The sequence below is a fragment of the Oryctolagus cuniculus genome, chromosome 6, assembly GCF_051225735.1.
Source record: "Oryctolagus cuniculus isolate XC-2025 breed Fujian yellow rabbit chromosome 6, ASM5122573v1, whole genome shotgun sequence".
Lineage (NCBI taxonomy): Eukaryota > Metazoa > Chordata > Mammalia > Lagomorpha > Leporidae > Oryctolagus > Oryctolagus cuniculus.
The window spans coordinates 145,845,458-146,056,905 of NC_142872.1; the positions used below are offsets into that span (position 1 = coordinate 145,845,458).

Genomic DNA, 211,448 nt, shown 5'->3' on the forward strand with positions numbered 1-211,448 from the left:
GTTAGAAAAGGGGAGACCAAGTGATACTCACTCTTGGTTTTGAAGGATTTGGAGGACGCAGCGAGGATGAGGAGTTGGAGGACAGGGCTGCCCCAGACAACAGGATACAAGTTGTTGAGATCGATTTAGGGGACTGAAAATGGGAGAGGCAAGAGCAGAGGGTGTGGGTGGCTTTGTCCAGAGAGGAGGGTGTGGGCTCGGATTCTGACCACTCTCGTGTGTCAGTCTAGGGAATTTGGGCTTCATGCTGTAGTGCTGAATGGATAAATAGAACTTGCCCTGGGCTGTCCGCTCACAAGAAAAGGATGCCAGAATCATACATTGTTCCACAGGAAGAAAACAGCATAGGCTGCTTGGGCATTCGCTTCACCAGAGGCACTGTCTGCTGCTTCCTGCCTACAAAACTTTGAGCAATACACTTAACCTTGCTAAACCTCAGCCTCCTTGTCATTAAAATGGGGAGTGTGGTATATGTTATGACAACTAAATACAATTATGTAGGCAAAACCCTCAGCCTCTCATCAAGCATAGGATTGTACTCAGAAAAAGGTAGTCATTGCTGTATTTTAAAGTACTTTAATGTGGGCACTGCCTGCCACAGGACAACAAAGAGCTCCCTTTTCTTCCAGTTCTCTCATTCCCTTCTTCCTATCAGCTTCTGGCAGTGGACTCGTTAGGGGTCTATCCCTTGTTCTTTCCACTTCTTATCTTTCCCTCCCTTCTGGCCGTCCCTTCCATTCCAAGGTTAATGTCAATTTCTGTCTTTCACATCAGTTCCCTCTTTCTCTCCTTCTCTCTCCTTCAACCTCAATTTGTTCACTGTCTTGTCCTGCCAATACCACAGCCATCTGCAACAGCAGCACCAGGCTGTAGTTAACCCTAGAGCTAACCACCTGCCCCACAGCCAGGCCCACAGGCACCACCACTGTTGTGTGTTCTGCAGTTTGGGCTGAGGCCCAGCACCACCACAGCCCTTACAGGCATCCCTGGCCAGCCCTCTGCTCTTATGCAAAGCCATCTCCCCCCCTCGTCAGAACCCTGAGCCCACTCCCACATGGCTTTCCTTCCAAAAACAGCCTCCTGTTCCCCAACACAGAACACAGAAGCTCCCAAGAGGGAGCTCTCCTTCCTTTCCTTGCACCAGAAAAACACTTCTCTGTTCTCAACTCCTCCCCTTGCTCCTCACAGGCGTGACTCCTTTTGTGTGCTAGGAAGTCCCTCTCTCTTCGCTTCCTCTGGAATGCCCTTCATCAGCCATCCCCCTTCCTTTCCCTTCATTCTCTACTGGTTTCCTTAGTTCATTTACTCAGTAGACACTAATTAAACAACTATTACATCCCAATCAACAATCCTTGTACTTGGCATACAAGGATAAATAAAATATCATAGGACATAAACAAATCCAAAGTCCCTTCCTACATGAGTTCCATCTTTCCTACGAGGTCTAAATGTGTGTCTGCTCCTTATAGCAACAAACAACACACACACACACACACACACACAATTCACAAGGGATCACTGCTGGGAACTTTTTTCTCAGGGATCTACCAAAGCTGTTCCTACTCATCCTTTAGGTCCCAGTTTAAAGCCGCCTCCTCCAGATTTTCCCAGACTAGCCAATCTCTGGAGCCATCTTTCCCTCATTATCTGCTTCCTGTTACCCTTCTTGGCTTGCTTCGTCCCATTTATTCCATGTTGTAATGAAATTCTGCTGTCTGTATCCTTGCTTATTTTCTGTTGTGTCCAACTAATCTGAACCTTCCTGAGGGTTGGGATTCTTTTATTCAGTGCTATATCTCTAATGCCCAGGGCACACCTAGAAGACTCTCAGAAAGCACTCCTTGATTATTTGTTTCCAAGTGTCAAGACCATCTTTGCCTCCAGCTTTAAAATCACCTTTTCTTGGGAAGCGAGATACACAGCAGACTCATAGAATGGCAGATGTCCTAAACAGCACTCTGGCCTCAGAATCAGCCCTTAAGGCATGTGGATCCGGCTGAAAAGCCCATGAGAGTATTTTAGGCATGGAAACCCAAGACACTCTGGAAAAAAAAAAATGACCTAAATGAAAGATCTCTGTGAGTGAGATCCCAGTGGAAAGAATGGGTTATCAAAGAAGGAGGTACCTTTCTCTGAAGGGAGGAGAGAACTTCCACTTTGACTACGACCTTGTCTAAATATGATCAGAGTCAGTGAACTCAAAAGGCTTCCATAGCCTTGGCGACTCATGACAAGAGCCTAGGGTGATTACTGATGCCATAAACAAGAGTGTCAATTTGTTAAGTCAACAACAGGAGTCACTGTGCACTTACTTCTCATCTTCTCATGTGGGATCTGTCCTTAATGTGCTGTACATTGTGATTTAATGCTATAACTAGTACTGAAACAGTATTTTACACTTCGTGTTTCTATGTGGTGCAAACTGTTGAAATCTTTACTTAACATATGCTAAACTGATCTTCTGTATATAAAGAGAATTGAAAATGAATCTTGATGTGAATGGAAGGGGAGAGGGAGCAGGAAATGGGAGGGTTGCAGGTGGGAGGGAAGTTATGGGGAGGGGAGCCATTGTAATCCATAAGCTGTACTTTGGAAATTTATATTCATTAAATAAAAGTTAAAAAAAATCACCTTTTCTGCCTCTTGATCATCGAGCATACTGGTTTTCAATGCTAACTACAATTAAAATCTCCCAAAGAGCTTTGAAAAATCTTGATGCCCAAAGCACAATCTGATCAGTTATTGTCAACCAAGGAATGAATGGGTGAGTAAATTATTTAAGGAATGCAGTCATTTAACTCCTGTCTGTCTTTCAATCTTCTCCATGCTCCCTCCACACACATGATCTGTTATGTGTTAGGCATGCAAACCCCCCAACAAGCCATGTCCTCTCATCTCTCCAAGCTTTGCCATGCTGCTACCCAAACACCCAAACCCCATGGGCTGCCTAAGGAGTCTCCCTGCTGGACTCCCCAATAAAATCTGGGTTTGGGCTCCACAGGGCTTTCTCTGCCAGGCTCTGGGTCTGCTTGCACACTTCATGCTATTAGCGCAGTCAGAGCTGCTTCCTGCTCCATGCTTTATGATTGTTCTTGACCAAGAGCTCCTTTCTTCTCAGATCCCCATGTATGGCAGACTGCCTAGCCAAAGGTGGCATGCACATATATTACGGAATGAATTAATATGTTATTAGAGTCACACACTGAACGAACTTTTAAAGGGATGCTCCACTTTCACGCGGGGTTTTGTGTGTGTGTGTGTGTGTGTGTGTGTGTGTGTGTTTCTACAGCTATATTGAGACAAAGTCCCATTATGTACAGTTCAATGGTTTTTAGGGTATTCACAGAGGTATGCAAATAACCATCCTAACAATCAGTTGTAGAACATTTCATCACTCCAAAATGAAACCCCACAGCCCTTAACAGTTATTTCTCATGTCCCTCTAGTCTCTCAACCCTAGTTAACCACTTACCTACTTTCTACAGACTTGCCTGTTTTGGTCAGTTCACATAGTTGGAATCATGAAATACCAGGGATTTTGTGACTGGCTTCTAATTCTGATTGTGAAGACCCATGTGGCCATTGCAAGGTGTCCAGCGTGTAACAAATCTTCCCAGGCAGATGTATCAATTAATTCATAAGCTTTTATTGGGATTCCTCTCCGGGGCGAGGTTCCCCAGTCCCAACACAGCAACAGAGAGGGGGCCGGGGAAGTTGCGCGTCAGAGGTTGGGAGGGCTCCTTTTATAGATACAGGGCGTGGGGGTTAAAGGTCGAGGCAGGTTTGATCCTCATTGGTTGACCTTCAGGCACCTGTGGGGACCTTGACAAGGACTTTTCATCCCCGGAAGTGCGGATAGGGACTCTCCATTCCCGGAAGTGTAGGCCTTCTCACCTTTCGGATCCCAATGCTCCCTGCCGTAAGCGTCCCTTTCACGTTGTACACCTGGCACTACTGGCTGTTGTAGAGATCTGGCAGGACAAGCCAGGGCAGTCTTCTTTTTAGACCATATTGCATAGCATTCTGATCAGCTACCCAGATTTCTGAGCTGCAGTGTGAGAGAGGATAACAAAGAAGAGAGGGGCTGAGCTACACGTGTTCCAGCGAAACAGTGGGAAAGAGCGGATGGATGCCTGCATGGTTCAGCTCTGCCTCGCTAGCCCCTTCCCAGTTGGGCCACTTGGACACAACCTCCTGTGTCCTCAAGACCTACATTGAGGGCACACTTCTAGGGTCAGACTCTACCTTGTGTGCATTAGTGGGAACTCATAATATCTCATTTCCTCATTTCTAAAAAGGGGATAAGAATAAATCCTACCTTATAGATATAACATCAAAGAATTATTGTGGAGATTAAAAGAGGGGGTGCACATACAAGTGTAAGGTATAACACCTGGCACATTGTAAATGCCTAATACATGTTTATAGTTGTTGTTGGAACACAGCTGTTTATATATTTTTCTTCTAAGTAAACTGAAATGTGAGAAAGGAGTTATGATGCTTTAAAAATATATCAGAAGTGATCATTCTGGGAAAACGTCACATGACAAGCTGAAATCCATGAGAGCTAGGAAAGTGGCAAGATTTAACTGAAGCAAAGAAGTAATTTTTAATCAAAAGTGAGGGGGAGGTTGGGAGAGGCCTGTTTCTGGCCAAAAAAAAAAAAAAAAAAAAAAAAGTCAATGGAAATAGTATAGTTCTTCCCACCAAATGTTCTCCAGTGCCACTCTCAGGCAGGACATGTTGGCTGCATGGACCTTGGGTAGTGCCTGTTCACTGGCACTCAAAGTCTCCCACAGTTGCTTTATTTTCCTTCTACCATTCTTTCTGGGCCAGACTTGCCTGTGCCATCCTCTATTAAGACCTCCTGGAGTCTCTTAAATACGTTAGAAATGAGCACTTGACATGACTGACCCTCAGCAGACAGTCCACTGATCGGATATAACCATCTGTCTGCCTCAGACACTGTAGCACGTGGCCACAGGATATACTGATTTTGCCACCAACTGGTCAGACAATCATCCTGCAGGCTTCTGAGGGACTGCTATTGTGTGTACGCATCAAGCATCTGAGTCATGGAGGGTAATTAGTACACCTTCCTCTGGCTCCCACTGCACACCTGGCAAACCTCTGTTCAGAAGAAGCCCCACCATCTTTCTTGCTTTCCTCTCTTCTGTGATTCCCTAGCAGAGATAACATCAAGTACTGCCCCCAGTAATCAGCTGTGTGAATGATCATCTCTACTGCCACCCGATTAACAACTGAAGAATAAGGGCCTTTTTCATGATCTTTGTTTCTCCCACTCTACCCAAGGGTCTGGCCTAGAAATGCTAACTCCTTCATTGGACGGATATTTATGGAGAGCCTATGGCGTTCAAGGAAGGGTGCTCGAAACTTCCACTGAATTGGTGGCTGGGGATATTCACACAGACCCATCCAAACCCCCAGTGTGGCTAATTCCACTGTTGTCTGACTCTGCACTTCTCACACCCCTCCCCTGCTGGCTCACATCTCACCCACGCCTGGCCAACCAAGGCCTGTAAAAATTTAACTCAGTGCAATTGCACAACCTTGAAAGTTCAAATTGCTTTTTGGGGGAATGAATGAGATTCTTCAATAGCCTCATGAAAGTGTTTCCAGTGGGAGGAGACATGGAACAAGTTGTCACAGACACAGATGTTCTCAGTGGGCTCAGGTGAGGTTATTGTACAGCTTAAAGGAAGTAGGGGACCTTTGTTTGGGCCACTTTGGGGGACAGAATCTTGTTCTGTTTCTATTCCCCCTCCTTTGTGGTATTTCTGTGGTTAAGAATCAGTTTCACTTTAGGAGGTGATGGATATGTTCATACCCTTGATTGTTGTGATGGGTTCATGAGTGTATGTTTCCAAACACATTAAATAGTATTCATTAAATATGTGTAGCATTAGGTATGTCAATTACACCTCAATAAAACTGTTAAAGAAAAAAGAATGTTTCCTCATTGAATTAAAATTGTGATCTAGCAAATCCAGTGTTGTCTCTTACCAAGTCAGCCTTTTGGTGAGAAACAGCAAGACTGTTTCCTGCCTTTCTCCTTGCAGTCTGCTGATGAGTTTCCCTTAAGAAATCACTCTGGCACTAATGCCAATGAATGTCATTGTTTCTGGCCCCAACATCTCCCATCTGGACCTCTGAGCAGGTTTCCTAACCATTCTTACCACCAATTTGAAGTCTTCTTACAAACCTTCCATGCTGTAGCTACAGAGATCTTCCTAAAACTCTTAAGTGTCCACCTGATTCCTTTGTTTCATACCTTAAATCTTATTGTCCTGAAGACAAGGCATCGTCTCCTTCCAGTGAGAAGCACAACTCTAGTCAAGTGTGCGGCATCCAGACAAGAACCTCTATGAAAGTACTGAGCAAGGCTGGAACCAGCTGGTGTTCCACAAGCCATGCCATGAGCCTTGCATTGATCTGCTTTTGCTTAAGTTCCAGTGAGGGCCAGAGGTGCCCCTTTGAAGCGTCTATTACTTCCTGAAGGCTTTTCTGTAACCATCCCTACACCTGTTTCCATCCTAAGCTCAGCACGATAGTTCTGCATATTCCCATCTCAGAAGTCCTCTTTGTCTTCCTTCTGACCCTTTGCCTGTATTCTCTGCTTGAGCTTCTCCTCCTTCGTCTCTTTGCTTAGGTAAGTCACACTTTTTTCTGCCCTCTACTTAAACATCACGCTCCCTAACTCTTTTGGGCTGGGTTGGGTGCTCTCAATATGTATTCCAAAAGCACCATGTGCTTTTAATAACAGAGTTCTCATCCTAGAGTCTTATAATTGCCTTTTATCTGCCTCCCTTTGAGAGTAAGGACTGTACCAAGTTACGTTATAACCTCTTTGTCTAGATTTTCACTGGATACATATTGATCAAAGAAATGAATAAATGGATGGGTGAGGAAATATATTAAAAATGTTGAACTTATGTTTCATATTACCTACCATCTTGTATCTGTCTTAAGTGTTTTTTTTTTTTTTATCTGCCTTCATAGAATGTACTTGAATAGGTAGAGTTCTAAGAATTGGTCAATTATCTTAGCTCATCCAAAACCATAGCTCTCAAATTTTGCTGACTAGAAATGTCAAGTTTCTTTCCTTTTAGTCTTGATATCACTAATGAAAAGATGTTGATCTTTCTAAGGTGTCTTTGCTCACTGGTCTTCCCACTGTCCCCCAAAATGATACCTAAGGCAGCATAGTGGAAGGCTGTGCATGTTCTGCTAGGGAATCTAATGTTCATCCTGTGCGTAATAGGGAGTTCGTGGTGAGATTTGAGCAAGAGAGTGACATATTCATGTTTGTGTTCTGAATCATTGCCCTGGCAGAATAAGGAGTAAGAGAGCTTAGGGCCAGGGAAATCAGAGGGACTAGTCCATGCAAGAGATGGTGAAGTCAATTAAGGGAACAAGAGAATATGGAATCAAGAAATATTTCACAGATAAACATCTCTTGGGCTTGACTAAATATGGATGGAGGTTAATGGAGGGAAAATAATTGGGAAAAGATTCCAGAGTTTCTAATTTCTGCAGCTGGACTTCCAGTACTGCTATCATCTGAGCACAGGACTATGGAGAAAACAGTGAGTTCACTTTAAGATGTGCTCTATTGAACTGTGGACTTTGATAGGAAGTAAAGGTAGAACCCATACCTGCATATCAGCTCTGGCATGCCTTTTAATCAGATATAGTAGATGCTCAAAATGTTTCTGAAACTGAATAGAAGGTACAATACGACCTACTTATACAATTTTCAGTATCTCTAATTTCTACTAGTGGTGCTGTGGCTTTTGCAAAATTCCATGCAAAGACCCATCCAACCATACTGCTCTAATATCACATAATATAGTATTTATCCATATGACAAGCTACGAAATTTCAACCCCCTGGAAAGTATGACTAAGAAATTTTACTGCAATAATAATTTTCACTAAGTGGTTGAAGGAGTCAGGAAAAGGGATGGTTATTATAGCAACCACAAATTGGTCCAGAGCTACGTTTGGCTTCCAATTTCACTACAAATTTCAGAGAAGCCATAAAAAATTCAAGTGAAATCTGGTTGGTTGATTGGAAACATGTGAAGGAGCCACAAACAGGCACGTGTTTCACATTTCCTGTTCTGAAGTTTGCCAAGTATTAATCATCATCTGCCCTATGACATTCCAGAAAGCAGAATCACCCCAGCTGGCCCTTGGAAGGACAGGACCTATGTTGGGATAGCATCCAACAAATTCAGGACTTTCGTAGACAGAGAATTAACAAATAAACTCCACCTAGCATGGAGGTTGCCACTCGACTTTCTCCATCTTCTCGTACCTCACTATTAATGTTGCCCTCTTTACCTCTGCCATGAGCCCAGACCATACCCGATCCTGTATCAGAGGAGAGGAGGGAGCTTGGGGGACATAACCTCACTTGAGAGTGCTTTTGCCTCCTCCTGAACACCCCTCCTTCTCCAGAACACACATTCCAAAATGGAACAGGCACAGGCTGTGGAGCCAGAAAGTCCCAAATTTGAAACTCCACCATTTACTCTGAGTAATTCACTTAGCCTTTTTGATCCTCAGGTCTTTTCATTAACAAAACAAGGATAAGACCTACTTTGAAGGGGTGTTAGGAAGACCAAATGAGATCATTTATGTGAGACACAAACATTTTTCAGATGTTTGAACATTTTTTGCTCCCTTTCTTGTACAATGATGTTGTGAGCAAGCTGGAGTCCATACTGTCACTCAACATAGGACCCACTCATGAAGTCACAAGAAAGTGGCTCCGATTTCCACAGCAACTGGAGTCCTTTATCAGCATGCAGCTTCATTCAGTCCTCATTGGCTAAGAGTAGGTAAGATGAAAATAAATCAGGCCTCTCTCAGGTGAAAAGTGCCATGAGAACAGGAGGATGGAAGAGTCTGGGATAGTCAGACCATACAAACCAGGCATCACTGAACTGAGCCTTACTGGGTGAGCAATATTTTCTGTGAGAGAAGATGAGACATTTCACATATAAGGGGTTGATGAATAAAGACACTGAGGCCATGATAAGCCCAACACATAATAATTGGTTATGGATAGCTAGAAGAGAGGCAAATGAGAGAGATGCTGAGAGATGGGGCTCGCAAGGTTAACTGGACTAGCGTACCAAGAGCCTCTCATACTACAATAGAGCTTCTAGATTTACACCTATAAGTAATTTAAGGTTCCTTAAAGGGATTTGAAATTATTTCCTTTGCATTTCATTGTATTCATTTTTATCATTTTTCTACCTTAATTATGAAAATCATACACATAGTAAAAAAATTCAAGCAGTACAAGATTTTGAAACAGTACAAGTTAAAAAACTACAAGTTAAAAAATAGTTCAAGTTTTTAAAAAACTAGTCCCTCTCTTTATCCCAAACTACTGGATCTACTGCCCAGAAGTAGCCAGTGTCAAATCTTTATTTTTGTCCTTCCAGAAATTTTCCATGCATATTCTTGTAAGTCTTTCTGTGAATGAATATTTATACCCTGTACTGCACTTACTTCTTTCCTGATTTCCAATGTATAATTGAGCTCTTTCCATGTCAGCATACACAAGGGTCTTCAAAACACTTCATGGAAAACGCATACCATGCAAAAACTATGGATTTTAAAATCACCCTGTATCAAAATAAACATCTTTTAATTCCATTTTCCACAAAATTTTCAAGCATTTTTGTATAATTTCAGCTCATTATTTGAAATAGCTATAGGGTATTTCACACATTAGATTGATGCATCATATAGTTTTTTTTATCAAAGTGATAGATTTTTAGACTGTTTCTGATGGTTTATTATTATAAATAGGTCTTCAGTACATCTTTGTGCTTATGTCTTGCAAATATCTAAGAGTACTCCAGTGGATGAAAATCAAAACATGTAGAATTGCTGGACTGAAAAGCATGTGCTTTTAAAATCTGAGAGCTATTTTCAATTTGCCCATTTTTAAAAGTATCTATTTATATTGCACCTTTAAAGTATGATTGTAATCTGTCTCCACATACCATTTACATAATTCTGTTATCAGACTTTTAGATGTTGGGTAATCTGGTAAGTGTCCTTTTTTTTATTTTTTTTTCTTACATTTATTTAAATGAGTGAAGATGAGCAAATACGCATATTTTTATAAGCCATTTACACACTTTCACTGAGAACAGCTCTTTTATTTTCCTTGCCAATTTTTCTATTAGTTTGTGGTTTTTCATTTCTGATTTATAAGAGCTCTTTATATATTAAGAAAATAGGCAAATTGACCATCATTTATGGCTTCTGGGCTCTCTCCAATGCTTAGCAAGTTCTCTTCCACTCTAATATTTTAAAAAAATACGCTCATTTTCTCATCCTTTAACAACATCCTACATCATATTTATATTTTTGATAAATCAAAGGGTTGTTTTGCTATAGGCAATGCGACATAAATTTTACCTTTTCATTCATTCTTCACGTCTTTCCTGCAATAGATTTTACCCCATATATATAAATTTATTGATGTGATAGATATCTTTGCTGCTTTTTAAACTTTTTTATTTTTCCTTAGAAAACTTTTATTTAAGGAATACATATATTTAAGGAAAACATATATTTATAAGGAATACATACATTTCTTTTTTTTTTATTTTTTTTTATTTTTATTTATTTTTTTTTTTTGACAGGCAGAGTGGACAGTGAGAGAGAGAGACAGAGAGAAAGGTCTTCCTTTGCCGTTGGTTCACCCTCCAATGGCCGCCGCGGCCGGCGCACTGCGGCCGGCGCACCGCGCTGATCCGATGGCAGGAGCCAGGAGCCAGGTGCTTTTCCTGGTCTCCCATGGGGTGCAGGGCCCAAGCACCTGGGCCATCCTCCACTGCACTCCCGGGCCACAGCAGAGGGCTGGCCTGGAAGAGGGGCAACCGGGACAGAATCCGGCGCCCCAACCGGGACTAGAACCCGGTGTGCCGGCGCCGCAAGGCGGAGGATTAGCCTAGTGAGCCGCGGCGCCGGCCGGAATACATACATTTCATAATTACAATTTTAGGAATATGATGATTCTTCCCACCATGCTTGTCTTCCCACCCCCTCTCCCACCTCATTTCCTCCTCCCTCCATGATTCCCATTCTTATTTTTTACTAAAATCTATTTTCAATTAACTTTATACACATACGATTAACTCTATGTTAAATAAAGTATTCAACAAATAGTATGAAAAAAAGACTTTTCCCCAACAGTTGAGACAAGGGCTGTTCAAAGTCATTGCTTCTCAAAGTGTCAATTTCATTACTATAGATTATCTTTTAGGTGCACTTCACCCATTTTGTTGCAAATGACCAGATTTTTTTTTACTACTGTGTAATATTCCATGGTGTACATATCCCATAATTTCTTTACCCAGTCTTCAGTTGACAGGCATTTGGGTTGATTCCATATCTTAGCTATTGTGAATTGATCTGCAATAAACATAGGGGTACAGTTAACTCTTTCATATGCTGATTTCATTTCCCTTGGGAAATTCCCAGAGTGAGATGGCTGGGTCATATGGTAGCTCTGTATTCAGATTTCTGAGGTATTTCCATACTGTCTTCCATAGTGGCTGCACCAGTTTACATTCCACCAACAGTGGATTAGAGTACCTGTCCCCACTTCCTTGCCAGCATTTGTTGTTTGTTGATTTCTGTATGAAAGTTTTCTAGCTGAGGTGAGGTGAAACCTCATTATGGTTTTGATTTGCGTTTCCCTGACTATAGTGATCCTAAGCATTTTTTCATGTGTCTTTTGGCCATTTGGATTTCCTCTTTTGAGAAATGTCTGCTTAAGTCCTTTTCCCATTTCTTTTCATCTTTCTTTCTTTCTTTTTTTTTTTTTTTTTTTTTTTTTTTTTTTTTTTGAAAAGCATGGAGAGAGAAAGAGAGGCAGAAAGAGAGAAAGAGAGAGAGGTCTTCCATCTGCTGGTTCACTCCCCAGTTGGCTGCAATGGCTGGAGCTGTGCCAATCTGAAGCCAGGAGCCAGGATCCTCTCCAGGTCTTCCCACGAGGTTCAGGGACCCAAAGGCTTGGGTCATTTTCCACTGCTTTCCCAGGCCATAGCAGAGAGCTGTATCAGAAGTGGAGCAGCCGGGATTCGAACCAGCACCCACATGGTATACCAGCACTGCTGGTAGTGGCTTTACCCATTATGCCACAGTGCCAACCCCACCTTTTCCCATTTCTTAATTGAGTTGTTTGTTTTGTTGTTGAGTTTCTTGAAAACTTTATATATTCTGATAATTAATCCTTTTCAGTTGCATAGTTTGCAAATAATTTCTCCCATTGTGTCAGTTGCCTCTTCATTTTGCTGAGTGTTTCTTTTGCAGTACAGAAGCTTCTCAGTTTGTGAATTTTGGCTTTGATTGCCTGTGCCTCTGGGGTCTTTTTGAAGAAGTATTTGCCTTTGCCAATGTCTTGCAGAGTTTCCCCAATATTCTCTAATAATTTGATGGTGTTGGGTGGTAAATTTAGGTCTTTAAATCATTTTGAGTGGATTTTTGTGTAAAGTGTAAGGTAGGGGTTTACTTCATACTTCTGCATGTGGAGATACAGTTTTCACAACAACATTTGTTGAAGAGACTGTCCTTGCTCCAAGGATTGATTTTAGTTTCACTGTCAAAGATAATTTGGCTGTAGATGCATGGATTGATTTATGGCATTTCTATTCTGTTCAATCGGTCTATTCATCTGTTTTTGTACAACTACCAGGCTGTTTTGATGATAACTTCCCTGTATTATGTCTTAAAATCCTGTATTGTGATGCCTCCAGCTTTGTTTTTGTTGTATAAGATTGCTTTAGCTATTCGAGGTTCCTTGTGTTTCCATATGAACTTCAGCATCATTTTTTCTAGATCTGAGAAGAATATCCTTGTTTTTTTGATTGGTATCACATTGAATCTGTAAATTTTCAGTAGTATGGACATTTTGATGATATTGATTCTTCCAATCCATGAGCATGGAAGATTTTGCCATTTTTTTGTATCTTCTTCTATTTCATTCTTTAATGTTTTGTAATTCTCACCATAGATATCTTTGACATCCTTGATTAAATTTATTCCAAGGTATTTGATTTTTTTGTAGCTATTGTGAATGGGATTGATATTAGAATTTCTTTCTCAGCCATGGCATTGTCTTTGTATACAAAGGCTGTTGATTTTTATGTGTTGATTTTATATCCTGCTACTTCCGTGAGTTCCAATAGTCTCTTAGTGGAGTCTTTTGGCTCCCCTGTGTCTAGAATCATGTCATCTGCAAATAGGGATAGTTTGACTTCCTCATTCCAAATTTGTATCCCTTTGATTTCTTTTTCTTGCCAACTAGCTCTGGCTAGAACTTCTGGACTAAATTGAACAGCAATGGTAAGAATGGGCATCCTTGTCTAGTTCCAGATTTCAGTGGGAATGCTTCCAACAATTCCACAATCAATCGGACCCTGGCTATGGGTTGGTCATAAATTGCCTTGATTTTGTTGAGGAATGTTCCTTCTATACCCAATTGCTTAGAGTTTTTTTCATGAAAGGGTGTTGTATTTTATCAAATGCTTTCTCTGCATCTATGGAGATAAGTATATGGTTTTTTTTTCCTTCAATTTGTTAATGTGATGTATCACATTGATTTATTTGTAAATGCTGAACCATCCCTGCATACCTGGGATAAACCCTCTTCATCAAATGATCTTTATGATGTGTTGTTGGATTTTATTGGCTAGTATTTTGTTGAGGATTTTCACATCTATGTTCATCAAGAAAACTGGTCTGTAATTCTCTTTCTCTGTTGTATCTTTTTCAAGTTTAGGAATTAATGTGATGTTGCCTTCATAGAAAGAATTTGTGAGGCTTCCCTCCCTTTCAATTGTTTTGAATAGTTTGAGAAGAATTGGATTTAGTTCTTTTTTTAATGTCTGATAGAATTCAGCAGTGAAGCTATCCGGTCTTGGGCTTTTCTTTATTCAGAGAGTCTTTGCTACTGATTCAATTTCTTTCTTGGTTATTATTCTGTTTAGGTTTTCTGTGTCTTCATGGTTCCATTTAGGGAGGTTGTATGTGTCCAAGAATCTGTCCATTTCTTCTAGGTTTCTGGTTTGATGGCATACAGCTCTTTGTAGTAATTGATGGTGATTCTTTTTATTTCCATAGTGTCTGTTGTTAATTTCCTTATTAAACTCTATTTTTATTGATTTGGGTCTTCTCACTTCTTTTTTTTTTTGGCTAGTTGGGTCAGTGGTGTGTCAATTTTGTTTATTTTTTTTCAAAAAAAAAAACAGCTCTTCATTTTGCTGATCTTTAGGGTTTTTTTGGTTTCAATTTTGTTTATTTTCTCCAATTTAATTATTTATTTTCTCCTACTACTTTTGGGTTTGATTTGCTGTTGTTTTTCTACATCCATGAGATGCACTGATAGTTCATTTATTTGGTGCCTTTCCAGTTTCTTGATATAGGCACCAATTGCAATAAACTTTCTTCTTCTTCTTCTTCTTCTTTTTTTTTTTTTTTTTTTGACAGGCAGAGTGGACAGTGAGAGACAGAGACAGAGAGAAAGGTCTTCCTTTTCCATTGGTTCACCCCTCAATGGCCGCTGCAGCTGGCACACTGCGGCCGGCGCACTGCGCTAATCCGAAACCAGGAGCCAGGTCTTTCTCCTGGTCTCCCATGCGGGTACAGGGCCCAAGCACTTGGGCCATCCTCCACTGCACTCCCTGGCCACAGCAGAGAGCTGGACTGGAAGAGGAGCAACCGGGACAGAATCCAGTGCCCCGACCAGGACTAGAACCTGGGGTGCCAGCGCCACAGGCAGAGGATTAGCCTATTGAGCCACGGCGCCGGCCTAAACTTTCTTCTTAACAGTGCTTTTGCTGTATCACATAAGTTTTGATATGTTACATTGTTGTCTTCATTTGTTTCCAGAAGTTTTTGATCTTTTAAATGATCCACTATTCATTCAGGAGCATGTTGTTAAGTCTCGTTGTGTTTTCATATGTTCTAGAGATTCCTGCATTATTGATTTCCAACTTCATTCCATTGTGGTCAGAGAAGATGCATGGTATGATTTTGAATTTTTGGAATTTGCTCAGACTTGCTTTATGGCCTAGCATGTGATCAATTCTAGAGGAAATTCCATGCATTGGTGAGAAGAATGGAAGAATGTATATTCTGCGACTGTAAGATGGGAAGTTTTGTGGATATCCATTTGGTCAATAGTGTTGATGAAACTGTTGTTTCCTTGCTGGTTTTCTTTCTTGTTGATCTGTCTATTGCTGAAAGTAGGATATTGAAGTCCCCCATTATTATTGTATTAGAGTCTATGTTTCCCTTTAGATGTATTACCATTTCTTTTAAATATCCAGGTGCCCTGTAATTAGGTGCATTTACATTTATAATAGTAACATCTTCCTATTGAATTGATCCCTTAATCATTACATAGTGGCCTTCTTTGTCTCTTTTAATGTTTTTTGTATTAAAGCCTATTTTGTCTGATGTTAGGATGACTATTCCAGCTCTTTTATGGTTTCTGCTAGCATGGACTGTCTTTTTCCATCTTTTCACTTTCAGTCTGCTGGTATCTTTGTTGGTGACATGTGTTTCTCATAGGCAGAAAATAGATGGGTTTTGTTTTTTTAATCTATTCAGCCAGTCAGTGTCTTTTAACTGGAGAGCTGAAGCCATTTACATTCATAATGACAATGATAAGTAACAACTTTGCCCTGCCATTTTCCCATAAATGTTGCTATTGTTTACTTTGGATTTCATTTGTACTTTTACTGGGAGATTTTCTGCCTTCACCTTCTTTTGTAGTGGTGACTGTGTTTCTGTGTATAGCACATCCTTAAGCATCTTTTGTAAGGCTTGATGAGTGGTAACATATTCTTTCAATTTCTGTTTGTTGCAGAAGGGCTTTATTTCTCCTTCATTCATAAACGACAGCTTGCAGGGTACAATATTCTGGGTTGACAGTTTTTTTGTCTTAAGACTTGGAATATATCTCACTGTTCTCTCCTAGCCTGTAGGGTTTCTAATGCGAAGGCTGCTGTGAGTCTAATTGGAGATCTTCTGAAAGTAATCTGGCATTTCTCTCTTGCATATTTTAGAATCTTTCCTTTATTTTTTACTGTTGAGAGTTTGACTACAATGTGTCATAGTGAAGATGTTTTCTGGTCATGTCTATTAGGAGTTCTATGTGCTTCCTGGACTTGGATGTCCCTTTCTTTCTCCAAATTAGGGAAGTTTTCTGTGTTTATTTCGCTAAAGAGGGCTGCTAATTCATTCTCTCCCTGCCTTCAGGAACTTCCAAGACCCATATGTTTGGTCATTTGACAGTATCCTGTAGATCTTCAACAGTGTTTTTTAGTTTTCTAATTTCTTCTTGTTGTTTTTTGGTCTGACTGTAAAATTTCCAGAGATTTGTCTCCTAACTCAGATATTCTTTCTTCTGCTTCACCAATTCTGTTGTTAAGGCTTTCCAGCTCATTCTTTATTTGTTCTGTTGAATTCTTCATTTCCAGGATTTCATATTGATTTCTCTTTAAGAGAGAGTTTCTCATGTGTGGATTGCATTAGTTCATGGATTTGCCTCTGATCACTTCTAAGTAATCCTACAATCAATTTTTCGAATTCTATTTCTGGCATTTCTTCAAGCTCTTCATCTTTATATTCTAGTACTGAAGTGTTGTGTTCTTTTGGGGGTGTCATGTTGTCTTCCTTATTCTTATTTCTTGAATTGCTGTATTTATTATTTGGCATTTGTAGAGATATTTTTGGTTTCTTTTTTGCTTTGTTTTTTTCCCCTGTGATGGCTTTTATCTTTGGACTATGCATCTGTGGCTTAGTTCAGTCTTCACTTTTTCTTTTTTTTTTTTCTTTTTTTTTTTATAAAAAAGAATCATATTTATTTCAATATCGAGTTCATTTTTAAATTAGAGACAGTGGACCACTTTTTGTAACTTAAATTCACTATCAGAAGTACAGGAAACATTAATAAGCTACTACATACTGACAGTGAACAGAGTTACCAGACAAGACATTTATAAAAGCCATGTTTCACGGTAACGTCTTATATCCTACTGAACTGAAAGATCCTTTAGCTCTGTACTTCTAGTTATATATAGCACATTCTTATTTTGACAATTTATCCTCTCCACAGCAGTTACTATTGTACTCAACAAAATTTTTCCAAATTTCAAGCCTTTTTTGCCACTTATGAAGTATGACTTAACTGTTAACTCTTTAAGAGTTTTCCAAAAGAAATATGAAATTTTAATTTTCATCTCAAACCTGTTTGATCAAAAGGTACAGTTTATCACTGTTACTTGAGTTAAAGAATCGAATAAAAGTAGGATCTATACAATCAGCCAAATATCTGATAAGACATTTCAACCATTTCACAGCTCTAGTTAGCACAAGCATACAAGGCTACTTCAAAAAGTTCATGAAAAAATTGGAATTAAAAGATAAGTTTATTTTTGGTGCAAAAATATTTTTAAATCCATGCATAGATTTTTCATTTTTCTGTGAACTTTCAAAAGACCCCTCATAAATGGTTTCAAGGTGCTATGGCGATTGCATTTTACTTTAAGCTTTAAATCATAGCGTTACTCTTCTCAACAATTCATCTCTAAGAAAATGGCAGTGTTCATAAGTACAAAAACTGTTATATCTAGTGGGTGGTATTTTACAGTCAAGATACTGAGAATTCTTTATAAAATGCAGAATGTGTTAATTAACAGTTGTCTCAAAGGCTAAAATCAGAAAAATGCAGAAAATGAAATACTCTTTTGCTTTGAGAAAGCCAGAAATGACCCTACTCTAAGAAATAAGCAATAATGACAAAAGATATGATTAATTACTGTATCTTTTTTAAGCCAAAGCACATTTTTCAGCTCTGAAGACATTTTTTTCATTCTTAATAATGTTGGTCCAGAATAGGACCCCGTTACAAACTAGCACTTGAGGAGAGCTCGCAATTTAGTCATTTCTCTCCACAGGATGTTTTCATTTCGGTACCTAAGCCATAAAATGGCATAAGACTAGGTCAGTTACAAAAAAATTTGTGCTACAGGTTGAGTATCCCTTATTTGAAATGCTTGGGACCGTTAAGTGTTTAAGAATCTCCTGAATTTTGGAAATGTCTGCATATACGTAAGATATCTTGGATATAAGATCCAGGTCTAAACATGAAATTGATCATTACACACACACACTCTCTCCTCCTAGCCAGAAGGTCAATTTATACAGTATTTGTAGTGTGCCTGTGTTTTGGCTGTGACCCATCACAGAAGGTCAGGTGTGGAATTTTCCACTTGCGGCATCATATCTGTGCTCACAAAATTTCATATTTTAAAGTTTCAGATTTTTAGATCAGAGATACTCCATTTGTATACAGATGCCAAGTTAAAGTAACTGTCAGTAGATACCAACAAACTTCTACACCCAAGTCTTAAAAGTTAATACAGTATTGAGGTCAGACATTATTCTGTATGTTCAGATTTGATTTATTAAATACTGTCAGATCCAATGACACCTCGGTGGTCCCGCCGAAGCTGCTTCGTTTTCCAATGATTTCTCCTCTGGTTGCAGAACCTGTTGATACCTTCAGTCCTTTTTCAGCCGCTTAGCTTTTGCGATATTTTCTTGACGTTTTTGTTTCTTCTTTTGCTCCTTCTCCCTGGCTTCAATCATCTTGGCCAGCTTCCAGGAGAGGACCGCGCTTGCTAGGAACAGCGGGGTGAGGGCCAAGATAACTGTTGTAAGGAAGCCATACGGGTCCTTTGCAGCCCACTCTACAACATACTCAGCCCAGGCCTTTATGTCAAACATCTCGGCAGCAGTCTTAGGAAAACTTATGCTTGAATGGTGATCTCTTAACTTTGCCCAACGATCATCAGTGAGCCAGTTACAATTTCAGATGACCCTCGGTTTTTGGTTTTTGTCACCTCCTCTAGTTCTACTGTATGCTTGCTCCTGAGATGTGGGAAATCTATGCAGGTGATGAGCTTGCATCCAGACTTCCTACGCCCCACGGTCGAACCAGGCTCTTCTGGGATGGATCTTTCTCCAGGCCAACGAGTTAACTACTTCAAGTTTCAGAGATAAGCAAAAGAACTCCCATCGGGGCCCAGGGCGCTCGGGGCCACGTTCACCGCTGCCCCTGGGCCTGCAAAACGCAGGGTTCCTCGACCCGCCGCGGCCTGGGCGGGGCGCGCACAGCCCCGCAAGCCCGGGGGCCCGCGGTCGACCCCGCCGCACCTTGCGACGCCAGCGCCGCACCTTGCGACGCCAGCTCCGCTCCGCTCCGCACGGCAGCGGCCGCCACCAGGCTCCACTCCCGCGCGCCGGGCGCCCGGACTCCCGCTCCCCGCACGCCGCCCGGCCGGAAGCCCAGTCTTCACTTTTTCAATGAATACCAAGAGGTGTGTGGTGGGTGTGGCCTGGGAGCTCTGTTCAGTGCTCCAAGGTGAAGGGAGTGTCCAAGCTGACACCCAAGTTGGGCATAGTAAATGTTTTTTTTTAATCAGAGAGGAGGTTTGTTCAGCTTTGTTGGCATAGTCTCATGCTCACCTCCTCTCCTCAAAGGAGGCCAGTGTCTGGGCACTCACTGCAGTGAGTCCAATATTTATCCATGCTGCCCCAAGACCCACAACAAGGATCTATGTAGTCCTGGTGTGAGCACAGATCCCAGAGCAATGACTCTCACCAGGAAATCAGGGAGCCCCGAGCATGTGGAGCCACCCACAGTGACTGCCCAAAGCCCTGCACCCTCCCATGCAGCCAGTGTTTTCATAGTTCCAGCACATAAGCCTCCTACAGTCATGAGCACCCAGCCCCCTATCAATTCTCCCAGTCAGATTCAGGCATCTCCACTCGGCTTGTTGTTAGACATGTGGACAGAAGCCAGTGCAGCTGTTATATATGCCCAAAATGGTGCCTACCCTCTCTCAACTTGCATAGGTTGCCAGTGCAGGGTGGTCAGGGAGTGAGAAATGTGCCCCCTTTTTTTCTCCTCTAGTTTGGCAGGTGCACTGTCCCCTATAGGGATCCAAGCTGGGCCCATGCCAGGCTCTTTCTGCAGCTTTATTATCAGTGGCTTGGTCTGCAGCAGACCGGTCTCACCTTACTCTCTGAAGCTGGTGCTGAGACTCTCAGCTGCTCGGGTCCTGAGCTGTGTGCGTCCATATCCTCCATGTAGGTCCACACTGTCCCTCTAGTTTGTGTGGAGTTTCCTCTGCCATTTTCTCCCTAACTCTTCCCTTAAACTGCTCTCTTCACTTTTTTTAAACTACCTTCCCTTAGACTAGGGCAGTATGCTCCCTCCCTATTCCACTATCTTGGATCTCCAATATGTTTGCTTTTTTGTTTTTTAAAAAAAAATTTATTTGTTGATTTGAAAGGCAGAGTTATAGAGAGGCAGAGAGAGAGAGATAGAGAGAGAGAGAGAGAGAAACAGGACTTCCACCTGCAGGTTCACTCCCCAAATCGTTGCAACAGCTAGATCTGGGCCAGGAGTTTCTTCAAGGTCTCCCACATGGGTTCAGGGTCCCAAGGACTTGGCCCATCTTCTACTGTTTTCCCAGGCAATAGCAGAGAGCTGGATCAGAAGTGGAGCATCCAAGATTCAAAGCGGCACCCACATGCGATTCCAGTACTGCAGGTGGCGGCTTTACCCACTATGTCACAGCGCTGTGAGCTTTTAATTACGTTCTCTTACTTATATTTTCTTTTGTTTAATACTTCCTCTGTTTTCTAATTTTTTTAAAAAAGTTTTATTTATTTAGTCTTATTTATTTGCAAGGCAGGACGAGAGAGAGAGAGAGAGACCACTAGCTGGTTCACTTCCCAAATACCACTGTCCCAAACTAAAGCCAGGGGCATGAAACTCCATTCAGGTGTCCATGTGAGTGGCAGGGAGTCAAGTACTCCAGCCATCACCAGCTGTCTCTGATAGCGTGCATTTAGCAGGAATCGGATTTAGGAGCAGGGTGTGGACTCCAACCCAGGTACTCTAATGTGGAATGCAGGTATCCAGGAAGCATTTTTACCCCTGTACCAAAAACTGGCCCCTTTTTTCTAATTTTTGATACATGGCCAGGTTTTATCTTTATGTACCTGCATTTCTTTTTTGGAGAACACTTTGATGAATGAACAAGGCACTCTATCTGAGCCACAGTGACACTCAGAAGTTTCCAGTATTTTTGCGTGTGTGCTTGTGTCTATTTGTTGACTCTGATCTAATTGCAATCTATCAGCTCTGCTATACCTTCTCATCTTGAGAAAGACAACATGTTTGAGGGAGTCTTTTTGGTTCTACTTCCCATAACACTGCAGTATGTGGTAGGGATACAGATGCTGTCCTAGTTGACTGCTCTTTGGGGCAGAATTGGCTCTTCAGTGATACACTGCCTTCTTTTGGAAACCTCTATGAAAATATGGATTTACTACCAGTGTGTTCCCCCAAGGAAACACAGATTTTACTATGTTTAGCAATTATAGACATTGTCTTGGTTCTTTAGAAATAAAATTCTATTTTTATAGATTTATGTATTTGAAAGGTGAGTTTCAAAGGTGGGGGCAGAGTGAGAGAGAGAGAGAAGAGAGGCAGATATCTTCCATGCACTAGTTCACTCCCCAAATTGTTGCAATAGCTAGGGCTGGGCCAGGTCAAAATCAGGAGCTAGGAGATTCTTCGAGGTCTCCCATGTGGGTGCAGGGGCCCAGAGAATTAGGCCATTCTCTGCTGCTTTCCCCAGGTGCATTAGCAGGGAGCTGGATCAGAAGTGGAGCAGCCGGGAATCGAATCAGTGCCTATAGGGAATGGCAGCATTGCAGGTGTGGCTTACCCTACTACACCACAGCACCAGCTCCTAAAATTTTCTTTTTTCAGTTAATTTTGGAAGATAGGATTGGAATTGAAATGACAATAGCTTTACTCCTTTGTTTCTATTTAAGATAGAAACATTGTTTTCCATTTAAGATAGCAGGAGAGAAAATACTGATGTAAAATTGTGACTGTGACAGAAGGACTGGAAGGGGAAAGAGAATGGAGGCAGGTATACCAATTAACAGATGAATGCAGTCATCAAAAATAGGATGGAGGTGAAGTACACAGAGGAAGAAGAGTCTGCAGGCCAAACTGACAGGACTTTATACCTGATTAAAAGGGAAGATTAAAGTGAGTAGAAAAAAAGAGATGGCCACATACTAACAGAGACAAAAACGAAAACATTTCATTTCATAAAATACTGAAGTACCTGGGACATTCAGAGGAAAAGAACAAGCTGGTTTTTGGAAATATGGAACTGGGATTCAGAAAACAGGGCAGGAAGGATGGATTTAGAAATCCCCAGTAGACTAGTGTCAAGTAAGGGAGGTAAAGAAGGAACCCAGAGAGCATTGGTCTTTATGGAAGTTTGGTCGGGAAAGCTGAGCTCACAAAGGCTAGAATTGCATTTGTGGGAAGGAGACACAGAGACAGCTCGTTGTGAAAAACAACAGAAGGGGCAGTGACCAGAAAGAGCTTTTAATAGCAGGGTCCATTGTTAAAAAGGGCTCCAGAGCAAGCAGTAAGGCTGACCACTGAAGCTGGCTGTGGTGATAATAATTTTGGTAGAAAGGAAGGAGAATGGAAGAGGTAACAAACTAATATTAAGCCAGTATTTGATACTTTGCAGATACCCTAGTGTGTGCATGCTATTCCAGTTAATCTTTACAAAATCCCCCAGAAGAGGAAACAGGCTCACAGACTCTAAATGATCCTGAATCAATCACACAGAAGCTGAGGGAAGCGGCTAGAAACGCACACAAGCCTGCACTGTACTTAAAGTACTATCATTTCTATTTTTTAACTTCCCAGTGATATTATATTATATTACCAAATGCCTGTAGCCCTAAATATATAATATATTTTCAAATCATAGTTTCCTATGATTTCATAGTTGCTGAATTCCTTGTTCAAATTCTAGCTGTTATGCCAATAATCATGACACCTGAGATTCCTGGTGTAATGTTAGTTTATCAGCCTCCTTCCTGCAAGCCAGCCAGACTGCACTGATTTCCAACAATGCAATGGTACAAGCCCAGTACATGGCAACTAAACTGATAGAGCCCACAACATTTGTAGCAATAGAAGGTCAACAATGCGGCTCTTAACTTTCCCTGCACATCCTTTATTAAAAATTTCTCTGTGTAAGTTCTATTTATTCATATTTATATGCTGCAGGGAAATAAATATATAAAAATTTTTAACCCAAGAGATACTATAATTACTTTTTATGAGGATATCATCTATTGGATTATTTTTTCATGTCTCTGTCTCTCCCATGAGACATCAGTGCACTTCCATCATCGGTATAATGCCCATCTCAGAGCCAGTGTTGTGGTACAGCTAGTTAAGCTATACCTGAGGAGCTGGATCCCATATCGGCACTGGTTGAGCCCTGGTTGTACTACATCTTGATTCAGGTCCCCACTAATGTACATGGGAAAGCAGTGAAAGATGGCCCCAGTGCTTGGGCCCCTACCATCCAGGTGTCCCTTACCTGGATATAGTTCCAGGCTCCTGGCTTTATCCTGGCCCAGCCCTGGCCACAGCAGCCATTTGGGGAGTGAATCAGCAAATGGAAGATCTGTTGCTCTCTGTCTCTCCCTCTTTCTGTAACTATGCCTTTCAAATAAATGAATAAATATTGAAAAATTATAAAAAAAGAAAAAAGTACCCATCTCAAAGTGGGTGCTCAGTGACTATTTGAGAGTTGTTTTTCCTAGGTCAAGGTCACTATAGGTGGTTCTATAATCAATTTTCCTCTCTGGAAAAAAAGACTAAGTTGTGTTGGCTTTGACAGCAAGGAGAGAGAGAGAGAGAGAGAGAGAGAGACAGACAGACTAAAAATACACCAAGACTGGGGTACTTAATTATTACTCAACTTTATTACTCAACTGATTCCAAGCCAATCAACTGGTGATACTGGCTGAAGAGGGGTACCTGAAACTTCATAGTTTTCCTGAATTGGGGGAAAATATGTTTTCTATGGATCTACTTATAATGGAAAGATATTTATATATTCTCTAATATCTTTATGACATTTCTGTCCAAGGAAAATAGCCTCCTTACAGAGAGAATCCTAGAATTATCCATGTGGTCCCAGAACCAGGATTCATATATATACACACACACACACACACACACACACAATATTCACAGTAATTCACCCCTAATCCCATACTAATGAGAAGAAAAGAATAATTCCTTGCTTTGGCCCTTTAGTGACTGCTGTCTGTAAGGAATGCATCCTACAGCTAAGTGGGTGATTCATCTTTTACTAGATGTGTTCTTGGGAACACCCTAGAGATTCCTCCAATAATACTGTGTGTTGAATTCCTTAACCAAAGTCACACACACAAAGTGTATGTGCACAACCAGTAAACAATCAGGTTTGTTTATTATAAATTTTACAATCTTAATCCTAAAACTAGAGACCAGTGACTCTCCTTATAATTAAAAGCTATACTGAAATACCAACAGTGAAACATTTCTTTCAGGAGCTTGGAGCTGTGTCAGACCCTGCAAGGTTTCTCTCTGATTTTTTCCTCTTCAAAAATAATTGAACTCTTGATATTTAGATAGCATGGCCTCCTAGAAAAAAAAAAAGGCAAGACGCTCATCAGCCTCTCTTTCAGCTAGCTGTGGCCATGACAAAATTTTGACTAATGTGATGTAAACATAAGTAGTAAATGCAATTTCTGGGAAATGTTCTTAAAGAGAGGGGTATATTGTTCTTCTTCACATCCTCCATCCTGCTGGCTAGAATTCACACATAATTGCTCTACTTCCATTGGCCATTATGGAATGAAAGCTGTTTTAGTCCATTTTGTGTTGCTGTGATAGCATGTCTGTGAATGCGTATGCTTCCCCCAAACTCATGTTGAAATCCAATTCTCCATGATGAGGATATATGGCAATGGGACTATTGGGAGGTAACTAAGTCAAGAGAACAGAGCCCACATGTTGGTATGAGCACCCACAGAAGAAACATGAGAGAGCTTGCATCCTCTTTGTTCTTTGCCATGTAAGCAAAGACGAGAATGGCCATCTGCAAACTGGAAAGAAGGCCCTCACTGGAACTCAGTCACATGGGCACTCAGTCATGCCTCAGACTTCTTGCCCCTAGAAGTTTGAGAAATAAATTCCTATTCCTTAATCCACCTGATTCACAGTATTTTTGGCATAGCAATCCAAACAAAGGTTGTATCTGGTTCTTCCACTAATTCACAGATGACTTTAAGACAGATATGCAAATTTGCTAACCTGAGGTCTTTTACCTACAACACAAAGCAGTTGAACCAGATGCCTTACACGATGTCAGAGTTCAACTATTCTATGAATGCAAAATTATGCTTCCATGATTAAAAAAAAAATCAGGTCAACATTATTAGATTTAAAGTATGTGGGCTATACTGTTTAAAATATTCAAATCTAATGCTGTATGCACAAACCAATTTTTTTTTTAAAAAATTACCACCCTGTGTTAATACAAACTTGCCACAGAAGTGGAATTTTGTTTTATTTTTCATCATTTCACACACAAGCTCTTATAGGTCACAGCTGGGGTCACAAAAGCATGTAGGTTCCTGCTGATAAGCATTACTAACAATATAAATGGCATACCATTCCCCTTGATCCTAAATCACAGTGTTTCCTCTTATCCAAGTCCAAATAATTAATCTATGGCCACTGGAAGAAAACCATCCAGTATCATCCATATACTTTTTAAATATTCTTGAACTTGTTCTTTAAAGTAAATCTTAGCTGAAGGACAGCAAAGTGTTGTGTTTTTTCCTCTGTCACAGCTTGTACAATGTGTACACATCTCTAGTGCAAGACCTCCTATGTCAACCCCAAGCTGTAACTAAGGATTTACTAAACAAAACACTCAGGATTAGTTAACAAAGCTTAGTGCCAAGAAATAGAAAAATCACTATCTTTATCAGACAACAAAATCCTGAGTGAATGGAAAATGTTAATACATTGAGTTGATTTTCAATTTTTCAGAATGTCTATCTACACATGTTTACCTATTAAAACTGAAATAAAAAAAAACAACTTGAGTAAAATAAACACCCCAAGCTCTACTTTCAGAATGGAGGCTGGAAGTCTGAAGCTCTGTATTGTGAGCTGAATTTGACCCCTCAACATTCCTGTGTTGAAGTCCTAACTATCAGTGACTCAGAAAGTGACTGTATTTGGAGAGAGGGATATTAAAGAGGTAATTAAGGTAAAAAGAGACCAAATAGGTGGGTACTAATCCAATATGGCTGATGTTCTTCTAAGAGCTGATTAGGATGCAGGCACACAAGAGGAAATGTTTGTGAAGAGAATGGGATCATCCACAAGCCAAAGAGTGAGGCCACAGCAGAAACCAATCCTACTAACATCTTGATCTCAGTGTGGTGTTCACTAGAATACTTGGAAAATAAAGCACTTGTGTTTGTACCAACCAGCGTAAATCTTCCTGGTCTCCCAAATGGGTGCCAGGGGCCCAAGTACTTTGGTCATCTGTTGCTGCTTTCCCAGGCCATTGACATGGAGCTGCATTGGAAGCAGAGAGCCAGGACTCAAACCAGTGCCCATATGGGATTCCAGCATAGCAGGTGGTGGCTTAACCCCCTGTGCCACATTAGCCCCCTTAACTTATCATTTTGTGGAGCATTAAACCTTTAAGTATAATTCAAATTGAAAACCTGTTATCTCCAAAACTTAAAAACTTGAAAAAGAATGGATTAATTTTAAAAATTGAACCAAAACTCATCTAGATTTCCCATGCTTAATTCCCTCCCTACAAAGTAATATTTGGCAGTTAAAAGACCAACCTATTTTTCTTTCAACCTCTGCTATCTTTGTCTCTCATTCTCAAGCTAGTGTTTCCACTACTATTCTCGTCCAATTATGATGGAGACCAATGATGTTACTACACTTAGTACATGTTTTTCATTCTTCTAGAATTACATACACCTCTACACAAAAATCAAGAAGTGATTGTACTGACTGGTATACAACCTTACAAAGATGCTAGAATAGGGAGGAGATTTAAGAGACAACATTCAAGGCTTAAGGACAATGATCCACCTTGAGAAGTGAAGAACAGAAATGATACAACAAATTACTTAGTTATTTATCACCAAATTTGTCCAATTTGTCTTACCTTTAGACTTTAATGAGCCAAAAAGTCACTTGAACTCTTCCTTCTGGTACATTCAAATCAGCAGAGTCTCAATTATAAAATTTCTCTAGGCATTATTCCCTTCTTAGTTTGAATTTCAGATATTTATGAAGGGAACTATGGAACAAAATGAGGACTGGACCACTATCCCTTTAATCTTTGCATGTGGTTCTCAGCCCACAGAGTGCTCAGTAAAGTAGTTGTGTTGTTGTCAAATGAATGACCATCATCTCTAAATCACAAAAAATTCATCAACCAATTATTAAGTGCATCATCAGTGCAGGTACTCTGCCAAGTAGGGAGATACAGAAGAACTGACAAGGAGCTCCAGACCAAGTGAAAGGGCCATGAGTGAATGGTGACCATATAGTGTAATGTTAGACACAATGTGTGTGAAATATTAATGGAAACACAGCAAAGTGAAAATCCATCCCATATTAGTACTTCCCTGAAGACCTTTGCTCTCATCCTTTTCTCTACCTGTTCTAGTTATCTTTTAATTTCATGTGATCTTATAGTATTTGACTTATTATGAAGAACATACATCCATCTTGTCAATTTTTCCAAGTCCAGTTGAACTGAACTGCAATAATTGGGACTGAGTCAGGCCAAAGCCAGGAGCCAGTAACTTCCATGTGAGCAGCAGGGACCCAACTACTTGAGGTATCATCTGTTGCCTCCCAGGGTACTCATTAGCAGGAAGCTGGAATTGGAGCCAGGACTCGAACTCAGGCACTCTGAAATGGAATACAAGCATTCGAAGGGATTTCTTAACCACTATGCCAAACACCTGCCCCAGAGCTGAACTTTTTAAAAATTCCACTTTAATTTTTATCTCTTTGGGGAAATCTCTGTTAACAGCAGTGTTCTACCATCTCTGCCTTCCTTAGGACTTCTAATGTTCATTTTAAAATGACTACAGGACCATCTTAAGAGATACTTCATTCACTAAACATTCTGTTTGCATCATGCATTGCTAGCGCCTTTATATGCACTCAGAGACTGTAGATTTCTTGCAGGAAGCAACCACACATACTTATAGAATGCTGGAAATTGAAAGGATTTAATGGTGTTTTAAATAATTCATTTATTTATTTTGAAAGAGTTAAAGAGAGAGGGGGAGGAAGGGGGAGAGAGGGGAAGAAGAAGAGGAAGAGGAAGAAGAAGGAGGAGGAAGAGGAGGAAGAGGAAGAACAGGAGGAAGAAGAGGAAAAAAAGGAAGAAGAGGAAAGGGGGGGGGAGAAAGGAAATATTCCATCTGCTGGTTCACTTCCCAGATAGCCCCAATGGCCAGTGCTGGGCCAGGCTGAAACCAGGAGCCAGGAGCTTTATCTGGGTTTCCCAGGTAGATGGCAGGGGCTCAAACACTAGGGCCATATTCTGCTGCTTGTCCCAAGCTGTCAATAGGAGTTAGAACAGAAATGGAGTGTCTGGGACACAAACTGATGTCCAGTTGGGATGCCAGTGTTGCCACTGGTGGCTTTATTCGCTATGCCACAATGCTGGCCCCTAATGGTCATTCTTTTACAGGTGAGAAAATGCAGAGTCCAGGACATTGTTGCTTGTCCATAAGAACATACAATGCTAATGGAAGAATACAAGTAAAATGCAATGCTAAAATTTGAAAGCAGGCCTCTGAAGGCCAATAGTCATGACCCATTTTTTTCCAGGGCCAATATATTTTGGGCTTTTATTTCCTTCTAATCCCCCCCCCCCACCGTCTCTCTCTCTCAGTACATACACATGAAGTGATGATGTTTTATTCCTAAGGAAACCACAGCTAAGGTTGTGTTAGCTCCACAGACTTTGGAATCACATTGTCTAGGTTCGAATCACAAATCTTCCACTTACTTGTTTCTCTCTCTCTCTCTCTCTCTCTCTCTCCCTCCCTGTCTCTCTCTCTCTCTCTTTTAGCTTTAGGCATCTACAAACTTCAGTTTCCATATTTGTTAAAAGCAAGATTCCCCACGTCTTTGATCTCTTACAAGATCAGATTTATAAAGTATTAGTACAATGTCTGACAAAGTAAATACTCAAAACAACATACCCATTTACAACTGTTATGAAATTAAACACACAGCTTGTGGTGTGACCTTGATTAGACTAACATGAAATATAAAGGTAAACCTGTAAAGAAGGAAGTTGAAAGTGTATAAAAGCCATCACGTTAACTTTTCATATGCAGTCACACAATTCAAACCTCAGCATTCATATATTACACGTCCAAAAGAAACAATCTTTGCCTTCCAATAAAAAACGAAGACCACCACAAATGTCCCTACACTGAGTTATACTAATTCTCCCAGAAAACACTTCAAGGGCACTTATTTCTGTTTGCAAGTTTCAGGATACACATCAATATGAAACAGGTTATTTGTTATTGTTAATCCCCTTTCTGCTCAAAAACAAAAGCAGGAATCAATTAATTTCCTTCAGATACCTCTTGAGTCTGACTGGCGGTGCAAATGGTTTCTAAGGACTTTTGGCAATGATGTCATCAAGGGCCTTGTGAGTTTCCTTCCTCTCTGCATGTGTCTCTAAGAGAACATTCAATTTACTGCTCATTTGCTTTCCTGGTGGATAATTAAAAATTTATGGTAAAAGTATGGAAAATTGCCCCCATTGTAGTTTTCCTTTAGCTCTGCCAAAACAAAAGTTTGCCACAGAACTTACGGAACATGCAGACCATTCCTACAAAATTGGAAAGGGATTGGGTGACTTTTGAGTTACAGGAGATTGTGTCTAACGCTCTCACTAGAGGTCTTTTTGCCCTCTACTGATGGCCTTGCAGGAAGCTGCTAAATGCCTTTTCTCTCCTTGAATATCAAGATAATGATACAGATGTGTTCACATTGTGGTTCTACTGAACACAAAAGGGATCAAAGAATGGGTGTACTTCTATCTGGGAGTAATTAATGCCTTTGTTAGGGTGGAATAAGAAAGTGCATTCTTTCTTCTACTCTTGCCTCCACATCTCAGCCAGCTGGTACAAGCACTCCTGACATGGTAGAGACAAGTAGTAACAGGACACCTTGACAAAACTAGTGGTGGACAATAGATGGAATTTGTCTGCAGGAGTAACCTTATAAGTGAATGCATCCTATATTTGGCTGCTTAAAACTGCAGGCAGTTCACCCCAGGTTCCTTCCACTACAGAAGAGGCTCTCAAATATTGCTGTGGTCAGATCCCTTGAAGAGCTTGTTATACATGAAAGTTCCCAGATCTCCTGAGAGGCTGCTTAGGGAATGCAAAGGTGTTGACCAGAAATTTGGAATTTTAATAAGTGATTCACATGGAGTTTTGCTATGGTTTGGATGTGGTTTGTCTGCAAGGGTCTATGTATTGGGAGCTTTGTCCCCAGGGTGGTGGTAAAGGAAGGTAGTGTGGGATATGTAAGAGGTAGGGCCTAGTGGGATGTCTTTAGTCAATTGCGGATAGCCCCTAAAAGGAGTAAGGTATTTATCCTGAGAGCCTGAGTTCTTTTTTTTAATGTTTATTTATATCAATGAGAGAGGGAGAGAGGGAGAGAGAGAGAGAGAAAGGGAGGGAGAGAGAAATAGAGATTTCCCATTTTCTGGTTCACTCTCCAAATGCCCCCAACAGGCAGGGATCAGCCAGCCAAAAGGAGGCAGGCCAAAGCCAGGATACTCCATCCTAGTCTCTCAGAGTGGTGGCTGGGGCTCAAGCACTTGAGCCATCATCTGCTACCTCCCAGGATGAATTCATAGGAAGCTGAAACAGAAATGGAGTAGCTGGAACTCTATCTGGCCCTGTGACTTGGGATGCAGGCATCCCAAGTGATAGCCTAACCCATTGTGCCACAACGCCAGCCCCCATGTAGTTCTTGGAAGAAGAGCATTATAACAGCCTGAGGCTGCCCCCCACCCTCTCTTTTCATGCTTCCTGTTCAGTGAAATCATTGCTTGCTCCTTCACACACTTCCACCTGTGCTTTCCCTCACAATGTGATGCAGTTGCGAAAGCCCTCATCACAGCTAAGCCAATACTGCCACCATGCCCCTGAACTTCCCAAAGTGGAAGTCACATAACCCCCCTTTCTTCATCATAAGGCACTCTATTTTTGTGATGTAGGTACTCATACCATACTCACTGCCAGGCTTAGTAATGTGCCAGGTCCAAGGCACCTTCTCATTCAGAACTTGTCTTTGCCCTCACCTAACTGTCCCACCAGAAACCAGAAATCTGAGCCAAGAAAGGAGGTAACACCTGGGCAACTTTTCTTTTTTCTTTTCTTTTAAAAATGTACCCATTTCTTTGAAAGGCAGAGTCACAGAGAGGGAGAGACAGGGAGAGATCGTCCATCTGTTGGTTCACTTCCCAAATGACCACAAAGCCCAGGGTTGGGCCAGGTCAAATTTGGGAGCTAGGAGCTTCATCCGGGTCTCCAATGTGCATGCAGGGGCCCAAATACTTGGGCCATCCTCTGCTACTTTCCGAGGCACATTTGCAGGAAGCTGGAGAGAAAGTGGAGCAGGCCAAGACTCAAACCAGTAGCCCTATGGGATGCTGGCACTGTAGACGGTGGCTTAACCTGCTAAGGCACAGCACCAGCTCCTGCGCTTTTCTCAGAAATGTTTTATAAAGATGGAGAACAATGGGAGTAGCCAGTTTGGAATGGATACCTGAGGCAATTATTTATGTCAGTAGGCACACAGGGAGACAATTTGTGGCTGAGTTTGGTACTTAAGGAGACATCTGCCCCAGGACCCCAAGATAGCCACCATGCCTGGCCCTTTGGCATTTCAATTTATATATCCAGAAAACTGACTTCCCTACTTAATTCTCAATAAAAACACAAGAGACTGAGGCATACCCTGAATTTATTTCCCACTTGTCTTTCTACCTACTAGACTTGTTAATCAAGCCTCATTTATTTGGTTTCACCCAAATATTTATATCCTTGCAGGTGTGTGTGTGTGTGTTTGGTTCTTTGCATCTTTCCAGCACAGAGTATCACTGATCATTGGGAAGACTCACAAAGTTAACAAGATGATATCAGTTTCCTGTTTACTTGTTTCTTACCTCTTGAAATGTTACAGGAAAATTAATGAAGATTGCTCCTCCTGAACTGAAGGTATCTAACATGCACTGTTTATGCAGGTTGTACAAATATGATTGAGTAGAAGATGCTATTATGGTATCCAGAAGATCTACTAAGCCCTGGACATTTGAGCTAGTTAGGTGCTTAACACCCACTAGGCAGCTTAAAATTCCAAACAGCCATGCCCTGGGAGATATTATTATAACTATTTAACAGATTTTTTTTTTTAAAAAAAGAGAGATTTAAGTAACTTGATTTAGTCACATACCAGGAAAGCAAAGAGCTGCAATTTGTCTTTCAGATTTCAACATCCATACCTTTACCACATTGCCTTCTTCCATTAAGCAATTAAAGTTTATTTAAATATCAATGCCCAAACTGATTGAGTGGATGATCTATAAAAGCATGTCCATTTAGGTGCCAAAAGCACACACTGTACAAATATGTCAGGAGCAACATGTCCTTAGAACTGTGAATGTAAGTTAATCAAAACCATATTGTACCTAAGGAGCCAGCGGAGATTCATAAAATGCTTCACACCCTAGAGGAGGTCTGCCACAACATGAAACCTATCTGGCCAGCATGCTTTACACGACATTTGCAAACTACATGCTCCATTCACCCAGAGACAGGATGGCTTTTTATTTCCAGGGCACTAGTTCAAATCTGTTCTAGATTTGAAAGGATGGAAAATTGTTCCCTCCTGACAGACATGCAGCAGCTCATGCTTATTCTCAGTAAATTGGTCCTCCCAGGAGGCAGAGTTGCCTGTGTACAAGCTCTGAATGCCACTGGCCTCTGCCGTACCACATGGCTGAGTTGGGGGAAACCCAAGGAAAAGATCAACTTCCTTCAAAAACATTCCCTTAAAGGGACCCCACGCTTAAGACAAAACAGATGCTCCTGAGTAACACGCAGCTGAGGGAGCCTTGTGCCCCGCTACAAGCTGTCCCCAAAGTCAAATCATCCCCTTTTGATAATGTTTCCTTGCTTTCCAATCCTCTTCTTTTTCCTCTTAAAAGGAGTATCTGGTTGTGTGTATGTACACACAGCAACTGGGAGGCTGGTGCTAAACTTCCTCAGCACTTGAGTGTAAAATCTCAAGATGATGGGGACCTTCCAGGTTTGCAGCAAACTATTTGTGTGTGACAGTTTCCAATAGCGGCACAAACACCTACAATCTATAGAGCACTTAATGTGCCAGGCTCTAGGCCAAGTGCTTCCTGTAGCTGTGTAGATGAGGAAATATGACTTAACAGCCATCATTTTCTCTCTCTCTTTTTTTTAAGATTTATTTATTTATTTATTTGAAAGTCAGAGTTACTCAGAAAGAGAAGGAGAGGCAGAGAGAGAGAGAGAGGTCTTCCATCTGCTGGTTCACTCCCCAACTGGCCGCAACGGCCAGAGCTGCGCTGATTCGAAGCCAGGAGCCAGGAGCTTCTTCCAGGTCTCCCACACAGGTGCAGGGGCCCAAGTCCTTGGGCCATCTTCTATTGCTTTCCCAGGCCATAGCAGAGAGCTGTATCAGAAGTGGAGCAGCTGCGACTCAAAATGGTGCCCATATGGAATGCCAGCACTGCAGGTGGTGGCTTTACCTATTACGCCACAGCTCCGGCTCCATCATTCTTTTCAAGATATAAACTAGGTCAGTCTGACTCTAAAATCCAAGTTTCAACTCTCCAAATTGTACAACCTCCCAAGTCACAGCACCTGTTTGAGATTCATCTGTAAAATGGGTATGTTGGAGTCATTTGGGATTTTGGAACTCCATTGGTATTGTGGAATTTTTTTTGTTATTATAATTGTTTGCCAGAACTTTTTGTTTTTGTTTTTGTTTTTTTAACGTTTCAACTTGAATGATTCTAATCAGTATGCAGATTAATATTGTGATCCTCCTGATGTTCTCCAAAGGGTATGGATGTTTCTAAAAAGCGAAGTATGTTTCAGTATAAAGGAACCTTTCAGAACATCTCAGGAACCATAGGATCTCCATGAAGATACCAAGTCAGAAATTATAGAGGATTAAAAGAAAACTGTAGGTCAGTCTTCATCTCTGCTGCAACCTAGCAACTCCATTTGTTTTGTTAATTTTTAAAAAAAAATATTTATCTACTTATTTACTTGAAAGGCAGAGCAACTGTGAAGAAGGGAGAGAGAGAGAGAGAGAGATTTCTAGGAAAACAGCAAAAGTGGCCCAAGTGCTTGGGCCCCATACCTACATGGGAGACACAGATGAAGCTTCTGGCTTTGGCCTGGCTCAGCCCTGGCCATTGTGGACATTCGGGTTGTGAACTAGCAAGAGGAAGACCAAGGTTGAATTTTCCTCAGGTCCACAAACTGAAACAGGAAGGTACTGCCAGAAAGATCTGCCTTTGGGATTTATATGTAAACAATAGAGAGAAAATCTTGTGCTGGGGGTGATAGGCTGGAAATTAGTGAATCCAGGTCCACATTCATCTCACCTAAGCCACAGGAAATGTCTTTGCAATAGGAGAAAAGGATGTCAACCTGTGAAGACAAGAAAGTCCATGGCAGGGAAGTGACATCAGTTGATCCCTTCACTCCATCTGGCCCTGAAGCCCGATATCTCACTTTTGAGATCCAATAAATGCCATTTATTTATTTATTTATTTATTTATTATTTTTGCCTAGGGTGGTTTTTGTTGGACATTTGTGCCTTGAATTTGAAATTCCTGACTTACATGTACATCACTGGCCTGTTTTTTTTCTTTAAAAATTGCTTTCAAACATTATTATTTAATCAAGGTGGATTTCTGATGTGAAAAGGAAAGGATGCATGTATATTTCTCCCTCAAATGCAGTTTGGAGGTCTGAGTTACCACATGTGGGAAGAACCTATGGCCAACCTTTTCTCCATTCTTCCTGCCCAGCTTTGCCTGCTTCATGCCCTCCCATGTCAAGAGCACCTGGGCATCCTTCCAACACAAAGCCATAGAGTATGGACATGACCTGTGTCAAGTATGAATTATCCATTTATATGGCACTTCCTCTACCTTTACACCTTCACACCTCCAGTACTTACCTCACTGCTGTGTATATAATGACTATATTAAACTCAGAACTGCATATATGCACCCACAAGCTTTTTTTAAAAAAAAATTTATTTACTTACTTGAAGGCAGTTAGAGAGAGGCGGAGGCAGAGAGAGTCTTCCATCTGCTGCCTCATTCCCCAAATGGTCCCAAAAGCTGGATCTGGGCTGATCTGAAGCCAGGAACCTGTAGCTTCTTCTGGGTCTCCCATAGTATCCATAAGTTTTTTTTAAACTTTTATTTAATAAATATAAATTTTCAAAGTACAACTTTTGGATTATAGCAGCTTCTCCTCTCATAATCTCCCTCCCACCCACAACCATCCCATTTCCCACTCCCTCTCCCATCCCATTCTTCATTAAGATTTGTTTTCAATTATCTTTTTATATAGAAGATCAACTATACTAAGTAAAGATTTCATCAGATTGCACCCACACAGACACACAAAGTATAAGGTACTGTTTGAGTAGTAGTTTTACCGTTAATTCACATAGTACAACACATTAAGGACCGAGATCCTACATGGGGAGTAAGTGCACAGTGACTCCTGTTGTTGATTTAACAATTGACACTCTTATTTATGACGTCAGTGATCACCTGAGGCTCTTGTCATGAGCTGCCAAGGCTATGAAAGACTCTTGAGTTCACAAACTCCGACTTTATTTAGACAAGGCCATAATCAAAGTGGAAGTTCTCTCCTCCCTTCAGAGAAAGTTACCTCCTCCTACTTTGATGGCCCATTCTTTCTGATAGGATATCACTCACAGAGATCTTTAATTTAGGTCATTTTTTTTTTTGCCACAGTGTCTTGGCTTTCCACGCCTAAGAAACTTTCATGGGATTTTTAGCTGGATCCAAATGCCTTAAGGACTGATTCTGAGGCTAGAGTGCTGTTTAGGGCATCTGCCATTCTATGAGTCTGCTGAATATCCCGATTCCCATGTTGCATTGTTCACTCCTTTTCCTTTTTTTTTTTTTATTTGATAGATAGAGTTAGACAGTGAGAGATAGAGACAGAGAGACAGAGAGAAAGGTCTTCCTTCTGTAGGTTCACCCCCAAAATGGTGGCTATGGCCAGTGCTGTGCCAATCCAAAGCCAGGAGTCAGGTGCTTCTTCTTGGTCTCCCATGCAGGTTCAGGGCCCCAAGCAGTTGGGCCATCCTCCACTGCCCTCCTGGGCCACAGCAGAGAGCAGGACTGGAAGAGGAGCAACTGGGACTAGAACTCGGCGCCCATATGGGATACCGGTGCCACAGGTGGAGGATTAACCAAGTGAGCCAAGGCCCCGGCCCCGATTGTTCTTGTTCTCTCCTTTGAATTCTATCAGTTATTATTAGCAGACACTAGTGTTGTTTATGTGATCCTTTTGACACTTAGTCCTATCCTTATAATCAATTATGAACTGAAACTGATCTCCTTGACTAGTAAGATGGCATTGGTACATGCCACCTTGATGGGATTGATTTGGAATCCCCTGGCACGTTTCTAGTTCTACTATTAGGGGTAAGTCTGAGTGAGCATGTGCCAAACTGTACATCTCCTCACTCTCTTATTCCCACTCTTATATATTTATTTTTTTTGACAGGCAAAGTTAGAGAGAAAGAGACAGAGAGAAAGGTCTTCCTTCCATTGGTTCACCCCCCAAATGGCGTGCTGTGCTGATCCGAAGCCAGGAGCCAGGTGCTTCCTCCAGGTCTCCCATGTGGGTGCAGGACCCAAGCACTTGGGCCATCCTCCACTGCCTTCCCAGGCCACAGCAGAGAGCTGGACTGGAAGAGGAGCAACTGGGACAGAACTGGCACCCCAACCGGGACTAGAACCTGCAGTGCCGTTGCTGCAGGCGGAGGATTAGCCTAGTGAGCTACGGTGCTGGCCTCCCACTCTTATATTTAACAGGGATCACTTTTCAGTTAAATTTAAGCCCTAAGAAAAATTGTGTGTTAATTAAAGAGTTCAACCAATGGTATTAAGTAGAACAACAAAAAAAAAATACTAAAAGGAATAAAGCAGTAAGTTTTTCCTTGACAGTCAGGACAAGGGCTGATCAAGTTACTGTTTCTCATAGTGTCCATTTTACTTCTACAGGTTTCCTTTTAGGTGCTCAGTTAGTTGTCACAGATCAGGGAGAACATATGACATTTGTCCCTTTGGGACTGGCTTATTTCACTCAGCATAATGTTTTCCAGATTCCTCCATTTTGTTGAAAATGAACGCTTTTTTAGCACTGTACAGTATTCTATAGAGTACACACCCCATAAATCTTTATCCAGTCTACTGTTGACAGGCTTTTAGGTTGATTCCATGTCTTAGCTATTGTGAATTGAGCTGCAATAAACATTGAGGTGCAGACAGCTCTTTTATTTGTCAATTTAATTTCCTCTGAGTAAATTCCAAGGAATGGGATGGCTGGGTCATGTGGTAGGGCTATATTCAGGTTTCTGAGGAATCTCCAAACTGTCTTCCATAGTGGTTTTACCAGTTTGCATTCCACCAAGAGTGGGTTAGTATGCCTTTTCCCCCATGTCCTCCCCAGCATCTGTTGTTAGTTGACTTTTGTATGTAAGCCATTCTAACCGGGGTGAGGGGAAACCTCATTGTGGTTTTGATTTGCATTTCCCTGATGGCTGGTGATCCTGAACAGTTTTTCATGTGTCTGTTGGCCATTTGGATTTCCTCTTTTGAAAAATGTCTATTGAGGCCCTTGGCCCATCTCTTAAGTGGGTTGTTTGTTTTGTTGTTGTGGAGTTTCTTGATCTCATTGTAGATTCTGGTTATTAAACCTTTATCGGTTGCAGAGTTTGCAAATATTTTTTCCCATTATGTTGGTTGCCTCTTCACTTTCCTGATTGTTTCTTTTGCAGTACAGAAACTTCTCAGTTTGATGTAATCCCAATTGTTAATTCTGGCTTTGCCTGTTCCTCTGGGTCTTTTCCAAGAAATCTTTGCCTGTGACTATATCTTGCAAGGTTTCTCTGATGTTCTTCAATGATTTGATGGTGTCAGGTCACAGGCTTAGATCTTTAATCCATGTTGAGTGTAAGGTGTAAGTTAGGGGTCTTGCTTCATGCTTCTGCATGTGGAAGTCCAGTTTTCCCAGCACCATTTGTTGAAGAGACTGTCCTTGCTCCAGGAATTGATTTTAGATCCTTGATCAAATATAAGTTGGCTGTAGATGTTTGGGTTGATCTCTGGTGCTTCTATTCTGTTCCATTGGTCTATCCATCTGTTTCTGTACCAGTACCATGCTGTTTTGATAACAACTGCCCTGTAGTATGTCTTGAAATCTGGTATTGTGATGCTTCTGGCTCTGTTTTTGTTGTAGAGTATTGCTTTAGCTATTTGAGGTCTCCTGTGTCTCCATATGAATTCCAGCATCATTTTTTCCAGATCTGAGAAGAATGTCTTTGGTATTTTGATTGGTATCACATTGAATCTATAAATTGCTTTTGGGAGAATGGACATTTTGATGATGTTTATTTTTACAATCCATGAGCATGGAAGATTTTTCCATTTTTTGGTATCCTCTTCTATTTCTTTCTTTAAGATTTTGTAATTCTTGTAGAGATCTTTAACATCCTTGGTTAAGTTTATTCCAAGGTATTTGATTGTTTTTGTAGCTATTGTGAATGGGATTGATCTTAGAAGTTCTTTCTCAGCCATGGCATTATCTGTGTATACAAAGGCTGTTGACTTTTGTGCACTGATTTTATATCCTGCTACTTTGCCAAACTCTTCTTTGAGTTCCAATAGTCTCTTAGTAGAGTTCTTTGGATCCCCTAAATAAAGAATCATATCATCTGCAAAGAGGGATAGTTTGACTTCTTCCTTCCCAATTTGTATCCCTTTCTTTTTCTTGCCTAATGGCTCTGGCTAAAACTCCAGTACTGTATTGAATAGCAGTGGTGAGAATGGGCATCGCTGTCTGGTACCAGATCTCAGTGGAAATGCTTCCAACTTTTCCCCATTGAATAGGATGCTGGCCATGAGTTTTTCATAAATTGCCTTGATTGTGTTAAGGAATATTACTTCTATACCCAAGTTGCTTAGAATTTTGATCATGAAAGGGTGTTGTATTTTATCAAATGCTTTCTTTGAATCTATTGAGATAATCATATGGTTTTTCTTCTGCAGTCTGTTAATGTGGTGTATCACACTGATTGATTTGTGAACACTGAATCATCCCTGCATACCAGAATAAATCCCATTTGGTCTGGGTGGATGATCTTTCTGATGTGTTGTTGCATTCTATTGGCCAGAATTTTATTGAGGATTTCTGCATGTATGTTCATCAGGGAAACTGGTCTGTAATTCTCTTTCAATGGTGCATCTTTTTCAGGTTCAGGAATTAAGGTCATGCTGGCTTCATAGAAAGAATTTGGTAGTATTCCCTCTCTTTCAATTGTTTTTAATAGTTTGAGAAGAATTGTAGTTAGTTCTTCTTTAAATGTCTGGTAGAATTCAGCAGTTAATCTGTCTGGTCCTGGGCTTTTCTTTGTTGGCAGGGCCTTTATTACTGATTCATTTTCTGTCTCAGTTATGGATCTGTTTAGGTTTTCTATGTCTTTATGGTTCAATTTAAGTAGGTTGTATATGTTCAGGAATCTATCCATTTCTGATAGATTTCTCAGTTTCCTGGCATACAACTCTTTGTAGTAATTTCTGATGATTCTTTTTATCCTGTGGTGTCTGTTTTTACATTCCCTTTTTCATCTCTATTTTTGTTGATTTGGGTCATCTCTCTCCTTTTTATAGTTAATTGGGCCAATGGTGTGTCAATTTTATTTTTTCTTTTTTAAATTTTTTTCAAAAAACTAGCTCTTTGTTTTGCTGATCTTTTGTAATTTTTTTTAGGATTCAATCCTATTGATTTCTTCTCTAATTTTAATTATTTCTCTTCTCCTACTAGTTTGGGGTATGGTTTGCTGTATTTTTTCTAGACCCTTGAGATGCATTGATAGCTCATTTATTTGGTGCCTTTCCAATTTCTTGATGTAGGCACCTATTGCTATAATCTTTCCTCTTAACACTGCTTTTGCTGTATCCTATCAGTTTTGATATGTTGTGTTTTTATCCTCATTTGCTTCCAGGAAGTTTTTGATTTCTCTTTTGATTTCTTCTATGACCCACTGTTAATTCAGGAGCATGTTGTTCAGTTTCCATGTGTTTGCATATGCTCTAGCGATTCCTGAGTTGCTAATTTCCAGCTTCATTCCATTGTGATCTGAGAAGATGCATGGTACGATTTTGAATCTTTTGAATTTGCTGAGACTTGCTTTATGGCCTAGTATGTGGTCAATTCTAGAGTAAGTTCCATGTACTGCTGAGAAGAATGTAAATTCTTCAAGTGTAGGATGAAAATTTCTGTGGATATCTGTTAGATCCATTTGGGCTATAGTGTCAATTAAATCTGCTGTTTCCTTGTTGATCTTCTGTCTGGTTGATCTGTCCATTGATGAAAGTAGAGTATTGAAGTCCCCCAATACTATTGTACTGGAGTTAAGTCTCCCTTTAAGTTCCTTAACATATCTTTTAAATAACCCAGTGCCCTGTTATTAGGTGCATATACATTTATAATAGTTACTTTTCCTGTTGAATTGATCTCTTAATCATAATATAGTGCCCCTCTTTGTCTCTCTTACAGTTTTTGTGTTAAAGTTTATTTTGTCTCTTTTTTGGTTTCTGCTGGCATGGAATATCTTTTCCCAACATTACACATTCAGTCTGCATGCACCTTTGTTGGAAAGATATGTTTCTTGTAAGCAGCAAATAGATTGGTTTTGTTTTTTAATCCATTAAGCCAGTCTGTGTCTTTTAACTGGAGAGTTGAGGCCACTTACATTCAATGTGACTACTGATAGGTAGTGATTTTTCCCTGCCATTTTCCCAAAGATATCTCTAATATATACTTTGACCTTTCTGTGATCTTTTACTGAGAGATTTTCTTCCTTTACCTTCTTTGATATTGATGGCCATGTTTCTGTGTTTCTGTGTGTAACACATCCTTAAGCATCTTTTGCAGGGTTAGACAAGTGGTGACAAATTCAAATTCTGTTTACTATGAAAGGTCTTTATTTCACCTTCATTCAAAAGTGAGAGCTTTGCAGGATAGAATATTCTGGGATGGTAGTTTTTTTCTCTTAGTACTTGGGCTATATCTCACCATTCCCTTCTAGCCTGTAGGGTTTCTGATGAGAAGTCTGCTGTGAGTCTAATTGGAGATCCTCTGAGAGTAATCTGGCATTTCTCTCTTGCACATTTTAGAATCTTTTCTTTATGTTTCACTGTGGTGAGTTTGATTACAATGTGTCATGGTGAGGATCTCTTCTGGTCATGTTTAGTGGGAGTTCTGTGTGCTTCCTGTACTGGGATGTCTTTCTTTTTCCAAACCCGGGAAGTTTTCTGCTAGTATCTCACTAAAAAGGCCTTTTAATCTTTTCTCTCTATGCCTTCAGGAACTCCTTGAACCTGAATGTTGGATTTTTTAGTAGTATCTGTAGATTCCCAACAATATTTTTAGATTTCTAATTTCCTCTTCTTGTCTTTGGTTTGACTGTATACTTTCCTGTGCTCTGTCTTCTAAGTCCGATATTCTCTCTTCTGCCTCACTGATTCTGTTTTTAAGGCTCTCAAATGTGTTTTTTATTTGTTCTATATAATTCTTCATTTCATTTTGATTTTTATTCAATATCTCAATTTCATGTTCTATTAAATTCCTCATTTCATTTTGATTCCTCCTTAAGATTTCATTTTCATGAGAGAGATTTTCAGTAGTTCATCCATTTGTTTTTGGTTGCTTATAAATATTCTTATCATAAATTTTTTGAGTTCCATTTATTGCATTTCTTCTATCTCGTTGTCTTCATAATCTTGTATTGATGTGTCATGTTCTTTTGGGAGCGTCATGTTGCCTTCCTTGTTCTTGTTTCCTCGGTTGTTGTGTTTGTTGTTTGGCATTTGTAATTGGAACTGTCTGCTTTCAGTGACTTTCTAGAGGCTTCTGGTGGGTGTGGCCAGAGAGCGCTGTTCAGTTCTTCAGGGTTAAGGCTGTGCCTAAAGTGACACACCCAAGTTTGGCATGGTAAATCTTCTCTTTTTTTTTTTTTTTTTTTTTTTTTTATTTTATTTTTTTTTTTATTTTTTGATAGGCAGAGTGGACAGTGAGAGAGACAGGTCTTCCCTTGCCGTTGGTTCACCCTCCAATGGCCACCGCTGCAGCCGGCGCAGCGCGCTGATCCGATGGCAGGAGCCAGGATCCAGGTGCTTTTTCCTGGTCTCCCATGGGGTGCAGGGCCCGAGCACGTGGGCCATCCTCCACTGCACTCCCTGGCCATAGCAGAGAGCTGGCCTGGAAGAGGGGCAACCGGGACAGAATCCGGCGCCCCGACCGGGACTAGAACCCGGTGTGCCGGCGCCGCAAGGTGGAGGATTAGCCTATTGAGCCACGGCGCCAGCTTCTTTTCTCTTTTTTTTTAATCAGAAGGGAAGCAATTCCGCTCAGCTGAGTTCTTTTCCTTGATGGCAATCAATGCCTGAGCACTAGCCCCAGTGGGTATAATATTCATCTGCTCTGTCCCAAGCACCACACAAAGGATCTTTGCAGTCCTCAGTGTAAGCTCAGATTCCCCTGTTATATCTCTCACCAGGTAGCCAGGGCAGCCTGAGCTTGTGGCGTCTCCCACCAAGACTACTCAAGTCTCAGCCACACTGTGAGTTCTCCTACACACCCTCAGTTTTTTTTTTTTTTTTTTTCCACACAGTCCCAGTTCATAAGCTCCACACATTCACTAGGTCTTAGTCTCCTGTTATTATTCCCCACCAGAGTCAGGATTTTCTGTTTGGCTGATTGCTGGGCACGGCCCTGAGCTGGCACAACTGTTACCTATCTCCAAAATGGTGCCTGCTCTATCGGCTCATAGGCTTTTGTAAGGTGACTGGAGACAGAGAATCATGTCCGTACCATCCCTTTTATTTTTTCTCTCCTCTACTTAGGTGGTGCACTTTTCCCCATGGGGCTTCAAGCCTCATTCCCTCTATGCTCTTCTTGCTGCTTTTCCACCAGTGTCTCAGGCTACTGCAGTTTCATCTCACCTCTTTCCAGCACTGGTGTGGAGACTCTCAGCACCTGGGGTCCTGAGCCGTGGGCACCCGTGCCCTCCATGTAGATCCACCGTGTCTCTCTAATTACAGAAGACTTTCCTCTGCTGTTTTTTCCCTAATTCTTCCCTGAGACTACACTAGCTTCACTTTTATTAATATGTCTTATCCCGGACTATCAGTAAGCTCCCTCCCTCTTCCACCATCTTGGCTTTATCCATAAGTTTAAATGATCACCTCATCGTAGACAGTTTAACCTACTATTCCATTTCTTTTGGAATTTATCAATCAAATTAATTTCCCTTTCAGATGGTGACAACAAAACTAAAAGGTTGTTTATCTTCTCAAAAAACCAGCTTTCTGTTTTGTTGGTCTTTTGTATTTCAATTTAATTTATTTCTGACCTGATCCTTATTATTGCTTACCTCCTACTAATATTGGGTTTGGTTTGTTCTTGTTTTTCTAAGTCCACAAAATGTATCATTAGATAATTTATTTGAGATTTTTCTCTTTATTTTATTTTTATTTTTAATTTAGTAAATATAAATTTCCAAAGTACAGTTTATGGATTACAATGGCTCCCCCCTGATAACTTCCCTCCCACTCGCACCCCTCCCATCCCCCATTCCATTCACATCAAGATTCATTTTCAATTCTCTTTATATACAGAAGATTGATTTAGTATATATTAAGTAAAGATTTCATCAGTTTGCACCCACATAGAAACACAAAGCATAAAATACTGTTTCAGTACTAATTATAGCATTACTTCACATTGGACAACACATTAAGGACAGAGATCCTACATGAGGAGTAAGTACACAGTGACACCTGTTGTTGACTTAACAAATTGACACTCTTGTTTATGGCGTCAGTAATCTCCCTAGACTCTAGTCATGAGTTGCCAAGGCTATGGAAGCCTTTTGAGTTCGCTGACTTTGATTTTATTTTGACAGGGTCATAGTCAAAGTGGAAGTTCTCTCCTCCCTTCAGAGAAAGGTACCTCCTTCTTTGATGGCCCCTTTCTTTCCACCGGGATCTCACTCGCAGAAATCTTTCATTTAGGTCTTCTTCTTCTTCTTCTTTTTTTTTTTTCAGAGTTTCTTGGCTTTGCATGCCTAAAATATTCTCATGGGCTCTTCAGCCATATCCAAATGCCTAAAGGGCTGATTCTGAGGCCAGAGTGCTATTTGGATTTTTCTCTTTTTTAAATGTAAGCACTTAATGCTATAAACTTCCCTCTTAATAGTGGTTTTGCTGTATCCCACAGGTTTTGGTATGTTGTTTTCATTTCCATTTATTTTGAGAAAGTTTTTTTATTTCCTTTTTAATTTCTTCAATGATCCATTGTTTGTTCAGTAGCATGTTGTTTAATATCCATGTGTTTGCAAATGTTCTATTGTTCTTGTTTTATTGTCTTGATCTCTAGTTTTATTCCTTTGTGGTTTGAGAACATACATGATTTCAATCTTTTTAAATTTAATATATTGTCTATCCTAGAGAACCTTCCATGTGCTGATAAAAATATGTATTCTGCAGCTGATGGGTGACATGTTCTATAAAGGTCTGTTAAATTTATTTGTTCAAAAGTATGGTTCAACTCCTATGTATCTTTGTTGATTTTCTGTCTGATCTGTCCATTGATGACAGTGGGGTGTTGAAGTCCCCCACTATTACTGTATTGGAGTCTATATCTTATTTTACGTTCAATAATTTTTGCTGTAAATATCTGGGTAGTCTTGTATTGGGTGTGTATATATATATATACACACACATATATATTTATGATAGTTCTATCTCACTGAATTGATCCTTTTATCAATATGTAATGTTTATTGTCTCTTTTTATAGCTTTTGACCTAAACTCTGTTTTATCTGATATGAGTATAGAAAATCCTGCTCATTTTTGGTTTCCATTTGCTTCATGCATCTGTTTCCAGCTCTTGAATTTCAGCCTATGTGTATCTTTATTTGTGAAGTGAGTTTCTTGTAGCAGAAGAATCTTTTGGCTGGGGAATTTAATCCATTTACACTCAAGGTTAGTATCAATAGATAAGAACTCACAGTTGCAAAACAACTGTCATTTTGTGATTATACTTGTTCTCTTAGTGAGTTTTTGATAGTGTCATGTGTTTTCATGTTTACCTCTAATGTGAGACGCCTTTCAGAATTTCTTATAAGATTGGTCTGAGGGCGGTGAATCCTCTGTTTTCATTTATTTGGAAATACTTTATTTCTCCTTCACTTCTAAAGTATATCTTTGCTGGATATAATATTCTTGGTTGGAATTTTTTTTCTGTTAAAACCTTGAATATATCATTCTACTCTCTTCTGGCCTGTAGGGTTTCTGCTGAGAGGTTTGCTGTTAGTCTAACTGGTTTTCCTTTATATGTAACTTGACATTTTTCTCTTAATGTCTTCAGGATTCTCTTCTTGTCCTTAAGTTTTGACAATCTGACTACAACATAACCTGGGGAAGAGCTTTTTTGGTAGCATTTGCTTGAAATCCTCTGAGCTTCTTGTACCTGGATGTCCATGTCTCTTTCAAGACTTTGGAAATTTTCAGCCATTATTTCATTCAATAATGGTTCTCAATACTCTTTTTCTTCTTTTATCAAGGAATCCCTATAATATAAATGCCTGGTTGTTTAATGCTATTATGTATTTTTACACAGATTTTCTTCATTCTTTTGAAATCTTTTTCTCTTTATTTTTGTCTGATTGGATTATTTCTAAAGTCTTGTCTTCCAGATCAGAAATTCTTTCCTCTACTTGGTCTATTCTGCTGTTGAAACTCTCAATTTTATTTTTAATTTCACTGAAGATTTCATATCCAAAATTTGTTTGGCTCTTAATGATGTCTATATCCTTAGTGAACTTTTCATTCATTCATTTCACCTATTGACTTCCTCATTTGTTTATCTGTATACTCTTGTATCAAACTTCCCCTACATCATTATTTTGAATTCTATTTCTGGCATTTGATTTCCTTCAGATGATGATCTATGTATGAAGAACTATTGTTCTTTTGGAGGTGTCATGCTACCTTACTTCTTCATGTTTCCTGTGTCCCTACATCGACATTTCCCTATCTAATATAATAATCTCTTCCTCTTTGTGGAGTAGTTTTATTGGAAATGAGTTAATGACTTATGTGGATTACAGGGTATCACGTAGATTGTCATTTGGTCTTTGGTTCTAGAAGAGCCCAGAAGTGTAACCTCTGAGTGATTTCTTTTCATCAATGTCAGCTGTTTCTGTGACACCATAGTCTAGTCTATTGCAGTTTGTAGAGGTAATGTTTGACTTTGAGATGAATATGGGCTTTCTATGCTGTGTATCTTTAGTCTTCAGAGTTTGTTTTCAGTTACACTAGGGGTTGTGATAGTCAAAGCATGGTTTTAGCCTGAGTGATGTTGTGGCTTGTGGCACTAACAGCTGTGGCTCTAGGACTATGTGATGTGGATGGACCCTTCCCCAGTTTCTGCTGGGAGAGTGCAACTGGTTCTGGAACTTATCACACCAAAAGCCCTAGTACCTAAACTTGGGGATGTGAACTGAACCCTGCTCCAATCCCACAGGGTGACTACAAGGTAAACAGATTTTGTACTGACAGGTATGGGTCCAGAGAGGTGGAATGCATGCAGGTTCATCCCTAGGTAGCACCAGGTAGATTCCAGTAGGTTTGAGAAAATTAGTACTGATTGTTATAGTTTAAGTGAGAGTTCCCATCTCCTGGCTTACTCTCCAAATGCCTGCAGCAGCTGCAGATAGACCAGGCTGAAGCTAGGAACAGGAACTCAATCCAGGTCTCCCACATGGGTGGAAAGGATCCCAACTACTTGAGCCATCACCTGCTGCCTTCCAGAGTGTACACCAGCAGGAAGCTCACATAAGGAGTACACTTAAGACTCAAACCTAAAAACTGATATGGAAGTGGGGCATCCCAACTGGCATCTTAACAGGCAAATGCTCACCCTGAAAGGGGGTTATTTATACCTTGAGCTATTATTATTGAACTGTCCTTTTAATTCTGTCACTTTTTGCTTTGTATATTTGGGGTTTATTCTATTAAGTACATACATACTTATAATTATTGTTATCTTTCAAATACATTGAAAATGTTACTAGAGTTTAAAAAGTTTCCTATATACCTCTAGTATTTTTGTTTTAACGAAATCCAGTCATTTGCAACAAAATGGAGGAATCTGGAACACATCATGCTGAGTGAAGTAAGCCAGTCCCAAAGGGACAAATACCATATGTTCTCCCTGATCGGTGACAACTGACTGAACACCAAAAAGGAAACCTCCTGAAGTGAAATGGACACTATGAGAAACGGTGACTTGATCAGCATAGCCCTGACTGTTAATGGACAACTTAATACATTATCCCTCTTAGAATTTTTTTTTTGTCTGTTCTACTTAATATGACTGGTTTAATTCTGTAATTATCACACAGTTATTCTTAAGTGTTGAAAATTAACTGAAATGTGATCCCTGTTAAACATAAGAGTGGGAATAAGAGAGGGAAGAGATGTATAATTTGGGGCATGCTCGGGCTGACTTGCCCCAATTGGTAGAGTTGGAAACATACCAGGGGATTCCAGTTCAATCCCATCAAGGTGGCATGTGCCAATGCCATCTCACTAGTCCAAGTGATCAATTTCAGTTCACAATTGATCATAATGAAAGGACTAAGAGTCAAAGGGAGCACATAAACAAGTCTAGAACCTGCTAACACTAACCGATAGAATAAATAAAGGGGAGAGTGATCCAACATGGGAAGTGAGATACTCAGCAGACTCATAGAATGGTGGATGTCCTAAATAGCACTCTGGCCTCAGAATCAGCCCTAAAGGCACTCGGATCTGGCTGAAAAGCCCATGAGAGTATTTCAGGCATGGAAAGCCAAGACACTCTGGCAAAAAGATCTCTGTGAGTGAGATCCCAGTGGAAAGAACAGGTCTTCAAAGAGGGAGGTGCCTTTCTCTGAAGGGAGGAGAGAACCTCCACTTTGACTATGACCGTGTCTAAACAAGATAAGAGTCGGAGAACTCAAGGGGCTTCCATAGCCTTGGAAACTCATGACTGGTGCATAGGGAGATCACTGATGCCATAAACGGGAGTGTCAATTTGTAAAGTCAACAACAGGAGTCACTGTGCACTTACTCCTCATGTAGGATCTCTGTCCTTAATGTGCTGTACATTGAGGCTTAATGCTATAATGAGTACTCAAACAGTATATTTCACTTCGTGTTTCTATGGGGGTGCAAACGGTTGAAATCTTTACTTAATGCATACTAAACTGATCTTCTGTAAAAAAAAAAAAAAAAAAAGAAATTATCAATTCCCAACTTGACTCTCACTGGGATTAAACATGACAATAGGTCTGATCTGATTTCATCATCATTTAAAAAAATCATCTATTATTTTTCACTTTATGTTTCTGTGTGGGAGCAAACTGTTGAAATCCTTACTTAAGGTATACTAAGCTGATCTTCTGTATATTAAGATAATCGAAAATGAATCTTGATGTGAATAGAAGGGGAGAGGGAGTGGGAAAGGGGAGGGTTGTGGGTGGGAGGGACGGTATGGGGGGGGGAAGCCATTGTAACCCATGAGTCGTACTTTGGAAATTTATATTCATTAAATAAAAGATAAAAAAAAAAAACCTCTTTTACTCGTTTTTTTTTTTAATCATTGCTATTACACTATGTATCTTTTTCTACCATTTACCTTGAATCTATTTGTATTATTAAATCTAAATTGTGTCTTTTGTATACAGCATATAGCTGGGTATTATTTTCTGTATACAATCTTGTATCTGTACCTTTTGACAGGATTGTTTCATCTACTTAAATTTGTAACTGCTATAGTTGAATTTTTACCTGCCACTTCACTTTGTGCTTTCTATTTGTTTCATGTCATTTTTTTTTAAACTGGCACAATTTTGACACATTTATTTCACTTACATTTTTTTCTTTTTTTACCTTTAAGTATTTTATTTTTGGGGGTGAGGAGTGGGGAGAGCTAGCTTTCCCTTCCACTTGCTCATGCCCCAAATGCCTGCAACAGCTGGGGCTGGGCCAGAGCCAGGGCCAAAAGCAGGAGCTAGGAATTCAATCTAAGTCTCCCATGTGGGTGGCAAGAACTCACTTACTTTTTTTTTTTTTTTTACGGTTTATTTATTTGAGAGGTAGAGTTACAGACAGAGAGGGGGAAAGGCACAGAGAGAAAGGCCTTCCATCTGCTGTTCATCCCCCAAATGGTAGCAAGTCGGAGTTGAGCCAATCTGAAGCCAGGAGCCAGGAGATTCTTCTGGGTCTCCCATGCGGGTGCAGGAACACAAGGACTTGGGCTATCTTCTATTGCTTTTCCAGGCCATAGCAGAGAGCTGGATAAGAAGTGGAGCAGCTGGGACTTGAACTTGCACCCCTATGGGATGCTGGCACTGCAGGTGGCGGCTTTACCTGCTATGCCATAGTGCCAACCCCAGAGTTTGTTATTTTTAACATTCTTATTTACCATTTCTGGTTCTCTTCACTTGTTCCTGTTGATTCAAGCTACCATTTGATACATTTCCTTAATTCACTCAATATAGCTTTATTCCAATTCACTTACATTGTGCCATTATGTTAGATACATTATGTTTCCATGTTTTAGGCCTGACAGTACAACAATATACATATTATTTTACACAGTTATTTTAAATTGACAAGAGGAGACATGTACCTTTATATTGTCTTTAACAATCACATAATTATCTTTGCCAGTTTTCTCTCTTTTTTTGTGAGGCTTCACATTTGTATTAGCTTTTGTTACTTTAACTAAAATAGCTAAGAGGAGTAACTTAGGAGGGAAGAAGGTTTATTTCAGCTTACTGTTGGAGTTTTGCAGTCCAAGATCGGGTGGCCCCATAAGTGTGGCATCTGGTAGAACCTGGTAATGGTGAAGCTGGTGCAAAGGAACCATCACATGGTGAGCCAGGAAGCAGACAGACACAGGAAGCTCACTCTTCTCCCAACTCTGTAGTTTCTCCTTATAATGCCATCATGATTTGGTCACTGGGCACCACCCTAGGAATGTAATCCAATGCAATCACTTTCTAAACACCCTCCGTTCAGATGCCATAATTGGATCAAGCTTTCATCTGAATCCATCAATCAATAGCATTAATCCATTAATTGCTAACCTAAGACTTTGGTGTTCAAGCATCTGCATGAGTTTGGGGAGCCAAATCTGGTTCAATGCATATTACCATATGCATTCACTTGCCTTCAGCCTGAATAACTATCTTTCTTACTACTAGTAGGGGGCTGGGAGGTCTGAGAGAACAATTTCTCTCAGTTTTCATTTGACCGGAAATATCTCCTTACTTGTCTTTCATTTGTGAAAGGCAGCTTTGCTAGGCAGAGAATTTTTAGGTGACAGATTTTTTTCTTACAGTAATTTGAATATGTTATTCTATGGCAACAAGGCTTCTTGACTCTAATGTTTCTAAAAGAACTGAGATATTAGTTTTCTAGGGTTCCTTTATATGTGATGAGTCCTTTTTTTGCCTGTTGCTTTTTTTTTTCTTTGTATTTTAACATTTATACTGTGATGTGTCGTTTTGTGGATCTCTTTGCATGATTATCCTGCTTACAATTCTTTGAGCTTCTGGAGTGTATAGATTGATTTTCATCAAATTTGGGATGTTTCTAACCATTATTTTTTTCTGCTCCTTTTGCTTTCTTTTCTCTTCTGAAAATCCCACTATGTGTGTGTGCATGTGTGTGTGTGTGTATAAAATGGTGTCTACATTTATCTACAGGTCTGTTTATTTTTTCTTATTTTTTTTTTTTTTTTTGTTGTTCCTTGGGTTGCAAAGTCTCCATTAATCTAACTTCCAATGCATTGATTCTTTCCAATCCTTTAGGGGTTCCATCTAGTGAATTTTTCATTTCAGTTATACTTTTAAACTCCAGTTTCCATATGGTTATTTTTTTTTGTAATTGTTCTCTTTTTATTGATGGTCTGTGTTTGATGAGACATTTTCATCCTAGTTTGCTTTACTTACTTAGCATTGTTTTTTTAGTTTTTTGAACATATTCACAATGACTGCTTTGAAGTCTCTGCCTGTTAAATTTGACATCTAGACCCCCTCACAGGCAATTTAATTTGAGGCCTTCTTTTTTCCTATGTGTCACACCTTCTTGTTTCTTTGCATGTCTTTTTTTTTTTTTTTTTTTTTTTTAAGGACATTTTAAGTAATATGAAATAGCAAGTCTGGATACAGATTTCTCTCCACTCTGACATAATTTTTCTTGTTTATTGATTTAGTAACTCAGCTACACTATTTTAATAAAATCCAATTCCTCCTGTCACCCCCCCCCCCACCAAGACACAGTGTGAAGTGTCTGGCCTCTGCAGTCACCCTAGCATGACAGTGGCTTTAGCAGTCTCTCCTTGATCTGTTTAATCATCTCTGTTTATTATATCCCACCCAGCTAATAGGTTCTACTAACTGCCTGCTGATTGGTCCACTCTTTTCAACAATGCCCTGGGATGAGAACTGGTCCACAGTTTCATCTAACAAATTCAGGCAAGTTTTTTTGTGTATGTGATTTGCTTTGTTTTTGTTTGTTTGTTTTGAGGTCAGTCACCAAGGGTTTCTTTTTCTTGTTCTTTAGGAAGATTCTCAGTAGGCATTTTCCTGTTTCTCTCCAGTAAATTATCTGGCCTATAGTTTAGCATCTTGTTCTCATAGAACTACCAACCTCTTTTATTACCATCAAATCTCCAGTGTTTTAGAGAGCGGGCTTAGGGCTGAACTTCCCCTCACGCCACAGTTCCTTTGGGAAAGAATATGGAATCCTCTGGTCTTATCAGCTGTATCTTCTCCCTTGGGCAAAATCTCTGAGCCTTTCTGGTCTTGACAGAGACAGTGGCCTGCATCTCTTAGAGTGACAACTCTTCCTGACCCTAGGTTAAGGCAATATCCTCTCAGTGAATTGGGGTTGGGCCCCTAATATTTTGCTATATTCACCAGAAAATGATGATTTCTAAAAATTAAAGTTGGAGAGAAGTGTAAATGTTGTTTACTTGTCCCTGCTGGTGAGATACTGTATTCCTTAAGAGCTGAGATGAATGGAAGATCTTTTTGGCCACATATGCCTGGAGTGGAGCTTCCACTAAATTTGGCAGGGGTGTGTGGGGGGGTAGATGGAGGGAGGAGGAAGTCATGGTTCAAGTGCTACTAACTGCCATTATAGTTCTTCTATATTTAGTAGATTTTTTAAAGTAAATATTTGCAGTATGTTCTTAGGACAATTTCCAAAGATTTTAAACAGTTCTGTTTTTATAGTTCTCACCAATCACAGTTGTTTCTCTGGGGAATGAATCTACAGATCTCTTCACACCTTTCCATAAATTATAATCCTGTCTTAAAAGTTGAATTCCATAAGTTAACATAATTGCTAGTTTTCCTTGTCATTAATAGCTGCTTCATTTTTTAGCTGCCAGTAAGGTAGAGCTGACATTATCCATTCCTGATCAAGTTGGCTTGATTCCTCTCAAATAAACAAGTTTATGTGCAAATGTGAAAAGAGAAACTAAGAGAGGGGATTAGGTAGGAGAGAAATTTTATAATTTTCAAAGTAAGAGGACACTTTTTTTTTTATTTTTAGTTTTGAAAATTAACTGCTGAGACTCAGAGTGACAGTTTGAAATGGAAAACCATTTGCACAAGGGCACTCTCTACTAAGCTAGTACACCTAAGTTTTTGTGTGTGTGTGTGTGTGTGTGTTTTTTTTTTTTTTTTTTTTTTTTATCTTTCTATATTTGAACAGAGCTAAGTCACCATGGATTCACATTTCACTTACCGCATCTACCTGAATCTTGTTTTTTGACTTGGCATCATTCACTGGAATCATTTTGGTAGAGTACAAATAAATAAGTAAAGACTTGTAATAGTTATTGCTATAAAAGTTAACATTTATTTAGGGCTCCAGCAGTGCCTTTTAAAACCTTTAAGCATATAATTTTAATTAATTGTAACAATACTACTCTTGGCTAATTCAGATTATTATTATTTCCACTTTACAGATAAAGAAACTAGGTACTGAGAGAGTAAGTCATTTGTGCAACATCATATTGCCCATCAGTCAGGAATGGAGGCTGGATTTGAAGAGGCAGCCAAGTTTCTACTGAACCCTGTACTATGTTATTTATTTTATAAAATTTTAGCTCCCTATCCAAAATGCATACAGTGACCTTCTAAAAGTGATAGCTGGGAAATTTTAACAGAATTATTCAATCACTCAGTCAAAAAATTTGCTGAGTACCTTCCATAACCATTAAGTACAATTATTTAATTGAGCATGGAAACCAAATGACAACCTTTTATAATAAAAATTGGCTCTCCTCAGAATGGAAAATAACTGAATGAAAATCAAAACCTGAGGCCATTGGTAAGCACTAACCTGCAGCTGAGATTATGACAAAGCTCTTAATATTTTGATATATATTACCTACATGCCAGGTACCATGTTAATGCTAAAGTGCTTTTTATAAGTAATTTCATTTCATACCCTAAACATCATAAGGTAACTGGCTAAGAGCTCAAGTTCTAAATTCAGGCTTGTGGGATCTGAAACCCAATCCCATTGCTGACCAACTTTATAAAACAGACAAATTATTTAGCATCATTGGGCCAAAATTTCTTCATCTGGAGATTAAGGATAATAACAATACTTAATATAGCAGGTAAGAATGTGTTCAATTGCCAAGTAAGGGAATAGAAAGGCATAAGTAAGGGTTTATTTGTCCACAATTGAAAGCCTGAAAAATAGTGAATGTAGACGCTGGGTTGGCATTTTCACAAGGTCAGAGATGGCATCTGATCTTTTCAGCCTTTTCTTCAGGAGCACAGCGTGGCTGCTGCAGTCTGGATATCTGGATATCATATCAGTGTGCAGGGCAGCAAGAGAGAATTGGGTGCCAGCCATGGAGTCCTCTTTTGGTCAGTAAAGCAAAGACAGGACCTCAGCAGATTTCCTCTTTTGTCTCCACAATCGGAGCTACGTTAAATACAGCCACTCAAAGTGTATGTAGGAGAAACATTATCTCTCACACTAATTAGGATTCTATTAGCAAGGGAAGGAAGAATGAGATTGTTGGGTAAACATCTAAACAGTGTTTGCCATACAACATCATCAAATTAGGAGAATGGAGAGAATTCTGGCTAAGTTCTCAATAAGGTCCGGGTTCTCATCCAGTGCCATCAAATGTGAACTGTTCCCTTTTGCAAATAAAGAAGTTAAGCAACTTACTCCAAATCACACTGTTCCACACAAAAGAGATAAGATTCAAAGGCACTTCAAAGCCCAAGAACTAAAAACTCATAGAGTCATTAGGACATCTGGGTAGAAGCTTTTCAAAGATACCATTGCTTATGAATTGTTTTTCATAGTCTATTTAAGACTTACACATTTTTTTTTTCCTTCAGAGAAATGCTAAGGTATGCCTTAGTTGGAGTCCCTGTGGGAGTCAGTGGACTAAGAAGTGAAGAAATAATCAACTCTACTGCTGAGTCTTCTGGATCACCAGACAGCCACCTAGGATGCAGCAAAAAGATACCTGTATTACACAGAAAACTGCATGGAACAGCACATAGCCATGAAGCTCAAGTGTCTGATTAATCATGGAAACCAAATACTGACCTTTTAGGGTAATAGTTGGCTCTCTCAGAATGGAAAATAACTGCCTAAGAATCAAAACCTGATGTGTGAACTATCCCCTCAAAGCAAGATACTCAAGACGTTAGAAGCTTTCGCCAGGAAAATAGATGTCTCTATTTTTTGCTTTAGAAGCCTACCATTACTAATTAATACCACAACACTTAAAGAATAATGCCTCCCCACCACTGCATGAAAAGATTTAGCTCCATATTTGCAAGGTGTAAGGAACACATGAGATCTGATGACTTCATACAGAACAGCTCCATGCATATAATTACTGTGTACAGAGGTGTCTGGACAGCAGATTTTTCATCAATGCCAAGACAAGCCTGTACTACATTAATAGAAAATGCAGAACACATGGTTCCAAGTCTGCTTGCTCAATCATAAATTCAGAAGAGTATTACCAACTTGACTTCCTCCCAGAGGGTGAAAGAGCAGAAGATAAGCTCCATGAAGACACACACCATGTCTTACAAAGCCTGATAGCAGTGGTTGCAAAACTTGGGGAATTTAAGGATTATCAAATGTTACTTTGCCAAGTAAGAACATTAACATAACAATCACAACAACCAACCACCTACCACTATCATCATTTCATAAAAAGTTTTTAACATCAAACAAGTAGGACAGATATAATTATCCTTGAGATTAAAGGAAGTATTTACATGAGATGAATTTTTATCAGAATTCCAGTCCCTCACTTTTCTCATTTGAGATGGATAGATTAGTATTTGGGAATCACAGTCAGTCTTAACATTTTCTCTCAGTCCTCGATAAACATTCCAGGCACTGGATTTCAAGGACAAGAGGACTATAGGTAGGACCTAGAATTTTCAAGATCCATGCAATTAAACAATCTTTAATAGAAACTTTTAGAGTGCATTTGTAATTGGAGCAGAGAACTTGAGTAGGCTTCCCCTGCTTCCAGCATGGTCTGCCTTAAGCTATCTCGTTAGTTTCATATTGATTTTAAACTAAGTGTTCAAGTTCCTATTGACGCTATTCATATAGACATCGTATCTCTAGTGCTAGAACATATCCTCTTTGTAGACAAGGGCCTTACATTCTCCACAGATCTCCCTCCCTCTCAGCAGGCATCTACTGGCTTGGTGTGAGCTTTGATGACTGAGGAGTCTGTAAAAGTTCTAAAAGCAAATCATAACAGCTGATGAGCATCACTGTGAACTGGTCTTGAAGGGAAAAATAGATCTGTCCAAAGAGGTAACAAAAAAAAAATAGTTCACAGTCAAGTAAAAACGCTCACGCTCACACAATGTCTAACTACACAGTACCTTATACACACGCTCAGAGTATACACAGAGGGTCCGAGGCTGAAATCTGTCTTTTTAGAAAATTCAGATAAAATCAAGGCTGCATATGTTTAAAAACTAAAATGAAAATTTGTATAACCTAGATTCTCCTATACAACATGAAACATTCTCTATGTACTTACAACATAGTGGTAACAGAATAATCAAAGGTGTTTGGCAGCTGGCAAGAAACCCTGCAATAAGGTTTTCATTTTTCAAGGAAACTGGCCCCAGTGAGGTTAGGTGATTTATTCAGGTCAAAACACTAGGTACTCACAAAGTCAGGACAGACACAGCATGTTCCCTGCTTTCCAAACCCATAATCTCTCTAAAATATTATTTACTCTGTCTGATAAAATCACCTTCCTCCTTCATCTTCAATTCAATAAAAACAGAGTCCCCATTAAGCACAAAAAGTGTCTCGTAGTGGCACAGATGTCTAAGGGAGAACAAGTATCACAAACAGGACAACAACATGACCCCTGTGCTCAGTGACTCACAATCAAATGAGAAAGACTGTCACACCCATGTAACATGTTTTGAGATAAAAGTTTATCTTGACAAATAACAAAACTTGTTAACCTTTTGGGCTCATCTAATTTGCTGGGTCCTTTCTTCATTCTCTACTGTATTTACAATACCTAACAGATATGTATACAGAAGATCTGCTATAGGCAACCAGCTCTCCCAAATATTTTGGGGGAAAAAAGTCCGGTAGAGGCTATTTTTCCATGCTTGTAAGAAAATGAAATTTTATGCCACTCATCTTTGTACAAAAGTTGCACAATCTATACAGGGGCATGCAAACTTGTAATTACTGTACCAGTCTAGATAAAAATGTCACTTAAGTGAACACACATCAGTGTACATTTAACCAATGTTCCAAATATTCCAGCAGTAAATGTCAAACACAGTAATACCTCAGAACTATGGTGAGCCCATACAAGGGGCCTTCAAAATGTTCGCAGAACATTTTCCTGATGTTAATTACATTTTCCATTTATTTTTTCAAAGTCCCTTGTACAATGAAGAAGAATGAATTCTGGGTGGTGTGATCCTTGAGGACAGGAACTTACTAACCATTTTATTATAGTCCTAGGACACAGAACAATAGTAGGCATTCAGAGATATTGTGTGCACTAAGGGAAGGAGAAAAGGAAGGAGGGAGGGAAAAGGAAAACAAAGGGGGAGGGAGGGAGGGAGGTAAATGAGGAAGAACCCATGGTTTGGTGTTTGGAACCTGGAAAAACCCACGGCAGAGCAGGTCTTTGATGGGAGTCACCAGACGAGGCAGGACTCTGAGAAAGGGCAAGAGTCCCAGCTGAGATTGAGCTCCTGCTGCTTTCTGGTCACGCACGTTTGTGCACTGCACTGCTTTAGAGTGGGGCTGCACATGGATTCCAGCAACCCTGAGGAAGTCACTGCACAGTGGGAGACACCTTCTAAAGGTATTCAGAGTTCATCAATCATGATCAATTTAGCTTGCTAAGATTTTTCAAGAAGATAATTTAGCTGGAAGTGCCATTCCCGAGTGCCAGATCTAGGTTAAAATTCTGACCTTTCCACTTACTCAGCTGTGCAACTTCAAGTCCTCGTAGACAAAAACTCTGTCTACTTTGTTCATGATTTTATCTCAGTACTTAGTACATACAGTGTACTTAATAAATACTGGATGATAAAATTTAATCTCATTGGGGCCGGTGCTGTGGCGTAGTGGGTAAAGCCTCCGCCTGTGGCACCAGCATCTCATATGGACATTGGTCTGAGTCCTGGCTGCTCCACTTCCGAGTCAGCTCTCTGCTATGGCCTGGGAAAGCAGTAGAAGATGGCCCAAGTGCTTGGGCCCCTGCGCCCAAGTGGGAGAGCCAGAAAAAGCTCTTGGCTTCAGATCAGCCCAGCTCTGTCCATTGCGGCCACTTGGGGGGTGAACCAGTGGATGGAAGACTTCTCTCTCACCCTCACTCTCTGGAATATTGAAAACCAATAGCAATCACACAGGCATAACCAAGTAAGTGAAAAAGAGCTAAACTAATGCTCTTCTCATAGGCTGTTCCTTAGAGTACCCAGCACTAGTGGGCTACAGGATTTTATGATTATGCTGATGACTGGGCACGTTACTGGAATTCAGTGGGCAGCAACCAGAGATGTAAAATGTCCAATACAGTATGGGACAGTCCTATACAAAAAAACCAAAATGCCCAACAATTCTGTCACTGGAAAGTATGACATAGATGTAGAGGGAATGTTTACCAGCTTCTTGCCAACTTTTACTTTAAAATGAAAGGCTGTTTGGAAATATTTGCAAATGAAATTATACTTACCTCCATTTTGTTGTCTCATACACCTGGAAAAAAGAAAGAAATATCAGGCCCCATCACATACAAAAAGGCATAATTTTTATCAATGCACAGATGAAAATAATCCTAATAAATTAGTAAACCAAACAGAAAATGTGGCACTATAAGAATATATGCTTGCAAAAACCATGAATAGGAACTTTTAGCATCAAGACCTCAGCTGATGCCATCTGAGGTTTCCAAAGCCATATCACCTCACTGACAGGTCTGGTACTACAGAACAGACTGATGTTAACAGCGCTGTTATTATGTTAACCAATCAGGCTATATCCAATCTAGCAGTCTTCACAAGGGTCCAGAGACCCCATTTTCCCTCCTCTATAAAATCCTCTCATTACTTGCTTAATGCCACTCCTAGGACCATTGGCTGCTATTCTCACCCTGGCCTTTATACTACCTTGTCTGATTAAGTATTTACAGGTGATAATGGAATGAACCAAAGCCTACACCAACCAGGCAGTCAACCAAATGCTGCTACATGGATATACTCAGTTCCCCACCCAGGAGATTGCAGCTTGAGACATGGCCCCATGACAGTGGAGAGTAACTTGTTGCCCCATGTCAGCAGGAAGTACTCTAAAGACAGATCATTGTCCCTCCACCCCTTCTGGACTTTTGGGGCTGATGTAATGCCATACAATGCTTGCTTTATAAAATACAAAAGGGGGAATGTTAATAAAATGGTGCCATCTTATCTGTGGCATGATCTATGTCCTGAACACCATTTACACTCTGGCCCCACTGCCATTGCTGGAAGCCAGGTGACCAGATGGCCCAACCACAGGTGTCAGCTCCACCCCCACCCTAATGGGATTCATTGTTCCTACTTCCCTGCCCACGGCAAAGGTTTAACAGGACCTGCTTCCAGCACACATGCTCTCTCCATCTCTGCCCCTCTCTTAGACCAACCCCTCTTATTCTTACTCTCTTGACCTCTCCCCCCTGCCCACTGGGCTTCCCTCCCATCCAACAATAAACCTTTACTCTGAAAAAAGAAAAAAAAAAAAAAAAACTTCTAGCAACCAGGACATTTTTCTTAAGAAAACCAAAGCAAGCAATTTTGAAGAACTCTTATTTTCATCCTTTTGCTTATTGTCTCCTTCTGGCCCTGGATCTCACCCAAGGGACATCTGTGTCCCTTTAAGACTTCAGTTCCCCTGCTGAGCAACAGTCCTGCTGGCTTCTTATCCTCAAGTTTGCTCATTCTTTTGCAAAGATGAAGACAGAAGAATGATATAAAGTAGTAAGGCATTGGAAAAGAGGAAAATAAACAGGCCAAGAAAGCAAAGTCAAAGATCTAGGACAAGGATTTCCAAAGTAGGGAACTTGCATACTCCAAGCATGCAAAAGTTATGGGGAGACTATTCTAGAATCTTTGCATATATTAATTTATCTAAGTTGAGGCTGACATTCTCCCTTGAATCCTGTGTCAGCATGAAGGGGTTGGTAACAGTGTTGCCCCCATCCACTTGTGTATTTTGCAGTCTACATGTCTCCAATTAAATGTATTATAGGTTTTATTACCTGGGTTTAACTAAACACCACAAAGTAGACAACTGTCAGGGATTCCTACAAAGAAACACAGGATTGAAGGTAATACCAATCATGCAAGCATAAGCAAACAATTGAAAAAGAGCTGAACTAATGTTCTTCTCATGGCATGAGCTCTTGCAAAGCCACATTAAAAGATCAAAACACGACCAGCTGTCTGCATCCCACCGTCAATAGAATTTATGGTGATGATGGAAATGCTGTCCAGTGTGGTAACCCCTAGGCACTACTGAACACCTGAAATACGGCTAAATGCAACCAAAGAGCTAAGTTTTTTATTTTTAAAATGTAACTTAAGTAGCCACATGTGACTAGAAGCTATTATACTGGATAGTGAAAGTCTAACAGACTAATCCAAATACTATCATACGGAAGCTACATGATTATTAGCTTAATGCTCCTGTGGCTCAATTTCTTCAATGTAACAATAACGTCTATCTTGTATGGTTGCTGTTAAATACATGAAAAGAACTTAGAATATTGTACGGTACATGCAATGATTCTAAATTTCCTAATCAGATCTGTGAAAAAAAATTACTAAAACAATTTGAAATATAGATTGACAAACTTGTTACTAACTGAACTAAGTTTATGTGGGATCTTAATGTACTAAGTAGTTATTATGTAAACATAAGCTAGCTTGAAGACATTTAAACAATTTATTTCATCCTTATCCTATCTTTCAAAAATATTTTATAATGAATATATTGTTATACATAAATATATATGTATATTACATATGCAAACTCAACTTTAAAAAATTGGGGTGAACAATCCAAAATATTTAAAGATCATTGGAAAGTCTTTAAAATTTTTTCATTGGAAGAGAAGTAAGCTTGTTTTAGCAAGAACAAGCATTCAATTAGCACATATATGTCACATGGGTAATTACTAACCTACATAAAAATGCTTGGGGCTGGTGGTGTGGTGCAGCAGATTCCACTGCCACTTTCGACCCCAGCATTCCATATCAGAGTGGACTGAGTCATGGGTATTCTGCTTCCAGTCCAGCTTCCTCCATGTGCCTGGTAAGGCACGAGAAAATGGACCAAGTACTTGGGCCCCTACCACCCATGTGGTACATTAGGAATAAGTTCTGGCTCTCAACTTTGGCCCAGCTCAGCCCTGCTTGGTAGATTAATCTGCAGATGGAAATTCTCTGTCTCTCCCTCTCTCTGACATTGTGCCTTTCAAATAAATAAATCTTTAAAAGAATTAAAATGGGCAAGTAACCTGAATAGACATTTCTTGAAAGAAGACATACAAATGGCCAACAGACCTAAGAAAAGATGCTCAATATCATTAATCATTAGGGAATGCAGTTTCAAATTTCAAGAAAATACCATCTCATACCCCAAAGGACAAAAGATAATAATTGTAAGGATGTACAGAAAAGGGAACTCTTGTACACTACTGGTGGTAATGTAAGTAAGTACAGTCAGTATGAAAACTGTCTAGAGAATTCCTCAAAAAACTAAAGATAGAATTATCCTATGATCCATTAGTCTCACTTCTGATTATTTACCCTAAGTATTTGACATCAGTTTGCTGAAGAGATGCCTATATTTTTCTATGTTCCTTGCAGCACATTTAAAACAGCCAAGTTATAGAATCCACCTAAGAGCCCACCAAAGATGAATAGATAAAATGTGCTGGGGTTGGCGCTGTGGGGTAGCGGATAAAGCCACCGCCTGCGGTGCCAGCATCACGTATGGGAGCTGGTTTGAGTACCAGCTGCTCCACTTCCGATCTAGCTCTCTGCTAAGGCCTGGGAAAGCAGTAGAAGATGGCCCAAAAACTTGGACCCCTGCACCTACATGGGAGACCCAGAAGAAGCTCCTGGCTCCTAGCTTCAGATCAGCACAGCTATGGCAGTTGCAGCCAACTGGGGAGTGAACCAACAGATGGAATACTTCTCTCTCTCTCTGCCTCTGCTTTTCTCTCTGTGTAAATCTGACTTTCAAGTAAATAAATGAATCTTAAAAAAAAAAAAAAAAAAAAAAAGAGGCCGGCGCCGCGGCTCAATAGGCTAATCCTCCACCTAGCGGCGCCGGCACACCGGGTTCTAGTCCCGGTCGGGGTGCTGGATTCTTTCCCGGTTGCCCCTCTTCCAGGCCAGCTCTCTGCTGTGGCCTGGGAAGGCAGTGGAGGATGGCCCAAGTCCTTGGGCCCTGCATCCCATGGGAGACCAGAAGCACCTGGCTCCTGCTTTCGGATCAGCGCGGTGCGCTGGCCGCAGCGCGCCAGCCGTGGTGGCCATTGGAGGGTGAACCAACGGCAAAAGGAAGACCTTTCTCTCTGTCTCTCTCTCTCACTATCCACTCTGCCTGTCAAAAAAAAAAAAAAAAAAAAAAAAAAAAAAAAAAAGAAAACGTGCTATACATAGGGATACTTCAGAAAGTTGGTGGAAAATGAAATTAAAGGGTAATTTTTTGGTGCAAAACCTTTTTGAAATCCATGCACATGAAGAATCTTCAAAAAACAATATATGAATTTCAGAAACTTTCACACCAAATAAACTTTTAAAATTCCATCTTTCATCAATTTTTGAAGTACTTTCAGATACATAGTATGGAGCTTCTAAAAAGATGAAAATTCTGTCACCTATGACCGTAGATGGAACTGAAGAAATTACACTGGTGAAATAAGCCAGGCACTGGAAGACAAATACTGCATGTTCTCACCCACATGTGGAAACTGCATCAATTAAACTCATAGAACCAGAGTGTAACACAGTAGTTACAAGAAGCTGGAGGGTAGGAGGAATAGGATGATGGCCAAAAGGTACAAAAACTACACAAGAGGAGTTAGGGTTTTATTTTTTGGTTCTATTGCACAGGATGGTGAGTATAGTTAATTTTCATGGATTTCAATATTCTAACAACAAAAAATAAGTATTTGAGGTGATGGATATACTAATTACACATTACCTCCATAAATCTAAAATTACTTTGTATCCCATAAACAAGTAAAATTATAAATTATCAATTTACAACTTCTAAGTCTAGTTATTCCTTAGCTTTTCCAATTCTTCTTTAAAAGAAATCCTTTTATACCTCTCTCCTCGTAAATTTTAGTTTTCAAGCTTTGAGTCATTTTCATTGCTACTTTTGACCTCTCTCTAAATGTTCCATTAACTGCCCAAACTTTTTCTAAAGTCATGAGATGAGGAAAATGAACTTTGATCTCTTTCAGATGTAAATAATTTGTTATAGAAATGCTAAAAAGTCATATTAGAAAAATTATAATTTTTGTTTTCCAAAGATATATTCTCATATAAAATTTTTTGAGACAATGAGCAAGAGAGAATACATGGTTTTGGGTAGCATTATGGAAGGAAAAAAAGTAAGATCCTACCTTTTATCAAAATAAATTTCACATGGATTATAGCTGGATGAAGAATATAATTCTGGAAAAATAAAATTTTAAAAATACTAGAAATAAAACGGGAGAATTCTTCTATAATTATAGAATAAGGAAGAACTTTGCTTTTATTATACAAACTGTGGGAGCCATAAAAACTATAAATACAAAAATAAAAAAACTATTCCTGCCAAGTACGTATCATATGCTACCATTTGTAAAACAAAAACAAAAAGAATAAAGCAAATGTACATATTCTGTATAAATCTATATACTTTCAAATATATTTAGACTAGCTCCAGAAAGAAAGACATATATAATAATGTCTCTGGGAAAGAAGTCTGGGAAACTTATACTGGAACTCTGCATTGTTTGAATATAATTACTGATTTCCAAAAATATGAATAATTTTTGCATTGTCTACTTCCACGCATCAGCTTAATTAACCTAGAGCTCATCATACACACAAAAAAATTATATATATGTTCCTCACAAGAAGCATCTAACATAAAACATTCAATCTAGAAATCATGTACTTAATACACAGTTCCCAGCACAAAGCTTGAAATAACAGGGACAGCTACTATTTGTCACTCTTCTCTTACACTGCATAGGCTTTCTAGTTCCTGAACACATCTTGCTTTCTGTATCTCTGAAGATATTGCTTCTTCTGATGATAGAACTTTGTCCCATCTCTGCCTACTGAAATTCTTCATGCTGGGGCCAGCTCAGATCCACCTATTTATAAAACTTCTGCAACTATGTGAACAGGTACATTATATGTACACACACAAAAAAAGGTAACAAAAGATATAAAGGCAGAATGATCAATTTTAAAAGTTATTTATTAAACAAGTTAAACATAACTAAAAGTATACTTAAAAGTCCAAACTTATTGGATCCCTTTTGAAATATTTATTCTGGAAACAAGTATGTTGTTAAACTTTTTAATGATAAGAAAAAATAATAAAAATTTAACATATGAGACACATTATCAAACAAATAATAAAGCACATGGTAAAATCAGAAATAAAAATAAAAACACACAAACATATGAATTGTTAAACCATGAAACCAAATGTCTCATATGTGTTTTTAAACGCTCCTGGTATATTTACATAATGGTCGAACTGTGTATGTCCAAGTTAATAATCACTACATAACTCACCTTTTTAAGGTATCATACTTTGCATTACACAGAATAATTTTAGAAAGAATAAGTGTTGGGAATATAAACTGTCCCTACTTAGCCAAACATCTTACATATGAACATATTCATTTATACTTCAATGGGAAACAAAACAACTTATAATTTAAATGTCTTGATTTGAGAACAATTTATGGATTCAAGAGTTTTGCCAAATTCCAACATCATAATTCCTGAATGTGCTATCAAAAAGATAGTTATTCTATTTTTTCAAAGGAACTGTTTCCAAAAATTTCAAATTTTGAGAGCAAATTTTAGAGCAAAAGAAAATGGTGTGTTTCTTTGTTCATAAATTCTGAGGCTTGTTTTCTATGGTTAACATAAAACACTGTGTGATAGGGAAGATCCTACAGAAAAGCCTCAGTAGCTCCAAATAGTGTTTATAATCTCACTGGAAATAGTGGTTACACCACAGATTTGGCAGTTGTTTCTGTTTAAAACGTAACTTTGTCCCATAACATGCATCAAAGGCTTTCAAACATAATTGACTTTGGCAGTACACACGGAGACCATGATGTGAATGGGGACTGCTGGTGAGTATAAGGGTTTTTATGAAAAGAAGTTTTGCTCTGTGTGCACATGTGTGTGTGTGTTTAGGAGCAGACAGGGTAAAACAGTTTATCTGGAATTATCAAATACATTTTCCTAATTAGATATCAATTGTATAATATAAATCAAATGTTTAGAACTTCAGAGGATCCTGCTGTCTATGAGAGGAGGATCTTCCCGCTCATTTACCATTTCCACAGAAGACAAAGCTTTCATTATCTAGATTCTTCTGGACACGGAGGGAAAGGCCTACCTCCCTCTCTCAGTCTGAAAGAGAAGGAGAACGCACAGACCTGCCGCTGGCAGGGCTGGAGAAAGCGAAGGGCTCCTTGTCCTTGTCTTTGCTGTCATGCTTGTGCTTGTGCTTGTGCTTGTGCTTGTGCTTCTTCTTCTTTTTCTTGTGCTCGTGGTGATGGTGGTGATGGTGCTCACTGTGTTTGGAGGATGCAGACTCCTTAGCAAACACCGAGAGCGGAGCTGCTGCCACTGGATGCATGCTCATTTCCAAAGGCGCTTGTTCTTTACCTTGAATATTAAAAACACAGAGATGAATTCCCGTTGATAACAAGGAAAGTGAAATTGAAGTAGGAAGCAGCTGTTGACAGTATGCAACTGGGATTCCTACATGTTTGTCACTTCCATTACAAATGGGAGAAGTATGTAAATACGACATCCAGTTAGTGACACTTAAGAGTAACAAATGTTTCTCTTAAGAGTCTATAAAATTATGACACAAATCAGTGTGTTACCAAACCATCTTTTAAAAATTAATTCTTGAAAAAATAATGATGATACTTGTGTATTATAAGTTAAAGTTCATACTGGAAAATGAAAACAACTCCTTCAAGAACAGTTTTACTTTAATTTATGGGGGTGAGGGGATGGAAGTATTTAATTTGTGCCAGGTGGAGAACCACTTATAAACACATGAACAGGCTATCTTAATTATAGTAATGTCTCAGTGAAAATCCAGCATTTATATAGTTCCTTAAGACCATTTCTGGAAATAGATAAGCAAAAATGAATACATTAATAGGATTCACTCTGTGAGGGTACTTAAAAAGTTCATGTAAAATGTGTATTATGTCAAAACTATTTATGAATTTCAAAATTTTCTTGGACCAAATAAAGCTTACCTTTTAATTTCATTCTTTGATGAAATTTAAAAAATGCCCTTGTACAGTTTAAGAAATCCAGAAAAAGAAGTGTAGAGGAAAGGAAATAAGAATTAGTAGACATATGCTTTAGACTAAGTTGTCCTGTTAGCCTAATTTACTAAGTACTTTATCTCAAAGGCTCTAGTCCTTCATCTATAAATCAAGATCGAACATTCTCAAAGGTTTTCTGCAGTTTTAACATTCTATCAATCAAGGAATATATGACATAAGCTGCTACTTCTTCCTCCAGAGCGATCTACATTCCTTGGACCATACTCTGAGCAACAATTCTTTCTATATTACTATAGGGGAATGGCACCGCTTCAAACGCAGCCCATTAAGTGAACAACGTGAAACTCATCTCCGATCCTCTCCCTTCTAGACATATTGGGTTAACTGTAATTCTATTAATGGGGACCATCATATCTCCTCTGGATCACAGTAGTAACTCCCCTTTAACTGGCTTCTCTGTTGGCAACGTCACTCACTTTAACCCTTCTTTACACAGTTGCACAGTAGTGGTTCTCAGGACACTAGGAGAGATTTTTGCCTCCAAGGGTTTTATTTGGCAGTATCTGGGGATCTTTGGGTTGTCACAATGGAATGGGAGGGGGAAATGTTATGACTTTCTATAGGGAGAAGCCAGGGAGGCTGCCAAATATCCCACAATGTACAGGGCAGCCCTTCACAATAATTACCATGCTTAAAATATCAGTACGTTCAGGATAGGAGCCTCTGCTCCACAGTGATCTTCCTAAAAACAAGGCTGATAAGGTTATCTGTTTAAAAACTTGCTGGATCTACTGATCAAGGAAAAGTCCTTCCCATTGGACTAGAGTGCAGCAGTTTCTGAAAATATGTATTTTTTACTCCAAACCACCTCAAAAAACCAGTCTCATAAACTAAGATAGATTTTAATGTAGTAGTTTCTTTTCTTCTTTAAATTAACCCTCAGCCTCCAAATTTTGATTCAAATCAGGCCCCTAACCATGATTTTCACTCAAGCAAGCATCACCACATAAGTTTTCTAAAAATCACAGAACTTTAATTTCATTGATAATGTATGATCTGTCCTGAAGTTACCTTTTCTAGCCTTATCTTCAACTCTTTCTTTCTATATACATTAGGCTAGCCCATTTGTAACACTGTATATTTGTTCATGTTATTTCCTAATCTTAGAACACTCTTCTTTGATTTCTTGTCTGAGTCACACATTGATTTAACAAAAATCACAAACTATTTTGGAACTGGAGAATAAAGTGCTGAACTGGACAGATCTCCTACAGCTTACAAACTTGCAAAGAAGAAATTAAGTATGTACATTTGAGTAATAAGACAAAACAGTAAAACAGGAGCACAACAGGGTTAGTTGGGGAATCAGAGAGGCAAAGTTCTTCAAGGAAGTAATGGTTAAACTGTAACTTAAAGGAGGGAATAGGGAAAGAATGTTTTAGTCTCTGTAATAATTTAAAAGTTAGCTCAAATGTTGTTTCCTTGGGAAGTTTTCTGCGAATTGCCTAACAGGAATGTGTTCCTTAATGTTCCACAGCATAACACAGATAAGCAAATGAAAGACCAGAGAGATTACTGCCCAATGTGGTACTCACAGAGCCTGAGCTACAAACCCAAAGAGCCCGACTGGAGTGCTATGCTAGTAACAACCATGCTATGGTGCCCATCCACTACATGTGGTGTTTTTTTTTTTTTTTATCTTTGAAGCTCTTCTGTTACAGCTTATTGAGGATAAGAAGTTAATTTTTTTTTTTGGTCCTGGTATATAGCACATAATTTAATATCCCCCCACTCCACCTACCTCCCCACTCCTAGTAAAGCTTGCTAAACAAGTAAGTGAATTAATGTACAAAATTATACAGTTTTTTTTTAAATAAATAGGTTGCTAGGTGAACTTAATTCAACTACATATAATTTTAAAGTCACTGAGGGAAGAGAATAGACACTAATAGAGATTATTCATTCAACCGGTATTTGACTTCTGTCTTTTGTGTTAGGCACTGTTCAAATAATTTAGAACAAGTAGAGAAGAATCAAAGTTTCTGTCATCACAGATTATTCAACTTTACTATCCATAAAATGCTTTTTTATATTCATGATTTTTAAAAAATCCAATACCGGCTGGCGCCACGGCTCACTAGGCTAATCCTCCGCCTTGCGGCGCTGGCACACCGGGTTCTAGTCCTGGTCGGGGCGCCGGATTCTGTCCCGGCTGCCCCTCTTCCAGGCCAGCTCTCTGCTTTGGCCAGAAAGTGCAGTGGAGGATGGCCCGAGTACTTGGGCCCTGCACCCCATGGGAGACCAGGAGAAGCACCTGGCTCCTGCCATCGGATCAGCGCGGTGCGCAGGCCGCAGCGCGCCGGCCGCGGCGGCCATTGGAGGGTGAACCAATGGCAAAAGGAAGACCTTTCTCTCTGTCTGTCTCTCTCACTATCCACTCTGCCTGTCAAAAAAAAAAAAAAAAAAAAATCCAATACCAATACTAATACAAAAACTAAACAGATTATACATGCATACAAGTTTGGAAATCTGTATATTTTATAATAATTGATATACAAATATTCTTCAGAGAAAGAAAAATTTGAAGAGATTATCTAATTTAGCCTGAGCCAAATGTGCCACTATCTGATTTTACCTTAAATTTTAAGTAAAGTACACGAATATATTTCTGATTATAAATGCAGGGAAATGGGCCTATACCTAACAGAATACCTAACAGTACTATAATAATAAGAAGTAACAGAATTTAAAGCCTCATAAACAAATCGCTTTGGCTCATATCTCATTATTTAGTCATTTTATATCAACAGACTTCGCAACTTTCTAACTAGCTGTCTGCACTCTTGGGAGTCTGAGCTCCATTTCTGCACCAAGAGAAGTCATCATCTAATACTAAAAACCTGCCAGATTCTTGGATTTCAGAAAGTCAGTAATTATACTGGAACCTGTACTTCCCAGTGGGGGTAACTGCAAATGGACAACTGAACATTTGTAGGAGTACTTTTTTCCTCAAAGAAATATTTACAACTACTTCAAAAGTGAATCCACTGTTCTGTCTACTGGCTGAATACTGTGCATTAAAGATGCACTGATTATAAATCTTACATTTCTTTTGATTTACATGGGATCTATTAAGAAGACAATGAATGCAATAGTTAGTTTCAAGGATAAATAAATGTGTTAGGAATCATGGGTTGGCCAAATGGCCAATTCCAGGTCTGGGAGAGAGTATGTGCAAGATAAGCCTGAAACATCTAGTATTAAAGGAAGTTAAAGCCTTGTCAAACAGACTTAGGAGTCAGCTTTCACTGTTCTTAGGAAAATTTGATAAGGATAATAATTGTAATAGGTTGAAACTGGTTGATCACCATTGAGAAAGCTAGTCAAACAAAGCAGTATGTTGAAAATTATTAAATAGAATCAAGTATTTATCTTTATTTACCTTTGTGATTTAGACCACTTGGTAACAGATGAGGAGAAATCTAGCTTTATAGAAATAATATAGCTTATAAATAAAAATGGAAGAATAAATCAGAAAATCACCATCTCACAATCCTTATATGAATTAATGGATCAAGATCCTGAACATCCAGAGTGGTTAACCTCATAAAAACAAAGTCTACCAGTAATACGCTTTTGGATGGAAGAACACACAACCACATATAAAACTGAATTCAACTAAGTTTTTAGAATACAGCCACAGAAATTGTTTAAAAATTGTATTTACAAGTCAACTGAATATTTCATGTAAAAGGACTGTTAAATCTCTAGGTATAATATTACTGAAGTTGTAATATTCCAAAGTCTTATCTGTTAGAAATATATACTAAGCTATGTGATATGAAGGATTTACTTCAAGTATTTCAGAAGAGTGGAAATAGTTAATAATATTGACCAGGAGCTGATCACTGTTGAAGATGAGCAACAGAGACATGGAGGGTTAACTATATTGAACTGACTACAGTTTTTCATTATAAAGCATTTAAAAGAAAAAGTTAAGATAATCCAGCAATATCGATGAAGATTTTAAGTTCCCATATTCTTTGATTCAGAAGGTTGATTTCTAGAAATTTATCCTACTAATATCCTCATGACTATGCACAGACACATACATGAAGTTATAAGAAGTATTTATACCAGTAGAATAAATGACAACGTTGTACCATCCCATCAATAATCAAACTCTCGGTATCTATTTTTGTTTGCTTATTCTCTCACTCTTTACGGAACAATTTTTATGAAGTCTAATCCAAGGTGACAAGAAACTGCAATTTCCTCTCCATGTGGAATTATATTAACATACAGATTTGGGATATGCTTGAGTTTACTTTCACAGGATGTATAATAAAGTCATCTATAAAATCTCTATCAAGAAAATGCTTGTCCTACTATCCTCTTGACACAAACATTCACAAAATAACTTTCATTTCAGAGGGTATACAAAATGACTAGAAACTCAGAGACCATCTATAATTAGGCATAATTTTTAGGCTAATAAAAGCCCTTTCAATGTCTTCACATGTTTCTACTGTAAATAGATTTACCAGAGAAAAGAAACACATAATTCAAAATATTATAATCTTCCTATTTCAAGTTATGTGGAAAGAACAAAAAAGACACTCAGTTTTGTTGTTCTAGTCAACATAAAATCTTTCCTGGGGGCCAAATAAAACACATTATGGATAAAGGTTAGGTGCAGTCAATTTAACAAATACAAAACAAACACAAAGAGCCACTTAATATAAGCCTAATGTGGAAGCTTTTCAGCTCATCTGATAAAAGTGTTGATAAGAAACACTGAATAATTTACTAATTCTATCAAATTTATGTGCATTAGGTATATATTTAATATAACCTATAGTTTCTGTTAGGAAATGTGTGAAATCTGTTCTGTAGTCCACTGTAAAAATATAAACTGTAGAATTATAACAATTTAATTAAAATACAATGTTTTTCAAATTACAGCTTGAAAAGATAGATCTCTAGCCCTTTTCTTTTTAGCCGTTTTAATTAAAGAAACTTCATGTACTAGAACTGTGCTCTTCTGAAGCCCTCACTAGGCAGCTGCAGGAACTCTCCTTCCTCCTCTTCCCATCTTCTCTTCTCTGCAACCCCTGCAACAACATGGGAGACAGCCCAGGCAACTTAGGCCTTTGCAGTGATAAGGGGAGAGGGGAGACGGTACGTTCAGCTCCACCACCAAGGGAATCATACAGCTCTTTCTTCATATTCCTTTCCTCACTTTAGGAAAGAGAAAGTACACAGAAGGGAAGTAACAGAGATGAAAAATACTCCTGCCATTTCTTTCTTACCTCACCCTACTGGATCTACTATTCACATATAATTCCACTCTAAAATATTCTAAATCTTCTTCTCATTATCATATTCAATGGAAGGAAAAATTGGGGACAAAAGTTAGAAGTAAAGCATAACCTGCCTTCTATTTAATACTTTCCATCCATTCCTTATTTTACCCAAATCCCATTCCTTTCCAATCCTCCTAGACAAGATCTGCAACATATTTCAGTTCCCAACTACGCACGCGCTCTCTTTCTCTCTGTTGCTCTGCCTTTCAAATAAATAAAAATAAATTTAAAATTATAAACAAAAGAAAAGCAGGAAATTCAGACTTTTATGTGTGATTTATTCATTTTTAGTAAATTTTCAAAAATTTTGTAAGACTTACATGGCCCGAATAAAAGATGCCTCAGATGGAGATCAACAACAGCCTCTGAAAACTCACTTGTGATCTTTAATTGAGAATACTAGAGACTGAAGACTAGTCACAGCTTCCCTTACCACTGTTCCTGAATCCCCGTGCTCAACCCCAGGCCAAGGTGGCTAACACAGCAGAAGATTCCCAGCTCCTGCTGACAGGCAGGAGAGAGGAAACTGCTTCACTACCAAATTAATTTAACATGTATTAGGTTAAAGTTGTGTTCTTTTCTTTTTTAAAAGATCTATTTATTTATTTGTTTGAAAGCATTACAAAGACACACACACACACACACACACACACAGATCTTCCATCTGCTTGTTCACTCCTCAAATAGTCTCAACAGCCAGGTCTGGGCCAGGTTGAAGCCAGCAGCCAAGATCTTCATCTGGGTTTCCCACATGGATGGCAGGGGCCCAAATACATCATCTGCTACCTTTCTAATATCACAAAACATGGAGCTGTTGAGTTCCCCTTCTCAGAGATATATTGTTGCATACAATGACTAGGTTTAATACTTAAATTCTTCGTGTGTGGTATGAGTCAAAAGGACATTTGCTAGGCTACCTGGGAAAGTTACTTATCAAACATAACAATGTGTATATGGACAAACTGCATTCAACACATATAAAGCTATGTATAAATCCATATGTAAGTAAATCTTTGGAGTATCACCGTAAAACAAAAGTTTTCAAAATTCTAATAATATAGTTTTTGAAGTTTACAACTTCCTCAGTGGTCTAGGGTACTAAGTAGCATAAACACTTAAAATTACAAAGGCACATTCAAAATAAGTTTAACAGATCAGTCTACATAACTCATTTACATTTTGCTTTATAATACAAGAGGCTCCTACACTGATGGTTAACCAAAGCCAAAATTTTAAAGCTTCCCTATTCATCACTAGCCCTGTGTCTTCCTCTGCAATCTTCCCATACGATGCCATGAGAACTACAAATCTATATGTAGAGAAACTGCAAAGAAAGAGACTATATTAATCTATCTATCTAGATATGATATATAAATATATATAGAATATATACCTATGTAGATATATAGTATATATACATATACATATATATGTATGTGTTTGTTGTATTTTTGTTAAATTTTAAAAATTTATTTGTAAGGCAGACAGAGCGAGAGTTCCCATCTGTTGGTTCATTCTTCACATGCTGGCAACAGCTAGGCTAAGCTGGGAGAAGAGAACATAACAGGGTAGCAGGAACCCAACTACTTGAGCCATCACTACTGCCTCTCCTCCCAAGGTCTATATATTAGCAGGAAGCTAGAGTCAGGAGCCAGAGCCAGGAATTGAACCCAGGTACTCCAATGTGAGATACAGACATTTTAACTGTGAGGCTAAATGGCTAGCCCCCAAAAATGCATTTTTAAAGGCATGTGTAAAAATGAAAAAAAAAATGTACATTAGTGGACACAAAAAGGTGTTAAGACTTACTTCTACTGAGATTAATGTGCCATATCATTAAGAAAAACCAAAGAGATATATGCAGATTCTTTTTGAAACAGGAACTGATTTTTCTAGAAATTTAGACAAATTATTATTATTTTTTAAGCACAAGGAAGGCAAGCAGAAACATCACTCTCAAACTATATTAAGAAAGTTCAAAACTCTCTAGGCTTTGTAATTGTTTTAAATACAGAAAAATCTTGTATAACAAAATTTTAGTAAATGTAATTATAAGGTAAAATTACACCAAAACCTAAAACAAAACAATACGAAGAGAATACAAAATCAGCAAAGCTCAAGAAATGTTAAAATGTACTCAGAAGTCCAGCTAAAGCTGACTCCGGAGACATATTTGGTGTGAATATCTTATAATAAATGCACAGAGTACACAAAGAATTATAAGCAACTAACAGTCCAGGGTCAAAACACCAAAATATTTTGAGGTGTCACTTTTGTTTAAAGTCTCTTATTAATCACAGTTGATCCAACAGCTCTTCAAATAAATAAACAGTACTCTTTTGTTTATATCTGACAAAAACATGGTTTATATACACAAAATCCATCTGGTGATACATAAGACTTTAAACTCTGAATAGCTACTTCTGGAAAAACAATTCTTTAAAAATGATTTTGCTTATTGCACCTTGTTTTTCACCCCCTATTTCTTCAAAACTGGCAGATTTAATCTTTGTTTCATGTTATTTTATTAGCAGCTCTTTACTTACAGTTTTCTCTTTGTAAGCAATAGAAAAGATAGTGCAAAATAATAGAGTATAGATAACAAACATCTGAACTGAATTACCTTTACTAAACTTCAGTTTAATTAGTATGAAATAATTTAAAAGACAGAACATGTAAAAATTATCAAGAAACAGTATCAGTGACTCACTAATCATAAACATGGGGAATAAGGACTTGATTTTTGTATTTTATAAAGGTATCGATTTCGTGGTTTCTACTGAAGTTAGCATTTGTCATATTATAATAGTCCTATAAAAACAAACTGTTCCTACATTAGGTATCTTATTGAGAAGATTTTTAAATTCTTCAAATTTGAGAGGCAGAGAGAGTGATCATTTCCACTGTTTCACTCACCAAATGCTGATCCCAGGAGTTCTGTACATGAATGGCAGAGACACACAAATATCTTTGTTTGTTTAAATAAAAATAATTTTTATTTGAAAGGCAGTGAGACAGAGAGAGATCTTCCATCCAGTGACTCATCCCTAGATGCCTGCAATAGCTAGGGCTGGGCCAGGCTGAAACCAGGAGGCCAGAACATAACTGGGTCTCTCAGTGGGTGGCAGAGACTCAATGACTTGAGCCATCACCTGCTGCCTCCCAGGATGCACAGTAGCAACAGCCGGATTCAGAAGCAGAGATAGGCATTCTGAAAGGAAACATGGGCGTCCCAGGCAACATCTTGACTGCTGTGCCCAATGACCATCCCAAGCCGTACATTTAAGTGGCAGAATGAGAGAGCATTTTTTTTCTTTCATGTTTTCTATTTCAGTTTTTTGTAATAGTAATATAATTTTTAAAATAGAAAGTTCTAATTTAAAGTAGTCTTTAAAGTCAGGTAATATAAAGTTCTCATGTTGCAAGAAAAGCCAAGTTCTAAAATCTATATTTTTAAAGTCTTTTTTTTTAAGTGGAAAAGGTACTTTTTTAAGTGGATAAGGTACTTTTAAAAAGTATACAGATATTTTTTCCCTTGAGTTTCAAACAAATGATTAATTTTACCTGTTCCCTTCCGTGCAAGTTCCATACTCCACTGGGGTTTTGTGGAGGGTGTGCCATCACAGCCTGATGAATGCTGGGATGTTAAAGACCGGGAGGTAGTTGGCCGATACTTAGAGAGCCCTACAATGCCAAACAAGAGGGAAGAGAGTAATTTATTTCTCTGTTTCCCCTAAGAACTAAAAAGCCCAACTGGTAAAGCCCAATAGGTTTTCATAAGTTACCTTTAAAACCAGAAGTAGTTAAATCACAGTCAAATTCTGATAATGAAAAATATTAATCTAAAAACTATTAAAGATCCTATTTAATTCTTTGTCATAGTTCCAGTAAGCTTACTGAGCACAATACACATTCAGGAAATATAGTAAGGGGCCAGCACTGTGGTATAAAGGGTAAAGCTGCCGCCTGTAGTGCTGGCATCCCATTTGGGCGCCGGTTCGAGTTCCAGCTGCTCAACTTCTGATCCAAGTCTCTGCTGGCCTGGGAAAGTAGTAGAAGATGGCCCAAGCCCTTGGGCCCCTGCACCTGCGTGGGAGACCCAGAGGAAGCTCCTGGATCCTGGTTTCAGATGGGCGCAGCTCTGGCCATTGCAGCCATCTAGGGAGTGAACCAGCGGGTGGAAAACTGATCTTTCTCTCTGTCTCTCTCTCTCTCCCCCCACCTCTGTAACTCTGTCTTTCAAATATATAAATAAATAAATCTTAAAAAAAAAAAAAGAAATACAGTAAGTATGAATGACTTTTAGAATATATAGATTAGTCCTTATATTTTGGGACATGAACCATTTCTTTCTTCCTTTTTTTTTTTTTAAAGATTTATTTATGTATTTATCTGAAAGGCAGAGTTACAGAATAACAGAGGGAGAGGGAGAGAGAGAGAGAGAGAGAGAGAGAGAGACAGATCTTCCATCCGGGTCTCCCATGAGGATGCAGGGGCCCAAAGACTTGGATCATCTTCCTCTGTTTTTCCAGGTCCATTAGCAGGGAGCTGGATCGGAAGTAGAGCAGCCGAGATTCAAACCAGCGCCCATAAGGGATGCAGGCACTGCAGGCGGCAGCTTTACCTACACCACAACACTGGCCCCTGGAACCATTTCATATATGTTGGTATTTATATGGAACTTTGCTTACAGTGGAGTTTGCTTGCTCCACCCTCCCAAATTTGCTAATAAATCCCATTATGAAATTTGCTATTAGGTCAAAATAATTTAGAATACAGAAAACAAAATAGGAAATGGTTTAATAGTATAATGTTAACAATACTATAGTTGCAATGTGCAGTTCCACATGCTGATTCCCAATTTATTAACAAATTAAAAATGAATTCTGGGTAAGGTACTTTGTGTCTTAATTTCTTCACTTGTCACGTGGAAAAGGCCTAAGATTTGGATCTAGCCCTTGCTGACCACTACTTGGTTTGTTATCTAGAGAAAGTCACTGAACGTCCTTCTGCTCAAGTTTACTTAATGGGGCAGAACAAGTAATTGCTAAGATCTCTTGCTATTATAAAAAGAAATCATGTTTTCAAATATATTTTAGGCTCAATTTTTATCTGGAGTTAGTTTTCAAATTCTGAAAGCACTTCTAAGATTATTATTATATTGAGAAAACTAATTCAGGTCTCATAAATAACATTAAAACAAAAGGCCAAATATAAAAGAACCAAGGTGAGTAATGAAGACTTAACACAAATGCTGCATGTTTACATGCTAAAAAAAAAAATCACTCACATGTAAAGATCATAAAAAACAACAACCATGAGGTCTGAGTAGGATTTTCAAATAGAAGGAAATTGGAACAATAACCAGAGAAGAAAAGAAAAAGAAACACAGTTATACTAATGTTAGAGGAAATGTATTCAAAAGGAAACCCAAGTGATCATTTTCTGGTTACTCTATCTTTGAGGCTATTACACAGATGACAATAAAACAGTGCTATGACGATCTTAAAAAAGATAATTGAAAATTAATAACTTATAGCATGTATATCAACATAATTTTCAGAAACTTAATGCTGATTGAAAACAGGTCATGTTACTCTATTAGTTTCATAAAAATTCAAGAGTACCAATATCACAGGATGAGGTATCTGTGAGGTATACTATAAAGAAAAGCAACAGAATGAAATTCTGAAAATGAAAATTCAAGCTATGAGTTAATTGTGGTGCAAAGGCAGAACAAAGATACACACAGGGAATGTCCACGTATGGAGTGTAAGTACATAGTGAGCTGGGTGGTAAGCTCACACATATATGTGTTAATTATTATATTTAATGACTTATATGCACATCAAATCAAAAGCTTTATTCATTAAAAATTATAAAATGTTTATAACATAAATGGCATAATCTCTTCAAAACCATGTGGCAACATGTACGAAGAGCTATGAAAATTTTCTAAAGACAATATAATTAACACTAATCTTTTCAGTAATAATACATTTTGAGGAATTTATTCTAAGAACATACTTTGACAAAAAAAAAAAAGGAACAAAAGCTTTTAGATTAAGATTTGCAAGGCAGAGCTATCACGATATATAAAAATTCAAAACAACCTAAATGCCTATCAACAGGGAAATATAATTGTAATATATGAATTGAATGGTGTCTCAGATAATATTTTCAAAGAAAATATGCTTTGAGAGATGCACACAAGAGTCTATGATATAATGGACAGGCAATAACAGTATAAAATAGGGCAATGGACAGCATCAACTTTAGTAAAGAATTATTTTATGTAATTATGGTTACATTAGTAAAAAGAAACCAGATATAGTATTTTATTTTGAAAGACTAATACACACATACACAAGAAATCAAAACTATTAGAAGAAATCTGATGAACTGATTTTTACAAAAATTAAAAAGTGTGTCAAATATTAAAAAAGAACAAAATAGAAAATCATTACTTTTATTATGCCACCAATATGTAATAAACTGACATATCTCTATTTTATGCTGGCTAATTTTAATCTTTATAGTTACTCATTTGAAAATAAAACTGCCCACCTTAGAATAGTGATATATACTGAACTCCCTCCAAGTGCCCAGCAATTGCAATACTCCATCTTACCTGGAGTGGATGGCCTTTCAAGCATGTTCAGATGATGAGAAATGAAGGCCTGGCTATCATGAACAGTATCCATATCAATTTCCTCTTCATCTTGAGAATTTGAAAACTAAAACACAGACACACAAAACAAAAGAATAAAAGGGCCATTATATCGTTTTACATTTGGATCTTAGTTGTTAGGCATTATAGAGGTAATAGAATATACCCTCATATAACCCTAAAAGGAAAAGTAGTCTCTTTTCTTCAAAACATATCAGGAGAGAAAAAAGGATTATTTTGCCCAACCTCCAAAATTAGCTTATTAAAAGTTACTGAAAATTTAATAGTAACTAAAACCTACTCCTGTATTGTGGGAAGAAGTAGTAAGCTGTGGTAGAATGTGCACATATGATTCCTCCCTCAAATAGAGAAGAAGTATGGGATAACAAGTTAAATAACTGGAACATTTTAGAATGTATCTTGGTTCTTTTATGATACAGTCTGTACCATGTAGTGTTGCTAAGGAACAACCATAGTAAGCATTCAAAAAGACATACAGGAAGGTGAATGCCCTACTCTGCTAATACAGGTTTAACATGTATTTCTTACTCTGATTTTGAGTTTGACTTTACTGCTATCCTCATTCTTCTCCAGTATTTGACCAGGTTCTAGTGGGAACCCCAGAGGTGTATCAGCCTTCCTCTTCACTCCCTGCTGATGAGCTGACATGATATGATATGATATGATGCTTCCTTGGCAAGATGATCATCTTCTCACAGTAATATTCAAGATCAAAATTGGACTTCTGAAGACAATCAATTTATAGTATAGCCAAAAACTAATAGCTATAGCAACCATGCAGATTAGAGCAGGCCCAGGGACTAAAAGTTATCAAAATGGGCTTAAATGAAAAATTTTCTTGTCTGCTGGTATTTTTTTTTTTTGCAGCAGAAAGGAGGTATTTAAATAAATGGAGTTTTCCCAAAAGATCAGGTTTTTAGTTGTCATTTTATCCTCTTATCCTGAAGCGTGAAAATGGATAAATTAATATTTAATGACAATACACACATGTTCATTTTCATGGGTTTATAAATATTTAGACCTGAAAGATCTCTTTAATCATACTCTATGTAAGGATCTGTTTTGCTTCTGCATAACCTAAACTCTAGGACAAATTTTAAATGTGCAGCAAATAAATACAATTATATTTCAAAAACTTTAGGTGAATAGATAAATTTAAAATGAGAAATTCTGATTTTTAAAATTTCAAAACCTCAGTAGGAAATGTCTAGGCAAGAAATCTTGTCTAAATATTGGTAAAAAATGAAACTGGAAGTATTAGAGGTATTTTTGTCATCAATAAAAAAATCATTTCTGGAAAATTTCTTATACATACTTTTTCCAATGAAATAAACTCACCTCTTAATTCCATTTTTCAAAAACTTTTTGAAGTACCCTCATATATAAACTATACAAGTACAATGCATAGTCTTCTCCCAAATCAGGTTATCCATTTACTTGATCATTCAGTTATTTTCATTCAGCAAGCATTTGCCAAGCACTTACTGTATGTTTAGAATTGTTCTAGGAACAATTTAAAAAGACAGGGGCCCTATGTTCAAACAGCTTGGAATTAACATATATGGACAAGTCAGGTTAATATATAATTGATTAGGCCGGCACCGCAGCTCACTAGGCTAATCCTCCGCTTGTGGCGCCGACACCCCAGGTTCTAGTCCCGGTTGGGGCGCTGGATTCTGTCCCGGTTGCTCCTCTTCCAGTCCAGCTCTCTGCTGTGGCCTGGGAAGGCAGTGGAGGATGGCCCAAGTGATTGGGCCCTGCACCCACATGGGAGACCAGGAGGAGGCACCTGGCTCCTGGCTTCAGATCGGTGCAGCACATCAGCCATAGTGCCCCAGCCGTAGTGGCCATTTGGAGGGTGAACCAATGGAAAAAGGAAGACCTTTCTCTCTGTCTGTCTCTCTCTAACTCTGCCTGTCAAAAAAAAATAAAAAAAATATATATAATGGATTAAATGTTTATTTCTATGTTCTACTCACAGAAGAAAGTCTATGCTCAAATATAAAAAAAATTATGTCATCACAAAAAAGTAAATGGACTGGCAACACATCATTTGTTATGTAGTTGTCAGCAGCATTTTATAAACTATAAAGTGCTAACCAATGTCAACAACAGGTTTTAAAGTGGCACAAGAAACTGACACAGTGGCTATAAAATTCACAGGAAGCAATTTTCTTCTCTGGCTGGCTCTCTATGAAAATAAACTACATCTTCTGTAATACATATGATTCTTACAGGATTCTGAAATGCAACCAGTTGTGCATGGCTGCCTGGATTACTTGTAGTTTCCTGGGTGCCTGCTATGGCCTCTGGAATAATGGTAGGATTCAGAACAGCTTTTTTCTCCTTTAGATTAAGAACCAATCCAAGCTCTGGCAAGGGTAAACACGAAGGTCTACTAAGGCCAAACAGAGTGAAGTACAAGTCCACAGCACCACATCGCAACCTCCAGTCATGTGAAGTACCTAATAAATACACAATAAAGAGGCAGAAGTCAATATGCACATCAATCCATATATTTTTAATGGTTCTAAAACCTATACCCAGGGAATTTTATAACTGGAAAAAATTTATTAACACATTTTTCTTGTAAAATAGATACTAGATCAACCAAAAATCCAATATTTACCAAAATAGTATTTTTTTCCTGAACTTACATCTTCCTTCCTCAGTAATTACTCAATATTCATTCATTCTCTGATTATCCTATCTGATTCTCTTTATTAAGAGACTGTTAGGAAGACAGTATCTAAGATTTCTCCTACCCTATCACTGAAATTTTCTTCTTTAGAATTACTACTTTCTGGTTTTAAATGTGGTAAGAAACCATACAACCTGTCTGGCGCTGCAGCTCACTAGGCTAATCCTCCGCCTGCGGCGCTGGCACCCCGGGATCTAGTCCCGGTCGGGGTGCCGGATTCTGTCCCGGTTGCTCCTCTTCCAGTCCAGCTCTCTGCTGTGGCCCGGGAAGGCAGTGGAGGATGGCCCATGTGCTTGGGCCCTGCACCCACACAGCAGACCAGGAAGAAGCACCTGGTTCCTGGCTTCAGATTGACGCAGCGCACTGGCCGCAGCGGCCATTTGGGGGGTGAACCAACGGAAGGAAGACCTTTCTCTCCGTCTCTCTTTCTCACTGTCTAACTCTGCTTGTCACCCCCCACCCAAAAAAAAAATTACAACTACTTAAAATATCTAAACTTGAGGCTGGCGCCACGGCTCAATAGGCTAATCCTCCGCCTGCAGCATCGGCACCCCGGGGTTCTAGTCCTGGTCGGGGTGCCGGATTCTGTTCCGGTCACTCCTCTTCCAGTCCAGCTCTCTGCTGTGGCTCGGGAAGGCAGTTGAGGATGGCCCAAGTACTTGGGCCCTGCACTCACATGGGAGACCAGGAAGAAGCACCTGGCTCCCGAGTTCAGATCAGCGCGGTGTGCTGGCCGCAGCAGCCATTGGGAGGTGAACCAATGGAAAAGGAAGACCTTTCTCTCTGTCTCTCTCTCTCACTGTCCACTCTGCCTGTTAAAAAAAAAAAAAATCTAAACTTGAATTTATTGGAAAGGAGGAAAATATTTTCCTAAACATCTTAATTATTTGTGCTACTAGTATAATACTTACTTAAAGAAAACAAAACACAAATAGGCCAGTAACAGGGATGGCAACAGGTAGTAAACACCTCCTTGTCCAGAAGAAAACTTTTGGACAGAGAATCAGTTTAAACTAGCTGAAAGACTAGAGACAAGTTCCTTCAATTTCTCTAAGCTTTTTCATCTCCAAAATAAGAGTTGTAGTCTCAGCAGACCTTGCCCCATGGCAATGATAGACCAGAGCAGAGTTGTCAGAGTGCTTTCTCACTTTCTTTTTCTCTGCAGTAGAGCGCTCCAGGTAAATGTTAGCACCAAACATAATGGATCAATGAGAATAAACTGGTCATACAGAGTTAAGATAATATTTACGGCTTCTAGTTGGAAATTTAAAATGATCTGGAGAATGCAAGTAAATGAGGAATATGGGAATTATCCTCAATAAGAAAAATGTACCCTATAGATACTTAATCTTGACCAAGAACTATGATTTCACAATGTTTAAAAATGAGAAGTAAAAGGGAAAGAAGGTGTTACAGTAAATGTTGGCCATCATAAATACTAAAACTTTGTAGGGGGCAGGCACAGAGATATGGTGAATAAAGTTGCCACCTGCAGCGCCATATGGCTGCTGGTTCAAGTCCCTGCTGCTCCACTTCTGATCCACTCCTTGCTCATGTGCCTGGGAAAGCTGCATCAGATGACCCAAGTACTGCATACATGTGGGAGACTCTGAAAACTCCAGGTTCCTGGCTTCGGATCAGCCCAGCTCTGGCCATTGCAACCATTTAGAGGGTGAACCAGCAGACAGAAGACCTTTCTCTCTGCCTCTGCCTCTACCTCTCTGTAACTCTGCCTTTCAAATAAATAAATAAATCTTTAAAAAGAAAAAGTTGTGTATTCTACAACAAATATTAGGTTAAGTAAATAAGTGTAAACTACTATTAATTTTGATGAGATTTCTCTAACAAATACATAATTACTGTTAATTATATATGGAGGAAATCCTTTGGGAGAAATCATACTTTTCCTGAATTCATATGAGATCACGCACTGTGCTGGGCGCTTCACATGCTTCACATGCTATACTGCTGTTAAATTCTCATCATTCCTACTTGAGACATTTTTAACAAAAATTTATTTATTTATTCAAAAGGTAGAGTTACAGAGAGGGAGAGGCAGAGGCAGCCAGAGAGAGAAAGAGAATTCTTCCATCTGCTGGCTCACTCCTCAAGTGGCAGCAACAGCCAGAACTGGGCCAATCTGAAGCCAGGAACCAGAAGCTTCCTCTCAAGGACTTGGAACCATCTTCTACTGCTTTCCCAGGCTATAGCAGGATTGGAAGTGGAGCAGCCAGAACTCGAACTGGCGCCCATATGGGATGCTGACACTGCAGGCGGTGGCTTTACCCACTGTGCCACAGTGCCTGCCCCACCTGAGACATTTTAAATTCTGCTACTCTGTAATATGGTAACAGACACAGAACATTGTTCAAAGCAAGAGAAACAGCGACAGTCCCTGATGAAGATCAGGTTTTTACATTACAAAAACTACAGAGAAGCTAGAAATGGCAAGAATAACACACAGTGGAAGTAAGGATTTTACATGGGAACCCATTTTCCTTCTCTGGGAATATGCAAATGGGGACACTTAAATGGCCTGACAGCTTTATTTGTTGTAGGCATTCATTATTCTCCTCCTCAAAGCATTTTACAAAAGAGTCCATTAAGAGCAGGTTATCAAATTCTTGAGACACATATTGGCAAAGGGAAGGAATTCTGCCAGGTGTGAACAGTAAACTCTTTGATGATCCAGAGCAGCTGGCCCTATGTCTGTATCCAAGGATGGAGCAAGAAAAGAAGTGAATCTTAGGGGCCAGTGCTGTGGTGTAGTGGGTAAAGCTGCCACCTGCAGTGCCAGCATCCCATATGGGCGCCAGTTCAAGTCCCAGCTGCTCTACTTCCCATGCAGCTCTCTACTATGGCCTGGGAAAGCAGTGGAATATGGCCCAAGTCCTTGGGCACCTGTACCCATGTGGGAGACCTGAAAGAAGCTCCTGGCTTCGGATCGGTGCAGCTCCGGCCATTGTGGCCATCTGGGGAATGAGCCAGCGGATAGAGGGTCTCTCCTCTCTCTCTCTCTCTCTGCTTCTCTGTAACTCTGTCCTTCAAATAAATAAATAAATGTTTTTTAAAAAAAGTGAATCTTAGATATTTGGTCAGTAAGGATAATTAGAAAAACTTAAGGTTAACTATAGAAACTAAACCTGCAGGATAAGCATCACCTAATTATTTGTGATGCAAATGACCATCCCGAACTTTTATATACTGTAGATGACATGGAAATGTACTTAACAGCCATTACAGTCTCTCCCCTGTATTTTCAATGGGTTCAACATAACTATGCAAATTCAACACACCTCAAGCCTACACTGAAGACACAGATTCAGTAGGACTTAAGGGCCTAGATGATCTTCTAACTGGTTTTGTTATTGGTGAATTCTCATTACCATTCCATAAAACAATAACCAGTAAGAAAGTAATAAAGCAATATAAAAATTTTCTTGATAAAATGGTAATTTAAAACCTTGATTACAACTATAGTAGGTACCTCTCTCTTTTTCTCTCTCTCTCTTACAAACACACAGAGTTCCCTGCTATGTTCTCCCCTCCTGCCGGAGGCCAAATATATCAAAATTTTAATAGTAATGATGTAGTAGAATTATGTAAGATTTCTTTTGATATTGTTTCAGATAAGCTCTGAAACATGATATTACTTTGATAATTTAAAAAAAAAAAAAGGGACATCTCAGATCAGATTCATTCTATTCCAGAGGTTCAGGTGCAGAAGAAAAAAGGCCATTCTCTAGTCTACCTTTCCTAATGTCCAATGTTTTCCAAAAGCATTTCTTAAAAAGCCTTCCCAACTACTCATTCCATTTCCACCGTTCATACTGCTACCTTTTATTTATAAATTTGAAAAGCAGCCATCATTTGCTTATGATATAGCTTCACTGGCCTGTTTAGTTTAGATTATTGGCAAGAGAGAATTCCAAACCAAAAAAGCAACTGCATTTGATATTGCACACTATCAAAATAAATACAAAATACCTATCATAGCATACATTTGTACTTTCTAATGGACTTCAACTGTTATTTATGTAAGTTGTCCTACTGACCTTAAACATACATTAATTTTGTCTGAAAAAAATCTTATTTGGAAGGTAATACAAGAATCTTCGTATTTCATTATACTTTCCTCAAATTCCTTTAAAAAATTTTATTTATTTGAAAGCGTTACAGAGACATGCAGAGACAGAGAAAGAGAGGACTTCCATCTGCTGGTTTACTCCCCAAATAGCTGTAAAGGCTGGAGCTGAACTGAAGCCAGGAGCTAGAAGTTTCTTCTGGTTATCCCATGTGGGTATAGGGGCCCAAGAACTTGGGCCCTCCTCCACTGCTTTTCCAGGCACATTAGCAGGGAGCTGCATTGGAAATGGAGCAGCTGGGATTTGAACTAGCACCCATATGGGATGCTGGTGCTGCAGGCTGGAGCTTTAACCTGCTGCACCACAGTGCCAGCCCTTCAAGTTTCTAATTTATCATGGTAAAGGAATCATGCATTCTTATTAAGAATATATTTAACCTAGTGGAGTTTGTGGCACTTATTAACTGTTGAATGATCCTTTACATGGTGTAGGGCTGTGTGCTCATCCCCTGAATCTAAATAAACAGAAGTAATACCATCTTCTAAAACACTAGCAGTAATGAACTACAGAAATGATCCCTGAAAGTAGCAAAATATAAAACATTATGTAAGTAGCAGCATTCATTCTTCTAAGGATTAAGAAAAGCATCAGAAAAACAATTCAGCAATATCCTAGTACAAACTGATTTATGTTTTCTGGAAACCTTGAAGACAAGAGCATACTGTTTTCAGTTTTATTAGATTTCAATTAAATATGTATTATGGTGCCTCTACTTGGGTGTTAGCAATATTATTATGGAACTGAAAGATATAGTCACTTAGCATTGCAACATTAGCAAATTAATAAAATAAAAGAATTATAATTTGGCATTTAACTGTGATTCAGTGAAATAATCCACTAATGAGATAAACAGAACTAGTTGCCTTCCAACATTCTAGAAAGTAAAATGACATACACAAAACTTTTTTAAGTATTAGAATGAGTACCCACTGCTTTCCCAACATCCATCTGTAATAACTGTAGTTTTGTTGAAGCACAACACATTTCACCCTAGTTTTTGATCAAATCTTTAAACCAAAATCATTACAATTTCAATCTGTAAAAGATATAAAGCAAAATTTCTTTAAAGATAAATAAATATATATATATAACACTTACATGTCAAAAGGAAAAGACCAATAATACAGTAAAAATAGCAAAGGATGTGAATGACTTCCAAAAACGGAACTACAAATAACTCAAATATATGAGCTGAATAATGACATCGTTACTATGTTGTATATATATATATATTTTTTTTTTTTTGACAGGCAGAGTGGACAGTGAGAGAGAGAGACAGAGAGAAAGGTCTTCCTTTGCCGTTGGTTCACCCTCCAATGGCCGCCGCGGCCGGTGCGCTGCGGCCGGCGCACCGCGCTGATCCGATGGCAGGAGCCAGGAGCCAGGTGCTTTTCCTGGTCTCCCATGGGGTGCAGGGCCCAAGCACCTGGGCCATCCTCCACTGCACTCCCTGGCCACAGCAGAGGGCTGGCCTGGAAGAGGGGCAACCGGGACAGAATCCGGCGCCCCGACCGGGACTAGAACCCGGTGTGCCGGCGCCGCTAGGCGGAGGATTAGCCTAGTGAGCCGCGGCGCCGGCCTATGTTGTATATTTTTGAGTACTTAATATGAGCCACTGTGTTTGACAAATATTAACTCATTTAATTCTCATTTTGCACAGTAGGTATCATTATCATCTGCACTTTATAAATGAACGTAGTTTAGACAAGTCACAGTGGGTAAATAATTGAGATATGCCAGGGAAGCAGAACAAGATGCAAGCAGAATAAGACACTACAGCCATCTACCCAGAGAGAAACCAATCTGAACAACTAAATACACATCAGGTCACCTTCATAACAGCCAAGGAAGCCAGGTGAGAGACTACAGTGCCTTATTTTAATGTAATAATAAGACACAGTGAAGAAGGCAACAAGAAAAGAGTAGTCTTATCACTCCTTCCCCAGGTCCAAGTCGTTTAGCATGGAAATATGCCTCCCCCTAGGGGAGGGAGAGGGACTAAAGACCAGACTTTAAACTTAAAACCCAGTAACAGACCTGCTACAGAGAAAATGAGTCAGACAGGACCTCAAGATTTCTGTCTCCTAGGCCACTACCTGCTGACTGAGCCCTGGGACAAGTATCCACCTTCATTGCCCTTCCCCCAGCCTCCAATAGAATTAGACTCTAACCACTGGGGAAAAGGGTAGAAAAGTGAACTCAGGACTTTGCCCTGAAGTTCAGTGAAAGCCCAAAGACTATCACCAGGCCAGTGCTCACAGTCTCTAGATTTGCCCTAATACTAAGCCAAGAGCTGTGCCCTGGTGGGAAGAAGTGTTTCAAACTGGATCTCCCCTAGCTACTCACAGGCTTGGTATGCATCCACAAGCAGTGCAGGGCCCTGTGGCTGTGAGACCCAAGCCAGCTTAAGGGTCAGACTGGCAGTCAAGGGTCCGCCTTCAAAATCTCTCCTCCAAGCACGGGCAAACAAGGAACAATACCCCAGCCACTGGAAAGCAGGGCATGAATGTGATCGCAGGAGTGGATCTTGGTTCTCGTAAAATCATTACTGGGAAGATCGTCCCAGGTCAGTGTCTGTAGACAGAGCTCCTGCATCTGCCCTTGTCCTGCTGCCTGTCAACTGGACTTATATCACTTGTGGTTCAAAGCAGCAGCCTCGAGTTACAAGCCCACCTCAACAGCAGGAAGCCCATACTAAGTGGGCCTTGGTCCTACAGTGTACTGCACTGATCTTAAGGGACTGTGAGCTCTGGATGTGATCTAGTGTTCTAGTGTAGGTGTCCTAGGATTGCTTGCTCCATTCCTTCCCCAACCAAGCAGCATTAACCATGAGACAGTAATTGCTGAGGGAAGATAAAGTTGGTGGTTGTTAGAACATTGCATAGAAATCAGGTGCTGGCACTGCAGGTACTCACTCGGCCCTGCTGGACTTGCAGATGTCACTGGTATGAACCCAACCAAACCCAAGCCAATACAGGTACCTAAGCAACTCCTCCAGGACTCTGGACCTGCACACATACAACCCCAGCCATAGTGGACTGAGGATTGTTGACTTCCATGACCCTCTCCTCATGCCCTATTGGGCTGCAAATGAGACTCACACACCTTTGCTGGGTGTGAGAAGAGCACCTCATGTTCTCACTGCTACTGCCATTAACTGTGGTGAATGAAGACGCTGGAAGACTAGATGACAGCATCAACTGAAAATAAACCCAAAAGAGCCTACACCAAACTGATACCAGAAGATAAATCTTCAGGACAAAGCTTTTTACCACCAAACCTACACATTAAAAATGATAGAAACAACTAATCCATCACATGACTAAACATCAATATATGGATGTAGGAAGTACGAAAAAGCACGGCAAGCTGACACCTCCAAAGGAACACAGGAATGCTTTATGAACACTCCAAAGAAAAGGATGGTCAAAATGACTGACAAAGAATTCAAAAGAATGATTACAAGGATGCTCAAAGAGATGCAACAGAATATCACAGCCGAACAAAACCAGAAAAACAAGGCGTGACATATATGAGAAATTGAGCACAAAGAGATCTAGAAAAAGAACCAAGCAGAAATCTGAGAGAGAAAAAACTCAGTAATTCAAATAAGAGACACAGCAGAAATTATCAACAGACTAGATCAAGCACAGAAAAACAACACGTTAAGACAGGTTTTCAGGGGGCTGGCACCGTGGCGGAGCAGGCAAAGCTGCCGCCTGCAGTGCTGGCATCCCATGTGGGCGCAAGTTCGAGTCTGGCTGCTCCTCTTCTGATCCAGCTTTCTGCTAATGCATCTGGGAAAGCAGTGGAAGATGGCACATGTCCTCGGACCTCCACACTCATGTGGGAGATCTGGAGGAAGCTCCTGGCTTCTGGCTTTAGCTAGGCCCAGCCCTGGCTGTTGCAGCCATTTGGCAAGAGACTCAGTGGATAGAAGACCTCTCTCTCTGCCTCTCCCTCTCTGTAATCTCTCAAAAAAAGGACAGGTCTTTTGAAATATTCAAGTAAGACAGGCCAAACAAACGAAAAAAACAAAAGAGTATGAAGATAGCTGCTGAAACCTCTGTAAAAACATTAAATGAACAAATATTTGAATTGTGAAGATTCCTGAGGGCAAATAGAGGAACAGAGACAGAAAACTTAAACAGTGGCCAGCACTGGGGTGCAAACACGTTAAGCCACTGACTGTAATGCTGGTATCCCATATGGGTGCCTGTTTGTGTCCTAGCTGCTCCATTTCAAATCCAGCTCCAGGCTAAAGTGCTTGGGAAGCAGCAGAGGATTGCCCAAGTGCTTGGGCCCCTGCCAGCATGTGAGACCCAGATGGAGTGCCAAGCTTCTGGCTTTGCTGTGGGCCAACCCTTGCCATTGCAGCCCATTAAGGAGTAATCCAGTGAATGCAAGAGCTCTCTCTCTCTACTTCTCTATATAACTCTGACTTTCAAGTAAATCGGTAAATCTTTAAAAAGGAATAGAAAAAAAGGAAAACCTATAAAATGACCTACTATCTAAAAACTTTCCCAGTCTGAAGAGAGATATGGATATCCAAATACCAGAGGCACATAGGATCCCAAATAAACATCACCAGAAAAGATAGTCACTGCCAACACATTACAGTCAAACTCTTGGGGGCCAGCACAGTGGCCCAGCTGCAGGTAAAGCCTGCAATGCCAGCATCTCATATGGGCGCTGCTTTGTGTCCCAGCTGCTCCACTTCTGATCCAGCTCCCTCCTAATGGCCTGGGAAAAGCAGTGGAAGATGGCCCAAGTGTCTGGGACCCTGCACCCATGTGGGAGACACAGAAAAGCTCCTGGCTCTTGACTTCAGCCTGACCCAGTGCTGGCTGCTGCAGCCATCTGAGGAGTAAACCAGCGAATGGAAGATGTCTCTCTAATTCTTTCAAAATAAATAAAAAAATCATTTTTTCCCCAAACGCAACACAGAAAATTCTAATTTTGAAAGAAAAAATGTACCAGGTCTCTTTTAAGGGAACCCCCATAGTATTAACAGCAGAGTTTTCCTAAGAAACCTTATGATTCAGGAGGGAATGGAATGATATATTCCAAGTTCTGAAAGAAAGTAACTGCAAACTAAGAATACACTTCTCAGTGAAGTTATCTTTGATAAATGAAGGAGCAATAAAGACCTTCTAAGACATACAAAAGCTAAGAGAATTCGTCACCACCAGACCACTCTGACAAAAGATGCCTAAGGGAGTTCTACATCCAGAAATACAACAAAGGTAATAACCACCATAAAACATGTTAAAGTATAAAACCTACCAGAAACAGAAAAAATATTCAAAATACACAGAAGACATTGTAAAAAAAATGATACAACTAAGTCATTACTTATCATTAATAACTTTGAATGTAAATACACTAAATTCTACAGTAAGATTCCAATTAGCTGAACTGATTAAAAGGCAAGACCCAAAATATGTTGCCTACAAGAAGTGCACTTCATCAGTAAAGACACACACATAATGAAAGTGAAAGGACAGAAAAAAATATTCCAGGTAAATGGAAAACAAAAGCAAGCAGGAATAGCTACATTTTGTCAGACAAAATACTTTAGCACAGAAATTGTAAAAAAAAAATAAGGTGACTATATACTGATCAAAAGATCAATTCAATGTAAAGATATAATTGTAAATGTACATGCACCTAATGCTGCTACACTCAATTTTATAAAACAAACATTATTAGATCTAAAGAGAGAGAGAAAAGCTCCAATACAATAATAGTGGAGGACTTCATTACCCCATTTTCATCAATGGATATATCATCCAGACAAAAAATATTAACTGAGAAACATAATGGTAAAACTACATTATAGACCAAACAAAAGTAAGACATTTACAGAGAATTCCTTCCAACAGCTGTAGAACACAAATTCTTTTCATCAGCAAATGGAACATTCTCTAGGACAGATCACATAATAGGCTATAAAATGTCTTAATAAATTGATAAATAAATATTCAACATAACCTGTAGAAAAGGAATACATTTCTGTATACACATAACTTACTAAAGTTGAAACACGAAGACACAAAAACCTCTACAGACTAGAAACAAGTAATGAGTTTAAATCAGTTATCTAAAGTCTCCCAATAACAAAATAACCCAGGACCTGATGATTTTACTGTTAAATTCTATCAAACTTTTAAGGAGAATTAACATCAACTTTTCTCAAATGATTCCCTTCCTCCTGCCCACCCCCCCAAAAAAAACTGAAAGAGTAAACTTTCCAAATTCATTCTACAAGGCTAGCATCATTTTTACTCCAAAACTAGACAAGATACAACAAAAAAGAAAAGTATATATCAATAACCCTGATAAACATAAATGCAAAAATTCTCAACAAAATACTAGCAAATTGAATCCAGTAACACATAAGAAAGAAAGTTCATTTATCGTGATCAAGTAGGATTTATCCCATGGATTCAGGGAAGGTGCAATCAATAAACAAATCAATAAACATAATAAATCACACCAATAGAATGAAAAATAAAAATCAGATAGTCATCTCAAGAGAGGCATAAAAAGCTTTCAATAAAATTCAATATTTATTTACAATGAAACCTTGAAAAAGTTAGGTATAGAGGAACATAACTGCAATACAAATACTCTATATTACAAACCCACAGCCACCATCACATTGTATGGGGACAACTTGGAAGCATTCCTGATAGATCTGGAACAACACAAGGATGTTTACTGTTAATACGCTTATTCAGGATAGTACTGGAAGTTTCAGCCAAAGCAATGAGGCAAGAGAAATAAATAAAAAGCATACAAATAGAAAAGAAATCAAATTATCCCTGTTTATCAATGATAAGATTCTATACATAGAGAAACCTAAAGACTCTACCAAGAGACTGTAAGAACGGATAAACAAATTCAACAAAGTCACAGGCTACAAAATCAACACACAGAAAACAGTACCATTTTTATACACAAATAACAAACTCACTGAAAAGAAAACTGTAAGACTGATCCCATTCACAATAGCTACCCCCCCCCCAAAAAAAAAAACCACCCACAACACTTTGGAATAAATGTAACCAAGAATGTGAAAGACTTCTGCAATGAAAATTTAAAAACACTGATGAAATACATTGAAACATGAAGAAATGGAAAGATCTGTTACATTCATGGATTTGAAGAATTAGTACTATTGATAAAATGTCCATACTATCCAAAGACCAAAAGCAATTTACAGGTTCAATGCAAACTCCATCAAAATAGCAATGATATTTCTTTACAAAACTAGGAAAAAACAGTCCAAAAATTCATATGGAGCTCAAAAGCCCCTAAATAAGTAAAGTAATCTTGTACAAAAAGAACAAAGCTGGAGATATCACAATACCAGATTTCACAGCTTTCTACAGAGATATTATAACCAAAACAGCATGGTACTGGCATTAAAATGGACATACTGACAATGAAACACAGACCAATGGGAAAGAACAGAGATCCTAGAAATGAATTTATGCAAGTACAGTCAATTCATTCTCAACACAGGCATCAAAAACATGCCGGAGAAGGACAGTCTCTTCAATTAATCTGAATATCCAAATAAATTAAATTAAACTGAATACCCATATACAGAAGATTTAAACTTGACCATTACCTTTTATCCTACACAAAATCTACTCAAAATGGATCAAAGATCTAAATGCAAGACGTGAAACTATGAAACTATTAGGGGAAAACACTTCAATATACTGGCATAAGCAATAAGCTTTTTAGGTGAGACCCCAAAGGCACAAGACAACAAAAGCAAAAATTTAAAAATGGGATTATATCACACTGAATTCCTGCACAGCAAGAAGGAAAGAAGAAAGGAAGGATGGAAGAGGGAGGAAGGAAGGAAGGAAGGAAGGGAGGGAGGGAGGGAGGGAGGGAAGGAGGAAGGAAATCAACGAACTGAACCAACAGAATGGGAGAAAATTCAAATGCTATGTCCCAGAATTAGTGTTTCTAAGCACTATATTATCCTGTCTCTTAACCTCATTTGAAAATACCATGACCTCCAAAGTATAGAGTAGTAACAAAACGCATTTTTTAAAAATATAGGTTGCATCTTATTCTATTCTGCATCAACTGCAAAAAGCTGGTTAAGTCTGCCTACTAGGTGGCTGGGGAAAAGAATTTTCACTCCTTTGTAGCCTTCTGAAATAATAAAAATCATACTTTACAAGTTCATATTTCTAACCCTTCAACCATTTGAAATATTTTCATACACATTAGTATTTTGGATTCCTCAACCACCCTGTGGAGCAAACTGAGTAAATATATCTTTAATGAACATTATCATACCTACCACTGTAAAGATGTGATATACTACTCAAAAAAAAAAAAAAAAAAAAAGACAAAAACTTGACTTTGGTTCTTAAATGCTATTGAATTGAAAATCTGTCATAAAACAGAAACACTCCAATAAAGTTGTTAAAAAGCAAACAAAAAACCAATCATTATTTTCCTACCAGAATTCATGAGTTTCCAAAGTTGATCCACCAGGGCCTCATTGCATAAGGGAGACTCCATGTTCTTTGTAAATGGAGGGTTCTTAGTCAACATGTTCAGAATTTTGTGCCTGGCATAAATAAAAGCAAAAATTAAATTTCTGAGGACCATTTGTTGATTGATGCTATGAGTAGAAGATATAAAGTATATGGAAATGATCTATAGTTCTTCCTTCCTATTTTATCATTTTCCACTGTAAGGTCTAGCTCTGTATTTAGTTCCATTTCAAAACATACTATGTTAGATCCCAAAACGTCAGAAAAATGTAAAATATCTTAATTTCACATATTTATGGAATACAGTGATAATTCAATACATGTATATAATGTATAATGATCAAACCTGAATAATTAGCATTTCAACCTCCTTAGATATTTAAAATATTTTTTGATTATATACCAATTATGAATATACAGACTAGTGCTAACTAGAGACTGGGAAGGGTGCAGGTAGAGGGAGGTTGGAAAACACGCACCTAAACACAGAAGTAATAAGTTCTAGAGTTCTACAGCACAGTGGAGTAACTATAGTTCACAACAATCTATCAATCTATCATGTATTTTATGAATAACTGGAAAAGAAAAGCTCAAAGGCTCCTAACAAAAATGATAGAGAAGGAAACAGTAATGACTCTGATATGATTAGTGCATACTGTACATACATGTATTTAAAATCTCCTAAATGTTGACTATTGTTTTTTCATTCTAAAATTATGCTTAAGTCTAGCTCTAAAATGTAACAGTAATTACTGGTAGTTAGTTTTCTTTTCTTCTTGACTTTTCCCCGCCAGTATCCTTCAGAGCTTTATCTAACTTTACCAAAACTAGTCATTATAATACATAATAATGGAAGCAGAGTTCAAAATCTATATTTAATTTTTTAAAGGTTATTTTACACTGAGTTTTAAAACAAACCAAGGGCTACAAAAATAAAATGCTTGTGGAAGGATGAGGAAACCTTGATTAACAAGTATAAAGTGGGCAGGAGTAAAAACTTCTAGTGTTCTTTTGCAAGTAGGGTGGTTAGAGAAACTGATAATGTGCTATGCAATTTTTCTTTTAAAAAAAATCAGAAGGGGGACCAGCATTGAGGTTTAGTGCAGCAGTGCCGGCATCCCATAAAGGTGCTGGTTCCAGTCCTCGCTGCTCCACTTTTGATCCAGCTCCCTGCTGATGGCCTGGGAAAAGCAGCGGAGGATGGACAGAGTGTCTGGGCCCCTGTCATGCATGTGGGAGACCTGGAGGAGGCTCCTGGGTCCTGGCTTCAACCCAGTCCAATCTGGGAGTTGCAGCCCTTTGGGGAGTAACCATCAGATGGAAGACTTCTCTCCCTCTCTCTCTGTTAACTCTTTCAAAGAAATAAAATAAATCTCAAAAAAAAAATTAGAAGAATTTTGAATGTTCTCACCATAAAGAAAAGCTATATGCTTAAGGAGAAACATATGTTTACCCTTGACTGCATATTATACTGTGTATTCATGTACAAAACTTCATAGGATATTCCACAAGTATGTATAATTTTCATGTATTGGGTAAAAAATGTAAGAAAAGAAAACACTTGTCTTTGGGACAGGAGAAGGGAAAGGGAGTGATTTTAAGTGAAATACAAACATTTAACCTATCTTTTTAGATTAAAAATTCTACCCAATTAACACAGCTGACTATAGCAATTCTATATCAAGGACACTTATTTTTTTTTAATAAAAGGAACAGTAGGATGAAGAGAAAAGATTCCTTTCCAATGAACAAGAAACAAAGAAAAACTGAAAAACAGACCAGATGTCCCAAGACATCAAAAACCACACATGTAGAACAACTACTGCATAGTAACACGTCTACCCAGTGAACACTCATTGCTATTAAAAATTTTACTTTTCAAATAAAGGATTTACCCTTGATCAAATGTAACAGAATTGTTCTAGGTTAGGTTTCCTAAAATCAAATAAAATAGCTTTAGGGGCAAACACTTAGCCTCATAGTCAAGAAGCCACATTCCGGGGCCAGGGCCAGAGCTCACTTGGTTAATCCTCCGCCTGCGGCACCAGCATCCCATATGGGTGCCGGGTTCTAGTCCCTGTTGCTCCTCTTCCAGTCCAGCTCTCTGCTGTGGCCCAGGAAGGAAGTGGAGGATGGCCCAAGTGTTTGGGCCCTGCACCCACATGGGAGACCAGGAGGAAGCACCTGGCTCCTGGCTTCGGATCTGCACAGTGCAGCGGCCAAGTGGTCATTTGGGGGGTGAACCAATGGAAGGAAGATCTTTCTCTCTGTCTCTCTCTTTCTCTCTAACTCTGCCTGTCAAAAATAAATAAATAAATAAAATCAATTATTCAGATTATAGAGCACAAAACTGACAAAAATTGTAACCAAGTTTGCAAAAATCATGAGAACATACTAAAAACAGTCTTCAATATATACATTTCAAATATATGGTGTTCAAAACAAGATCTCAGAAATATGTATGTTAATGTTAGCTCTGTTATTATAAATCGCCAACAAATGAATATATATATTTACAGTATATATGTACTTTCTTTTTCTATTTGTTATCAGAATCTTACAAATCTTCAAAGCACATGTTTTCTGTGAATTTTTGAAAACATTTTCTATGCATGGATTTTAAACATTTTTTGCACCAAAAGAAACTAATCTGTTAATTCCATTTTCCATGAACTTTTTGAGGTAGTCTCATACTTAAAATTATAGGGAACAGACTTCATTAATAATATTTTGAAAAATATTATTCAAAGGCAAGTCAAATAGAAATAAAATAAATGATTAAAGTATAATATATTCCTCCAATTCTTCTCAAACTATTCAGAACAATCAAAAAAGAAGGAATCCTCAAAAATTCTTTCTATGAAGCAAGCATCACCTTAATTCCTAAGCCAGAAAAAGATGCAGCATTGAAAGAGAATTACACACCAATATCCCTGATGAACATAGATGCAAAAAACCTCAATAAAATTCTGGCCAATAGAATGCAACAACACATCAGAAAGATCAAGACCAAGTGGGATTTATCCCTGGTATGCAGGGATGGTTCAATGTGCGCAAAACAATCAATGTGATACACCACATTAACAGACTGCAGAAGAAAAACCATATGATTATCTCAATAGACGCAGAGAAAGCATTTGATAAAATACAACACCCTTTCATGATGAAAACTCTAAACAAATTGGGTATGGAAGGAATATTCCTCAATACGATCAAAGCAATTTATGAAAAACCCACGGCCAACATCCTATTCAAAGGGGAAAAGTTGGAAGCATTTCCACTGAGATCTGGTACCAGACAGGGATGCCCACTCTCACCACTGCTATTCAATATAGTTCTGGAAGTTTTAGCCAGAGCCATTAGGCAAGAAAAAGAAATTAAAGGGATACAAATTGGGAAGGAAGTCAAACTATCCCTCATTGCAGATGATATGATTCTTTATTTAGGGGATCCAAAGAATTCTACTAAGAGACTCTTGGAACTCATAGAAGAGTTTGGCAAAGTAGCAGGATATAAAATCAATGCACAAAAGTCAACAGCCTTTGTATACACAGATAATACCATGGCTGAGAAAGAACTTCTAAGATCAATCCCATTCACAATAGCTACAAAAACAATCAAATACCTTGGAATAAACTTAACCAAGGATGTTAACGATCTCTACAAGGAGAATTACAAAATCTTAAAGAAAGAAATGGAAGAGGATACCAAAAAATGGAAAAATCTTCCATGCTCATGGATTGGAAGAATCAACATCATCAAAATGTCCATTCTCCCAAAAGCAATTTATAGATTCAATGTGATACCAATCAAAATACCAAAGACATTCTTCTCAGATCTAGAAAAAATGATGCTGAAATTCATATGGAGGCACAGGAGACCTCGAATAGCTAAAACAATCTTGTACAACAAAAACAAAGCCAGAGGCATCACAATACCAGATTTCAGGACATACTACAGGGCAGTTGTTATCAAAACAGCATGGTACTGGTACAGAAACAGATGGATAGACCAATGGAACAGAATTGAAACACCAGAAATCAACCCAAACATCTACAGCCAACTTATATTTGATCAAGGATCCCAAACCAATCCCTGGAGTAAGGACAGTCTCTTCAACAAATGGTGCTGGGAAAATCGGACTTCCACATGCAGAAGCATCAAGCAAGACCCCTACCTATCACCTTACACAAAAATCCACTCAACATGGATTTAAGACTTAAATCTACGACCTGACACCATCAAATTAGTAGAGAACATTGGAGAAACCCTGCAAGATATAGGTACCGGCAAAGACTTCTTGGAAAAGACCCCAGAAGCACAGGCAGTCAAAGCCAAAATTAACATTTGAGATTGCATCAAATTGAGAAGTTTCTGTACTGCAAAGGAAACAGTCAGGAGAGTGAAGAGGCAACCGACAGAATGGGAAAAAATATTTTTGGCCAGCGCCGTGGCTCAATAGGCTACTCCTCTGCCTTGCGGCACTGGCTCACCAGGTTCTAGTCCAGGTCGGGGCGCCGGATTCTGTCTTGGTTGCCCCTCTTCCAGGCCAGCTCTCTGCTATGGCCTGGGAATGCAGTGGAGGATGGCCCAAGTCCTTGGGCCCTGCACCCCATGGGAGACCAGGAGAAGCACCTGGCTCCTGGCTTCAGATTAGCGCGATGCGCCGGCCACAGCGTGCCAGCCGCGGCGGCCATTGGAGGGTGAACCAACGGCAAAAGGAAGACCTTTCTCTCTGTCTCTCTCTCACTGTCCACTCTGCCTGTCAAAAAAAAAAAAAAAAAATGCAAACTATGCAACAGATAAAGGGCTGATAACCAGAATCTACAAAGAAATCAAGAAACTCCAAAACATCAAAACAAACAACCCACTGAAGAGATGGGCCAAGGACCTCAATAGACATTTTTCAAAAGAGGAAATCCAAATGGCCAACAGGCACATGAAAAAATGTTCAAGGTCACTAGCAATCAGGGAAATGCAAATCAAAACCACAATGAGGTTTCATCTCACCCCGGTTAGAATGGCTCACATTCAGAAATCTACCAACTATAGATGCTGGAGAGGATGTGGGGAAAAAGGGACACTAACCCACTGTTGGTGGGAATGCAAACTGGTTAAGCCACAATGGAAGTCAGTCTGGAGATTCCTCAGAAACCTGAATATAACCCTACCATACAACCTAGCCATCCAACTCCTTGGAATTTACCCAAAGGAAATTAAACTGGCAAACAAAAAAGCTGTCTGCACATTAATGTTTATTGCAGCTCAAATCACAATAGCTAAGACCTGGAACCAACCCAAATGCCCATCAACAATAGACTGGATTTTTTGTTGTTGTTGTTGTTCTTCAAATCCAGCTCGGGGCGGAGCCAAGATGGCGGAATAGTGAGGGCGTGCACCGATAGTCCGGGAAAATTTAGTTTAATAAAAGCGGAGTTACAGTAGCCTCAGAAAAAGGATCAGGAAAAAATTGCAGAGCAAACTCTTCCGGAGCTATTCGCTGTGACACAGAGGACCCACTGGGAGAGCAATGTCGCCCACCATGCGGAAGCCGAACTGTGGCAGCCGCAGAGTCTGAGCGCCAGTGCGGGAAGGAGAGTAGATGTGACACAGAGACTAGCGGGGAGAGAAGGGACGCCCAGGGCTCCGAGTCTACACGTCGGCGCTGGAAGCGGAGGTGAGCTCAGTAACCGGAGACATTGGCCGGGAAAAGGCGGACAGAATTTTAGAGGGAAGCGGGCTTTGAAGCGGGAAAGTACAACAGACTGACTACAGGAGAGAAGGAAAAATAAATAAATAAATAAATAAATAAAAAGGTGGGGGCGTACTGGTACAGACAAGTTCCACTCTCAGCCAACCTCGCAAAGGCGAGCAAGAGACAAAGAGCTGGGATATACATAATAAAAGGGAAGAGTTAAGGCTACAATTCAGTAGCCTAGGCAACCCAGTGGGAGTCCGCAGGAGAAACCCAGCCTGCACAGACTCTTTGGGTAGAAGCCAGAGATCAGAAGCTAAATACCATACATTCTGCTCAGCCTTGCAGTATTACTTACCTCCTGAATAAAAAATAAAATAAAATAAAATAAATAAATGAATAAATAAATAAATAAAGAGAGATTTACCACGCATAATCTGAGGGTGTCACCTTTGCACACCTGTAACCCTGAAGAACCAAGCAGAGCTCCCAGGCCACACCCATCTCAAGGCTCCAAGACTCCTCCAACAGCAGGCAGTCCACTTAACACGGACATAGTATAAAAAATAAAAAATAAAAAAATAAAAAAAAAAACTCACAGTGAGGGAAACAGAATTAACCATGCCAAGCAATAAACACAGAAATCGAGGGAACAAGATCAACGATGAAACTATGACACCTCCAAATAAACAAAACACCCCAAGCCAAGATTATGAAGATGATGAGATAGAAGAAATGCAAGATACGGATTTCAAAAAAATTTATGATAAGAACATTTAGAAGTTTTCAAAAGCAAATACTTGAACTACAGAAATCCTTATTGGACAGGATTGAAAATCTCTCTCGTGAAAATGAAATTTTAAGGAAGAATCAAAATGAAACGCAGAAAGTAGCAGAACAGGAAAGTGTGACAGTGAAGAGAAATCAAAATGAAATGAAGAGCTCAATAGATCAAATGACAAACACATTAGAGAGCCTTAAAAACAGAATGGGTGAAGCAGAAGAGAGAATATCGGACTTAGAAGACAGAGAACAGGAAAGGATACAGTCAAACCAAAGAAAAGAAGAGGAAATTAGAAATCTAAAAAATATTGTTGGGAATCTACAGGATACTATTAAAAAAACCAACATTCGGGTTCTAGGAGTTCCTGAAGGCATGGAGAGAGAGAAAGGATTGGAAGGCCTTTTTAGTGAGATACTAGCAGAGAACTTTCCGGGTTTGGAGAAGGACAGAGACATCCTAGTACAGGAAGCTCATAGAACCCCCAGTAAACATGACCAAAAGAGATCCTCACCACGACACGTTGTAATTAAACTCACCACAGTAAAACATAAAGAAAAGATCGTAAAATGTGAAAGAAACGTCAGATTACTCTCAGAGGATCTCCAATCAGACTCACAGCAGACTTCTCATCAGAAACACTACAGGCTAGGAGGGAATGGCGAGACATAGCACAGGTGCTAAGAGAGAAAAATTGCTAGCCCAGAATATTATATCCTGCTAAGCTCTCATTTGTGAATGAAGGTGAAATAAAGACCTTTCATAGCAAACAGAAATTGAAAGACTTTGTGGCCACTCATCCGGCCCTGCAAAAGATACTTAAAGATGTGCTACACTCAGAAACACAGAAACACAGCCATCAATATGAAAGAAGGGAAAGGAAGAACACCTACCAGTAAAAGAGCATGGGAAGCTCAAAGCATATACTAGAAAATATCTCCGGGAAAATGGCAGGGCAAAGTCACTATGTATCAATAGTCACATTAAACGTCAATGGCCTGAACTGTCCAGTTAAAAGACACAGACTGGCTGACTGGCTTAAGGAACAACACCCAACTATTTGTTGCCTACAAGAAACACATCTCTCTAACAAAGATGCATGCAGACTGAAAGAGGGGCACTATATAATGATTAAGGGTTCAATTCAACAGGAAGATGTAATTATTATAAATGTATATGCACCTAATTACAGGGCACTGGTCTATTTAAAAGATATGTTAAGGGACTTAAAGGGAGACTTAGATTCCAATGCAATAGTACTGGGGGACTTCAATACTCCACTCTCAGAAATAGATAGATCATCCAGACAGAAGATCAACAAGGAAACAGCAGATTTAATTGACACTATTGCCCAAATGGATCTAACAGATATCTACAGAACTTTCAATCCTACATCTAAAGACTTTACATTCTTCTCAGCAGTGCATGGAACCTTCTCTAGGATTGACCACATACTAGGTCATAAAGCAAGTCTCAGCAAATTTAAAAGAATTAGAATCATACCATGCAGCTTCTCAGACCACAGTGGAATGAAGCTGGAAATTAGCAACTCAGGAAACCCCAGAAAGTATGCAAACACATGGAGACTGAACAACATGCTCCTGAATGAACACTGGGTCATTCAAGAAATCAAAAGAGAAATCAGAAACTTTCTGGAAGTAAATGAGGATAACAACACAACATATCAAAACTTATGGGATACGGCAAAAGCAGTATTGAGAGGCAAGTTTATAGCAATAGGGGCCTATATCAAGAAATTGGAAAGGTACCAAATAAATGAGCTTTCAGCGCATCTCAAGGACCTAGAAAATTTGCAGCAAACCAGACCCAAATCTAGTAGGATAAGAGAAATAATTAAAATCAGAGAAGAAATGAACAAGATTGAATCCAAAAAAACATTACAAAAAATCAGCCAAGCGAAGAGCTGGTTTTTTGAAAAAATAAAAAAACTGACACCCCATTGGCCCAACTAACTAAAAAAAGAAAAGACCCAAATCAATAAAATCAGAGATGAAAAAGGAAACATAACAACAGACACCACAGAAATAAAAAGAATCATCAGAAATTACTACAAGGACTTGTATGCCAGCAAACAGGGAAACCTATCAGAAATGGATAGATTCCTGGACACATGCAATCTACCTAAATTGAACCATGAAGACATAGAAAACCTAAATAGACCCATAACTGAGACAGAAATTCAAACAGTAATAAAGGCCCTCCCAACAAAGAAAAGCCCAGGACCAGATGGATTCACTGCTGAATTCTACCAGACATTTAAAGAAGAACTAATTCCATTTCTTCTCAAACTATTCAGAACAATCAAAAAAGAGGGAGTCCTCCCAAATTCTTTCTATGAAGCCAGCATCACCTTAATCCCTAAGCCAGAGAAAGATGCAGCACTGAAAGAAAATTATACACAAATATCCCTGATGAACATAGATGCAAAAATCCTCAATAAATTTCTCGCCAATGGAATACAACAACACATCAGGAAAATCATCCACCCAGACCAAGTGGGATTTATCCCTGGTATGCAGGGATGGTTCAACATTTGCAAATCAATCAATGAGATTCACCACATTAACAGACTGCAGAAGAAAAACCATATGATTATCTCAATAGATGCCGAGAAAGCATTCGATAATATTCAACACCCTTTCATGATGAAAACTCTAAGCAAATTGGGTATAGAAGGAACATTCCTCAATATAATCAAAGCAATTTATGAAAAGCCCACAGCCAGCATCCTATTGAATGGGGAAAGTTGGAAGCATTTCCACTGAGATCTGGCACCAGATAGGGATGCCCACTCTCACCACTGCTATTTAAGATAGTTCTGGAAGTTTTAGCCAGAGCCATCAGACAAGAAAAAGAAATTAAAGGAATACAAATTGAGAAGGAAGAAGTCAAACTATCCCTCTTTGCAGACGATATGATTCTTTACTTAGAGGATCCAAAGAACTCTACTAAGAGACTATTAGAACTCATAGAGGAGTTTGGCAAAGTGGCAGGATATAAAATCAATGCACAAAAATCAACAGCCTTTGTATACACAAGCAATGCCATGGCTGAGAAAGAACTTCTAAGATCAATCCCATTCACAATAGCTACAAAAACAATCAAATACCTTGGAATAAACTTAACCAAGGAAGTTAAAGATCTCTAGAAGGAGAATTACAAAATCTTAAAGAAAGAAATGGAAGAGGATACCAAGAAATGGAAAAATCTTACATGCTCATGGATTGGAAGAATCAACATAATCAAAATGTCCATTCTCCCAAAAGCAATTTATATATTCAATGCAATTCCAATCAAGATACCTGTGGGGAGCAACTGGGAGCAACTTGGACTAGACTAAGTTACTGGAATTAAGACTTATTCTATGCATCTGCTCTCCCACAATATGGCGCTGGGAGAGGAGGAAACAGCTTCTACACAGCTTCCTCCAGTTCAACCAATAAACTGTAGGACCTGCTCCTGATTGGAAGAGAGCAGCATACTCGGCGTGTGGGTAGCAGAGTTGGGATTGGTGGAAGAGGACTATAAAGGAGGAGAGAGACAACATGCACGAGGAACATCTATCTGAAGGAACACCTGAGCAGCCCCCAAGAGAGCCGGCCAGCGGTGTGCTGCTCCCCTGCGGAAGTGGGGAAAGTGGCAGGGGGCCTGTCCCTCCACGGAGGTGGAGGGATGGTAGCCAACCCGGGAAGAACCAGCAGCAAACCTGGGGAGGGCCGAGCAGACAAAAGAACAACGCAGGGTCCTGTGTCGTTCCTCCATGAAGAGGGGGAGTGACATAATGGTGCCGTGACTCGGATAGGAAACCTAAGCAGGGTTCAGTGTCGTTCCTCCACGAAGAGGGGGAGCGACATAATGGTGCTGTGACTCGGATAGGGAACCTAGGAGGGAAGAAACGGGATGAAGTGGGAAAATACCGGAGAGAGAGACTAGCAAAGAGCCTAGGGAAAAGCCGGACGGAAAAGGTGCCAGAAGAAGCTATCGAAAGCCTAGGCATAGACTCGGATATGGACTATGGCGGGGAAGCTGGGAGAAATCTCTAAGGTCGAAAGCGAAAGTGAAACCTAGAAGAAACTTAGACTTGGATACGGACTGTGGGGAGAGGCCAGCAGAAATGAGAGGGGAATATTGTTGGAAGAAAAATTAGGAAACATACCGGGTAGAGAAAAATGTTAGGGAGGATGAAGCCGCGGGGGCAGGCCAAGGCGGAGACGTAAGCTAGCTTGGAATTCCTCAAGTCAGCCCGGGGAGCAAAAGGCGAAAATCTGGAACCAGAGGCAGAGATGTGGGCCGCCAGGTTGTAATCCGTCAGATTAGCCCAGGGAGCAAAAGACGGAAAGCCAAACCGAAAGGCGCAGACGTGAGCTAGGTTGAATTCGCCAGGTTAGCCCGGGGAACTTAGACTGAATACCGGTGGCGGAAACGTGAGCTAGGCTGTGTGATTCGCGGAAGCCGCCGCGTGCAAAGAGAGCACGGGGCTTGAATAGATAGGGAACGCGGGGCTGGCGCAAAGGCCGTGGTGCGGGCGTGAAGGGCGTGGAGACCGCGGAGCGCGCGAAGCCAAGCAGAGCCGGGAACCCGCCGCAGGGCGGGCGACAGGAAGCCGCGCAGATGAGAGAAGCACGGGCTGAAGCAGCGCAGAGCCAGGAAGCCGCCGCAGGGCGAGGCGCCGAGAAGCAGCCTCGGGGCGGGCGCTGGAAAGCCGCGGGAAGTTTAGAAGTAAAATGAGAGAAATAGGAATGTTGGCAGATAGAAGTAAAATAGGAGAAATAGGAATGCCCGGAAGTAGAGAAATAGGGAAAAATAAGGCCTACCCACAACACGGCAATGAGAGAGCTTGGATTCGGTCTGCCTGATTAGTAAGACGATAAGCACCTGTGGGCGGCTGCAGGTCACTGAAGACAGGCACGTTATCAACACCAATAAGTCTCCCCACAATACGGCAATGAGAAGGCTTGGATTCGGTTTGCCTGATTGCTAGGGCTTGTAAGCACCTGCAGGCAGTGCTAGCAGAGCAGAGCATGCGCTGCAGGGCACTGAACTCAGGCACGCATCAGCGCCTAAAAACCTCCTCACAACATGGCGAAGAGAGGACCCGGATTCGGTTTGCCTGACTGGTAGGGCTTGTAAGCACCTGTGGGCAACTGCAGCAAGCAGAGCAGAGTGTGCGCCGCGGGGCACCGAAGACAGGCGCGTATCAATGCCAAAAATAAAAAGAAAGGGGGATCTGTGTGGAGCAACTGGGAGCAACTTGGACTAGACTAAGTTACTGGAATTAAGACTTATTCTATGCATCTGCTCTCCCACAATATGGCGCTGGGAGAGGAGGAAACAGCTTCTACACAGCTTCCTCCAGTTCAACCAATAAACTGTAGGACCTGCTCCTGATTGGAAGAGAGCAGCGTACTTGGCGTGTGGGTAGCAGAGTTGGGATTGGTGGAAGAGGACTATAAAGGAGGAGAGAGACAACATGCACGAGGAACATCTATCTGAAGGAACACCTGTGCAGCCCCCTGGAGAGCCGGCCGGCGGTGTGCCGCTCCCCTGCGGAAGTGGGGAAAGTGGCAGGGGGCCTGTCCCTCCACAGAGGTGGAGGGACGGTAGCCAACCCGGGAAGAACCAGCAGCAAACCAGGGGAGGGCCGAGCAGACGAAAGAACAACGCAGGGTCCTGTGTCGTTCCTCCACGAAGAGGGGGAGCGACAATACCAAAGACATTCTTCTCAGATCTGGAAAAAATGGTGCTGAAATTCATATGGAGGCACAAGAGACCTCAAATAGCTAAAGCAATCTTGTACAACAAAAACAAAGCCAGAGGCATCACAATACCAGATTTCAGGACATACTACAGGGCAGTTGTTATCAAAACAGCATGGTACTGGTACAGAAACAGATGGATAGACCAATGGAACAGAATTGAAACACCAGAAATCAATCCAAACATCTACAGCCAACTTATATTTGATCAAGGATCTGAAACCAATTCCTGGAGCAAGGACAGTCTATTCAATAAATGATGCTGGGAAAATTGGATTTCCACATGCAGAAGCATGAAGAAGACCCCTACCTTACACCTTACACAAAAATCCACTCAACATGGATTAAAGACCTAAATCTACGACCTGACACCATCAAGTTACTAGAGAACATTGGAGAAACCCTTCAAGATATTGGCACAGGCAAAGAATTTCTGGAAAAGACCCGGGAGGCACAGGCAGTCAAAGCCAAAATCAACTATTGGGATTGCATCAAATTGAGAAGTTTCTGTACTGCAAAAGAAACAGTCAGGAAAGTGAAGAGACAACCGACAGAATGGGAAAATATACTTGCAAACTATGCAACAGATAAAGGGTTAATAACCAGAATCTATAAAGAGATCAAGAAACTCCACAACATCAAAACAAACAACCCAATTAAGAGATGGGCCAAGGACCTCAACAGACATTTTTCAAAGGAGGAAATCCAAATGGCCAACAGGCACATGAAAAAATGTTCAAGGTCACTAGCAATCAGGGAAATGCAAATCAAAACCACAATGAGGTTTCACCTCACCCCGGTTAGAATGGCTCACATACAGAAATCTACCAACAACAGATGCTGGCGAGGATGTGGGGAAAAAGGGACACTAACCCACTGTTGGTGGGAATACAAACTGGTCAAGCCACTATGGAAGTCAGTCTGGAGATTCCTCAGAAACCTGAAGATAACCCTACTATTCAACCCAGCCATCCCACTCCTTGGAATTTACCCATAGGAATTTAAATTGGCAAACGAAAAAGCGGTCTGCACCCTAATGTTTATTGCAGCTCAATTCACAATAGCTAAGACCTGGAACCAACCTAAATGCCCATCAACGGTAGACTGGATAAAGAAATTATGGCATATGTACTCTTTAGAATACTATACCGCAGTAAGAAACAACAAAATCCAGTCATTTGCAACAAAATGGAGGAATCTGGAACACATCATGCTGAGTGAAATAAGCCAGTCCCAAAGGGACAAATACCATATGTTCTCCCTGATTGGTGACAACTGACTGAACACTAAAAAGGAAACCTGCTGAAGTGAAATGGACACTATGAGAAACCATGACTTGATCAGCATAGCCCTGACTGTTAATGAACAACTTAATACATTATCCCTCTTAGTAGTTTTTTTTGTCTGTTCTACTTAATATGACTGGTTTAATTCTGTAATTAATACACAGTTATTCTTAAGTGTTGAAATTTAACTGAAATGTGATCCCTGTTAAACATAAGAGTGGGAATAAGAGAGGGAGGAGATGTACAATTTGGGACATGCTCAGGCTGACTTGCCCCAAATGGTAGAGTTAGAAACATACCAGGGGACTCCAATTCAATCCCACCAAGGTGGCATGTACCAATGCCATCTCACTAGTCCAAGTGATCAATTTCAGTTCACAATTGATCATAATGAAAGGACTAAGAGTCAAAGGGAGCATATAAACAAGTATAGTACATGCTAATACTAACCGACAGAATAAATAAAGGGGAGAGTGATCCAACATGGGAAGCGAGATACTCAGCAGACTCATAGAATGGCGGATGTCCTAAACAGCACTCTGGACTCAGAATCAGCCCTTAAGGCATTCCGATCTGGCTGAAAAGCCCATGAGAGTATTTCAGGCATGGAAAGCCAAGACACTCTGGCAAAAGATCTCTGCGAGTGAGATCCCAGTGGAAAGAACAGGTCTTCAAAGAAGGAGGTACCTTTCTCTGAAGGGAGGAGAGAACCTCCACTTTGACTATGACCTTGTCTAAACAAGATAAGAATGGGAGAACTCAAGGGGCTTCCATAGCCTTGGAAACTCATGACTGGAGCATGGGGAGATTATTGAGGCCATAAACAAGAGTGTCAATTTGTAAAGTCAACAACAGGAGTCACTGTGCACTTACTCCTCATGTAGGATCTCTGTCCTTAATGTGCTGTACATTGAGACTTAATGCTATAACGAGTACTCAAACAGTATATTTCACTTTGTGTTTTTATGGGGGTGCAAACTGTTGAAAGCTTTACTTAATGTATACTAAACTGATATTCTGTTAAAAAAAAAAAAAAGAAGAAATTATCAATTCCCAACTTGACTCTCATAGGGATTAAACATGACAATAGGTCTGATCTGATTTCTTCATCATTTAAAAAATCATCTATTATTTTTCACTTTATGTTTCTGTGTGGGAGCAAACTGTTGAAATCTTTACTTAATGTAGGCTAAACTGATCTTCTGTATATAAAGAGAATTGAAAATGAATCTTGATGTGAATGGAAGGGGAGAGGGAGTGGGAGAGGGGAGGGTTGCGGGTGGGAGGGACGTTGTGGGGGGGAAGCCATTGTAATCCATAAGCCGTACTTTGGAAATTTATATTCATTAAATAAAAGTTAAAAAAAAAACAATAGACTAGATAAAGATATTATGGGACATATGTGCTGTATAGAATACTATACAGCAGTCAAAAACAATGAAATCCGGTCATTTGCAACAAAATGGAGGAATCTGGAAAACATGCTGAGTGAATTAAGCCAGTCCCAAAGGGACAAATATCATATGTTCTCCCTGATTGGCGACAACAAACTGAGCACCAAAAAGGAAACCTGTTGAAGTGAAGTGGACACTATGAGAAACAGTAAATTGATCAGCCCTTGTCCTGACTGTTGATGTACAATGTAATACTTTATCCCTTTTAGTATTTTTTTTTGTTCTAGTACTATTGGTTGAACTCTGTAATTAACACACAATTATTCTTAGGTGCTTAAATTTAACTGAAAAGTGATCCCTGTTAAATATAAGAGTGGGAATAAGAGAGGGAGGAGATGTACAATTTGGGACATGCTCAATCAGACTTGCCCCAAATGGTGGAGTTAGAAACGAGCCAGGGGATTCCAATACAATCCCATCAAGGTGACATGTACCAATGCCATCCCACTAGTCCAAGTGATCAATTTCAGTTTACAATTGATCACACTGATAGGTCTAAGAGTCAAAGGGATCACACAAACAAGTGTCTGCTAATACTAACTGATAGAATTAAAAGGGAGAGAATGATCCAACATGGGAAGTGGGATACACAGCAGACTCATAGAATGGCAGATGTCCTAAACAGCACTCTGGCCTCAGAATCAGCCCTTAAGGGTCATGGATCTGGCTGAAAAGCCCATGAGAGTATTTCAGGCATGGAAACCCAAGACACTCTGGCAAAAGAAAAAAAAAAAAAAAACCTAAACGAAAGATCTCTGTGAGTGAGATCCCAGTGGAAAGAACAGGGCCATCAAAGAAGGAGGTACCTTTCTCTGAAGGGAGGAGAGAACTTCCACTTTAACTATGACCCTGTCGGAATAAGATCGAAGTCAGCAAACTCAAAAGGCTTCCATAGCCTTGGCAACTCATGACTGGAGTCTAGGGAGATTACTGACACCATAAACAAGAGTGTCAATTTGTTAAGTCAACAACAGGTGTCACTGTGTACTTACTCCTCATGTAGGATCTCTGTCCTTAATGTGTTGTCCAATGTGAAGTAATGCTATAACTAGTACTGAAACAGTATTTTACACTTTGTGTTTCTGTGTGGGTGCAAATTGATGAAATCTTTACTTAATATATACTAAATCGATCTTCTGTATATAAAGAGAATTGAAAATGAATCTTGATGTGAATGGAATGGGAGAGGGAGTGGGAGATGGGAGGAGTGCGAGTGGGAGGGAAGTTACGGGTGGAGAAAGCTGTTGTAATCCATAAACTGTACTTTGGAAATTTATATTTACTAAATAAAAGTTAAAACAAAAAGTATAATATATTCCCATATTTGGAAATGTGAAACTCAAGCCCATAAATATGCACAATATTTTTTATATAAAAATTTAAAAAGTCATAAGCAATTGTTCCATGTACAAGCTATTCAAATCATTTCAGGATTTATAATAGTAAAATATGATGGCACGTAAACTAACCTTACATAGGGTACAGGATCGGTCTGAATCATATTAAGTAGCCATTGCAGTTCTTCATAACTCCTGTCCACTTTAAAGAAAAAAAAAAAAAAAGTTCTAGTTAATTTTAACAAGTGACAGGCAGAGTTTACACTTAATATTAGGACTCTGTATTTTCTGGATTTCTAATCATAGTTGAAGACTATAGGCGAGGTCTTACGTTTTCTTGCAATTTTTATGCAATGGGCTACTTTGTAACTTTTCTAAGTATAATGTTTTGTGTACCCAAGATATAAAATAGCACTAAGTGTACATTTTTTATTAAAAGCAAACACATGGCAAACATAGCAGAGAAAATCACCATATTTTAAGAACCTTAAATTAGATATTAAACAAAATTAATCTAAATAAAATTGTTTCTACATGCTTAAATTATAGAAGCTTGATTCCCAATGGTATCTCAACCATGGTATGTAGCAAGGACAACTGCTCCTGCCCAAATGTTTTCTTCCATTTAGTCTTGGGGCCATGACTAACCTGACATAGCAGGTTAAGCCACCACTTGTGATGCCAATATTCCACACAGACATCTGTCTGTGTCCAGGTTGCTCCACTTTTGATCCAGCTCTCTCTAATGGCCTGAGAAAGCAGCAAAGGATGGCCCCAAGTGGTTGGACCCCAGCCACCAAAGTGGTAAAACTGGATGAAGCACCTGGCTCTTGGTTTCTGCCGTGGCTGGCCCTGGTCATTTGTGGCCATTTGGGAAGTGAACAAGCAGATGGAAGATCTCTTTCTTTTTCTCTCTGTCTCACCTCTCTAACTCTGACTTTCAAATAAATTAAGTAGGTAAGTAAATAAATAAATAAATATTTTAAAGAGCAGCCTTAACTTTTCAGCATAATATAAAGGTAATACAAAAATAGTGTCATGAACATAGCTGACATAAAATGACTCATTAGAGATTTTCATTCACCTTTTCAACAAGTTTTGCTTTTACAATTCGACAAGTTTTGTTTTCAGATTGTTTTTTCTATTTTTTATATATTCCACTTTCTAATTAGATCATTCTTTTTTAAACTCAAATTTAAGAATCATATTTAGTTTAGCATTCTTTGGAAACTACATTGGCGGTTTCTTAAATTTTCATTCCAGGTAGTACTAATTCATGACATACTCTATTATTTATGATATAATGAAGATCATTCATACATCATAAGGAAGGTTGTTGGAAATAATAACACACAATGGTAAAATGTCAAAACAGAAATAATAAAAGGAATACATTTTTTTTCTTGCACAGAAAGTTATCTAACAGCAAAAAACATCGTTATTTCCATAATTTCTTAAATGAAAGGATATTTTCTCCCTCAACAAAATGGAATAATTGACAATACTTTCTGAGTTTAGGACATGTGAAATATATACATTATATTGTTATTATTCTTTACTTTCAGACAAAAAACAAGTATTTCTATTAAAATTTACAAAAATCACAAAAATGTGTGCATATTTTGCTCTATTTTAACACTTAAAAATGAACCAACTTCTACTAAAGAACTTCCTTTGACCCTTCCCTCTCTTTCCACAGTTAGACAAGTCTAGCATACCGTAACTTCTTTACCCTTTCTATACCTCAATGCTGTATATGGGAATGTTATATATAGATTATATTTACACATTTCCTCTAATTACCTATTATTTTAAAAGATTATCTTCGAACTATACATTAAATTTTACTACCTGTTTAATGAATATTTAAGCTGTTTATAAGCATACTTACTGATCAATAGTTATTTCCTTTCATACCTTCCCTAACCTTGAGTTTTCTGATTTACATCCAAGTCAGCTGAAAATTATTACTGGTAGTTTATCCTTAAGACTGTTCCAAGAAAAGATGTAATTCTAATTCTCCGAAGCTATGTGAGTCACAATTTGGTGAAGTGAAAATCTTAGATCATAATGTTTCCTAAAAATGTGATAGCCAATTGTTCTTTGTCTTTTGACTCTTGAAATTCTGAATGACTCAGAGGTCACATTACCCTTTCACACTGTACAATAAACTGGCTCTAAAACAAATTTTTTCCTTAACTGGGGATCAGCATAGCTAGTAAAGTCACCACCTGCTATGCCAGCATTCCATATGGATGCCAGTTTGTGTCTCAGCTGCTCCACTTCTGATCCAGCTCCCTGGCAATGTGCCTGGGAAAGCAGCAGAAGACTGCCCAAGTGCTTGGACCTCTGCTACCCACATGGGAGACCTGGATGAAGACCCTGGCTCCTGGCTTCGTCCTGGCTAAGTGTTAGCTATTGTGGCCACTTGGGGAGTGAACCAGCAGGTGGAAATCTGTCTTTGTCTCTCGCTCTCTCTCTGCAACTCTGCCTTTCAAATAAATAAATAACCTTTTAAAAAATTGTAAATTTTGTCCAGATCTTACTTAGGTCAGTTTATCATGTCCTTCCAAACTATCCTACTATTTGTTGAATGACTGCTTTCCTTCATACAGCTCTATTCTTCATGACATTTTTTTAGCACTTCTATCCCTTAAATTTCTGAGATTGTTTTTAATGCATATTATTCTCTTATGTTTTTCAAGTTAACAAAGTCTTGCCTAATTCCCCTACTATTTATGTCTCTTGCTTTTCTTTCACAGATAAAAATTTTTAGATAGGTAAAAGATGCTTTATTGAATCCTTCATAGAAATTTCCCAAACATCATCTGGTTTCTTAAAATAACATGCAATTAAAGCTATCAAATGATACACTGATTTCTCACAAAGTAAATATCTGTATTATACTTACATGAAAATCTTAATAACCAAGACTGACTTTAGAAGGCAAAATTTCTTTCTAAAATGATAGAGTATCTTTTTCTAATGCATTACCTTTAGTATAATCAACAACTGCTTCTAAAGCTGCTATCCTAATATCCACAAAGTGGCCATATTCAGCATAAGATTTAAAAAGAGCTGGATCACTTGGCACATGTCCATTCTTCTGAAGCACCCGTATGGCTCTCAAACAACTAGGGGGGGAAAAACACATTAACTGCTTTCATTAAGATATTATGAATCAAATTTGTTTCATAGGTATCAAACTCAATTGTAGCAGTAAATTTAAAAACTGAAGTGACTGGAATCAACCTTCAAGTCTGTAAATTGAATTTCTGTAATGATGAGAAAAATTCAAAATTATGGGACGACATGTTGCCTAGCTGTGAAAACACTCGTTAAGATGCCTGCCTGGGTTTGAGCTCCACCTCCAGCTCCTCATTCCAGCTTCCTGTCAATGCAGACCAGGGGAGGCAGAACGTGATGGCTCAAGTAACTGGGCTCTTGTCACCTACATGGGAGAGACCCAGATTGAGTCACTCACTGGCTCCTGACCCAGCTCAAGTGGTTGCATTCATTTCCAGAACATACCACTGAATATGAATGCTCTCTGATCCTCTCTCTCACTCTGTCTCAATTTTTTAAATTCAAAATTATTACACTAAAACCTATTAAAAGAAAATAATCTTCAAAATGTATTTGAAAACTCAAAGTTTCAAGAAATTTCAAGTATCATTTTACTTATAACAGGAACATTCTTTAGAAAAAAGTATTTAGCATAAAAAATTTACCAAGATACATATAGAATCTTAAAAGTATTTAAGATATTTGAATCAATAATCAACTTTTTGCAAACTCCTAAAAAAATAAAAAATTTTGACAGCCATATTCAAAGAAACTGACAGAAGTGAAAAAGTGAATAGAGTTGTGGTGCAGTGGGCTGGGCTGCCGCCTGCAATGCCAGCATCCCATGTGCCGGTTGGAGTGCCAGCTAAACAAATTTCCAGACCAGCTCCCTGCTAGTGTGCCAGGAAAATCAACAGAAGACTTCCCAAGTGCTTGGGCCTGCACCACCCACGTTCTTGGCTCCTGGCTTCAGCCTGTTTCAGCTCCAGTCAATTGTAGCCATTTGGGGAGTGAACCAGTAGTTGGAAGACCTATCTCTGTAAACCTTTCTTTCAAATAAGTAATATCTTTAGAAAAAAAAAAAAAAGGAAAAAGTCATCTTAAAAGATTAGAAATAGAAGATTTTATATTATAGCCCATAGAATAAAAGGCTATCTAGACATAAAAACAACCCAGATGAAGAATTTCTGACACGAGAAAATGCTTCTGATACAAACAGAATAAAAACTATATATAATTTCATCTCAAGAAATTAAAAATTTATATAGTTATATATAGTTATAGAGGGAAAAAAATTTAGAGGAACACTCTCCGAATATGACAATATCTGTGGGTGACAGAATCAGAGATTTTTAATTTTTTCCTTTTACTTTACTACATTTCTTAATTTGCTATAATGAGAACAGATTTCTTTAATAGTAATGAAAATAATTTATTTTGAAAGTCAGAGCTAGAGATAAAGGGAGAGATCTTCCATGCGCTGATTCACTCCCCAGAAGGCCTCAATAGCCACTGCTGGGTCAGGTCAAAGTCAGGAGCTTCATTAGGGTCTCCCATGTGGGTGCATGGGTCCAAACACTTGAGCTGTCTTCTGCTGCTTTTCCCAGGCCACTAGCAGGGAGCTGGATCAGAAGCGGAGCAGCCAGGATACAAACCGGCATCCAAATGGGATGCCGGCCTGTGTTGCAGGTGGCAGTTTTACCTGTTCCACCAAAACACCAACTCCTAGATAGTCCTAAAAAGTAAAGAATTTAATCATACCTGACAGTGATGGTATGTCTATAACTTGGGAGAAGTTTTTCCATATTCAGAAACCTAGTGATTTCTTCAAGAATGAGTCTCACATCAGGATTGAGGTTATCCAAAGTTCTAACCTCATTATTCACACTAACTGCAGGAGTAACAGAGTTGGCCAGGGCATCAATCATTTCTGCACGGTAATAATTATCTGAAAACTAAGGCAAGAAATAATTAATTTGAAATATATCGAACATATATTATATTACATATATTTTAATAATTTAAAGTATTAATCTGAAATACAATCTGAAGTATACTTTTATTATCTGAAAAGGTAAGCAACTTCTCCAGTAAATATATTCAGCTCTGTCCCTTGTATGGAGTCATACCTTGGAAAGTAAGAGTAAAAGAAATCGACTAATCAGTGACACATTTTTTAACTGAACAAATATTTACTTCCTAGGTACTCTTATGGTAACCTAGTCAGATCCTATATAAAGAGATAGCAGGGCCACATATCTTGCTGCTAACACAGAACTTAACATCAGTATTCAATGCTCTACTTTGTAATATATAAACATAGAACCAACTTAAAAAACAGACACTATAGGGACATTTTCAAACTGTCACTTTGCTGATGGGGCTATTTGTTCCAGGACCTAGTCCTCTGTCTGGCTCCCATTTTTAATAGCTCAATTAATCCTTTTATTTCAGAGATTTCTTGGTCTCATGCATTTGGTTTAACAGCCCCACATATCAGCAGCAACTTCGTGAGAAAATGTCTAAACTGAGAAGCAATCAGCACAAAGATTCTGAGTAACTCAGTATTCCTTATAATTATATCCAAGAATCAAAATAAACTTTTCTACTGGAATAAAAGGATTCCAATGACCAATTTAATTTTCCATTAAACTATAACGGAAAGAACTATATTATCCTGTCAGTGTCTTCTGATTGGTTCAGTATTTATCTTTTTAAGAGAGACTTATATATTCCCAAGATGAATCTTACAAAAGAATGTGAAAGTTGTCAAACGACACTATAGCCCAAATGGATCTAACAGATATCTATAGAACTTTTCATCCTACACAGAAAGCATTTACATTCTTCTCAGCAGTACATGGAACCTTCTCTAGGATTGACCACATACTAGGCCATAAAGCAAGTCTCAGCAAATTGAAAAGATTCAAAATCATACCATGCAGCTTCTCAGACCATAAAGGAATGAAGTTGGAAATTAGCAACTCAGGAATCCCTAAAGCATATGCAAATGCATGGAGATTGAACAACATGATCCTGAATGAACAATGGGTCATAGAAGAAATCAAAAGAGAAATCAAAAATTTTCTGGAAGTAAATGAGGATAACAGCACAACATACCAAAACTTATGGGATACAGCAAAAGCAGTGTTAAGAGGAAAGGTTATATCAATAGGTGCCTACATCAAGAAATTGGAAAGGTACCAAATAGATGAGCTTTCACTGCATCTCAAGGATCTAGAAAATCTGCAGCAAACCAGACCCAAATCTAGTAGGAGAAGAGAAATAATTAAAATCAGAGAAGAAATCAACAGGATTGAATAAAAAAAAAATTACAAAAAATCAGCCAAATGAGGAGCTGGTTTTTGAAAAAATAAACAAAATTGACACCCCCTTGGCCCAACTAACTAAAAAAAGAAGAGAAAAGACCCAAATCAATAAAATCAGAGATGAAAAAGGAAACATAACAACAGACACCACAGAAATAAAAAGAATCATCAGAAATTACTACAAGGACCTGTATGCCAGCAAACAGGGAAACCTATCAGAAATGGATAGATTCCTGGACACATGCAACCTACCTAAATTGAACCAGGAAGACATAGAAAACCTAAACAGACCCATAACTGAGACAGAAATTGATACAGTAATAAAGGCCCCCCCAACAAAGAAAAGCCCAGGACCAGACAGATTCACTGCTGAATTCTACCAGACATTTAAAGAAGAACCACCTCCAATTCTTCTCAAACTATTCAGAACAATCGAAAAAGAGGGAATCCTCCTAAATTCTTTCTATGAAGTAAGCATCACATTAATTCCTAAGCCGGAAAAAGATGCAAAATTGAAAGAGAATTACAGGCCGGACCACGGCTCACTAGGCTAATCTTCTGCCTGAGGCGCCGGCACACCGGGTTCTAGTCCTGGTCGGGGTGCCGGATTCTGTCCCGGTTGCCCCTCTTCCAGGCCAGCTCTCTGCTGTGGCCAGGGAGTGCAGTGGAGGATGGCCCAAGTCCTTGGGCCCTGCACCCCATGGGAGACCAGGAGAAGCACCTGGCTCCTGCCATCGGATCAGCGCGGTGCGCCAGCTGCACCGCACCAGCCACGGCGGCCATTGGAGGGTGAACCAACAGCAAAGGAAGACCTTTCTCTCTGTCTCTCTCTCTCTCTCTAACTGTCCACTCTGCCTGTCAAAAAAAAAAAAAAAAAAAAAGAGAATTACAGACCAATATCCCTGATGAACATAGATACAAAAATCCTCAATAAAATTCTGGCCAATAGAATGCAACAACACATCAGAAAGATCATCCATCCAAACCAAGTGGGATTTATCCCTGGTATGCAGGGATGGTTCAATGTGCGCAAAACAATCAATGTGATACACCACATTAACAGACTGCAGAAGAAAAACCATATGATTATCTCAATAGACGCAGAGAAAGCATTTGATAAAATACAACACCCGTTCATGATGAAAACTCTAAGCAAATTGGGTATGGAAGGAACATTCCTCAATACAATCAAAGCAATTTATGAAAAAACCACGGCCAACATCCTATTCAAAGGGGAAAAGTTGGAAGCATTTCCACTGAGATCTGGTACCAGACAGAGATGCCCACTCTCACCACTGCTATTCAATATAGTTCTGGAGGTTCTAGCCAGAGCTATTAGGCAAGAAAAAGAAATTAAAGGGATACAAATTGGGAAGGAAGAACTCAAACTATCCCTCTTTGCAGATGATATGATTCTTTATTTAGGGGATCCAAAGAATTCTACTAAGAGACTCTTGGAACTCATAGAAGAGTTTGGCAAAGTAGCAGGATATAAAATCAATGCACAAAAGTCAACAGCCTTTGAATACACAGGCAATACCATGGCTGAGAAAGAACTTCTAAGATCAATCCCATTCACAATAGCTACAAAAACAATCAAATACCTTGGAATAAACTTAACCAAGGATGTTAACGATCTCTACAAGGAGAATTACAAAATCTTAAAGAAAGAAATAGAAGAGGATACCAAAAAATGGAAAAATCTTCCATGCTCATGGATTGGAAGAATCAATATCATCAAAATGTCCATTCTCCCAAAAGCAATTTATACATTCAATGAGATACCAATCAAGATACCGAAGACCTTCTTCTCAGATCTAGAAAAAATGATGCTGAAATTCATATGAAGACACAGGAGTCCTCGAATAGCTAAAGCAATCTTGTACAACAAAAACAAAGCCAGAGGCATCACAATACCAGATTTCAGGACATACTACAGGGCAGTTGTTATCAAAACAGCATGGTACTGGTACAGAAACAGATGGATAGACCAATGGAACAGAATTGAAACACCAGAAATCAACCCAAACATCTACAGCCAACTCATATTTGATCAAGGATCCAAAACCAATCCCTGGAGTAAGGACAGTCTATTCAATAAACGGTGCTGGGAAAATTGGATTTCTACGTGCAGAATCATGAAGCAAGACCCCTACCTTTCACCTTACACAAAAGTCCACTCAACATGGATTAAAGACTTAAATCTACGACCTGACACTATCAAATTACTAGAGAGCACTGGAAAATCCCTGCAAGATATAGGTACCGGCAAAGACTTCTTGGAAAAGACCCCAGAAGCACAGGCAGTCAAAACCAAAATTATTATTTGGGATTGCATCAAATTGAGAAGTTTCTGTATTGCAAAGGAAACAGTCAGGAAAGTGAAGAGACAACCGACAGAATGGGGAAAAATATTTGCAAACTATGCAACAGATAAAGGGTTGATAATAAGAATCAACAAAGAAATCAAGACACTCCACAACATCAAAACAAACAACCCACTGAAGAGATGGGCCAAGGACCTCAACAGACATTTTTCAAAGGAGGAAATCCAAATGGCCAACAGGCACATGAAAAAATGTTCAAGATCACTAGCAATCAGGGAAATGCAAATCAAAACCACAATGAGGTTTTACCTCTCCTGGTTAGAATGGCTCACATTCAGAAATCTACCAACTATAGATGCTGGAGAGGATGTGGGGAAAAAGGGACACTAACCCACTGTTGGTTGAATGCAAACTGGTTAAGCCACTATGGAAGTCAGTCTGGAGATTCCTCAGAAACCTGAATATAACCCTACTATTCAACCCAGCTATCCCACTCCTTGGAATTTACCCAAAGGAAATGAAATTGACAAACAAAAAAGCTGTCTGCACCCTAATGTTTATTGCAGCTCAAATCACAATAGCCAAGACCTGGAACCAACGCAAATGCCCATCAACAGTAGACTGGATAAAGAAATTATGGGACATGTACTCTATAGAATACTATACAGCAGTCAAAAGCAATGAAACCCGGTCATTTGCAACAAGATGGAGAAATTTGGAAAACATCTTGCTGAGTGAATTAAGCCAGTCCCAAAGGGACAAATATCATATGTTCTCCTGATCTGGGACAACTAACTGAGCAGCAAAGGGGAAACTTGTTGAAGTGAAATTGACACTATGAGAAACAGTGACTTGATCAGCCCTTGTCCTGACTGTTGATGTACAATGTAATACTTTATCCCTTTTAGTATTTTTATTTGTTCTAGTACTATTGGTTGAACTCTGTAATTAACACACAATTATTCTTAGGTGTTTAAATTTTAACTGAAAAGTGATCCCTCTTAGGAATCTGGAAAGCATTATGCTGAGTGAAATAAGCCAGTCCCAAAGGGACAAATACCTTATGTTCTCCCTGATCAGTGACAACTAACTGAGCACCAAAAAGGAAACCTGTTAAAGTGAAATTAACACTATGAGAAACGGTGACTTGATCAGCCCTTGCCCTGACTGTTGATGAACAACTTAATACGTTATCCTCTTAGTATTTTTTTTGTTTGTTCTACTTAATACTTTTGGTTGAATACTGTAATCAATACACAGTTATTCTCGAGTGTTGAAACTTGACTGAAAAGTGATTGCTGTTAAATGTAAGAGTGGGAATAAGAGAGGGAAGAGATGTGCAATTCAGGACATGCTCAAGCTGACTTACCTCAAACAGTAGAGTTAGAAACATACCAGGGGATTCCAATTCAATCCTATCAAGGTGACATGTACCAATGCCATCTCACTAGTCGAGGTGATCAATTTCTGTTCACAATTGATCATAATGATAGGACTAAGTGCCAAAGGGAGCACATAAACAAGAATAGTGTCTGCAAATACTAGCTGATAGAATAAAAAAGGGAGAGAATAATCCAACATGGGAAGCGAGATACACAGCAGACCCATAGAATGGCAGATGTCCTAAACAGCACTCTGGCCTCAACTCTCCAGTTAAAAGATATATACTGCCTGAATGGATTGAAAAAAGCAAGACCCATCTATTTGCAGCCTACAAGAAATACATCTCATCAACAAAGATACATGCAGACTGAAAGTCAAAGGATGGAAAAAGTGAAAATAGATACACCATATGACCCAGCAATCCCACTGCTGGTAATCCACAAAAACAAAATGAAATGAGCATAGGAGTTATCTGCACCTCCATGCTACTGCAGCGCAATTCACAATAGCTATGATACAGAATCAACCCAGATGATCATCAGTGATGAATGGATAAAGAAACTGTGGTATATAATGAAGTATGGAATACTACTCAGCCATAAAAAATGAAATCCTGCCTTTTCCAACAAAATGGGTGCAACTGGAAACCATTATACTTAGTGAAATAAGCCAGTCCCCAAAACACAAATACCACATGTTTTCTCTGATCTGTGGTAACAGAGTACCAAAACTGTAACATATAGGAGTAAGTGTTTTCTTCTATCTGCTGAGCTCTTAGTGTAGGGCTAATCCTATGAGTATAAAATAAACCCAAAGAAAATCATCATAAAAATTAAGAGGGAATAAGAGGACAGAAGAGAAAGAGTGGCAGGATGGGTGGGAGGAAGGGTAGGGTGGAAAGTATCACTGTTCCTAATCTGTATATATGAATTACATGAAATCTGTTTACCTTAAATTAAAAAAAAAAAATAAAATAAAAGAGAACTAAATCCTAAACAAACCAAAAAAAACCCTTTTTCCACTCACTGGTTATTCTATTAAATTACCTTTGTATGATTCTATCTCAAGAAAGTTCAAGTATCATGAATTCAATAATTTTGCAAACTAAATATTTCATGTAACTGTGTAGTTTCATAATATTGAGAAAAGTACCTTACCTTGTTTTTTCTGTTGTCATTATATTTGATCAAGTCTAAAATAAATGTTAAGACTTCTTTGGGACAAAGGTTATGAACATCTCTTAATAAAGCCATTGCAACTGGCATAGTCTACAAAAAAATTTTTAAAAGAGCATAATGTAACTTTTATCACTACAGTTCATCAAACAATAAATAGAAAAAGGTTTATTCTGGGGTTGGCATATATATGCAGAGCCTATTTCCCATCACCTCCCATTGAAAACATATTTCAAAGCATTTAACATGAAAGAACAGACAGGAAGGAAACCAAGGGAAGAGTTTCTGTAGGTCATGTGCCTTCGTCCTCATTTCCTGGAACAAGGTAGCACAGTATTTCAAATGGCTGATGGAAATTGAATTAAATAAATGGGCAAAATTGAAGGGTCAGCACTGTGGCATAGCAGGTGAAGCCACTGCCTGCAGAGCTGACATCCCATATGGGCGCCAGTTCGAGTCCCAGAGGCTCCAGTTCCAATCCAGCTCTCTGCTATGCCCTGGGAAAGCAGTAGAAGATGGCCCAAGTGCTTAGGTCCCTGCACTTGCATGGGAGACCTGGAAGAAGCTCCTGGCTCCTGGCTTCAGATCAGTGCAGCTCCAGCCATTGTGGCCATTTGAGGAGTGAACCAGCAGAGGGAAGATCTCTCTCTCTCTCTCTCTTTCTCTCTCTGCCTCTGCCTCTGCCTATCAGTAAATCTGCCTCTCAAATAAATAACTCTTAAAAAAAACTTTATATATTTGATCTTTTATAATTCTTTACAATTGCATAAACTGAGGCTTAGAAGGTTAGCCAACTTATCCAGTCTAAACTACCTAAAGTGTAGTAGAGCTGGGGCTAGAACTAGAGCTCTACCCTGTATTGCTCTACTTAGATTTGCTGTCCACATTCTATAAGGATTGTTCTCAGAACAGCTTACCCACACTTCCATCCCCCTATTAGGCAAATGACCTGTTTCCATTAATTTTTGGATTCAGGTGGACAGTGAGTTACTCATACGCAGATGATAAAAATGAATGAACACTCAAAAGTTTTTGAAAATCTTTAGAAGCCAAAAACAAATGTAAGCTTTTTATAAGTAAAAATATCTACTAATGTCTCCAGCTTAAATATATAAATATATTTATGTAATATAAAACAATCCTAAGAAAGTTACAAAGTATACCATACCTTCTGTAGAAAGTAACTTTGAAAGCTCATAAAGTTGTTTGTTTTCACAATGTTTGGACAAGTTTTGCAACAAAACATTCTAGTAAACAGTGACTTCATGGCTGGTGGTCCTGTCCATGTGCTCACCATTGAATTTGCAATCTGTGAAGAGAAAATCAATTTCCATCACCACTGTAAATATACTTTTAAATAAATAAAACAGCCTTATGAAGATTATCAGTGCTACAAATGGATTAAGTGCTCAACAATTTAAATTTTCAGAAATGTAATACCACTTAGTCTTTTACTGCCATTGTCAAGAAGATACACAAACTTACTCTTCAAAGTTTATGTGCCTTTATAATTCTTTTTTGTGAGAAATTGCAGGATTCTTTTTTTTTAAGAAAATATGTTTGAAAAGGCTTCTATTCAGAGTAAATTTGTCTGCATCTACTTAGGCAGATGTAATTCTAATATTTAAAATGTATTTTAAATGAGGCTTTCCTGTCTTCTCTAATTGAAAAACAGACCAAACACAAAGAGATACCATCTAAGTCTGTAAGAATATTTTACAAAAGACTGTTATCTTGCTATTGATATTTTTAGGGTACATAAAAATCATGCTTGAAGAAAATGAAATCATAACTAGCTTTAAATAGCATACTACACAATTTAATAGTTCTGCTAAGATTTCACATGCAATTATCACAAGGATCTTTACAGAACTGATGAAATTACTTTCTTAGCAAATGATTGATTATTCAACTAACCACTTATCATTAAAGAAAAAACCAACCTAAACAAACCATTATCTACTGAAATATAGGACAAATGGATTTAGCAATGAAGAAGGCAGGAGAGTCACTAACTGGAAATGAACCTTTATCAAATGCTTTTTAAATACCTGGAACCACTATTTCTGGTCAAATTTTTTTTTTTTTTTTTTTTTTTTTTGACAGGCAGAGTGGACAGTGAGAAAGAGAGACAGAGAGAAAGGTCTTCCTTTTCCCGTTGGTTCACCCTCCAATGGCCGCTGTGGCCGGCGCGCTGCGGCCTGCGCACCGCGCTGATCCAATGGCAGGAGCCAGGTGCTTCTCCTGGTCTCCCATGGGGTGCAGGGCCCAAGTACTTGGGCCATCCTCCACTGCACTCCCTGGCCACAGCAGAGAGCTGGCTTGGAAGAGGGGCAACCGGGACAGAATCCGGTGCCCCGACCGGGACTAGAACCTGGTGTGCTAGCGCCGCAAGGCAGAGGATTAGCCTAGTGAGCCGCGGCACCGGCCTCTGGTCAAATTTTTGACTACATTTTTCTGGTTTTCATTTGTTCTACCTTCAGATTTTTTGCATCTAAAGAAAAATATTTAGTTCTCTTAACAAATTAAACTTTTCTAGAATGTTAAATTATAGAGCCTATCATTTAAATTATTACTTATTAGTAATATTGATTCCTCAATCCAAACTAACATAAAATAATTAGCACAGTGAGATAATTAACTGACTTGACATACCAACAAATTTCTTAACAAATAAATCCTTTTCCTTAAAAAATTTGGTAGGCAATTTAATAAGATGGAGAAATTCTCTTTGGTTTAAAAAATTTGATGTTTAATTTAACAATTATAAAGTTTTCTATAGAACTATTTTTAGGTCAAAACATGTTTCTTTTTAATCAGTCCCATTAAAAACATTAGACAAAAGCTTTTAAGAGCCAACTACTAAGTAAATTTAGACTACAGTGAACTTTTAGAGATGAAAAAAAAAAAAACTACAGCAGTCATCTTGTCTTCTTTTTGTGACAACCAATCTCACCTTTGCAAGGCAGAAGCAAGCTGACATTCTTACTCGGTAGAAACACTGCTCTTGTTCTAATATGTCAGTGAGTGCAAGCCGAGATGCTGGAGTGGGAAATTTTTCCAAGGCCAATATGGATTCCTGCTGAGCAACAACATCCCTCTCATAGCGGAGTTGATACTGCCACATAAAATCAGCCTGCTCAAATTCTACCTTCCTTAATACTGACATATCTGGATCTATCCTTATCCACAGCAAAGGGGAATCAGCACTGAAAAAGAATACAATTTCCTTTTTTATTTAACTCTGCAGGTCGATGCACCCATGTTTAGAGAAAAAAAGCAAAACTTGTGTTAACCAAATTCTCTTTTCAACATAGTATTCACGATAGCCTACAGTTTTACAGATTCACCTTTTTAAACCACACTGACAAATTCTCTTTATGTTTAATTCATATATTTCAAATTTCTCACAATGCTAATGTGTATCAATCTTTCGAAAAAGATCAAAGACAACAAAATAATTGCACAAAAGACATGAAATCCTTCATCGTCCATCTCAAAATATTATTTGCTGGGGCTGGCGCCATGGTTCACTTGGTTAATCCTCCACCTGCGGCGCCGGCATCCCATATGGGCACCGGGTTTTAGTCCCAGTTGTTCCTCTTCCAGTCCAGCTCTCTGCTGTGGCCTGGGAGGGCAGTGGAAGATGGCCCAAGTGCTTGGGCCCTGCACCCGCATGGGAGACCAGGAAGAAGCACCTGGTTCCTGGCTTCAGATCAGTGCAGCACCGGTCGTAGCGGCCATTTGGGGAGTGAACCAATGGAAGGAAGACCTTCCTCTCTGTCTTTCTCTCACTATTACTCTACTTGTCAAATAAAAAAAATATATATATTATTTGTGGGATTCTGATTTAAAATTATGTGAAGTAAAAAAGAAGAATGAGAAGAATTTCTTCATTTAACCTTGAGCAGCCTAGTAACTTTTGGTATAAACACCACAATTCATTGGAAATCATTCTGTGACTAAAAAATGAAAGCATCTACATTTCTAAGTTAATTTGATTACTTACCTACTGAATGCTATTTTAAAGTGCTAGACTCACGATCATCTTCTCAAATAGCAAGTTCTGAAATCTTGATGCAGAAACATGAAATGAACTTAACCTCACGTACTTCTCAAAGTACAGTTAAAATAATCTGGCCTACGTCAAAATTTCCATCAAAAGAATACCAAGACACTTGCTATGGAAAAATTAACACTAATATTAAAGGGTAAGTGATTAAATCCATATATAAACAGCAGTGAAAACTTGGCAATCAAGTTATCAAATAATTACAGCTGTTTGATTAAAAAAAAAAATACAAGGGGGTGGCACTGCAGCACAGGAGGGTAACTGCAGCTTGGGATGTCCAAGTACGCTAGGTTCAGTCTTGTTACTTCACTTCCAATCCAGCTTCCTACTAATGAATCCTGGGAAGCAGAAGATGATGGTTCAAGTGCCTGGACCCCTGCCACCCACATGGGTGATCCAGATAGTGTTCATGGGCATGGTATGGCCTAGTCCTGGCTACTGCATATATCGGGGGAGTAAACCAGCGGATAGAAAATATCTTTCTCTCTTTCTCTGCTGCTCTGCCTTTCAAGTAGATAGAAATAAATAAATACCTAAAAAAAAGGTTGTATCCAACTGTTAAAAAACACAGAAGCATATGACAGATGGGTAAAATAAGAACGCATGAGTTATACTATACAGATTGGTAGCCTTTATCCCACATGCTTGTGATGTAAAGAGTTTAAACTTCAGTTCTGTTCTGATTTTGGAATTTAGGCATTAGTGCATCTGCATTTTGACTGCAACCTGTCATTTGACATCAGGTTTGAAACATTCCACTTGTGGCATAATGTTATCATTCAAAAAGTTTTGGATTGAGAGTATTTAGGATTTTATAATTTCAGTTTAGGGATGTTCAATCTGTATTTTAAAATGAAACAGTGTCAATCAATAAATATCACCACATAACATACATAACAGTGGTTTTAAAATTGCATTTTGCAAACAGAGGGTCTCAGAGTAACTTGGAACCTAGTTCCAAAGTCAAAGAAAATCAACATTACTGGGAGCTCATTAGAAGTACAAACTATTAGGTCCCGATAGTGAAGTTCTCAATCAGAAGCTGCATTTTAAGATCTCTAAACAATTCACGTGCACATAATGGTTGAAAAGTTATCAAGAGAGATCAAGACAACTGTATAGTCAGGACTATATCCTCCGCTACAACCATACCACATTTCTTATATTTATCCTCAGAGGCCAGATTTACTTTCATCTATTTGATTAGTTATGATTTTAGGTAAAATTTTTCAGCACTGAATTTCCATTGACTTTTAAGTTTCTTTTTCTCTTTTAAAAGATTTATTTGAAAGGCAGAATTACAGAAAGAGAGAGAGAGAGATTGTCCATCTGCTGGTTCATACCCTAGATGGACGCAATGGCCAGGGTTGGGCCAGGCTGAAGCCAGGAGCCTGAAGCTTCATTCAGGTCTCCCATGTGGATACACAGCCTAAGGATTTGGACCATCCTCTACTGCTTTTCCAGGCACATTAGCAGGGAGCTGGATGAGAAGCAGAGCAGCCGTGACTTAGACCAGCTATATGGACTGCTGGCTTTGCAGGGAGTGACTTAACCCACTGTGCCACAGTGCCAGTCTCTGACTTGTAAGTTTCTAAAACAGCAATTTCAAGGAAAATTACACACTTTTAGAAATGCCTAACAAGTGGGAAAAACGCCAAAAATATTCTATCTTTAAATTTGGGTAACTAACTTACTCCATTGCAGAAAGATCCATGTCCACTTCTTCTCCATTCATCAGTGGGATCTTTTTTTTCTTATTCCTACATTTAAGGAAAGATAAGTTTGAAAACTTAAGAGATTTCAATTCTGAATGGAGACCAAGAGTAGCTAAGTTTAAATAAAGAATTCCACAAAACACTGAAATATATGCTAAGGAACAATGAAATCAACTGTAATAACTGAAAAAAATTTTTTTCCATTTTGAATCTAGGTAGAATAAAGTAAAAGCACTGAAATCTTTTCCAGATCATAGCTATAAAAAAGCAGAAATATATTATTAAATGCTGATTTGAAACATATTTCTAAAAACTGGTAGTTGTAATATTATAAAGAAAATATGCAAATCAATTAATAAAGAAATATTTTTTGACATGGAAAAATAAGCAGGCCTGAAATAAGTTAATAATGCTGAACCATGCAACCTGTGCAAGGCTGTCCTATGTGAAATAAACTGAATAATAAAATGTCTTGAGAGTATCAATTAGCCTTTCTCTTTTTCTCTGCCGTGGTAGTTAAGTGTGCCTGACTATTCCTTGCCAAGTCTTCTCACCATACTTTCAACATCAAGAGAGTCCTGCTCAAAAAACAAAAACAAACGCATCCCATACTCCAATAGATATAGATGAAACTGGTAATAAAATCAGGGACAACTCCAAGAAGAGACACTCAAGAACCACCAAGCTGGGTCTATAAGGAACTGCACGTGAGATGGCATCTATTTATGCCGTATCAAGGTGACTATCAACTTAACCACATTAAGTTCAAAGTGTTACCACCGTCTGGACAGTTAAACATGTCTAATGGGGGATATACTAAGGGGCTGGTTCAGTAATATATAATATGTGAAATGCTTTTTGGAGGAAAAAACAGTATTAATATATAGAATTAGTTAATATGCATAATCTTTAAGATGACAAAAGAAAAGTAATTATTTCCACGTGAATTACTCCTATACCATAATGCCTACTGGCTAACACAATGAAAACTTGGGGAAGAACAAATAAAAATAGCAACAGAGAACAGTCTTCCTGTGTTTCTCACACTGAAGAATATTCAAAGATATACTATTATTATAGGAAAAAGAACTGAGGAAATGCTATGGAAGGGGTTATTATAAGATGTTCCCATTTTCCAAGGTGAGTGGAACAAAAAGAAACAGGAATTTCAATCTGAATTAAGAATTTTCTGAGAGTAACATGATTGCAGGAATATTTCAGAATCAAGTTCTTTTAAGGTCTTCAAAATTTATATTCTTATCTGTCTGAGATAACATGACCATAAGATTTCCACTCCCTAGGCATTGAAATTACCACACGTTCCTTCAGAAAACACAGAAACGTTCTCATCTTTCACTATTCTGAGAACATTCTAGCTGCTGAGTTAAATAAGTGGTAAAGGAAAAACATTAAATAAAAATCAAACTGCTGGACTTTTTGAAGTGGCAATTTGCTTTGAGATATGTCAAGAATATTCAGTAGGCACATGGTGACACACAGAAAAAGGAAAAACAGACATAGTAACCAACACGCAGGGGCTTTTCATGACATTTTCAGTTCCTTCCCTTTAAACACTGTTTTTCCAGTATTTCCTGCAGATATTAATCCAGCAAGATAAATAAGAACAAACCTATTTGTTTAGAAATTTTCCTACCTCTAAAAATCCAAACTTCCATTCTACAAAAACCCCTATATACTCCCCACATTAGTCTCAAATCTAAATTTTAATTATTATGTTCTTTAATTCTAAAGATAAAAACATCATCCAAAAAGCAAACAAAGACTGTTTGATAATGCTAACTTGAAGTCAAATGGGGAAGCAAAGAAACTAGGTAACATGTTCTCTACTTCAAAAACTAGGTATATCTCTATATCAGGAAAATTTTATTTTGGTATTTTAATTGGTGGAATTTACAGCTTAACATTTAGTTTACTGTATGATTCAACACCTACCTTCTGCTTTTAGAATGGCAGGGAATATCATGCTTAAGGCTGTTTTCTTCTATTTGCAATGTATGATTAAAGGATCCGTCTAATTCCTGCACTGTCACTTTAAGTGGTCCCTTAAAAGAAAAAAAATTTGTTCAAAGACATGCTAGAATAACAGTAATATGTATGCTTATGTGTACAGAAGGGTATGTAGGAAGACATAAAATAATCTACACAAAACGTGTATCAAGAGACAAAGAATGGCAAGATGGGCCACCGATGAGGGGGACTGGGAAAACCTGTGTGTGATCCCTGACATCTCCACCTGTTCCTGCTGATGCTCAGTATTTTCCCAACTCATTCTCTGCAAACAAAATCTCTTTATGAAACTTCTCACCAGTAACCCCATCTCAATCCTTTTCAGTATTAAAACTGGGGAGACAGCAACACAAAAGTTTGTGTGTGTGGAGAAAAAAACACTTACCACATATTTCTGAGTTCCAGGAGATGTATAATCTTGCTTTATTTCCAATTCCAAGACATTTCGTTTTCTGTTAAATGCAAAACTTCCATAAAATTTTACCACCCCACTCTGGTCTCTGGAGAATTATAAAGGAAATTTCATATACTGAAATGAATATACATTAAATAAAACAGGATGCTCATTATGGAATTAATAAGTTTCTACTGTATTCTCTCCAGTACAGAGTCTGAGGGCATACTTCATTGTAAACCAGGTAGCAAAGTATCCAAAATTTTTGTGAAAAATGTTTTCCCAGACTTAAACAAAATTTCTGAAACATTGAGAAATTTGTGCCCTGGAAGAAGCAAAACCACTCTCCTGGATTATTAATATAACAGTGTTTTGAAATGAAAACTCAGAACTTTCAAAGTTCCCAAATACCACTCAAATTGTGCCAAACTCTAACCACATGTGAAAGTCAGCAGATCACTGATTTTACAAGTAATCCTACAGGCCTGTCTGAAGGCTTACTGACCTCAACAAACTCGTTCCTTCACTCACATACTAAAAGTAACTCAAAATATGCCAAATTTATACACGCATACAAACACACACACTGAGGTAGAGAGAAAGAGAAAGAGAGAGAATGCATGTGTGGTGTGTGTATCTCAATGATTAGTAGGTAACTTAGTGGAACTGATTTGTAGTTAATGGTTATTCAATAGTTTATACTCCTTTTAGCACCCCCAAAGCCCTCTTCTTCATATTCCCCTTACACACTATTCTTATTCTTTTCCCCGCTTTGCTGAACTGCTATTGAAAAGGATACACCCACTGCTTTATTAAAGGCTGGATGTCTTTGCCAGAGACATTTGAAATGGATTTCAAAAACCCAGATGTGGAAACCAACATCTGACTCCACATATGTGACTGGAACTTCTGAGATGAAGCAGTGCTGGCTAGACTTAGCAGTTTATTGAAAACCTGCAAGGATAAAACTGTCATTTACCAAGCAAATATAATATATTTCTTTCAATTCTATACATGTTGCACTATAATTATAGGAGATAATAACTCACATATTAGATTTTTCTAGTCAAAGACAATGAGCAAAAGAAATGTGATATATAAACAGATTATATGTCAATTATACAAATAAACATCAAAAATTAATGATATATTAGACAAAAATATTGTGTTAACTATAATCACAATATTTAATATATATAATTTATAGGGCTATGAGTTGTACATAAAGCTAAACATCTTTTAGATTGATTTTTTTTCTATTAAAAACATTTCTAAGTGAAATTTCATTAATATTCTAAGTAATGTGGAACACAAAATCATATGTATAGATTTTATTTCATTTCCATATTCTAATTTTATCTTCCTAATAATCGTGTGCTGAGTGCATCAGGTACTGATAAAAATTCTACAGCTGAGGAATCTCAAAGAAAACAGATTATTCAGTGGGAATAGAATTATAAACTCAGATGCCCTGTGTGCTACAGGAGAGTATTCAGGTTACTTATACACAGAATTGATGACGTTCTTAACTTTAATACTTACTTGTAGCATGAATTCCATACTGATTCTATTTTCAATCAATCTCATCACAAGGTGAGCTTTACACTGAAACATAGTATAATATTCCCAGGACAATGTATGTGGATGCTTGATTGAAAAATGTAGATGGGATGCTGGACTAAAACACAGAAGCAGATTTAGTAAATAAAACAAATTTGAAGATTAAATAATAAATTTTATGGTAACATCAGACTATATGAAAAACTTTACCTAAGCATTTGCCATAGTATTAAGAAATATTTAAAAATAAACTTAAATGAAAGAAAATTATGAAGTTTTTACTAAAGGACATAAAGACAAACTTGAATAAATGTTAACACATGTCAAGATCCTAGATAAGGAGATACAATAATGTATATATTTCAATTCTCTCCAGATTCATCAATAAACAATGTAATTCCAACTGATAACCCAATTTTAAAGCATGCACAAAAATACATTCAAGATAGATTGTCTAAAACAAACAAAAGCAATTATAAAAATAGCAGAAAAGTGAAAATTTCCCTTGCAAACTGAGAATCAAAGAAATTCCCTAAGTAAAAATACAAAATCTGGAGGACGTAAAGACAAAATGACTATGTAAATATTAAAAATGTTAATACTATGAAAAAGATCAGTAAATTTCAAGAAAAGTATAGGTTAGTAAAATACTTATTATATGTAACATGTACAGAAGTATTTCTGTATGAAAATGACCAGAGGTAAAATTTCTATATGATCACACAGAAGCAGAATTGCTAGGACTAATTTTTATCCATTTTAAAATTTCAACTATTATCAATTAATTACTCCTCAAAAATGTATCAAATCATATTCTCACTATCAATGTATGAGTGTATAAAATCTATGAGTGGTACTCTGGTTTGAATGAGGGTATCTCCTACAAACTTCATATTGAAACATCATCCAAAATGCAACAGTATTAAGGTATGTGGCATATGGGAGATGATTAAAACATGAGGGTAGAGTCCTTATCGACAAGATGAGAACCCTAATAAAAAGGCTCCAGGTTGAAGAGAGCCCTCATTTGCCCTTCCAGCACGTGAGGGCACATCATTCCTTCCTGGAGGGGGATGCCACATTGGAAAAAAGAATAGGCTTAACTAGACACCAATCCTACAAAATCCTCTTGATCTTGGCTTTCCTGGCTCCATCCTCTCTACAATTATTAACTGTGAAAAATAAATTCCAATTGTCTAAAATTACTCAGTCTATGGTACTGTGTTACAGTAGCATAAATGGATTAAGCAAGTAGCATAATACATCCTTAAAAATATAGCATATTGGGGCTGGCTCTGTGGCGCAGTAGGTTAATCCTCCGCCTGCAGCACCGGCATCCCATATGGGTGCCGGTTCTAGTACCGGCTACTCCTCTTCCAATCCAGCTCTCTGCTATGGCCTTGAAAAGCAGTAGAAGATGGCCCAAGTGCTTGGGTCCTTGCACTTGCATGGGAGACCGGGAAGAAGCACCTGGCTCCTGGCTTCGGATCGGCAGAGCTCCAGCCGTTGCAGCCATCTGGGGAGTGAACCAACGGAAGGAAGACCTTTCTCTCTGTCTCTCCTTCTAACTATCTGTAATTCTACTTCTCAAATAAATATATAAAAAATCTTCAAAAAAAAAAAAAAACACAGCATATTGTGGGGACCAGCATTGTGGCATAGTGGGTAAACCTGCTGCCAGAAACACTGGCATCCCTTACGCATGCCAGTTCAGGTCCTGGCTACTCCACTTCCAATCCAGCTCTCTGTTAATGTGCCTGGGAAAGCAGCCAGCAGAAGATGGCCCAAATGCTTGGGACCCTACACCCGCAAGGGAGACTGGGAAGAAGCTCCTGGCTCCTGGGTTTGGCCTGGCCTGGACATTGTGGCCACTTGGGGAGTGAATCAGCAAATTCAGACCTCTGTCTTTCTGGCTCTTCCCCGCCCCACTCTCTCAGTAACTCTTTCAAAAAATAAACCTTTAAAAAAAGAGAAAAGAGCTGTGTGTCATCTATAGGCTGCAGCATCACTTTAAAAAATTTATGGTGGGGCCAGTGCCATGGTGTAGCAGGTAAAGCCGCTGCCTATAGTGGCAGCATCCCACATATGGGTGCCGATTTATGTAGGTTTGTGGCTATTCAGGTGAACAGGTACAGGCAAATATCTTCTTGTTGAAATTATCTACTTACACTTAAAAAAAAAAGTAATATACAAGCAAACTGCTTCTATTATTTTTAAACCTTAATGAGAACAGCATGATACAAACAGCATTTGGAAATCAGCATGGAAAACAGAAAAGCATTACTTTTTTTTAATATTTATGTATTATTTAAAAGGCAGAGTTAGAGATAAAGTGAAGATAGAAAGAGATATTCCATCCACTGGTTATCTCCCCAAATGGCCAAACAGCTGTGACTAGGCCAGGTGGAAGCCAGGAGCCAAGAGTTTGTACTAGGTCTCCCACTTGGGTGCAGGGGCCCAAGAACTTGGGTCATAGTCCATTGCTTTCCCAAGTACATTAGCAGGGAGCTGAATCAGAAGTGGAGTAGCTGGGACTTGAACCAGTACCCATATGGGATTTGGGCACTATAGACAGCAACTTAACCTGCAGGGCCATTGCACTGGCCCCAAGCATTATGTTTTTAAAATCTTTTTAAGGTTAGATCTCTTTCCGACTATCTCATTCAATAAAAACAGTAACCTAATAAAAGAAGTAATGAAAATATTACCAGTGTTTGAGGTACCAATATTTTTGCATGCTATTACTATTTTAGTTTTGTGTGCGCCTCAGTACACATACAAGTAATCTTACAAGATTGATTCCATAAAAGAAGCTTTGTAATATCATCTCTGAACAATGAACATACTTATCCTTTTCTTTTCCGCCACCAAATATGGGATGTAGTAAAACTCCACCAGTTTTCAGTTCATACGCCACTATTCTGTCTAGTTCCTAAATAAAATAAAAAATAGGAGTCAGCAAAAAAAATTTTTACACGTCAAATTTTAGGACCAAATTGTTAATTTCCATTTCCTGGAATCAGACTATAAATTTCTTCAAATAAGTGAAATATATTTGGGAGCTATTTATTTCTTACAAATAAACTAGACTGCACAGCTGGCTGAATGGTAAGAGCCAAAAGCCTTCTCTGCTTTGTGACTTCAAGGCTGGCCAGCAGCCTGTTAACTTCCTTATGGTTCTTTTTAACCTCTCTGACCTGTCTTTCCCAAGTTTATTACTTCCTTTTCTGTATTTTACTTCTGGGAATTCAGGCAAGTAAAAAGAAATTGGGACAAATTAGGAGAGAAATCCATCATTTTAGAACTTTGCAAGTCTCCTGTAATATGAAATGAAAGCTAAAAACAAGTGAAAAAAGACAACACCATAACTGTGTGGCAAACTATGACTAGTTTAAATAACAAGGATGCCTTAAAGAAAAGTGTTCAACAGCACAGCGAAGTGCTTAAGTCAACTTTGAATGGACTCTTTTACTTACCAGTTATGTAATTTTGATGAAATAAATTAAATGTTTGACTCCTTATTTGTAAAATGGAGATAATAGTGGGGTAGTTAGAAGAATTAAGATTGTTAACTTCAGATCTTGCCTTTAGTGCTCAGAGCCGGTCCCTCTACTGTGAGACGCAGCACCTGGTAAACCCAAGGCTCTTCAAGAGTCTCTAAAGTTGCCGTGGCATCAGGCACAGATTTATGCTCCAGTGGCACAAACACATTTCAGCACAATGTGGGCATGGCATGCATTTTCAAGATTGTTCAGGGCTGGTGATGGTGAGACCCAGGGGTGATCCAATTTAGTGCCAACCCAGGGAAACCAGCAGGATTACTTTATCAGCCTTCCCTGAACCTTGAGCAAAATTGTATCTTGGGACTCAAGTGCTGGACTGGTAAAAACCAATACTGGGAAGATCCTAATGGTCCTCCTTTCTAGGTCAGTACCTCCAAACAGAGCCTCTAGACTTGCCCTCACATGAGATGGAGACCTGTGCCCCAGATAGATGGACTTAGCATGTGTCACCATGAGCCATACCTTGGGCCTGGCATGCACCCCCAAGATAATACAGGGCTTAGTGACTATAAGATCCAGGTGTGACTTAGCTTAGTGTCAACCTAGGTGGCCAAGGAGCTGCCTTTATCACCCTTCCACCAACCTTAAGCACACAGCAAGGAACCACAGGACTGAACTCAGTGCTAAGACTGTAAAATCCAATACTGGTCAGATTGTTAAAGTCCCTATTCCCAGAGACTCTGGATCTGCCCTGGCACCAAGAGGTGACTCATGGCCCCAGTTAATTAGACTTATATCCCAGCCAGCATCACATGTGGTTGGTTGCCCTGTCTCAGGTTGTGAGCCCACCTCGAAAGACACAGACCATAGTAGTATGGGCAGTGATCTACCCTACGTTGCATTGGTCTCAGCAGGCTGTGTGCACCAGGAGTGATCTAACACTGTGGCACTGATGGTCACAGGACTAGGTATCTGGTCCTGTGTCAGCCCAAGGAAACGCTCACAGACTATCCCTTTTCAGATACTTTCTCACATCATTCTAAACAACACACTAAATGTGGATCTGGGACAAATTTTAACTTGAGGCATCCTCTAGGACTGAAAGACAGAAAACATACCAACAGTGAACTTGTGGCAAACTCCAGTTAGGGGCGTTATTTAGTGCTGAAATAGCTTAACTGTCTATAGACTCAGAGAAAATAAACAGAATGCTTATAATTTTTGAAAGGGCGGCAACAAAGAAACCAAGATTACAAGGATCGGAAAAAAAATAACTATTCTTCAATGTACACACATTGCATGCAAACAAGAGTCAAGAACTTTCAGGGAACTTTGATCTCTCTCTCTCTCTCTCTCTTTTTTTTTTTTTTTTTTTTTTTTAAGATTTCTTTATTTGAAAATTAAAGTTACGGACAGAAAGGGAGAAAGAGAACAATCTTCCTCCACTGGTTCACTCTCCATATGGCCACAATGGCCAGGGCTAAGTCAGGCCAAAGTCAGGAGCTAGGAACTTCATCTGGGTCTTCCCAAATGGGTAGCAGGGGCCCAGGCACTTGGGCCATCCTTTGCTGCTTTTCCCAGGCCATCAGTAGGAAGCTAGATCAGAAGTGGAGCAGCTGGGACTAGAACCAGTGCCTATAGGGGATGCTGTTATTGTAGGTGGCAGCTTTACCTGCTACACCACAACATTGGCCCCCTGATCTCTTCTAACAAACAAAAAAAAGTGCCAAAAACCAACCATTTAGAAATAGGCATTTTCAAATGCATGTATTAAAAATTCAAAATAACTGTTTCAAGGAAACTCAACAAACTTCAAGAGAAGGTGGAGAAACAAATTCATACTCCATCAGAGACTTGAGACAGAGATGAAATAATTAAAATAAACAGAAATCCTTCAGTTGAAATGTATACTAAGCAAAATTAAAAATCTGACACAGTATCAATAGAATACATCAAACAATACAAAGAATCAGTGAGCTTGAAGACAGGCTACTTGAATATACTGTCAGAGGAATAAAAAGAATGAAAAAGAATAAAGAAAGTTGATGGAAATGCTGAGACAGCATGAAAATTGCAAAGATATGAGTTACTAGGGTTCAGGAACGACTTGAGAATGACAAAGGGTAGAAACTAGACTCAAAGAGAACATAAAATAAGACTTTTCAAACCTAGAAAATGATAGAACTATCCAGGTACAGAAAGGTTAGAGGTCACCAGATTAACTTCAACAAATTGTATCCCAAGACATTTTTTTAAAACCATTACACCAAACGTTTATTTCACTGCACAGTGCCAGAAAGACCTAAAACATAAACTCACAGCAATCATGTTTAAACCCTCATTTCAAAGTGCCAAATTACACTGCTCTGGATCAAACAGATGTGCATTAATTAGACTAACTGCTATTAAACTATTAACACGGAGAAGAGTACTGGCACAGCCAGGTAGACTCCAATTCTGAATGAACTCTGCTCTTGTCTACAGGCAGTAATTTACTGCATTTTTATTAAGTGCTGATTCTTGGATTTTAGTTCTAGGATGGCTGAGAGAATCAAATTTCTCGAATCACTGTTTTCCATAAAGTCTGACTTCTCTATGCCCAGACATTTGGAAAGATTGGGAAAATGCCATTAAGTTCCTAGGAAACTGGAAATTTCTCCATGCAGAGTGTCTCTCCAAGGTTAAAGACAAGGAGTATAGATTTCAAAGCTGCAAAAGAAAAGACACAACACATAAAAGGGTCTCAATTCCCAAAAGGAACCTTACAGGCCAGGAAAGATGAGACTTTCACAGTACTGTCAGAAAAAAACTGCTAGCAAAGAATACTGTATCCAGTAAAGCTATCCCTTAGATGTGAGGGAGACAAAGACATTTCCAGAGAAACAAAAGCTGAGAGTCTTTATCACCACCAAGCCTGTCATAAGAAACACTAACGGGAGTTCCTCAAACTCAAAGAGAGACACAATAACGAGTAAGACATCAGAAAGCAGAAAATTCACTGGTCAAAGTTTACAAAATCAGAATGCTCTAATATTAGAAATGTGGTGGGTAAAGAATTCATATCTTTAGTATGAAGAGTAAAAATAAAACAAGTCACAAAAATAACTACATTAATGTTAAGAGATAGGCAATAAAGTAAGATGCAAAATGGGACTTTAAAAATTCAAACTTTGGGGGCTGGTGTTGTGGCACAGTAGGTTAAACCATTGCTTGCAACCCCAGCATTCCATATTTGAATGCCAGTTCAAGTCCCAGCTGCATTGCTTTCAGTCTAGCTTCCTGCTAATAAACCTGGGAAAGCTATGGAAGACTGCCTAATGTTTTGGCTCCTGCATCCATGTGGGAGACCAGGATGGAGTTCCTGGCTCCTCACTTTGGCCTGGCCCAACACTGGCTGTTGCAGCACTTTTGGAAGTAAAAAAGCAAATGGAAGATCAGTCTACTTGTCTCTCCCTCCTTCTCTCCTGCTCTCCCTCTCCTTCCATCTCTCTCTTTCTGCCACTCTCCTTTTCAAGTAAATACGTAAGCAGGCAAATAAATAAATAAATAAATAATCTTTAAAAAATACTTAAAATGGGGCCAGTATCATGGCATAGCAGATTAAGCTGCTGCCTGCAGCGCCAGCATCCCATATGGGCACCAGTTCAAGTCCTGACTACTCCACTTCCCATCTATCTCCCTGCTAATGCAACCTGGGAAAGCAGCAGAGAATGGCCCAAGTCCTGGGCCCCTGCACCCACTTGGGAGACCTGGAAGAAGCTCCTGGCTCCCGGCTTCAGCCTCCAGCCCTGGTTGCTGCAGCCACTTGGGGAGTAAACTAGCAGACAGAAGACTTTTCTCCCTGTAACACTGCCTTTCAATTAAATCAATTAAATCTTTAAAAAATATATTCAAAATGTGGGGAGAAATGGACTGCAAATGTAGAGTTCTTTATTAGTATTTTTGTTTTTGTTTTTGTTTTTTTTTTGTTTTTGTTTTTGTTTTTTTTTTGGACAGGCAGAGTTAAGCAGTGAGAGAGAGAGAGAAGAGAGAAAGGTCTTCCTTCCGTTGATTCACTCCCTAAATGGCTGCTACGGCCGGCACGCTGTGCCGATCCAAAGCCAGGAGCCAGGTGCCTCCGGGGGTCTCCCATGCGGGTGCAAGGGCCAAACACCTGGGCTATCCTCCACTGCCCTCCTGGGCCACAGCAGAGAGCTGGACTGGAAGAGGAGCAACTGGGACAGAATCCGGTGCCCCAATTGGGACTAGAACACGAGGTGCTGGCACTGCAGGCGGAGGACTAGCTAAGTGAGCTGTGGTGCCGGCCTATTAGTATTTCTTATTTCTTTCTTTTCCATTTATAAAAGGATTTATTTTTTATTTGAAAGGCAGAGTAACATGTAGGGAGGGAGAAAGAAAGAGAGGGAGATACTGGGTTCTTCCATCAGCTGATTCACTTCCCAAATGGCCAGGCCAAAGCCAGAAACAAGGGCTACATTCAGGTCTCCAATGTGAGCGGCAATGGTCCAAGTATCTAGGTCATTTTTCCACTGTTTTCCCAGTCACATTAGCAGAGAGCTGGATCAGAAGTGAGCAGCCAGGACTCAAACTGGGACTCTGATATGGGATGCCATTCAGCAGCAGCTTAACTGCAACAACACAATGTTGGCCACCTCCTATCATTATATTCAACGTCAAACTGTCTTCATTATCAAAATGCCAGGTTATAGCCAAAAGAAGGTTTTTGTAAGCCCCACAATAACCACAAAGCAGAGGCTGGTGTTGTGGCATGGAGGGCAAAGCCGCTGCCTGTGACACTAGCATCCCATATGGGTCCTAGTTTGTGTCCAGGCTACTCTTCTTCCAATCCAACTCCCTGCTAACGGCCCGAAAAAAGCAGCTGAAGATGAACCCTCGAGTACTTGGACCCCTGCCATCCATGTGGGAGACCCAGATGAAGCTCCTGACTCCTGGCTGTTGTGGCCATTTGGGGAGTGAACCAGTGGATGAAAGATTCTCTTTCAAATAAATACATCTTAAAACACACACACACACACACACACACACACACACACAAAGTAAAAAAATCTGTACTAGACACTTACCAAAATAAGAAAGGAATCAATGCTCACTACTAGAAAAAAATCAACCACAACTGAAGAGAACGAAAAAGAAAGCAAAGGAAGGAGAGGGGGAGGAGGGAAGGAAGGATGGAAAAATAAATAAGAAAATCAGTATCAAAACGGCAGAAGACCCTTCCTATCTATAATTACCTGAAATGTAAATTGACCAAATTCTTCAATTAAAAGACACAGTGGGGGCTGGTACTGTGGCTCAGTGGATTAAGCTGCCACCTGCAATGCCAGCATCCCACATGTGTGCCAATTCAAGTGCCAGATGCTCCACTGGCTTCAATCTGGCTTGAGGCTGTTTAAGGAGTGAACCAGGGCATGGAAGCTCTCTCTCTCTCTTTCTCTCTCCCTCTGTAAACTTTGCCTTTCAAATAAACAAATAAATCTTAAAAAAAGAAAGAAAAGATAGAATGAGAGTAAATAAGCAAACAAGACCCAACTGTATGCTGCCTACAAGAAACTTGGTTCCCATCTCAAGATACACGCAGAATAAGAATGAAAAGGAAGGGATAAGATATTCCATGTAAACAAGCCAAAAGATAGCAGAATAGCCGTATGTTTTCTGATAAAATAGATTTTAAAACCAAAGCAAACAAGAGACAAAGAAGGTCATTATATAATGACACAGGTTCAATCTAGCAAAAGGAAATAATAATTTTAAGTACACATGCATTCAATTTTCAGAGCACTCAAATAAATAAGGCAAACACTAATAGACTAAAAGAGGGAAACAGATCATAATACAATAAAGACAAGGATCTTTAACACTCCATTTTCAGATATGGACAGATCATTCAGACAGAAAATCAAGAAAGAAACACAAGAGTTAAAAAAATACCTTATATCAAATGGAACTAATACACATCTACAGAACATTCCATCCAACCACAATGATACACATTCTGCTCAATAGTACATGCAATAATCTCCAGGATTAATCATATGGTATGTAACAAAACAAGTATCAAAAAATTTTCAATCTGGCCGGTGCAATGGCATAGCAGGTAAAGCCACTACCTAAAGTGCCAGCAGCCTATATGGGCACTGGTTTGAGTCCCGGCTGCTCCTCTTCCAATCCAGATCTTAGCTATGGCCCGGGAAAGCATTAGAAGATGGCCCAAGTCCTTGGGCCCTTGCACCAGCATGGGACACCAGGAAGAAGTGCCTGGCTCCTGGCTTCAGATTGGTGTAGTCTGGCCACTGTGGCCATCTGGGGAGTGAACCAGCAGATGGAAGACCTTGCTGTCTCTGCCTCTGCCTCTCTGTAATTCTGGCTTTTAAATAAGTGAATAAATCTTTTCTTATTAGTTGTCTTTTTTTTAAAAGATTTATTTATTGATTTACTTATTATCTGAAAGGTAGACCTACAGAGAGACAGAGAGAGATCTTCCGTCTGCTGGTTCACTCCCCAAATGGCCATGCTGGCCAGAGCTGGACCAATCTGAAGCCAGAAGCCAGGAGCTTCTTCCAGGTCTCCCACACAGATGCAGGGGCCCAAGAACTTGGGCCATCTTCCATTGCTTTCCTGGGCCATAGGAGAGAGCTGGATCAGAAATGGAGCAGCCAAGATTTGAACCAGTACCCATATGGGATGCTGGCACTTGCAGGTGGTGGCTTTACCCACTAGGCCACAGCACTGGCCCGAGTAAATAAATCTTTTTTTTTTTTAAGATTTCTTTTATTGGCCGGCGCCGTGGCTCAATAGGCTAATCCTCCACCTGCGGTGCCAGCACACCAGGTTCTAGTCCCGGTTGGGGCGCCGGATTCTGTCCCGGTTGCCCTTCTTCCAGGCCAGCTCTCTGCTGTGGCCAGGGAGTGCAGTGGAGGATGGCCCAAGTGCTTGGGCCCTGCACCCCATGGGAGACCAGGAGAAGCACCTGGCTCCTGCCTTCGGATCAGCGCGATGCGCCGGCAGCAGCACGCCGCCCATGGCGGCCATTGGAGGGTGAACCAACGGCAAAAGGAAGACCTTTCTCTCTGTCTCTCTCTCTCACTGTCCACTCTGCCTGTCAAAAAAAAAAAAAAAAAAAAAAAGATTGATTTTATTTATTTGAAAGACAGATTTACAGAGAGAGGTAGAGACAGAGAGAGAGGTCCTCCATCCACTGGCTCACTCCCCAGATGGCTGCAACAACTGCAGCTGTGCTAATCCAAAGCCAGGAGCCAGGAGCTTCCTCTGGGTCTCCCACGTGGGTGCAGGGGCCCAAGGACTTGGGCCATCCTCCACTGTTATCCCAGGCCATAGCAGAGAGCTGGATTGGAAGATGAGCAGCCGGGACTAGAACCAGTACCCATATGGGATACCAGCCCTAAGTACATAAATTTAAAAAAAAAAGAAACCACAAAAGTTGTTTATAATTTTTTTTACAAAAACAGAAATCATATCAAATATCTTTTCTGGATACAACAATAAAACTAGAAGTAAGTAATAAAACTAGGAATCAGTTACAAGAAAATTGGAAATGACATAAATACAAGGAAATTAAAAACCTTACTCTGGAGCAACCTATGGATCAATAAAGAATTAAGGAGGAAATTAAAAACTTCTTGAAACAAATGAAAATGAAAACACAATATACCAAACCCTATGGGACTCAGCAAAAACAGTACTGAAAGAAGTTGTAGCAATCATAGTCTCAAATAAAATCATCACCACATATTTGAAGAATTAAAAAAAATAAACCAGATCCAAAATTAGAACAGAAATAAATGATACACACACACACACACACAAAAGGAAAGAGCTGATCACTGAAAATATAAAATTGACAAATCCCTAGTTAGCCTAAGAATAAGACAGAAGATGCAAATACACAAAATCAGAGGTGAAAAGGGAGACATTATCACAGATACAACAGAAAGGATTACTAGAGATAATGATGAACAATGATATAGTAACAACTTCGATAATATAGAAGAAATGCACATATTCCTAGCCACGTAAAACTTATCAACACTGAATCATTAAGAAATGGATTAACTAAATAGACCAATACTGAGCAGCAAGATTGAATCAGTAATAAAAAGCCTGTTATCCAAAAAAAAAAAAAAAAAAAAAAAAAAAAAACACCCCAGGACCAAAATGGCTTCATTGCTGAATTCTAGCAAATATTTAAATAAGAATTAATACCAAGTCTGTTAAATTAACTGAAAAAGTAGAAGTGCAAGAAATTTTTCTAAACTCAGTTTATGAAGCCAAGACTATCTTGACATCAAAATCAGACAGGCACATACCATAAAAAGGTCAATATCCTTTATCAACAGAAATGCAAGAACCTTCAACAGAATACTAGCAAATTGAATCCAACAGCATAGCAAACACATTATTCATCAAGATCAAGTGGGATTCACGTCGGGGAAGCCAAGAATGGTTGAATCTATGTATATCAATACACAGGATAAACCACATCAACAGGCTGAAGAACAAAATCGTATGATCATCTCTACAGACGCAGAAAAGACATCTGATAAAACCCAATATTCCTTTATGATAAAAACTCTGAATAATCTGGTATAGAAGAACATGCCTCAACATATATAATAAACCAATAGGAAATATATATATATAATAAATCAATATATATAATAAAGCAATAGGAAACATCAAAGTGAACAGAGACAAGCTGATGGCTTTCTCAGCAAGATCTGGAACAAGACAAGGATGCCTACTTTCACAAACATTTTTATTCAACACAGTACTGGAAGTCCTAGTCACAGCAATTCAGCATAAGAAACACAAGGCAGCCAAATGGAAAAGGAGGAAGTCAAACTGTCTACAGATGACATGATCTTATGTATAAAAAAATCCCCAAGACCCATCAAAAGGTTATTTGTTAATAAACAAAATTTAGCAAGGTTCCTAGATACAAAGACAATGTACAAAATCAGTAGATAGATGTATTTGGCTTAGCAGTTAAGCCACTGCTATTATCAAGCCACTGCACATTCCATACCGGAGTGCCTTGGTTCAAGTCTCAGCTCTACTTCTGACTCCAGCTTTCTGCAAATGCACACTCTGAGAGGCAGCATGTGATAGCTTAAGCAGTTGTTTCCCTGCCAACCTGATGGAAGATATGGACTGAGTTTCTAGCTCCTGGCTTCAGCCTCGCTCAGCCCGGTCTGTTGTGGGCATTTGGAGATGAACCAGTGGATGGGATTACTTATCTGTATTACTATTAGTTTTTAAGAAAGTTAGTAGCATTGTTATACAACAATAATGAATTATCTGCAAGAGAAATCAAGAAAGCAATTCTATTTCCAATAGCCATCAAAAAATGTACCTAGGAATAAATTGAGCCAAAGAGGTGAGAGATCTCTACACTGAAAACTAGAAAACACTGATGAAAGAAATAGAAGAGGACATAAAGAAATGTAAAGACATCCTATGTTGAAGTATTACAAGAATCAATATTTGCTAGAATGTCTACAATATCCAAAGTGACCTGCAGATTCAATGTAATTCCTTTCAAAATACCAATGACATTCTTCACAGAGCTAAGAAAAACACTAATAAAATCTATATGGAAACACACACACACAAAAACCCAAATAGACAAAACAATCTTAAATAAAAAAGAACAAAGCAATAGCAGTGGTGTAGCGGGCTAAACCTCTGCCTGAGGCACCAGCATCCCATATGGGCACAAGTTTGTGCCCCAGCTGCTCCTCTTCCAATCCAGCTCCCTACTGATGGCCTGGGAAGGCAGCGGAGGATGGCCCCAGTTCTTGGGCCCCAGCACCCGTGTGGGAGACCTGTAAGAAGCTCCTAGCTCCTGGCTTCAGATCGGCTCAGCTCCAGCCATTTGGGGAGTGAACCAATGGATGGAAGATCTTTCTCTCTGATTCTCCTCTCTGCCTGCCTCTCAAATAAACAAATAAAATCTTTAAATATGTATTGAATATATATTAATTAAAATGCCATGGTGTTAGCATAAAATAGACACACAGACCAAAGAAATAGATTAGAGAATCTAGAAGTAAAGCCACATATCTACAGCCAACTGATCTTTGACAAAAGAACACAAACTAGAAAAAGAGTCTTTAGGGGCCAGTGCTGTGGTGTAGTAGATTAAACATTTGCCTGGGGTGCCGGCATCCCATTTAGCCACCGGTTCAAGTCCCAGCTGCTCCACTTCCAGTCCAGCCCCTTTCTGATGGCCTGGCAAAGCAGTACATGGCCCAAGTGCTTGGATCCCTGCACCTGTGTGGGAGACCCAGAAGAAACTTGTGGCTCCTGGCTTCAGATCAGCTCAGCTCTGGCCATTGTGGCCATTTGTCAAGTCTCTCCCTCTCTCTGTCTATATAACTATGTCTCTCAAGTAAATAGATAAATCTTTAAAAAAAAAAAAAAAAGGGGGAGGTCTTTAATAAATACTGCTGGAAAAGTTAGAAACCCACATGCAGAAAAATGAAAGCAGACCACCATCTCTGAACATGTAAAACAATCAACTCAAAATGGATTACTGTCCTAGATATGAGAGCAGAAACTCTGAAACAACTAGGAGAAAATATTTCAGGACACTAGAATGGGTAAGGATTTTTGGGATCAGACCACAAAAACAAAATACAAAACAGACAAACAGGATTTCATCAAACCAAACAGCTTCTGGCAAGGAAATAATTAAGAGGGTGAAGAGACCACCTGCAGAAGAGGCCAAATATCTGGAAAATACACATCTCACAGTTAACAGACTATACTGGGAACTGAAACACCTCAATAGCAAGAAAAACCCACAATACAATTTAAAAATGGGCAGTGAATCTAAAGAGACATTTCTCAAAGGAAGAGATACAATAACTTTTTCAAAAGAAGAAATCCAAATGGCCAACAAGCACATGAAAAAATGTTCAAGGTCATTAGCAATCAGGGAAATGCAAATCAAAACCACAATGAGGTTTCACCTCACCCCGGTTAGAATGGCTCACATGCAGAAATCTACCAACAACAGATGCTGGCGAGGATGTGGGGAAAAAGGGACACTAACCCACTGTTGGTGGGAATGCAAACTGGTCAAGCCACTATGGAAGTCAGTCTGGAGATTCCTCAGAAACCTGAAGATAACCCTACTGTTCCACCCAGCCATCCCACTTCTTGGAATTTACCCAAAGGAATTTAAATTGGCAAACAAAAAAGCGGTCTGCAGCCTAATGTTTATTGCAGCTCAATTCACAATAGCTAAGACCTGGAACCGACCTAAATGCCCATCAACGGTAGACTGGATAAAGAAATTATGGGATATGTACTCTTTAGAATACTATACCGCAGTAAGAAACAACGAAATCCAGTCATTTGCAACAAAATGGAGGAATCTGGAACACATCATGCTGAGTGAACTAAGCCAGTCCCAAAGGGACAAATACCATATGTTCTCCCTGATCGGTGACAACTGACTGAACACCAAAAAGGAAACCTCCTGAAGTGAAACGGACACTATGGGAAACGGTGACTTGATCAGCATAGCCCTGACTGTTAATGAACAACTTAATACATTATCCCTCTTAGTAGTTTTTTTGTCTGTTCTACTTAATATGACTGGTTTAATTCTGTAATTAATACACAGTTATTCTTAAGTGTTGAAAATTAACTGAAATGTGATCCCTGTTAAACATAAGAGTGGGAATAAGAGAGGGAAGAGATGTATAATTTGGGACATGCTCAAGCTGACTTGCCCCAAATGGTAGAGTTAGAAACATACCAGGGAATTCCAATTCAATCCCATCAAGGTGGCATGTACCAATGCCATCTCACTATTCCAAGTGATCAATTTCAGTTCACAATTGATCATAATGAAAGGACTAAGAGTCAAAGGGAGCACATAAACAAGTCTAGTACCTGCTAACACTAACCGATAGAATAAATAAAGGGGAGAGTGATCCAACATGGGAAGTGAGATACTCAGCAGACTCATAGAATGGCAGATATCCTAAATAGCACTCTGGCCTCAGAATCAGCCCTGAAGGCATTCCAATCTGGCTGAAAAGCCCATGAGAGTATTTCAGGCATGGAAAGCCAAGACACTCTGGCAAAAGATCTCTGTGAGTGAGATCCCAGTGGAAAGAACAGGTCTTCAAAGAAGGAGGTACCTTTCTCTGAAGGGAGGAGAGAACCTCCACTTTGACTATGACCTTGTCTAAACAAGATAAGAATCGGAGAACTCAGAGGGCTTCCATAGCCTTGGAAACTCATGACTGGAGCACAGGGAGATTACTGATGCCATAGACAGGAGTGTCAATTGGTAAAGTCAACAACAGGAGTCACTGTGCACTTACTCCTCATGTAGGATCTCTGTCCTTAATGTACTGTGCATTGAGATTTAATGCTATAACGAGTACTCAAACAATATATTTCACTTTGTGCTTCTATGGGGGTGCAAACTGTTGAAATCTTTACTTAATGCATACTAAACTGATCCCCTGTAAAAAAAAAAAAAAAAAAAAAATTATCAACTCCCAACTTGACTCTCACTGGGATTAAACATGACAATAGGTCTGATCTGATTTCATCATCATTTAAAAAAAATCATCTATTATTTTTCACTTTATGTTTCTGTGTGGGAGCAAACTGTTGAAATCCTTACTTAATGTATACTAAGCTGATCTTCTGTATATTAAGATAATCGAAAATGAATCTTGATGTGAATGGAAGGGGAGAGGGAGTGGGAAAGGGGAGGGTTGTGGGTGGGAGGGACGGTATGGGGGGGAAGCCATTGTAATCCCTAAATCGTACTTTGGAAACTTATATTCATTAAATAAAAGTTAAAAAAAAATACTTAACAATATTTACTATCAGGGAAACACAAATGAAAACTACAGTGAGATACCACCTCCCTCCAGTTAGATTGGCTATTATCAAAGAGACAAAAGATGGAGGAGGGAGGGTAAGTCATTGCTTGGGATGCTCACATGACATACCAGAGTACCTGGTTTGGGTCCCAGCTACTCCATGATCTTATATATGGAATTCAAAAAAGCTGATCTCACAGAAGTGAGATGGTGGTTGGCACATACCAGGAGAAAAGAAGAAAGGAAAGCATGGAAAAGGTTGATTAATGGTTACTATGGTAGTTAGATAGGAACAAGAAGTTCTGGTGTTGCTTTGCACAGTAGGGTGACTGAAATTATAATGTATTGTACATTTCTCACATCAAAAAAAAAAAAAAACTAGAAGAAAAGATTTTGCACGTTTTCACCACAAAGAAATGTTACATGTTTGAGGATATACATACATTTACCTTGATTGGATGTAACACAATGTATACGCATCAAAACATCACAAGGTAAACCACAAATATGTACAATTTCTGTCAGTTAAAATTCTTAAAATTATTTTTAAAAGGTCTAAATAGATACCTAATACTTATAAAATAATTATAACAATGATGGATACGTAACAAGTAGTATGTTACTTTTTCTTCATTAGTTTTTTTTTTTTTTTTTTTTTTTGACAGGCAGAGTTAGATAGTGAGAGAGACAAAGAGAAAGGTCTTCCTTCCATTGGTTCACCCCTAAATGGCCACTACAGCCAGCACACTGCACCGATCCGAAGCCTGGAGCCAGATGCTTCCTCCAGGTCTCCCATGCGGGTGCAGGGCCCAAGCACTTGGGCCATCCTCCACTGCCTTCCCGGGCCACAGCAGAGAGCTAGACTGGAAGAGGAGCAACCAGGACAGAATCCGGCGCCCCAACCGGGACTAGAACCCAGGGTGCCGGCGCCACAGGCAGAAGATTAGCCTAGTGAACCGCGGTGCCGGCCCATTAGTTTTTGAAATGAAGAATCAATTCTTCTGGTTCTAAAGTATGAATTTTTTAATAGTTCTAGATGTTTAAAGTTTTTAACAATTACTTTTTAACTTCTCTGAGTTTTTGTTTGTATAACAAAAATACATTAAATGAAGAGATATGTTTAATAAGGAAAATAAAACCTGAGTTGTTTTCACCTGAGAAGGAAGACTCTGCATGATATGGTTAAAATGTGTATGTGGGGGAAGGTGTGTTGCAGTGGAGTAAACTGTTGTTTGGGATGCCTGCATTTCTTATTGGAATGCCTAACCCAGTCTTGCCTCTGTTTCTGAATCATCTTCCTGTTAACAGATCTGAGAGGCGGCAAATGATGGTCAAGTACCTGAGTGCCTGCCAACCATGTGGAAGACCCAAATGGATTTCCTACTTATGGCCCAGCCCTAGCTGTTGTGGGCATGTAAGGAGTTAACCAACAGATAGATGGTACTTCTCTATCGCTCTGTCAATCTGCCTTTCAAATAAATATATAAAACTTTTTCAAAATATATGCATGTATATGGCCAGAACAGGGTAACTTTGGCTGCCTTTAATTTTTGGCCAAACTTTTAAATAATAGGAACAATATATGAAGATGATAAAGAACATAAATGCATTCAAAGACTACTCAGCATATAATAAGCAGTCATTATGTGTAAAGTACATGCAAATGGCATGTATAATGTCTCACAATCCCTGCCCATGGGATAGTTACTGCCATTATTCTTTTTTTTTATTTTAAAGATTTATTTATTTGAAAGTCAGAGTTACAGAAAGGCAGAGGCAGAGAGAGAAGTCTTCCATCCGCTGGTTCACTCCCCAAATGCCTGCACTGTCTTGAGCTGCACTGATCTGAAGCTAGGAGCCTCTTCTGGGTCTCCCATGAAAGTGCAGGGGCCCAAGCATTTGGGCAATTCTTTGCTGCTTTTCCAGGCCATAGTAAAGAGCTGGATCAGAAGTGGAATAGCAGGGACTCGAACCAGCGCACATATAGCATGCAGGCACTGCAGGCACCGGTGGCTCTGCCTGATATGCCACAGCATCAGCGCTTATTATTCTTCTAAAACTGATAAGGTTCAGAAAGATTATCCAGGGTCTTAAGACTAAATTTAGGAAGCCCAATTATAAATGACTACTAAGAGGAGCTGACTATACCTAACAACTAACTTGCTATTGAAGGAATAGACATTCTCACTTAAGGAGAAAAAAAGTCTGGAGGGACCAACATTTACAATGGAAACCAAATAAAATAAACTACTAGTCTTTTTCACTAAAGAGATTATCATCTTACTAGGAAAAATTAGGGATTTTCAAATGATATTTCCCAAGTGTTTCACAACCATTAAAAATAAACACACAAGGGGTTGGCATTGTAGCACAGCAAGTTAAGCTGCTGCTTACAACACCAGCATTCTTTACTGCAGAACCAGTTTGAATCCTGGATGCTACACTTCCAATCCAGCTTCCTGTTAATGCTCCTCAGAAGGCAGTGAATGACAGCACTCTGCCACTCAAGTGGGAAACCAGGATGGAGTTCCCGGCTCCTGGCTTTGGTCTGGCCCAGACTTGGCTGTTGCAGTCACTTGGGGAATAAACCAGTGGATGGAGGATCTCTCTATCTCTATGTCTCTCCCTCAACTGGCTCTGCCTTTTAAATATATACATTCATACACGAATCTCTAAAAAATATTATGCACATGAGACTTGGATATCAGAATACCAATATGTCTCATTGACTTTTAAGTGGATAATGGATCTAGCATTATTACCTCTTTAATCCAATGGCGGTACTCATTAACACCAAAAGTTTTTTTCATCCAAAGTCCATAAATATATCCTGAAATCCCTTTTAGCACCCATTCATCAGACCTAAGCAAAAAGTCAAAACAGAAATTTATTTTAATCATAAAAACACTTCCAAGGAGATCAAAGATAATGGAATAAGTGCAGTGTATACTCCTGTCTTCTTAAAGAAAACAAAAGTTATTAACAAATTATTAGGTTTCCCAACTTTTTCTGGCTTTTACTTGTCGACTCATTATGCCTTCTTCACATCTGGCATTACATTTAACTGTAAGACTTATTTACAAATTTCTTTTAAATATAATTTTCCAACATATGTGCTTCACTCTGACAACGCTATCTCCCTCCTGTCCAATTCTGTTTCCACTATATGCCTGTAAGGACACACTTGCCCACAGCCAAGACTATACTCAATTCTAACAGTCCATATTCTTTTATTACCGAATCTATGCAGAGTTATCAACGGCACTCTAAAGTTTAATTACATTTTGATTTCTCCACAGGAAAGACAACTGATACCATTGATTGATTTATTCAGTATTCATCTACCCATCAATCCAACCATACCTATATACAAAAATACTGTCTACCATATGTTTTTTAAAGTACTTTCATAATTAAATTGATTTTATGGTCAAAACATCAGGATGAAATTTATACTCATTAGCTTCCTTTAAATATAGAAAAAACAGTATCTTAAATTAGTTATCTGCAATTAAGGCAAAGTCAGCTTAAAAGTCAGGGGAAAGATAATAAAAATAAACATTCTCAATTCTTTTTTTCAGTAGTTGTAAACTTCAAAATTACTCACCAAGACATTCTAGATATGAAACATCCGAAAAACTGCTGAGCCAAGGACTGAGCTAAACACCTTCTAGTCAAAGGTGTCTCATCTATAATCATGGCACTGTGTAAAAGATTTGTACTGGAATTTAAAAGAAAATTAATTATAACCAAAAAATAAACAATTATTCAGGTAAAATAATTATATTTTTAAAAGAATGAAATTTAAGTTAGATATGAGAGAAAAATCACAATATTCTCGAAAAGAGCTTTCTAATCTTTTCACAATCTTAGCAACTGTTAAAGCAAGGAATGCTTACCATCAATCTACATGAAAAACAACAATAACATTTTTAGAGTGGGGGAGAAATTGGTATGTTAATCAGAAGCTGATCCTCACATGAAAGTCTTCTAATTTCAAAATTCTTTTCCTAATAACTATTCATTTTTTTGCTCTACTATTTACTTTCAAATCCATAATCCCAATCTAGAGAATGCAGAGGCAGTATTACCATCCTCATTTTACAGATCATAAATTCAGATCCAGAGTAGATAAAATGACTGACCTTGAAACATAACATTTACAAATTTGGAACTTTCCAAGGACGGAAGAGGAGAGGTGAAGATGACAATAACAACAAAAAGGAATACTCTCTTTTTGCCCCACAAATTTCTGACAAGATCATTAATTTTTAAATAGTGCTAAGAAACAAACCACACTAGTTATCCATATAATAACTTGTAAGAGTCTTTAAAAAATTTATAATCAACCTGTAGAAGTGAAATTGATACTATGAGAAGCAATGATTTAACCAGCCCTTGTACCATCGAGGAACGGCTTACTATTTTATTCTTTTTTTTATTCTTTTTTAATATTTTTTTTCTTTTTTTTAAAGATTTATTTATTTATTTGAAAGTCAGAGTTACAGAGAGAGAGGAGAGGCAGAGAGAGAGTGCCACTACGTGGCCCCTACTATTTTCTTTTTTACTTAATACCATTGGTTGAACTCTTTACTTAATACAGAATTATTCTTAGGTGCTTAAATCCAATTGAAAATTGATCCCTGTTAAAAATAAGGGGGTGGGGGGGTGCGGCACTGTGCACAGCAGATTAAAGCCGTGGCCTGAAGCATTGGCATCCCATATGGGCACCAGTTCTAGTCCCAGCTACTCCTCTTCTGATCCAGCTCTCTGCTATTGCCTGGAAAGCAGTAGGAGATAACCCAAGTTATCTTTTTTAAAAAAGATTTATTTATTTATTTGAAAGTCAGAGTCACACAGAGAGAGGAGAGGCAGAGAGAGAGAGGAGTCTTCCATCTGATGGTTTACTCCGCAATTGGCCGCAACGGCCAGAGCTGCACCGATCCGAAGCCAGGAGCCAGGTGCTTCTTCCGGGTCACTTATGCAGGTGCAGGGGCCCAAGGACGTGGGCCATCCTCTATTGTTTCCCAGGCCATAGCAGAGAGCTGGATTGGAAGAGGAGCAGCTGGGACTAGAACCGGGGCCCATATGGGATGCCGGAGCTTCAGGCCAGAGATTTAACCAGCTGTGCCACAGTGCCGGCCCCAATAAATAAATCTTAAAAAAAAAAAATTAGAGTGGGAATAAGACAGGGAGGATATGTACAGTTTGGCATATGTTCCTTCGGACTTACCCCTAAGGGTAAAGCTAAAAGCTTGCCATGGGATATGTAACCGATGCCATCTTACTAGTTAAAGTGATCATTTTAAGTGCTTAACTGATCATAAAGATAGGAGTAAGTGTCAAAGGGATCATATAAATAAGACCAAGTGTCTGCTAATAATAATAGATATAATTAAAAAGGAGATAATGATCCAACATGGGAAGCAGGACACACAACTGACTCATAGAATGACAAGCACCCTACACAGCACTCTGACCTCAGAATTAGCCCTTAAGGCATTCAGATCTAGCTAAAAAATCCCATGAAAGCATTTCAGCCTGGAAAGCCAAGACACTGTGGGAAAAAAATGACCTAAATCAAAGATCTCTATGAGACCCAAGTGGAAAGAAGTGGACATGAAAGAAGGAGGTACCTTTCTCTGAAGGGAGGAGAGAACTTCCACTTTCATTATGGCCCTGTCTAAATAATGTTGGAGTTTGTGGACTCAAAAGGCTTCCATAGCCTTGGCAGCTCATGACAAGAGCCTTGGGTGATCACTGACATCATAAATAAGAGTGTCAATCGTTAAATCAACAACAGGAGTCACTGTGCACTTGCTCCCCATGTAGGACCTTTGTCCATAAGGAGTTGTACTACGAGAATTAATGGTTAAATGAGTCTTCAAACAGTACTTTATATTTTCTGTGTCTGTGTGGATGCAAACTTAAAATCCTTACTTAGTATAGAGTTGGTCTTCTGTATATAAAGATAATTAAAAATGAATCTTAATTAAGAATGGTATAGGAAAGAGAGTAGGAGGTGGGACGGGAGTGAGGGTGGGAGGGTGGGTATGGGGGGAAAACCGCTATAATCCAAAAGCTGTACCTATGAAATTTATATTTATTAAATAAAAGCTTTCTAAAAAAAATTTATAATCAGGAAAGAAACTGAAAGAAATACGGAAACTATTAGTAGCAGTTAATTCGAGATAATGAATGTTGAGCTATTTTAAATTTTTTCTTTTTGCTTTTCTACTTTTCTAAAATGTAAAAATGCTAAGTTTTCTATAAATCCAACTACATCTAAATATTAGGTTCAAATTTTCATATTAAAATTGATCACAAAATACCTTTTAATTCTATCAGTATCCTAATTTGTCATTTCAAATTAAATAGATACTAACCTGAAAATGCTCATGGAAGCATAAGCAGCCACTTCAACATAAGCCTCATCAATGAACACGGTCTTAAAACAGGAATATGGGTATCGACATGTAAGAATTTCTTCGTAAAATTCAAAGACTTCATGAAGATATGATGTTGTATGTTTAAGCAGTGGAAGAAGTTGTGGTAAACAAAAATGAGTAACCTGAAAATGAAGAAAGGGAGATCACCTAAACAGAACTTTTGAGCTTAGTATTCTAAACTTTTCTGAACATCTCTATAAATAAATGTTCATATTTAAGAAAAAAAATCAATTGTTTATGAACTTCATAACACCGAAAAAATGCTATGATAAAATTAGTGATTTTACTGAACTGTACAAAATATTCAAGGTACCTAAAAATTCAAAGCATGATGGATTACAGTTCTGTGAAATACTTAGAGCCACTGAAAGTAAAACTTCAGTTTCAATTACTATACTCCTCCTCTAAAATCTCAATTAAATACTGAAAGCTACAGTGAGGTTATTAGCATTTAGGAGATAAGAAATGACCACAAGAGAAACAGCAATTCTTATTTTCTCATTATGTAACACCTCACCTTGGTCCCACAACTACCAAAATATCATACCCTGTCTCATTATGCTTCCATTCCAAATAAATGAGATCAATGACACAGATCACTCTGGTTAGATCATCCAGAAAGGTGTCATGCAGAAGACTGGATCTGAGGCAAACTTTTTATGTTGGACAAAAGTCTGATAGGTAAAGATGAGAAAAGAGGGTATCTTAAATAAAGTCAAAGACAGAAAGAAAGAAAGAATGACAGAAATATATGTAAACTATTTTGAATATAATAAACCTTAGGGTCAAATTTTAGAAAATTTTGAAAGCTATGATAAAGACTTTCAATTAATGAAGGATCATGGAGGCAAGAGAAGTTTTTAATGTACTACTGAAATTATTCCTCTCACAGCATTTTAGAAGTACAGATTAAAGGTTATCATAACATCTATGTATTTTTTAAAGACTTATTTATTTTACTTGAAAGTCACAGTCACACAGAGACAGAAGGAGAGGCAGAGAGGCAGAGAGGCAGAGAGAGAGAGAGAGAGAGAGAGGGAGGGAGGGAGGGAGAGGGAGAGAGGTCTTCTTTCATCTGCTGGTTCACTCCCCAATTAGCTACAATGGACGGAGCTGTGCCGATCCGAAGCCAGGAGCCAGGAGCTTCTTCCAGGTCTCCCACATGGGTGCAGGGGCCCAAGGACTTGGACCATCCTCTACTGATTTCCCAGGCCATAGCAGAGGGCTGTGGAATTGGAGCAGCCAGGACTTGAACTGAAGCCCATATGGGATGCCTGCATTGCAGGAGGCGGTTTTCCTAATATGCCAGAGTGCCGGCCCCAACATCTATGTGTTATTAATGGTAGGGCCCAAAATGCATTACAATTACCATTCCCTTGGTATACAAACAAAAACTAAATACTATTCACTCAACAAAAGGATTCACAGGGCAGGAGCTATGATGCAACAAGATAATCCACTGCTTGAGACACAGGTATCCTACATCAGAATCCCGGCTTTCTGCTTCCAGTCCAACTTCCTATTAATGTGCCTTGGAAGGCAGGGTAGAATGGCCTAAGTACTAGGGTCCCTGCCACCCCTTGGGAGACCTAGATAAATTTCCTTGCTTCCCGCTTCAGTCTAGCCCAGTCCTGGCTGTTGCAGGCATTTGGGGAGCGAACCAGTAGATGGAAGATATCTCTCTCTCTCTCTGTCTGACTCTCCCCTTCTCTGTAATTCTTTCAAATAAATACATCTTTAAAACAAGAGAGGCCAGCGCCACGGCTCACCTGGCTAATCCTCCGCCTGCGGCACCGGCACCCCGGGTTCTAGTCCCAGTTGGGGCGCCGGATTCTGTTCCGGTTGCTCCTCTTCCAGTCCAGCTCTCTGCTGTGACCCGGGAAGGCAGTGGAGGATGGCCCAAGTCCTCAGGCCCTGGACCCACATGGGAGACCAGAGGGGAGCACCTGGCTCCTGGCTTCAGATCAGCACAGCGCTACAGCCATGGCAGCCATTTAGGGGTGAACCAATGGAAGGAAGACCTGTCTCTTTCTCTCTAACTCTGCCTGTCCAAAAAAAAAAAAAAAAAAAAAAAAGAGAGAGAGAGAACAAGGTACAGGCAGCCAAAACTTTAAAAAAACAAAAGAAAAACAAATCTTGACTGTCATTTACCTTGCTCCCATTCAGTATTTTAGAATGGAAAAACATTCTTCTGAAAAGCAAAATAGGTACTAATTATATGTTGATTTTAAAGTTAATCATTTATCAAAGCTGATAAAGTTCACTGCCAATCTTATCGGTTGATAAACCGGTAGTCATTATCGAAGGCAGCAAAAAAAAAAAAAAAAAAAAAAAAAAATCATTAGGAAAATACCCTGAATTTTTTCCTCAGTTGATTATACAACTCTTTTGAATTTCCCGAAAGCAAATATAAAAGTCACATCAAGGACCTCCCTTGTCAGTCTTTCAAAAGCTGGTTGCCCTCAATTTTTATTTGCCTAACTGAAAGAAATGCTAATGATATATATATGTGGTCAAAGAATATGCTTATACTAAAAGAAAAAAAACTAAGTTGAAAATTTAAAGGACTAATAGTAAATAAAAAGCCACTCATTCAAATACTATTTAATCAGGTTCAGAAGACAAGAGGGTTAATAATCAATGAATCATTTTTAACCAGCACAAGTCTCACACTTGAGATGACCTAAAATGACTTTTTGAGAGAGAGAGAGAGAGAGGGAGGGAGGGAGGGAGAGGGAGAGAGGTCTGTATTAAGACATGTGCTGAGAAGAAACTGGAAGAAATCCCAGGAGTTTCCCGACCAAAGTTCTAATACTGCCTCAGTCTTTTGTCCTCTGTATATTTTGACTTGGGAAGAAATCTTGCGCTTTAATTTTGAATTTGCAATTTTTCAGATTCTACAAGTAAGACTACAACAGTCATAAACTAAACAAAAAGGTAACAATCAGTAGTGACAGGAATTGATTACAGTAATCAATCTATACTTGAAGCTCTTTTGGAATGCTAAGCTCCCTACTGAAAAAAATAAAATCTAAAATTTTAGTGCAACAACATTTTCAAAGGAATTCATTCCAGAATTCATGCTACTAAATAAATCAGATAAGGAAACATTTTCTTTCTAGTGATACCTGGATAGCTGAAAGATGAGTTAAGCTTAGCACTCCATTCATACCTCTCTTTTTTTTTTTTTTTAATTTATTTTACAGAGTTATAGACAGTGAGAGAAAGAGAGAGACAGAAAGATAGGTCTTCCTTTCGTTGGTTCACTCCCCAAATGGCCGCAACGGCCGGGGCTACGCCGATTCAAAGCCAGGAGCCAGGTGCTTCTTCATGGTCTCCCAAGCGGGTGCAGGGGCCCAAGCACTTGGGTCATCCTCCACTGGCCTTCCGGGCCACAGCAGAGAGCTGGACCGGAAGAGGAGCAACCGGGACTAGAACCGACGCCCATATGGGAGCTGGCACCACAGGCGGAGGATTAACCAAGTGAGCCACTGCACCAGCCCCAATACCTCTTTCTTTTTTTTTTTTTTTTTTTTTTTTTGACAGGCAGAGTGGACAGTGAGAGAGAGAGACAGAGAGAAAGGTCTTCCTTTGCCGTTGGTTCACCCTCCAATGGCCGCCGCGGCCGGTGCGCTGCGGCCGGCGCACCGCACTGATCCGATGGCAGGAGCCAGGAGCCAGGTGCTTCTCCTGGTTTCCCATGGGGTGCAGGGCCCAAGCACCTGGGCCATCCTCCACTGCACTCCCTGGCCACAGCAGAGAGCTGGCCTGGAAGAGGGGCAACCGGGACAGAATCCGGCGCCCCAACCGGGACTAGAACCTGGTGTGCCGGCGCCGCAAGGCGGAGGATTAGCCTAGTGAGCCGCAGCGCCGGCCCAATACCTCTCTTTTTATAATGAGTGAATGCAGGGGACAGGAAGAAGGGGCATGCTCTGACTTACCTCATGCATATATGGATCTACAAGTATTTCAAAAGGTCCAATGGCCAAGGAAATATTTGATGCTGCTGTAGGAATGGTGAGCATATAATGGAAGGTCTTCTTCCTCATATCGTGGGTATATACTGTCTCCACCAGATCTCCATTGGAAACAGCCACCATTGCAGCATCTACTGTGAATTCTAATTTCCATGTACACAGTTCAGAGTATGAATCAACACATGGGAACCAAAATCTAGAAAGAAATTGATAGTGCAGAAAATACATTGAAAGTATGCTCTAAACAGTTTTCCTCATTTCTAGAAAATGTACAAAAATAAATTTTGGCTATTTAATTACTGAAGACTTTTACCATGCAACTTAAAAGAATCTGATAAAAAAAGTATTTCCAAACATTAGATAGCAATATTAACAACATCTGTTATGTGGTACTTCTAGCTCAAACCCTAAAAAAGATTTAAGCAACTCTTATTTTCCAATTTTTCAGTTAATTTGTATGTTCACATTAGTCAGTTTTTAATGTAGCCTTTATCTCTAGAAAGTTAAAAAACAGTAAAGTTTTACAAAATTTAATACTCAGGATCTATTCCATATGCTAGGAAACATTTTTTAAATGTGATGCACCACAGAAATTCAAACTAAGTGCTGGTAAAGGCAGATATGAAATTTATTTTTGACCACATATCAGTTTTATTTTTTAAGATTTTATTTATTTATTTGAGAGGTACAGTTAAAGACAGTGAGAGGGAGAGACAGAGAGAAGGGTCTTCCTTCCATTGGTTCACTCCCCAAATGGCCACAAAGATTGGAGCTGTGACAATCCTAAGCCAGGAGCCAGGTGCTTCCTCCCGGTCTCCCATGTGGGTGCAGGGGCCCAAGCACTTGGGCCATCTTCTGCTTTCCCAGGCTACCGCAGAGAGTTGGATTGGAAGAGGAGCAGCCTGGACTAGAACCGGCACCCATATGGGATTCTGGCACCACAGGTGGAGGATTAACCTACTGTGCCATGGCACCATCCCCAGACCATGTACCAGTTTTTACCAGGTCTTATTATGGGCCAAGGCCAGAACTTGTTATTGAAATATAAATGAGTTTAAGATATTATACCTGAATTAGAGGAGTTAATAATCTGAAGAGAGCAAACATACTGTATAAAATAATATTCCAGTTACATGCGGTAACCTATAGTTATGAGAACTGATAAACTACAATTATACACACCATGAGGTAGGTAAATCTCATAATCACTCTGGAACAAAAAAATCTTGTATAAAAAGCATAATGCATGTTGTATTATTTATATAAAATTCAAAAACAGGTGTGATTAATCTATGGCATTTTGGAAAGCATGACAGTTGGGCAGAAGCCTGCTGCGTGTGAAAGCTGAAAATGGAAGTGAGCAGTAGATGGTCTCTGTGCTGCTGGGGACGTTCTCTGCTTTGAGTGCAATTTAGATGAGTTTGTTCACTTGTGAAAACTTATCAAACTGTACACTTAAAATCTGTGCAATTTTCTGTATGTTTTACTTCAACATAAAGAGAAGAATCCAATGAGATGATTATTTTAGAACAGTTGTGAAATGGAAAGAGGAGGAGGGAGACATAAGACAGAGGAATGACTAATGAAAGATGATTTTTTTCCTAAGGTCTAAGTTTGAGAAAATCAAACTCATACTTCTCATTTAACACTAAATAAATATATTACATATACACACATTAAAATATAATTTTTAAATGAAATCAATTGAAATATTTAAGAATTTATGATCTACCTTGTGGAATTTTGATACCCACAAGAGAAAACATGAGCACCTCTCTCTGCCATACTTCCCTCTATGCTGGGTACCACAAAATGAAGACCTCCTTTTGGTTGATCCAAAGAAAAATTAATGTGTATCTTCAGGACTTTTAACTCTGCAACAAATATACACATTCATTGATACATAAATAAGTAACAATGGTCTACATAATATATGTAAATATATATAAATACTGGACACAAAACAGGAATCAAAACCTGAGTTTTACATGAAAAATCATACTACTTACTTTAGTTTAGACTTTTATCAATTCTCCACATAACTCTGTAGCCTTCCTCTATTGTTGTTCTTACCTATCATCAATCTAATCACGCAAACTGATTTTCACAAAATTTTTTTTTATTTTTTTTTAATTTTTTTTTTAACTTTTATTTAATGAATATAAGTTTCCAAAGTACGATTTATGGATTACAATGGCTTCCCCCACATACCGTCCCTCCCACCCACAACCCTCCCCTTTCCCACTCCCTCTCCCCTTCCATTCACATCAAGATTCATTTTCGATTATCTTAATATACAGAAGATCAGCTTAGTATACATTAAGTAAGGATTTCAACAGTTTGCTCACACAAAAACAAAAAGTGAAAAATAATAGATGATTTTTTTTAAATGATGATGAAATCAGATCAGACCTATTGTCATGTTTAATCCCAGTGAGAGTCAAGTTGGGAGTTGAGAATTTCTTTTTTTTTCCTTTTTTTTTTTTACAAAGCATCAGTTTAGTATACATTAGGTAAAGATTTCAACAGTTTGTACCCCCATAAAAACACAAAGTGAAATATATTGTTTGAGTACTCGTTATAGCATTAAATCTCAATACACAGCACATTAAGGACAGAGATCCTACATGAGGAGTAAGTGCACAGTGACTCCTGTTGTTGACTTTACCAATTGACACTCCTGTCTATGGCATCAGTAATCTCCCTATGCTCCGGTCATGAGTTTCCAAGGCTATGGAAGCCCTCTGAGTTCTCTGATTCTTATCTTGTTTAGACAAGGTCATAGTCAAAGTGGAGGTTCTCTCCTCCCTTCAGAGAAAGGTACCTCCTTCTTTGAAGACCTGTTCTTTCCACTGGGATCTCACTCACAGAGATCTTTTGCCAGAGTGTCTTGGCTTTCCATGCCTGAAATACTCTCATGGGCTTTTCAGCCAGATCGGAATGCCTTCAGGGCTGATTCTGAGGCCAGAGTGCTATTTAGGATATCTGCCATTCTATGAGTCTGCTGAGTATCTCACTTCCCATGTTGGATCACTCTCCCCTTTATTTATTCCATCAGTTAGTGTTAGCAGGTACTAGACTTGTTTATGTGCTCCCTTTGACTCTTAGTCCTTTCATTATGATCAACTGTGAACTGAAATTGATCACTTGGAATAGTGAGATGGCATTGGTACATGCCACCTTGATGGGATTGAATTGGAATTCCCTGGTATGTTTCTAACTCTACCATTTGGGGCAAGTCAGCTTGAGCATGTCCCAAATTATACATCTCTTCCCTCTCTTATTCCCACTCTTATGTTTAACAGGGATCACATTTCAGTTAATTTTCAACACTAAAGAATAACTGTGTATTAATTACAGAATTAAACCAGTCATATTAAGTAGAACAGACAAAAAAACTACTAAGAGGGATAATGTATTAAGTTGTTCATTAACAGTCAGGGCTATGCAAATCAAGTCACCGTTTCCCATAGTGTCCGTTTCACTTCAGGAGGTTTCCTTTTTGGTGTTCAGTCAGTTGTCACCGATCAGGGAGAACATATGGTATTTGTCCCTTTGGGACTGGCTTATTTCACTCAGCATGATGTGTTCCAGATTCCTCCATTTTGTTGCAAATGACTGGATTTCGTTGTTTCTTACTGCGGTATAGTATTCTAAAGAGTACATATCCCATAATTTCTTTATCTAGTCTACCGTTGATGGGCATTTAGGTCGGTTCCAGGTCTTGGCTATTGTGAATTGAGCTGCAATAAACATTAGGGTGCAGACCGCTTTTTTGTTTGCCAATTTAAATTCCTTTGGGTAAATTCCAAGGAGTGGGATGGCTGGGTCGAACGGTAGGGTTATCTTCAGGTTTCTGAGGAATCTCCAGACTGACTTCCATAGTGGCTTGACCAGTTTGCATTCCCACCAACAGTGGGTTAGTGTCCCTTTTTCCCCACATCCTCGCCAGCATCTGTTGTTGGTAGATTTCTGCATGTGAGCCATTCTAACCGGGGTGAGGTGAAACCTCATTGTGGTTTTGATTTGCATTTCCCTGATTACTAATGACCTTGAACATTTTTTCATGTGCCTGTTGGCCATTTGGATTTCCTCTTTTGAAAAATGTCTATTGAGGTCCTTGGCCCATCTCTTCAGTGGGTTGTTTGTTTTGATGTTTTGGAGTTTCTTGATCTCTTTGTAGATTCTGGTTATTAACCCTTTATCTGTTGCATAGTTTGCAAATATTTGTTCCCATTCTGTCGGTTGTCTCTTCACTCTCCTGACTGTTTCTTTTGCAGTACAGAAACTTCTCAATTTGATGCAATCCCAATAGTTGATTTTGGCTTTGACTGCCTGTGCCTCCCAGGTCTTTTCCAGAAACTCTTTGCCTATGCCAATATCTTGAAGGGTTTCTCCAATGTTCTCTAGTAACTTGATGGTGTCAGGTCGTAGATTTAGGTCTTTAATCCATGTTGAGTGGATTTTTGTGTAAGGCGTAAGGTAGGGGTCTTGCTTCATGCTTCTGCACGTGGAAATCCAATTTTCCCAGCACCATTTATTGAATAGACTGTCCTTGCTCCAGGAATTAGTTTTAGATCCTTGATCAAATATAAGTTGGCTGTAGATGTTTGGATTGATTTCTGGTGTTTCAATTCTGTTCCATTGGTCTATCCATCTGTTTCTGTACCAGTACCATGCTGTTTTGATTACAACTGCCCTGTAGTATGTCCTGAAATCTGGTATTGTGATGCCTCCGGCTTTGTTTTTGTTGTACAAGATTGCTTTAGCTATTTGAGGTCTCTTGTGCCTCCATATAAATTTCAGCACCAATTTTTCCAGATCTGAGAAGAAGGTCTTTGGTATCTTGATTGGTATTGCATTGAATTTATAAATTGCTTTTGGGAGAATGGACATTTTGATGATATTGATTCTTCCAATCCATGAGCATGGAAGATTTTTCCATTTCTTGGTATCCTCTTCTATTTCTTTCTTTAAGGTTTTGTAATTTTCATCGTAGAGATCTTTAACGTCCTTGGTTAAGTTTATTCCAAGGTATCTGATTGTTTTTGTAGCTACTGTGAATGGGATTGATCTTAGAAGTTCTTCCTCAGCCATGGCATTGTCTGTGTATACAAAGGCTGTTGATTTTTGTGCATTGACTTTATACCCTGCTACTTTGCCAAACTCTTCTATGAGTTCCAATAGTCTCTTAGTAGAGTTCTTTGGGTCCCCTAAATAAAGAATCATGTCATCTGCAAAGAGGGATAGTTTGAGTTCTTCCTTCGCAATCTGTATCCCTTTAATTTCTTTTTCTTGCCTAATAGCTCTGGCTAGAACCTCCAGAACTATATTGAATAGCAGTGGTGAGAGTGGGCGTCCCTGTCTGGTACCAGATCTCAGTGGAAATGCTTCCAACTTTTCCCCATTCAATAGGATGTTGGCTGTGGGTTTTTCATAGATTGCTTTGATTGTATTGAGGAATGTTCCTTCCAAACCCAGTTTGCTTAGAGTTTTCATCATGAACGGGTGTTGTATTTTATCAAATGCTTTCTCGGCATCTATTGAGAGAATCATATGGTTTTTCTTCTGCAGTCTGTTAATGTGGTGTATCACATTGATTGTCTTGCGCACATTAAACCATCCCTGCATACCAGGGATAAATCCCACTTGGTCTGGGTGGATGATCTTTCTGATGTGTTGTTGCATTCTATTGGCGAGAATTTTATTGAGCATTTTTGCATCTATGTTCATCAGGGATATTGGTCTGTAATTCTCTTTCAGTGCTGCATCTCTTTCCGGCTTAGGAATTAAGGTGATGCTGGCTTCATAGAAAGAATTTGGGAGGATTCCCTCTTCTTCAATTGTTCTGAATAGTTTGAGAAGAATTGGAGTTAGTTCTTCTTTAAATGTCTGGTAGAATTCAGCAGTGAATCCATCTGGTCCTGGGCTTTTCTTTGTTGGGAGGGCCTTTATTACTGTTTCAATTTCTGTCTCAGTTATGGGTCTATTTAGGTTTTCTATGTCTTCATGGTTCAATTTAGGTAGATTGCATGTGTCCAGGAATCTATCCATTTCTGATAGGTTTCCCTGTTTGCTGGCATACAAGTCCTTGTAGTAATTTCTGATGATTCTTTTTATTTCTGTGGTGTCTGTTGTTACGTTTCCTTTTTCATCTCTGATTTTATTGATTTGGGTCTTTTCTCTTCTTTTTTTAGTTAGTTGAGCCAATGGGGTGTCAATTTTGTTTATTTTTTCAAAAAACCAGCTCTTCGCTTGGCTGATTTTTTGTAATGTTTTTCTTGATTCAATCCTGTTGATTTCTTCTCTGATTTTAATTATTTCTCTTCTCCTACTAGATTTGGGTCTGGTTTGCTGTAGGTTTTCTAGATCCTTGAGGTGAATTGAAAGCTCATCTATTTGGTGCCTTTCCAATTTCTTGATGTAGGCACCTATTGATATAAACTTTCCTCTTAACAATGCTTTTGCTGCGTCCATAAGTTTTGGTATGTTGTGCTGTTATTCTCATTTACTTCCAGAAAGTTTTTGATTTCTCTTTTGATTTCTTCTATGACCCATTGTTCATTCAGGAGCATGTTGTTCAATCTCCATGTGTTTGCGTATGCTCTAGGGATTCCTGAGTTGCTAATTTCCAACTTCATTCCTTTATGGTCTGAGAAGCTGCATGGTATGATTCTAATTCTTTTGAATTTGCTGAGACTTGCTTTATGGCCTAGTATGTGGTCAATCCTAGAGAAGGCTCCATGTACTGCTGAGAAGAATGTAAAGTCTTTAGCTGTAGGATTGAAAGTTCTGTATATATCTGTTAGATCCATTTGGGCTATAGTGTCAATTAAATCTGCTGTTTCCTTGTTGATCTTCTGTCCTATTGATCTGTCTATTTCTGAGAGTGGAGTACTGAAGTCCCCCAGTACTACTGTATTGGGGTCTATATCTCCCTTTAAGTCCGTTAACAAATCTTTTAGATAAACCGGTGCCCTGTAGTTAGGTGCATATACATTGATAATTGTTATATCTTCCTGTTGAATTGATCCCTTAATCATTATGTAGTGTCCCTCTTTGTCTCTCTTAACGGTTTTTGTGGTAAAGTTTATGTTGTCTGAAATTAAGATGGCTACGCCTGCTCTTTTTTCATTTCTGTTGGCATGGTATATCTTTTTCCAGCCTTTCACTTTCAGTCTGTATGGATCTTTGTTGGAAAGATGAGTTTCTTGTAAGCAGCAAATAGATGGGTTTTGTTCCTTAACCCAATCAGCCAATCGGTGTCTTTTAAGTGGACAGTTCAGGCCATTCACGTTCAATGTGACTAATGATAAGTGGTAACTTTGCCCTGCCATTTGCCAAAGATAAGTTCTAATATATGCTTTGAATTCCCTGTGATCTTTTGCTGTGAGCTTTCCTTCCTTACCTTCTTTCATATTGATGACCATGTTTCTTTGTTTCTGTGTGTAACACATCTTTAAGCATCTTTTGCAGGGCTGGACGAGTGGCAACAAATTCTTTCAATTTCTGTTTGCTATGAAAAGTCTTTATTTCACCTTCATTCACAAATGATAGCTTTGCAGGATATAATATTCTGGGCTGGCAGTTGTTCTCTCTTAGTACCTGGGCTATATCTCGCCATTCCCTCCTAGCTTGTAGAGTTTCTGATGAGAAGTCAGCTGTGAGTCTGATTGGAGATCCTCTGAGAGTTGATTTTCACAAAATTTAGCTTTGGTCCTTTCATATCCTACTCTCAACATTTCTGACAATGTATAACACCTAAAAAAAGGTTCAAAACTCCCATACTGGACATTTAAGGCCACAAGATTTTAAAATGTTCCTTTTAAATTCTTCCCAAACATTACAATCATTTACTATGCCCAAATCTTGGAATTCCATGCCTGTCCCCTAAACTAAGTAACAAGTAACCCCCTCCCAATTCCACCTCTGTCCCTACAAACATGCACACACAGAAAGTCAAACAAAAGGTCTTTTACTTCCTATTTGGCTTATTTTTTATAAGGCTAAATAAAGTAGATAGAAGTCTGTATGTAATAATTGTATTGGCTATAATTTTATACAAGAGAAAATAAAGATTTAGAAAGGATATGCTCAAAAGTATGCAGAATGAGCAGCAGGAACCCTGTATTTTAGCTTTGACTCTACAACTAATTACCTACATGAACTTCTTCAGGTCAGTTACTCTGACTGGACCTCTGATTACTATTTAGTAAATGGAAAAATTAAACCAGGTAATTTTTCAGGATCTTTCCTGCTATAAAATGCTACACTTCTAAATTGATTTGATATTTTTAGGCTCTCAAATCTTCATCAACTGTTCTATACAATGGTTTTTTGAAATATATATATTTTTAAATTTTTAGTTATTTGAAAGAGAGAAAGAGATCCCCCACCTGCTGGTTTACTCCCCAAATGCCTGCAACAGTCAGGGCTGGGCCAGCCTAAAGCCAGGAGCCAGGAACTCAATATGGTTCTCCCATCTGGGTGGCAGGAATCCAACTATTTGAGTCATCACCATTGCCTCCCAGGGGTATGTATCAGCAGGAAGCTCGAATTGAGCAGAGAGCCATGACTGGAACGTTGGCATCAGGATATGGGATACAATGCCCCAAGCAGTGGTCTTAACTGCAATGCCAAATGCTTAGCCCTTTCACTTAAAAAAAACAGTGAAATAAGTTGCTTTTGAGGATAATCTTGCTGTTAGCCAGTGTTTCTCAAAAAATGAGCTTCTAATCACTTCTGTATATTTCAATTGGTTAATTTATAATTTTGGTATCAATAAATTTTCACATCAAATTCTCTTGTCCCTGAATCTAACATGATTTTAGTGTAAAGTCAATATATTTTGGTGTTTTACCATCAACATGTTTCCACAGTTCTGACGGAACCTTAATGCAAAGTTCTCCATTTCCTGCATCAGGATCCACAGCACTAACCGCAGCTGCATAAGCATTGGAAAAATAATTGAGATTTCTCCTGGGGGAATAAAAAGAGCCAACTTTTAATAAAAATAAGCCATATATTTCATCAACCATTTTCTTACATATTATTTGACACCTCTAGGATAGACCATTGAAATTTCTTACACAATTCATAAAAAACTTTTAGTCAAGTAACTGTTGCTCTACTCACCATGTTAAAAACTTAAATTAAAAAATAATGGTATATATATGTATATATATATATGTTGTGTTATTATATTCTTCATTAATTTTAAATGCCAAAGCCATACTATGATAGGGAAGGAGGAGTGGGGATGGGAGTATAGCTAGAGGTGAGGGTAGGGTGGGAAGTATCATTATGCTCCTAAATCTGTATATATGAAATAGATGAAATTTGTTCACCTTAAAAAATTTTAAAAATACAAATTGAAAAAAACAATAAATGAAGAACTTAAAAATAAATATTCTTTTTATCTGGCAAAAACTTAACAAGCTTTACAATTAAAAAAGAATTTCATTTAACTGTTTAAAAGGCAGCATGACAGACAGAAAGGGAAACACAGAGAGGAACTTCCATTTGATGGGGCTGGGCCAGGCAGAAGCCAGGATCCTGGAACTCCCATCTCCCAAGTACTTGGGCCATCTTCCACTGCTTTCCTAGGCACAATAGCAGAAAGTTACACAGGAAGCAGAGCAGGCAGCTATCAAACCTGAGCTCCAATACGGGATGCCTGGGTTGCAAGCGGCAGCTTAACTGGCCACAAGTTTTATAATTTGACTGAAAATAAGAGGTCTAAAATCAGTCACAATGGGAATTACTGTCTCAAAATGACTACTTATCTCCACCACCCAGTGTATAATGATTTAAGCTTAATGAAGGTAGAGATTTTGTTGCATTCACTAAAGCCATGAGTTTCTCAATAATTATTTATTCAATAGTTATTTGCCCTTATTTCCCAGTGGCTGAAAACACAACAAAATCTTAGAGAAATATAATACTGCTCTCATAATTTTGTGATTTTGTTTCCCAAAACAACTTATACATATACACAAAGGCTACATTTACTCACTGAAGTCAGTTAAAAGAATATCAAAGAAATAGAACAAAGAAAAAACACAAGGACCGAAAAGAGAAAGAAAACAAGATGAAGAAAACAAACCCTGTGAGCCATTTTCCTGGCTGTGTATCCTTATGTCTACCATCTCATCATTAAGCACAGCCACAAAGGAAACTCAGTGACATTTGTATGACTTAATAAAAAGTATTAAATGTTTATTTTCCTTCTGAAAGGCAGAGTGACAAAGAAAGAAAGGAGCATCTATCCCCTAGATAACTTCCCAAATGCCCTCAACAATCAGGTCTGGGCCAAGTACTTGAGCCATCACCTGTTGCATCCCAGGATGCATTAGTAGGAACCTGCATTGAAAGTGGAGGTATTGCCGGAGCTGTGGCGTAGTAGGTAAAGCCACTGCCTACAGTACCAGCATCCAATATGGGCGCCGGTTCGAGTCCAGGCTGTGCCACTTCCGATCCAGCTCTCTGCTATGGCCTGGCAAAGCAGTAGAAGATGGCTCAAGTCCTTGGGCCCCTGCACTGCCATGGGAGACCTAGAAGAAACTCCTGGCTCCTGGCTTCAGATCAGCACAGCTCTGGCCATTGTGGCCAATTGCAGAGTGAACCAGCTGATGGAAGAACTCTCTACCTTTCCTCTCTCCGTGTAACTCTGACTTTCAAGAAAAAGAAAGAAGAAAGAAGAGAGAGAGAGAGAGAAAGAAAAGAGAGAAAGAGAGAGGGAGGAGGTGGCCAACACTGTGACATAGTAGGTAAAGCCACCACCTGCAGTGCCAGCATCCAGATCAAGTCCTGGCTACTCACTCCAATCCAGCTCTCTACTATGGCCTGGGAAAGCAGCAGAGGATGGCCAGAGTTCTTGAAAGTCCTGGCTCCTGGCTTCAGATCGGCACAGCTCTGGTTGTTGCGGCCATCTGGGGAGTGAACCAGTGGACGGAAGACTTTCTATTTCTCTCTGCCTTTGCCTCTCTGTAACTCTGCCTTTCAAATAAATAAATAAATCTTTTAAAAAATAGTAAGTGGAGGTGCTGGTATGCTCTGATACAGGATACAGGCATCTCAAGTGTCAGTTTATCCTATTGTATTACAACAGCTGTCCCTTGGAGGCCATTTCTCCTCATCTCCATCCACCTCTACCAATTTGGAAGGATCTAATATAACTATGGCTTTAACAAGTATTCAGCTACAAAACATAATGTTCCGAACACAGTTAAAACAGTATTCTCAATATATCTTACTTTATTTCTGTTAGATAAGTATGTAAACTAAAAGTTATAAAACCTTAGAACCATAAAAAGACAATAAATTATCAAAGAGCAAAAGCATACTGGACACAGTCCTATAAATTTTAACCCATGTACAGGTTCAGGTAACCACCACCATCATATGGATATAAAACAGTTCCATTACTCCAAAAAAGTCCCTGTGCTAACCGTTATGTCACATAAATGGAGCCGTACTTACAGATTTTTTTTTTTAAGATTTATTTATTTATTTGAAAGTCAGAGTTACACGGAGAGAGGAGAGGCAGAGAGAAGGAGGTCTTCCATCTGATGGGTCACTCCCCAGATGGCCACAACAGCTGGAGCTGTGCCAATCCGAAACCAGGAGCCAGGAGCTTCTTCTGGGTCTCCCACGTGGGTGCAGGGGCCCAAGGACTTGGGCCATTCTCCACTGCTTTCCCAGGCCATAGCAGAGAGCTGGATGGGAAGTGGAGCAGCCGGGTCTCGAAATGGCACCCATATGGGATGCTAGCGCTTCAGGCTAGGGCATTAACCCACTGAGCCACAGCGCCAGCCCCGTACTTAGAAATTTTAAACTTCTGAGACTGGCTTATTTCACAAAGTATGTCTCTGAAATTCTTCCAAGGTGTTTTTTCATTATATATATAAAGTTGTTCCTTTTTACCACTGAGTAGTATTACAATGCACAAACTGTACAAATTTGTTTATTCATTCATCACTATAGCATATATTGGCCATTTGTATCTCTTGGCTATAACAGATGAAGCTGCTAAGAACATTTGTGTATAGGTTTTTGTATGCTTTTTGTGGGGAGCAAACCGGACTAGACTGTTACTGGAATTAAGACTTATTCTATGCATCTGCTCTCCCACAATATGGCGCTGGGAGAGAAGTAAACAGCTTCCGCACAGCTGCCTCCAGTTCAACCAATTAACTGTAGGACTTGCTCCTGATTGGAGAGCAGCGTACTCGGCGTGTGGGCAGCCGAGTTGGGATTGGCGGAGGAGGACTATAAAGGAGGAGAGAAACGGCATGCACCAGGAACATCTATGGGGAACATCTAAGGGAACCCGTGCAGCCCCCGAGAGAACCGGCCGGCGGTGTGCCGCTCCCCTGCGGAAGTGGGGAATGCGGCCAGGGGGAACTGCCCTTCCACGGAGGTGGAAGGGATAGTAGCCAACCCGGGAAGAACCAGCAGCAAACCCGGGGAGGGCCGAGCAGACGAAAGAACAGCGCAGGGTCTTGTGTCGTTCCTCCACGAAGAGGGGGAGCGACATAATGGTGCCGTGACTCGGATAGGAAACCTAGCTTGGATAGGAAACCCAGGACGGAGATGAAACTTAGGAGGGAAGAAACGGGAAGAACTAGGGAAAATATCGGAGAGAGAAACTAGCAAACAGCCTAGGGAAAAGCCGGACGAAAAAGGAGCCGGAAGAAGCTATTGAAAGCCTAGGCATAGACTCGAAACAGCCTAGGGAAAAGCCGGACGAAAAAGGAGCCGGAAGAAGCTATTGAAAGCCTAGGCATAGACTCGGATACGGACTACGGGGGGAAGCTGGGAGGAATCTCTAAGGTTGAAAGCGAAAGTGAAAGCTAGAACAAACAGACTCGGATACGGACTGTGGGGAGAAGCCAGGAGAAATGAGGGAGGAATATTGTTGGAAGAAAACTTAGGGAAACATACCGGGTAGAGAAAAATGTTAGGGAAATTGAAGCCGTGGGGGGCAGGCCAAGGCGGACACGAAAGCCACTTTGGGATTCTCAAGTTAGCCCGGGAATAGGGGGCGAAAAGTTGAAACCAGAAGCTGAGACGTAAGCCAGATTGGGATCCGTCTGATTAGCCCGGGGAGCAAAGGATGGGAAGCCAAATCGTGGGGCGGAGACGTACGCTGGGTTGAATTCGCCAGGCTAGCCCGGGGAACTTAGATTGAATGCTAGTGGCGGACACGTGAGCTACGCTGTGTTACTCGCGGAAGCCGCCGCGTGCAGAGAGAGCACGGGGCGTGAATAGATAGGGAACGGGGCTGGCGAGGCCGTGGTTCAGACGCGAAAGGGTTAAGCGTGGAGACCGCGGAGCGCGCGAAGCCGAGCCGCGCAAAGCCGGGAAGCTGCGCAGATGAGAGAGGCGCGCGGGCTGAAGCGGCGCAGAGCCGGGAACCCGCCGGCGGGGCGAGGTGCCGGAAAGCCGCAGGGATAAGAGAAACAGAAGTTTAGAAGTAAAGTGAGAAAAATAGGAATGCTGGAAGATAGAAGTAAAATGGGAGAAATAGGAATGCCCGGAGATAGAGAAATAGAGAAATAAAAAGGCCTCCCTACAACACTGCAATGTGAGAGCTTGGATTCGGTCTGCCTAATCAAGTGAGGCGATGAGCACCTGCGGGCAGCTAGCAGCTTATGCGCCGCAGGTCACCGAAGACAGGCACGAATTAACATCAGTAAGGCTTCCCCACAATACAACAATATTAAGCTTGGATTCGGTCTGCCTGATTTAAGGCGGTAAGCGCCAGCAAAGCTCGACCAGAGTATGAGCTGCAGGTCACCGAAGATAGGCACGAACCAACACTAATAAGTCTCCCCCACAATAAGGCAATGAGAAGGCTTGGATTCGGTTTGCCTGATAGGTTTTGTAAACACCTGCAGGCAGTTCTAGCAGAGCAGAGCATGCGCTGCAGGGCACCGAACACAGGCACGCATCAGCGCCTAAAAACCTCCTCACAATGGCGAAGAGAGGACCCGGATTCGGTTTTCCTGATTGATAGGACTTGTAAGAGCCTGTGGCAACTCTAGCAAGTAGAGCAGAGTGTGTGCCGCGGGACATCGAAGACAGGCGCGTATCAACGCCAAAAATAAAAAGAAAGGGGGATCTGTGGGGAGCAAACCGGACTAGACTGTTACTGGAATTAAGACTTATTCTATGCATCTGCTCTCCCACAATATGGCGCTGGGAGAGAAGTAAACAGCTTCCGCACAGCTGCCTCCAGTTCAACCAATTAACTGTAGGACTTGCTCCTGATTGGAGAGCAGCGTACTCGGCGTGTGGGCAGCTGAGTTGGGATTGGCGGAGGAGGACTATAAAGGAGGAGAGAAACGGCATGCACCAGGAACATCTATGGGGAACATCTAAGGGAACCCGTGCAGCCCCCGAGAGAACCGGCCGGCGGTGTGCCGCTCCCCTGCGGAAGTGGGGAATGCGGCCAGGGGGAACTGCCCTTCCACGGAGGTGGAAGGGATAGTAGCCAACCCGGGAAGAACCAGCAGCAAACCCGGGGAGGGCCGAGCAGACGAAAGAACAGCGCAGGGTCTTGTGTCGTTCCTCCACGAAGAGGGGGAGCGACACTTTTAAGTTTCATTTCTGTAGTATAAATACCCAAGAGTCATATGCTGAGTCATATGGCAAGCATATGCTTAATTTTATAGGAGTACCCAAATTGTGTTCAGTAATATATGAAGGTGTCAACTGTTCCAAATCTCAATATTAACATACTTTCTAATTTTAAAGATTATTTTATATTTATGGCTTTAACTTATTTTCAACAATATCTCAAGGACATGAAATGTGAATGGTTATACAATCTGTATTTCCCCTCCTGTGTTATGAGAAACTCAAAAACTAAAAATTAACCATTGTTCAATGAGAAAGCCAGATTTAAAAATTATATATTAGAGTACTTCATTTTTTTTTAATGAGAAATGATTTTCACTTCATCTCCTCATTTCCTGGGAAAATGTAAAGAGGTCCAAATAAAATGGATGAGTTATTATAAATGGAATTTATTGTGAACTCAGTCATGAGGAATAATCTTCTAATGATTTAGATTTCAGTATAAGAATTTGGATTTCAATATAGGAATCAAATGTCTCCTTTCATAGTAACTACATAGAAATAAAAAATTACAGGGCAAGAATATATGAGTGGGTCTTTACCAAGTCCACAAAAAATACAAATTATGAATAAACTACACATGTATTTCAAATTTTTTCCACCCAAATAAACTAACCTGTTAACTGTATTTTCCCATGAACTTTCTTGAGTAACCTCATAGTAAGTGTTCTCAGTTTTCAAAATGACAATAGCAAAATGGTAATGTGCCCTTGCCCTGTAATTATCACCACCCCTTAGCTTCCAATCCTCCTCACCAAAACAGAGTTGGGGAAGTAATGCTATAGAGGATTATTAAGCACTAATAAAGTGTGGCCAGTGCCGTGGCTCACTAGGCTAATCCTCTGCCTGCGGTGCCGGCACCCCAGGTTCTAGTCCCAGTTGGAGCACCAGATTCTGTCCCGGTTGCTCCTCTTCCAGTCCAGCTCTCTGCTGTGGCCCGGGAAGGCAGTGGAGGATGGCCCAAGTCCTTGGGCCCTGTACCCGCATGGGAGACTAGGAAGAAGCACCTGGCTCCTGGCTTCGGATCGGCGCAGCATGCTGGCTGTACTGGCCATTTGGGGGTGAACCAACAGAAGGAAGACCTTTCTCTCTGTCTCTCTCCCTCACTGTCTAACTCTGCCTGTCAAAAAACAAACAAACAAACAAATAAAGTGGGGCCAGCGCTGAGCGTAGCAGGTTAAAACCCTGGCCTAAAGCACCGGCATTTCATATGGGCACCAGTTCTAGTCCCGGGTGCTCCTCTTCCGATCCAGCTCTCTGCTATGGCCTGGAAGAGCAGTAGAATATGGCCCAAGTCCTTGGGACCCTGCACCCATGTGGGAGACCCAGAAGCTGCTCCTGGCTCCTGGATGGATCGGCACAGTTCTGGCCGTTACGGCCAATTCAGGAGTGAACCAGTGGATAGAAGACCTCTCTCTCTCTCTCTCTCTCTCTTTCTCTCTCTGCCTCTCCTCTCTCTCTGTAACTCTGACTTTCAAATAAATACATAAATCTTTAAAAATAATAAATCTTTAAAAAATAATAAAGGGAAGCAAAAGAATTTTCTCTAAGAATCTATTGCACATCGAGCATCTCTAATCTAAAAACTCAAAATTCAAAATGCCCCTAAGCTTACGTCTGTTTGAGTTTCAACATGACAATTTAATTTCAAGTAGTACAATGAAAACAGCTGACAGTGAAGTAGTATGGCCAAGGTAAAATGTTACTTAACCATAAACATTAAAGGAACTACCTATTTTTTTATATGTGATATGAATAAAACATTTGGAAGACCTGTGTAGAAGTCTACATTAAAATTCAAAATCTGAGAAACCTTTAAAATAAAAATAGCAATTTAAAAATTCACTGTAATTGGACAGTTACTTCATTAATATACTAAGATAGCTTCATTTCCATTACTACTCCTTGACAGAAATTAAGACAGGAGAGAGGAATTAAAATAATTCTTGGAATTCTGGGAAGTTGAGACTTCAAACAAAATAAAAAGGCCTTCTCAAAGTTGCAAAGTCTATCTAGAGAAAAGAAAGAAACAGAGGAAAGAAAGACGTCAGGCACTATGAGCTACCTATCCATGGATACAGTTTCTCAAGCAAAGTCTACATTCAGTTTAGTCTAAGGTAATAAGTATAGGTGAAAATAGAAAAGCTAACACACGAGAGTCACAGCTCCTATGAAGGCAAACTACAGTCTATTTGTAATATGAAAGATTCCAAAACAAAACATTCATAGAAACTTGACCAATATGGCTTTAAATTGTTAGTACAGGTAATTTAACAAGTCAGCTAACAGCTGAATAAAATATGAAATGCCTTTAGTCTCTTAATGTTTCCTTTCCTTATATTTCCCTAGAGTCCAATTTTTTTCTTTAAAGAGATGGGTTCTCAATAATCTTTTCCAAAAAAATTCTTACTATTTTATTTATGTGAAAAGCAGGAAGAAAGATTTCCCATCTCTGGTTAATTCCCTAAATGCCCACAACAGCCAGGGCTGGACCAGGCTGCAGCCAAAAGCCAAGAACTCAATGCAGGTCTCTGACACAAGTGACAGGGATCCAAGCACCTGAGCCATCACCAGTGCCTCCTAGAATGTGTGTTAGCAGGAAGCTGAAGGAAGCAGAGGTGGGACTCAAACCCAGGTACCTCAGTATGATATGTGGGTATCATAAGCAGTGTTTTTGTTTGTTTGTTTGTTTTGACAGGCAGAGATAGTGAGAGAGAGAGACAGAGAGAAAGGTTTCCCTTCCGTTGGTTCACCCCCCAAATGGCCACTACAGCCAGCGTGCTGCACCGATCCGAAGCCAGGAGCCAGGTGCTTCCTCCTTGTCTCCCATGCGGGTGCAGGGCCCAAGCACTTGGGTCATCCTCCACTGCCTTCCCAGGCCACAGCAGAGAGCTGGACTGGAAGAGGAGCAACGGGGACAGAACCAGCACCCCAACCAGGACTAGAACCTGAGGTCCCTGCGCCGCAGGCGGAGGATTAGCCTAGTGAGCCACAGCACCGGCCATAAGCAGTGTCTTAACCACTGTTCCAAATGTTTGCCCCATCCCTAGTTCAAACACGCTGAATTTCAATCAACATTGAGTATATTCTTTCTATCAAAAATAGGAGATTCAAATGCCTCAACTTTAAACAAATAAGAAATTGGAAAGCTTTCATTACTTCTGTGTGTTATGACATTCTCTTATGTATTAAAAACCAAATCTTACCACTGAATTTGAAGTTTTATTTTCAATTTCAAAATGGTTATCTTTTTGTTTTAGCTTTATTAGAAATTTATTGGTTCATTAAGGAAGGAGAGATATTTCAGAAACAAAACTGGTAACAAAACTATTTGGAAATATGCTAAAGACCTTAACCACTATCTTTCTCTAAAAATACTAACATGATTCATGGGAGACACTGTGACGCTAAACTACCAAAAAAAGGTATTTCTTCTGGATAAGTGGTGTATTTCACAGAGCGGTGTTACCCTCTCTGCTTATGGCAACTAGAAATATAAGAACCAAATCTGTGTTTCCCTCTTGTAATAATGACACAGTAACTTAATTGTGTGTACACACCAAACTATGCAAGTTTATTCTTCATGCTAATTCCATTAGCTACTTTTAAAAACTTCTAATAAAACTCTAACACTAATTTCAAATCTTTTTTTTGAAAAAGCCAGAAACTAGATAAATACCAGAGAAAATAACAAATGTCACCTCTTTCATAGAATAATAAAGATTCTAGAGATGGAAAAAAGCTCTAGTCAAGTACTTACTAAGTAACTAAGGCTCACACAGCTATGTTCTAGCAGAAATGAAAAAGTTAAATATCATCTATCATTCCCAATTTCTAAGTTTAAGCTTTGAAAAGATTCTCCTTTATGATTTTCTTTATTTATAGCACTAAAGTTAACAAGGCATCTTCCCCATCAATAGATACTAAGGGATATCAGTGTTTCCTTCATGGACTGTAAGAGATCATGTTCTGTGAGATCTGGGTAGCAACACATTACTGATAAAGCAGATGTGCAAATGCTGTGTTCCCAAATGAGCAGATGGAGAGGCTTCTTACCCTATCATCAAACCCAGAGCTCTAGGTTGGACAGGACAGATGTTTTGGTCTTCCTCTATGGGCTCCTTCATTGGTGGTGTTTTTATTCATTAATGCTGTATATTTACTACTCCAGAGGCAGATGGTTTTTGTCATTTTTTTTTAATTTCCCAGGAGAAAGGAAATGTAGGTGATTCTGTAGTAAATCTTTTTATGTCACTTCTAAAGTGTGGCTACAAAAGCACGGTGCAAAGAATCACCATGTTCAGAAAGTTGTAATTAAAAAGTGTTTGAAGTTTGTAACTATAAAGCTGGATAGTTCTGCATACATTACTAAGGACTTACTTCTAAGGGTACAGTTTAAAAACTTGCCATGGGACCCCAAATCCCCTTAAGCTGGGTGGTAAAAATATCACCTTAAGTGTTTGAGCATATGGGTAGGATTAAGTCTCTGGTAATAATAATAGATAGAATTAAAAAGGAGTGAATGCTCCAACATGGGTAGCAGTCCACACAACAGACTCATAGAATCACAACCAATTTAAGTAGCACTCTGACCTTAGAATCAGCCCTTAAAGCATGCTGGTCTGGCTGAAAAGCCCGAGAGAGCATTTCAGGCATGGAAAGCCAAGACACTGTGGCAAAAAATGTCTTACATGAAAGACCTCAGTGTGTGAGACCCCAGTGGAAAGAAAGTCATTAAAAAAAGAGGTACTTTACTCTGAAGGGAATAGAGAACTTCTACTTTACTTATGGCCTTGTCTAAATACTGACAGAGATTGTGGCTTCAAAAGGCTTTCAGAGCCTAGGCAGCTCATGTCAAGAGCCTCAGGTGATCACTGATGTCGTACATCAGTGTTAATTGTTCCATTAACTACAAAATTCACTGTGCACTAACTTCTCATGTAGGACCTCTGTCCTCAAAGAATTGTATTATAATTATGTCTAAGTGCTCGTAAAAGATGTATCATTCTTTGGTGCTTCATTAAAGTTAATTAAGTTTCTAAAAAAAAAAGAAAGAAAACAAGTGAAATTAACTTCAAGATGCAATCACTTTTTTTTGTTTGTTTGTTTTTCTTTTTTTTTTTTTAAAGATGCAACCACTTTGAATAGCCCTTGTCTGGACTGTTGAGGAACAGTTTTGTTTGTTTTTTAGGGTTTTTTTTCATGCAATTTGTTGTGCTCTTAATATAGAGATAGTCTTCTGTGTATAAAGCTAATTAAGAGTGAATCTTAGGCCGGTGCCGCCGTTCACTAGGCTAATCCTCCGCCTTGCGGCGCCAGCACACCGGGTTCTAGTCCCGATCGGGGCGCCAGTTTCTGTCCCGGTTGCCCCTCTTCCAGGCCAGCTCTCTGCTGTGGCCAGGGAGTGCAGTGGAGGATGGCCCAAGTACTTGGGCCCTGCACCCCATGGGAGACCAGGATAAGTACCTGGCTCCTGCCATCGGATCAGCGTGGTGCGCCGGCTGCAGCACACTGGCAGCGGCGGCCATTGGAGGGTGAACGAACGGCAAAAGGAAGACCTTTCTCTCTGTCTCTCTCTCTCTCACTGTCCACTCTGCCTGTCAAAAAAAAAAAAAAAAAAAAAAAGAGTGAATCTTAGTGGAGAATGGCACTGGGAATGGGAGAGGGAAGACCAGGTATGGTGAGAAGAATCACTATATTCCTGAAGTTGTACCTATGAAATGCATGAAGTTTATATTCCTTAAATAAAAGATTTCTTTAGGAAAAATTAAAAAATAATAAAATTTTTTAAAAGTTCCCAGGAGACACTTATACTGCTTATTTGGGAACACAATTTGAGAGCCGCTACAATATTACACAGCTAGATGAGTTAAAATTCTGTCTTAACTAAAAAGAGTTTATAATCGAGTTTTGGCATCTTACCTCAAAAAACTGAGAATCACAAAAATTTCAACCCAGTGCTATCAAAACCTTGAAAAGTCAAGTTCCCTCAAATATAGTTGATAGTATTCAGAGTATTAAAAATCTCAATGGGACACAATTAGGTAAAATAGTAAAAGCCCCAAGAATAGTAAATAAGCCTATTTACTATTAATTCAAAAGGGAAATAAACCTTTTCATTGCCAAAATAGTCACAAAACACTATTTAAAACTGCAAAAGCTGGAAACTATGCAAATGTCAAACAACTGGAGAATAATCATATAAACTATAATATACTGAGTAAACAGAATATAACCTGACCATAAAAGTAAGTGATTCCTTCATGTATTCATATTCATATACACACACTCACACATGTACACATGAAATAATGGAAATATTATATAGAAAAAAATACAACATAAAATTCATCACAGTAAGTTTACGGATAAGAATAGGAAGTAAACCTCAATAGGTGTAATCTTATTTAAGGTGAATGGATATTTTAGACAAAACATTTTTATAAGATATTTTAAAGCAGTCAAAATACGTTATGAACCTTTTAAAGTAGTTTCTGATCTGCAGGTTATGGTGACCAGCTGATTCATCAAAAACTACTTTTGGAGGCTGGCATTGTGGTGCAGAAGGTTAAGCAGCCGTCTACAATGCTGACATCCCATATAAATGCTCGTTCACTTCCCGGCTGCTCCACTTCCAATCCATGTTCCTGCTAATGTGCCTGGGAAAGCAATAGTAAATGGCCCACACGTTTGAGTACCTATCACTTATGTGGGAGACCTAGTGGAATTCAGGGCTCCTGGCTTTGGCCTGGTTCAGCCCTGGCCATTGTAGTCATATGGGGAGTAAACCAACAGATAGAATATCTCTGTCTGTCCATCTTTCTCTGAAGTCTGCCTCTCAAATAACATAAATAAATCTTTAAAAAGAAAAAGAAAGGAAATTACTTCCAATATTTATGAATAGTTCAAAAAAATCAAAGGCAGGAAAGTAATTGAAAAAATCTACTTTATATTGCCAGAATCACTTGTTAGAAATACTGATTTTTAAATAAAATATATAACTTACTGTTTTGATTCATTGTGACAAACTTCCAAGGTTGGATCATTATAAATAAAAGCAGCTTCCAAATCGTTGACCCTTACTCGATATATTCTACACTGTTTACTGTTCAACTTGATTCTGTTCAAGTTTGTGACTGTAGGAAATATAGTCAGTTCCACAAATCCCTGTAAAGACAAAGAACATCTTCATTAGAAATATTGGTGTGTTTTAGAACATATCCTTCCTGTTAACCACTTTTGGCCATTTACAGGATTTCATATAGCATGTAAGAGCAGGGACAGTACAGTATCATAATTAAATTTATGTGTTCTGGAGATAAGACTTGTAATTACATTCCAGCTCTACCACCTAGTATTGTATGGTATCAGGGTAGTTACTCTAGTACTCTGTGCCTCAGTTTCTTCACGTGTAAAATACTCACAACCTTTTAGGGTTTTTATGACAATTGAGCAATTTACTACCCAGAAGAAGACACTTAAAATCATAGCTGGAATCCAGTGTATGGGTAATAAATATTTTTGATAGACTTTCTACTATTTTATTTGTGTTCTGCTATTCACACTATCTTCTAAGCCTATTCATTAATGTTTATGGAAGTCTCCAACATCCACTGAGTAAACAGGCAGATGGAAGAGACTCTCTTTCTCTCCCCAACCCGCGTAACTCTGCCTTTCAAATAAACCTTAAGAAAGAAAAAAAAAAAACAAAAAAAAACAAGAAGTTCCAAATCTCTATCTCCCTCCCACCATTTTTTAACTGCACATACATAGCCACTCACTGTTCAGCTCTATTTAATAGGCCAAAAGCACATGAAATGTATCATTTTCTAATGTGACCTACAACTCTTTCCCTCAACCCCCTCCTTCTCATTGCACTCACACACAGAAAATAAAATAACCATCTACCCAATCACTCAAATTGAACATATTAAGTGCTTACTTAATGTTTACTGAATGATACAGGAGAAAAACATTTAATTGAGAAAATTTAAATTAAAATTTATAAAGTACATAAAAAGAAATTTAGAAGTAGATGCTATACAAGAATACATATATACGGGACATAAAGAACCATGATAGAGTTGACATAAAGTATTCTCAGATGCCAGGAGAAAGGGAATGAAGTACTACTCAAATGATCTAGAACAGGGTTTTTCAACTTTGGCACCACTGACATCTTGGGCTGGAATGTTTCTGTCACGAGGGCTGTCCTGGACACTGCAAGATGTTTAGCAGTATCCCAGGCCTCTACAAGAAATACCAAGGACACCAAAGATGTGACAACCAAATATGTCTCCTAGTGTGGCCAAGCATACCGTTAAGGGGAAAAATCATTCCCAGCTAAGAAACAATAGATTAACAGGTAAAACTATTTTGAATCCCTTGGACTTTCTTCTGAATCTTTCATTCTTTTACTGGGACCTTGTGTCATCTCTTAAGTCTTTTCTGCACTTCCAGTAAGTGAATACGTGACTGTTAAGTGAATTAACCAGTCCTTCAATGCTAGCTCTTTCCTCCCCTTTACTATGCTCCAGCCAGTATTTCTGCCACTACTCCCAATCCCCCTCACACTTGGATATCAAAAACACCCACTTCCTTTGACCTAAGTCCTTTTCTTTTTGTCTCCTTCCCTCTGCTTCTTTGCTTCCACTTTTCTTTAACCTACTAACTGGCTCCTCTCCATTACCCCCACTGAATTTGTATCCACCAAGGTCATCAATGATCTTTAAATTATGAAAACCACCAACCTTTTGAGTTCTCATACTATTTTCTCTTTCTTCAGTACTTGATAATACTGATGACACCCTTCTACTTGAAATATTTCTTCTACTGATACTCTCTCTTTTTTAAAGATTTATTTTACTTATTTGAAAGACAGAGTTAGAGAGAGAGATGACAGAGATAGATCTTTCATTCACTGGTTCACTTCCCAAATGGCTGCAATGGCCAGGACTGGGTCAGGCCTAAGCCAGGAGCCATGCGCTTCATCTGGATCTCCGATGTGGGTACGTGGGCCCAAGTGCTCCGGCCACCTTCCACTGCTTTCCCAGGCACATTAGCAGGGAGCTGGATCGGAAGCAGAGCAGCCAGGACTTGAACTGGTCCCCATAAGGAATGCCAGCACTGCTGGGAGTGGCTTAAACTGCTACGTCACAACATCAGCCCCTCTTCCATTCTCTCTCTCTAAATACATATAAAGATTTATTTTATTGAAAGGCAGAGTGACTGAGGAGACAGGAAAGACAGAGAAAGACATCTTCTATCCACTGGCTCACTCCCCAGACGGCCTCAATGGCCAGGGCTAGACCAAGCTGAATCCAGGAGCTTGCAGCTCCAATTCAGGTCTCCCACGTGAGTGGAAGGGGCCCAAGCACTTAGGCCATCTTCTGCTCTTTCCCAGACATATTAGCAGGGAACAGGATCAGAAGCGGAGTAGCCCGGACAGGACACAGTGCTCTGATATAGGATGCCATCACTGCAAGCAGCAGCCTAACCCTCTGTGCCACAGTGCCAGGCCCCCAATACATACTTTCTTATTTGACATGTTCTAGGCATTACAGTAATGACTGAAACACACACACACAAAAAAACTCTTTTATTCTAAAACTTAAAACAAATGAATAAGGACAATTTCTAAAGAAACAATTAGTTAGGAATAAAACAAAATATATCAATGTGATAGTGTTCAAGAGAGTAATTTAGATTGTGTAGACCCAGAGGGTAATGCTGGGACTGAAACCAGAATGATATGAAGACCTGGTTAGGGAAAGTGTTCCAGAGGTGACAATAAGGACAAAAACAAGTACAGAATTTCTTGCTTCATAGCACACCAATGATTCCTACTTCTGTCTTTCAGACCCCTCTTTCTCAGTCATCACTGTGCCATTTCCCCTTCTTCAATACCTGTACGTGTTCAACAGAATTTTATCATTGGTCTTGTGTTTCTTTTCTATTTAGATAGTACCAAGAGATCACACCTGTCTCTGAAGCTTAACACATAAATCCATATTCCCCTCCAGGCACCTCTATCTTCACTCTGAACTACTTTTATCTACTCATTTTGAAAGTATTTATTTAACACCATTCTGGATGGGGATAGTGGATCAAAGGAAACACAGAAAATCAGTGCTTTTATAAAGCTTACACAGTAGGCAAGAAAACAGATAATGAATGATTCCAAAACAGTGTAACATCAATATATCCAAACACTACATAATATCATGAAATCCAAAAATACTTTACCATAGTCCACCACATATTCCAGTCCTGGCCTATTCCTCTAATCTCTCCCCCTCTTTCTTCTAGTAATACAAGCCTTCTGAGTGTTTCAAGACAGACTAGCACATTTTTACCCCAAGGGGAACAATTAGTCTTATAGGATCAGTCATGTAGGGATAAATAAAGCAAGCTAGGATTTTAGAGAGTAACAGAGGAAACAATCATTTTAAAGTGCCTAGTCCAAAAAAAAAAGGCTTCTCTGAACAAATGGCATCTCAACAATGATCTGAATGAAAAAAACAGAAAGTCTTTGGGGCCGGTGCTGTGCCTCACTTGGTTAATCCTCCGCCTGTGGTGCCGGCATCCCATATGGGTGCCAGGTTCTAGTCCCGGTTGCTCCTCTTCCAGTCCAGCTCTCTGCTGTGGCCTGGGAGTGCACTGGAGGATGGCACAGGTGCTTGGGCCCTGCACCTGCATGGGAGACCAGGAGGAAGCACCTGGCTCCTGGCTTTGAATCGGCGCAGCTCCAGCCATTGCGGCCATTTGGGAGTGAACCAACGGAAGGAGGACCTTTCTCCCTGTCTCTCTCTCTCTCTCTGTCTAGAACTCTACCTGTCAAATAAAGAAAAAAAAAGAAAGAAAGAAAAGAAAGTCTTCTAGTTAAAGGAAGTCCAAGCCCAAAAATCTTGCAACAGGAATGAGTTTAAGTATGTTCAAGGAATAGCCAGAAGGCCAGTACAGCTAGTGAAGAGAAGAAAAGAGTAGAAGGCTCAAAGGAGTAGTCCAAGGCCACATTTTTTAGGGTCCTGTGGGTCATGGTAAAAAATTTTGGATTTTAGTATGATGTCTACCTGAATGTCTTGATAGATCTCAAAATCAAAATGTTAAAACCAAACAATCATATACCTCAATTCTCTCAGCCTTAAAGGGAACATCACCTGTGTTTTAATTAGACCTCAAATGTTCTATCTAAAACCTCGTGACAAAGCAATACCACTTAATCCAGGTCAACTAAGAATTAAAAAATGAAAGTGGGGGCTAGTGCTGTGGCATAGCAGGTAAAGTCACCGTCTGCACTGCCGGCATCCCGTATGAGTGCTGGTTTGAGACCCAGCTGCTGCTCTACTTCCAATCAGCTCTCTGCTACAGCCTGGAAAAGCAGTAGAGGATGGCCCACATCCTTGGGCCCCTGCATCCGTGTGGGAGACACAGAAGAGGCTCCTGGCTTCAGACCAGCCCAGCTCCGGCCATTGCAGCAATTTGGGGAGTGAATCAGCAGATGGAAGATCTCTCTCTGTGGCCCTGCCTTTCAAATAAATAAATAAATCTTAAAAAAAAAAAAATGTGGCCGCTTAGTAGCCAAGTCAATTAGTGAACATACTAAACTTATTTGTGAGAAAAATCTGACTGTGCACTTAGTCATGTTTCATGCACAATTCTAAAAACATCCGGTTATATAGGCTTTCATATTCCACAACAAAGTTAAAGAAATAAAATTCTAATCAAGAAAAAGCAACGAAAGAAAAGAGGAGACTTGAGGAAAAACAAGAGTAACAGCAGGACCACAGCACTTGGAATTACACACACCTGAATTCTTAGTCATACTTATTCTTGAAACACAATTATCTGGAAGAATATTAGAGTTTCTATAGAAGATTGGTTTCAGAACCCCCACAGATACCAAAAACTAGAGGCTCAAATCTTTTACTTTATGCATTATTCATATATAACCCATACATGTCCTTGTATATACTTTAAATCATTTAAACATGCAGTTATTACACAGAATGCAATGTAAATGGTATCAACATAGCTGCTATTCTGTTTCGGTTAGGGACCAATGACAAGAAAAATGTCTGCATATTCAGTACAAAGGCAATTTTTCTTTTCTGAATGTTTCTGAGCAGTATTTGGGTGAATCCATGGATACGGCTGTGCTGTGAGATGAACCTGTTACTCTTTACCAACTGCTGAGAATAAACTTACCACAACGGATTTTCTCTGGAAGTTTATGTTGTTGATGCAGACGACCTGATGGGTTGTATATGGAAAAAAAATAAAAATAGAAGGATAGTTTCAATTACTAAACGAACAGCCTAACTGTACCCAAGTGTAAGTAGGGACTATGTTCACTTTAAAACCTTACAAGGAGGGATTCTTGCTTGTCTTAAATCAAGCAACAGCCACAAAAATAAATTTACTTAGGAAAAAAAAAGTTCAGAACTTTAAGAGTTGTCGCCCTACAAACACCATCTGCACCACAGCGAGTGGTTTCTAGCTCTCCACCGACTCCCCGCCCACCAAGCTCAGTTTCAAGCAATCAAAAAATATAACGAAAACAAGAGCAAAAAAAGGGCAGATAAACAAATACTTATAATTTATACGGCCTTGGGCTTTCAAAACCCTTGTCTCCTTTCTTCCTGTTCATTCTGGTGGGCTCTAAACCAGTCGGCGGCATGAAGCGGTCCCGCGGAGCTGGACTTCCCGGCTTCACTGGGGGCTGCGAGGCATTCCAGGTCCCGGGGACCCGGCGCTTCCCAACCCCTCACGGTCCCCAAAGTCACGCCCCGCGGCCGGATCGCCGCCGCCTCGAACGGCTCCTTAGCTCCGGCTCCGGCCGGCCAGCCGCCGCGGAACTTCAGTCACACGGAGGCTCTACTCCGCAACTGCTCCAAGCGCCTAGCCACCGACATCTTGCCTGTCACCTCTGACCTCCGGCGTCACCGGAAGTGCAGGGCGTCGGAGGCCGCAGCCAGGAAATCCGTCTGTGGGCGGGGCTTGCGCGACAGAACTGTCAGTGCAGTCGCGTGTGTGCTCTAGGAATGGGATCTGTTAAAGTCTGCCACGCGGACAAGACACCTAGTGGGGGAGGCGAGAGGGGACGCGGAATTTTAGACTAGAGCTCTAGCGCAAGCTTCCTGAGGAAAATGGAGGACAAGGTTTGCGACGAGCCAGGTAGACGGGATCCCGGCGAGGGGCCGGCTGCTAACAGTGAACCTCCCGAAAGGAGGGGCGTTCTGTGCAAACAGGTGCGATAACCTCACTAGCTCAGCGATTTAAGCTGTAAAATGGGTGATTAGACCCCAGGCAGTCTGTCAAGCCTCCGAATTCGCACTAGCCTATTTTTAAAGTATTTCTATTTTAAAAGTATTTATTTATAGTGGACATTGTATAACTTTTTCTAACACAGCCACATCAATGCAGAAAAATTTATTGGAAGACAATTTTTTGAGGTCCTGTTTACATTTTCATGTGCATTAAATAAAAATTGATACATAGTTAAATCTGGATTGGTTAATTATAGGTTATCGGTTAACTTTTTTTTTTTAAAGATTTATTTACACAGAGAAGGAAAGGCAGAGGCAGACAGAGAGAGGTCTTCCATCCACTGGTTCACTCCCCAATTGGCCACAACGGCCGGAGCTCCGCTGATCGGAAGCCAGGAGCCAGGAGCTTCTTCCAGGTCTCCCATGAGGGTGCAGGGACCCAAGGACATGGGCCATCTTCCACTGCTTTCCCAGACCACAGCAGAGAGCTGGATCGGAAGTGGAGCAGCCAGCACTCAGGATGCCGCCACTGCAGGCAGCAGCTTTACCTGCTATGCCACAGCGCCGGCCGCATCAGTTAACATTAAGATGTTGGACCAGATTTCATTTTGGGCTACCTGCCCACTCCACCCCCCCCCCCCAACTAGCCTGGTTATAAATTCATTTAAGCTACAATTAATTTAAACTTTGCTGTAAACCAAAACAAATGAGAAAAATTCCAAACCAACTGTAGATTTCTTGTGGCTTCTAGTGAATGTAGGCCAGTATTTATTATGTGATTATAAACTACTCTATTAATATTCTTCTCATAAGATCAATAATCAAACTCATTTTTCCCAAATTGCATGTCTAAACTAACCAAGCAAACATAATGAGCAATTATTAAACCAGTTTCATTACTGTAAACTAATATAAATGATCAATAGCAGCAAGTGATTTCTTATTTTGGTGTAAGATTGAAAGTAAAGCAGAACTCACTTGAGAAATGACATTTAAGTGAATAAGTAATACTCTTCTCTCAAACTAATAAGATTTATTCTCTGAAATGTTTTTAAATGTTAATGATTAGGACATCAAATCCTTTTTTAAAAGTTAATTTATTTGAAAGGCAGAGTTAGAGACAAAGAGAGAGACAGATCATCTATCTACTGGTTTGCTTCCCAAATAGCCACCAGTGGCCAGGGCTGGGCCAGGCAGAAGCCAGGAGCCAGGAGCTTCTCCCAGGTTTCCCATGTGGGTACAGGGCTGCCCAAGCACTTAAGCCATCTTCAGCTGCTTTCCCAGGTGCATTTACAGGGACCTGGATTCGAAGTAGAGCAGCCAGGTCTTAAACCAGGCCTATTTGGGATGCTGGTAGTGCACAAGGCTGCTTAACCTGCTGAGCCACAGGGCCAGCTCCCGACATCAAATCTTAATCAGAGAAATGGGATTTTAAATATAAAAAGCTAAACTTTTTTTAAAAAGATTGATTTATTTATTTCAAAGTCAGAGTTACAAGAAAGAGAGGTCTTCCATCCACTGGTTCACTCCCCAGTTGGCTGCAACAGCCAGAACTGTGCAGATCCAAAGCCAGGAGCCAGGAGCTTCCTCCGTGTCCACCCACGTGGGTGCAGGGCCCAAAGACTTGGGCCATCTTCTACTGCTTTCCCAGGCCATAGCAGAGAGCTGGATTGGAAGTGGAGCAGCCAGGACTTGAACTGGCACCCATATGGGATGCCAGCACTGCAGGTGGTGGCTTCACCCACTATGCCACAGTGCCAGCCTCAACTAAACTCTTCCAATAAATAAAACCATGTGCTCTTTAGAGATATACAAAGAAATAATACTTTGTGTGTGCAAAAGTAATATATTAAACTTAATAAAGAGTAGTAGTTTCAAAATGCTTAAGATAAGGAGAAAAATGCCATAAGAGACTAAGTTTTCAAAGTCAGAAATAAAATGCAGAAGAGGATATTTTTGTCCTTTAATATCCAGGATTTTTACAAAGCAACTTTAGTCCCAAAGAAAAGACTGTTGTTCCTTTAAGAAATGGGTCTTCTTGAATTATAAACTTTGACACCATTCTGCATTGAAGAACGAGAATATTTAGTGAGTAATGCACCTATGGTTTGCTTTTCTCCGCATAAATCTCTGTGGGAACAACAAAAAAAGTGAATAGAATGAATATTTTGAAAACGAAACATATTTACAGTACTAGTTATTTATCCCTCTTCACCTAAATCCACCTTTCCAACTGGCCTAAGTGTGTGTTTGAGGAGAGACAGGCTGAGGACTGGTTCTAAGTGCTAACTGAACTACTTGCACTATATGTGTCTCATCTAACCTTCCCTGTAAGGGTAGGAGTAATGTGTCGCTCCCCCATTCGCGGAGGAACGACACTAGACCCTGCGCTGTTCTTTCTGCCCAGCCCTTCCTGGGTTAGCTGCCGTTCCCTCACTCGCGGAGGAACGACGCTGTCCCGGGTTAGCTGCCGGCCCCCCGCCTCCGTGGAGGGGCGGCACCCCACCGCTTTCCCCGCTTCCACGGAGGAGCAGAGGAGCGGAGGAGCGGCACACCGCCGGCCGGCTCTCTCAGGGGCTGCTCAGATGTTCCTCAGGTATTCCCTCAGATGTTCCTGGTGCATGTTGTCTCTCTCCTCCTTTATAGTCCTCTTCCACCAATCCCAACTCTGCTGCCCACACATCAAGCACGCTGCTCTCCTCCAATCAGCAGCAGGATCAGCTCCTGCAGCTTATCAGTCAAATTGGTGAGGCAGCTGCACAGATATTGTGGGAGATCAGATGCATAGAATTAGTCTTAGTTCCAGTAACTTAGTCTAGTCTCAGTTGCTCCCCACAGTAATGTATGGTTTAACCTTGCATCAGCTATGACAAGGCCGAGGTTGAGACAGAATACAAAACTTTTAAAACGAGTTTTCTTGGGAAAGAGAGCAGAGGATATGCGGTCCATTATGCTGCGATTTTTGTTTCTCAAGATGAGAAACATTACAGAGAATCGTAGGCTGATGGGGATGATTCGGTCGAGAAGGTGGCATTGGTAACACAACTGGGAAGAGGATAACTGGAGAAGCCAAGTCTTTACAAAGGCCAGATGATCTGGTGTAGAAGAAGGACTGGCTGTAGGAGCAGACAGTTCATGCGTCACAGCACAGGAGCAGACAGAGGAGGTTGGCAGATTTGGCAGTGGGAACGAAGGTGGTTCTTGTCTAACTGCTTCTGTTTTCTCAAGACACAAGGTGATAAGCTTAGGGTGAAGAAGCAACAGGGTATTGCTGGTAGAAGAGAAGAGATGTAAAGGAAGCTCCAGGGGTAGAAAACTTTTATGAGAAATGGTGCCTGGCTAGAGGCTCTGCTATGTACCACTGAGGTTCTCAAGTCAGAACAGTGGCCCCATTGAGTATTTTTTAACAAGAAATACCAGCTGCTCAGGTGAAGGCAGAGAGTAAGCAGGAGTTGGATTTAATCTTTTTAGATTTTGCCAGGGAAGTGTGAAAAAAGGAAGAATACAGTGTGAATAGTAGCAACTGGAGAGACTGACAGTGGAATCAAAGCTGGGTAAAGAGAAGTCAAGGACACAAGAGATAAGAGACACAGTGACAAAGCCATCATGTTGGTGGACTTCACGTCAGTGAACTTGAGACCCTACAAGCAGTGACTTCAGGGCTAGCTGCTGCTTCTGAAATACGCCGCCTACCAAAATGTGAAATTGGGGTAGCAGGAAAGACTGGAGGGACAATCAGAGATGGGTGTTTGCCCTAATGTCACCGTAGGGTGTCTACTCTGTTCCTCAAAGAGCTGCAATTTTTCAAGGAGGAAAGCAGCGAAGTGGTTACAGATGCAGTAGTAAGAGCGCACCTACCCACCTCCAGGACCAGCGATTGTAGGGAATGACAGAGGAGACACCTGACAAGCTTTCAAGTAAGCAGGGGATTCTCAGGGTTATGCAAAAATTTGTGTTCTTGTAATAAATCTAAAACTCTCAAAATTCCTTTAAAATAAACTACTCACTGAATATATGGAGCAATATCTTCTTCTGTCCACTTCTCTCTTATAGAGAACAGACTATTAAAACGTTCCTGATCACCTTCAGGTAAGTCATCAACTTTCAGCAAAAATATGATTTCTGGCCTTGAATTTCTATCAACCAACGCTAAACCCTACAAAAAAAAAAAAAAAAAAAAAAACAAGAAAATGGACAGTTAATGATCTGATACTTAAACATGACTCATTCTTTTACCTTTAGGACTAGTTTAGTCCAAGACATTTAAAAGCTCAGCTACACAAAACAAACATTAAATGATACAGAGATTTACAGCACTCCTAGAAGCACGATGGCCCCCACCACCAGGAGTTTATCAAGATGGCTCCAGCCCTAAAGCTAACATCAGTGAGTTGTCAATGCCTAATCCAGCAGGCTCTTCTCTTGAATTCATCCTCCCTGTCTTTTCTTTGTTAATGATGATTACTCCTTTCTTTTTACCTCTGTCCCCTTCTCTTCTGTGGTTCCCTGGACCTCAATCCTGACCCTCCTACTTGTTTCACTGTCACCCTGCTGGGCAACCTCATCTAAACCTGTGGTCTGAACCATTACTTGCTGGCTAACAAATCTAGAATTTGTATGTTCACCTCAACTCTTTGTTCTGAGACCCAGACCTCCATGTCTAAGTGTGTACAGGAACTAACTGTGTTTAATCACCTAAACCTGCTATACTTCCAGTACCCTAGGAAAACAGGGAACCTAGACATCATCCTAGATTCTACTAGTCAAACCCAATACCTAAGTGGTCCCTATCGATATTAAATATTAAATGTTAAAGCCTCAAGATTTCTTTTTCAGTCCTAAATACCTATTTCTTTGGTAAGTATTCTCTTTAAGAAAAGAAAAAAAAAATATTTATTGAAAAGTCAGTTATGGAATGCAGGGTTGGGGGAGAGAGATTCCATCAGCTGATTAACTCCCAAATGGGTGGGGCCACCAGGGCTTAGCCAGATTGAAACCAAGAGCCAGGAGCTTCATCCAGGTCTCCCACATGGGTGGCATGGGCCCAAGCGCTTGGGCCATCTTCTGCTGCTTTCCCAGGCCATTAACAGGGAGCTGGATAAGAAGTGGAGCAGCCAGGACTCAAACCAGCATCCATAAGGGATGCTGGGATTGCAGGCAGAGGCTTTGCCTGCTACACTACAATGCTGGCCCTTGCCAGTCCTCTTAATTAGGAATATTTAAGTGTTAAAAGCCTTGACAGTTCTTTTTTTTCATAATCTAGACAGCCTTCCTTCCATCCATCTTCTGAAAGGTATTAACTGATGAATACCTGATGAGGTAGCTCCTCTAACTGATGTCACTGAATGGTCCCAAAGAGCTTCCTAGACACAGTCGAAACTCTTTAGCTCAATCCATGGTGTCACAAACACTAACAGATTAACTGCAGATGGGTCCGAGCCACCTTACTGAGATAATGAAGGTGGCTTGTGGTGATGCCTAGTAACTAACTCACCAGTACCCTTCACTGCAATAATGCAACTCTACTAACAATGCCTCTGAACGTGGTCTCCTGGATTTCTATCTCTGCTCTTCCTTCCACTTAGAAAGTAAGAGTTCATCCTTCCACGCACAGCAACTTGAACACCATCCCTTCCTTCATAAAAGCATCCTTAATTGATGAGTCTGATGGATGAGCTCCCTCTCCCCTTTTTGATATAACATATTCTACAAGCCTTTTCCATAGTACAGATCATTCTGCATTGTGAGAACAGATTTCTGCATGTAATATGCACCCCCCCATAGCCAATCCCCAGGTTAGTTCTGAGTATCTGAAAGGTACCTCGTTATGACGTCTCCCCAGTACCAGCCATAGTATCTAGACATAAAATGCCTTTTGTTTAATTAAAAAATATTTATGAGCATATAATATATACCAGGCAATATGCCACATATTGACAAACAACAATATGCTATATATTGACAAACAACAATGCTATCAAAGTAGAGTGGGGAACCAACAAAACTCAACATTTTTCCAAAGCTAAATAATGCTAAGTGCCCTAAAGAAAAAAGTATAGGCTGTTAGTACAAGAGGCCTTTTCTTAAGAGTAGAGAATGAAGGAGGGCTCCTTGATGAAGTGACCCAAATATGGGCAGGACATGACCAGGCAAAAATGCAGAGGATATTCCAGAATATAAAGTCTGTGTGAAGGACCTGAGGAGGAAGCGTATTTAATGATTTTGAAATGTGAAAAAAGGCTGGTTTGCTGGGAGCAGGAGAGAAAACAGCCAGAGATGAAACTATAGCAGTGATCATGGAGGGCCCACCAGGCCAAGATACAAATTCTAGATTTTCTATCTTAAATGCAATGGGAAACCTGTACTTATTTAAAGAAGGCATTCATCTCAGTTCACCAGCATTTCTAGAAGATCATTCTAATAGCACCTCAGGGAATGGACTAGAGGAGGGCAAAATTAGAAGTGCAGTGGGCCTGCTTGGGGTGCTGTTGCTATGTTGGAGGCAGCCTATCATGGTAGTTTGGAAAAAGACAATGATAACAAAAATGAAAAGAAATGGAGTGAAATGAGACATATTAGGTGGGGGTGGGATTAATATAAAGAGGCCTAAGGAACCTATTGAGGTGATGGAAGTGCTCCAAAACTCAATGTGGTGATGGCTGCATAACTTTGTAACTTTACTAAAAATCTTTTTAACAAAAATTTTATAATATGTAAATTATACCTGGAGAAAGTATTGGTGTTTTCTAAAGGACCTGGTGACAGGACTGAATGCACAAAGCACTCCAAATGGGTGTTTAGGACAATAAATTGGCTCCAAATTCAGCTCCAACACAAGTACCATTCAGTAATTAATCACCTACTGAATCCCATAGCAACTCTTATTATTACCTTAAGCTGATCAAGCCTAGTTATCATTCCTTCAGGGACACTCTGTTGCCACACTTCTTGAAACTCAGCAAGATTGAATTTCACTGCATTCTGAAGAAGCATCTGTGCTGTTGCTCTGCATATTTTATCAGCACTCAGTTCAAAATAAACTTCACCTAAAGAGAAGTTTCATATTCCCATAATTAAAGAAAGTACTAAAGTTCCCTTCCTTCTTTTCTTTTTTTTTTTTAAGATTTATTTTATTTATTTGAAAGTCAGAGTTACACAGAGAGTGGAGAGGCAGAGAGAGAGAGAGAGAGAGAGAGAGAGAGAGGTCTTCCATCCAATGGTTCACTCCCCAGATGGCTGTAACAGCTGGAGCTGTGCCGATCTGAAGCCAGGAGCCAGGAGCTTCCTCTAGGTCTCCCATGTGGGTGCAGGGGCCCAAGAATTTGGGCCATCTTCTACTGCTATCTCAGGCCATAGCAGAGAGCTGGATGGGAAGAGGAGCCGCCAGGACCAGAATCGGTGCCATATGGGATGTCGGCGCTTCAGGCCAGGGCTTTAACCCACTGCGCCACAGCGCCAGCCCCCCTTCCTTCTTTTCTTAGAAGGAATTATACTTATCAACCCACCTCCTACAACCCCATGGAATCCTAAATGTTAACACTGACACAATTGAGAAAAGTATACCAATTTTAACATACAAGACATTACAAATGCCCTCTAGAGTACTTTCCTTACCTTCGTCTATGTATTTCTTTCCATAACATTTAAGACAGTGTTCTATCATTTCCCTGAAAAATTTAAAACACTCATGAGAAGCTATTCACATTTCTATACACTATATTTAAATCCCCAGTTAAGTAGAATTTATAATATAAATTTCAAATTTGAAACAACTAAATTATTGGGTTACCAAATAGTAATTTATGTAATTAAGTTAGCATCTAACTTACACTGTGACCAGACCCCAAACTAGATATTTAACATAAATTGTTTATATAAATTTATGATTATAACTCAAACATATATTTCTTTATATTTTTATGACAAAAAATAAAAAGATACTATGCATTGATTCGCCCCAGTGACCAAAGTTCCCTACTTCTTTTTCATTCTGTATTTTAAAAATTCCTCTGATATCAACACATAAATAGTCCATGCTCTGAGTTCAGTTTCAATCTGTATAAGAAATTTCTTACCCTTAAGATAGTCTGGCAAGACACATAATTAAAATACTTACTCTGGCTCCAATGGTCCAAGTTCCTGAAGACATGTACTCAAAGGAACTTTATTAAACGACCAAGATTCAGAATCCACAAGCTGAGTTACATGATTCAGAAGTTTCATCTCATAGTCAAATTCAAGAATTCTCCAATAACCTATAAATTCCAACAGTCACATTTATCAAAGAACATTTTCAGTGAATTAATTAACTAATAAAGTAGCAGCATCCTCTAGCTTCTAGAAAGAAACACTAAATATCTTCTCTTTCTTTAAACAATGTTCTTTTTATGCTTTTCTCAAAATCATTTTGTCTTTGAGGGCAATCAAGTGGCTTTTAAAGAGAACTTTACAAATGACTAACACTTTCTGGTTTTTTATCCCCCAAGTGTTTTAATACCCTATTATTTCACAATAATTTTGTTGCTCTAAGTGGAAACGCAGAAATCTGCAGTTGGTACAGTCTCTTCTTTATAACACTACAAAAAAGTCCATGTTCTGGGTCGTATATCCTACCTGGCAATCTCTACTGTGCTGGTTTTAACTCTCATCACAGCTCCCTTACAGAAGTGCTCTCATTCTCAGCCAAGAGATGATAGACTTTGGGTGTAACGCGGATGAGGGGGGAAATAAAGACTGGGCACCAAGATCCTTTTCCCTATTCCCATCAAAGGTTATGAAACGTCACTTTGTAATTGATGGCACAGTCTAGAGAACATAATCAAGAACACATCCACCATTTCCAAAGGAGAGTGTTTGTGTTCTTATTCTAAAAAAGTAAAGGACAACATTAAAAAATGCGTTGTGTGGGGGGCCAGCTTTGGGGCATAGCGGGTTGGGACTCTCACGCCTACACTAGCATCCGGTTTGAAATCCAGCTGCTCCACTTCCAATCAGCCTTCCTAATGGTGCACCTGGGAAGGCAGGAGAGGATGGTCCAAGTGCCTGAGCCCTTGTACCCACATGGGAGACCTGGAAGAAGCTCTGGGCTCCTGGCTTTAGCCTAGCCTGACCCAGCCATTGCAGTCATTTGGAGAGTGATCCAGTTCATCGAAGATTCTCTTTCCCTGTGTGTGTCTCTCTCTCTCTTAAATAAACAAAAAACAAATCTTTTAAAAAATGAGTTGTGTGATGTAATCCAGGCATCCCCTGACTAAAATTTTATCCCTCTCCATGCAGTCACTGAATAATGCAGTTATGTTAAAATACAGTTTTTGGCTTGCCTTTTTAATGATTGTTTATATTAGTTATATTTTTAAGATTTATTTATTTACTTCCAAGGCAGTTACAGAGAAAAGTCTTCCATCAACTACTTCACTCCCCAAGTGACCATAACAGCCAGGGCTGGGCCAGGTCAAAATTAGGAGCCAGGAACTCCATCCAGGTCTCCCGTGGCAGTGTAGAGACCCAAGTATTTGTTGTTTTCCCAGCCACATTAGCAGGGAGATGTGTCGGAACTGAAGCAGCCAAGACTTGAACCAGCACCCATGTGGGATGTCAGCATTGCAGGCAGCAACTTAAACCACTGTGCCACTGGCCTTCTCCCCCGCCCCCCCCCCCCATTATAACATTGATGACATCCATGTACCACAGTAATTATTAGGAAGCACTCATGGGGTCGGCACTGTGGCGCAGCAGGTAAACGCCCTGGCCTGAAGTGCCGGCATTCCATATGGGTGCCGGTTCTAGTCCTGGCTGCTCCACTTCCGATCCAGCTCTCTGCTATGGCCAGGGAAAGCAGTAGAGGATGGCCCAAGTCCTTGGGCCCCTGCACCCGCGTGGGAGACCTGGAAGAAGCTCCTGGCTCCTGGCTTCAGATTGAAGCATTTCCGGCCGTCACAGCCATTTGAAGAGTGAACCAGTGGATGGAAGACCTCTCTCTCTGTATAACTCTGACTCTCAAGTAAAAAAAGAAAAAAAAAAAAAAAAAGGAAGCACTCATAACAAAAACAACTTTATTTTAGATTCCTAAGATAAGTGAGGTTTTTTTTAAAGATTTATTTTATTTGAAAGGCAGAGTTACACAAAGAGAGGAGGGGGGAGAGAGAGAGAGAGAGAGAGAGAGAGAGGTCTTCCATCCACTGGTTCACTCCCCAGATGGCCACAATGGCTGGAGCTGTGCCAATCCGAAGCCAGGAGCCAGGAGTTTCTTCTGGGTCTCCTGCGTGGGTGCAGAGGCCCAAGGATTTGAGCCATCTTCTACTGCTTTCCCAGGCCATAGCACAGAGCTGGATTAGAAGTGGAGCAGCCGAGTCTCGAACTGGAGCCCATAAGGGATGCTGGCGCTTCAGGCCAGGGCATTAACCCACTGAGCCATAGCGCCAGCCCCAGATAAGTGAGTCTTGAGGAACCACAACTCAAAGCTAAGTGCTGCTTGTTAGTTCTAAAGTTGCATCCTTCCTTAGCAGAATTTGACAGTTAAGGTTCCACAAAAGACAGTCTTGTTTGGAAGATTATCAGAAAACTGAAGAGTATATCAGCTAACCCATGCTAATTTCTCCCTTCCGAACACAGGAAAGCTGCTTCCCTGGGCCAAAGATGCATGAAAATGTCTTTTCCAGGATTACTGTTAGCCCAGAGGTTGAACAAAAAGTTCCCCAGAGAAGAGGCCAGTGAGAATATTAAAGATGATGCTTTGGGGGCCAGTGTTGTGGCACAGTGGGTAAAGCCGCAGCCTGCAGCACTGGAATCCCATATGGGCACTGGTTCAAGTCCTTGCTGCTCCACTTCCAATCCAGCTCCTAGTTTATATGCCAGGAAAAAGCACAGGAAGATGGTCTAAGTGCATGGGCCCCTGATACCCAGGAAGGAAACCTGGAAGAAGCTCCTGGCTTCTGGCTTCAGACATGTCTAGCAGCCATCTGGGGAGTGAACCAGCAGATGGAAACTCGCTCCCTCGCTCTCTCTCTCTTTCTCCCCCTCTGTCTCTGTAATTTTGCCTTTCAAATTAATTAATTAATTAAAAAAATGACAACACTATGGGGCTTACCCATCAGCCTGAAACACACTCCCAGATCTTTTTTACAGGTGTATTATACAAACCAATGCATGTTCAACAATATACTGGAGAGATCAAAAGAAGAAACAAAGTTCTACCTTCCAAGCAATTTAGAAATACAGTGAGGTTATTGTTAGTTCTGAAATAGGTGTTACAAGATATGGGGTCTATGTCATATCCCATCAGTAACTCAATATGAAGCCTTCAGCAAGTTGGTTCCCATTCCTAGGCTTTAGTTTCTTCAACTATTAAAGAAAATGAAACTATTAGCCCACCTGGTGTCTAAGGACCTTTTTTGATCAAACATGGTTTCTCTACTGCCACTTCACCCAGAGGGCTTCTCAGGCGAAGTTAAAGTCACCCGTGGCAGACTGACTTCCTGACATAAAGATGATCACCCAATCTCTATACCATACCAAAAATGAACCCCAAAGACAATTAAATAAACAGTAGGCAATGGGGTAAAGATGTCCAAAAACTTCCTTTTCACATGATGCCTAATTCTATCATTATTAATAATAATAGTAAGTAACACTACCTCCAATTTCACAGGCATTTAGAACTTGCAACTGGGTCATTATTTCATCCTCACTTGCCTGAATTTGATCAAGCAAATCATCAGTCGTATACTGAAAAAAGAAAAAAAAAATTTAAGCCCTTTCATGAAAAGTATTTTCAAGATTTCTTCATAAATTTGGAGAGAATAAAGACATAGGACAAATTAAGGCAATATTTATGCACTAGCTCAGTTTCTTGTGTTAACATATAATCATTATGATATCTTGGAAGAAAACATAAGAAGGAAATCTTTGTGACATTGGATTTGGTAGTGGTTTCTTAATACCAAAACCACAGGCAGCCAAAGAAAAGGATAGATCAGTTGGCTAGCACCAACAACACAAAAGGATAAATGTTGTATATGAGGTATATAGGGTTATGGAATTCATACAGAGAGAAAATAGAATGGTGGTTGTCAGGGACTGGGAGAGGCAGGAATGGAGAGTTAATATTTAATGAGTACAGTTTCAGTCTGGAGAGATGCTGAGGTTCTGGAGATGTATGGTTCTGATGGTCGCACAGCACTATGAATGGACTTAATGATACTGAACTATGTATTTTATAATGGTTAAAATGGCATATTTTATGTTATAAACATTTTATCACAATAAAAGTTAAGAAAGTGAAAAGACAACCCACAGAATTAGGTAAAATACTGGCATTTCACACATTTGATAAGTGACTTATATCTAGACTATAAAAAGAACTCTCTTACAACTAAGTAACAAAGAACAAACAACTCAATTACAAATCAGGCAAAGGAATAGAATAGAAATTTCTCCAGACACACAAGTGGCCAAAAAGCCCTTGTAAAGATGCTCAACATCATTAGTCATTAGGGAAATGCACACCAAGACCACAATGAGATACCATGTCAAACTCACTCTGATGGGTTTGTGGCTGAAATTTTCACAATGTAGTTTCAAAAGAATGTCACCATTGTGTGACTCTAATGATTGTTGCTTATATTTTAATTCTAATAAAAAACTTTTAATAATAAAAATAATTAAATTCTTACTTTTGAACGATTTGAATCCTTTTCTTTTTGACTGTCAGGTCCTTCATAGGTATTTTCCATCAAAAGTTTCTTTAGCTTCTTTAATTTAGGTCTACATCTTCTTAACTCCCAATAATTATTAGAAAAACCAAAGATCTAGAAATTATAATAGATTATAACTTTTTAGGGCATTCTAAAAGAAAATTTCACACAAAATTCCATCTATCCCATCTTACCTCAAATAGAACCAAGTAGAGAAAATGAGTGTTGTGATGAAGTGGGTTAAGCCACCTCTTGGAACACATGCATGCATAGCAGAGTGCCTAGAATCAAGTCTTACCTTTGCTTCCAAACTAACCTCCTGGAAGACAAGAGATGATAGCTCAATACTTGGGTTCCTGCTTCCCACATGGGAGAATGTGAATGGAGTTCCTGGCTCCCAGCTTTGGCCTCGCCTAGCCCCAGCTATTGTAAGCATTTGGGTAGTGAAACAGCAAGTGGAAGATCTCTCTCTGTCACTCTGCGTTTCAAATAAATAAACTTAAGTAAAAAACATTTAGATAAATAAAATTTTAAAAAAGAATTAAGTAAATGAAGCTTTCTATTGGGAAGGTACTGTTGATGGATGATGGGCATCTTTAAGAATAAATTCTCTGAAATTTATTAGGACACTGCCATCAACACAATGAGAACCAAAAACCAAGATTCATACTCAGGTGAACTCTGGAAAGCAAAGCATGCACAGCAGAGAATGATCAGGATGGTGACGATTCTGAAAACCAGAAGGAAACAACTGAAATCTAGTACACTTGGGTTGAAACAAAAAGCACATAAGAGGTATCATCAGAGTCTTCACATAACAAAGACTGTTAAAGGGAAGAGAAGTACCCTGTATTGCTCATGATGTCAAAATTAAACAGTTAAGGGAGAGAGACTTCTGCTCAGTGCCAGAACTTTCTACAACTTAGAATTAGAGCTAGTTCCATTGTAGGACTTGTGAAACAGTGAGAGGCCTAGCATTTGAGGCTGACAGAGGCTACATGATGGACAATCACCTGTTATCCTTCTCTGTACCTCCAGGATTGTCCTATATCTAGTAGTTAGCAGGTGCTCACTAAGTGTTTCATGAAAGAAGGAAAATAAGTTGAACTGGACTATCATCGGGGTGCCTTCCAACTCTAAAATGGAAACACAGAGAATGCTTCTGCTCTCAAAGTTTTGGTGGACAAGACGAAGTATATAGCCTGCAGGAGATGCTGCTGAATCTAAGGGCTTCAAAAGAAAAGCTTAAGCGCCAAACCACAAAGATTGATTTTATCCACAGTTCAAAGTGATAGTCTTCTGGCTATATCCAACGCAGAGATGTTGGCTTCTTCTATGCATTGAGATGGAGGAGGAGATGGAGAAAGGTTCAGCACAGTGTTTAAATTAGATGTAAGCATTAACAAAACAAGAAAAAAAATTTTTTTTGACCCACAAATCTAAATTTCAAGCTTTACTTGAAAAAAAGAAATTCAAAGATCTGGCAATACTGGGCTTGCTTTTCTCACAAGGTGACTGAGTAGTGGCCACCCACCTCCTTGGCACTGGTGCTCTTCAATTTGCCATAAACCCAACCATTCCTTATTTTTTTATTTTATTTTATTTATTTATTTATTTATTTTTTGACAGGCAGAGTGGATAGTGAGAGAGAGAGACAGAGAGAAAGGTCTTCCTTTGCCGTTGGTTCACTCTCCAATGGCCGCCGCGGCCAGCGTGCTGCGGCCGGCACACCGCGCTGATCCTATGGCAGGAGCCAGGTGCTTCTCCTGGTCTCCCATGGGGTGCAGGGCCCAAGTACTTGGGCCATCCTCCACCGCACTCCCTGGCCACAGCAGAGAGCTGGCCTGGAAGAGGGGCAACCGGGACAGAATCCGGCGCCCCGACCAGGACTAGAACCCGGTGTGCTGGCGCCGCAAGGTGGAGGATTAGCCTAGTGAGCCGCGGCGCCGGCCCCAACCATTCCTTATTACTCCTGAGTATATACTTCCATTATCAGCCCCAACCTGCTTTGCCCATCCTTTCCCAAGCCCTTTTTGTGTCTGAAGTATAACCACAATTAAAACTTTCATTAGTGGATCTTTGTTAAGTTTTACTCAGTCTCTGTACACAGAATCCCCATAACAAGAGCTCAAAGTTAATCACAAAGATTATCATACCCTCATAAAACAACTACAAAACAAGCAGGTAATGAAAAAGTAACATTTTTTTTTACAAAAGTTCAAGTGAACTCCCAATATGTTTAGGTAATTACAATGTAAGACATAACCCTACAAAAACCAAAATACAGTATTTATTGGGCGTTCTGTGCTAGTAAAATCACATGAATCACTGCAGCTTCCCAGCATTTTCCCTTCTTTCCTCTCCAATTCTATTTTTAAGGAAATAGTTGGCCTGAAGTCACTCTGCAAAAATTACGGCCTGTGCTTTGATTGTTATATGTGTAGCAACTAGACAGGATGGAGACTTTTGTTTGGTAACTGCCATCCGTACTCTCGTATTCTCGAACATGATTTAAAATGTGTTATATCTGGCTAAGGATCATAATGAACTAAACCAACTTGAAAGCTAAGAAACACTTTCCCTTCAAAAACTCAAATTTCCTCATTTCTCTGCATCACAAATTTTACCAGATGCACTAGTTCGGGTTTGAAGAAGTCTTTTCTCAAAACACATCCACAGTAAAATTTACTAAAAATAGGTAAAACATTTAGAATGAGTCATCAAATAGCAAACTTTCCACATTACAGAAAATGATTAATTTCTATGGGAGTTAACAATTCAAAAATGGGAAAATAAAGGCAAGTTCACAAGACTGTAAACAAACAATAATAATAATTCTGAGAAATTTTCAATTTCATTAGAGAACTCCTTAAGTTCCCCATGATTATACAGTTTATATCTGAAGTTTTCAAAGTAAAGGTAAGATGAGTAGGGGTCATCCTTCTCAGACTTACAGAAAGTCACTTCAAAAGGTTTACGGAAAACAGAATTCAAAGGTAACTATTATAGTGTGAAACAGTTTTGAAGTCCATGCATAGTTTTTTCATAATATGAACTTTCCATCAACTTTTAGAATATCCTTTTCATGCATGGATTTCAAAATTGTTTTACACTAGACTTAACATTTTTTTTCAGTGTTTATTTATTTTCATCTACTTGAAAAGCAGAGCGACAAAGAGAGGGATCTTCCATACACTGGTTTACTCCCCAAATGCCTGTGACAGTCGGGTTGGGCCAGGGCCAAGCAGGAGTTCTAGGAGCCAGGAATTCCATCCAAGTCTCCCACAACCCAAGCACTTGAGTCATTATCTGCTGCCTCCCATGACGCATTAGCAGGAAGATGGATCAGAAGTGGAGCAACCAAGACTCAAACTGGCACTTTGAAAAGGGATATGGGCATCCTAAGAGGCAGCTTAACGGGCTGAACCACCATGCCCACCCCAAAACGTACATTTTAATTGTATGAATTTTTTGAAGTACCCTCAGATAGATCAGGAAACAGAATACCTCAGAGTGAATAATGTTACAGTGTGTTTCTTCCTTCTTCAGCTGATCAGGAGTTTTACAACCGGGAATGAAAAGCAACATATTTGAAGTATCTGCTATTTTCAAGTCATATGTTTTGTCTTTACTGCACAGCACTGCTTGTTCATCTTTATCACCACGAATCACAAAACTGCAGGTAAATGGGGGAAAATATATAGGGTTTTTTTGAGACTCCAGTAAGCATTTTCATTACCAACGTTTCAAAACCTTTTATGCTTGTGGAACTTAAAACTAAATCCTGATGCTATGTCAGCCCCTTCTGGAATAATGATGGATTCCACAGAGCAAGGACTAGGCCAGAGGCAAGCTGGATGAGTACTCAGTGTCCAATTAAGAAAAAACAACTAATGACAGGCAAGAAAGATCCAAAGAGGCCAAAAGACCAAATGTCTTCACATTTGTGCAAACTGCTTCCCAAGCAAAGCATCTACCGGAAGTTAATTAAGATGTCACTAGTTTCTGGGGTGGGCATTTGGCCTATGATGCTGCAGGCTGGGATGCCTGCATTCCGTATCAGATACTTGGCTTAGGTCCTGACTGCTCCAGATTCCAGCTTCCTGCCAGTGCAGGTCCAGGGAGGCAGGAGTTGATGGCTCAAGTAGTTGGGTTCCTGCCACCCACATGGGAGACTCAGATTGAAGTCCCAGCTCCTGGAATCAGCCCAGCCCAGCTCCTGCAGACATTGTGGGGAGTGAGCCAGCAGATGGGAGGTCTCTCTGTCTCTTACATAAATAAAATATATGAATAATAAAGATGTCACAATTTCCTAAAACATGCCAAGACAGTATTTTTCAAATGTACCCACAACCATCCTAAGAGATTCCAGTTAAAAAGTAGATTGGAATTTAGTAGCCTGGGATGGGCCCTAGGATTTTGTGTTTCTAACAAACTGCCTGGGGATGACCACGCTGCTGCTGTTCCTGGGAACCACCCAAGAGTCCTCCTCCTTTTTTATTCTGAGTATCCTCTAATAATCAGCGCAGCACATGCTGGCCTAACCATCAGCTGTGCTGCAAAAAACAAAAACAAAACATAGCAAAACAAAACCTGCAGACCTTAGTAAAGACGGCTGCAATGCTGAAAGAAAAATAATGCAAGGGATGTGTTTATAAGCTGGAGTAAAGGGAGTTTATCACAGCCGAAGAGAAGTAAGGAGGAAGAGAAGGATTAAGGTGAGGAGGAAGGAGAAAGAACAAAGACAAAAGTGACACAGATGACAACAAGCTGCTTGTGGAAGTCCTCCCTATCTGTGAAGCATGCAACCCTCCTGTACACAACCACTCCTTTTAAATAATAAAAAGCCTGAGATAAAATTCCATGTAATTTTTTAATGAAGCTTTCATTTAGGTGACAACAATAAAAGATTTTTTAAATTCTTGATACTAATAATTTTTTTAAGATTTATTTATTTATTTGAAAGGTACAGTGACAGGAAGTAGAACAGAAAGAAAAAGACCTTCCCTGCCATGGTTCACTCCCCAAATGCCTGCAACAGTTGGAGCTGAGTCAGGCTGAATCCAGGAGCTGGGTCTCCATTCAGTCGGCAGGAACCCAAATACTTGGACATTTCCTGCTGCCTCCCAGGCTCATTAGCAGGAAGCTGGATCAGCAATTCAGGCAGGACTTGATCCTAGGCACTGGACACGGGATGTAGGCATCCTAGGTGGTGGCCTAACTCCCATGTCACAACACCCACCTTCTACAATGTTTATTAGGCCCAAATACCTATTATGTTTTCTCTTTTAAATTATTTATTTGAGGGGTCAGCGCTGTGGCATAGTAGGCTAAGCCTCTGCCTACGGCGCCAGCATCTTTTATGGGCACTGGTTCATGTCCCACCTGCTCCTCTTCCAATCCAGCTCTCTGCTTATGGCCTGGGAAAGCAGTAGAAGATGGCCCAAGTGCTTGGGCCCTTGCACCAGTGTGGGAGACCCAGAGGAAATTCCTGGCTCCTAGCTTCTGACTGGCCCAGTTCTGGCCATTGAAGCCATTTGGGGAGTGAACCAGAAGATGGAAGACCTGTCTCTCCCTCTCTCTGTTTGTAACTCTGCCTCTCAAATAAATAAATCTTAAAAAACATAAGTTAGTATTTAGTTGAGAAGCAGAGAAACAGTGAGAGAGCCCCCATCCTCTGATTTTCTCCACAATTGCCCACAACAGCCAAGGCTGGCCAGACTGAAGCTGGGAGCTGGAAACTCAATCCCTATCTGCCATCCTAGGGTCTGCATTAACAGGAAGATGGAATCAGGACATACAGCTGGAATTTAAACCCAAGTATTCTGAAGTGGGTCATACAGTGTCTAACATGTCTAAATACCCACCTCCTCAGAATATTTTTATAATGGCCAACTCTCCCCTAAAACACGTTTCTAGTCCTTTTTGTTTTCCAGCCAGCTAATTACCTAAAACTGGTGGACAGAATAGGATGAATGACATTTCCCTTAAGTTCTGTTACCTGCAGACTGGCCAGTTACCTGTAACACTATTGGATAGGTACAGGATGCAACCAGAAGACACTCTGAAGGTTTTAATCAAAAGGATGTACAGGGGTCAGCGCTGTGGCGCAGCGGGTTAAAGCCCCAACCTGCAGCACCAGCATCCCATATGGGCACTGGTTAGAATCCCAGCTGCTCCACTTCCGATCTAGCTCTCTGCTAATGTGCCTGGGAAAGCAGTGGAGATGGCCCAATCCTTGGGCCCCTGCACCCATGTGGAAGACCCGGAGGAGGCTCCTGACTCCTGGCTTCGGATTGGCTCAGCTCCAGCCATTGCAGCTATTTAGGGAATGAACCAGTGAATGGAAGACCTCTCTCTCGCTCGCTCTCTCTCTCTCCTTCTCCCTGTAACTCTGTCTTTCAAATGAATAAAATAAATCTTAGAAAAAAGGGAACATACAAGAGATAAAGTTACCAAATAAAATACACTGGTCAAAGGAAGTTGGTGCAGAAGAAAATCAGGTTTGTGCCCCAAAATGTAATGTGCAGAAGTTGGGACTGCATAAAGTTGAGGGACACACAAATGCCCAGAACTCTCAAGACAGCCTTGAAAAACTACCTCACTTTTGGATTTTTTTTAATTTTTAAAAGATTATTTTTTGCAAGGCAGAGTGGTAGAGAGAGAGGGATTTTCCATCCTCTGGTTCACTCCCCAAAAGGCTACAATGGCCAGGGCTGGGCCAGGCCTAAGCCAGGAGCCAGCAGCTCCATCTGAGTCTCCCACATGGTTGAGAGGCCCAAGCTCTTGGGCCATTTTCCCTTGCCTCCCCAGACACATTGGCAGGAAGCTGGTATAGAAGCAGAGCAGCCAGACGCTAAAGCACACCCCAACAAGGAATGCCAGCGTTCCAAGTAGCAGGGTAACCAGCTATGGCACCAGGCGGGCCCCTGGGTATGTTTTCTCATCCATGGTCGTGCAGAAGATTTGCAGAAATTGAGAAACAATTTTCAGATCTTCATTGAGTGACCCCTTGCAAGTGTGTGTTGGGGGCCTACCCAATGACCTGGGCTGGCCTTTGGCCTTTATCTTACTCCAAACACGTCCTGTTATCTGAGTAAAGGAAATACAAGATGAAGGCATAAATCCCTAGAGCTTAGATATCACCGTTGTATTTTTGGGCAGGGTGACAAGCAGTCCTGTGGCATCCCTGACATCACTGTCAACGTGTTCAGAAACTTCACCAGGGTTCAACTTCCTCACCTGTACCCGCAGACTCACGCCTCCAAGCCTCCCGGACCAGAGTTCTTACTAGCGCGCAGCAATCCTACGGCTAGCAGGGAGCTTGAAGCTGTGCGCCCAGGGCCAAATCCATGCCCCTCTCTGGCACGTTGCCTTCTGCTGAATTTTCCCGCTGGGAAACCCAGAAGGGGTCCCCCGGCCCTGCTCACCTGTGCCCGGCCTCCAGCTGCTGGCACAGCGCGGGCTCCAGCTCCAGCAGGCAGAAGTCGCCGCCGCCGGCCCCGGGGCCGAAGCTTAAGCAGTGCACGGCAGGCAACAGCTCGGCCGCGTTCACCTTGGCGATCTGCAGCGTGGCGTCCACCTCATCGCGGGTCCTCTTCATGGCGGCGTCCGCTCAGGGAGTCCTGTAACAACCGGAGGACAGAAAGGACCCGCGAGACGCTCACGAAATACAGATCGTTCCAAAAGCGCGCCAAGGAGCCTGGGCGCGCGCTTCCGGGGCGGAGCGCGTCACGTGCGCGTCCCCGCAAAGGTCGCGCGGCTCCCGGGAGCGCGAGCTCCTCCGCGGCGGGGTCGCCGCGCGGCGCGGGGCGCGCAGGAAGGAAACTGACGGGGCGCGGCGGCCCCTTAGAGCGCAACCCGGAACCTCAGCCCCTTCTTCCGCTGCCTCCTCCATGGTTTCCTTCCTTCCCAGCCAGATAATCTCGTCATCTCCCAGTGCTGGCGCTGGGATGGCCGCTCTGGCTGTGTAACTTCAGCAACCTTTACCGCAGCCCTGCAAGGTGGACCCTTGGTCTTTCTGGTTTGCGAATGAGCGAGCAGACGACCTGCCTGCGGAGGCACATCCAGGAAGGCGGATGGCAGCCTAATTCCAACGTCTAATTCCAGCCTGGTCAGCTGTGGTGCGAAAAGTTAGCCTTAAAGGTTTTGTGCCAACAACCCAGGACCCGGAGCGAGGTCCCGGGGGACTCTCACGGGCATCTCTAGTTTCTGGGGCTGGGAGACCACGGCTTGGACTAGGTCTATCCATTCCTTGAGTACTTGGTTTGTGCTGGGTGGCAGGTGAGATGCTGGGACCAGGGTCAAGAGCAAGCAAGCCTTCTAGGACTGGGAAGGCCCTGCAGCCTCCCTGGGGAGACAGGTGAACTCACCGCTGTGGGATGTGTGAACAGCCCACTGGACTTTGTCCAAGGTGTCCTCCACGTTTAGTGAGCTGGACACACCTTTTAAGAGAGAAGCTCAGGCCGGTGCTGCGGCTCACTAGGCTAATCCTCCACCTGCGGCGCCAGCACACCGGGTTCTAGTCCCGGTCAGGGCGCTGGATTCTGTCCCACTTGATTCTGTCCCAGTTGCCCCTCTTCCAGTCCAGCTCTCTGCTGTGGCCCGGGAGTGCAGTGGGGGATGGCCCAAGTGCTTGGGCCCTGCACCCCATGGGAGACCAGGAGAAGCACCTGGCTCCTGGCTTTGGATCAGCGGCCATTGGAGGGTGAACCGACAGCCAAAAGGAAGACCTTTCTCTCTGTCTCTCTCTCTCTCTCTCTCACTATCCACTCTGCCTGTCAAAAAAAAAAAAAAAAAAAAAAGAGAGAGAGAGAGAGAGAGCGTGCGAGAGAGAAAGCTCAGTGGTGCATTCCCACATCTGTGAATAACTTGTAACCCCATGAGGTGGTGAACTCTCTCACCATTCCTGTCCGGACTCATGAGGCCCCTGGCTGCCCCCAGAGAGCTGAAACAGCCTGGGAGGAATATTCCACTGATGAGAGCCTGCACTCCTACTAGTTTGTGTAAGTAAGACCTTCATCCAAGTCAAACAATGTGGCGGTGGCAGCTGGGTGAGAGGTTGCTGCTGTGGTTTGATAATGATTAGTTCATCCAAACTCATGCAGGAATTTCGTCCCAGGCAGTCTTACCTTAATAACATAAAGAGGGCGGAAACAAATCCAGCCTTGGAAAATGATTAGGTTGCATTAGGTCTCCTGTGATTGAATCCTGGTGGCTTTATGAGGAGGAGGGGGAGCCCACACTAACACACAAGACATGCTGCTTAGACCATGGCAGGATACGATGCAGCCAAGGGGAGACCTTCACCAAGAAATGTGTCATGGTGTTTGGAGGTGAAACCTTCAGGACTGTGAGCCAAAAAATTTCTTTATCAAAGAGGCTGCCTCAGGAATTTTGTCAGAGTCACAAAAAGCTGGATAATACAGTTGCATCCAAAGGAAAGGAGCAGGTACTTCCTTTTTTCAGCTTGGGTGAAACTGCATGAAAATGCTAGAAGATTCATTTTGGTTCTTCTTCCTCTGCTCCTCTCCCTGTTCCCCTCCCCTGTCCTCACCCCCAACATTTCTTCCTCATCCCAAGCAGCATTTTAACTGCTGTGGTAAATGCCCCCTTGCTACTAGGGTTTTCCTCTTCTTTTAATAAAGTCTGCATATCTGGTAATGTGGAATTCATTTCTGTGAGAGTGGGCTGCGGCTACCAATAGTTTCTTCATCATTCTCTCCAGGCCTATGCCAGCCACTCAATTTGGAAACTCCTGTCCCTCAGTTCTGGGAAGTTTTCTTGTAGGACTTCATTGAAAACATCCCCTCACCCCTGCCCCCGATTTTCTGTTCTGTATGTCTGAAATCTAATTTTGAACTTCTATATATATACCTGAAAGTTTCCATTACAGATGTTTAATTTTAGAAAGATGTCTTAGGTAGAAACTTATAGAGTAGTTCAGAAAGAAATGCCAGGTAGAGCAGAGAAAAAGATATGGAAGTAGACAAAGCCAGAAAGAATAGGTGAGAACTTGTACTGATTCTGAAGCATCAGAACTTATAGGAGGAGTGGGAAAGAACAAACACTCAGAATGCACGCATCTCTTGTAGGGAGTAAGAAGAGAAGAGTTAAGATGAAGATCACCAGTTACTGAGCAGGTCTCAGTGCCCTCGTGGAGATAGGAAAGTACACTAGGAAATCATTGGATTGTTTGAATCAGTGGAGTGATGTAATCAGATTTAGAAATTAAAAAGATTATTTACTAAAACTGATGGGTCAAAGTCTGGTAAAGAAGAAGGAACTTACATAGCCTCCAAAAACCTGCCTAAAAATTGCTTGTTAGTTTCAAAGGCAAAAACCAGGAACTATATGATGATAAACCTGGAAGATACCACCTCAACTGAATGATCACAGCTAACATCACTAATACAATAGTTCTCATCATGTACCTCATGAAACGATGTCCTGAGGAGAACATAGCAACTCTTTGGTGGCAATCCTGTCAAAAAAAGTAACCCGAACCTAAAGAAAACACTGGACAACTCAAATTGAGGGACATTCTACAAAATAGCTATACTGTTCACAAATCACAAGGTTATGAAAGACAATAAAGACTAAGCAACTGTTTCAGATTAAAAGAGAAATAATAACTAAAGGTAATATGTCATTCTGGATTAATTCTGTACTGAGAAAAATTCGTGCTATTTTGGGGCCAGTATTGTGGTACAGTGTATAAAGTATTTTTGCAACAAAGTAAATTTATCTTTCAATTATACTTTCCATGAACTTTTTCAAGTACTTTCAGGTTATCCTGTCCTGCCTCCTCTTCTATGCTTTTCTGTAGCATCAGGCGCCAGCTTTCTTGTAAGGTCTTTCCTTGTGTCATATTTCCCCTTGCCATTCAAGGGTCTGTTTACCTGGCATTTTTTCCTCTTTTTTTTTTTTTTTTCCTAGTGAACACCTATTCATCTTATTCAGAGATGCTGGAATTGTTCTATGTCTGTACAGTTTAAATTGGTAGCTACTGGTCCCATGTGGCTTTTGAATACTTAAATGTGCACAGAGAGAGGAGGAATTGAATTTTAAAATTTATTCCATTTTAGTTCATTTAAATTTAAATATCCATATGTAGCTGGTGTCTACTGAATTGGGCCCTTTCACTGTAAGTTGATAGTCACTTCTCAGAAACCTCTCTGTGGCCTCCCTGTGTGACCTCCTGGCCACACTTCTCTTAATGTTTTTCTGATAGCAGCAGGTTCTCTCATTCCTAGAGTTGAAGTAAGTTGCATTACTCCATTTATTTGTGTGATTACTTAATGTCTTCTTTTGTCTCTAAGAGCATAACACCATCTACTTCACAAGGTTATGATTTTGGATATCATTAAGCAGAATGCCCAGCATATAATGGGTCCTGATATGTATTTGCTGAATGATTCACTGAATAAATGAATGAATGACTTACAATCATGCTTCTAAGGAGGCAAGTAAAAGTGTAGTTCAAAAGAGATTTCTAGTTTATAAATATTAATGCTGAGAACACAATCATGCATTATATATGTGCTATAAGCACATTATAATATTTTTCCTCAGCTTTACAAAACCCAATGCACAGATAAATAATTTCAAGTGGACAGGCAGGCCTTAAATCATATATGAATATAATAAAGCAGAAGGAAGGGAAACCAGAGAAGGAGTTGATGATTCTAGTTTGTGGCACAGATTGCAGATGGACAAGAATAGAAGCGAGGGAGCCGAGTTACAAGCTCATGTGAACAATGAAGGTGACTGGGTTTGAGAACTACTTTGGTGAGAGAATGGACAACAGTGGCTACCTAAGTAGACATAGGGTGGGAGTAAGAGGCTAGAGAATCAAGAATAAATTTCAGGTTCCTGTTTGAGCAACCGCGTTTCCTCATTTACTGGAACATACTGTGGGAAGGCTAGGCACAGATTTTACGTGCGTAGTGATAAATTCTGATTGAAATATGTGGAGATTGAAAAGCTATAGGAATGTACACGTGAGGACATTGGCTGGTTATAGAACTTTGGGTTTGGATGCTCACATCCCTCTTGCGAGAACTGCCTTCTGACTCCTGGTGACGTAAGGGCCTCCCTTACATCCCATGTCCTCCCCCTCCCAAGAGCACCACCCTGGGGACCAAGCATTTAACACTTGTGCTTTTGGGGGATACCCCAACTAATATCCAAACAATAGCAGCTTATAAAACTGGAGAGTTTTCCTCCCACTGGGCGGTGGTATTGTTTCATATTTTTCAAAGCATCCTGCCTTGCCCTTTTGTTCTGCCTGAGAAAAGGCAGAAGGGCTATTGATTATTAACTGAGTCAGGCATTGAACTAAGTACCCTATTTGTATTACCTTATGCAGTCCTTGCAAAAACATTAATGGCATCATGGCATTCCTCTGTTCAAAATCTTCCAAAGGATTTCATCTCCTTCAGAATTAAAAGTGATGCTGCCACGTGGGATGCCCACATCCCATATTGGAGTCCCAGCGGCTCCATTTCCAATCCAGCTCCCTGCT

General features: G+C 39.8%; 3 protein-coding genes across 14 annotated transcripts; all 3 read right to left on the reverse strand.

The window, feature by feature from the left end:
- Nucleotides 1–16,876: 16,876 nt before the first annotated feature.
- On the reverse strand, nt 16,877–19,224 carry LOC100352749 (small integral membrane protein 15). The gene has a single exon (XM_089335634.1). The coding sequence runs from the start codon at nt 18,849–18,851 to the stop codon at nt 18,627–18,629; it is 225 nt and encodes a 74-aa protein (XP_089191760.1). The 5' UTR covers nt 18,852–19,224; the 3' UTR covers nt 16,877–18,626.
- Nucleotides 19,225–49,615: 30,391 nt separating this feature from the next.
- Nucleotides 49,616–185,908, reverse strand: TAF2 (TATA-box binding protein associated factor 2). 11 transcript variants are annotated; one of them, XR_016235915.1, is made up of 30 exons: nt 185,558–185,908; nt 185,170–185,223; nt 179,969–180,129; nt 167,180–167,298; nt 160,052–160,193; nt 158,284–158,515; nt 154,280–154,464; nt 151,501–151,614; nt 150,656–150,755; nt 134,344–134,429; nt 131,480–131,615; nt 130,737–130,891; nt 129,929–130,043; nt 129,469–129,578; nt 127,495–127,560; nt 124,685–124,937; nt 122,897–123,037; nt 121,711–121,821; nt 115,276–115,469; nt 113,443–113,582; nt 110,581–110,650; nt 94,083–94,192; nt 80,977–81,206; nt 78,682–78,787; nt 75,615–75,734; nt 65,809–66,040; nt 63,754–63,805; nt 60,370–60,414; nt 58,810–58,832; nt 53,410–55,052 (listed from the first exon to the last, which is right to left on the reverse strand). XR_016235915.1 is itself a non-coding variant. In XM_051844012.3 (28 exons), the coding sequence occupies exons 1-28, from the start codon at nt 185,639–185,641 to the stop codon at nt 50,506–50,508; spliced, it is 3,615 nt and encodes a 1,204-aa protein (XP_051699972.1). In that variant the 5' UTR covers nt 185,642–185,908; the 3' UTR covers nt 50,040–50,505. The 11 variants fall into 11 exon arrangements, 5 of the variants coding, with proteins under 5 accessions (XP_051699972.1, XP_051699971.1, XP_008254081.3 ...); XR_016235916.1 differs by lacking the exons at nt 53,410–55,052; nt 63,754–63,805 and adding an exon at nt 49,616–50,531; XR_007918706.3 differs by lacking the exons at nt 60,370–60,414; nt 63,754–63,805 and adding an exon at nt 50,396–50,531 and having other exon boundaries at nt 54,924–55,052.
- A 1,773-nt stretch (nt 185,909–187,681) lies between these two features.
- Nucleotides 187,682–206,768, reverse strand: DSCC1 (DNA replication and sister chromatid cohesion 1). 2 transcript variants are annotated; one of them, XM_070075440.1, is made up of 9 exons: nt 206,353–206,768; nt 202,430–202,598; nt 198,902–199,036; nt 197,864–197,954; nt 194,347–194,485; nt 193,845–193,897; nt 193,122–193,276; nt 190,238–190,386; nt 187,682–188,360 (listed from the first exon to the last, which is right to left on the reverse strand). In XM_070075440.1, exons 1-9 carry the CDS (start codon nt 206,523–206,525, stop codon nt 188,252–188,254), a joined length of 1,173 nt encoding a protein of 390 aa, XP_069931541.1. In that variant the 5' UTR covers nt 206,526–206,768; the 3' UTR covers nt 187,682–188,251. The 2 variants fall into 2 exon arrangements, with proteins under 2 accessions (XP_069931541.1, XP_089191763.1); XM_089335637.1 differs by lacking the exon at nt 202,430–202,598 and having other exon boundaries at nt 206,353–206,745.
- Between the last annotated feature and the right edge of the window lie 4,680 nt (nt 206,769–211,448).

Bases quoted from the DNA above. Each gene is read 5' to 3' on its own strand.
- LOC100352749 (XM_089335634.1), bottom strand. From the start codon at position 18,851: ATGTTTGACATAAAGGCCTGGGCTGAGTATGTTGTAGAGTGGGCTGCA.
- TAF2 (XM_051844011.3), bottom strand. From the start codon at position 185,641: ATGCCGCCGACTGGTTTAGAGCCCACCAGAATGAACAGGAAGAAAGGA. The intron at 151,615-154,279 runs GTTAGTATCTAT...TTTAAATTCCAG, and splicing joins GCTTCCATGAGCATTTTCAG to TACAAATCTTTTACACAGTG. The intron at 55,053-58,809 runs GTAAGTATAATT...GCTGCATCCTAG, and splicing joins TATGAGACAACAAAATGGAG to GTGGCTGTCTGGTGATCCAG.
- DSCC1 (XM_070075440.1), bottom strand. From the start codon at position 206,525: ATGAAGAGGACCCGCGATGAGGTGGACGCCACGCTGCAGATCGCCAAG. The intron at 199,037-202,429 runs GTATTCTGTTTC...TATAATTTCTAG, and splicing joins GTAACATTATTCACTCTGAG to ATCTTTGGTTTTTCTAATAA. The intron at 197,955-198,901 runs GTAAGAATTTAA...TTCTTTTTTCAG, and splicing joins AGGATTCAAATCGTTCAAAA to TATACGACTGATGATTTGCT.